The following is a 287,565-nucleotide window of genomic DNA, read 5'->3' as shown; positions in this document are numbered from 1 at the left end:
GTATCCCTTGTGCTGCCCTTTTAAATCATACCCATATTCTTGCCACCCCACTCCACCCCATGCTGTCCCTAAATCCTGGCATCTACTAATAAATTCTCCAACTACATAATTTTGTTATCTCAAGAACATTATATAATGAATTTATACAGTGTGTAGGCTTTGGGGATTGGTTTTATTTACACATCATAATTTCCTGGAGATTCATCCAAATTGTATCAGTAGTTCATTCCTTTTTATTGCTGAGCAGTATTCCATAGTTTATTTAACCATTCACCCATTGAAAGATATCTTGATTGTTTCTAACTTGGGCTATTACAAATAGTCAAGACAATACAATAGTGATGAACATTCATGTATAGGTTTTTGTATGAACATAATTTCTCTGGGATAAATGCCCAGGAATGCCAATGCTGAGTCATATGGAAATGTGTTTAATTTTATAAGAAACTACCACATTGTTTTCTAGAGTGGCTGTACCATTTGATACTCCCACCAGCAATGTATAAGTGATCCAAATCCTCTGCATTCTCACCAGCATTTAGTGGGTCACAGCTTTTTATTCTAGCTATTCTGATAGGTGTATAATAATATTTCATTGTGGCTAATGAGATGTTGAACACATTTCCCCGGTGGCTAATGATGTCAAACATTTTTTTTTCATGTGCTTACTAACTATCTGTAGAACCTCTTGGGTAAAATGCTTGGCCAATCTTTTGCTCATTTTCTAAAATTCATGTTTTTGAATTTTTTTTTTCATTTCCCCAGTGGCTAATGATGTTGAACACATTTTCCCAGTGGCTAATGATGTCATTTTTTTTTTTCATGTGCTTATTAACCATCTGTAGAACCTCTTTGGTAAAATGCTTGGTCAATCTTTTGCTCATTTTCTAACTGGGTTATTTGTGGGGTTTTTTTTTTTATTATTATGTTATGTTAATCACCATACATTACATCATTAGTTTTTTGATATTTTGTGGGGTTTTTGTTTGTTGTTTTTTACTGTTGACTTTTCAGAGTTCTTTATATATTCTAGGTACTAGTCTTTTATTGGATATGTGATTTTAAAATATTTTCTCCCAGTCTGTGGCTTTTATTTTCATCCTCTTAAAGGTCCTTCACAGAGCAAAAGTTTTTAATTCTGATGAAGTCCAATTTATCAAATATTCCTTTTTTGGATTGTGCTTTTCATGTTGTTATGAACTCTTTAAAATTTTTTTAAATTTTTTTTAAAAAGATTGTATTTATTTATTTGAGAGAGAGAAAGAGAAAGAGAGTGCTTGAGAAGGGGGGAGGGGCAGAGGGAGAAGCAGGCTCCCCGCTGAGCAGGGAGCCTGATGCAGGACTGGATTCCAGGACACTGGGATCATGACCTGAGCTGAAGGCAGACACTTAACCACCTGAGCCACCCAGGTGCCCCAGGTTATGAACTCTTTACCTGGCCTTAGATCCTAAAGATTTTCTCCTAAGTTTTTTTCTATAATTTTACATTTTACATTCAAGTCCTTGATTCGTTTTGAGTTAATTTTTGTATAAGGTGTGATAGTTACATTGAAGGGTTTTGTTGTTGTTATTGTTTGCCTTTGGATGTCGAATTGTTCCCGCACCATTTGTTGAAAAGACTATCCTTCCTCTGTTGAATTGCTTTTGTACCTTCGTAAAAAATCAGCTGGGCTGATTTTTTTTATTTTTGATTTATGGGTTCTCTATTCTGTTCCCTTGATTTATATGTCTATCCTTATGCCAATACCACAAAATCTTGATTACTGTAGCTATATAATAACTCTCTAAATTGGGTAGACTGATTCCTCTTTATTTTTCTTCCTTTACGTACTTGTTTTATCAATTCTAAGGCCTATGCCTTTCCATATAAATTTTATTTTATATTTGCCTAGGTTCACTGAGATATAATTGACCTATAACATTGTGTAAGTTAAGGTGTAAACATAGTGATTTCGCATATGTATGTATTGCAAAATGATTACCACAGGAAGATTAGTTAACACAGCCGTAACCTCACATAGTTATAATACTTTTTGTAAAGGTTTTTAAAATTTATTTTAGAGACAGAGAGTGCATGTAGCAGCAGGGGCAGGGGAGGGGCAGGGAGAGGGAGAGGGACAGAAAATCTTGAGCAGATTCTGTGCTGATCTCAAGCCTGACATGGGGCTCCATCTCATGACCCTGAGGTCATGACCTGAGTAGAAACCAAGAGTTGGGAGCTTAACTGACTGAGCCACTCAGGTGCCCCTATAATATTTTGTATGTGTAGTAAGAACTTTTAAAATCCACTGCCTTCGAAGCTTCTGAATATACACTACAGTGTTGTTAACGACAGCGGTACATTAGGTCCCCAGAACTTACTCAACCCATCACTCTCACTTTCTCCTTCTCCTTCTCACCCTCCCCTTCGTTTTCTTTTTCTGGCCTTTGTCTGGTTTTGGTATCAAAATAACATTGGCCTCATAAAACAAGTTGGAAAATGTTCCAGCTTCTGTTTTCTGGAAGAGATTGTGTAAATTGGTGTTAATTCTTCTTTAAATGTTTGTTAGAATTCCCGTAGGGATCTGGAGATTTCTTTTGCAGGAGTTTTTAGATTATAGATTCAACTTATTTAATGGTTATAGGATTACTCAGATTATCTACTTCATCTTGGTTGAAATTTGGTAGTTAGGTAGGTTGAAATTGGTCTATTTCTTTTAAATTGTTGAATTCACGAGCATAAATCTTTTTTTTAAAAGATTTTATTTATTTATTTGAGAGAGAGAGAGAATGAGAGAGAAAGCACATGAGAGGGGGGAGGGTCAGAGGGAGAAGCAGACGCCCTGCCGAGCAGGGAGCCCGATGCGGGACTCGATCCAGGCACTCCAGGATCATGACCTGAGCCGAAGGCAGTTGCTTAACCAACTGAGCCACCCAGGCGCCTGAGCATAAATCTTTTACTAGCATTCCCCTCATCCTCTTAATGGATTTAGGAATGAAGTGATATCCTGTTTTGTTCCTGATATTGGTTTTACTGGTCTTCTCTCTTTTTATCTTCATCAGTTTTGCTTAAGTTTATAAACTTTATTAGATTTTTCAAAGAACTAGCTTCTTGTTTCAATAATTTTCTCTATTGTTTTCAGTTTCATTGATTTTTGCTCTTTTTTATTTCATTTATTCAGCCTGGTTTCAGTTTATTTTGCTGTCCTTTTTTTCTAATTTCTCAAGGTAGGTGCTTAGATCATTGATCTGAAGCTTTTTCTCTTTTCTAATATGAGCCTTTAGTGCTTTAAATGATCCATTCAGCACTGCTTTAGTTGCATCCCACAAATTTTGATACATTGTATTTTCATTTTAATTTAGTTCCACTTTTAAAACAATGTCTCTTGAGACTCTGACCCATGAATTATTTAGATGTGTGTTTAGCTTCTAAATTTTGGAGGTTTTCACGTTGTCCTCCCATTATTGATTTTTTTTACTTTGATCCCATTATGGTCAGAGATCCTACTTTGTACGTATGTTTTCAATTATTTTAAATTAGTTGAGGTTTGTTTTATGGTCCGGATATGGTTTATCTTGGTGAATAGCCTATGAATTCTTGAAAAGAATGTGTGTTCTGTTATTGCTGGGTGCGGGATTCCTAAGATGCCAATGATATCCTGCTAGTTAGTAGTGTTGAGTTTTTCTCTGTCTTTAGTGATTCTCTAATAGTTTTATCACTTGCTGAGAATGGATTGAAATCTCCACTTGGCATTGTGGATTTGTCTATTTCTTCCTGCAAAACTATCAGTTTTTACATTGTATATTTTGAGGCTCTTTTTAGCATGTACACATTTAGGATCCTTGTGCTTTCTTAGTGGATACATCTTTTTATTTTTATGTAATGTTGTTCTTTGTCTCTAGCAAGAAAAAGTATTATCCCTATTTACAGATGAGGAAACTGAGGTGCAGAAGAATTTAAAACTAGGTCTAAAAATGCAGGAAATAAAAAATCCCCACAAGGCAAACTCTATAGTCATAACAGTTGCAGGCAAGATCCACTGATGGTTGTGAAAATTAGTAGGTGAAAATTTGATAAGAAACAAAATCTTGAAGTATTTCCTCAGCATAGCTATTAATTATAAAGGGAAAAGATTGAAGTGGAGAAACCCTGCAGACACCACTATAACCAGGGGATAAAGGTTAAGATCTCTAGTAATAGCCATATTGACATTACATACCCTTGACATGATGAGCTAGGAAGGGCACAGTATTGCTTCTTGCTTCAATCTAATTGTGACAAACCCAAAGTGAAAGACGGTCTACAGCATCCCACATAGGCGCCTGGATTAGAAACCAGAGCTCCTACTCTTTCCACTTTAGCAAGAGAGATGTGGAAGCCAAGGATATGGGGGTGCCTCCTTTCTGAGGGTGGATGCACTGCTGGCTGGATGGTTACCCACCTCACTGCTTGGGACTCAGTAGTTTAGTGTGTTCTGTGGCTAAAATCCACATCTCTTTGCTGGAGCACTTTCTTCAAAGCATGAAAGTGGTTCCGTGTGTGCCACCCAGAGATTAAAACACTCCCCCACCACCCCTGTATAGCCCTCAACCAGAGGCTGATGGGAGCAGGTGCATAAGCACTCCAGCTCCCTTTCCCTTCTGGGGTTGGGGGGAGGTAACACTGGGGCATGTTCTCCACTGGCTCCCAGAATTCCTCCATGGTATTGAACTCTAGTTGCCTGTACTGGTAACTTGTTGATAAGGTACCTTTACTGGCTGCCTTCCCCTCCCTATCTCACTTCCCCACTCCCCTACCAATGTTTCCTAGCATCACCTCTCAAACTACTTGCATCCAATTCTTGCTTCTGGAGGAACCTAAATGAAGGCATCTGCTGATGGATGCCATTACAACTCAGGCACATACAGACTGTAGCCAGCAAAGGCGTCATGCAGCGGCAGCACTGAACAAGGCTACTGTGAACAGCTACTCAGGCAGTGCACTATACAACTACTCGGAGTTGTACAAATTGGTGCCTGTTTTAGTTTCCTAGTGCTGTGTAACAAAGTATCTTAAAATGACGCACCTTTGTTATGTTGCAGTTCGGGAGGTTGGAAGACCAAAATGGGTTCGCTGAACTAAAATCAAGATTTGTGTTCCCTCTGGAGACTCTATCTAGGAACGAATCTGTTTCCTTGCCTTTTTCAACTTCTCGAGGCTTCCTGCATTCCTTGACTTGTGGCCCCCCTCCTCTGTCTTCAAAGTCAGCAGTGTAATAGCTGAAACTTTCTTTTTCTTTCTCTCCTCTGTTTCTTTTTTCTTTCTTTTTTTTAAAAGATTTTATTTATTTATTTATTTGAGAGAGAGAATGAGAGAGAGAGAGCATGAGGGGGGGAGGGTCAGAGGGAGAAGCGGACTCCCTGCCGAGCAGGGATCCTGATGTGGGACTCCATCCTGGGACTCCAGGATCATGACCTGAACCGAAGGCAGTCGCTTAACCAACTGAACCACCCAGGTGTCCCTCTTTTCTCTTTTTAAAAGATTATTTATTTTGAGGGAGAAAGAGCGAGCGAGCATGAGGGTGGGGGCCGAGAGAGAGAGGGAGAGGGAGGTTGAGAATCTCAAGCAGACTCCATGCTGAGCACGGAGCCTGATGCGGGCTGGATCTCATGACCCTGAGATCGTGACCTGTCGGATGCTCAGCCGACTAAGCCACCCAGGTGCCCCTCTCCTCTCTTTCTGTAATCACATCTCTGACTCTCCTGTCTCCCTCTTTCCTTTATAAGGACGCTTGTGATTACACTGGGCCAACCTGGATAATCCAGGATAATCTCCCCATCTCAAGATCCTTGATTTAATCACACCACAAAGACTCTTATGCCATAGAAGGTAACACATTCACAGGTTCTGAGGATTAGGACAGGAATATCTTTGAGGGCCATTATTCTGCCTACGATAGCGTCCATGGTCAAGGGTCTAGAATAAAGGGGCTGTGAGTTGGCAATACCTCCTCAGAGGAAGTCAGCACTGTGAGGGAGGGCAAGGTGGCAAAGGAGGCTATTACATGAAATGGAGAGATACAAAGAAGACACTTCGGTGGCTTTATGTACAGTATATACTTATGGTGCGCGTGCACATGGGGCCTGGACGGAATAAGAGGAATGGTAAGGACGAGACAGGTCGGGTGGGTCTACTTCTGAGGAAGTGGCCCTGTCTTCGGTAAGACTGCAGAGAGCCAGGGTGAGGGTGGAGCCCATGGATTTTACAGAGAGAAGTTTTTTTTTTTTTAAGATTTTATTTATTTATTTGACAGAGAGACAGTGAGAGCAGGAACACAAGCAGGGGGAGTGGGAGAGGGAGAAGCAGGCTTCCCGCCGAGCAGGGAGCCCGATGTGGGGCCCGATCCCAGGATTCCGGGATCATGACCTGAGCCGAAGGCAGACGCTTAACGACTGAGCCACCCAGGCGCCCCCAGAGAGGAGTTTTAAAGTCTGCCAAGAATGTGCACATGAGTAAAAACAGAGGAAGGGAGTGTGGTCTGGAGCGCCAGGCTGAGCAGAGGGTGGGCGGAACCTTATTGCAGAGAGCGAGGAGGCAGGGCTCTGGGACCAGGGAGGGGAAAAAGAAAGAGAAACTAGGTTTGTTATGGGAAATAGGACTGTGGTTTCATATTTGGAAGTGCCTGGGTGTGATGAGTGTAAGTGTAGAATCTGGTGACTGGTTGGGGAAGAATGGTAAATTTGCAACTTCTATAAAGCGTTTTGTCCCCTATTAAAAGTCCTCTGTGCATATCAAATGAATTCATCTGTGAATTCATGTAACAAACACTGAACTGCTGCCAGGTACCTGGCAATGGGGCATCCAGGGAATCAGGGTGAAAGAGAGAGACAAGGGTATGGAGGAGGGAGTGGGGAGCAGGTGAGAGAGGTCAAATAGGGGATGAGGGGCGGTTTTCAGGATCCTTGTCACCTGTGGAGGGAGGCTTGTCCAGTGCCCACCCTCCGTCCCTCCTGATGTGGGAAGCAGCTTTGGGGCATATGTCCCCCACTTCCTTCTTCCTTGGAGCCTTTCCCTTTTTCCTTCCTCCTCCTCTCTTCTTGTCTTCCTTTGTCCTAGAGCTTGGGAGGGACAGTGACCGTGGCTTCCTTCTCTTGCTTCCATTTTTAATTCCTACTCTTTGGACCCAATTCAAGAAACAAAAAATGAATAGAGGCTTACTCTGGGCCTGGAATATACAAGATGAGAGACTCCCATGGCCAAGGGCAATGCTCCAGCAAGGAAGCATCTGGGAGTCATTAGCAGCAACATGCACAGCAGCTGGGCCACGGGTGTACCAGCCAGCAAAGGGGATTTGTGTGAGGCACCAACAGCATCCACAAAAATGAGGATGTGGAGTAGCAGATGATCTCACACCGTGCTCAAGGGAGTGCAAATTGGTATAGGACTTTGGAGAGCCGTTTGGCAACGTAGAGTAGAAGATTCACATGCCCTATGACCGAGCAATTCCACTCTCAGCCACATACCCTAGAGAAATGTTTGCATATGTAGGAGAAAATGAATACAAGAATGTTTGTTGCTGCATAGTCTGGAATAGCAAAAATTGGAAATAAATAAAACGTTCATCTCATATGAAATTGGATACATTCACACAAGGGAATGTAACAGGTAAAATGAACAAGAGTTACGAGTATCATCTGAGTGAAAAAAGGATGCTACATAACAATTTGCATAACATTGCATTTTATAGTTTAAAAACATGCAAAATAATATAGGGTAATATTTGTGTGTGTGTATCTGTGTAAATGTTCTCAGGAATCCTAATACTCAATGTGAGAGTCAATATAGAGTAGCAGGACTTTGCAGCCTGATTGCTTGGATTTGCATTCTAGTTCCATCTCTTACTAGTTATGTAACTCGGAAAGGTTAATTAACCTCTACAGGCTTTACTTTCCTTATATGTAAGATGGGAAATGACAATTATGTTAGTCCGCAATTGCTGCACTGATGTTGTGTAACAAACAACCCCAAAGCTCAGTGGCTTACGACCATAAGCATTTGTTTTTTATTCATGTCTATGAGTTGTCTGTGGTTTTATTTTTTTAAGATTTTATTTATTTATTTGACAGAGAGAGACATAGCGAGAGAGGGAACACAAGCAGGGGAGTGGGAGAGGGAGAAGCAGGCTTCCCGCGGAGCAGGGAGCCCGATGCGGGGCTTGATCCCAGGACCCCGTGATCATGACCTGAGCCGAAGGCAGACGCTTAACAACTGAGCCACCCAGGCCCCCCGAGTTTTCTGTGGTTCTGCTGGGCTTGTCTCCAGACTATGGGTTGGGTTAAGGTCTGTTCCACGTGTCTATATCAGCAACTATCCAGGGTGTGTTCTTTTGACGGCAAAGGTCACGAGTGTAAGAGAGGGAAGCGGAAACACATGATGCCTTCCTAAATCTTTGGCTCAGAACAGCATGTTGTTTCCATCCACATTCCTTTGGCCAAAGCAAGTCACCAGAATGAAATTAGTGGAGTAGAGGAAGCGTGCCCCACTCACAGAGAACCAGAGCAAGGACAGGGGGAGAAGTAACTATGACGAAATGATAGCACAATAGTGCCTACTTCCTGGGGGTTATTCGGAAAGTTAAACAAGTGAATGTATGTACAGGGTTTAGGGCAGAGCCTGGTGTATAGTAGGTGCTATATTCTTATTAATCAGGAGACTGATGAACTCTGGGAGAAAAGGGTCTTTAACTCTGTTGAATTCCACCCCCCCTTTTCTTGTGAGATCATAAACAAAAAGAGAATGAGGAAAAATATCTGTTTTCAGGAGATGGCTTTTGAGCTGGGTGGGAATTGGCTAGTCCCAGAGGGCAGTGTCGGATAGGGGCAGACATTCCCACTGATGGGCATGTAACATCTGGGGGGGTGATGAAGTTGTAGTGAGAGGAAGGGGGTGGGGGGAGGAGAGCTGCCTGGGAGCACTGGGGTCTGGACAAAAGGAGGAGGAAGGGGAGGATGGGAGACTTGGTTATAGACTCCGAGAGACAGGGGCTGTGTGGTCTTGCTCATCCCAGAGTCCCGGCATCGTGCCTGGCACGTGCCAAACACTCCAAGGTGCATGGAGAGGGAAGGAAGAAGCCGTGAAGGAGACAGAGGTCAGAGAGAATCAGAGAAAAATGAGGAGCCCTGTCCCTGAACGCTGGAGGAGGAGATGGTTGAGGGGGATGGGCGGCTCACATTGGCCACTGTCCCGCCCTGGACCTGGCCTTGCTGCCTGGGTCTGGTGTTCCTGGAGAGAGAAGACAGAGTTTTGTTGCATTTGGTAGGCTTTGTCTCGGCCCCAGCTTCTGAGCAGCAGGAGCTGAAAGGTCCCATTCCCTTCTGTCTCTCTGTCCACCTCTGTATTCTGCCACCCCCTTCTCTCCCTTTTCCCTTCTGCTTCCCTCAACCACCCCCAGCATGTCTCCTCTTCAGCCTCCTGCCCCCTTGTGGACCCCACGGCAAAGAGGCCCAGACTGGAAGGAGGCCTGGGGCAGTTGAGGCTCTCTGGGACTGGGAGCAGAGTGGAAGGTGGAATGGAGCCCCTTTTTGTTGTTCCCTTTAGCCTGAAAAACTCCACTGAGCCTTCATAAAGGGCAGGCAGCCAAAGGCCTCAGGAGAAGGTAGACTCATTTCCTTATAAATGATGTGGTTATGAGGGCGGGAGTTTCACATGTGGCTTTTTGCATAATCAAGTTATCAGGTAGTTAGCCCATTAGAGGGCTCATAAAGTCTCCAGCCGCTCTGACTCATGGCATGAAACATCTATGAGATGAGCCAGCAGGGATGGAGCTCCGACGATGAGCCTGCCTAGATGGTGTCAGGTGGGGATACTCTCTGGGGCTCACGTCACAGAAAACCTAGGCTTTAGAATCAGTCTGAATTCAAGTCTTAGCCTCACCTTTTGCCAGCTGTGTGACCTTGGGCAGGTAATGAACCCTCCCTGAGCCTTTATTTCCACATTAGGACAATGGTGGTTTTGAGGTAGAAAATTGGCCTGGGCAAGTGCAGCTGGTTGCTCTGACAGATCCCTAAGGAGGGCAGTACCTGGGTGTAGCCACCAATTTTTGGAATCTAATCCTCAGATTTCCTTCAGAAATTTAGAGGTTGGCACTTTGGCAACTAGACTCACTGTATCAGGGTCCTGGGGCCACTGTAACAAAGTGCTACAAACTGGGCAGCTTGAAACAACAGAAATTTATTGTCTCACAGTGCTGGAAGCTAGAAGTCCGAAATCAAGAGGCCAGCAAGGTCATGCTCCAAGGCTGTAGGTTGTCCTCCTGTTTGGCTGGGGGGGGGGGGGGCGCGCCATTTTTCCCTTGTCCAAGGCGCTAACTTTTCTGTGGAGGCCAGGGGCAGGGCACCATGATGCATTTGTCAGTCCTGATGATATATGGAAGGGTCAGGAGCCCTCACTGCAGGAAGAAAGGAAGGAACACTGGAGAGCCTAAGTTAATTAAGGAGGATATTTGGGCATTCTCACGTTCTCTCTTGTTCCCTTGAGAAGGCCTGAGTCCTCGGCATCCTGCTGAGAACACCAGCAGTGAGTGGGAGTGGTGTACTCTGGCAAGTGCTGCCCCTTCTGCATCTCTTTCTCCCTCTTCTGGGGATTCACCCCTCTGCTCATGTCTCTACCACCTTAGGCTAGGGAAGGACGGGGTGCAGAGAATCTGGAGGCAGGGCTGGTGGGGACTGGTGGGAGGTGCCTCAGGACCAGAGTGCCTACCTGAAGGGGCTGCTTGGGGAGCTGGCTCAGTGGATGCCAGGAAGGTTGGGAGAGCGGGGCTCTGTCTTGATTCCCAAGAGTTAAGCCTCAGAACAAGTGGGGATTCGGAGTGGTCATAAGCTACCTACAAGCACGGTTAGATGGTATATAGGGTCATGCCCTTGGACAATGCTGTTGAGCCCTGAGCTGCCCACTTCCTATTCTCCTTTCTATGTGTAGTAGTCCAGGTTCTCCAGAGAAATAGACTAATTGAATATGCATAGAGAGAGGGAATGGAACAGGGGGAGTGGAAGGGGAAGGCATCGGTTCATGTGATTATGGAGGCTGATAAGGCCAAAATCTGAAGGGTGGGCCACTGGGCTGGAGATCCAGGGAAGAGATGATGTTACAGTGCCAGTCCAAAGGCCATCTGCTGGCAGAATTTCCTCTTGTTCAGGGAAGGCCAGACCTTTTCTCTCTATTCAGGCCTCCAACTGATTGGATGAGGCCCACCCACATTATGGAAGGGAATCTGCTTTACTTGAAGCCCACTGATTTGAATGTTCATATCATCTAAAAGCACCCTCACAGAAATATCCAGAATAATGTTTGGCCAAATATCTGGATGCCCCATGGTAAGCCAAGTTGACACATAAAATTAACCTCCTTACTAAAATGACTTCACCAAGCAATAGGAATGGTAGCTTTTAGTCACTGAGGACTTACCTTGTATCGGGGGCCCAGCACTTACTTCCCAACACTTACTTCAGTTGAATCTTGCCCAGTGTTACAGCCAATGTTGATGACCCACTTGGATCTCTTACCCGCCCCCCCCACCCGCCAATGACCCCTCCCGCAGCTGTTGCCAGGGGCGTGGCTGAAAGCTTACATCTGAGGGGTGCCTGGGTGGTTTAGTCATTAAGCGTCTGCCTTTGGCTCAGGTCATGATCCCAGGGTCCTGGGATCGAGCCCAGCATCGGGCTCCCTGCTTGGCGGGAAGCCTGCTTCTCCCTCTCCCACTCCCCCTGCTTGTGTTCCCTCTCTCGCTCTGTCTCTCTCTGTCAAATAAATAAATAAAATCTTTTAAAAAAAGCTTACATCTGAGACCCTCTCTGGAGGAGGGCCTGTGGGTGATGGGATTGCTTTTTTCAAGAACTTTCTGGGAACTTACACCCTCCTCTCCCATTGCCACTGCCCCCATCCTCCAGGGATGGACAATGACTGATTGATACAGAGGTAGAAAAGCTGGCCTGCTTACCTCAAGGGGAGACAGCGCTGGACCATTTACTCTCCAGAGGTCCCTATGGAATCAGGCAGAGGTTAGACACCAGCTGAGACCCCGTTCTTGCTGAGTATCTTCTCCTCCTACCTTGTCCTGCTTCCCTCCCTCCCTCCCTTTCTCCTGAGATCATTTCCTCAGTAAATCATGTGCCCAAGAATCCCCATCTCAGGTTCTGATTCTAGAGAGTGGGATCTAAGACACCTGTTAATGAGGAATTTACAGCCAGGTGTAGTTGACTTCAAAGTTGGTCCACTGAACCCCTGCATTGTCCATAGCTAGGGGTGGTAAGCTGGCAGGTGTGAATGCATCCTTGAGGGACCCTGGTCTCAGCTGAGAAGAGGAGAAGAGTCCTAGCCTTTAGGAAGGTCTTGGTAACTTTGTCACACTCCCTTCCTTGCTTTCTTGTCCCTTGCTCCTGTCTTATTCCACGAAGCATGGCACCAGCAACAAGCTGCCCAATTAGGTACCTCTGCAAGGGCAGGGAGGGGGGAAAGTTGAAGGCTAGGTTGCAAGCGAAGAGACCATGGGTCCATGAGTCTCATGCCTAAGGCTTCTCAGAGCAGGGAGTCACAGCTTTCAAAAGTGGGAGACCAGATGTGCAGTAATAGGAATGTACTGGAAGTCCTGAGCTGCAACTTGGGAGAGGGTGTGAGCCAGACCCGGGTAGGCAGGCTGCCTGGTCAGCAGGCTCCGGGCCTAGGCTGTGTTCCGAGGCCCCGTTCACAGCCCCCTGCCTGTGGGAGTGCTGAGTCACCACCCTGGGAAGGTCTCGACTGGATTTTTCCATAACTTAGAGGTTTGGAAGTGCTCCAGTCATGCCTGCTCTAGTTAGAATGTTGCCTTCAGATTTCCCAGGAGACTTCCAGCCCTCTCTGAGAGTCAGCTGCTCAAGGATAGCGTATAAGTGAGAACAAGTCATTTCGGGTGGAGATGAGAGAGTCTGGACCCAAGAAGGTGGAGCCCGAGCCTGGCAGAGAAATTACCGAGGGTGCCTGTAGAGTTGGGGAAGGGCTCCTTGCTGGGCCCCAAAGAGCCTTCTACTCCACCTGGCTGGAGAAGACAACAAAGGATGGGGCGCCCATTGTCTGAAGGCTTCTCTCTCTTTTTTCTTTTTTTAGAGAGAGAGCGAGCATGCATGCTCACGGAGAGTGGGGGAGGGACAGAGGGAGAGGGAGAGAAAGAATCCCAAGCAGACTCCTCACTGATCGCACAGCCCAATTCGGGGCTTGATCTCACCACCCTGAGATCATAACCTGAGGCGAAATCAAGAGTCGGACGCTTCACCGCTTAACTGACTGAGCCACCCAGACGCCCCTGGACGGAAGGGTTCTCTTCATGAAAAGAGACATTGTTGGTCTGTTCTCTTTGGTTAAAGACCTTTATTACTGTCTCCTCTATGAAAGAATACAGTGTGGGGGGTTTGGTGGTCAGGTAGACCTGAATTAAAAGCTCTGTTCTAGCCTTATAAATTCTGTGATGCTGGGAGTGTCCCTTAATGTTTCAGAGTCTCAGTTTCCTCATCCAGTAAACGGGCGGCCATGGTCAGCAGACAGGCTTGCTGTCTGGGATGGGGCAAGTCAGAGGAAGAAAGTAGACCATCACGAGGCAGAGATAGCCTCAGTGGACTAAGAATGCAAGGGAAAAATTTATCCAACTTTACCGTGAAGGAGATAATTTGCTTCCAGAGCCAGGGTGGTAGACATAAGGCTACTCGCTCACCCAATCCAGTGCTCAAGGCAGACATCACTAGGTATATCTGTGAACTGTAACCCTGGAGAGAGCCTCCAGGTAGCTTCTCATGTTTGATCAGAGGTGGCACTTGAGATAGAACCTATGTGTCATCCTCGCCCTAGGGTAGATAGCTTGATAGCCGTCACGTAGGAGTCCCTATGTGAGTATGTAAGAAGGAATTTAAAGGAGAGAAAATTTGTCTTTAAGGTATCTTCTAGCTGGAATGCCTGGGGATGGAGGTGGTTCTGAATGAGTAACCCAAAGGGTCTATTATTTTCAGGCAGCTTGAATTATGGGGTAGAGGTCAGGCTTGGTGTGGACCTCCCAGATGACCACTAGCTTGGCAGGACTCGTCTCATCAAAGATGGACTTTTAGGCTGCGCCACCCTCAGCAGCAGACCCTGAGACAAGGATCGTACAAGTAGTACAAGAATGCCCATAGCTTATTTGCAAAATGATCCCAGGACCACCCACAGGAGATTCAGGAAGTGAGACGGCGGGGTGGGGGGGTGGGTGAAGGAAGCCAGTGCAAGGTGGATTTTGAAGTAGGTTGTCATTGTAGGTGATTAGAGCTGAATCCTGCTGAGGGAAGGCTGGAAGACAGTGCAGAGGACACATCTGTGTTATGGCATCTGAGGGGCGAGGGAGCTGGGGTGTTTATATATGCCAACTCCCACCAGTCATTAGTTGAAGGCTCCTGGGGTGGCATGTTAACTCCCTGGTTACAGATGGACAGGATGGGGTCAAGCAATCAGAGAAAGCTCTCAGGCAAAACAAAAAACAAAAAACAAAAACCACAGGTACTGGCAGCCAGAGGTGGTAAGAGTGAAAAGCAGTTATCTGCTATTCATGTGGTCGTCAGATCCTGAGGAGCATGAGCAAGTCTGTGCATTGAAAATCAGATCAGCCTAACCTTTTCCAGCATGTAGTTCTCTTTAAAATGCCAGCCTCACCCTGCCCCACTCTGCTCCACCCCTAGGGGCATAGAATGCAATGTCCTTGGACTGAATGACCAGAACCCCAATGATTAAAATAGTAAATATTTATTTTACGTTTACCATGGACCAGGTGCTCTGGTAATTGCTTTATAAGAATGCTCTCATTTAATTTTCATGACAACCCTGTGAAACAGGTGCTATCACTTTTTTATTTTATTTTATTTTATTTTTTAGAGAGGGAATGGGGAGGGGCAGAGGGAGAGGAAAAGAGAAAATCCCAAGCAGGCTCCACACCCAGTGCAGAGCCCAATGGGGAGCCCAGTGCGGGGCTCGATCTCACAACCCTGAGATCATGACCTGAGCCAAAATCAAAGAGTTGGACACTTAACCGACTGAGCCACCCAGCTGCCCCCAACAGAAGTTCAGAGAGGTTAAGTAGCTTGCCTAAGTCATACAGACAGTGTTATAGACTGAATGGTTGTGTTCCTCCAAAATTCACATGTTGAAATCCTACCCCCCCATTCGTATCTCACCTAAGTGGCACTACCCCATGACAGCCCATGCTGTCCTCTCCGCCTGCCCAAACTCCTACCTACCCACCCAGGCTGCGCTCCACCTCACCATTTCCCAAAGCCTCGTCCAGTTCCTGAGCCTGCACTAGACTTGCACAGGCTGTGAGACTGGGGGCTCGGGCCAAAGTGAGCTAGATCTCGGGTGGGGAGCAGAGGGAGCCCAAACAGTGTTCTTAGTAGTCTCTTCCAGAATCCAACACCCAAATAATGAGCTCAAGGGAGAAGATGCCAGACTTGATTCTCATTTTAGTGTACCCTATGCCCATAGCACCCTAGGGTCTTCTGTGTCTCCTATTTGGTGCCTATGACACCCCACAGCATCGGCTGTGGGGCACTGGGGACATGTGCAAACGAACAAAGCCCTACCCTCGTGGAGCTGACATGCTGATGACAGACAGACAGACAGACAACAAACATGTCAATCAGTAAACAGACTGTGTCAGATGGTGGTAAGTGCTCTAGAGAAAAACAGAGCTGGTAAAGTTGATAAGGCTGAAGTTAAGTAAAGCAGGGTGTTATGTGGATGCTAGAGGAAGAGCTTTGCACTCAGGGGAACAGCCAGGGCAAAAGACCAGAGGCAGGAGCATCCTTAGTGTATTAAAGGACATGCACGTTGTGACTGAAGAGGAGAAAAGGAAGGGGGAGTGAGAGGAGAGAAGTAGCAGAGGGAGATCACGTAGGGCTTTGCAGATATTAGGACTGTGGCTTTTGTTTAGAGTGGGGTGGGGGCCACGGGAGGGTTTCAGGCAAAGGCGGAACATGGTCTTGCTTAGCCTCTGCAGGGTTACTCTGCGGTGAGAATCACCCAGGGTTGGGGGGTCTGGGTGGGAGAGAGGAACAAGGAGGAAGCAGAGGAGAGGGTTTCTGTAGAGAGCCTGGTGACAGGTGATGGTGGTCCAGACCGGTGGTAACCTTGGGGGAGATAAGCAGTCAGGTGTTTCGAAGGCACGTATGATGGGATTGCTGATGGCTTGGTTGAAGGATATATGATTCTTTTTTTTCTTTTAAGGTTTATTTATTTATTTATATGAGAGAGAGAGAGAGAGAGGAAACTCAAGTGAGCGGGAGGAGGGGCAGAGGGAGAGAGAGAGAGAATTCTCAAGCAGACTCCCCACTGAGCAGGGAGCTTTACTCAGGACTCCATGCCAGGACCCTGAGATCATGACCTGAGCCAAAAATCAAGAGTCAGATGCTTCACCGACTGAGCCACCCAGGCTCCCCTGTATGATTCTTTTTATATGAAGTTCAAGAACAGGTTAAACTAAGCTAAAATCACAACAGTTGTTTCCCCTGGGGAGGATGTTGGGATTGACCAGGAGGGGCACAGGACCTTTCTGAGGTGATGGAAATATTCTAAATATTTTGATCTGGGCGGTAGTTTCACAATATATAAACAGGTTTTTAAAATGTATTGAGTGGAATCCTTAAGGTGTATGCATTTTCCTGTGTGTAAATTAAACTTCAATTAAAAAAAATGGCACAATGAAAAGCAAATGACCTTTGAAGTGGGGGTCTGTTTGGAATACCCAGCTCCTTATAACGGATCCTAAAAGGATGGAGTGGTGTGGGGATACTTATCACCTTCTTTCGTTTGCACAATATCGAACCCCCCCTTACACTTGGGGCACCCAACACTGTGGACTTGCTTTCTCCAGCAACGAAGAGTGCAGGTCCAGAACCGTGCTCAGCCTCTCTGGAAGGCTTCCCAGAGCGCTGAGTCTGAGATGAGACCACAGAAAGCAGAGAGCGCCGAGAACATGGCCACGGTCAAAGGTGCCAGGAGCGGCAGGGCCCGGCCGCATTCTTCCAGTGGTCAGTCGTCTGATCAATCCCATAAGTCACCCCGTAATCTTCTAATAAATCCCTCTTCTGCTTAGGCCACTCAGAGCCATTTTTGTGGTTTGAGACCAAGCGCCCCGCCTGGTAAATGCTGTGTGGGAAGAGCCCAGGGCTGAGTCAGAGAGACCTGGATGGTGTCCTAAGTCGCTCTTGTTCATCAGGTCCTGCCACACTGGTGGTCAGACAGCCAGAGGGAGCTTATCCCATGACCAGCCCAATGTATGAAGGAAAGCCAGAGGGCAGGGAGAGCCCCCTGCAAGGGTGGGGAGGGCTGCTGAGGGCAGCTGCAGGGCAAGCCGGCCCAGCCAGGGAGTCCAGGTTCAGCTCGGTAGGTGCGGACTGTGGCCTACCAGTCTTGCTGGACTTAGGGGCCTGACCCAACCCACCCTTATAATCTAGACTGAACACTAGGCAGGAGCAGCTTTCAAGGAAGGAGGGGCCCACCTCCCTGCCTGCGGAATGTCTCCGGGGGCGAAACAGAGCCTGGGCCTCAGCGAGAGAAGGAGACCAGACCCAAGACGTGAAATGTGCCTTGGAGCTGACAGGAGCATGTGTGTGTGCATGCACACTAGCTTCCTCACACACCAGCCTCCTCACACACCAGCCTCCTCACACACTAGCCTCCTCAAAGAGGGGTCTCCCTGCTTAGTTCCTCAAAGTGGAATGCAGGAGAAATGCAGGTCCACTGTTCTGTTTACAGCCACGGCAGACGTTGCTAATTCAGCACCAAATTCAGCATAACCATTCGCGGAGCTGGGATGTCGGCAGGTGGTTGCTAGAGAAAGACCTGTTGTGGCTTGGAGCCCCGCACAGGAAGGCGCTGGAGGCCTGGGAGACGGCAATGTGCATGTGCATTCGAGCCCTGTGGTCCCTGCTACCTCCAAGCCGGGAAGCTTGTCAAGTCCTCTGACATTTCTGGGGCTTGGTGCCCCAAACCGAGGCCCAGTATGTGGAAGCGTTTTGTAAACTCTTCTGGGCTGTTGACTTCTGAGTGGTTTTATGGCTTGGTTTTGTTTTTTCATTTGAGGAACATTAGCCACTTGGGGATGGTGGCCATGAGGGACCTAGGGAGGACCTAGGAAGGGACATGAGGGGAGAAGATGAGGACTTGGGGTTCTGTTTGAGGGGAAGGGCTGCCTTGGAGGTGGGAGGAGTAGAAGGATCCAGAAAGAGAGAGGACTTGGCCTTCTAGAGCCTCCCCAGCTCGGGGAGGGGAAGGCTTGGGGCAGCCGTAGTGCAGGGCATTCATTCACTCATGGCAGCTCCGCGGTCCCTCAGATGTTGGGCTCAGAGAGTTGGAGTCAGCGGGGGCGAGCGGTGTGGGAGAAGTTAGTCTCCCTGCCCAGCCTTCCAATGGCCGATTCCTGGGTGGTCTGGACCTACGTCAACACAGCTCCCCACTCCTCTCTTAGTCCTCCTCCCTGCTGCTCTGAAAAGTCCAGTGGCGTCACTGCTTCCAGATGTGGCCTCCAGATGTGGCTTGGAGCGGGTCAGGCGGCTCCGGGATGCAGAGGCAGCCACCACGCTCCTGCCTTTTCCTCCTCCCTCCTTCTCCACTGGGGCCTGCCCAGTGCGCTCCCTCCCCTGCCTTCCTTTTACCACTGGGTCAGGGTACCAGGGACCTAGAGGCACGGGTGGATGGATAAATAAATACCAGTTTTGAATAAACCTGAGCCAGACAGATGCATCTTTATTCATGTTGGAAAGAGCTTATAACTGGGGGGAGTGGAGAACTCTCAGATATTTCCGTTCTGAGCAGTCCCAGTGGCTCCAGGAGGAGGAAGTGAGCTGTCTCCTTGGCTGGGGACCTGCCAGGGCCCTGGGCTCCGGGCCAGCCAAGGCCTGAGAGAAGCTGCTGAAAACCTCCCCAGCAATGGGAACAGCCTGGCCCCTTGTGTCTCACTGGGACGGAGCCCCAGTTAGGGGGGAAAGGCAGCTGTTTTATTAATGGCAGGCCATGTAAACCAGGTGGTGCTGCTGGGAGCGAGTTCTCTGGTTGCCTGGACCAACGTGTATCCAAGTGTGCCGTGCGTGAATTTCCCAGGACTCGCGTTCAAATGCAGATTCTGACTCAGTCCATCTGGGATGGGGCCTGGGATTTCTTATTTCTAACTCGCTCTCAGGTGATTCCGATGCTTGCTGGTCCGTGGGCCACATTTTGCGTAGCAAGGCACTGGACCGGACATCTAAAACAGGTCAATACTTTTTGACACTTCTCTATTTTTTCCTGCAGGCTTCTTTCCTCCATCTTTCTTTCTTTCTTTCTTTCTTTCTTTCTTTCTTTCTTTCTTTCTTTCTTTCTTTCTTTCTTTCTTTCTTTCTTTCTTTCTTTCTTTCTTTCTTTCTTTCTTTCTTTCTTCTTTCTTTCTTTCTCTTTCTCTTTTCTTTCTTTCTTTAATTAAAAAATACCAAAGACAGTGAAAAATCTCCTATCCCTGCCCCCCGCAATACCACGATCCCTTCCCATGGCCAGCCAGTGCTGTTGGCTTTCTTGTACACCCCTTCCAAAATATTTTATGAATATACAAATAACTCCGTATATTCTCCTCTCCCTCCCTGCCCTGTCCTGGGTATTACCTGATATGGTACTGTTTTGTATTTTGCTTTTTTCACTTAACAACATACCTTAGACCTGACTCCAGTTCTTTCTTTCTCTTTTGAAGTTGCGCACTTTCATTAGATACCATAACTACAGAGCAAATCTCTTGTCGATGGACACTCAGTTGTGTCCAGTCTTTTGCCCTTTCGGACAGCAGTGCAATGGACACCTTGGAATCCTGTCACTTCCTGCAGGTGCGAGTCTGTCGGGAAGACAGAGAGGCCTGCAAGTGGAAACGCAGGGTCAAAGTCTACATGTTTTTGTAATTTGAATGAGTATTGTCAAATCGACCTCCCCACAGAGGCTGTGCTAACAAGGGGAGAGAGGGCCTGTTGCCCTTATTCTCCCAATGCCAGGTGTGAACAAATTCCTCCTCTTTGCCAAGTGGAGATGGAAAACATGGTAACTGTTCTTTTTGAAACTCTCTCCTTCTGGGGTCACCTGGCTGGTTCAGTCGGTGGAGCGTTCGACTCTTGATCTCAGGGTCGTTGAGTTTGAGCCCCACGTTGGGTGTAGAGATTGCTTAAAAAAATAAAATCTTTAAAAAAAAAAAAAGAAAGGAACTCTCTCCTCCTTTAGCTTCCATGGCTCTCTCCAACTATTTATTTATCAGTGAGTCACTGCATCGATCGTTTCTGGGCAAGCCACCTAATCAGGTGCTGGGGACCCAGCAGAAAACTCCAGACTAATCTCTGTTCTCCTCTGGTAGAGGAAGACACACCAGTAGATGGTCAATAATTCCTGATGAGCACGAAGAGTGCTGGGAGAAGGGGTGAGTTCTCCAGAGAGCGCTTCTCAATCTTCAGTAGTGATTGTTGCATCAACCTGAGGATCTTATTTAAAGGCAAATTCTCATTCAGTGGGTCTAGGGTGGAGGCCAGGATTCTGGAGTTCTAACAAGCTCCTAGGTGAAGCTGGGCTGTTGGGCCCCAGGTGACATTTTAGTAGCAAGGACTGACCTGAAACAAGGTTGGCAGATTTTTCTGTAAAGGACGAGATAGTAAATCTTTTCAGCCTTGTGGGCCACATGGCGTCTGTTGCAGTTCTTCAACTTTGCCTTTGAAAACAGCCTTGGACAACATGTAAATGAGTGGGTGTAGCTGTGTCCCAGTAAAAATTTATTTACAAAATAGGCAGTGGGCTGGGTTTGGGCAGCAGGCCAGGGTTCGCTACCCCTTGCCCTAGAACATCAGAGACATCCAAGGCCTGCTTGTTGCAGTGATGAGTAAAGGGTGCTATTTGAGCAGTAGCCGGGGACTGCGCTTGTCTAGGGGTCAGTGGTGCCTGGAGGAATGGCATATTAGTCAGAGTCCTACCAGGAAAACAGAAACCAGGGTTTAATAGAGGTAATTAAATGCAGGGAATTGGTCCCATAGGTAATGGAAGAGCTGAGAAGTCATCCAGGGGCGGCCCAGAGATTAGCAACAGCGGGAAGCTGCTCCTACCCTGGGGAAGAGGAGGGAGGAGGTGGTGTTCCTGGGGCTCCAATTACCTAGTGGCAGTGGGAACCGTGGTGGGTATCCCCACTGGGAGCAGGAACCATAGATGAGGTCCTGCTGTGGTTGGAGACCCTGGACTATGCCGGCTTCTTCCTTTTTCTTGCCCTCCCATCTCCCACCCACTGGCCAAAACCAGCTGTGATCCAACCCCTTCAGGAGCCTGTAGAGGCCAGCCCCCATCCTATAGAGCTAAGCAGGGGAAGCTGAGGCCAACAGGTCGATGCCTGGTCAGAGGGACACTTAGAATGAGACCTGACCTGTAGGTAGTTGACCTGGCACAGGAGGGAGGAAGGATGGATATTTCAGGCACAGAGAGCAGGCCCAGGGTGTGTAGGGGTGAGTGTGTGGGAGGAGGTCAGCAGGGGAGGCCACTCCCTTAAGCCAGCTGAGATTTTATAATTTAGAACAGGGTTTGGCAAACATCTTTGTCACATAGTTTTCTTTGTTTTGTTTCAAAACAAAATGTAAAAACGTAAAAACCATTCTTAGCTCACAGGCCACAGACAGCATTTGGCCCATTTGGTGGTTCGCTGGCCTGTTTTAGAAAGATCTACTTTAGAAGGATGGATGGGGGTGGATAGGAAGCTGAGAGCAGACCGAGAGGTGGGAAAGGAGGTGGCTGAAGATGCCAGGCAAGAAATGGTAGCCGCCCACCTCGGGGCCATCATGGTGGAGAGAAGGGATGAGGAAGAGATTGGGAAAGGACAGGTTGTAGAATGAACTTCTGGGCCAGGCCTGGAGGGGTTTGTAAACTGACACATTGCTTAGCTTGGACCTCCTGGCTCCCTTGCTTCAGGGAGCTAGAGGGACACCTGTCATCCCAGCAATGCACGTCCCTACCCCACCCCACAGCTCCTCCCCAGTCCTCTGTTGAAGAGGAGTGAGTCGTGCTGCCTCTTAGTAAGCTGGGAGTCAGGGCTACCCAGCTGATGGTGACTCACTGACTGCTCATTCTAGAACATTGGTACTGAGCATCTGCTGTCCGCAGTTTCAGGACTTGGTGGCCATTCCAGGATGACCATGGGTGAGACCTCTCTGTGGCCTTTGGGTCCAGAGCAGAGCTGGGAAACCCCTTGCCCAGTTGCGGGTCCAGACATCTGCTGATAGTCCCTGCCTTGATCTTGGTCACAGGCTAATTGTGGCACAGACAGGGCTGGAAGGATGTCTTAGTTTGGGGTCCCCAGAAGGGAGAGACAAAGATTTAAGTGCAAGTAGTTCAATGCCCCGTGGGGGAGTGGGGAGGTGAGACGGGGTGGCATGGGGTGGGAAGCAATCCATACAGGGCATATGATGGAGGCAGTTCCACTGTGGGCAGCTGGAACTTAGTCCTGCTGGGGAACTCTGGACTCAGAGTAGAACACGTGCCCCACAGTTATCCTCTCTGAGGGGTGAGGCAGCCAGCGGTATTTATCCATCAATTCCTATGAGTGACAGATGGAGGGCTCTCCAAGGCATGCAAATTTCCTGGCACTTGCAGTCTGCTACCTGGCTTTCTGCAGCTCAGGAAAGAAAGTTCTCAGGTATGGACATGCAGTACGAAGACCTGGAGCTTTCTGATGTGGTAAGGCCCCAAGGAGATGAGCAGGGTGCCTATAGAAATACACTACGGATAATGATCCTCTGTTTTTGATGGTTGGGGGAACTGAGAAGCAAAGTGACAGCCCAAATCACACAGCAGCCTTGTGACAGGTGGGGGGCCAGAGCTCAGGGCATGTGGGTCCAGCACCTGCCATCCATGGGTCTCCTGGGCATAAAAGGCCCTGCCCTTAGTGTCTTATAGGCTGACTCCGGTTGCCCCACCTGCCCGCCTGCTATATTCTCTCCCCTGAATATTCCCCACTTCCTTAGTCTACCCAGAGCCCAGATCCATATCTGGGGAAAGAGAGGGAGTTGTAGGACGTGTACATGTGGCAAGACCTTGTCTTCTTTACCAAGTGCCTATATGGGGCTTCCAGAGCTGGGAAGAGGGTAAGCAGAAGACAGAGTGGGGCCAGGAGTTGGGAGGTGGCCAACAGGTCAAGCTGTGGGGGCAGGGTGTGCTGAGCAGAGGCAGAGACAGAATGGGATGGAATCATTGTGGAGGGCTCTCAAGGAGGCTATGAAGTGGGCTGGGCAGGTCTGAGCCCCCTACCCCTTGTCCTGGTTATTTGGGACCTGGGACCCTTTGCATAGCTGGGAGCAGATGTCCCAGGCCTCAGCACTGAAGTCTGTGTGTGTTCAGAATTGAGCATGAGCCAACCACTTGGTCAGCTGTTCATTTGGGATCACGTATGGAGGCTCAGTATATCCCAGTCATTGTGCCAACCACTTGGGGGAAACACGGAGGAATCAGGCTACTGGCTATTCTCAGAACATGTTGTATCCTGTAGGGGGAGTAGATCAGCTTTCTTTCACCTGAATTCTCCATTCTCCATTGAGTCCCGAGTTGGATGGTGAAAGACAGCACAGCCCTCAGGGATCCCTTAGCTTGAGGGAGGAGAGAAACTTTCAAATCCAGATGTGGAGTCACTCCTTGCTCAGGGAGGCTTAGAAATAGTTTTGTTCCTGAAGTCTTTGATACCCAAGAAGGGGTAGGGGTTCCTGGAAGCTCCACCTGAGTGGCCCAGCAGAACCCCCAAGAAATCCCATGCTATTCCTAAACCTAGGCTGTGACCAATGATTATCAAGATGGCTGTACGCTTTCCCTCCTTATGCCCTCACGCTTTGCAATGTGGCCTTGCAGCTTCTCCCATCAGGAATCTCTTCTTCATCCCTTGAATTTGGGCTGGAGTATTAGGGTTCTCTAGAGAAACAGAACCAACAGGATCTATTGATCAATTGATCTATTGATCTATCGATTAGTTGATCTAGATCTAGATAGAATCATCTAAAATTAGATAATTAATCTAAAGTTAGCCATCAGGGTTGGCCTGTCCCTTGCTTTGGGCCGTAGAATGTGGTGAAAGTGATGGTATGTGAGTCCTGAGCCTAGGCCTTAAGAGGTCTTGCTCAATTCCACTCACTTTCTTGGAATTCTGCCCAGTCACCATGTGAACAACTGGACTGACCACTGGAGGATGAGAGACCATGTGGAACAGAGATGATTGTGTCAACTGATGCCAAGTCCCACTCAACCTGGCAGCTGACTGCATATGTACAAGGGAGCCCAGCCAAGATAAAGTTGCCCAGCAGAGCCCAGACCAAACTGCTGACCCACAGAACTGTGAGATAGATAAAGAGTTGTTGTTTTGCCACTTCGTTTTTGGAGTGGTTTGTTACACAGCAAAAAACTAACTGATACACAGTCCAACTTCTGCGGTACCCTATCAGCCTGCCATCTTGGCTGATGGAGAAGACACAGGCTAACAGAGGGCCTGTTTCAGGTTATAATAAGGCACTGTGGGTGTCTCTATCCATTGGGGGCATGCATGTAGACATTCTTCCACCCTGATATTTAAATATAGCTCTGCCCAAGCACACTCTCACTGGGCAGGCTCCCACAATAATATGCCAGAGCAGAGGGAGGGGTGGTAACTGGCAGCTGGCAGCCAAGAAAGTCACTCTGGGGGTTGAGGGAGACCCAGGGCTGGGTCTCTGCCCTGAAGCTCCTCCTAGCCTACATGTCCTCCTGACGCATCATAGGATCAACCACAGGAAAAGCCTTGGAACCAAACCTGGGCCAAGTTCTGCTTCTGTTGCTCAGCAAGTGTGTGTCCTGGGGCAAGCTGCCTTACCATTCAGAGCCTCAGGTTCTCTAAGGGCAGAGTAAGGTTTTGAGGGGCCCAAAGCTGATAGCAGTTGGGAGCCTGCTTTAAGCAGAAGGATACAAGACTATGATGATAAAATTGCAGGAAGGGGCCCAGGCAAGTGAGCTTAAACTTCATGAGCTTTGCAGGAAATCGCTTCTGGCTTCCTCACTAGTAAAATAAGAAAGTTAATACTAGCCATTGAACAGGATTGTTTTGAAGGTCAAACGAATATTCTATATATTCATAGATCATATATTCGTATCATAGTGGGTGTCCTAGTGGGTGGGATGCAGCAGGAAGGCAGCTTGGCACGGGGGAAATGGCTCATGTGGCAGCTGGTGGGTGGGCTAGCAGGAGGAGAGATGGGTGGGAGGAAGAGGAGTGGAGTGAGAAGGATGTGGTACCTCTACTCCCGCCTGGCCCACGGACTTCCCCGGGGCTTGCAGAGAGGGAATACAGGCAGATGTAGGAGCTCATTTCATGAGGGTCTTGGGGAGCTCCTGGGGCCTAAGTAAGGTTATAGCAGATTTCTGGACACAAAGTTTTCTTCTCTGGCATAAGAGGCTGAAATGGGGATTCTTGAGCAAGTGATTTATTGAGGGCATGCTCTCAGAGAAGCATAAAAAAGAGGCAGGGCAGCAGGCCAGGGCAGGGGAAGATGCTCAGCAAGGATGGGGTCTCAGCTGGCATCTAGCCTCCCCCTGATCCCACAGGGAGCTCTGGGGTGTGAAAGGACTGGAGAGTTGTCCCCCCTTGAAGTAAGCAGGGCAGGCTTTTGTCAATCCGTTGTTGGAAGGAGGGTGGGGATTATAGTTTTCTGAGGTTACCCATTAGCCAAGGGCAGTTCTCAGGAGAAGGGGGCAGCCTTGTAGCAGCTGATGGATGAGTACAGTGGCTTGGGAAAGGGGATCTGCTCAGGGCACCAAAAGAATGTACTACAGGGATCCCCCCCCCACATTTCTGCACTTCTCATGGCATGGGATTGGCAACTTGGGGAGTGCAAGGGGATGAATGGATGGAATTTAAGAGGAACCGGAGTGCTGATCTTTAGGGCACTCTGCCCGGGGTAATGGTGAAGTGTTGCCCCTCAGTGGCTTCTAAGGACTTAGCTTTCTAGGAGGGGTCACTGTGCTAAGTTCATCTGGAATGGTCAGGACTTTCAGAAATAACTGGGCAAGTTGAGGAACCCTGAAACCCCCGTGGTCTGCAGGTGGGGGTAAAAGCCCACGAGATGTATATTTTTCCTGTTGATGCAACCTCATTTATGTCCATGTGTTGATCAGGCCTGTAGGAGCTCTGGGCATATACGGGAAAGGGCTTTGGCAACTCTAAAGTACAGGATGATCTCCAAGGCCATGCATATGATCAGATGGTAGGTGGTTTCCAACCCTGTGGAAGGACAAGAGATTCATTCCAATGTTGGCAGTGTTGCATTGGTTGGTTCCCAAACAAGAGGAGCTAGGGAGGAAGGTATGGCAGTTTGGTGCAACTGCGGTCCTGCACCTGGCCATGTCCTGTAATCAAAGGCAATGTTATTTGTCTTTGGTGAGATGGGTCTTAGAGAAGAGCAACCGGATTGGCATGTGGTGTAGGCTGGAGTATAAAAGAGGACAGCCACTTTGGAAAACTGGCAGCTTTTTATGAAGTTAAACATACATCGTAGGACCTAGTAATTCTAGTTGTATTTACCCTGGAGAAATGAAAACATACCCTATTAGGTATTTGCTGCTCTGTATTAAATTATGCCCCAGCTTAGCAGTTTAGAAGAACAAGAAACACTTATTATCTTCCCAGTGTCCGTGGATCAGGAATCCAGGAGCAGCTTAGCTGGGTGGTTCTGGCTGGAGGTCTTTCATAAAGTTATAGCCAGTTTGGTGGCCAGCCAACAGGAAGGTTTGATGGAGCTGGAAGATCTGTCCCTAAGATATGGTTCACTTGTACACCTGGCAGGTTAGTGCTGTTAGTGAGAGGCTTCAGTTCTTCGCCACATGGGCCTCCCTGTAGGGCTGCTTGAGTGTCCTTAGGACACTTCCCCCAGAACAAGTGATCCAACAAAGTGAGGCCAAGCCACCATGCCTTTGATGACCTAGCTTTGGAATATACATACTGACGCTTCTGTATATCCTGCCAACTACTTGTCCACTCTATTCAGTGTTGCAGGGTTCCGCATGAGGTCATGATCAGTAGGAAGGGAGGGGCATTTTGGAGGCTGGTGACCTCGGGGGTTAATGCAGTCACGCCTCCTCTGTTCTGCACAGAGCAATACATGCGCACCTTTGGCATCTTGAGATTAATGCACTGCATCTTGAGTATCCCTAGGGGGAATCTGTGTGGGGGCTTCATGCCCAGTGGAGCTGTAACAGCAGTAACAGAAGAAGGAGAAGGAGAAGGAGATGGAGAAGACTACAGTGCTCTGCAAGAGGCTGTGCAGAGGGCCCATGGCCTGGCTGGAGTGTATGGATTCTTGAGTGAACACAGCCTTGACTCAGGAGTCAGCCATGGTGTGCAGTGTGGCTTGGTGTGGGTTAATTAGGCCCAATGGGAGGGACTGGAGGAGTCACGTGGTCTCTACTTTTATATACCCTGAAACAAGGGTCCAGGACCCCCAAGGTAGCCTCTCAGCTGGTGTGTTAAGTTCAAGCAAAGTGGATATAGAAGCACTTCGATGAAGAGGGGTTTTCAAGCCCAAGGGCTTATCTTTTTCTCATCCTGGAGTCTCCTTGGCAGTACAGGGAGTTCGTGAGGGGTCTGCTCTGTGCCGTGAAGCCAAGGCAGCGACAGTCTCCAGACTATGGTCCCATGACACCTCTCCTACTTTCCAGGACAGGAAGCAGGACTTACCCTCCACCTGTTAAAGACCTTTCTCATCTGGCCTTGTGCTTTATGAATAGGTCACTTCAGCTGAGTTGCTGGGAGTTCTGATTGGTGAGCTCCTCCCCAGGAGCCAAGTCCTCCACTGAGTGTATAGGTTCTTAGACCCCAATCCTTCTCCACCTACCCCACCAGCTCAGTTTCCCGTCCAGGAGCATGGGGGTGGGGTGTGGTTGTGCCCCCTCCCCATCACACGGGCTGTGTTAGAGGATGGAGGCAGGAGAACAAGGCATAGCCTCCAGTTCTTGAGGGCAGCCTGTGTTCCCCTAATGGATTTTGGAGGCTCGATAATGGATTTCAAATGAATACAGAAACTTAGGGACCCCGCAAACAAGTGACTTCTTTTTCATCACCAAAGCCCACATGACCTAGGGGTATGCATGAAGGGATGAGAATGGAATGGGAAAGAGAGGCACTAGCCCTTTAAAGAGGAATCCAGGGTTTGTAGAGCAGTGTAAATTAACATGTAAATGGTCTGCAAAAGCCGACTTGGGACCTGGGGCAGTGGACTTGGATTAACCAAAGAGTTCTCATGCCAGTTTGCCCAGCCCTGAATGGTGGTTCCCTGCTGGATGTGAGAAGAAGCACTACAGCTCCAGAATTTCTATAAAGGAGGCACTGGGCTTGGGGAGGGGGTGCAATCTGGCTGGGGAGGTTGGGAGGCTCTAAAGAGTCACTGAACTGGGAGCCACATACTTTTTTTTTTTTTTTTTTTTTTACTGATTGTACATTTATTAGAGGGTGGCTTTGATTCTCAGTTTCTGTCTCTAATCTGTTAATGTGACAGCAGGAATCAATGCCACTTTATTTATTTTTATTTTATTTTTTTAGATTTTATTTATTTATTTGACAGAGAAAGACACAGCGAGAGAGGGAACCCAAGCAGGGGGAGTGGGAGAGGGAGAAGCAGGCTTCCCCGCGGGGCAGGGAGCCTGACGCAGGGCTCGATCCCGGGACCCTGGGATCATGAACTGAGCCGAAGGCAGACACTTAACTACTGAGCCACCCAGGTGTCCCTCAATGCCATTTTAATAACTCCGGTACCCAGTTCTTGGGCTACCGCTTTCCAACTTGATGGTCTATTTTGGAATTTTGTAAACCACTCCTCCCTCCATGTTCCTTTACCACCTGGATTCAGCCATTCTTTTCATGACTGATGGAATTCGACATTCTTTTCATGTACTTGCCTGGTGCTAATGTTGTTCCAGTGACCTATGCAGACCCCTTCCTGGAGCTCTGGACTTAAGTAGCACAGTGTTTCCTAAACAACTCTCCCTGGATGTCTGTCTCCCAGGGACTTCAAGCTGTGCACATTTGAGATAGGACTCAGAGTCCTCCAAAATCCAGTTCTTGGGAATATTCCACACCCCACTCCATGTCCTGGTAAAATGGCAGCCCCATCCAACTAGTGTACAAGCCAGAAGGCTGAGGTCAGCCTGGACACCTCTCTTACACTCATGCCTTCCTCCTTTCCCACCCCTCCCCCATGCAATCTTTAAGTCCTGAGTCCGCTTGTCTGATACCTTTACCATTTCAATGGCTCTTAGCTGGTCTCCCCCACACCCTCTCTTACTACCCTCCTACCTTACTGCCAAACTCCTTCAACCTTCACTCAGATGTCTGAATTATTCATGTCCCCACTCTGATGCAATAGTCTATCTGAGTGATACTTTGGAAAGTTGCCGCCCTTCTCTGAGCCTTAGCTCTCCACTGGTCAAAGAAGGCTTGCCAAGGACCAGAACAGATCAGTTTCTGGGGTGTCATGGCTCTGAGAGGCTGGCTGCCTTCTGGACAGAGAGTAACCCATGGTGAGGTGAAGGGCCCCCTAGGGTCCAGGAACTGCCGTGTAAGCAGTCCTTGGAGGCTTCACTTTCCAGGTCTTTACAGCCTGCCTGCCACTTTCTGCCACCAAGAAGGAAGAAGTGTAAGCCACAGCTGAAATTCATATGTCTGTTCTGTTCCTCTCCCCCTCTCCCACATCCCAAAAACATGGGCTTGCTTCTCTCCCATTCCAGAACTTCAAAGCTAACACAGTCTAACCCAGGCTGTCATCACTGCAAACTATCATATATTGATTTAAAAAAAAAACCCTTTTTATTTTGAAATTATTATAGATTCACAGAGAGTTACAAAGGTTGTAGAGAAAGGTCTCATGTGCCCTGTACCCCTCATCCTGCTCCCCCCAATGGTCACATCTGACCTAACTATAGTACGGTATCAAAACTGGAAAATTGACTTCAATACGATGTATGTATAGTTCTGTAATATTTTGTTACTTGTATAGATCCGCATAAGCACCACCCATGTCAAGATACAGAACTATGGCATCACCACAGAGATCTCCCTTCTGCTACTCCTTTGTAGTCACATTTGCTCCTCTCCTTACCATCCCTCATCCCTGGCAACCGCTGATGTGTCCTCTATCTCTATGTTTTTGTCATTCTGAGAATGTTATGCGAGTGGAAATATATAGTATGTGATCTTTTGCATTCCCCACCCCCATGTCCCAGAGATCCATCCAGGTTGCTGAATTGTTTCATTTTCTGAGTAGCGAATGTACCGGGTGGTGTGAACGTACCAGTTTGTTTAACCGTTCACTTATAGGATGTTTTGGTTGTTTCAAGTTTTTGCTACTATAATTAAAACTGCAATGAACAACTTTTGACAGGCTTTTGTGTGGATATAACTCTTTATTTCTCTGGGACAAATGTCCAGGAATACCATTGCTGGGTTGTACGATAAGTGTATCCTTCGTTTTTTAAAGAAATTGTCAAGCTATTTTCTGGAGTGGCTTTACAATTTTCCATTCCCACCAGCAATGTATGAGAGATCCTGATTCTCTGCATCCTCTCAAGTGTTTGGCATTGTCACTATTTTTTTTTTTTAATTTTAGCTGTTCTAATAGGTGTGTGGTGATATCTCATATGGTCTTAATTTGTACTTCCCTAAGGGCTAATGATGTTAAGCAACTTTCTATGGGCTTATTTACCACAATGTATATCTTTGGTGAAACATCTTTTCATGTCTTTTGCTCATTTTTTAAAAAAAATTTTATTTATTTATTTGAGAGAGAGAACGTGAGCACACATGAGTGGGGGGAGGGGCAGAGGGGGAGGGAGAGGGAGAGAGAATCTCGAGCAGACTCTGTACTGAGTGTGGAGCCCAAGGGGGCTGGATCTCATGACCTTGAGATCATGACCCAAGCCAAAACCAAAAGTCAGTCGTTTAACCAACTGAACCACTCAGGCGCCCCTTTTGCCCATTTTCTAATTGGACTGTTTTATTTTTTTAACTGTTAAGTTTTGGGAGTTCCTTATATATTCTGATACGCATTATCTGGTCAGGGGAGGGGCAGAGGGAGAAGGAGAGCAAGAGAATCCTCAAGCAAACTCCCCACTCAGTGTGGAGCCGGACGCAGTGCTCGATCCCAGGAGCCTGAGATCATGATCCGAGCTGATATCAAGAGTCAGACACTTAATGGACTGAGCCACGCAGGTGCCCCTATGCCACATTTTCTTTATCCGTTCATCTATAGATAGACAGGCGGTTTCCATACCTTGGCTATTGTAAGCAACGCTGCCATGAGCACAGGAGTGCACGTATCTCTTTGAGATACTGATTTCACTTCCTTTGGATACATACCCAGAAGTGAGATTTCCAGGTCATACAGTGATTTTATATTTAACTTTTTGAGGAACCGCCATACTATTTTCCATGGTGGCTGTGTACTAATTTACATTTCTACCGACAGTGCACAATGGTTCCCTTTTCTCCACACCCTGGCCCACACTTGTTATTTCAGGTCTTTTGATAACAGCCACCCAGGACTCTGAGATCATGACCTGAGCCAGAGGCAGCTGCTTCACCAACTGAGCCACCCAGGTGCCCCTGTTTTATTGCTTTTATCTATCATTTTCTTGTTTTCAGTTTTATTGATATCTGCTCTTATCTTTATTATTTCCTTCTTTCTGCTGGATTTTTTTTTTTTTTTGCTCTTCTTTTTCTCGTTTCTCTTTTCTAATGTAAGCATTTAGTACTACCAATTCCCTCTCAGCAGCATTGCTGGTCAAAGAACACACCTGGTGTGATCTTATTTTTATTTATCTTTTTATGGTGAAAACAATTTATATTTAGATTTAGGCAGCTGGACTCAGTTTAGATGATCCCAGTTTTGTTGGCAAGATCCAAAGCACCGTAGTCAGGAGCCAGCTGGATATATGCCTTCTTTTCCCCTTTGGGCCTGATCAGGGTGTTGACCTTGGCCACATCAATGTCACGGAACTTCTTCACAGCCTGTTTGATCTCGTGATTGTTGGCCTTGACGTCCACAATGAACACAAACGTGTTGTCTTCTACTTTCTTCATGGCTGACTCAGTGATCGGGGGGAACTTGATGATAGCATAGCAGTAAAGCTTGTTTCTCCTGGGGGCGCTCTTTCTAGGATATTTGGGCTGACTTCAGAAACTGTCTTAGGCTGTCAGAAGGTAGGTGACATGTGGATTTTCTTTTCTGTCTTGGCAGTGGACACCCTTCAGGGCTGCTTTCTTGGCCTTCAAAGCCTTTGCTTTGGCTTTGGCTTTGGCTTTGGGAGGGGCTCTTTTGGCACCATCTTCGTGAAGGGCTAGTGAATAAACGAAGGACTGCATTGGGTTTGTGGGGGGCAGTCTGAGGCCAGGGTTGGAGGTCCCACCAAGGCCAGGTTATTACAGCATTGGCTCCCATTTTTGGTGCTGACACCTGGTTGGGTTCGGGGTCTGCCTGTTGGGGCAAAGGTTTCTTGGAGGGCATCTCACCCCTCCCCACCTGAGGACCCCTCATGGGGGCAGTGGAGCAGCTGCTTGCTGGGATTTTTAAAGCAAGGTCTCAGCCGGCCAAGGCCTGACTTTCTTTCCCTGAGGCGGAGCTGTGCAGGTTGGCAAGGCTGTGGGGGCTCACAGCTGCCCCCTGGTGGCCAGCCTCAGCTCCCTCCAGCTCTCTGATATGGTGTCCTCCCAGTCTCAGGCGGCAACCGCACACCCCAAGGATGGATCCCTCCAGTTTCCAGATGTGAGGGAACAGGAATGAGGGCTCACCAGCATTCCTACTTTGCCCTCCTTTCTGCCACATCTTCATCAGGGAAGACCTCAGGGGAGGACTTGGGCCATGTCTCCCTTCAGCATCCATGAAGATACTGCCAGAGTCCCAGCCCTCGCTGCTCTCCCAGGCCACTTTTGTATGATCAGGACAGAGTCCAAGAGAATCAAGTCATGGAATGACCTCCCTCAGCCCCCCCCCCCAGCTTCGTCTGGCCTGACCCTCCCTCTCTTGCCTCTTCCTCTTGGCATGTTCTTTGCCAGACTGTAGATTCTATCAGTGAGGGAGCCCCAGAAGTCCCCTGCTTCTGCAAGTGCCCAAAACTGCAAGCCCAAGCCCTTATGAGAGTCAGATGGACACATGCGTTGAAGAGGCAGGGGCTGGTGAGAGCCCCCCCATTGCTGCCCCTCCCTCCCCAAGGCTCTGTGCCCCTCAGCAAGGCTTCCCTTGAACAGCCCTTCAGAATCCTCTCCCTGTGTCTGTAGCCAGTGCCAGCCAGCCCATACCCGCCGGCAGCTAGAGTAGGCAGAGAGGTCATGAGCCCCCATATATTCTGGACCAATGATGGATTTATCCAGCCCCCAACATGCTCTGACCTTGTTTGACAGAAAGCCCAGGATGAGCTGCCTCTGCAGTGGGGGCACCTGAGGTAGGTGGGGTGGGTGTGGGCAGGAAGATAGCTCTTTTTATGCCAGAAAAGACAAGCATCCCAGATAACTAGGCTGAAGTGTGGGGTCTTCATGCATTCAGGCCCATCTGCTTTTTCTATAGCCTCTCCCTAACCCCCTGGAAGGAAGACCCGGAGCAGGTGCTCTTTAAGTCTTGGGAAGAGTCTTTACTTCCTCTTCTCCTCCCTCCCATTAGAATAGTTCATAAAAGAAAGAGGAAACTATGTCTCCACCAGGCCTAGATGCTTCTGCCAAGCAAAGGTGTAAAACGAAGATGTGAAAATTATGTCAGTTATTGGGGTTTTTACTGGGTAAGTCATCCATTTTACTGTGCTCTGGGGTATCTTTATTCACAGGAGGCAAAACAGAGGTCCCAGGTCAGTTCCCAGCTCTCCATGTCCACTAGCTGCCTAGGGGTCTTTGAGTTGGTGGGATGAAGTAGTTTCGGGGGACCCACACAGGTTGAACCTTACACACAGCCTGGCACTCCCCAGGGGCCCAGTATTGAGTATTGAGTGGAGAAGAGCAGAGGGCAGCCCGTCAGAGAGGTGGTGGAGGGATCAGTGAGTCACAGATGTTCCAGAAGGGCACAGGTGAGGCCATGAGAGTGGGCACAAAGGAGCATGGGATCCCCCAGCTGCTCTGTGCTGGGCCTAGTGTTTCCCAAATAGGGCTCTAGGGGTTCGAATCACTACTGAGACTGAGAACCCAGGCTCAGAGAGCATTGTGGGAGCCTCAACTAGTCATAGTACTCAAGCAAAGCAAATCTCGAAGGCCAGCAATTGGTACTGATACTGGGTGAAGGGACTCTGGGATAAAGCAGACTTCTGGAGCATAGGAAGCCCAGGGGCTGGCCTGAGGGGCAGCTGGGATGCCCAAGAAAGAGCATGAAAAAAAATCAGAGCAAGTTCAAGTGTACTGAAGACAGACTTGGAACAGGGAAGTCCAAACTTGTAGGTAGAGGAGATCATCAGCAAGTCCAGGTAACCACAAGTACTTGAAACACCACAAGGTGGTGGCCTTAGCCAGGATGGATCTCTCTCTCTCTCTCTCTCTCTCTCTCTATCATCTCTCTCTCTCTCTCTCTCTATATATATATATATATCACTTAGCTCTTGTTGTGTAACAAACCATCCCAAAACTTAGTGGCTTAAAGCATTAACTATTTATTATTTCTCATGGGTCTATTGGTTGGCTGGGCTCAGCTAATCTTGGCTGGGCACACTCATGCTTTTGTGATCTTTTGCTGCATTGGCTGGGAGCTGGCTGGTGTAGAATGGCCCTCCAGCAGACCAGTCCAGGCTTGTTCACATAGTGATTGCAGGGGTCCAGGAAAGCAAGTGAAAATATGCAAGGCCTCATGGAGTCATGACTTGGAACTGATAAACTGTCACTTCCGCCACACTCTTTTGGCCAAACAAGTCTCAAGGCTAAGCCTTGCTTAAAGGGGTTTGGAAATAGACTCCGCCCCTTCATGGGAGGAGCTACAAAGTCACACTGATGGGAGAGGGGAGAAATGGGACCCTTTCTGCCATCAATCTACCACACCATCCATTTACAAAAGACAGAAACCTGGGTGTTATCGTGATGCCTCCTTGTTACTTCTCCAACATGCACTACATCACCGGGGCAATTCGATTTCACCTCTAAAGCTCCATTCAACTTCTCCCACAGCCACCACCCCAACCTGAGGAGCCCTAACTGGGCTGTCGGTCTAACTGGTTTACTCACATTTTGTCCTCACTGTGCTTGGATTTCTTCAAAGCGCAAGTCAGATCAAATCAAGATCCTATCACCTTTCCTTGCCCCAACCCTCCAAAGACCCTGCATCGGTCAGGTCAGAGTTGCAAGCAGCAGACACAGGCTGTGACTAGAGCAGAAAAGAAGCCTAATCAAAGGGTATTGATTAGCTCACAGGACCCCTGGACAACTAGACCCAGAGATCACACAGGCACAAGGGGTGGGGGCTGGGTAGCCAGCACCACCATCAAAACCACACTGCTGGAGCATCTGGTGGTGGTGGTGGTGGGGGAACAGCATGGCCACCATTACCACCAGGGTGAATACTCTTCAGTTCCCCCTTCCTCGCATCATTTGCTACAGACTCAAAGACCTGGGCGGAAACACCTTATTGGCTAAAGCCCCCAGATTTGGAAATGAGAGTGAAAAAAACCTCATGTAATTTCTGTGCTGACCCAGTCAGTGGGGATTTCCTCAGTCACAGGCAGGAGATTGAGATGCTGGACATTCGTTTTCTCAAACTTTATGGTGCTTAGTGGGCTCCCAAAGCCACCAGGGGCTGGGTGGGTGGGTATCTTAGCTGGTATGCGGTATTCCTGCTGTAATAAGCATTTTTTTAGTTGAGTCACAAACCCCCTTTAGTTTAACTGATAAAGTGGTGAGGATGGGACTTCCCCCCTCCCCCCCCAAAGGCATAAAGAGGGAAAAGTTAGCCTGGTCCTCTGCAGAAAAAGAAATAGGTCAAAAGCTAAAAGTATGACCTAATCCCTCTGTAGGCAGGCAGGAAATAGGAGACGGGCAAATGTTGTGCAAGAGAGATTCCCCTGGGCTTGGCAAGAGGATCCATTGCGGGAGGCCGGGCCTCAGGACCCATTAGAATCTCACAGACTTTGTCCAGCCTCTATGAAAACTCTCTCCCAGTGTCTGGGTCCGCAGGAGGATAGGCTCCCCTGTTCCTACCCTGGAAAGAGCGAGAGAGGATGGAAGGGGACAGGAGTAAACCGGAGAGGGGACTTAAGTGGCCGCTTGTTGGTACCTCCCCCAGATCCCTTTACAGGCTGGTGCAGCCCCCGCAGCTGCTGGGTCACCTCGGCCTTCTTCCCTAGAGAATTAGCGCAAACGGAGCCCAGCGCTTAGTAGGCTGTGTCCCTACCCCCAGCAGCCCGCAGCCAATGGCTGACTGAGACGTACAAGCCCCGCCCCTTCTCCAGGTGAGTCTTAACCGCCGAGCCTAGACTCACTCCAGCCCAAACCGCGCTCTGCCTAGCATTGGGGGTGACAGAGGTCCTTCCCACCGTGGATAAGAGGGCAAGGGGGGCAGTTGACGGACTCCTGGGGCCTCCCCTTCCCTCGGCCCCTGCCTACCTAGCCCAGCCCAGAGTTGGGCCTCCTCGCCTCTCCGTATTCCACTTCCTCCCCGGGTTGGGAGCCAAAGAAAGGTTGGCAGCCGGTCCGTTGGCTCTCTTTTGCCCCCTCGTGGATCTGGTGAGAACTTTGGTGACTCCCAAATCGTCGGGTCCCGTGTCCCCCCCCTCCTCCCCCCCCCCCCCCCCGCCTACTTGTTTTTCTAAAAGTGGAACATTGGGACCGAGGAGAGCTGGGTTTGGGGTTGGGTAAACACTTGTAGCTGGCAAAGTTGAGGGTAGTTTTCCCAGCAAAGGACTTGGTGGGTTTATTGGGGGAATGCATAGTAATTTGGCTCAGAAAACCTTGGGGTTCATGAGGGCCAGGCATGGAAGTGGGTGGTAGGGAGCTGGTTGTTTCTGTGAGTGATTTCTGTGGCTTTGAGCCAGGTATCCCCTCTTTGGGTCACAGATTCTTCTTATGAAAAGTGGAGAGAATCAGACCAGCTCCTGTATCTGAGGTCGTTGGTGGATTTAGTGTAAAGATTTTTTTTTTTTAAAGATTGATTTATTTTAGAGAGGGAGCACATGTGCATGAGTGGGGGGAGGGGCAGAAGGAGAGAATCTTCAAGCAGACTCCCCGCTGAGTGTGGAGCCCCTCCGGCTGGATCTCACCACCCTGAGATCATGACCTGAGCTGAAATCAAGAGTGAGCCTAACTGACTGAGCCACCCAGGCATCCCAGTGTAGTGACAGATTTGAGAGAGCTTTGGTGTCTCAAGCCACACCGATCTTGTTGCCTATGAATTTCCATCATATGTCCCGTCTTAGCTATGTAACTTTCTATGTGATTATCTATTTTATTTCTTCCGTGTACTGCAACCTCTTCCTACTGGTCTTCCAGCTTCCACATTGCACATTGCAACTAGAATTCTCTTAACACCATGTGGGTATGACACAAAAGCCTTCAAGACTTTCCCGTTGCACCTAAAGTCCCAATTATGTTCTGTGGCCCCCTCAAACCCTTCAGGATCTGGAGCTTGCCTCTTTCTCCAGCCTCACCCTTATACTCTCTTCATTCCTTCCTCTGGTCCCACGCCTTCCTTCAGTTCCTTCACCAGCTCTTTCCCTTCTCAGAGTGTTTTCACCTGCTATTCCCTCTGCCTGGAAAATCCTTTTCTCATGTATGTGTGTGTGTGGGGGGGGCAGCTCCTTTTCAGTTCTTTATAGCTTAGTTTTACTATCATATCACAAAGGAGCTATACCCAGTTTCCCTCTATTTATTTATTTCCTTCATAGTAATTACCACATTATCTTGGTTTTACATTAATGTAAGACATGGATAGTCTTACATTATCTTGTTTACATGTTGACCCTTCCCCCCCCCCCCCCCTTTAAAATGAGTCTTCCTGGGCTGCCTGCATGGCTCAATCAATTAAGCATCTACCTTGGGCTCAGGGCATGATCTCAGGGTTCTGGGATTGTGCTCTATATCAGGCTCCCTGCTCAGCAGGGAGTCTGCTTCTCCCTCTGCTCGTACTCTCTCTAGCTCTCTCTCTCTCTCTCTCTCAAAGAAATAAAATCTTTAAAAATAAATAAATAAGGGGCACCCGGCTGGCTCAGATGGTTTAGCATCTGCCTTCAGCTCAGGTCATGATCCCAGGGTCCTGGGATCGAGTCCCACATCGGGCTCCTGGCTCAGCGGGAAGCCTGCTTCTCCCTCTGCCTCTGCCTCTGCCTCTCCCCCTGCTTGTGCTCTCTCTTTCTGTCTATATCTCTGTGTCTCAAATGAATAAATAAAATCTTAAAAAAAATAAGTAAATAAAATGAGTCTTCCCACCCCAAGGGCATTATTTACTGTTGTAATACCTAATGCCTAAAATAGTGCCTACTATTCTTCTAACACCAGTTAGGAATATGTTTGGCTACAAGTAACAACAACAAAATATGACGGTGAACTTAATAAATAGGGGTTTATTTTAACCACCTAAGAAGAAATCCAAAGGCAAGCCGATTGCTGGTATTGTTTTAGTGACCAAAAATACCACTGGGCCCCCAGGCTCTTTCCATATTTCTGCTTCATTATCCTTAGTACACTGATGTTTCTCTCCTTTGTTACCAGATGGCTACTCCAGATGTAGGCATCACATCTACATATCTACATAGAAGCTGGGGAGACGCAAAGAAGGTGCTAATCATGTCTCCTTCTATGGGAGGGAAAGTTTTCCTAGGACTCCCTGAGTAGATTTCCCTTCACATCTCATTACGCATAACTGGGTCCCTGGTTCTAGCTTTAAGGGAGGCTGGAAAATAGATCATCTGATGCTTAACTTTATGTGTCAACTTGACTGGGCCATGGGGTGCCCAGATATTTTGGTCAAATATTATTCTAGGTGCTTCTGTGAGGGTTTTTTTTTTCTTTTGATGAAATTAACATTTAAATTGGTTGAAATAGAAAAAAAATAAAAAAAGAGAAAAAAATAATTGCATTGACTCAGTGGAACACATTGCCCTCCCTAGTGTAGGTTTCATTCCGTTGAAGATCTGAATAGAACAGAAAGGCTAACTCTCTCCCGAGTAAGAGAGAGTTCTTCCTAGCTGACTGCTTTCCAACTGGGACGTTGACTTTTTCCTGCTTTCAGGTTTGAACCGAGACATCAGCTCTTCTTGGGTCTGGATCCTGCCAGCCTTTGGATGGGAACCACACCAGCACAATCCTGGGTATCAGGCCTTTGGATTTGGACAAGAACAAAACCACTGGCTCTCTTGGATCTCCAGCTTGCTGACTCACCCTGTAGTACTTGGGACTTGCTTTCTTCCATAATCACATGAGCCAATTCCTTATAAGCAATCAATCAATCAATCCTATTGGTTCTATTTCCATGGAGAACCCTAATACAGAATAATATTGTCATAATTGGTTCGAAGTGCTATACTACGGAAGTATGAGTCATTTGTATAATTCTAAGTCTTCTCGTAGCCGCATTAAAAACATAAAGAGATGAAATCACTTGTGATAATATATTTTATTTAACCCAAGCTATTCAAAACATTATTACTGTGACATGAAATCAATATACAAATTAATGAGATATTTTACAATTTGGGGGCACTAAATCTTCAAAATCTGCCGTACATTTTATACTTATAACAATTCCTAATTCAGACGAGCCACATTTCAAGTGCCCAATAGCTGCCAGTGGCTAGGCTCTGCAATATTGGCCAGTGTATGTGTAGATCATCAAATACACCACTTGTATTCAGACTATATAAAGAACTCTTAAGAGTCAATAATAAGAAAACCAACAATTCAACAAAATATGGGAAAAGATTTGAACTGACACTTCACCAAAGAAGGGATACAGATAGCAAATAAATGCACAAAAAGATGTTCGACATTCAACCTAGTCATTAGGGAAATGTAAATTAAACCACGGTGAAATCTTACTACACACCTACTAGAATAAATGAAATAGAGAAAGACCACAAGAAGTGTCGTGGAGGGTGAAGGTCAACTGGAACTCTCACTCAGTAACTGTTGGGAATGAAAGTGGTACAATCATTTTTTTAAATTTTTTATTGTTATGTTAATCACCATATATTACATCATTTGTTTTTGATGTAGTGTTCCATGATTCATTGTTTGTTCATAACACCCAGTGGGTACAATCATTTTGAAAAAGAGTTTGGCATTCCTTAAAAAGTAAAACATACACCTATCATACGACCAAGCCATTTCATTTACCCGAGAGAAAGAAAATATTCATACAAAGACTGTATGTGAAGGTTCATAGCAAATTTGTAATAGTCAAAAATTGTAAACAACCCAAATATTCATCAACAGATGAATGGGTAAACAAATTAAGGTATACAAGGAAACACTGCCTAGGAATAAAAGTAAATTATTGATACCTGCAACAACATAGATGAGTCTCAGAATAATTATGCTGGGGGAAAGAAGTCATATTAAGAAGGGCATTGTGGGGGCGCCTGGGTGGCTCAGTCGGTTGAGCGTTTACCTTTGGCTCAGGGTCCTGGGACTGAGCCCTGCATCGGGCTCCCTGCTCATCGGGGAGCCTGCTTCTCCTTCTCCCTCTGCCCCTCCCCCTGCTTGTGTTCTCTCTCTCTCTCAAATAAATAAAATCTTAAAAAAAAAAAAAGGGCATTGTAGCTGAGTTCCAAGGTGGCAGGGCTATGTTAGGTGAAGAAGGAGGTAAAGCATGTGTTTTGAAGGAACAGCTTGGGTCTGTACCATGGGGGGGCCATGGTGTCTTCTCCCCTTAAGGCTCATAGTGTTCAGTGGAGCCATCCGCTTTTTAGAAGTGTGAACCTCAGCAGGCCCCACGATGACTGCTTCCCGCCACGTGGGGGCATCAGTCACACACCCGATGGTCACCAAGTAAGAGTTGTTCCTCTGAGCCTGGCATCAGTCATGGCTTATGCTGAAATTGAAACACGATGCAACGAGACATATAGGTAGGTCCATGCCACATTAAGGAGGGCTCCTATATAACACTCCTGTTCCTAAATGCCAACTATTGAAAATTCCAACGTTGGCTGGAAAAGTCTATTATTGATGCTCAGTAGGGCTCAGCAAATGCAGGACAAAGCAGCACAACTCAAAACACAAGCAGGGAGCCAAACCATTTAATAAGCCAAAGCAAGAGAAAAGAGAGACCTCCAGTAGTTGTGGTCATCCCCTAAACACCCACTTGGCATGCCAGTTGTTGGGGTCCATCCTGCCTCTCAGGGGAGACAACAGGTGTTGAAGTATTGCGGGGTGGTGTGTCATGATGGCTGCAACTGGCTTTGAAAAGCTGCTTCCCAAAGGCATGGGGAGCCATCGAGGGCTTTAGACAGAGCAGGGACAATATTGATTTGGGCCAGAGAAAAATCCCTGGGGTGAAGGGAGCCGGTATGCTACAGTGGGGAAGAAGGGATGGAAGTGGGAGGAGCGTGACAAGGAGATGGGTGTTAGGTGACAATCTTAATAGTCCAATGAGAGTTGCAAAAATGTCCACTCTAGTTGGGGGAGGGGATGAGGGCAAGGGCGTATAGTGCCTCGTGGCTCGGAAAGAAGAGAACATGGCTGGGAGCCAGACTACTTGGGCTCAGGTAGCTGTTGGCACATTAATTAACCTTGGTGTGCCTCAGTTTCCTTATCCGTACAATGAAAGTGCATTAGTCTGCAGGGGCTGCCATAACAAAGTATCACAAGCTGGTTGGCTCAGACAACAGAAATTTATTTTCTCACGGTTCTGGGTCTGAGATCAGGTTTTGGCAGGCTTGGCTTGTAGATGGTTCTCCCTCCATCTGTGACCGTATTCTAATTTCCTCCTCTTATAAGGATACCAGTTATATTGGCTTCGGGCCCACTCAAATGACCTCATTCTAACTTAGTTACGTCTTTAAAGACATATCTCCAAATGCAGCCACACTGTGAGGTTTTGGCAGTTAGGACGTCAAATATGAATTTTGGGGGGCTACAACTCAACCCATACAGGAGACTAATGAGAGAATTTACTTCACAGATTTGTGAACATTAATTGAACTAGGACATGTAAAGTGCTTAGAACAGCGATAAAAAATGTTTTTCTATCATTAAAGAGGACATAGGAAGACCAGGCAGCCATTTCATGGATTTCCTGAAGCTCCTGCCTCCTCCAGGAGTGGGATCCTTTGAGCTCCAGCTCTTCTCTGAGCCCAGCACTCTCAGAAGCCCTCTTCACCTGCTTCTGGGGGCTCCCATCTCAGGTCACAGGTCTTTGTTTTTTTTTAAGATTTATTTATTTATTTGAGACACACACACACATAGCACAAGCATGGAGGAGGGGCAGAGGGAGAGGGAGAAGCAAGTTCCCCGCGGAGCAGGGAGCCCAATGTGGCTCGATCCCAGGACCCTGAGATCATGACCTGAGCCAAAGGCAGACACTTAACCGACTGAGCCACCCAGGCGTCCCTAAGGCCACAGTTCTTAAAGGTCAGGATCCTCTTTAACCCCCTTCTCCCCGCAGGACAGCTTGACCAGAGGGTGCCTTGAAAACACCTAAGCCTATGGTTCTCAATGTGTGGGCTCCAGATCATCAGCATCACTTGGGAACTTGCTAGGAAGGCAAAGGAAGCAGTTCTGCCGGGCTACCACCTGGAGGCAGCACAGGACCACTGGTAGGCATGGCCTATGCCAAGCACCCACAAATGCAAAAGCCTTTCATGGCCCTTTCTGCCTCCAGTCTGGCCCCAAACCCCTCTGCTCTACCCACAGCTCTTGAGGGACCTCTTGAGACCCCAAACCCGATTGTGTTACTGGTTCAGAAATCTTCAGCCCCTCCCTACGGCAAGAAAGGCCGTCTCCAGCAGCATCTCCTGCCTCCTGCATCTTGCATGTCCCCACGTGCTCTTTGTACGTTCCCTGGAGTCAGACTGACCTGGATTTGAATTTCAGCTCTGCCATTTGCCCTCTGGGCGTGACTTGGGCAAAAAAACCCCATCATTCTGAGCCTCGGTTTCCTCATCCCTGAAATGGGGGCAATTAGTAGGAGTTTTTCTCATATTAGGAGAGAGAGCTTGTTGACAAGGGGCTTTTAGCCCAGGGTCTCGCAGATGGTATGGACTCAGCACGCAGCAACCCCGCTTCCCCTTTTGCACTGCCTACCACAACACACAGTCAGGGTGCGCATGCCCACACCCTCGCCAGGGCCGGTGGATGCTGTTGAGCTCCGCCCATCTCCTCAACCGGCACCTCCATCTCTTGGCCTGGGGCTTCCTCTGGTTGCTACGGCCCTGGGTGTATAGAACTCTGGACAATGGGGATAATAAGAGTGCCTATCTCCAGTGCCCCACAGAGAGGGGGTCCTCAGACTTCTGCCGTCGGGGTGTAGACCTAGCGCTCGCCCTTCTCTTGCCCATCTCTGTGACTCCCCCTACCCACGGGAGTGGCTGTGTCAGAATATCCGGCAGGGGATGAGGGATGGAGGAGACCTGAAGGGGCCTGGCGCCCTGGTGGCTTCCTGCCCCACCACTCCTGACCTCTTGCCCTTGGGCCACACGGGCTGGCTCCGGCTCCCCCCGCCCTCTCAGACATCTAAGATGCCCCAGTTGAGTCATAGGGTGTAAGAAGACACCAGGCGCCGGGGACTGCCGGATGACCCTGGCACCTTGGCAGGGCAGCTGGTGCTGTGTGGGGCTCTCAGAACCGGGACCGTCTCGGGCTGGGGACCTGGAGGTGACATAGCCCCTCAGCCTGCAGCCTGCCAGGGCCGGGGGCACAGGCCTTGTCCGATAGTCAGTGTCACTGGGACCTTACTGTCCTTTGTGGCTGTCTCCTGGGGGTGGTTTGCCCTTGGTCTCCACGTTCTTTGTGGGGCTGGTCCTGCCCCTGGAAAGCGGTAGGCTTTCATCTACCGGACTGGATGTCAGGGACTCCAAAGGCACGCTCCCCACCCCACAGCTGAAGTCTCTCCCCTCCCCAGGCTGTCTCTGCAGGAGGTGTGGGGCAGAGCATCGCCCTCTTCCAGGTAGGCTTGGCAAAAGTTACCAAACTGTAGTCAGGACTGGCGACGCAATCTGTGGAGCTCTGTGCAACATGAAAAATGCAGGTTATGAAGGTTAGGAAATGCAGGTTATGAAATTATGCAGAATTGCCAGGCAGTGACAACGGAGCAGTAAGCCAAGTGTGGGGCCCCGCGTGGTGGCACAGGTGGCACTGGCCTAAAGCCCAGCTCCGACTGTGATCCTTATCTGTCAGCATGATCCAGTTTGTCAGAACTCCCCATGCACCAAGGAGGGGCCCTGGAGCTGCTCAGAGATGATACAAGGACACAGAGTCAAAATGTACCCCTTTCCCAGCTTAGGATATCTGTTGTCTCAGAGATACTTGGAGCCAGTGTTCTCTGCACGGTTGGCCTTTCTCACCGGCACCGCCCCCCCCCAGGTTGCTGGAGTCACGGCAGCCTGAGGGGCCTTTTCTGCCTCCCACCCAGTGGGTCCCCCTGTTTGCTGTGTCTGCTCTGGGGTATGGGGTAGATCCCTTGAGGCCCCTTTCCTCTTCCGTGGGCAATCATTGGACCTTTGGATTTAGGTCTTAGCAGACATATTCCCTGTGCTCAGGGCTGCTCTCGGCTCTCCCTAGGCCCACCCTCTCAGCTTCTTCCCCTAGCTCTGTGCCCCAGGAGGCTGGGCTGTGTGACTGCCCCAGGGGGCTGCCGGCATTCTGGCTCCCTGTGGAGCTGGAGCGTGGCCAATGGGAGCAGGAGCAGGAAATTGGAGGGAGAATGAGAGGGGTGGGCATTTATTCCACTAGCTCTCTCCCAGAAACTTCTATCCTGGCTGGGTCCCTGTCCCAAGTCACAGCTCCTGGTCAGGCATAGAGCCAGCCCTGCCTCTAGGGTCTGACTCTCCTAGCTGATAGCTCCCTCGCCTTGGCTCACCAGACCCTGGGCTGGTCACGGAGTCCAGTTGTCACTACTGTCCCCCCCCCACCGCTGAGATGTCCTGATACCTTGCCCAAGCCTCTCTGTAAATAGTGTCTTTATCAAACTCTCCCAGGATTTTCCTGATTTGAATTTGCATCTATTTCCTTCTGGGACCCTGACTGGTACAAGGATCTTTGTTCTCTGTCGTACTCCCAAATCTATCTTCGTAGCTCCCAGTCCCTTGGGACAGCCAGGTCAGGGGCTGAGTATCCAGGAACTCTGGTCAGGGCCTACTCCCTGGCTTCTTGCAGAAGCGGGGACCCTCCCTCATGTTTTCCCAAAGATGTCCCCGGGAGCTTCCATCTTTAGCTAATTGGGAACCAGGGACCTAGAAGTTATGTCGTTCCTTCTTCAGCTTCAGGGCCTGATGGAGGCAAGTGGGTTTCCTCAATCAGCACCTCAGCCCCAGAGAGATCCCCTTTGATCAGATGACCAGGTAATCAGACAAGCAGAGGATCAGATAACTAGGCAACCAGGTGACCAGACACCCGGCAGGCAGACGTGTAAACAGCCCTTGCTGAAGGGCTCTCCTTTTCCTGGTATTCTTCTGCTCCCTTCAATTTCTCTTCTCTTCCTGTCACTCCCCTAGCTGACCTTTGACCAAAACCAGTCAGCCAGTCAGGCTTAATCAAAGCTGATCCCAGGACCTTCATCACCAGGAAGAGGTTCTTTCTTGCCTGGACCTGCTGAGAGGTAGTGAGGTCTGGAGCGCCTGACCTTAAATCCAGGACAGGGGCCAAACAGGAAGAAGGCAGGGCTGAGAGGCAGATCTGCATTGAGCCCTGATTAAGCCATTCCTGAAGCTGGTTCCCCTGGAACCTTTCAGTTATATGAGCCCATGAATTCCCTTTTTGCTTAAAGCCAGTTTATGTGGAGTATAATAATAAGAAATACATGTATTTGGTCTTTGTCTCCATTCTTGGCACAGAGCATCTCAAAACCCTTGGAATTTCTTAGGTGATGGGAGTGTCTTTTGTTATTCATAATAAGTCCTACTGATCACACTTGAATTTATGCTAATGGGGTGATTTAGGGTCAGGTCCCTATGTAGCTTCTGGATGGGGTGGGGGAACCCTTCCCAAACTCCTATGAACCTCTTCATCTGGTTGCTAATCTGTATCCTTTCTATTAACCTGGTAATGTAAATATAAGTAAATATTTCCCTGAGTTTGTGAGGCATCCTAGCAAATTACAGGAGCTGAGAAGGGGGTTGTGGGAAGCCCTGATTTATAGCTTGTCACTCTATGGGTGTCCTGGACTTGCGATTGGCACTTGAGGTGAGGAGCAGTCTATTTGTCCCTAGCTTTATTGGGATGTAATTGACATATAACATTGTTTGAGTTTAAATGGTGTACAATGTGTTGATTTGTTACACTCACATATAGCAAAATGATTACCACCCTGGCTTTGGTTTCCACTTCCATCTTACTATAGAACATTTCTTTTTTTGTGATCAAGACATTTAAGGTTTGCTTTCTTTTTTGTTTTTTAAGATTTTATTTATTTGACAGAGACACAGTGAGAGAGGGAACACAAGCAGGGGGAGCGGGAGAGGGAGAAGCAGGCTTCCCGTGAAGAAGGAAGCCTGATGTGGGGCTCGATCCCAGGACCCTGGGATCATGCCCTGAGCCAAAGGCAGACACTGAATGACTGAGCCACCCAGGCGCCCCTAAGGTTTACTTTCTTAGCAACATAAGTGAGATCAACAGTATTTGCTTCTGAATGGCTTATTTCACTTAGCATAATGCCCTCAAGTTTCATCCAAGTTGTTGCAAATGGAAGGATTTCCTTCTTTCTCCTGCCTGAGCAATATTCCATTTTACACACACACACACACACACACACACACACACACATCTCACATCTTCTTTATCCATTCACCTGTTGACAGACACTCCCGTTGTTTCCATGTCTTGGCTGTTGTGAATAATGCTGTAGTGAAATCAGGGGTGCAGAGAATCTCTTGGAGATCCTATTTTCATTTCCTTTGGATACTTCTCCAGAAGTGGGATTGCTGAATCAGCTGATAGTCCCCTTTTAAATTTTTTGAGGAATCTCCATCCTGTTTTCCACAGTGGCCGCATCAATTTACATTCTGAAGTGGGGGGTAGTTTTTACCTGTGGGGTCTGATGCTACCTCCAGGTATATGGAATCAGAATGGAGTTAAATCACAGGACAACCCAGTTGGTGGCCACAGGAGAAATGAACTGCTTTGCCGTGGGGAAAACCCCATGCCTTTGGCACCTGAAGTGTTTTGGGTGAGAATGTAGAGACAGTTCCCCAGACCCTGCAAAGGCAAGAGCCCTGGCTGGATTGGAGCCCCGGATGCTCTGCTCCTCTGGCCTGCCGTTGAGTGTGAGAGGGATCAGGACAGAACCGCATGCCCAAGAGGTCTCTCTTTGCTTGGGAGAGTCACTTGGGAGGCCTGGGATCAAACGTGGATTTGCTGCTAGCGAGCTGTGTCAATGGACATGTCCCTTCTGCTCTCAGGCCCTGGCTTCTCCTGCGTAGCTGTGGGGAGATCTCCTTGCCCTGCTTTGTCACAGGGGGTGAGCATCATTCCCTGGGAGCCACTGGGGGTGTGTGAAGGCCGGGAGCAGAGCCGACTCAGAGCTGGCTCTCAGAACCCAAGTCCTTGTGGCCTCCAGGAGAGGAGCCAGGGCCCTCCTGCCCCCATTCTTCATTTAGAAAGCTCAGGCTCCCAGCCAGGGTGAGAGCCTCATGCTGTGGCAACTAAGCCTTCTCCGCTCTGGGCCTCTCCCTCCTTCTTTTTGTGCTTCCCTCAAACTGGTGTTGCGCAGGGAGCTGAGCACATGATGTTAATGACCATGTTATCAGGAAAGCCCATCTGCTCTCATAACTCAGCCTTTAATCGCTTGGAATTTCTTGTCCCGAATGCTTAGAGCTGTGCTTCTCAAAGAATGGATTTCAGACTGGCAGTGTGAGCATCACCAGGGGACTTGTTAGAAATGCACATTCTCAGGCCCCGCGCCAGACCTGGGGTGGGGCCCAGCAATGTGTGTTTGAAGGAGTCCCCCCAGGGGATGCTCACTCAAGTGTGAGAACCCCTTGGAGCCGCGGTGAGAACAGCATGCAGCTGTTGCTGGTACACAGGGGCAGGAGGGGATGATCTGGTACCTGCCTAATCTCCCGGAGCGGCAGGTACCCTATTCGCCACCCACCCCCCGGCTCCTGGGAGTGAGTGTTGGCTGCTAACAGCCTCCAGCTGACCCTTCGCTTGAGCACTGCCCTGTGCTGAATCTCTATGCCCAGAAATGCCTGTGAGATTATGTACAAACCTGCCTCCCCTGCCCCCACCAGTGGGCCACAGCCAATCACGGATGGTTGGGGTGTCTCAGCCTGGCCCCTTGTCTCAAGGTGGGACATCCTGGTGTGAATTACTCTCCAGATCCCCTCTGTGAATTAGGTCAAGGCTTTCACTGTTAGTCTTTAATTGCTCCAGTTGCTGCTTATCCCAAATGCCTAGAGCTGTTGTTGGTGAAACAGGTAGGAATTACTGCACGACACCCTGGTGTAAAAAGAAAATGTCATTTGACTTGCTTTGGAAAAATAAAAATAAGCCTGGCTCTGAGGCCTTGCCTACCAAGATGACTATGCTGGGTTCCTGTCCTCTGCAAGCTGGTTCCAATCAGTCAGGAGGGCCTTCTGCAGTCCTAGAAGCTGGGGAGGCCCCTGCATCTCAGGTGCTGGTGAGCACCACTGGGATGGGGCCATTTTTTTCTTGCTCTCAAAGAATCAGCTTGTCTGCTCTCAGTCAAGACATCACAGGGACGTGTTTCACGAGGAAATAAAAAAAAAAAAATGTGATTATTCTCCTCCCCAACTGCCCTTCCTGAGAGGGGAGAGAGGAAAATGTTTACTTTCTGTCTTCAATGAGGGGAAAAAAAAAAACAAAACCAAAGGCAGGGCATGAATTATCAGAGCAGATGATGTGTGTGTGTGTGTGTGTGTGTGTGTGTGTGTGTGTGTGTGTGCGCGCGCGCGCGCGCGCATGTGCGCAGAGGTGTGTTTGCATGTGGGTACTTAGAGGTGTATTTACATGCGTGAGCCTGGGGCTTGGGTTCCATTACAGAGAGATAGTAACCAAGGCCAGAGGCCCCATCACCGCCCATCCCCGCCCCCCCCCCAAGGGTGTCAGTCGCGCCCTCCGTGTCAGTTTTCCACCCGGGGCCTCACGACTGCCACAGCTCTCACCTGCTACCCTGCGGGAGGCCACTGGGAGCATGGCAGGTGTTGCTGGACAGGACAGTGCCATGGCCTGTCTGAGCTCCAGCACCTCTTTGCTTTGGTGCCCCAGGGGTCTAAAATCCTGAGTTGGGAGCAAAAACAGCAAAACCTGGGTACTCTTGGCCCCAAACATCCAGAGGCCTGGGGGGGGGGGTGAGGGAGAAGGGGAATCTAGGTAAATAAAAATACAAAAAGACCAGACAGAAATATAGGAAAACATTTACAGCCCCTTTTCCCCCCAGGATCTGTGCTTCTGGGTGCTGTCTATGCATGGCTTTGCTTTTATTTGCATTTTCGAGACTTTCTAAAACCAGGATGAATTATATGTACAACAATTAAAAATGAAACCACGGAATAATGATAAACACCCCACCTCTCTTCCTTGAGTGCCAGCTTCCTTTCCTACCCCGGTTATCAGAGGAAAGCTTTTATTTCCTCAACTTGGTCTTGTGAAAATCTCTCCGCACACAGAAAGAAATGCAAAGAACAGTCCAGCAAACACCCATCCAAAGTACAATATACCCTTCCACCTAGGTTCAGAAGTGGGGATATTTTTTCCTCTTTGCTTTATTTATACATAGATACTTTTTCCCGAAACATTTGAAAGTGAATTGTGATGTGTTTCACTTCTAAACACATCTGAATACATCATCTACATATCAAGATTCCAAAGAGTCCAGGCGCCAGTTTTGTGTGGAATGTCCCACAATCTGGTTCAGTGACCATCAGTCCTCCCTCCCCAGGCCATTTGCCTCCACAGGATGTTTCTCTGGACTGCTTCCCCTGTCCAGATTGGCAGTAGACTCAGGGTCTATTGCAAGCCCCACCTCCTCCATGAAGCCTTCCCTGGCGTTATCAAATATACCCTGTTTGGTTATTCAACTCTTCATTCAACAGTTCACGAGTAGAACAACTCAGCCCGAGACCCAGTCCTGCTCTCTGGGAGCCTGCGGTCCGAGTGTCGGGCAGGAAACAGGCAATTAGGCAGAGGGCTGTGGGTGCTGTGGGAGGCACTAGGACTTAGTGCTGGTGGAGGAGGTCCAGGAGGGGAGCCTCCCTGAGGCTGGGAGTGGTCAGAGAGGATATTTCAGAGAGGCTGAAGGCATCTGAGCTGAGTCGTGAAAGATCCATGGAAGGATGGGGAGCCAGGGATGGGTCAGGATTGGGGGAAGGTGTCTTGGTTAGATGCTTGTGTTAGAAATATTTCTCTGCCCACCTAGTCAAAAATACTGTTTGGATGAATGAGCTACAGAAGAGAGAATGGATTAGAGAAGTACAGAATAGAGGCACGGGGTCTATCTGGGAGTATTACAGTTATCCAGGGGATAATCACAGTGTTGACCGAGTAGATGGATTCGAGGGTGTTGGAGAGGTCCATATGGCAGGGTTTGGCTGTGACTAGATGCGGGAGGGTGAGCAGAGACATAAGTCAAACTGGATCAAGCATCCACACTTCTGGCTTGAGCAGCTGGACTGATATGGTGCCTTTGATGAGTCAGGTAATTTAAAAAAAGAAATAGGAGTTTATGGGTGGGTGGGTGAGGAAATGAGCTTCCTTTCGCGTGTGTTTTGTTTGAAGTTCCTGAGGCTCATCCAAGTGGAGACATCTGATAGTTGGGAGTTTATATGAAAGGTCAGGGGACTCATCTAGACTGAGGGTACAGATTGGTGGGGCTTTAGCAAACGCATGGCTAGTGAAGCATGCCTAGGAAGAGAGTGTGTCTGGAGAGAGGCAGACTGAGCCCCACACTCAGAGGAACTGCCACATTTAAGAGTCAGAAAGAGGGGACTGAAAAGGAGTGGCCAGAAAGGTAAAGAGGAAAGCCAGGCCCTGGTGCCAAAGAAACCAAGAATGCTGCCAAGGAAGGAGGAAGTGGCTAGTGAGTCGGATGATCCCAAGAGGGTAAGTCAGACGAGAATGTACAAAGGTCCTCTGAGGATGTTATCATTGAAGAACAGTTTCCATGGAGCAATAAGAGCAGAAGTAAGAGCTCCAGGGTCTGGAGTGATAAGGACAACTAAGGCGGGGAAATGCCACTAAGGTTTGCTCCTTGAGTGATAGGAAGGAGTTGAGAGTGGGGGCTGGATGGATGGAGGAAGGGAGAGCCCTTTGAAAAGGGTCTCTCATTCTCCACTGTCCCTCAGTAATTGGCTGGGGAGGAGGGGAAGCTCTAATGGGGCATGGGGGTGGAGAAGGAATGTGGCAACTACCAAATAAACACACCATCCAGGGAAGCCGGCCAAGGCTGGGCCCAGAATATCTGGAACGGAACCCATCTTCCTTCTGAAGCAGGAAGTGGTGCTGGGAGCTGAGTTGACCATGGAATTTCCGAGCTGTAAGGATATTCCCGGTGAATGCCTTTTATTTATTTATTTTTTCATTCATGAAAAAGAGTTGGAATTAAGTGACACCACCCCCCCACCCACATTCCCTCCCACAGAGGAAGCGCTTAATTTAGCTTAAAGTTCCCAGTTGAAAAATATCCTTGAGGTCTGGAGATGTCTGCTGACTTGTTTGTCACCCTTGAATTTGGCAGGATGTTAATGCATATGGCAGGATCGGGCTCTTTGTGTCTTGATTTCAGCAGAGAGAATAGGTGGCACCATCCCAACCTCAGTACCAAGGGGAAGTCCTGTGAGACCACCTACACAGGATGTGGGAAGAGGTGTCGAACACCAGCTTTGGGAACCTTAGACGACCCTCCCCATGCTGGCCCATCAAAGAGGTTGGTGAGGCAGAGAGAGAGAGAGAGAGAGAGAGTAGAAAATTAGAATTTCTTTGCAGGCACTTGTGCTAGGGGTCTATCTCCCTTGGGATGAGGGAGAGTGGTGCTTCCCCCTTATCTAGGGTCAAATGAGAGGAGCCTCAATGTACCACTCAGAAAGCTTAATATATGCCCCTGGAACTTGTTAGGGGGCAGTAGACTGGCCTCGGAACCACCCAAGAAATTTGATTTATGAAAGGACTGTGCCTAGAGCTGACTACTTGGGATCTAAATGGAAATGTGACTGTGTTTGGGAAGTAGCTATAGCCCCAGAGGTTGTGGGTCAAAGGGGCTAATCTTCTTGTACCAGTTGTGTACACACATAAGAAGCAAAGAGGATTGTTTAGATCCTTCCCCAAAGGGTCACCTGGCATGAGGGGTGACCCCAGCATGAGGATCCTGGAGGTGGACCATCCCAGATACCTATAAAAGGTGTTTATAAGAGGTCTATCTATGAGAGGTTTTTAAAAGACATCCTAAGCAAGAGATAGGCCAGGATCCCAAGGCTTTCTCAAGCATTTATGGGAAGGGTTCTTGGCTGGACAATGGGGATCTGTCCAACAGCAAAGATCAGAATACAGCTGTTGCTTTCATATCTGTGATATTGTAATTTATCTTAAGAAATATATATTTAGCCTTTGTCCCTGGTTTCTGGCACAAAGCTCCTAAAATCCTTGGGATTTCTTAAATGATAAGAGCAATAAAGGTATCTTGATATTCATAACAAACCCTTTTCAATCTCACCTGAGTTTATGTTAATGAAGTGACATTTGGAAAGGCACAAGGAAGGGAACTGGTTGCCAGGGAACCAACCGTGAGATTGGAGGGTTGGAACGTTCAGTTCCTGCTCCCCGTACTTCCAGGGAGGGGAGAGGGGCTGGAGATTGAGTTCAACCACCAATGGTCAATGCTTTATTCAATCAGGTCTATGTAACAAAGCCTCTATAAAACCCCAAAAAGACAGGGCTGGGAGAACTGGGTTGGTGAACACACAGAGGTGCTGGGAGAATTCATGCCCAAAGAAGGCTTGGAAGCTCCATGCTCTTTCTTCCATACCTTGTCCTATGCATGCATCTCTTCCATCTGGTTGTTCTTGAGTTACATCCTTTTATAATAAACTGGTAATCTAGTAAGTAAAATGTTTCTCTGAGTTCTGTGAGCCACTCTAGCTGACTAATCAAACCCAAGGAGGGGGTCATGGAATCTCCAATCTATAGCTGTGGGTCCGAAGCACAGATGGGGCACCTGGGTGGCTCAGTCAGTTAAGTGTCTGACTCTTGATTTCGGCTCAGGTCATGATCTAGGGTTGTGAGATGGAGCCTCTCATTGGGCTCTGTGCTGAGCGTAGAAAGATTCTCTCTCTCCTTCCTCTCTGCCCCTCCCCATGACCATGCTCTCCCTCTCTCTAAAAAAAAAAAAAAAAAAAGAAGCACGGAGGACAACCTGGCAGAGAGCAAGAGAGCACAAGCAGGGGGAGCAGCAGAGGGAGAGGGAGAAGCAGGCTCCCCGCTGAGCAGCAAGCCTGACATGGGGCTCGATCCCAGGACCCTGGGATCATGACCTGAGTCAAAGGCAGACACTTAACTGACTGAGCCACCCATGCACCCCACACAGAGGACAAACTGGACTCTTGGTTGGCATTGGTATCTGAAGTAGCCAGTGGGATTGGGGGGGGGTCAATCTTGTGGGACTGAGCCCTTAACATGTGGGATCTGATGCTATTTCCAGGTAGACAGTGTCAGAATTGAGTTGAATTGTGGGACCCCTGGTCAGCATCCTCTAAGAATTGGAGAATTAATTGGTGGTATTGGAAAAACACACACACACTGAAACATCTACATCTATTATTTCATTTGCCTTTAAAGGCATTAAGCTGAATAAGGGAGGATGTCATAGTGTAGAGGTCAATGAATAAAAGTTAAGTGTTTTCAAATGTAAAATAAAAACAAAAGATGGGGGCACCTGGGTGGCTCAGTCGGTTAGGCGTCTGCCTTCGGCTCAGGTCATGATCCCAGGGTCCTGGGATCGAGCCCTACGTTGGGCTTCCTGCTCAGCGGGGAGCCTGCTTCTCTCTCTCCCTCTCCCTCTGCTGCTCCCACGGCTTGTTTTCTCTCTCTCTCAAATTAACGAATAAAATCTTAAAAAAAAAAGGATGTTCTTTGGGTAAGGTTACTTAAACATCAAAATGAGTGTGGATAAATACACCTGAAGCCTTCTAGGGGTTTGAAGAGGCTGGACTGTTAAAGAAACTCCAAGCCCGGTCTAAAACCCTTAAAGCAACCCCAGACCTGAACCAGGAGAAGCCAGCTGCGAAAGCTCTGTAGAACCCTGGTCTTCATGCACATGCTTGAAAGTCCACTTTTAACTGAGAAGAATTAATCTCCAAGTGGGCAATGTCAGGGCCAAAGAGGAAATGGACCAGAACCAAATGGGCCAACCAAGGATCTCACTTCATTGTCAGGGCAGTGGGTTCCATGACTCTTCCCCTTGGGCTCCCGTCTCTGTGGGGCTTGATCATAGCTTAAATCATCATTGACTGCTGGGCAGTTTCCCCACTCCCCTGTTTTTTATTTTTTTTATTTTTATTTTTTTAAAAGATTTTATTTATTTATTTGAGAGAGAGAGAGAATGAGAGAGAGAGAGCACGAGAGGGAGGAGGGTCAGAGGGAGAAGCAGACTCCCTGCTGAGCAGGGAGCCCGATGCGGGACTCGATCCCGGGACTCCAGGATCATGACCTGAGCCGAAGGCAGTCGCTTAACCAACTGAGCCACCCAGGTGCCCCTCCCCTGTTTTTTAAAGGAGAGCTTTTGTTGTTAACCTGTTTGCACTCCTGCATCATACACATCCCCACGTGTGGTAGGGAACAGATGACTTTTATTTTATTGGTCATTGAACACAGAGAAGTGTGTCCAGGCCTGATGGAGAGGGCAGCGCATCTTGCGTAGATCCTGACTTTTGAGCTGGAGTCATTTATTGGGTCGGATTTGGGGGTCATCTCCCTTGGGGAGGGGCAAGAGATTTTCTATGTGTGGGTACAAGGGTTTGCATGGCAAAAGTGGTGGACTGGTAGAAAGATTACTAAATGTACCCCATCTTCTCTCTTTTCTTTTTATTCTATAACAGTGAAAGTTTTTGCTAGGCACTTGGTTACCAGCTCAGACCCCATTTCCCAGATTTCCCTGCCCATGGATGTAGCTATGTATCCAGGCCTACGAAATATGAATGGAAGTGATGTATACAATTCCCTGGTTGTACCCTTAAAAGGACTGTTCACTTTAGCTTAGTCTCCATTTCTGAAACGATTTATTATTTTACTCAAAATTCTCTAAGTGCAGCACCTTATCTCTAATTTTGTCTGTTCTGATTTATGTTGCTGTTTCATATCTTATAGAATCTCATTATCTTTAAGCTCATTTTGGTATAGAAAATTACATTTTAAAATCTGTTTTGTGGGCACATCTTTCTGACTCATGTTCATTGTCTGTAGGGATGGTATTTTGCTCCTTATCTCATTCTTTCTGATAATAACATCATATGGGATTTGGCCTTGATAATTTTCTATTGCTTATTTCCATGTCAAGTTAGTTTTCCTGAACTTTTAGAAGAAGGTTAGCCAGGACTCCGGTACAAATAGAAGCAAACGACAGTGGGTTTCCTTGTCTTATTATAGAATTCTAAGCGTAAAAATGTAACGTTTCTCTTTAAGTATGTTTTTTTCTTTTTTTAAATTTAAATTCAATTAGCCAACATATATAACGTCACTAGTTTTTGATGTAGTATTCAGTGATTCGTTAGTTGCATATAAGTATGTTTTTTTTTTAAAGGATGTTGGTGGACATCATTTACTAGGTTTAGGAAGTTCCATTCGGTTTCCAGATATTTAAGAATTTTAATTTTTAATGGACATGATTTAAAAAATATATTTTTCCATTTGAGGTAATCTTGTGTACTTTTGAAATTTAATAGTGAGGTGAATAATATATTTTAGTGTTGAACTATTTCTGAATTCTGGAGGTAAATCTAATGAGGGTATAATGTGTTGTTGCTTTAAATACATTATTGTACATAGTTTGTAGAATTTTGTTGAATTTTTATTTATTTATTCATTTTTTAAAAGATTTTATTTATTTATTTATTAGAGAGCGAGCACGAGAGAAACAGCGTGAGAGGGGAGAGGGTCAGAGGGAGAAGCAGGCTCCCCGCTGAGCCGGGAGCCCGATGTGGGACTCGATCCCAGGACTCCGGAATCATGACCTGAGCTGAAGGCAGACGCTTAACCAAGTGAGCCACCCAGGCACCGGGTTTTGAAATTTTATATCTATGCTTATAAATGATATTGGCCTGTGATATTTCTTTCTCATTTTGTTTTTGTTTAGTTTGGGTATCAAACCCAGAAAGGTTTTTCTAACCTCATAAAATGATTTGGGACATGTTCTTTTTTATTTTCTGAAACAGTTTGCATGAGATTGGAATGATCTATTCCTTGAATGCTTTGAAGAAACTGCTTATAAAACCATCAGAACTCCTTTTTAAAGGGGTAGGTTTTCAAACTTTTGATTAAATTTTTCAAATGGTTATGGAATAATTTATCTTTTCTATTTCTCATTGAGTCAGTTTTGGATAGACTTTTTCTATGAAGTTATGCATTTCATCTAAGTTTTTAAGTTTAGTAGCAAAAAACTTCGTAGTGTATAGTTGTTTATAGTTTAAATTTCTGTATTTTCTATTATCATGCATCTTTCATTTTTAATATTGTTAGGTTGTACCTTCTTATATATTATATATATTCTTCTTATGGTATATATAATATATTCTTATAATATATGTGATATATACATATCTTATATATATTGTATAGATACTTAATGCCCAAATTCTATTATTTCATTCCTTCTGTCTTTCCAGATTTATTCTATTATTTTCCCCTCATGTTTAATGTTGACTGATAAGCTCAATAATTTTCAGCCTTTCTTCTTTTCTAATATTATCATTTATAGTTATATGCCAATTGCATGTCATGTTTCCTAGAAGTAGAGCCTAAGGTGGGGATTCTTGTATAAGGATTTATTGAGAGAGGGCTCTCAGAATAAGGGAACTGAGAGAAGCTGAAGGGAAGCTGGAGGAAGGAGCTAAGCAAGGATGTGGTCTCAGCTGGAACCCATCCAGGCCTGATCCATGGGGAGCTCGGGAACATGAGTGGACACAGAATTGGTCCCACTCTGAGGCCAAGTGGACTGAACTTTTGTACTCCTACCCAATCAGTAATTGACTACAGACTGCTGTTGGGAGTGGGAGGGAGGGCAACTCTTCCAGGTGAGATGGCTCCCATCAACTGAGGGCAATCCTCTTAGAAGGGGCAGCCAGGAATTGCTGGCAGGCACATTCACTATTACGTGTGAAAAAGCATTATGTCTAAAAAATGTACGTATCTTTTTTTAAAAGATTTTATTTATTTGACAGAGAGAGAGAGAGAGAGAGAGAGCAAGCAGGGGGAGCGGCAGCAGAGGCAGAGGGAGAAGCAGGCTCCCCACTGAGCAGGGAACCCCATGTGGGGCTCTATCCCAGGACCCTGGGATCATGACCTGAGCCAGAGGCAGACTCTTAACTGACTGAGCCACCCAGGTGCCCCGTATGTATCTTAATTAAAAAACACTTTATTGCTAAAAAATGCTAACCCTCATCTGAGCTTTCAGCGAGTCATAATCTTTCCTGGTGGAGGGTCTTGCCTTGATGTTAATGGCTGTTGACTGGTCAGGGTGGTGGTTGCTGAAGTTTGGGGTAGGTGTGGCAATTTCTTTCTATTTTTATTGAAGTATAGTTGACATACAACGTTGTATTTGTTTAAGGTGTACAACAGAGTGATTTGACATTTTATACATTACTCTATGCTCACCATGCTAAGTGTAGGCAATTTCTTAAAATAAGACAACATTGAAGTTTGCTACATTGATTGACTCTTCCTTTCATGAACATCATGTGATGCTGTTTGATACATTTCACACACAGTAGAACTTCTTTCAAATTTGGAGTCAATCCTCTCAAACCCTGCTGCTGCTTTATCAATTAAGTTTATGTCATATTCTAAATCCTTCGCCGTCATTTCAATAGTCTTCACAGCATCTTCCCCAGGAGTAGTTTCCATCTCAAGAAACCACTTTCTTTGCTCATCCATAAGAAGCAACTATCTATCCATTAAAGTTTGGTCATGAGATGGCAGCAATTCAGTCACATCTCCAGGTTCCACTTCTAATTCTAGTTCTCCAGCTAGTTTCACCACCTCTGCAGTTACTTCCTCCACTGAAGTTTTGAATCCCTCAAAGTCGTCCATAAGGTTTGGAATCAACTTCTTCCTAACTTCCATTAATGTTGATATTTTGACCTCTTTCTCTTCCTATGAATCATGAATGTTCTTACTGGTATCTCGAATGGTAAATCCTTTGCAGAATGTTTTCAATTTCCTTTGTCCAGATCCATCAGAGGAATCACTATCTATGGTGGTTATAGTCTTACAAAATGTATTTCTCTTTCCTTTTTCTTTCTTTCTTTCTTTCTTTCTTTCTTTCTTTCTTTCTTTCTTTCTTTCTTTCTTTCTTTCTTTCTTTCTTTCTTTCTTTCTTTCTTCTTTTTTTAAAAGATTTTATTTATTTATTTGAGAGAGAGAGTACATGAGAGGGGGGAGGGTCAGACAGAGAAGCAGACTCCCTGCCGAGCAGGAAGCCCGATGCCGGACTCCATCCAGGGACTCCAGGATCATGACCTGAGCCGAAGGCAGTCGCTTAACCGACTGAGCCACCCAGGCACCCTCTTTCTTTCTTTCTTTTATCTTTCTTTCTTTCTTTCTTTTTTTCTTTCTTTCTAGAGAGAGAGAGAGAGAGCAAGTGGGGGGGGCAGAGGGAGAGTGAGAGAATCTTAAGACTCCACGCTGAATGCAGAGACCAATGTGGGGCTCTATCTCATGACCCTGAGGTCATGACCTGAGCCAAAATCAAGAGTTAGACACTTAACCAACTGAGCCCCTCAGGCACTCCCAAAATGTATTTCTTAAATAATAAGACTTAAAAGTCAAAATTACTCCCTGATCTATGGGCTGCAGAAGGATGCTCTGTTAGCAGGCATGAAAACAACATTAATCTTGTGTATCTCTATCAGAGTTCTTGGATGACCAGGTGCATTGTCAATGAGCAGTAATATTTTGAAAGGAATCTTTTTTTTCTGAGCAGTGATTCTCAACAGTGGGCTTAAAATATTCAGTAAACCATGTCGTAAAGGGAATTGCTATCATCTAGGCTTTGATGTTTCATTTATAGAGCATAGGCAGAGTAGATTTAGCATAATTCCTAAGGGCCCTAGGATTTTTGGAATGGTAATGACTATTGGTTTCAACCTCAAGCCACCAGTTGCATTTGCCCCTAACAAGAGAGTCAGCCTGTCCTTTGAAACTTTGAAACCAGGCATTGCCTTCTCTTCTTCAGCTATGAAAGTCCTAGATGGCATCTTCTTCCAATATAAGGCTGTTTCATCTACATTGAAAGTCTGGTGTCTAGTGTAGGCACCTTCATTCTTAGCCAGGTCTTCTGGATAACTTGCTGCAGCTTCTACGTCTGCACTTGCCACATCACCTTACACTTTTATGTTGTGGAGATGCTTCTTTCCTTAAACCTCATGAACCAACCTCTGCTAGCTTCATTCTTCTCTTCTGCAGCTTCCTTACCTCTCTCAGCCTTCACAGAATTGAAGAGAGTTACGGCCTTGCTCTGGAGTAGGCTTTGGCTTCAGGGAATGTTGTGGCTGTTTTGATCTTCTATACAGACCCCTCAAACATTCTTCATATCAGCACCAAGGCTGTTTCACTTTCTTATCATTTGTGTGTCCACTGGAGTAGCACTTTTAATTTCCTTCAGGAACTTTTCTCTTGTACTCACAACTAGGCTAACTCTTTGGCACAAGTGACCTAGCTTTCAGCCTGCCCTGGCTCTTGACATGCCTTCCTCACTGAGCTTAATCATTTCTGGTTTTTTATTTAAAGTGAGAGATGGGCTATTCTTCCTTTCATTTGAGCACTTCAAGGTCATTTTAGAGTTAGTAATTGGTCTAATTTCAATATTGTTGTATTTCAGGGAATAGGGAGGCCTGAGGAGAGGAAGAGAGATGCGGGGACAGCTGGTTGGTGGAGCAGTCAGAACACACAACATTCATTAAGCTTGTTGTCTTCTATGGGCACGGTTTGTGGTGTTCCTAAATAGTTATAGTAGTTAACATCAAAGATCACTGATCATATCATATCTTATTATATTACATTATACATATAGTAATAAAGAAGTTTGGAATATTGTAGAAATTACCAAAATGTGACATAGAGACATGAAGTGAGCAAATGCTGTTGGAAAAATGGCACTGATAGACTTGCCTGATGCAGTGTTGTCACAAACCTTCAATTTGTAAAAGACACAATATCTGTGAAGTGCAATCAAAGTATGCCTGTACATGATGTTGGAGGCATTTTTGTAATTCTATTTTTTTTCTCACCAGACAACAACCAGGGATTTTATGAAATAAAATAAAGATACCCATAAGTAGATAAAGCCATGTTGTGGCCAACAAGCTTGCCTGTCACTCACCATGCAATACAACTCAAAGCAGGAGAAATTCCCAAAGCCCTCAAACTGCACAAAAGACATTTCGAAAACAATGAGAGACTGGTGTGACTGACGTATCATGTGGGAACTATTGCTGAAACGCTGAAAATCAGTTTCCCAGAAGCTTTTTTGCTGACTTTGAACAGGAGCAGCTTAATTTCTAGAGATGCAATTCAATCAGGGAAAAATGAAACTGTGATTTTTGTCAAGTAGGGAATGATGACAATATCACACATTCTTTAAAAACCTCAAAATTGTACTGTCAATTCTAAAAGCACTAAAGAAATTAATGTCATAAGCACAGGTTTCCAAAATAAGCAAATCACTGTGATGCTATATGTAGCTGCCATGAACCCAAAGAGGCCATAATATTTACTGTGAATATGGTGTTCATATAGTTTAATTTTCAAAACAGAATACTTATGAGAGTAAAAGAGGGAGTGTGGGTACTTATGTAAGGATAGCAGGGACTGTCCCAAGTAAATTGGGTCACCCTGATTTTAAATTATAGAGCAATTTCTGAGAATGGTATTTTCCCCAAAGATGTTATTGTGGCTGCATACAATAATGGATGGATGCTGGCTGAGACAATGGAGGATTACCTAAGAAGCATTTAGAATAGACGTACAGGAGTCATTGGCAACCAGTCTACCCAGTACATTACTCCTGATGTATGTTGTGGGCATTTATTTGAACAGTGAGATAATGAGCTCAAGAGATAAAGATAAGGAAAATATAAAAAGAGGACCAGAGACAGAATTCACAGTGAGAAATTCTAATACATATTTAATCAAAGTTCCAGAATTTAAAGAACAAGAGAGACAAGGACAGAGGCGATATTTGAAGAGATAATAGCTGAAAAATTTCTGAAACAATTGAAAGATACCAACCCACAGATTCAAGAAGCTCAATTCTAGACTCGACATAAAAAGAGATCTACACCTAGCTACAGAGGACCAAAGACACAGAGAAAAATCTTAAGAGCAGCTAGAAGGGGCAGAAAAAAGACATAACTTTTAGTTAGCTGGAAATGGAAGTGAGAAGAAAGTGGAACGATATTTTCACTGTATTGGGGAAAAAAAATCCATATAATTCTATACCCAGCTAAAACATCTTTTTTTTTTTTTTTTAAGATTTTATTTATTTGACAGAGAGACACACAGTGAGAAAGGGAACCCAAGCAGGGGGAGTGAGAGAGGGAGAAGCAGCCTTCCCGCCGAGCAGAGAGCCCAATGCGGGGCTCGATCCCAGGACTCTGGGATCATGACCTGAACCGAAGGCAGACACTTAACGACTGAGCCACCCAGGTGCCCCTAGCTAAAACATCTTTTAAGAAAGGAGAAATAAAGGCATTTCCATTAAATGTAAAGCCTAAATTCTGAGTTTATCCCCAGCCAAACTTTACTAACGATTGTTCAATAAGTGCTTTAATTAGAAGGAAAATGAGCTCAGATGAAAGGGCTGAGAAGCAAAAAATACGTGAAGAGCAAAAGAAAAATAAAACAAAAGAAAGAAAGAAAGAAAGAAAGAAAGAAAGAAAGAAAGAAAGAAAGAAAGAAAGAAAGAAAGAAAGAAAGAAGGAAAGAAAGAAAGAAAGAAGGAAAGAGAAAAGTAAACGTGTTTATGTATTTTTCCATTGTATTCACTTCCCAGCACAAGACACATTCTCTTTTCATGGCTCTGCCACTTGCCCAATTCTCAGGAGCTTCTGAGTGGAAAATAAAGCACTGCTACCAAATGCTTTAGGAGGTTGAGAAAAAGTAGTTTCAAGGCCAGAGTATTTGCTGCCATTAGAAAGACTATGACTACCTTTATTTTGAAATATGTGATGGAAACCACAGAGAAAAAAATATGGCTTAAAGAAAACACACGATGGGATCATTTCAAGTTCATTTCTCCTGTTCAAAAAGTGGAATATAAAAATAAGTCTCAATTCAATGATAAAACAAACAACCCAGGGGCGCCTGGGTGGCTCAGTCGTTAAGCATCTGCCTTAAGCTCAAGTCGATCCCAGGGTCCTGGGATCGAGCCCCGCATCGGGCTCCCTGCTCCACAGGAAGCCTGCTTCTCCCTCTCCCACTCCCCCTGTTTGTGTTCCCTCTCTCGGTGTGTCTCTCTCTGTCAAATAAATAAATAAAATCTTAAAAAGAAAAACCCAAACAATCCCATAAAAAACAGGCAAGGATTTGAGCAGACACTTCACAAAAGAAGATATACAGATGACAAAAAAGCACATGACTATATGCTCAACATCATTAGCCATTGTGGAAAAGTAGATTAAAACTCCTATTGAGATGTCATGACACTCCTACCATATGACCCAGTGATCCAACTTCTAAGTATTTATCCAAGTAAAATAAAAACTTATGTCCACACATAAATCTGTATGCAAATGTTTATAGCAGTTTTATTCATAGTCTCCCGATAAGAAATAACCCACATGTCCTTCAACTAGTGAACAATAAAATCTGGTATATCCATATAATGGAATACTACTCAGCAATAAAAAGGAATGAACTACTAATATACACGACATAGATGAATTTCAAATGCATTAGGCTAAGTGAAAGAAGCCAGACTCAAAAGGCTACATACTGTATGATTCCATGTATTCCAGAAGCAAAATTGTGGGGACAGAAAACAGATCAATGGTTTCCAGAGGCTGGAGAAGGAGGAGGGATTAACTACCAAGGGGCATGAGGGAATATTTTGGGGTGATAGAACTGTTTTATACATCAATTGTGGTAGTGATAACACAACTTACATGTTTCTCAAAACTTGCAGAACTGTATACTAACAAGGGTAAACATTCCTGGATGTACTTTATACCTTTAAAAAAAAAAGAAGAAGAAAAAAAATCGAGGCATCCTCAGAGTATTTTACAATCTCACTTTCTTTGACATGGAAGTAAATGTGTTCATTACACACTTGTGTGCAATCCCCCATCCCCAACACAGGCCAAAAACTTTGGTTGTTGTCATGTCAAATTTCCAGAACGATTTCTCCCAGCCTTCTCTCTCCTTTGGGCAGATGACTTTCCCACCTACTTCACCAAGAAGGACTGGATTAGATGAATACATCTGACCTTTTTCTCTTCCTCCTTAAATGTTCTCTCCTTATTTGTATGAGCATTCAAACAACCTCTAAACACCTCAGGGCATTTACATTCCAGTATGGAAAGTAATTTTCATATTAAAAAGTACAGGGGCACCTAGGTGGCTCAGTCGGTTAAGCGTTGGACTCTTGATCTCGGCGTCATGAGTTCAAGCCCTGCACTGGGCTCCATGTTGGGCGTGCAGCCTGCTTAAAAAAAAAAAAAAAAAGAAAAGTAGAATAAACTCACCAAAAAGTAGAATAAGCTCACCAAAAACTGTAGTGATTTGGTGGTATGACCAGACACTGACATCCCTTGATGTTTCTAGACAGTTTGAGGACCAATTAACCATTTAGGTTAAGTGAAAGAAGCCAAACTGAAAAGCTACATACTGTATGATTCCAACTATATGACATTCTAGAAAAGGCAAAACTATAGAGACAGTAAAAAGATCAGTGGTTTCCGGGGGATTGGTGGGGAGAGAGAGGGGAAGGTTGAGCACAGGGATTTTTTAGGACAGTGAGACTATTCTGTATGATACCATAATGGTGGATACGTGTCATCTATACATCTGTCAAACCACAAAATGTACAACACCAAGAGAGAACCTTAATGTAAACTATTGCATTTAGTTAATAGTAATGCATCAATATTGGCTCATCAATGAAAACAAATGTACCGTCATTATACAAGATGTTCAAAATAGGGAAAATTGGGAAAGAGGGTGAAGGGGTATATGAAAACTCTGTATGTTTTGCTCAATTTTTCCTTTAAGCCTAAAACTGTTCAAAAGTCCACTAATTTTTTAAAAAGTGATTCAGAAGAGTGGAACTTTAGATGTGAAATTTTAGGAATACTTAACCAATTTTATGTTTTTGAAAGGATGCACAAGAGTGGTAAGCCATAATTCATCAATCCTAAGGTTTAAAAAGTCTCTGATTCAGGTTACATCTTAAAATTGATGGTATTTTAGGTTCGAGGAAATATGGTAAGATAAAATATATGTCTAAAGAGGTCTAAAGGAGGCCTTTTAATAAGTATTAAATAAAAACCTAATGCTCAACATCGCTCATCATTAGGGAAATACAAATCAAAACCCAGTAAGATACCACCTCATACCTTTCAGAATGACTAAAATTAACACAGGAAACAACAGATGTTGGTGAGGACGTGGAGAAAGGGGAACCCTCTTACACCATTAGTAGGAATGTAAACTGGTGAAGCCACTCTGGAGAACAGTGTGGAGGTTCCTCAAAAAGTTAAAAATAGAGCTACCCTACAATCTAGCAATTGCACTACTGGGTATTTACCCAAAGGATACAAAAATACAGATTGGAAGGGGTACATGCATCCTGAAGTTTATAGCAGCATTTATCAACATTAGCCAAATTATGGAAAGAGCCCAAGTGCCCATTTACTGATGAATGGACAAAGAAGATGTGAAATACATACATACATACATATATATATATATATATATATGATATCATACACACACACACACACACAAACACACACACACACACAGTGGAATATTACTCAGCCATCCAAAAGAATGAAATCTTGCCATTCACAATGATATGGACGGAGCTGGAGTGTATGATGCTAAGCTAAATAAGTCAGTCAGAGAAAGACAAATACCATATGATTCTACTCATATGTGGAATTTAGGAAACAAAACAGATGAACATAGGGGAAGGGAAGAAAAAGAGAGAGGGAAACAAGCCGTCAGAGACTCTTTTTTTTTTTTTTTGAGAGAGAGAGGGAGAGAGAACAAGTATGGGGGGAGGGGCAGAGGGAGAGGGAGAGAGAGGATCTTAAGCAGACTCCACGCCCAGCTGGGAGTCTGACATGAGGCTGAATCCCATGACCCTGAGATCACGACTGAGCTGAAATCAAGAGTCTGACGCTTAATGGACTGAGCCACACCGGTGCCCCCATAAGAGACTCTTAAGGATAGAGAACAAACTGAGGGTTGATGGAGGGAGATGGGTGGGGGATGGGCTATATGGGCGATGGGTATCAGGGTGGGTACTTGTTATGAGCACCGGGTGTTATATGTAAGTGATGAATAACTAAAAAAAAATAATAAAAACAATAGCTTAGGAAAAATAAAAATCTAAGATTAGAAAGTGTTGTGTCATAGTTTGTCAGTGTTTTTCTTTTTAAGTGGGGCTTAAAATAATAGTGCATCTTACAACTGATGGTGTCTCAAATTAGATGTGATATAGATTAAGTGTGCACTATAAAAATTGGCTAGATGATATATATATATTTATTGTTGCCTCTGATGGTGGGAGTTAAAAGGAGATTACAATTTGAATTATAATGTTTTATTTCTTGTATTTGAAAAGGACAAAGCAACTGACATAAAATGTCAACAAAGATAAATCTGAGAAGTAGGAGCATGGTGTTATGTCTTTTTTGACTATTTTATTTTATATATTTAAAAATTTTAAACAGCGAGACAAATACATGAAAAAAAAATCGAAGAACACCTTGGAAACCTACTCAGAGCCAGCTAACCTGCAATTTATTTGTTGGGGAGTTTTCTCGGGCAGTTGGGGGATGGCAGAAACTGAGGGAAGAAACAGTCATCTGGCAGACACAAAAAAGATAAATATTCCACTTACACGAGGTACCGACCATAGTCAAATTCATAGGGACAGAAAGCAGAATAGTGGTTACCAGGGGCTGAGGGTGGTGGGGGAGTAATCTTAAATAATATTATTTAATGGGTACAGAGTTTCAGTTTGGGATGATGGAAAAGTTCTGGAAATGAATAGTGGTGATGGTTGCACAATGCTGTGAAGGTACTTAAAGCCACTGAACAGTACACTTAAAAATGGTAAATTTTCTGTTATATACCCTCTTCCCTGCCCAAAGTGGGCAGGGGAAATCAAGAGTTTCATTTGGTCATGTTGTGTTTGAGATGCTCAAAGGTAGTTGGAGAAAATCCAAGCTCAGGGGAGTGATCATGGGTTGTACATCCAGACTCAGCGGACACCACGTTGAAGCCATGAGGCTAGAGAGAGAGAAGGGGAGCAGTGAGCTCCAAGACCAGGGCCCTCCACCCCTGGGAGGGGTGGGGCCAAAGAAACCACGAGCAGAAGGTCTTCCCAGCAGGAGGCAGCTGTCAGTGGTCTCGAAGTTTTCTGAGAGACTGACTGAGGCAAGGCCCTGGATTCGGCAACGTGGGAGTTGTTGGGGTTGCAGCAGAGTGCTAAGAAAGGGAGGCAGACTGAAGTGGGTTGGGAAGGAGGAAGTGGTGATGGGAAATATCCCCAATATTTTGAAGAAATTTTGCGGTGAATATTAGGTGAGGAAGGCGGGGGATAGCTAGAGGCAGATGAGGTGGTCTAGGGTAGCTCACCCCCTGTTTTCTAAAAAAAAATTCTTTATTTATTTTAGAGAGAGAGTGTGAGATCAGGGGAAGGGGCAGAGGGAGAGGGAAAGAATCTCAAGCAGACTCTGCTAAGTATGGAGCCTGATGTGGGGCTTGATCTCATGAGACTGAGATCGTGACCCAAGCTGAAACCAAGAGTCAGAGGCTCACACGACTGAGCCACCCAAGGTGCTGCTCAACCCCCCCCACCCCCGCCGCCGTCCCCCTCAGTCGTGATCTCAGGGTCATGGGATTCAGCCTCATGTCAGACTCCCAGCTGGGCGTGGAGTCTGCTTAAGATGAGAGATTCCGGAGGATGTTTGTAGGCTTATGGGAATGATCCACTCTTCCCACAAGAGAGGGGCAAGGAAAGGCAGAGGAGAGAAAAGAGAACCGAAGGAGGACAGCCATGGGCCGTGGGAATGGCCTGAGGTGGGAGCAGACGCCTCCTCCATTTCTGAGGAGCATGGGAGAGAGAGTGGGCAGGTGGGGCTGAAGTTTGGTGGTGGGAAGGCAATGAGCTGAGCTGGGCACATGAGGGACTGTTGGGGGCTTGGGGGCCGAGGTGAGAAAGCTAACACCCTCCCTCAGGAGGTGTGATGGGTCCACCAGGCAAGGCAGAGTGCCCCATGGAGCCCTGCGGCCCTGACGTAAGGGGGAGACCAGCAACGACCATGAGGTCGAGTGTGATGTTCCTTGGCAGAGAGCACAGGCAGGTGGGCCTCACTCACTCGTGTTCTCAACGTGTGCTTCACGCACCAGCAGCATGAGCATCACCTGGGAACCTGTTAAAATGCAAATGACCGCGGGGCGCCTGGGTGGCTCAGTCGTTAGGTGTCTGCCTTCGGCTCGGGTCATGGTCCCGGGGTCCTGGGATCGAGTCCCGCATCGGGCTCCCTGCTCTGTGGGGAGCCTGCTTCTCCCTCTCCCACTCCCCCTGCTTGTGTTCCTGCTCTCGCTGTCTCTCTCTCTGTCAAATAAATAAATAAAATCTTTAAAAAAAAAATTAAAAAAAAATGCAAATGACCGGGCACCACCCCAACCCTACTGAATCAGAAACCCTGGGGGGGGGGGCCCACCCACCTGTGTTTTTCACAAGCTCTCCAGGTGATTCTGAGAATTTGAGAAGCTCTGAACTAGCATGAAGGAGCCAAGGGGACCTGGGGATGACCTGCAACTTGCAGGTGAGAACGGGCAGATGTTTCTAGTGCTGTGAGCTCCCTGACGGATCTGCAAGCAAACCCTGGAGACTGGGCTTTCTAATGAATGATTATTTTGCAAGACAAACAACATCTTTCAAATGTACTTTTTTTTTTGAGTCTAAATTTGAATATTGAGTTTCCTGTCCATGGTGGTTTGAAAGGACCCCAGACTCTCTCTCCCCGTGTCACATCTTCTAGGACCTTCTCGGGGCCTGCTCCATCTTTCCACACGGCTTCATTGCAGTTTTCGATTCTGTGGGGGAAATGACGATGAACCGGCCATTCCCCTATGTGTGAGGCCTTTTCCTTCCCTGACGAAATAGAGACAAGGATGAGTCAGCCTCTCCCAACCTCCAGGATCTCCCAGTTGTCTCAGTGACTCAGAGGATGGTCTGTTTCATGGGTAAGTGCTCCTCCCAGGAAGTTGGCAGCCCTTGCTACCCCCTACCTCAGTCACCCCCCTTTCCCCGCAGTGCTTCCTTCAAGACACATTACTAGCAAGACCCGGCAGGGGGTGGGGCAGGCCAAGAAAGGTCGGCAATAAGTGGACCAGGAAAGAGGGTGGGAGCTGAAAGGCTAAGATTCAGGAGGCTAAATTTGTTCCTCATTTGGGGGTGACCTTGGGTGGACCCACAAAGAGTTCAGTGTTTCTATTCGAAAGTGCGAAAAATCATACATCCTATAATATGGGACTCGGTAGTGGCCCAAAAGGAGAGAAGATGAGCCTCTTAGAATATACCTGGCTGGAGACACACTTTGGAACTTTTCTGTGCAAAAGAGAGGGAGCCCTGTGGGCGGTTTATCCTTGAGGATTTCTAGGACAAGCTGCAGTCTGAGCAGGGCCTGCAAGAGGGTGCGGAGGCCTCCATGGGAGGGAGGGCGGGAGGTCAGATGTGGGGAGACTGGTCCAGGGCAGGGGAGCTTGGCAAGTAGGGGCACCTTGGGGGGTACAGAACAGCTGGTAGAAACACAGCAACCCCCAAACCGTGGGTTCGGTGCTGCCCATGTCACCGGGTCTGTGACTCTGCTCCTTCACTCCTGTGTCCATCGGGTTCTCTCTGTCCGTCTCCTCCCCCTTCTCTCCTCCATCACAGAGAATAGTGAAGGCTCCTCTCCCCACGGGTTCTGTGTTTTACTTTCCTGTTTAGATGATGATTGGCATCTATCTGTTTATGGAGTCAGCAATCAATCCATCCTGTTTACTTGTCGCTGACACAGTGCATTGTGGTCAGTGAGGCTGTCCACCGGCCCCCAGGGTGGGGTGGGGACCAGGCTGCTGACACACATACAGGCATACACACTCAGCCATGACCAGATCAGTCTGCCTCACCAGTGCCAGGAGGTCCTGGGCTGTTCTGCTCTGATGTCTGGGATGCTGTGGGGCAGTCAGCTGGGCCAAGGTCACCTCCTCCACTGCTGAGGTCCATGGCCCAGCATGCTTGGCACAAACTCAGGGCTCAGGAAAGATCTCCTGACTGAAGCTGAGTGCCCAGTGCACAGTTCCTCAGGGGTGGGGGTGGGGGCCTTAGAAGCGAGAAGGACAGTGCCCAGAGGAATAATGTCCGAAGGCAGCTTGCTCAGCGTACCCATTTCTACAGGAGGGAGTTAGGAGCAGAGAAGGCAAAGGACTCGTAGATGGGTCACCATTTACCGCATCCCCTCTGTTCCCCTCTCCCGATTGGGCCCTTCCTTCCCAATTCATGTGACTTGAGACACACACTTTAGTTTGTTTTTCTTGGTTTCCCCAAATCCTGTGCAGTGGCACCGGTCAGGGTTAGACTGGAGATCGACAAGGTTTCCTGGGGTTTGTGGTATGAGTGGGGAAAGGGGCAGGAATCAGGCCAGACCTGTGGGGAGACGGGCCGCCGGGGGGGTGGTGATGGGCATTTAAATCGAGGTATGGAGGACCCAAGGCCAAGAAGTTGATGCTCTCTGTTTTCAAGGTGCTTGCCCCGGACCTGACTCCTAAACTCTGAGCATAGGGCCCAAGCACGCAAAGATTGTCAAACAAAAAAACCAAGGAACAAACAAAATCCACATAAGCCAAGAGTCTAGGCGGATGCCCTTTGATGCTTCCAGAGGATTCCCGGAATTCCTGAGGTCATCTGGAGCTCACCAGGGTCTGCCTCATGGCCTAACTGTACACCTACTGTCATGGTGAAGAACCCGACAGACCGGGGCTGCGGGGGAGGGGCACTCAACTGTGCCACTCACTCACTGCGTGTGACTGGGGCCCACGCTTCTGTGAACAAATGATTCATTGTTTGTCTGAGATTCAGATTGCACTGAGTGCCCTGTATTTTTATTTGCTAAATATGGCAACCCTTCTAAGCCCTCCAAAGTTTGGTCCCCACCCTCAACCCCCACCTAGAGGCCCTCAGTAGCAAACTCTGCATTATTCTGAAGTCTGGGATTTCACCTCAAAAATTCACATAAAGTTTAAGCCCACTTCCGTGTTTCTACCCTTGTTTTGCTCTAAAACAGCTGTTAAATTATCCTAGTTAAAAAGCAAACATTTCCCACGTACTCACTCTGGGTTGCAGATTAGTTAAGGCCCTGCTCAGCCTGTCGCTGCCGACTTTCCAGTGGATGGAAGGAGCACGGGGGGTGGGGGTGTGGGGGGGTGGGAGTTGGGGGTGGGGTGGGGGGGGTGCGTCTGCCCTGGGCAACAGAGAATGAGGGAAAGAAGGGCAGGAGAGTGAGATTTTCAAAAGGTCACATTTGTTCAATTTAAAGGACTCCATTTTTGCCTTCCTATTTTGCCTTTTTGAGATGTCTTTCTCAACATGGGAATCACTTTAGTTAAAAACATTTGATTCCCTTACCTGGGAGGATAAAGGGTAGGCAAACAGAGACCAGAGGCTCCAGAAAAGTGGCTATGTGCTGGGATGGCTAGGGTGCCCAGGGGCTCCCCAGGCCCCCTAATTCAGAGCCTTTCGGGGGGGACCCGGGCGTCAGTGCTTTCAAAAGCTTCCCAGATTATTCCAGTGTGCGGCTGAGACTCATACCATTGCTTTGGAGTTTTGCTACTCAAAGTTGGGCCTGAGGACCAAGGGCATCAGTCTCAGCTTAATCTCAGGCCCCACGCCAGACCTGATAAATCAGAACCTGCATTTTCACGAGGTCTCCAGGTGCTTAGTGTGCCGTCTGAGAAGACCTGCTTGAGCAGACCTGTTGGGAACCTCATCTTGATGGGGGTGGTCACAGCGGCAGCTGGCTTCCTTCAGTGGGGGGACCTGAGGGCCACAGGCGCTAGTCTGTCCATCAGAGCCTGCTGCACTGTCTCCCACTCCTGGGTGTACAGAGTTGTAGGCTTACCCACAGCAACGGAACTCGTATTCTGTGCCTGGGTCTGTTAGTGTCTTTTCATTGATATATCCTTGTTCCAGCGGGACCACCATATGGTAGCCAAAGATGTTGGCTGAAGAGCTGGGACTCCTGTCCTGGTGGAGAAACCTAAGGACAGCAGTCAGGATTTGTGGAGAGGACAGGCAGAAGTATACAGTGTGGCCTTGACCTCAGACACAATATTCACGTACTGTGTGGCTATGCAGGTCTGGTTTTGAGCCACGTAGTCTCTTGTTTTCTAATTATTTCTTTGGTCAGATGGAATTGCTGTAACTTATGAAAAGCCTGGGTAGGCAAGGTTGCTCTTAGTCTCTCTCTACCAGTTGGCTATTGCCGAGACAGTGCTGTGTAAAAACCACGAGACCTCAGTGGCATACAACAATTAGTATTCCTTTCTCCTGGGTATGTGTGTGTTGCCTGGGATGACGCTGCTGATCTCATGCATCTACAAGTTGGCTGGGCATTCGCTGATCTAGGCTTGGATCAGATAGGTGCTTCAAGATATGGTCCGGGTGAGTTTGGCTCTTGGCTCTGGGTTGACCGCTGGTCTGCTGCTCGTGTGTTCATTCTGCAGTCCCAGGCTGAAGGGCAGTAGCTATCCAGGGGAACGTTTCTAATGGAGGTGGAGAAAGCACTACAAGGAAGTGGAAACAAGCAGGAATTCTTTGAGCTGAGGCTCCAAACAGACACACTACCACTTCTACTTTATTTCATTCAAGCCTGATGTCAGTGGGTGGGAAAATACACCCCACCTGAGTTGTGACAAGAATATGGATGCAAAATACTACACAGGGAAGTGAAGAATTGTGGCCAGTAAGTCAACCCACTATATCCTCCATCCCGGAAGGATGCTTCCTTGGGGATACATGATCCATCCCTTCTAGAACTTTAAAAAGCTCCCTCATAGCAGAGACTGCTGGCCGTTCACCAAAAATCACTTTCCTACCCTTCCTGGATTCCCAGCTAGAGCGTAATTCCCAGCCTCCCTTGTAGTTAGGTGCGACCATGCAAATGGTTTTGGCCAATGGTGTGTGAGTAGAAGTAATGTCAGTTTTCAAGCTGAGGCTTTCTTCTGCTGTCAGAGTCATCGGCTTTGTGCAGATGACTGCAAGACCCTGATGGTTGCTGGAGGCACATATTGGAATGAGCCTGGATTCCTGAATCACAATGTGGAGGAAAGCCATTATGAAATGGGAATACCTCTTTATTGTGTAGGTAAGATATGAATTTCTATTATGTTTGAACCACTGTATTCTTGGGTCTCTTCCTTATAGAAGCCATCATTACTTAATAATTAATACACTTCCTAAAGCCCTTCTTTGTTACTCTGACCTCTCCCTGTGGTGGTGGGTGTGGAAGGGCTTTGTAAACTCTAAAGTGTGCCACACATGTGAAGTCTGACTGTGATCAATGCTTTACTAATGTTTCAACACAAAGCAGAGTCTAAATCCGCTGTGTGGATGTGGCAGACTGATGCTAATAACATCTGGAGGGGGGGTCTGATGACTTGGACATCAATTTTTATATCCTTTGTTCTTTTTAATCCTCACCACAACCCTGAGTGACAGGCTCCTAACATTACCCTCATTTGAAGGACTACAAAAGGGAGTTTGCCTAACTTTCTCAAGGCCTTACAGCTGGTCAGGTGCCTATGCCTGACCTCCTTCCACTCGTTCTGGGAGGAAACAATGAGGAACCTTCTTAGCTCCAATCCACTTTGCGCCAATCAGCCTCCGAAGACGCCCTTAGTTGGGGGGGGCGGGAGGCGGGGATGGGAAAACGGGTTGTACCCAAGGCTGCTGGTGATGGTGGAATGATTTGTAAGGAGCATTTAAAATTCCAGACCCTAATTGAAACCGTGTACCCCAGAAATCCATGCTCAAAGGTAAGAGAGAGGTATTCCTTGGGGCTTCTGCTGTAATATGGCTACCAAGGAATCTTTCCATTCCTGTATGCTCATTTGCTACAGGTTGAATTATGTCTCCCCGATAGATATATTGGGTATGTTGGAGTTCTAATCTCCAGTACCTCAGAACATGAACTTATTTGGAGATCGTGCCTTTACAGAGGTAGTCAAGTAAAAATGAAGCTATTAGGATGAGTCTTAATTCACTGGTGTCCTTGTAAGGAGGGGAAATTTGGACACAGAATAGGGACAGGCAACCAGGGGGAACTTGTGTGAAGATGAAGGGATGAGAACAGAGATTGGGGTGATGGCTCTGTAAGCCAATGACTACCACAGATTGCCAGCAAAACACCAGAAACCAGCAGTCAGCAATGGAACAGATTCTGCTGGTTGAAGGAGCCAACCCTACTGACACCTTGATCTTGAACTTCCAGCCTCCAGAACTGTGAGACGATGCATTTCTGTTGATTAAGCCATCTACTTTGTGGGACTTTTTTTTTTTTTTAAGATTTTTTATTTATTTATTGGAGAGAGAGAATGAGAGAGAGAGCACATGAGAGGGGGAGGGTCAGAGGGAGAAGCAGACTCCCTGCCGAGCAGGGAGCCCGATGCAGGACTCGATCCCGGGACTCCAGGATCCTGACCTGAGCCGAAGGCAGTCGCTTAACCAACTGAGCCACCCAGGCGCCCAACTTTGTGGGACTTTGTCGCAGCAGTCCTAGCAAACTAACACAACACTGCACCTTTTGTATCAAGAGGTGGAGTCCATTTATCCTCCCCTTGAATCTGGGCTGGCTTTGTGACTTTCTTTAGCCAACAGAATGAGGTAGAAATAATGAAATGGCCCTTCTGGGCCTAGGTCATCAATTTTTATATCCTTTGTTCTTTTTAATCCTCACCACATGGTGATGCTGCTTCCAAATGGAAGCTGCTTCCATTTCACCCCAGAGAGAAGCCAGGCTGCCATGTTGTAAGGAAGTCCAGGCCATTCTGCAGGAAAGGTCCCATGGAGACAGAAACCATTTGGATTGTTCCAGACCCAGTCAAGATTCCAGCTGATGTCCCTAATCAACAGCACATGCGCGGAAGAACTGTCTAGCTGAGCCTGGTGAACCCAAAGAATTGAGAAATAAGAAACTGTTGTTTTAAGCCACTAAGTTATGAGGGTGGTCAGGCAGCAATTGGCAACTGAAACGAACTTTGGCAAGTCTTCTAGCACCTCTGCCACAGTTGTCCTTACAGCCAGATGCCTCCGGCGCCATCCTTGCTACCATCCTCCCCAACGGATTCTGGGTGCCGCCTGTTTCCTCACGTTGCTCACTTCCACAGAAAAATCTTCCGTGGTTCATCTGGTTGCAGGGCCTGGGTGAAGCCAGCATCTCCACTGCAGAGGAGACTAGGAAAGAGCATTTTTGGCTTTGGAGGAGGGGGTGCAGGATTTGTGACATGGGAAATTCCCCAAACACAGAAGGGTGTTCAAAAGGTACTGGGCACCCCTGAAATATGAAGGCTTTCAACAAAGGCCAAGTATATATATATATTTTTTGTGAACTCTCTGTGTGCTTGGCACACAGCTCTGGGCCCATTCACCTTCTAATTGTAAACAGTGCCCTGACATCACCCTTCCTCACTCCGCATCCCTGTGGTTTGGAATGGACCGACTCCAGGGCTGGGCATGTGATTCAGGCCCAAACAATGATATGTGACCCAGGCGGAGCCAACTTGGTGTAACCTTGGCTTTTTGCTGGGACAGCTGAAAGAAATGAGGACTTGGGTTGTGAGGGTGGGACTTACGCTGCTGGCAGCCATCTTGCCACAGCAAGGAACAGAGAAGAGAGACGAGGAGGGGAAGACTAAGTCTTGATGATATTTTTAAAGCCTTTTTGTACCTGGATCAGGCAGACCATTGGCGTCTTCTCTTATGTGAACGTATGCATGTCCTATTTGCTGACACCAAGCCAGTCTGAGTAGTTTTCCATCATTCATCAAGTCCATATTAACATTCTTATTTAATACAACGACTCTTTGGAATAGGTATTATTTATTAATCCCATTTTACAGATGAGGAAACTGAAGCACAGGGAGGCCACATGGAGGCAGAATTCAAACCCAGGAAATCTAATTCTGAGAGCCCACTCAGAAACCTTCTGCTTCTTCAGACAGGGAAGGATTCACAGAGGAGGGTGTGACATTTAACCTGACCTTTAACTCCAAGAGGACATGGGGGTTGGTCAAGAGGTGGCAGAAAGGTTTTCTCGGTGAAGGGACTAGCCTGGGCAATGACAAGGACTTTTCTGCTGAGAAGAAACTTCACCTAAAATTCACCATGTCTGGGGCGCCTGGGTGGCTCAGATGGTTAAGCGTCTGCCTTCGGCTCAGGTCATGATCCCAGGGTCCTGGGATCGAGCCCCACATCGGGCTCCTGGCTCAGCCAGGAGCCTGCTTCTCCCTCTCCCTCTGCCTCTCTCCCTGCTCATGCTCTCTCTCTCTCTCTCTCTCTCTGTATCTGTGTCTCAAATGAATAAATAAAAACTTAAAAAAAATAAAATTCACCATGTCCCTATCTTGAAGCCTATACTCACATGGGTCCCTCTTGCAGAGGAGCATCAAACCCCATTTCTGTAGGGATACCTCTGCTCTCCTGGCCTCCACCCATGTGGACCTATGCTCTGCAGTGGGGCCTGGTGGGTCCCCTGTAGGGTCTAGGTTAGGTGAAGCACCCTTCTCAGCCTGAAAGACAGTTCAGGGGAGAGGCCTGGCTTCCACCCAACGCTTCCGCCCGGGTGCACTGTGTCTCTAATCAGCTCCAGGAGGCCCTGGAGATGCTCACAGAGTTAAACAATGAGATGGTACCAGACCAATTGACCTCACCCCTTAAAAGAGCACAAATGAAAAACTGTACAAGGGACCAGAGCAGTGCTTACAGAATCTCAAATAGCGAATAAGCAAATAATTTCCAACTAACTATGATTTTTAAAAGAAAAGAAAAAGTGACCCTCACACCTACTTGCTCCGGTTTATTAAATCGAGGATGAGGCAGTGGGCACTAGTGAAGACTGTTTTCTTAAAGGCCACTTCCGCTCAGTGAGCGGCGAAGGGACGGGCTGTGGCTGTTTGAGAGCCCCCTGCCCCGACCCCCTACTGTCTAGGGTTGGAGAGTGAGGCGCGGAGGTCTCAGAGGCGTGGTGGCGGGTGGCGGGGTGGTGGCGGGTGGTGGGGTGGTGGCGGGTGGCAGTGGAGGCACCCGTGTTGAAGAGAAAATGAGATTGGTTGTGGCCCCTGGGGACGAGCCCTCTGATCCCAACTGAGATCCGGTGTAGGGTCTGCGCGAGCGAAGGCAGCTCCAGGAGGAGAGAGGGGCGCCCCTTCCCTCTAAAAGCAGGATTCTGAGCTCCGCGGGTAAACTGAGGCCCGCGTCCTGGCTCCGCGGGTCGTCTCGCAGGCAGCCTTGGCCCGAGTTACGCCCAGCACAGGGCTGCCGGGGCTGGGCTGGCTGCTTTTCTTTTGGGGCGGAGTGGGGACGTTTGGCGCCCAGCTAGAGGAGGGGGTGTCGGGCCCAGGTGTGGAGCGCTGGGCCTGGGGCTCTGGAGGCGGGGGCCCGGCGGTCCTCGGCTCCGGCTGCCTCAGCATCCCCGCCCCCGGCGGGCCGGGCCGGGGAGGAGCTCGGCGCGTCCCCGCCCCGAGGCGGGGCTGGGGGCCGGGCCCGGGCGGACCCAGCGGGGTGGGCCGGGGACGCGAGGCGGAGCGGGGCCCCACACAGGCCGCGGCGGCTGGCTCGGGCCCCTACGGTCCCGGCGGCGGCTGGAGGAGGAAGCCAGGCGGCTGGAGGAGGAGGGGAGGCGGAGGAGGCCGAGGCTGGAGCGCCGCTCGCCGCAGACTCACTTCCCCGGCTCAGCAGGGAAAGGTACCGCGCGCCCGCTCCCGGCCCCCGCTCCCGGCCCCCCGGCCCCCCGGCCCCCGGCCCCCAGCTCTCGCTCGCGCCGGCAGGAGCTGCGGCCGGCACGGGAGGGTGAGGGGCCCCGAGGGCTCTGGCGGCCCCGGGCTGCGGCGGCCAGCGCGGCGCTCGGGCGGGAGGGCTAGGGTGCGCGGTGCCGGGGAGGCTCGCGGACCGCGGTGGGCGCCGCGCTCCCCTCGGTTGCGTCCGGGGAAGCGGTGGTCCAGCCGGGTGGGGTGATCCCGGGGCGGGGGCTGCGCAGGCCAGGCCAGCGCACGGGGGTCAGGGCAGGCGGGACCCCCGGAGCTGCGTGCGGCAGGGGAGCGCCCGGGCGCCCGGCGGGCGCGCTCGGTGGGCGCAGACAAAGCCGGGCGCCGACGCCCCGCGGCGACTCGGTAGGTCCAGGGGGTGGGCGCTGGGGAGAGAAGAGAAGGCGCCGGGGCGACGGCCGGGACACCGGGAGAGGCTGGGCCGCCCGCCCTCCTCCGGCTCTCCGGGTGGTCTCGAGGAGGGGGGGTGGCGGCGGGCAGGGTGGGGAGCAGCTCTCTCAGAAGGGCCAAATGGGGAGCCAGGCTGGGAAACGGGTAGGGTGTACTGAGTGCTCACTTTGGGGGGAGGGGCTGAGAGAGAGGCCACTGCCTTGGGGTTGGGGGCTGGGGCCCTGGTAGGGCAGGTGAGGGGCGCGTGGACCCCCTCAGAGCTAGCCCTAGGAAGAGGCAGAGCCCCCGTGAGGTAAGTGCAGTGGCTGGCACGAATGGTGAGATGTACCCACAGGTTGCAGACCTGGCTGGTGGTGACACATCCTGTGGCAGTCCGTGGGGGGCAACTTGGTGTTTGGAGACAGCAGCAAGCAAGCAGGTGCCGCAGGGGTTGTTGGAGTGGGCATGAACAGAGGGTTGGGTAGGTATGCATCTGAAAGTGTGTGCCGTGAATCTGGAGCTTCTGCCCCCCCTTCCTTCTTGTGAGGGGGGAGGAAGCATCTCAGTTCCTGCCACAGGCCCAGGCCGCCACTTGGGCTCCAAGGTGGTTCACTCCCTGACCCACACTCTTGGATTACTTCCCCTCTGTGCAGTGTTAGAAGTGCTTCTTTTCTCCTGGATCATTTGCAACAGGATAAGGACACACCTTGATGCCCTCCTTCCCTTACTTATAGCTCCCCCCCCCCCTTTTTTGTCGTCACTCTTCATTTTCCCTCACCTACAGACCTACTTCTCCAGTTCTCTGCACAGCAGAACTTCTCCAAAGAGCTGTGTGCACCTGTTTCTCTGGAGCACATTCCTTTGCTTCAGTCCTAGCACTTCACTGAAACTGCCCCAGTCAAGGTCTCCAGTGATTTCCACGCTCCCACAAGCAGGTCTTCCTTGACCCCCTGGGTCTTATTAATCTTCTCTCCTTTAGAATCAATATCCTCTCTTGACTTCTGGTTTTCCTCCTCCTTCCCTGGCTAGCCCTTCCTTAGTTGTCTTTGGGGACAACTCCTTCACTCAACTCTAAATGTTGGAGTATCCCAGGGCTTTGTCTTCAGCCCCTCCTCTGTCATGACTCCCGCTATTTACCTATCCTCCCAGCTCTCATTCTTATGATTTATAAAATCAAGCATTAATTTACAAACACACTGATCTTAAATGTACATCATTTTCCTTCTCATGATCTTAAGTAGCAAATTTTGTCACCAGCCCCAGCTTCTCTATCTAGCCACCCATCCGATGGTTTAGGGTGTCCTGGATGTCTCGTAGGTATGAAAACTTCATATGGATGACACAGAACCCTGACGGCACTCCCCAGATGTGACCCTCTGCGGGCCTTCCCATCTCTCTAAACAGCCCATAACCCACCCACCTGTAAAGACAGCTGGTGGCACCAACTCCGCCCTTTGCCTCCATCCCCACATCTAGTCCAACAGCATGTCCGTTTGGCTTTTTCTGCAAAATCTATCTCAGGCCTGTTTTTCATGCTCAGACTCACTGCTATGGCCCCAGGCTACTGACCCAGGCCAAGCCACCTTTCATGTCTTGCCCAAAAGCTGTAGTAGCTTTCTGCTTTCTCCAAATTCCCATTTGCCCACCTCTAATCTATTGTAACAGAGCAACAAGAATGATTTAGAAAAATAGTGATTAGATAATCACATTCCTCTAAAACCCTTGATAGCTCCCTGTTGCACTTGGAATAAAATTTCAAAGCTTACTGATCAGACTCTCCATGATCTGGCCACCATTGACCTCCTCTAGCCTTATCCTGATCACTGCCCCTTTGCATTCTTCCTGATAGCCATGTCTGAATCACTTCTGCCCCCTGAACACCAGAAGCTTGTTCCTGCCCTGGCCTTTGCTTGTGCCATTTTCTCTGCCTGGAATGTTCTTCTAGGGTTTTCTACTGGGTTGGCTCTGCTCCTTCTTATTTTTTAGGTCTCACCTTAAATGTGCCTTCCCAGTCTTGGTAGAGGCCCCCTCCCCACTCCCCTGTAATTCATCATAGCACCTGGTTTCCTTTTTTCATTATATTTATCGCACTCCATAACCGTTTGTTGCAGTTGTCTGTTTACTTTGTCCAGCTTCTCAAGGGCTAGACCTTGACTGAATGTATCGGGACCCACTGCTGTATCTGGAGCATCTAGCACAGTTCCTGGCATGTAGCTGACCCTCGGGAAGTCTTGAGCCAGGCGGGAAGGTCAGGGCTGGGTTAGGCAGAAAGACGTGGGTATTGCAGTCATTGCAAGAGCCCCCCTTTAAACCTTACGCGACCCTGAGGATTTTTATTTTCTGTCCACTAAAGAAGTTGTGCAAATTGCTGTAAAATCGGGATATGAAATGGAAGTGGGGAAGGTACAGGCAGCTCAAAAGCGGGCCTGTATGCCTAGAAGGGGATCAGGTAGGTTTGGGGAGTGTGGAGTTGGTGTGGGTTGTCGTCGGTTGGTCATCAATGATTTCCTTTGCTCTCTTTGGTGGAAATCCAGGCTGGGTCAGCAGAGGGCTCTGTGTGTGTGTGTGTGTGTGTGTGTGTGTTATCTAACTGAGGAGATGGGGGCAGTCTGGGCAGCCAGAGATTTATTTCAGGCCTATACCTTGGGTGCCTGTTGGCTGCCCAGCCCTGGGAGGAGGGATTTGAAGGGGAGGAAGAAGCTGGGGCTGGGGCTCTTTCTATAGACCCTTGTCTCTCCACCCACAGCTCTCTTCTTTGCACAAAGGAGCCAGCTGAGAATTAAATTGTGTGGCTGGGGCTTTCAGAATTGAGAGCTGAGAGTCAGGGTACCTCAGCTCTGGGAGGGCCCCAGATAAGAGGGACTGGTGATGGACCAAGGGGACACTGTGAGGGGAGCGCTGACATGCCTAGGAAAGGCTTGGAGCAAGGGGAGTATCCTGGGTGGAAGAAATCAAGCAGAGCGCAAGAGGCTGGGCCAGGGCCCTGGTATACTCACTGGGTGCCAAGCAGTCGTCTAAAGACTCTGCAAATATTAACCCCTTTCATCCTCTTAACAGCTCTATAAGGTAGGCCTTATTCCCATTTTACAGATGGGAAGACTGAGGCACAGTCATATAACTCAGTAGAGACAGAGTGAGGATTTGAACCCAGGGAACCTGACTCCAGGATCTGTGCCTTAAACCACTCCACTCTGCCACTTCTCCCATGCCGCTCAGATCTGCACCAGCTGAAGGCTTCTTAACAAAGAAGGGCTTTTTCCTGACTCCCAGAGGTGCCTGGCCTTGGGGGCTGGGGAGATAGGAAAGAAGTCATACCTTCTAAGGTAGAAGGGGTCCTCACTCAGAGTGGGCAGCTGAGGTTCTCTGCTTCATGCCCCCTTTTTTCCAGGAGGGGCTCCAGGCCCAGGCCAAGTAGTTGGGTGTCATGCAGACTGTGATTTTGGGGTGCTGGGGAGGTCAAGTGCAAAAACAGCTCCCTGCTTGGGATGCCATTAGAATGTCAACTCTGTGGGTTTAGCATTGCCCATTGCCCTCTTCATCTGCCTCTGGAGAGCTCAAGAGGTCAGGTAGGGGAATCTGCAGATAACCTGTTTCGGATTACTTTTAGAATGTTGTCAGGTGGAGCTTCAGACTTGGCCTTGGGGAGTGTGGATGGAGGTTTGAGCAGAGCTGGGGCCACAGAGAAATGAGACCTGAATAGAGCTTAATCCACATCACTACCGGTCCTGTCCTTACGTCTTTTTGTCTGTCTGTCTGTCAGTGGGACTGGAGAGACTTTTTCCTTGCCCCCCAGAGGTTGTGGAAGCTGGGAACTCCTAGAGGTTACATGCTTGGGTGCCTTCTTGCAGACCCAGCATAAAGGAGGGAGGATTTCCCACGAGGTGCCAGCCTCGTGGAACTGGGCCAGGAAGGAGGGAGGCGGGTGGAGGGTGTGGCAGCCCTGTCCTTCGAGGCTTTCCTGTTTGGTCATGAGGATGCCGCTGGGCAGGTGACTTGGCTTCCCTGGGGCCTGGCCAGCTAGCCAAACAAGGGTTGCTGACCATATAGGGATGGAGTCTCTTTGCTTCAAATTCTGAGCCCCACAGACGAAGAGATCTGCTCCTCTATCTCAGCAGATCCTGCCAGCCCCACCCCCCCCCCCAGAAAAGAGGGAGGAAGAGTTGGTGGCATTCTTTTCATTTTGGGAAACTGAGGCACAGGGTAAGCACATCGCCGCCAGAAGCTCACCAGGCCCATGGTTCTTGGGAGTGCCCCTTCTCTGGCAGGGAGACTTGTCCACACTGAGTCCCTGCCTGCTGAGGTGAGGTGAAGACAGTGGCAGAGCCCAAGGCTGGCAGGCTGGAGCCAAGGGTGGACTTGCCCCTCAGCTGGACCTTGTTACCTGTGGTCAGCACCTGTGCCCCAGTCTGGTGCTCAGAGCCACTGGGAACACAAGATAAGATCTCCACTCTGCAGGAAATGAGTGAGCCATGCCAGCTGTGATATAAGGAGGTATAGTTCCACCAGCTTCCTGGAGGAGGTGATGCTTTAGAGGGTCCTGAAATCCTGGGCAGTGTTAGCCAACAGAGGGGGAGATGGCATTCCCCAGGTGGAGGGGGAACCCAAGCTTGGAGAACTGGTCAGGGAAGGCCTTAAGTGCCAAGCTGCTGAGTCTAGACTTGATTCCCTAGGCCCTGGGGAGCCATCGAAAGTTATAGGCCTCAGGTGCAATGACTTGATTAGACCAGTGGTCTATAAAAGTGCTTCTTAAACTCTAACGCATGGATCTACTTGGGCATCCTGTTAAAATGTAGGCTGTAATTCAGTGGATCTAGGCCAGGGCCTGAACCTCTGCATCTCTCACATGCTCCCGGATGGTGGAAACCTGCTGGTCTATGGCCATTTTTGTGTAGGGAGGGTTGAGACTGGGGACTCAGGGCCCAGGCAGGCAGGTACAGGGACAGGTGTAGGTCAGGCGGGACCTAGAACAGGTAGAGGGGACCATCCTGGCTCCTGTGGGCTGTGTGGTAGGAGACATAGGCGCTGCGTGTGTGGGGCCCTGGGGGAGGGGAATATGCAGGGGTGTGGGATGCAGGGGCCACTCTGCTGGGAGGTGGGGCTGGGTGGAGGGCCTCTGGGAGTTTGGGTCTCAGACCAGTAACAGAGGCCTGATTTTTCCAGTACCTGACTGTGAGGAACTCTCAAGACCACGAGAGGGTGCCTTAGGCAATGGCCCCAAGGCAGGGTGACACACGGCCGGCGTATAGGGCACCTTATCTTTGCCGACAGCTGAGCCTGGCCCTGTGGGTAGCCAATCTGGGGTGAGCACTCTTCCTCCAGCCAGGGTGGGGCCAAGAAGTTTGGGGAAACAGCTGACTTCAGCCCCAGACATGCTATGCTCTTCTGAAAGTCCCCAAAGTCACCCCAGCCGCTGAGCTGTCACCCCCAGGGTGTGCAGCGTCCCTCACTCTGGCCTGTGTGAGTCCTTGCAGCTGGTACTGATGGTTACCTGAGCCGCCGTTGGGGTCTTATCCCACCTGGCCACCTCCTCGCGTATCTGGGTGCTTCTCTCTGCTCTGCCCCTGACTGGGCTGCGACAGGCAAGTGTCTGCTCCCCTCTGAGGCCCTAGTTTCCTATAAATTGAAGGACCCTGTGCCCTCCCTGGGGGGTGGAGGTTTGAGGGGTGGAGGGTTACAGGGTTTCCTGGGTGGGGCCTGGCATCTCAGAACGGCAGCTTCATACGTTTTAATTTTGGTTTAATATTAAAATTCAAGGCTAATGATGGAGTAGACATAAGCAGTTTGCTCAAAAGCACTGTCCAGCTTGCTTTGGGGATTTCCCAGGCCCCTTGCTGTCTGGGCCCTACGTGGCCTGGTGCGGTGGGAGGAGGGTGGCTTCTGAGGGCCCCAGTGAGATGAGATCCCTTCCAGATGCTGGGAGGAGGGGAAGCAGTCACTTCACCCAGAGGGAGGTGGAGAGGACAGACCCTGAGGGCAGTGCCAAGAGGGGCTCTCAGGCTGAGTTCCCCAAATGTCCCATATATGTCCTAAAAGGAGATCCCCCTGTGATCCCTGCTTGTCTGCCCTGTGCTGTGCCAGGCTGTTCTGAAGAGGTGGGAAGGGGCAGCATTTCTCAGACTGTTCTGAGGAACCCCAGGGGTTCCAGGGCAGATAAGGGTAGAAACTGGCAAATTCATTCCACCAGCCTACGGGAGATTCAGAATGCATTTAAGAGAATTAAAGGTTCTGACAAGTCCTGCAGAAAAAAAGAAAGCTTTTAGTGTTTCCTAAACTGATTTGACCATGAAAGTCTTTTTTGGGGAAGACTGCCTAATAATATGTCCCACTGACCAGGAAAACAGCCGGTGGGAAGGGCTGTTGTGGAAAGTTGCTCCTCTGCAAGAGACCACAAGCCTGGGTGATGGGTGGGCCTGGAAGCACCAGGTAGGGAAAGAAGGATAGACAGGTAGTTTCCTGGAGGAGGTAGGCTTGGTGGGGTGGGTACTATTTGGACCATCAGTGGAAGAAAAGGGCACTGCAGAGGGAGGGTTGGTCTGAAAGGGATCTGGGCCCAGAGCCAGCCCTGGCTTCTTGTGGCAACAGCTCTGTGCCGCTGCACTGGGTGGTTGAGGAAGGGACCTGGGAGGACCCTTGTGGTAGCCAGGCCTGGGTCTTTGTGATCCTGGGACGGCCTCCCCCACCATCTCCTTGCTCTCCAAGGTCTTCCAGCGTTTCACCTCAGAGAGTGGGGTTGTGATCTCTGGGCAAGAAGTTAAGCTGCTCTGTGCCTTAGTTTCTTCATTTGGACTGTGGGATGATGTGACCTCCCTTGTAGGGCCATTGTGACACTCAAATACTGGTTGGCTGCTCTTTCTGTGACTGACATGGCTGTAGGCAGTGTCTCTGGGTTGGGGGGGTACCCAGGGAAGGGGACAGTTGTCAGGGACATGAAGAGGTACAAAGGCCAGCAGAGAGCATGGTGAGGCTTAAGGTGGGGTTCTCTCTGGGGGTCTCATCTGACTGGGGCCCTCAGATACCACCCTCCTCCCACCCCACCAGGCCACGTAGGGCCCAGACAGCAAGGGGCCTGGGAAATCCCCAAAGCAAGCTGGACAGTGCTTTTGGGCAAACTGCTTATGTCTACTCCATCATTAGACCCGAGGAGTAATCTTCTGTAGAGGGGAAGAAAGAGGGACGGTGAGGGTAGCCTGGACCTGCTGCTTAGAGGAGTGGCCGGCAGGGTGGGGAGATTTTGACAGAATGAGATGTCACAGGCTTAGTCTGGGTGTGGGAGTCCGAAGGTCCAGTGGGTGCACTTAGGAGACGGGGTGCCAAGGGCAGGGGGAAGGTGGCAGGGACAGGGTGCTGAGGGCAGGGGGAAGGTGGCAGGGGCCTGCCTTGGGGAGCCATCAAAGGTCTTTGAGCAGGGTAGTGGTTTGATCAGAACGATGCTTTAGTGCAAAACGTGGCATGGGTGGGCAGAGACGGTGGGGTGGCAGTGCAGGACCCCCCTTAAAATACATACATTGGGCTTCCTCCAGAATAGCTGTGCCCTTTCCCAGCTCAAAGCACAGGGAGGGGGCAGGTTGCTTATATGACCCTTCTGCTCAGATTCTCAGAGCTCTGAGTCCATTTTCCCAAAAGGTTAAGAATCTCCTCCTGTCGCCTTCCAGGAAGGGGTGTTGCCAGTGCGGGAGGGGGTAGGGGGAGTCCCGGGGCCCTGCTCCCTGCCTCTGCCTTTCTGCTCCCCCGTGGCTGGCGGGGACCTTAAGGGAGGCTACCCTGCTTCGCCCCTTGCCACACCTCATTTCCTCTGAGGTGTGAGGGCTCTTTGTTCGACAGCTCAGGTGGAGGAGACGGGGTGTGGCTGCTCCAGCAGTGACCCAGGAGAAGTTGCTGTCATGGCGCACGCAGTGACGAAGGCGCTCAGGGTGGCCCCTGGCAGAGGATGCTCCCAAGCGTCCTCACCCAGCCCAGTGCCAGGCTCCTGTCCTCCTTCTTGCTCTCTCTACATCAGAGGCTGAGAGGACAGAAGATGAAGAAAAGCATTTAGGTTCAGCCAGAGCAGGGCGGCCTGGTTCCGGGGGAGGAGGGGGGAGTGGAGTACCCCTGCCCCTCGCTCCAGATTCCTTTATCCTCGAGTTGCTTCTTGGGGGAGGATGTTAAGGAAGGTGTGATTTAAGACCAGGGGAAGAAGCACTGGGAAATGATTTGTAATTTTTAGAAAACAGAAGAAAGAACCTAGCTACCCTCTGCCAACTTTGTGCCAGGCCCTGGCAGACCCATAGTTCCTGTCCTCTCCACATGGCCCCACCCGGCGTGAGCTGTTACCCCATTTCACAGATGGAGACACCGGCAGTGCCAGCAAATGGCACGACTGGGTCTCAAAGCCAGGTTCTCGGACATCTGGTCTGATGCCTTTTCTTTCCCTCACAGCCCCTACAGAGCCTGTCCCCAAACCTGCAACTGTGCCTCCCTACCCACAACCAGACCTCCCGCCCAAGCCAGCCCAGCCCAGTCCCCCAAACTCCAGACCCCAGGAGGAGGGGCTGACGGGTCCTTCTTTCAGACTGGCCAAAAACAAGACCTCGAGTCAGCTAGATTTTAAGATGACTCAAGCAGGAGACACTCAGGATCACCAATGTGCAGACATCCTTGGGAAAGATTTTTAAATGAGGCTTTTAAATGTTAAACACAGAGATCCCTTTTACTCTATTTTTTATTTTAGAAATTTTAAAAATCGTTCACAATTAATGGTATGATTAACTTCTGAGTAAATCTGGAAAGGTAACTCAAGAAAAGACAGTGAACCTGACTCCTTCCTTGGTTTTACAAAAGAGTAGAACCTGATCTTACTAAGTGAATTCTGGAGCACGTTATGCCAGATGGGGAGTTTGTGGAAGCTCTCTGAACCTCAGTTTTCCCCTTCTGTGGAATGGGGATATCGATGTGACCATCAACTGATATATTCCGGGGGAAATGCTCAGCGCTGTGCTCTGTACCTCGCATGTGCTCAGCAAAAGTAGTCATAACCATGATGACAGAATTTATAAGAACAGATGTTTCTTGATTTCAAAAGCTGGTGAGTTATTAAGCTGGTGAGTCTTTGAACTCAACAAAAGGACTTGAAGAATATGTTTATTGTCCAAGCTCAGCGTCTTAACTCTGTAGGTGTTTTATGGATTAAATCATGGGCTCAGGGCCCACATGTGCATTTTGAAATGAACACCATTGGCTTTCCAGACCGGGTTCCGGCACTGGCGGGGGTGGGGGTGGGGGGTTTCTGCTTCAGGGTTGGACTTTATGGAGAGCCCTTTATTGGGTGATCCTGTGTTAGGACTCGTTAGGAGAGCACAGTTAAACTGCTCTGAAGTTACCAGGAGCGGGAATGTCTTGGGCCGGCGAGAAAGGTGGGGACTGTCTAGAGGGAAGTATGAGTGAGTTGCTCTTAGAATTTTCTTTTGTGCAGGCAAAAGCCGTTAGACCCCCATTTCTGTCCCTGGTTATGGAGGACAGAACCAAGGGCAAAGGGCTGTGGCCCGGCGCAGTGTCGTGCCTGGCAAGCCTTAAGCGAGCTCTCATGGGGTAGGGAGGCTAGGGTGGCATACAGCGCGCCCCACCAGCTCCTTGGCTGGGAGGCAGGTGGCCTCCCAGTGGCAGCCCCAGGTTTTGGCAGTGCAGCTGGGCTGAGCCGCCAGGCCCGGGGATGCCTCCTGCCAGCCCCGAGTGCCTGGCACAATGTGTTCAGTGTCAGTCTGTGGGGAGGGGAAGACAGGAGAAGTGCCAAGCTGAGGGCAGTCCTCAGGCCTGCTGCCTGGGGAGGCTGAGTGGGAGCCTGAGAACCCAGCGAGCATTGGGCAGAAAGAGATGAGCTCAGTGCTGTCAAGCCTTGCTCTGCCCCTCACTCTATCCGGGTGGCCTCCCTCCCATCTGTGAACCTTTCTGAGCCTGTTTCATCATCTGTAAAATGGGCAGCAGGGTGTCGTATTAAAAGAGTCAGTGAGTGCCAAGTCCCCAGCATGGGGCCTGACACACCAAGGGCTCCCTAAATACAAGTTTGCTATGGAGTGTATCTGGTGGCTGGGTGTTTTGAGGATGTTTTCCTTTTTTTTTTTTTCTTTTTTCATTTTGGGATCCTGCATGCCACCTTTGCCCTGTGATAAACTCTGGTGAGTGGGGGCTATAGGAGAGGGAGCTTTGCCAGAGGGGGACGGAGTCGTGCCAAGCATTTCAGGTCCCCACACACACTGCCCGGACCCGGCCGGCCGCCGTCGGGCAGCCCGGCTCTGCCGTCGGGGCTGCGGCGCCTCTTTGTGGGCAGGGTGTCCCCGGCGAGGCAGAGCGGGGACCCCGTGGCTCTGGAGAGAGGATGGGCTTGCAGGAGACCTCCCTCCTCCCGGGGCTTGGAGCCCAAGCACAGACGGGCTTTGTGCAGTCACGAGGGGCCGGCGGGCGGTGGGGGGAACGGTGCCCGGGCTGAGTTTGTCTCCTAGCCTCAGTTCTTGTCAGTGGTTTTGAAAGAGTCGATGGAAAGTGCTGACAGGGCTGTCCTCCTTCACCCCAGAACTGAGGCTGCTGTGGCTCCTGGCAGGGAGAGGGGAGAAGCCCCGTGGGGAAGCCACCTCCTTGTCTACCCCCCCAACCCCGTCCCAGGCTTCGAGGGCCCCATCCGCAGAATGGGCGGATCTCTGGGTGCAGGCGGCTCACCCCGGTCAGGGGCTGCGGGGAGCTGGGATAGCCCCCCCCCCGGGGAGGTGGGGGGCTCAGGGGGCCCTCCTGCCAAGTGTTTTGGTCTCAGTTTCTTGTCCTCCCTCCCCACAGGCTTGTCGTGAAGGGGAGAAGGGATGGCCAGTTCACACAGAACTTGTCAGTGCTGACGCGTCATGACTGGTCACCCAAGTCATCCTGACCCTGCCCTCACCCCCACATCCTGTCAGTCAGCCAGTCCCCAGGGGGTCACGGCAGCACTCTCATCCTCTGCACCCCTCCTGCCGGTCACTTCCTCTGCGCCAGTGTCCCCTTATCAGCCAGACTTCCCCGACCTCCCCACACAGAGCGGCCGCCTCTCCCCTCACCCTGCTTTTGTGTGGCGGCACTTGTCACTCTTGACCTCTTAGAGCCTCTGGGGGGTTGGTGGTGGAGGCTTCTGGCTGTTGCTGTGTCCTGAGTACCTGCCACAGAGTAACCCTCACGAATCGTTTTTGTTGCTGTAGTTGTTCTTACTGTTTCTATTGTGGTAAAAGATACATAACATTAAATTTACCATCCTACCCATTTTTAAGTATACAGTTCAGTGGTATTGAGGATATTCATGTTGCTATGCTCCAGAACTTTTCTTCATCTTTCAAAACTGAGACTATTCCCATCAAACACTAGCCCCCCATATCCCCCGCTCTCCCAGCCTCTGGCACCTACCACCCTACTTACTGTGTCTTTGGATTTGACCACTCTTGATCCCTCATATAAGTGGAATCATACAATAATTGTCCTTTTGTGACTGGCTTATTTCACTTTGCATAATGTCCTCAAGGTGCATCCATGTTGTAGGCAGGTGTCAGAACGTCTTTCCTTTTTAAGGCAGAATGATATTCCATTGTATATGTCTAATGCATTTTGTTTATCCAACTATCGGTGGACACTTAGCAGGCTTCCAACTTTTGGCTATTTTTGGATAATGCTTCTGTGGACGTGGGTGTCCAACTATGTCTTTAAGTCCCTGCTTTCAATTCTTTCACATATATACACAGGAGTGGAATTGCTGGATCATATGGTAACTTTATATTTAAATTTTACATTCATTAATTCATTTATTTATTTGAGGGGGGAGAGGTGGAGGGAGAGGGAGAGAATCCCAAGCAGACTCTGGGCACTGAGCTTGGAGCCTGACGCCGGGCTCCATCTCAGGACCAAAACCAAGAGTCGGCCACTTAACTGAGCCACCCAGGTGCCCCTCTGTCTAATTTTTAAAGGAACTGCCACACTGTCTTCCAAGGCAGCCCTACCATTTTACATTTCTATCAACAGTGCACAAGGGTTCTAATTTCTCCACATCCTCACCCACCCTTGTTATTTATTATTGATAGTAGCCATCTTAATCGGTGTGAGGATAAAACATTTTTTTTAAAAAGATTTTTATTTATTTATTTATTTGACAGAGAGAGACACAGCGAGAGAGGGAACACAAGCAGGGGGAGTGGGAGAGGGAGAAGCAGGCTCCCTGCCGAGCAGGCTCCCTGCCGAGCAGGCAGCCCGATGCGGGCCGATCCCAGGACCCTGGGATCATGACCCAAGCTGAATGGAAGGCAGACACTTAATGGCTGAGCCACCCAGGCGCCCTGAGGATAAAACATTTTTGAAGGAATGAATGAAAATCCATCCCCTGCCTCCTCCTGCCCCCATTTTCACCCCTCTCCCCTCAGGTCTCATTTTCTCTCCTACCTTGCTGGTGCGTATCTCCAGCGGCTTCCCCGCTGGCTACACCCTAGGCCTGGAACATGCCGCCAGGCTTTAAGATGCAGCTAAGACATACTCCCCTCCGCCCCACCCCCTGGTCCTGTGCCCACCCAGACTTCTCACTGCTCTTCACCCTGCTCTACGCTGAGTCTGCAGTGCCCGTGTTGTTTGCCGAGGGACTGTGTGACCCTTCTGGCCCTTTCTCTGGAGGGCTGGGGTGCTGCCTGAGGAGCCTGGTGCCCTCTGGGGAGCCAGGGCCCTCCTGCCCCTTCTCCTGGGTGCTCCCGTGGGGACAAGCTTATGTGTGTGACTGCGTCACCTGGGGAAGCCGCGGGGTGCCCTGCACGCCTGCCGAGTGGCTCAGGTGGTGGCTGCCACGGCTGCGGAGGAAGGTCAGGTGAGTGTGGCCACGTGGCTCCCGGGCCTGGAGCTTGGAGGATGAGTCGTGGAGGGGGTGGGAAGGGTGGTGTTCAGAGTTGATCTTGGAAACAGTGCCTCTGAGCCTTTGCCCTTCCCCCGCCGGAGCTCATTTCTCAGGACTCTCCTGGAAATCTTCTCTGACTCCTCTCCCTGCCCCCATTAGGTGCCTGTCCCATCTTCTCCCCCGGTCCCCATGACGGCTGTTATCACATCCCTGTCGTACCTTCTCTCTTTATTTATTTTTTAAAGGTTTTATTTATTTATTTGACAGAAACACAGCGAGAGAGGGAACACAAGCAGGGGGAGTGGGAGAGGGAGAAGCTGGCTCCCCACCGAGCAGGGAGCCCGATGGGGGGCTCGATGCGGGGTTCGATGCAGGGCTCGATCCCAGGACCCTGGGATCATGACCTGAGCCAACGGCAGATGCTTAACGACTGAGCCACCCAGGCACCCCGTACCTTCTCTCTTTAATCCATTGCTGTGTCCTCCCCTGGGGCTAATGCAGTGCCAGGCGGGGCCGCGTCTTCGGGGGAGGCAAAACATATAAATCTCTCTGAAGACACCTGAGGGGGAGCCTAGGACCCATGAGAGAGCAGAGCGATATGATGGCAATCACCATTTGACAGGCGAGAAAATAAAGTCTTCCGCAGGATCGCTGCGAGCCAAACGCCGTCCTGCACGCTGGGTCCTCTCTAAGGGAGCAGTCCTCATGGGCAGAGGTTGGACTTGTCTGGCCTGAGGTGCACTAGAGGCGTGGGGCTGGCATTGCAGGGAAGCAGGGGAGGGGAGGTAGAGGGAGACCCTCAGCCCAAGCTGGGGGAGGGAGTGGATCTTGGGCACTGCTTGGCCTTGCTGTTCTTTCTGCCTCCTTGTCCTGCACAGGCAGACCCTGGATGTTCCAGGCTGGCCTGGAGTCTGCGTTGGGAGCCTGCTCTAGAGTGGTAGTTCTCAGCCTTGGCTATATGTAGCATCATATAGGGCCCTTACAATGCTCAGTCCCATCCCACAGAGTCTGATATAAATGACCCAGCATGGGGGCTGGGTATTGGTCATTTGTAAAAATCTCCAGGTGAGCCTAATGCACTGGTTGGGAAAAGAGTTCCTGTCTCCTGGGCTTGTAGGTCGTAGGACCTGGGCCAGCCTCTCTTTCACTCCAACACAGCCCTGAATTTCAGAAAGAAAGGGAGCTGGGATCCTGAGTCAAATGGGGAGTCAAATGGGGAGTCCTCACCTTGGGGGTCTCTGGGGAGACAGAATTGCTGACTGTGTTAGTTACCTATTGCTGCATAACAAACGACCCCAAACTATAGTAGCTTAAAGCAGCTACTTATTGTCCTCAGTTTCCGTGGGTCAGGCATTTGGGAGCAGTCTAGAGGTGGGTGTTCCTGGCTTGAGGTCTCTCAGGAGGTTGAGACAAGATGTCAGCTGGGGCTGCACTCACTGGAAGGCTTGACTGGGGCTGGAGGATCTGCTTCCTGGTGGTTCACTCACAGCCTGGCAAGATGGTTTGGCTATTGGTAGGACTCAGTCTGTTGCATCATGGGCCTCTTGATAGGCTTTCTGGAGTGTCCTCACAAGGTGGTGACTGGCTTCTCCTCTGGTAAGCAGTCCAAGAGTTTTCTGACCCAGTTTCAGAAGTCATGCTCTGTCACCTCTATGATATCCTCTTGGTACACAGGTCAGCATGGGGGGAGACTACGTTAGGGCACAAGTAGTAGGAGACAAGGGTCATTGAGGGCCATCTTGGAGGCTGGTGACCACATGGATTGTCTTTTTGTTGTACTTTCAGCCTCTCAGGCCTTGCCTGGGAGGTCCAAACATCCCCAGTAAGTGGGGTGGCCCTTCTCTCCTAATGCTCTGTTCCTCTCCTGTCATCATCAGACTGTGGCAGTATCACTGTGGGGTGGGGCGGTTCTCTCTGGAGGTCTTGCTCTGAAGTCATCTTGCAGGAGGGTCTGTGATTTCTCTACTGGCTCAACTTCCCCCATCTCTACCATATTTGGTCTCCTGGCCCAGACCACCCTCCCCATCCCCTCCCCCACTCCTGTGACCCTGACCAGCATGCACTTGGGCCTTTAGGAAAACAAACATAAGAACTATGGCTGCTACGTGCCTGGCTCTGGGCTAAGTATTTTGCACTGTCACACTCAGCTCCGTGAGGCAGGCACACTTTATCCCCATTCTACTGATGAAGGTACTGAGGCTTATAGGTCACTCATCTGATTAGTGGTAAAGATTCAAACCACTGGTATTAAAAAACAAGTGATCTGATCCCAGGGAGGGCCTGTATGAAAACCATGGTGCTATAGCATGTCCTCAAAGGAGGGACTATTTATCAAGCTAGATCATCAAGTGAACCATAAGGAAGTATATTTTTGTGATTGTGTGTGTGTGAGAGAGAGAGAGAGTAGAGGAGGGAGGGATATAAGTGTTCCTTTCTGAGGTTCCTCAAGGGCCACAGTGACTTGGGTGCCTCAAAACAGGGCTGGTAACTTGGGCTTGAGGCTAATTTTCTCTCAAGTTCACCCTTTTAGGAGAGCTTCCTCCCAGAGGAGTGAGTCACTGTGAGCACCATCTCCTTTGAGCTCTCCTCTGCCCACAATCTGGTCTGCTGTCAACCAAGGGCAGTCCCACAACAGCGTGGTCACTAGGACAGTGATCAGTTCTGTGGTCTCTTACACTTCGGTGGTTGATGACTTCCTGGAGGGGAATTCAGAGTTTGGGCATGAGGTTCTGCTCAGAGGGAGGAAATCCAGGCCATGGGATCTTATCCTAAGGGCTGCTGAAGGGAGCCACAGTGAGACCTGTGCCCTTAGGACGTTGCTGGGGGACACTGGAGGCTGGCTAATAGGGATTATTGCCATTTTATTATTCCCATTTTACAGATGGGGAAACTGAGGCTTCAGGGCTCATGGACTCTCCCAAGGCCTCCCTGGTTGGGGCAGAGGCTCCTGTCTGGGGCAATTTCATCTTCTCCAGGAGCATCCAGGAGTGGCAGTCATCATCTCAGCCCCCTGACCTCTCTTTGGGCTGGCGGGGGGGTGGGGGTGGGTCATGGTGTTTGCTTGCATCTGGAAGCTCTGGGATCTGAGGGGAAGACTGTGGGCCCTGCTTGCAGAGAGGTGGCTGCCTACCTGGCCAGAGATGATGTGTGCACGCAGTCAGGCACAGAGATGGGACCCCAGGGCACAGGCTATGGGGAGCGGGGGTCAGAGATGGAAGCTGGGCTGGTGGGCTGGCCCAGATTTGGAAAGGCTCATCGCTGATTGTTTGGAAGCAGTCATGACCAGCCCCTGATCTGATCTATGGTCAGGGTGTGACCCACTCACTCACTTCTGCTCAGGGTGGGATATATCTAGGGTGGGTGTGGGGCAAAGCTGTTTGAGTGTGGCTGGAATGTAGTCCTTGGCTCTGCCCTGGCCCATCTCTACCTCTGTTTCTCTCAGGCTGCCAGCTGAGCTTTATGCCCATCAGAAGGACTCTACCCTTTCTCTGGCTTTTTCCAGGCTTGCTTCCCCTCCTCCACCCCCAGCTAGGCTTCTAGCCCGGGCTGGGTCTTCTCCACGGTCTGTCTCTTTAGGCGGCTGTAAGCTGGGATCCTGGAACAATCCTCCTGGATCTGTCGTGCCTTGCAGAGCCTCAAAGGGAAGTAGAGGCCAGACCACTGTTCTTATGTCTCCAGGAATGCCTCCCTCTCCTGCCCACCACCGCCTGCGTGGGCCGTGCCACTGGCGCTGTCCCCCTGGACATCCTGTCTAGGGCTGCCTCTCTCCATGCGGAGTGGGCTTCCAGCTTCTCCTGGAAAGGCTTACAAAGACTTTTAAAGCTGTGCTTTCAGGGACTTTACACATCTGGTTGTGAGGAAGAGAGATGGCTAACAAAGACATTGTGTTGGGAGAGAAGTCCAAGTGCCAGGAAGGAAGATGGGGCCCCCAGGGCCCTTTACCCACATTGGCCTGCGAGAGCCAGAGAACACTGCTGGTGGGTGGGCTCTGTGGAATGAGGCTCCCACGCCTTGTCCCTTTTATGAGCTTGGGGTTAGCTGGTGACCATTGTCTCTGATGCCCGACCCTCCAGAACTGGGTAGGATGTAGGCTGACTCAGAGTTGGTCAGCGAAACATAGGCTGTGGTGTACGCTGATTGATGTCAGGGTCAAGGTCTCGTCTGATACTAGGGTTGGGGCCAAGGCTGAGGCCTGGGTCTGAGCTCAGACGCTGACTGGGGTTCTTCTAGAGGTGAGATGGGGCCCCCAGGCCTCCCATCTCTATCCTGGTCTCTTCAGGGGTCTTCCTACCTCTCTGCTCTCTCAGAGGTGGCCCTGGCAGGGGGGCCACGCCTTGTCTGTGCTGTCTCATTGAATCCTCCCCCGTCCTACCACATAGCAGTACTGATGCCCATTTTACAAATGGCAAAGCTGGAAGACGAAACGAGGCAGTTAAGCATCAGATGGGGCTCAAACCAGTGTGTCCAGGAGGTGGGGTACAGATGCTGCATCCTTGGGGTGAGTTCAGAGGTATTGGCCAGGTGGGACCCGGAGAAGGGAAGACACTAGTCTAGGGTCACCTGGTAAGTGAAAGACTGGGCTCCTAGGCTGCCCCTGCCCTGTCCCCATGCTGAGACCGTCTCACTGCCCACCCTCATGCCCCTGTGGCTGGCCAGGCCTGGCCCTCCCTCTTTCACTTCCTGGCTGCCTGGCCTGGGTGAGGAGGGCTGGGGAGGGTCTGTTTGGGAGGAGTTTGGGCCCAGCCCCTCCCTGGGGTTGAGGGGTGGGAGGGGCCTTGTGTGCAGACACAGAGCCCCTTTGTCCGGGTCACTGTGCAAAGCAGCTGGTCTGGGATTTCTGGGCGTTTTTTACATTTGAAGAATAATTGCATTGTCTGGGGGGCCCAGGAGAATCCAAATCCCTCCCCAGACCTGCCAGGCAGTCCAAAGAGATTCCCCTGGACCAGCCCCCCAGCTTCCCTCCCCCTCCCTCCCTTCTGTTAGAAACCTGAAGCAGAGAGGGGTCCCTCCAGGGAAACTGAGGTAGGGCTGCAGCCCTTGAGCACTAGGAGTATCTGTTCGAAGGAGAGATACTCTCCAAGTCCCCAAGGTTGGCTAGGGGAGGGTCCAGGTGGCCCCCAGAGCCCTGCAGGAGCAAACATGGGGCTTATAGGAAAGGAGAAGGCAACTGATCGGAAGTGGTGGGCCCATTTTGGAGTGCTTTACCTGGTGGAGTCTGGACCGCTAAGGGTGAGGTGAGGTGAGCCAGGTGGGCTAACTGCCTTGGCCATACTGTTCTCCTCTGGGAAATGGGTCATTCACAATGAGGTGACCTTGGGAAAAGGACAGTGAGGCAGACACATTTGGGAGTAGCCTGTGTTCAGAGGGGAGCCAAGGATGGTCAGGGTTTTTTGTTTCTGGTGAGGGGAGACTTTGGAAGGGCACGGGGCACCTGGGAAACTGGCCCTTTGTGGCAGTGGCCACTGTGGGGGGTGGGAAGTGACCTGCCGATTGGCGGGTGAACTGAGGCAGACTCCAGTCCTGAGGAGGAAGCGGCGCCCTGCGCTGAGCTGGGCCACTGACCATCCTTGCGGTTCACCCCCACGGCCTGCGGAGGGGTCCCCCGTGTAGCCTGGGACCACAGCCTACTTGGCGGTTGTGGGGCTGCAGCCTCATTACTGAATCGTAGCATAGGATTTCCTGGGGTGAGATGTCCCTGCTTTGGGAACAGAAGAGCGATGGCGGTGGGGGCTGGGTGGGTGTATGGGGGTGATCGCAGAGCCCAGCTAGTGCAAGGAACTCACATTTCCAGGGGTCAGCTGCTTCGGGAAACATCAGTGGAGCAGGCCCTGCGGGTGGGTGCATGCAGGCGCGCAGCTGCCCAGCCCCAGTGCCCTGCACGAGGGTGTGCATGTTAACAGAGGCCAGAGCCTGCTTCTCTGACACGTGTGAGGGTGTCTCCTCTAGGCCTTCGGGTGGGCAGTGCTGGGGATCCCAAGACTTCAGTGAAGTTGGGGTATGTGTGTATGTTTGGCGGCATCTGAGCGAGACTCGAAGCCAGAAAGGTCAGCCGGGTCCCGAGGGTAAAGAGCTGACATGCTGAGGCCTTCCCCATGCCTGGTACGTGGTTAGTGCTCGGTGAATTGCTGGGTTAGGTTCCTGGTCGGTGAGAGGCCTGGGCGACACTTGGGGCAGGCCCAGCAGTTCTCCAGGGGTACAGTTCAGAGGGAGGAGGCAGTCAAGTGCATGGGGAAATGGAGAGTAGAGGCCACAGTGATTCTGGCTGCAGGCTGGACATGGCTTGACCTGATGGATAAGGGCGGTCTTCCCTTAAGGGTGCATTCAGCTTGGAGCCTTGGGCCAGGTTGGAGGTCCAGTGGTGTTAACCATGGTGGAGAAGCACACGGAGATATGAGCTGTTTCCAGCTCCGTTCTGGGCATTTCCAAGAGGGGCTCAGGGGGAGGCCAGCACTAAAGCATGTCTCTGGTATTTGGTGATTAGGAGGCACTGCTTGGAGGGTCGGTTTGAGGGGGATGCAATGAAACTGGTGAGCATGTTGAGAGAAGGTGCAGTGGGCCTGGCCTGCTAGTCTTCATCCTTTCTTTGGTGACCCTGCCCCAGGGACAGGGCCTTCCTTCCTCTCTTCTTCTTCTTTTTTTTAAAGATTGTATTTATTTATTTGACAGAGAGAGACACAGTGAGAGAGGGAACACAAGCAGGGGGAGCGGGAGAGGGAGAAGCAGGCTTCCCGCTGAGCAGCGAGCCCCATGCGGGGCTCAATCCCAGGACCCTGGGATCATGACCTGAGCTGAAGGCAGACGCTTAACGACTGAGCCACCCAGGCACCCCTGTTCCTCTCTTCTTCCCCTGCTGCCGCCTGCTTTCCAGACTGGCTTCTTGGGCAGGTTCAATCAGGGCAGTGTTGGCTTTGGGCAGCAGGGAGAGGCGATGGCTTGCAGGCCAGAGCAGAGGTCAGGCAGTGGGGCATTCTGAATGAGGGTGGGATGCTCATGCCATGGCCGGGCCTGATTTCTCGAAGCTACCAGGCTTGGCCTGCCTGGGGATATGGGAGCTCCAGGCTCCCACCCTCATTTTGCCATGGAAGCAGGAGCAAGAAGACAAGTGGCTGTTGCCCTGCACCTCCCTCCTCCCCCATCCCTCCTCCTCCTCCCTGCCTGGCTGAGCCAGCACTTTTTTCTTCTCTCCTTTATCTGCTCGAAAAGTACAGGGTGTTCTGTTTCTCCTGTGCATACAGATCAAGGAGAGGATGTTATTTATTTATTTATTTCCCAAAGGCGAGAGAAGGACAGGCAGGCGTGGAGGAGCAGTAAGTGAGTCTTCTTCCTCAATAAGCCATTTTCTCATAAAATTAAAAAAAAAAATCTGAAAGGAAAAGATGTCACAAACCAACAGAAAACAAGCTGCTTCTTAGCCCCCTCCTCTCTACCCTGGCTGGAGATATCAGAGCACTGGAAGTTCCAGTTCAGGGCTTAGCTGAGGGACTGGCACACAGTAGGTGTTCCTGCCCATGGTTTTCTCTGTCCCTTTCCGTTTGGACCCCAGGGTGTGTTGGCTCCCTGAGTTGATATGGGGGGCCATGGGGTGGACTCCTCATCTCTCTGCCTTCTGTGGGCTGTGTGTAGGGCTTCTCTGGCTCCTTGGGAGTCCCATCTGGGACAAGGCCTGTGGAGGGAACTGGACTGTGGGGGGGTTCCTTGTGAAGATCAGAGGTGTAGGTGACCCACATGGCCCTTGCTTACCTACTTCCACCCCTGTGCTGTCTGTTTGAATTTAAGGTCTCTGATACATTAGGAACTCGGGGTTCTTTTTGTGTTTCTCTGAAAGGCAAACTGCCCACCTGCCATTTCCCACCATGCATTTCTGAACCTTCACCCAAAGGCACTCTGCTTATAATTTAGTTACAGAACTTTACAGGTGATTTTCACACTTGAAGCTCTTACAAATATTGTCAATCTTGTGACATCCACATAGGGCCTTATTTGACTATCACAATGTAGTGAGGACAAGCTGGCCCCTTTTGAGGCTAGCCGGGAAGTTCACGTCGCCGGCTGGGAAGGCGCTGCGCCCCAAGTATTCTTTCCCTCTATCAGCTTCCAGCTTAACTGGACCCCGGGTTTTCAGACGCGGTGGCCCACGGAGATTGGGGGTTCTGTGAAGAGACTTCAGAGGGGAGTGGGGACACCCCCCCCCACCGTTTCATCCCAGTCACACCCGGGCCCCCCCCAGGAACTTTTCCAAAAAGGGGTCGTCACCAGTCCGGTGTGAGACCCCTGAGGCAATCCCCTCCTTTATTGTATAAGCGAGGCGGTTTTGGAGGGTGGCCCTGGGCGGGGGGCGGGAGGAGGGGATTGCGGATGGAGCCGGGAGACCAGGACTGAGGGAGCCCCTCCCCCCCCAGTCCTGGGGACAGAGGCACGCGGGCGGGGCGTGCGGCAGCTCCACGTCGCATCGCGGGGTGCGGGGCAGGTGGCGTCAGCGGCAGCTCTGAGCAACCTGTGTGTTTACCAACCTGACGCCAGCCCGCGTCGCCCCGCGGACCCTTCCTCCCGTCGGCCGCGCCGGCCCCGGGTGCAGGCAGCCACACCCTCCCCTCTAAATTTAGTCCACCGAAAGGAGACCCTGGGCCAGGGCAGGGTGCGAGGGGAGCACGCGGGCCGCTGGACCCCGTGCTCCCAGATGCGGACAGCACCTCGCTGGAGGGAGCGGGCAGGGATCGAAGGAGCCCCGAAGGAGGAAGGAAAGGCGGAGCCAGACCGGACTCTCCTGGAAGGGGGCGGGGAGTCCCGGCCTCCAGCGGAGACCCGGCCTCGGAGGGGCCGCGGGCGCCACCTTCCGGCCCTCTAGGGAACCGCGGCGGCCGGCCTGGGGCTGGGGGGTTTGCGGGGAGTCTGCGGACGCGGCCCTCCTAGCCCGGGTGCCCAGGTGTGGCGTCGGCAGGCAGGCGGAGCGGGTGGGGAAGCGTGAGGAGCAGCTTTGCAGCCTCCGCGTATTTAGAAAAAAATCCCCTTTGCTAATCCTCTGATAAAGAGATGCTGGAGGGCGCGGTTCAAGGTGGGACAGAAGCTTTAGTGGTCAGACCAGGGGATGTGAGAAGGAAGTCGGTGTGTAGCTTCGCTTCGCTTCTCTTCTCTTCCGCTCTCTCTCTCAAACCACCCCCCCCCCCCCCCCGCTTCGGGCCAGGAATGGATATCTGAATAGTTATTGAGGTACACACACATAACAAATGGCACAAATCCTAAATGTCCAAGTCAGTGGATCATTATATATACGATGTATGGCCACCATTCAGATCAAGATACATATTCCTTCCAACCCAGAGAGTTCTGTCCTGACGCTTTTCAGTCATTCCCTTCCTCCCAATCTCTCTTCTCTCCTCACAGGTTCATTTTGCCACTTCATGAGCTTCTCGTAAGTGGAGGCATACACTATGTACTCTTTGGTCTCTGACTTCGTTTGTTCAATGTAATGTTCAAGGGTATCAGTAATTTAGTTCTGTTTATTGCTGAAGGATATTCCCTTGTACGAAAATGCTACACATAGCACATTTATTTTTCCATTCTCCCATGGCTGGACCTTTGGGCTGCTTCTGTTTGTTGGCCTTTATAAATAAAGCTGCTATGAATATTCTTTAGCATGTCTCTTTGGTGGAACATGCCCTGCTTCTCTTGGGTTTATTGTTGAGGGTGTGACTGCTTCATCACTGGAAGGGTTATGCTGAGCTTTACTAGGTATGGGAGAGGTATGTCAGCTTCTCTTGACTTTGGCTTTTTTGCTCAGTTTTTTATGTCCCCTGTCCACTCCACTGCCTGTAGCCACCTTCCGCCCACCCTTCCTCCTGTGTCGTTAGGTCCTGGATACTATTAGAGTCTGGAGTTTCTGCCACTGAAACCTCAGCAAAGACCATTGGAATCGGAGTTGCATGGGTCAGGGAGGGAACAGGGACAGGATCAGAGCTGAGTGGCCCCTTGGGATGGCCCACAGACACCTTCAAACCCTTGTGGTCACTCTGGGAATAGAAGGGTAGCTTCTCCCAGAACTGGGGCGATTCAGGGACCCCCCCCCCTTGGCTGCCCAGCCGTCAGCTCCCTAGCCTGGCGTCTCTGAACAAGCTGGCTTAGTGTAACTGTCAATTTGACGTCTGGCCTCTGGTGCCATGGGTCCTCCACAGTCCACCGTTTCCTGGGCTCCTTGCTGCTTTGCGGTGACTGAGGGGCTGGGTGGCTGGGGAAAACAACCAGAGACCTACCCAGAATAGCAGAGGCTTGTCCGATACCGGCCTCGTGGCACTCTCTGGGGGGAGGGCGGGACTATGTCCTGCCCACCAAATTGCCACTTCGCACAGGCTGTGAAATACTAACAGAAAGCTAGAGGAGAAGAGAAGGGGTAAAGGAGAAAGAGTGCCAGGGAAGAACCACGCAAGGGAGGGAAAGTTAGAGGCTCCAGCGCTGTGTGTGCAAGAGTCCTGAGGTCTGTGTGAGCGTCTTGGGGTCTGTGTGAGCGTCCTGGGGTCCGTGTGAGCATCCTAAGGTCTGTGGGAGCAGCCGGGGTTGGTGGGAGCTGAACCCCAGCAGCTGTGCTGGGGCAAGCTGGTTCAAGGTCAGCAGTGTCAGCTTCTCCTGACTTTGGCTTTTTTGCTCAACCCTTCCTGGCTGGCTCTTGTCTCAGGCTCGGGGTAGAGGCAGTGCCGAGCACGTTTGGGATGGGATTGATGGATTTCGGGGGCTTGGGCCAGGCTCCCAGTAGTCCTGCTTGCCTGTGGGGGCCCACGGTACCTCTTCCCCACCTCTCTCCTTCCCTCTGTCTGTCCTCCCTGGGTCCTCTTGTCCAGGTCTCAGGAGGAGCACGAGGGCTCGAGGTTCCCCCCTTGAGGACAGAGTTCACGAGTGTCCCTTAGGGCATGTGGGAAGTGAAGGCAGAGCAGGTAAGCCATGACACCCCTGCCCCTCGCAGGTTCCTAGGAGGCCAGTGCGGACGGTATGCAAAGTTGTGAATCCAGTGGCGACAGTGCGGATGACCCTCTCAGTCGTGGCCTACGGAGAAGGGGACAGCCTCGTGTGGTGGTGATCGGCGCTGGCTTGGCTGGCCTGGCTGCAGCCAAAGCACTTCTGGAGCAGGGCTTCACGGATGTCACTGTGCTTGAGGCTTCCAGTTGCATCGGAGGCCGCGTGCAGAGCGTGAAACTCGGTGAGTGTCCGCCCAGCTCCTAGGCCAAGGTCATCTTCTGTCCTTCAGTGCTCCGGCCCTGCCTGGAATCTCATTACTTTGGTTTTTCCCTGCGATAAATGTTCCATCATGCAGGCTGCCTGGGCATTTGCCAGAAGCTTCCTTTGCCCTTTGAGCAACCCTCTGAGGTGGGCAGGATGGGGCTCTGGCCTTTGTTTTTGGAACATGACCTAGAGCTCACAGTGTTTAGGAAGGAGAGGACACCCAGACCGAACTGTCTTGGCAGTGGGTGGACCGGTTTCTACTTCACAAGAAGAGGAATTCTGTAAGTTTTTATAAGTCATTAACTCTTGAGTGTGAATTAGTATATCATGACTGAGAGCTAGTCCTGGGGCAATAGGAGCTCAGGGCAGTAAAGGTCGATGGGATTTGTGGGTGATGGGCGGATCTTAGGATTGTCTGGGAAGAGGATCTGTCTAGGTCGCAGAGTAATGAAGACTCTAGAGAAAGGAGCCAGGAAAGAGACTTACCCCAGGGGTGGGCAGATTTTGCCAGGGGACCTAACGGGTGGGGAACTTGCCTGAAATGCAGCTGGAGGTCAGCGCTTCCCAGCCAGGGGTCTGGCCAATGAGAGGCTGAGTGGGTAGGGACCATGCATGATGGCCTGAGGACATGCTACATTGACCCTCCAGAGGACTGCGTATCTGGGTCCGTTCCCACGCGGGGCAGCAAGGCCATGCAGATATCATGTGCCCACATTTGATGGGTGTGGAACCTGGCTCAGAGACGTAGGTGGTCAGGCTTAGAACGAGCAGAGACTGAGGACGCACATGGGGCCCTTTTCTCTTTCAGAAACTTTGACACATTGAGAGTCTTCTAGAGCATTTCCTGGAAGGCGTCTATGAGGTTACGTCTGTCTTCTGCTGGCACACATAGGGGTGTGTTGGCAGTGAGGATGAAAGTGCCATCCAAGGCACTCGTAAACCTGGGGACAGCCAGCAGGGAAGCCCTGGGACTCTTTGCTCGACATCTGATTGGCTGGCTGGGAGGCTTCGGGAAGGGGCAGCTCCAGTTGTGGTTCTTGAGTCTTGATAAGACATTCAGTGTGTGACACAGAAGCAGATGAGAGGACACACGGCCCAGTCTCAGTGGTCGCTGACTGCGGAGACACACCGTGCATGGTACAGGCAGTGAGGCGGAAGCTTGGGGCTGCAGGAAGCTGAGGGGATGCACCATCTATCCATCTATTGGTGGTGGAGGCCTTCCTGACCTGGGGGAGCTTGGTGATGGGCGGAGTTGGGTGGGCAGAAGAAGGAGGGGGTGATATGCGTGGAGCGATGGATGTGAAAAAGATCGAGGCAGACTCTGCCGGGAGTGGGGAGGGCATGTCCAGGGAAGGGCAAATTTGCATGTGTTGTGTGTGCACACTCGAAGGGCTGAATGCCCAGGCCGCAGTTGGGCCTGCTTCAGTGTGAGATGGTAGCTGCGAGTCTCAGGGGTGTTGGGCAGGTGTTGAGGGCCAGAGGCTCGGGGGACACTGTGGGGCAGATGAGGAGATGGTGCTGGTGCCCTTGGATGCAGGGATGTCAAGGATCACAGCGGCGGAGGGGCAGGTAGGAGAGGGCAGGAGATATCTTTAGACTGGGGCCTGCTCACCCCTCCTCCTTGCAGAGACTGGCGAATAGAGGTGGGATGCTGACCTTGTGGCTGACCTCAGGCTGCTCACCTCAGACCTGCTTTTGCCATGTGTCGAGCCAGGAAGGGTGCCCTGTGCTTGGATGTCACTACCCAGTGGCTGTGTGATTTGGAGCTCCCTGGCATGCCCCGGGGAGGGCCCAGGCCCCTCCCCAAGATGCTGGCCCCCTTCTTCTCTTGGGAGCTCAAACCAGGCAAGACACCTTGGGGAACCTCAAGCCTGGAGGCAGGGCACTGGGGTTCTTAGTTTCTTGTGCCTTCCAGTCTGCCCACTTTTTCTGGACAAAGGGACATACACATTCCTGCCTCCTCCAGAGACACGAGTAAATTCTTTCTCACTGGCTGCCAGCAGGAGGTCGATTGCTTTTTCTCTTGCTCTGTGTTTGGTACATAGTATATACACGGCTATTTTTAGTAACTGGTGGTTTAATTAGAAACAACCCAGGAGAGGGAAGACACACAAAAAGAGAATGTCCAGTTCGTGGGGTGAGGGGTGATACTGTTGTCTATTATGGCGTATCAGATAGCTATTGCTGCCTAACAAATCACCCCAAATGTAGCAGCTTAAAACAGCACCGTTTGTTTGCTTAAATTCTGTGGGTCAGGAATTTGGGCCAGACTCAGCTTGGTGGTTCTTTTGCTGGTCTTGCCTGGGATCTCCCACTCAGCCAAAATCATCTGGTGGTTTCACTGGGGCTGGTTTGTCGAAGACAGCCTTACCCATTTGTCTGGTGGTTGGCACTGGCTTTTTGGTTGGGCCACACATCTCCAGCAGGATAAGCCTCTCCACGGTGGTCACATTCTAAGAGGGTGAACGTGGAAGCCCTGAGATCTCTTGAGGCCTCGGCTCTGAAGCTAAAGACATCACTTTCACTGCATTCTGTTAATCAAAGCCAGTCACGAGGCCAGCCCTCATTCAAGGGGGTGGGGAAATAGACCCTACCTGTTGATGGGAGGACTGGCAAGGTCACGTGGCAAAGGGCCGTGTGTACAAGGATAGGAGGAATTATTGTGATCATCTTGCCAAAAAATTTAACCGCACATGATATCTTGAATCAGTCCTCCCAAACAAAACAAAACACAAAAAAATGTTCCTCTCTCTTCTTTCGTTGTTTCAACTTCCTTGGGAGCTAGGCAAGGAAGGAGACAATGTGCATCAGAAGAGGAAACTGAGGCCCAGGCACAGATGCCTCAGAGCATCTGGTGCCTTGGCTGTGGATGGGGTGGTAGAACCAGCCCCAGTCCTAGCCCTGTCTCAACTTGGGCCCAGGAGTTGCCCCCTTCCCTAGTCAGACTCCCAGGGTTCTGCCACCTTATGTTCTTCTGCCACCTTATGTTCTTCTGCCTTAGGATGAGAGAGCTTAGTTTTCTCAGGAAGTCTATTTTAGACTACCTTGGGGAGGAGTCTTCCAGGCTGGAATGTTTGCTGTCTCTCCTCTGCCCTAGACTGAGTTGGGAGAGGGGCCACTTTCTGTCTAGGACAGGGATTTAGACTCTGGGGCCACTGGAGATTTTGAGGAATTGGAGTAAGATCAGATGAGGACCTTGAGCCAGAGGCCCTCCTCCTGGGTCTCCTTACTGGGTGTTTCAGATAACCTCACTCCCTTCGCTGGGACCACTGTACCCTCAGGTGCCCACAGAGTGTCTCCTGAGGGAGAGTCACCAATGAGGAAGGAGGGTCCAGTGTCTGGTGTTATGTTAGACAAAGGTAGGATGGAAAGGGAGAGCCTTCTAACTAGTCCAGCGAAGTGACTCTGGAGCAGATCACAAGGTCATTCAGGGGTGGCAGTTAGCTGTATAGCGGAATCCATTTTGTGCCCCATGTGGTTTCCACTGGGAACTTTTCACTGAAGACTTTGATTAGTTGCCAGACTGGGACCTAACTCCCTTCTCGCCCTGTTGTGGGGAGGGAAGGAGCCTCTTTGAAGAAGAAGGGTGAGGCGGTGTTCTGGCCCTCTCTGAAGAAGTCCCTGCCCCTCTAAGGGCTGTTGTTGTCACCATCAGGACACGCCACCTTTGAGTTGGGAGCCACCTGGATCCATGGCTCCCACGGGAATCCCATCTATCATCTAGCAGAAGCCAACGGCCTCCTTGAAGAGACAACTGATGGGGAGCGCAGCGTGGGCCGCATCAGCCTCTACTCCAAGAATGGCGTGGCCTGCTACCTCACCAACCGTGGCTGCAGGATCCCCAAGGACGTGGTTGAGGAATTCAGCGATTTATACAACGAGGTGAGGTGTTAGCAGGGCAACTGGACACATGGGTGTGGGAGGCAAGGAGCACTCTGGCAGTATGAGAGTTGGGCGACCTGTGGGGTCTTCCGCGATTCTGGCCATGTTTTTGCATACTCTCTGGGCCCTGTATTTGGAAAATCAGGACAATCTGAGGATAGAATGAAGATGATGAGTGGGGAAGTACTAGGTAAGACACCATTCATAGAGATGATTAGATATTTCTTCAGAAAGACCTTAAATATCTTTTATTAGGGGGCACCTGGGTGGCTCATTTGGTTGAGTGTCTGACTCTTGATTTCAGCTCAGGTCATGATCTCACGGTCCTGGAATCGGCCACATTGGGCTCTGCACTCAGCAGGGAGACTGCTTGAAGATTTCTCTCCCTCTCCCTCTGCCCCTCCCCCTGCTCTCTCTCTCTCTCTCTCTCTCAAATAAATAAATAAATCTTAAAAAAATCTTTTATTAGATTTATTAGTAGATACTTCGGTGGTGATTGTGTTATTATTGCTTTTGGGTACTCTTGGGTAATTTTTTAAAACTTTACTTTCTAATTTTTTCCAGTGTATAGAACTATAACTGATTATTATATATTGATTTTAGCTACCTTGACAAAGTATTATTTTAATGCTAATATTGTAGCTATTAACATATTAATTTATATTCTAATATTTTGGGATTTTATGTACATACTATACAAAAAAAAATGGCAATTTTGTTTCCTTCTTTCTAATCCTCAGACCTGCATTGTGCAGTAGAACTCTCTACAATAATGGAGATGTTTTAGACCTGCATTTTCCAGTAGGGTAATCACTAGCTACATGTGGCTCTTGAGCTCTTGAAATATAGCTAGTAACACTGAGGAACTCAATATTTAATTTAATTAATTTTAAATTGCCACAGGTGTTTAGTGGCTACTGTATTGGACAGCACAGTCTAAGACAACTTATTTCTTTTCTTTCTTTTTTTTTTTTTAAAGATTTTTATTTATTTGACAGAGACACAGAGAGGGAACACAAGCAGGGGGAGTGGGAGAGGGAGAAGCAGGCTTCCCGCTGAGCAGGGAGCCCGATGTGGGGCTCGATCCCAGGACCCTGAGATCATGAACTGAGCCGAAGGCAGACACTTAACGACTGAGCCACCCAGGTGCCCCAACTTATTTCCTTTCTTGCCATATTGCACTGGCTAGTGTCTCCAGTACCGTGTTGGATAGAAGTGGCAATGGCACTCATCTAAGTCAGGTTTTAAAAAAAAAGTTCATGTTTTTAGTATCTTTCAGTGGCCCTGTGAACTGCACTTAACAAGCAAGGTAGCACGTAGGTCTTGCCTTCTGATAGCTTGTCATGTGCAGTGTAATGACCCTTCACTCCAGGTCAGTAAGTTGACCAACCAGCACCTATTGCACATTTTCTGTCTCTTGGGCATGGGAAAGGAGAAATGACTCTTGGGGATAGTCCTTGCTCAATGGGGGGCAGGCACACCGTGAGTTCTGTGTGTGTACCCACAAGATATGTTGTGTGCAATCCCATGGTATTGTGTGTTCTCACTCATGTACAAAGAGACTGAATTGTTAACGAGCGGATAAGAACTAGTATTCTCCAAAGTAGACCTTTTTGGTCTCCTGGGAATTAGTCACATCCTTATTTCCGGGTTATGGTGAGTGCTTTAGGCACGGATGCTTCTTGAGAATGACTTTCAGGGTCTATGACTTGCTTGTTCTCTTAAATGTGCTTAAAAGTAGATCATCATGGGCTTCTGCTTGTGGGTTTGATTTTTGGAAGCTAAGAGTATGAGTTGTGGAGAGTAGGATGGATAAGGTGGGTTATCAGTTGGAGTAGTGAAACTTTGGGTCAGAAGGAAGAGGTGTTAACCATGAGGAAAGAGAGGTTTCCTTGTGTGGCTCTTAACCAGAGCTGGAGGCCACGCTCTAAGCCTATGAAGCCCTGCCTGAGGGTGGCTTCATAAGAAATATGCAGGCTTCCTTCAAAGGTGACGACTTTGAAACGCTGCTCATTTGAATCTATTCTATTTGTTAACAAATAAATGAGTTCGTGCACTGGTATCATATAGAACGTAGTCCCTGGAGCAAGACTACCTTGATTCAAATACTAGTTCTACCATTTTTTGGCTGTATGATCTTGAGCAAGTTGTTGAGGCTCTCTGAGGACTCTTACTTTCCTCATCTATAAAATGGACACAGTTAAACCTACTTCAGAGCGTCATGAGGATTAAATGAGATCCTGATGTAAAGTGCTTAATGAGAATCAGGGTGAGTATTATTAGCTGTTACACACCTGTTCCATTTCCCTTGGTCACATTGGGAGGGATGTAATTTAATCCAGGACAGGAGACTGTAGCCCTATGACAAACCCATGTTCAGTGAAGGCTGTCCCAGTTGGTAGCTGACACAAAGAATCATGTAGATGGACTAAATTTATCACTCCCAGCTGCACATTTCGGCCTTTAGTCAACATAGGCTAAGGACTGGCTACCATGTTGCTTATCACCAGACGAAAAAAACTCGGAGAGGAGGAGGCAAGCCGAAAGCCTGACTCCTTGGCAGTGGTACTGGGTGAGGAATTTGCTGAGGACTCCAGTTAAGGCCAAATGCCCAGCATCTTGTGACTGGATGGAGGAAAAGCAAACAATTTAACTCATTTTCTTCTTTATATTGTATACTTCAGAGACATGTTTAATTCATATTTCTAGCTCATGGGGAGGTTTTTCCCTTGAGTGGGATGGTGGGGGATGGGCAGCGTCACCTTCCTTCCTCTACTGAGCAGCCCAGGGCCGCCCTGTACCAGGGCTGGGTTACAGGGCAGACATCATTCGCATGAATGTGTGCTGACCAAATTCAAACTCACTTTAGGAGGGGAAACAAACCACGAATTGACACCAGCCACAGATGTTTGGCCGAGGAGCCCACATGTGCCAGTGTCCTGGGAGGGAGAGTGGGCGTGTGCTCATGCTCACAACCCTTCAGTGATGCCAGTGTCCAGAGTCCTTGACATGACCCTTAGTCCCTCATGCCGCGCCCCTGCCTGCCTTTTCAAAGTCATCTCTTGTAACTTTCTCTTTCCTCGCTGCCCACTTCGGCAAGCCTGAGCCACTTACATTCTCTCTCCTCTCCCTCATCTTTTCCTCTCCCTCTCACTGCCAACTGGCCAAGGTCACCTGGGTTGATCTCACAACCTCTGGGTTCTTCCCGGTCACGGCACATCATGTAGAAACAGCTCAGTTATGATATCTCCCCAATCTGAGCGAGGGCAGGGGACTGTCCTTCTTGCTCATGATTATAGTCAGTGTTGGGCACAGCCCAGTAACTGTTTGTTGAGTGAATGCTGGGGCTCAGACTTGGCCCTCCGGGGATGCCATGCCTGACCCAGGACTAGCTTCCTTTCCTCAGGGAGACTAGCCCAGTGTTTGGTGGGAGTTATGTGCCGGGCAGGCAGGGGACGCAATAGGACCGGGCTCCAAGGGACTGTTTGGTGCTTTCTGTTGATAAGGTGTGGGTTGGAGTTCTTGTTAAAATATGCCTGTGAAATGTATTTTTGTTCCTCGGCATACTGGGGCCTCCCTCCCCACCACACGTCCTGCCCCAGCATGGCCATCTTGCTTAAACAAGTCTGGGTTCCTCAGTAAAAGGGGCACTTTGTGTGGACCCGAGCAGGGCCAGGGGCGGGTCTCCTGGGAGGTCAGATTTCAGGGCTCCTTCTGCTCCCTCTCCCCCACAAACACTGGCCAGGCCACAGTTCTAGACTCTCCCTCCTGGGAGAGGTTGAAGCAGATACACTTGGGCAGCAGTTGCAGGGAAAGGGTTTGGGCATTTGGTTCTGGGAAAAAGGAAATGTGTGCAGACCTGGGTTCTCCCGTGGTTGGTCTTGTTTGGCCACATAGCGCCTTTGGTGGGGGCGAGTCCTTTCCCACCAGGCACCAAACATTTTGCTTTGTTTTCAGCAAGGGCCCAGCAAGAGAGCCTCCAAGGGCTCCCTCCCTCTCCCTCACAGACCCAGGGGGTCATAGAGGGCCATCTGGAAGCAAGGAGGCTGGCTGCCCTGGGGCAACTTGTCAGCCTGAACGTTGGCCCTGTTGGTGCAGCCTGAGTGTGGCACCCAGTGCCACGTTGATTCACCAAGCAAGAGGAGCTGTGGGCTCAGTATATCTGGGAACACTTGGAAGGTGGGGACTTTTGAGTTGGGGTTCTTTGGTCTGAAATGGAGGTGGGATGAGGGAGTGTGTTTTCAGTCTCCTGGGGTCTCTCTGGCAGGTCTATAACTTGACCCAGGAGTTCTTCCGGCATGGTAAACCAGTCAATGCTGAGAGTCAGAACAGTGTGGGGGTGTTCACCCGGGAGGAGGTGCGCAACCGCATCAGGGATGACCCTGAGGACCCAGAGGCCACCAAGCGCCTGAAGCTCGCCATGATCCAGCAGTACCTGAAGGTATCCTTGTACACTCAGAGCAGGTGCTGGTGGGAGGAAGACCGATTCTGGGGAGTCTGGGTCCAAGCAGGATGGCACTCCTTTGAGGTCCTGTTACGACCCCAGCCCAGCCCTGCTGGTCACCTAGCTCCTCTCTGGCTCTTCCCACAGGTGGAGAGCTGTGAGAGTAGCTCCCACAGCATGGACGAGGTGTCCCTGAGCGCCTTCGGGGAGTGGACCGAGATCCCCGGGGCCCACCACATCATCCCCTCGGGCTTCATGCGGGTTGTGGAGCTGCTGGCCGAGGGCATCCCCACCCATGTCATCCAGCTGGGGAAACCCGTCCGTTGTGTGCACTGGGACCAGGCCTCGGCCCGCCCCCGGGGCCCTGAGATTGAGCCCCGCGGCGAAGGTGACCACAACCATGACGCCGGGGAGGGCGGCCAGGGAGGAGAGGAGCCCCGGGGAGATGGGCGGGATGAGGACAAGCAGTGGCCGGTGCTGGTGGAGTGTGAGGACTGCGAGGTGATCCCGGCGGACCACGTGATCGTGACCGTGTCGCTGGGCGTGCTCAAGAGGCAGTACACCAGCTTCTTCCGGCCAGGCCTGCCCGCCGAGAAGGTGGCTGCCATCCACCGCCTGGGCATCGGCACCACCGACAAGATCTTTCTGGAATTTGAGGAGCCCTTCTGGGGCCCCGAGTGCAACAGCCTACAGTTTGTATGGGAGGACGAGGCGGAGAGCCGCACCCTCACCTACCCGCCGGAGCTCTGGTACCGCAAGATCTGCGGCTTCGATGTCCTCTACCCGCCCGAGCGCTACGGCCACGTGCTGAGCGGCTGGATCTGCGGGGAGGAGGCCCTCGTCATGGAGAAGTGCGACGACGAGGCGGTGGCCGAGATCTGCACAGAGATGCTGCGGCAGTTCACAGGTGTGTCCCCGCGCCTCTGGCCTCCGCCCGCCCCCCCCCCGCCTCTCGGGCACCGGCGGTAGCTCTCCGCAGCCCCTGATCCTGCCGGCTGAGGGGCGCGCCCACTGGGAGAGCCGCCGCACGGCGCCCGGGCTCCCAGATTGCGGGCCCCTCCCCGCAGCCCCCCTCTGGAACTTGAAACACTCAGAACCTTGGGCGCTGTGTTTCTTCTGAGGGCTGGTGGTAAAAAACTCAGGTATCACTCCCAAACCTCAGATTGCCCATTTCCTACTCCTACTGTCCTGCTAGGAGATGGATTAGCGTTTCACTCTCTGATTCTTTTAGTTGAACATTTTTTCATCCACTACCCCAGAAGAGCCTCACGAGAACCCCTGAAGTGGGAAGGGGAAACATGATGATCTGGAATATTTTTTCATACGGGAAAATTAGGGCCCCCGGAGGGATGAGGTGTTTTGCCGGGGGTGTCCACAAGGAGGCGCTGCGGGGGAAAATCGCTGGAGCACCCAGCATCCATCCTTCCTGCTGCGTCTTCCGTGCCTGCCCGCAGGGGCCTGGCCTTCTTGCAGCTGTGGCTGTGGGCTGGCAGTAGCCTGCTCAGGGGTGTCTTCTGTGTCTAGCCATTTCTTATCTTCCTTCCCCTTGGCTCTTCCAACTCCCCAACAGGGAACCCCAACATTCCAAAACCTCGGCGAATCCTGCGCTCGGCCTGGGGCAGCAACCCCTACTTCCGAGGCTCCTATTCGTACACGCAGGTGGGCTCTAGTGGGGCAGACGTGGAGAAGCTGGCCAAGCCCCTGCCGTACACCGAGAGCTCCAAGATGGCGGTGAGCGTGGGGGCAGGCTGAGGAGGGCCGGGGGGCCGGGGGCAGGTGTTTTGGGTGCGGGCTTGGTTGGCGGGCAGAGGGTGGGCAGTGCTCGCCGAGGGGTGCCAAGCGGAGACGGATGGAGTAGCTCCTGTGATGAAGGAGAAAACAAGGACATGTGCACTTAACATCTGGAAGAAAAGTTAGGATCAAAATTGAGATATTAAACGCTTTATTGAGCTAGTAGAAGCTGAGCCATTCCATGCTCTGCTGTCCGATATGGTAGCCATTAGCCACATTTCATTGAAATGAACTAATTAAAATTGAAATTAATGTATTAAATATCTAGTTCCTTGGTTGCACTGGCCACTTTTCAAGTTTGATAGTCACGTGTGCCTAGTGGTTGCTGTGTGGGGTTGTGTAGCAGCTCTAAAGCATTTCTATCACGGTGGAAAGTTCTCTTGGACAGCACTGATTCCACAGACGTAAGTTTCCCCGATATGGTTTATTTACTTCTTTTGCCTAATATGTTTCAGAAAATAAAATTGAGAATACTGACCCTCCCCCAAATTATATCAACTATATAATAAATCATAGAGAAAAAGAATAAATCTGAGAGAAACAATTGTATATATTTCTGGTCTTACAAAGTGGATTTCGAGTTCCCCCCAGCAAGCGCACACATACAATAAATGTTCAAACCCGAACAGAATTATACTTAGAACAATTCTTTGGTGTAAGTGGTGAAGATTTCCAGCGTGGGCTGTGCATGGCCCGGCTGTGCTCAGCAGGAGACATGAAGAGGCCCTTGCTGCTGCCACAGTCGCCCTCCTAAAAACCAAACCTCTTGTCACCTGCATCGTTAGGACTAGCGCCTATAGCACAAAGCGAAACAACATGAAAATAACTGGGGCTTAAACCAGACAGAATTTCCTTCTATCAGACAAGGGGAAATCCAGAGGTAGGTATCAGGACCCAATGTCATTGGCACCTGGCTCCATCTTCCAGGCCACTTTGTGGTTCTAGAGGGCTGTGAGGAGGCAAAAGAGGGGAACACCCCCCCACAAGACGTGCCTCTAAGCAACAGTGCACTTGGAGCTGATTGGCCAGAACTAAGTCACATGCCTATAGCAGCTGCAAAAGAGGTTGGGATGCATTTTTTTTTTTTTTTTAATGCTGGATGGCAATGAACCCGGTTAAAAATCAGGGCTCTGTGACGGAGGAGAAAGAGGAGAATGGATGTGGGAGGAGGCAGCTTGCCTTCTGCCACAATACGCCTCCCCGTGCCCTCCTGCAGCCCAACTACCTCTGCGGGCCGCTCCTCGTTGGTGGGTTAAAGCTTCCCTACGCCAAGTGCGTGGTCTGTGGACCAGCAGCGCCAGCATCATGGGGTGGGGGGGCGCCTTAGAAATGCAGGCTCTCCGCACCCCCTAGACCTGCTGAATGAGAAACAACATACTACAGGGTCCCCAGTTGGTGCCTTTGTACGTTCAGGTTGAGATACAGTGGGATAAAGTCCCAACTCAAGCTTGGGATGCAAGCATTCATTCTTTGCCTGGACCCCACCTAGACAGCTTGCTTTCTCGAGGGTGAGCCCTGGTTGTACCAAAATATTTCACTGTCCCTTGCTCTGATGCATTTTTGCCCCCATTTTTTCCTTCTTCCTGAAACGTCCTTTTGCCTGTTTGTTTACCTCGCATCTTCTGAGAAGGAGCCCAAAGATCCTGTCCTCTGGGAAGCTTTGTGCGATTCCCCCTTATGGTGGGCCTCTTTTCTGGGCTCTTGGCACCTTGCCCAAACACCCATCATGTCACACATGACGCCATTTAGTAACTGGGTTTCGTGTCTGGCTTCCCCACCAGCAAGGAAACTCCTCAAAGCAGCGGCCCGGTCACCTTTTATCTTCCAAGTGCTCAGAACAGTCCCTGGACCCTAATAGGGGCTCCATAAAGGTTTGTTAAATTACCGCCTAACTTTATTGAGTGCTTATGTTCTTCCAGGTTCTAAGTGCTTTAGATACATTATTTCAATTAATCCTTACAGCCACCCTCAGAAGCAGGTGGTACAAACCCATTTGGCAGGTGACAAAAATCAAGGCTTAGGAGGTTAAGCCACTAGCCCTGAGTTCACTGTAAGAGACACAATGAGCCTCTGAGACTGCAGAACCAACCAGGACTCCTAACAGCATCTGAGCAGAAAAAACTGAGGCCTGGATGTCTGGGGAAGAAGCAGGGGAAGGTGGCCAGGTGGGACGGGCAACTCCTCATCCCGCGGAAGCAGCAATACCTGCTGTCTGACTTGTAGTGTGGATAGGGGGGAGTTTCCGGGGGCAGACAGGTAGCCTCCCAGCCTTTCTCGCTCCTCTACCCTCACTTCCCCGTCCCCTGGCCCAGCCCATGCAGGTGCTGTTCTCGGGTGAGGCCACTCACCGCAAGTACTACTCCACCACCCATGGTGCTCTGCTCTCTGGCCAGCGCGAGGCCGCCCGTCTCATCGAGATGTACCGGGACCTCTTCCAGCAGGGGACCTGAGTGAGGGCCCTCTTCACTGCCGAGCGTGTTCCTTACAGAGCCACTAACTTGTGACTACCAGCCCTGCCCCTCGCTGCTGTGTGCTCCTCATTTTCTAATCCTCTGTAGACTGGATTTGTATCTTTGGTAGAGGTAGCCACCCGGACTGGCTTCAGATCTGGTCCTGTAGCTTTTCCTTTTCTCCATGCCGGGTGGTGACCAGGGTGGGGCCTGTTGATTTACCTCTGTGCTCTGACCCCCCCTCCCCTCCTGCCTTGTTATTGTAAGTGCCTTCAATACTTTGCATTTTGGGATAATAAAAGAGGCTTGCCCTTCCCATGCTCCTCAGCTTCTCTCTCTTCTTCCGTTTACCTCAGCCTCTTCACGTGTATGTGTGTCTCTAGTTTTTTTTTTTTTTTTTTTTTTTTAAGCCCATCCTTTTTGAGTGAGGGGATGGTGGGCGGGCTGTGACCTGGCTGTGCCCCCAGGAGGTAAGGTATCTGCCCTTACTGGAAGGAGTAACCCCTCACCTCTGGCTGTTTGTGGTTGTTTGCCTTCCTGCCGGCGAGACCCCTCAGGGATCAGGGCTCCTCACTACTCAGCTCAGCTCCTCCGGGATGGGCCTGTGGCTGCCCACTGGCCCTTTGCTGGACCTCTCAGAGCCCTACTGGGTGGCATGGCCACATGGAGTGAAGGTGAGTTCCACGGGAGGGGACATCTGTTGTGGCTTCATGTCAAGCTCAGATGTATTAATTATTAGTGAGTGTCACCTGGCCATGGGGCCCTAGGTCTGGCCTTTGGGGTGGTGGCTGCTGTTGACTTCTGGGAAGGCGGATAGTCTGGCCATTCTGGAGGGATGTTCTGAAGTGTTGCCCACCTGCTATATTCCAAGGGCCTATCACTTATTGGGGGTGTTAGTCTTTTCTGCTTTTTTTGCCGAGTGAAAGCACACACACACACTCCCCTCCCCCACTTGCACACGTGCACATGTACACACACTCACCTGTGCACGCACACACACGCACCTACATACACTCACTCCCCCACGATACACCACCCTGCACCCTTACACCAACATAGAACCACGTGTACACGCACACACAGAACCTTAAAGAACATTCAGTCATGTTCTTACTCCAGATTGCTAGTGATAGAGTTCGAATTGCCTAGAATTAAGGGATTTGGGAGGTGGAGGAAGTTGTGAACATCCAGGTGGGCCCCCAGGTTGGACTGTGTGAACTTAGGCTGGGGCCCCTTCTCAGAAGCGTAGGGCCCGGCTCCTGCTATGCCTACGTCCTCTCCCCTGTTGCCTGCGGTTATGATGGAGCTGTCCTCCACATGGACACACCCACCCGCGGGCCTGCCTGCATCCACTTACACGCACGCCCCTACCCTCGCTCTGCCAGGGTGGGTCCGCCTGGCGCTTATGTCAGGGACTCACATCACCTGACACATAACTTAAAAAATTTTGAGAAGAGCTTCTATTGATGTGGTGCAAGCTCAAAGGTCATGAAAGGGCACATGGGGCCCTCTCCTCCCACACCTGTCCCCAGTAGCATGGCTGCTCCCCCCAGCCCACGTTATTAGTGCCTTGGGCATCCATTTCCACTATGTCAATATAAATATGGGCCCTTCTCGCTCCTTTTTACACAAAAGTGACAAAGTATTCATCCCATCCCGCATTTTGCTTGTTTTAGTTAACGTAATGTATCTTGGAGATCTTTCATAACGGCACTTACGCAGACAATGTAAATTTGGACTTTACTGTGGTCGGGGGGTGCTGTCTCCTTCCTGGCCCACAGTTACTGTGCAGGAAGCACCATCTGTTGACTTCACCTTGGGAGGCACTGACCCAGTGCGCTGAACCCTCCCTGTGTCCTAGATTTTCCCCACTGACTAAGGTGGGGTGGATAGAAGTGGCCTGAAACATAAGTATGGGGGAAGAAAGTAATAAGCAGATGCTCAGGATCACTGGCAGAGGAATTTTAAAGGGCTCCGTGAGGGTGAAAGGGCCGTAAATGTTTATTCTGTGATTGCATGTTGGGCAGCTTCAGGTGTGGGCAAAGGGGAGGGAGGGAATATTCACTTAGAGCCAGCCACCTGCCTGGCACGGTGTCAGTCGTGAATGCTGGGCGCATGGGTCTCTTAATTTGGTATGGATGCCAACTCAGGCTGGGGAAGGCGATTTATCCCCACGGGGAGACAAATCCTCTAAGAGTTAAGTAATGGCCCCCAACGTCACTGAGGTCTGACTCCACATTGCAGGCTCTTTCTATTTATTGCACTGAAAAGAAGAGGCTGGTGCTGGGGAAAAAAAAACTGAGGCCATTGCTGGAGAGAGTGGAAATGGGTGCACTACCCTGGGAAAGTGTGTGGCCGATTCTACTAAAGCTAGCATGGGCCCCCCAGCATTTCCTTTCCACTCCTGGCTATACACCCAAGGGAAATGAATGCATAAGCCCACCAAACATATGTACCAGAATGTTCATGGCAGCATAGTTCGCAATGGCTAAAAACTGGAGACAGCTCAGGTGTCCATCGGTAGTAGAACAAACGGTGGTACATCCATACAATGGAATACTGTGCACCAACAGAAAAAAACAAGCTGATATTTGCAACATCGATTCATCTCAAAAACGTTAGGTTGAGTGAAAGAAGCCAGACACAAGGCTATATACTGTATGATTTTTTTAAATATGAGGTTCAAAAACCTACAAAACTATAGTGTTAGATATGAGGGGAGGGGTAGTGCTTGGGGTGCTTTCTGGGTTACAGAAATGTTCTGTATCTTGACCTGGATGGTGGTTGAATGGGTATAGACATTCGTAAAAATGCATTGGGTTATACACTGAAGATTTATGCACTTTTCTGTGTATATGATATAACTCAATTTAAGAAATTTAAAAAAGAGTCTGAGGACACCCATGCCAAAATATACGGTTGTGTTGACCCAGTGAATTCCTCCTTGCAGCAGAGATGAAGCATCCTGAGAGCAGATAAAGGGAGGAAGGACCTACTTATGTCGCCCTGGCTGCCTGATGATAAGCCCTGGCATTGCGTTAGCTAGTATGTCACCTTCATTGGATCCCTTGCCTATGTCGCCCCATCTGGGCATCGGCAGCCATGTGAGGGAGACAGGGACTGTTTCGCAGCAGAGGAGATTGAGGGTCCCAGAACAGCGTGGGACTGTTCAGGGCCACGCAGCTCGGAGATCATGCCATCTGAAAGGGAGAGAGCGGTCCTGGGAGGAAGGTGAGGACAGGTGCGGGAGGGGTGGCCCTGGAGAGTTGGCCACAGCCTTCCAGGGTGCCACCTCCACATCAAACAATCACATAATGTGGGGAGCATTTATGGTTTGCAGCTCCACCAACAGATGTGAAGCAGATAAAAGCAAGGGCCATTCGGAAGCAAGACAGACTAGATGTACCAGGAACAGAGGATGAGTTCCTTGTTGTGACTAGGGCTCTGAGGCAACCTTGGCATTGAGGGACACTCAGAGGACTCTATCAGGGGTGCCAAATGTGGCATGCACAGGCCACCACCCACGTCAACGCCTGCTAAACAGTTCCTATCCCCCATAGAAAGTCACTTGAGAGGAAATTTCTCCTCTGGCATGGGATTCTAGGAGGATGGTTGCATTGGTGTCTTGTGCTGTGGGCATCGGTGGATCCATGAGCAAGGTATTCAATTGTGGTCTTGTGGAAGCCTCAGAAATGTTCCTTCCCAGGGTACTTGGCAGGTACTGTGTCTTCCCCCCTTTGCTGGTATGGGACAGGTTAGCAGTTAGCTCCTACTTTGTTGGAGCCTTGTGGAATGTCTGCGCCGCCCACAAACTGATGTAGGAGAGAAGCATTTCTGGTTTGAGCCACCCTGCGTTTACTTGGGCCTGTTGAGATGAGCACAAGGGTAACCCCAAGATGCAGAGCGAGGTGGGCTGCTGGCTCAGTTCTAGAAAATCGCCTATTTAGTGAATGGTCTGCCAAACATAATGGTAGAGTTACATGCTTTCTCATAATGTTGAGGCTACTCCTGATTGGTGTAGGGTAATCAAATCTCAACAGATGGGAGGAGTTGTGGCCCACTAAGGTGGCATCCAGGACATCTAAGTGCATGGTAGGCATGTAATAGAAGAAGGGAAGGGGCTGCTCACAAGCCCTGCTTCATACTGTTTAATCAGAGATGTGGATACAAGAGCTGGTCTCGCCTCTCATGAATCTAGAAGTGGCTGTTGAACACTGATTTTGCAGGCACTGATTTTTCAAAACCTGGCTCTCTGTTAGAGGATGCAAAATGCCGGCATATTTTATTACAGTGAGCTCAGTATTTGAGCACTTTTGAGACAACGCCCCCCCCACCCGGGTTTCCCTTGTCAGCTCTCCCCCTTCATCCTCTGAAGCCCCTGTCTCCTCACTGTCAACAGACAACAATGTCTCCTGCTTCATAGTCTCAGTAGAAGCCACTGGAGGCAACTTCCTTGCCAAATCTACAAATAGCTACTCTTCACACCCATCCTGATTGGGACCGCCCCTGTTCCCCCCCCCCCCCCCAACAAAGGAAGTATGTGACTCTCCACTTGTGCATCTCATGACCCAAACTCAGGGACCTTCCCTCATCCTTTCCTCTCCGCCTTCTCTCTACTCTATCCTTCCCATCCACATTTCAAGATGGGAAAGACAAGAGCATCACCACCTTCCCTTGCCTTCCTTTCAGCCAAGTTTCACACTAGCATTTTCTACACTTGCTCTTCTGCATTCTCACTGTCCTCACCCCAGCGGTTGTTGGTGGGGATCCTTAGGTTGCAGACAGAGACACAGGAAGGGCTGGGCTGGCTCCCCTTCTCACCAAGGCTAGGAGAGGTGGGGAGGATCCGCTGCTGACTCCAGGGTGTCTGGAAGCAGGGGCAATTCATGGTCTGAAGCAGTCCTCTGGCGCCACCTGCTGGCCACATGGGACTACAGCCTTCTTGCTGCAGGGAGAACGTGTGTGCTGGATTCTCTGTGGGCTTTTCTGAGTTCAACAAGAACATCCAACAAATCACAGGAAGTATCTTTAATTTACATTGAATAAGTGAATAAAATAAGATTGTAACTTCTTCTAGAGTACCACTTATTTTTCATTCTTAACAGTAAAAAGAGACCTTGTTGGCCCTAAGATAAACTGTTTTCTTTCCCCCCCTCCACATTTCATTCCTTCCTCCCTCTCTCCCTCTCCCCCTCTTTCCCTTTCTCCTTTCCCTTCCCTTTCTCTATCAGACTTTTAGTGCTTTCCTTTTGTTATTTTTTTAAATTATTATTTATTTACTTGACAGAGAGAGAGAGAGAGAGAGAGAGAGCACAAGCAGGGGGAGCGGGAGAGGGAGAAGCAGGCTCCCTGCCAAGCAGGGAGACCCATGTGGGGCTCAATCCCAGGACCCTGGGATCATGACCTGAGCCGAAGGCAGAGGCTCAACGACTGAGCCACCCAGGCGCCCTTAGTGCTTTCTTTTTGTATGCCAGCCTCGAAAAAGATTTAATTATGCTTTAACAAATACATTCACTAAAGAAATAGATTAAAAATTGAACTTGTTTCCCAAACAAACAGAAGTTGGACTGTATGATTTAAATTCTTTTAAATTTGTTGAGTTTGTTTAATGGTCCAGGATATGGTCTATCTTGGTACATGATCTATGGGGCTTGCGAAGAGGATGTGTATTCTGCTATTGCTGCGTGGAATGTTCTATAGATGTGGATTTGATCCTGTTGGTGGATGGTATTATTGGTTTCTTCTATATCCTTGTGGATTTTCTGTCTAATTCTAGCAATTGTTGAGAGAATAGTGTTGAAGGATCTAACTAAGATTATGTAGTTATCCTTCTGGTTCCATCAGTTTTCTTTCGTGGTGTCGATCGACTGTTCTGGAACAGTTTTAGCCTTAAGAAAAGGTAAATATATAGAATCCCCTGCCTCCAACCATTTTCCCTATTATTAACATCTTACATTAATATCATATGTTTGTTACAACTAATGAACCAATGATGGTGGGTTATCGTTCACAAAAGTCTATAGTTGACTCAGATTTCTTTAGTTTTTACCTAATGTCCCTTTTTCTGTTCCAGAATTCCACCCAGGATACTATGTTACATTTAGTTGTCATGTTCTCTTAGGTTCCTCTTGGTTGTGACATTTTCTCTGACTCTGCTTGTTTTTGACGATGTTATCAGTGTTGAGAAGTGCAGTCAGGTATATTGTAGGATGCCCCTCTACTGGAATTTGTCTGATGTTTTTCTCATGACTAGACTGGGGTTATAGATTTGGGGGAGGAAAACCACAGAAGTCAAGTGCCATTCCATCTCATCATATCAAGGGCACACACCACCAACAGGATTTGTGACTGTTGATATTGACCTTGCTCACTTGACAGAGGTGGTGTTGGTGAGGTTTCTGCGCCGTAAAGTTATTCTTTTCCCCTTTCCGTGCCCCAGTCTTTGGAAGGAAGTCACTATGGGCAGCCACAGGTAAGAGTTATTTATGCTCCCCTCCTTTAGAGTATCTACCTTAGTCTTTTAGAATTCTTCTGCACAGGAGGATTCTTTCCTCTCTCCCCCAGCCCTTTATTAATTTATTCAGTCATTTCTATGTATCAGAATGGACTCATGGATATTTATTTTACACTTTGGATTATCCAATACTACTTAATTTTGTTATTAAATTTTTCCAGCTTTGACCATTGGGAACTCTTTCAGTTGGCTCCTATGTCCCTTTGACATTTGTGTGTGTGTGTTTCTTTTTTTGAACAGTTCTTTACTTTTTGGCACTATAAGATATTCCAGGTTTAGCTTGTCTCTGTCCTGCCCCAGTCATAGAAGCAGCCATTTCTTTTTTTTTTTTTTACTTTTATTTATTTATTTTATTTATTTTTTTAATTTTATTTTATTATGTTATGTCACCATACATTACATCATTAGTTTTTGATGTAGTGTTCCATGATTCATTGTTTGCGTATAGCACCCAGTGCTCCATGCAGTACGTGCCCTACTTAATACCCATCACCAGGCTAACCCATCCCCCCACCCCCCTCCCCTCTAGAACCCTCAGTTTGTTTCTCAGGGTCCATAGTCTCTCATGGTTCGTCTCCCCCTCCGATTTCCTCCCCTTCATTTTTCCCTTCCTACTATCTTCTTCTTCTTCTTTTTTTAAACATATAATGTATTCTTTGTTTCAGAGGTACAGGTCTGTGATTCAACAGTCTTACACAATTCACAGTGCTCACCATAGCACATACCCTCCCCAATGTCCATCACCCAGCCACCCCGTCCCTCCCACCCCCCACCACTCCAGCAACCCTCAGTTTGTTTCCTGAGATTAAGAATTCCTCATATCAGTGAGGTCATATGATACTTGTCTTTCTCTGACTGACTTATTTCGCTTAGCATAATACCCTCCAGTTCCATCCACGTCATTGCAAATGGCAAGATTTTGGGGGTTTTTTGATGGCTGCATAATATTCCATTGTACATATATACCACATCTTCTTTATCCATTCATCTGTTGATGGACATCTGGGCTCTTTCCATAGTTTGGCTATTGTGGACATTGAGAAGCAGCCATTTCTTGATGCAACCCTAGCTCCTTTTGATAGGGGATGGTGTTAGAAACCAAGGTTTGGGTATTAGGTGTGCTTGTGGCTATGGGGGTGATGCTGCTTCTAGGATCTCTTAGCTGACAGAGCTATGTGTATACCAACCATGTCTATATACATATCTATGGATATTTTAATAGGTAACTATCTGTATCTATATTAAGTGAGAATTCTTAGGGATGTCTTCCTTACCACATGGATCATTCTAGCTGCCTCCCATCCCCTTCATTCCTGAAGGGTATTTTCACTGGATGTAAGATTCTGATGGGCAGCTCTTTTCTTTCAGCATTTAACTGCTGTGCTTTTCTTCTGGCTTCTGCGATTCTGATGAGTAATCTGCTGTCTTTAGAATTGTGTTTCCCTAGAAGAAGGTGTCATTTCTCTCTTGGTTCTCTCACGATTTTCTCTCAAGTTGCCAAAGCTTTCAGACTCAGCATCCAGGTAATCCCCTTTAATGAAGTTTTCTGGTGATGTTACTGTCTTATCTATAACTCCCTACCCCTTCTGGTCAATGTCTGTCTTCTGAATTCCCAAAGCACCGCAGTTTCCTTCTTTATTGTACTTCTTCACTGTACTTGTCTTGTTTGCTAATAATGTGCCCTTGTGTCTTAGGTGGTTCACAGAGATTGATCTTTGTATCCCCATAGCACCCAAGTATTTAATAAGGGTGCAAAAAAAGTTTATTATGTGGATGAAAGTAATAATAGAATTGGTGTAAAATTCTCAGGTTTTTAAAAATTAATTTTTAATGACATAACTAGTTGTGAAAATATTCTCCTAAAAATAAAGGAACGTTACAGACACAGCTAGAGTTTCCTGTGATCATTTCCTTAATTCTGATCCCCCCCCTTTAAGGATTTGGTGTTTGTCCTACCAAAATATAAAAATCTATTTCTACATCCATAATATGTGAAAGTAAATTATATTGTGTTTTGTACGTATGTGTATTTTTAGATAAATGGAATTGCCCTGGAACATGTTCTCTTTCAGTTTGCTTTTTGTTCACACAACAAAAGGAGAACTCTCTGCTTAAATTATGTATCTCATATATTCCTTTTAGCTGATAGATAGCATTTCATTGTATGACCATACTTCATTTAAGTATCCACTTTACCAAGGATGGATGTTTTGTTGTTTCTAGTTATTCGTTATTATAAACAATGCTGCAATAACCATAGACAATGCCCCTGTATGCACTGTGTAAAGGTCCCTGGATCATGGGGCATAGTGTTTTCAGTTTTGGAAGACACTGCCAAATTATCCTGAAAAGAGGTTTACCAAATATATACTCCCACAAATCGGGTATGAGAATACTCGTATTTATGCAATTTTGCCATCACTCAGTGTAATGAAAAATTCATGGCTTTTTTTGTTTGTTTGTTTGTTTGTTTGTCATCAGGTAGGTAAAACCAGGTGTCTTATTTTTGTTTTAATTGCATTTTCCAAATACTGATTTTTTTCTTATGATTATTAGACATTTGGGTTTTTTTCCCCCCCCGTGGGTTGTCTGTCCTATCCCTTAGCCCACATTTCTGGTATTGTCTTTTTCTTAGTGATTTGTAGGAGCTTAAAAAAATATATTAAGGATAATAGTCTTTTTGTCCGTGATATGAATTGCAAATATTTTCTTCCAGTCAGCTGCATTGTTTATGGAGTCTTTTCACATATAAAAGCTTTACACTCAGAAATGAACAAACTTATCAACCTTTTCTTTTTTTGTATTGTTTTGTTTTTAGAGAGAGAGAGAGAGTGCGAGTAGGAGGGGGAAGGGCAGAGGGAGAGGAGAGACAGAATCTAAAACAGGCTCCACGCTCAGCACAGAGCCCAGCTCGGGGCTTGATCCCAGACCACGAGATCATGACCTGAGCTGAAACCAAGAGTCGGACACGTAACCGACTGAGCCACCCAGGCATCCCATCAATTTTGTGCTTTTTATAACCTATTTAAGAATATGCATTTCTATCCCAAGTCATAAAGCTAGTATTCTATGTTTTTTAAATAATTCTTAAACTTTTATTTTATATCTTTAGATCTTCAGTGGACTTGTGGTTTGAGGCAGGGGTGTGGATTTACGCTTATTTCTCATTGTCGGCTGGCTTTCCCAATATTACTTGTTGCATGACCCACCCTTTCCCCACTGATTTGAAATGTCGTCAAATGATTATGGCTGGGGAATAGGAGGGCTATTTGTTTTTGAATATTGGTTTATACTTGGCTACATTGCAAACTCTTTTATTAGTTTCAGTTGTGTGTCAGTTCTTTTTCTTGGGTTTTCCTGGTAGAAGATCATATTACTTGCAAAGTTAGATAGTCCTGTTTCTTTACTGTCAATGTACCTGTTGTTTCTTTTTCTCTTTTCTTATTGCATTAGTATAGTTACTGGTACAATGCTGAGTAAAGCAGTGATAGGAGGATCATAGCCTTGCTTCTGACTTTAATGGGAATGCTTCTGAAGTTTCTAATAAGTACGCTATTTGTTTTTGATTTCTGGTGGATACCTTTGATCTGGTTAAAGAAATTCCCTTCTGTATCTAGTTCATAACTGTTTTATTATGAATGAATATTGAATTTTATCAAATGCTTTTTCTGTATCTATTGGAGATTATCATAGGATTTTTCTCCTTTTATCTGTTAATGTGTTAGTTACATTAATATTTCTAATATTTTCCTTGTATCTTGGAGACAGTCTTTACCTTGTTGTATTAGTCAGCTTAAGCTAAATTCTGCTCTGGTATCAAACAATCCCTAAATCTTAGTGAATTACAACAGAAGTTTATTTATTGCTCATGTCATGTGAGCACTAAGGATTGATTTCATGTCTTCTTAATTCTAGGACCCACGTTGATGGAGCATCTCATGGTAGATGGAAAAGAGAGATACTGGAACATCTTAACATTTCTACTCAGGAGTGGCATATGTTACTTCGATTCACATTTCATTGGTCAAAGCCAATCAGTGGCTGAGCTTGATGTCGGTGAATAGGCATAGAATCCTCCTGCAGAAAAGTGCCCAGCGAGTTGGGCAGCAGATGTTGTCATAATTACAATACATTCTATCACACTGGTCATGACATAGTATTACTCTAAGATGTTGCTGGATTTCATGCACAAATATTTGTGTAGGCTTTTGTATCTGTGTTCACAAGTGACCTAAGATTTTTTTTGTCTTGGGCTTTCCAGGGCTTTTTTTTCTTCCCCTCTTGGGCTTTTAAAATAATTTGGGTAGCCTTGCATCTTTTTACTATATACATTGGAAAAATATGTATAGAATGTTAATTATCTGTTTTCTGGAATTTTAAAGAACTTGCAAAACTTGTTGGACTTGGTTTTTTGGAAGTAGAACCTTGCAGTCAAAGTTTTCATTTCTTTTATGGTTAACTTTCTTTTATGGTTAACTTTCTGTGAACGTTTTCTACTTTTTGGGGGGAGATGCAATATTGGCGATTTATATTTTTTTAGAAAATTGGCCTTTTCGTGATGGTTTAAACATTTACTGCTTAAAAATGGTTCACAGTGTTCTCTGTGACTTTAGTCGTACCCCCCTTTTGCTTCAGACTTGTTCTTTTTCATTGTGTTTACGTTGACTGGGCTTTTTCAAAAGGTACTGTTTTAAAAGAAGCATTCTTTCGTGCTTGGAAATATCTGCCTCTTGCCTTTATGCCTGAATGATACCCTGTTTAGCTTCAAAAACCACAGTCTCTCTATCACTCTTTCTGTTCTTCAAAGCACATGTACAACAGGGCTTTTACTTCTCACAAAAAATGTGAGCTGGGCCCCAGTGACAAACCAGGAAACCTAGGGCTGGGGATGGTGGGGTCCCTGTTCTAGGCCAGAGGAGTGGGTGTTCCAGTCTGGACCCGTGTTTGTTCTAGCTCAGTGCAAGAACTAGATTGGTGTTGCCACTTGTGGTAGATGATGACAGTGACCTTGGTTCTTCCCTTCTCCCCATGACCCCAGGCTTTGCCATGTGACCTTGGTTCTTCCCTTCTCCCCATGACCCCAGGCTTTGCCATGTGACCTTGCACTCATGCCCCAGAAGAGGTTACTATGGGCTGAATTGGGTCCCCCACAGATTCATATGTTCATGTCCTAACCCAGCTACTTGTGATGGATTGGAAGATTAATTAGCAAATATCCAATCACTCTCCTTTCCCTCTGGGAGCAGTTTAGTTTCCTGCCCCAGTCACGTTAGGCTTGGCCCTCTGACTTGTTTCACCCAATGGAATGTGAACAAACATGATGTGATATGAGCAGAAGTTTTAAATATGCTTGCACAGCTGGGCTTTGCTTCTCATGCACTTGCCATTTGTCATGAGAAGAACGTGCCCCCGATAGCTGATGTTTCCAGGAGGCGATGGAGGAAAGGGGAACAGATCCGAACCCATGGAAGCCTGGAACCAAACCTAGGATCTGCAGACAGACACATAAGCGAGAAAAACAAAACGCTTGCTCTTGTAACCTGTGCATTTAGGGGTGGCTTGTTTTGCAATATTATCGTGGCAATAGCTGACTGATACGCCTCTCTTTGGGGAGTTGCTCAGTCCAAGAGGGTTATTTCTAGGCACTGGTGATAGGATGAGCAATGGGCCCATAGATGGGGAAGCCACCCAGCGTATAAGGGTGGCTCAATCCTACCAATGGGCCTGCAGGAATGGGCCAAGGGATTCAGTTCCCTGGAGGATGCATTCCATGGCTTGACTCTGGCTCAGAGAGCTGGAGACAGAAGCCACTGGGCATTCTTTTAGTTCTGTTTTATCAGTCTGAGGAAAGATCTTCTACCCCCAACTACCCAGTTCTCAGCTAATGAAGAACTTCGTTCTAAAAATTCAGAGCTGCTGGCTACTCTTCTTCCATCAAACGGAACATCTGAGAACCTAGACCATTCTATTCTGCTCTCAGGTCCCTTCTGATCCCAGACCCATAAGCCTGGACAGTCCAGTGAGCATGAAGTCTTTGCTGAAGGTAGAAAGTTCCTGCAGGGAATCAGGAGGATGGGGGCATCATTACTGTGTCCTCAGCTACTCAGCAGTCCTTGGGCAGTGGAGCAGGGACTGGAAGTTAGATAACTGGGTGGGCTCTTCTTGGGTTTATGGGTGGGGAGTGGGGAGATATGCAGTGAAGAGGGTAGAGCTTTTCCTTACCAACTCCCAGCCAGTGATGCCTTTGTTGTAGAGGGCAAAGCTCAGGCAAGGGCCCCTGAGTCTCTTCTCCTCAGCTGAACTTCCTCAGCTCTGGAGTCCCCACTGTTTCCAAATGGTTGGCTGATACCCTTACTTTTCAGTCCTGTTTTGAATTTCTATCCTCTTTTTAGGCCTTTGTTGATGTTTTAAGGGGAAGGGGTCTTATAAAGGGCTTGACAGGCTGGCATCTTAAGTCGGAAGTCTCTGTCCTTGATTTAAAAAAGGCTTTTCTACACCAACCGTGTGTATGAATTTCAGTAGCAAAGTCAGGAGAAAATTTGTATGTGGACAACCACAGAATTTGTGTATGGAGTTAGTGCTGGATGTCCCAAATGCGGATTTGGGACATGGGCATTCCTATGGATGGCGACACGGAAAGAAAGGAAACCTGCGAATAGAGCTTTAGGACATGCCTCTATATAGGGGGAGACCAAAGAGGGACAGGAAAAAGAAAGACATTCCTGAGTTGGTTAGGGGCTCCTAACAGGGCAGGCAGGTCTGGATGGTAGCTTGAGAATGCTGAGCGTGGGGATGGCCTGTGGAAATGCCATCTGCAAAATCTTCTAGACTCTACCTCTTCTCGTCATTCATTTCCATCCCTGTGGCCAGTGGCCCGAACACCACCATCTCTTGCCTGGACCGTGGCAGCCCTCTCTCTAACTGGCCTCCTGCTTCTGCTCTGGTTCCTCTTTCTCTTTATTAGCCCAACATAACGGCCGGAGTGATCTGTTCCCCCCAAGTCCGTTCCTGTCTCTTCTTTGTTCAAGCCCGCCGAAGGCTCCACCTGAATCACCTTGCCCCACCTGGAAAGCCAGCGTCCTGCTGTGATTTGCACAGCCCCGTGTACTTTGGCTCTCATCACCTCCTGCGGCTGGCCCCTTCAGCGCCTGCTCCCCTCTTTTGCCTGATAGGTTCTACCTACTCGGTCCTCCTCGCTCATCTTCAAACACACCAGGCCTCCTCCTAAGCCGGGACTTTTGCACCTGCTCCTCCCTCTGCCTGGAATGCTCTTTCCCAGAGATCAGCACGGCTCACTCCTTTACGCTCTTCAGGCCTTTCTCCTACATCACCTTCTCCCTGAGGACCTCCCTGGGTACTTGATCTCAAAGTGCAATCTCCTCCCTCCCCAACACTTCTATTTCCTTTCCCTGTTATGTTTCTTTTGCTTGTCACCATCTACTGTATATTTTGTTTATGTTGTTTAGTACACATCACTCCTGTCTCTTCTGAAATGAGGACTCTGTGGAGGCAGAGATTTTTTTCTTTTGTACACTGATGCCTCCCCATCTGCTGGGCACATAAGTAGATGCTCAGTAAATATTATCAAATGCATACACTGTTCAATGACCGTCATGTGGCCATTTGTTATTGGCTGGTGGGGACTAGCTGGTTGAAAGGCATCAGAGGGCACCTGGGCCCCCACCTGTGCAGTTCACATCTGGGGTTGGAGGAACACCAGCTGCCAAATCTGCAAGAGGACCAGGCACTTGACACTTGTTGGCTTGCCCTAGATGTTCCCTGAGAGCTGAGACATAAAAGCTGTCAAGACTGGTTTCTGAGGGTGCCAGTCTGAAATGGGTCCATGATGGATGAAGCCGGAGACAGGCAAAGTGAACTTAAAGGCACAGAGAGGGACAGAAGGCTGGGACTGAAGCCTGAGTCATTTGGATGGGTGGACGTATCATGGGAACAGAGGCAGGATGTGCAAGGAGGTGAAGATGTGGACGGGATGGAGCCCTATGCCTGGTGCACTCAATCAACAACTCTTCCTATTAACGTCTCTGCTCAGCCTCTGAACTCACTAAGGGACTTTCAGACCACAGTTTGGCTTCCCATCAAGTTTGTTTGTCATCATGAAGATAGTGGCTTGTGTATATAGTTAGGCTCTACTTCCCATTAAAAATTAGTACATTGGTCTTGGGCTTATGCAGTTCATGTCCTAGTGAGTTAGGCTGTCTGTGTCAGCTTATATGAGACTGGTGACTGTGGAATCCTGACCAGACCCATTTTCTAGACTTGTAATATCAAGGACTGCGCCTTGGCTGGGGGCGAGTTCACGGAGCAAATAATACCTCCTCAAGCCTTTTGAGACACAGCCAAGTGCCAATATTTCCTGGATTCTCTTTCAAAAATCCTATACATTTGGTCCGTCTGGGAAGATGCCCTCAGGGCTGAGGGCTTCCAGAAAAAGCCCTTTGCATCAGGTTCCTAGTTAGAAGGGGGACTGTTTCTGCCATTGCAGATTAGCTAAGTGGATGCAGGCTTGAAATGTGTTGCCTGGCGTAGGTAGTAGGCACTGAGAGCTGCCCGCTCCAAAGCCATTCCTTCCTTCTTCCTACTGCCAGGTCCCGATTTTGTTCAGGATAGCAGTGTGCCCAATGAGAGGCAGTGATCCTCGTTGCCCTAAAGCAAGGGTTGACAAACTTTTCCTGTAAAGGGCAAGATAGTGACATTTAGGCTTTGTGAGCCAAGAGGAAACCTCCGTATAATTTTCCCATTGTGACACAATCTTTTGACTTCTTCCCCCCCATCCTGCCCCAACCATTTAAAAATGTAAAACTCATTCTTAGTTTGTGGGTTGTACAAAATCAGGTGGTGGGCTGACCACAGACCTCGGCCCCCAAGCGCCCAGCGTTTGAGGTTAGCAGTCTCCCTTGCAGGTCATGGGATAAAAGCAGACCTTTCTCCTCCCCACCCACCACCCCCCCCCCCCCGTTTTGAATAAGAATGTGGATTATGGAAACATTGATCATGATTAGGCAACAAGGAGGCTACAAGTCAACATACCAGAGATTAGAATGCAAAGACCTGCAAAGGACAATGCTAGCAACCTCCCACCTTGTAACTTGTCAAGTGAGAAAAATACTGCCCCGCATTTAAGCAGCTGTCCATCAGCGTCCTTATTACTTACAGTTGCATTCTTAACCTTTCCAGCATGCTGGAGATGTCCATGGCTGTCTGCCTCTGCCCGATCTGGGAGCATCGCTCCAACTGTGGACACTGGTCCCCGGACAGCTGTTTTGTACCATGTGATCTGACCCACCTCCATCTGCCTGCCCAGCTGATCAGGCACCAAATTAGCCAGTCCAGAGGCTGACCAGTGACCCATGTGGCTTGGCTCAGAGATCAGTGGGACCAACCTGGGTCACCCGTAGGAGTGGGAATGGGGACCCCTTCTTCAGATTTGGCAGGACGGAAAGAGGTAGACACACAGTATGGTGGAGTTGAGTGAATGGCGAGGCCCTGGAGGGCCGGTCCACAGACGTCACAGGGGAGGGCCCTGCAACTAACTGCCTCCGATGCATCCCTCCCTCCATCCCTCGGGAGCTCAGACTGTCGTGGCCCCAGCTCCTGGATTTCTTCTTGATTCTAAATGCATCCTGCCATTCCTGCTTAGTTCTTCCCCAGACCAGAGCAGTTTGAGAATGTGGGCTGGGGTCCTGTTCAGCATGCCTTTTGTTTCCTCGCTCCTGCCAGGGTGTGGCTGAGGGAAGGGAAGAAAGCCAGCTCCAAATGGCGGGGGAGTCCAGGGCAGCCCCCCTGCCGGAAGGCCCCGCCTCCAGCACCACCTGGGTCCGCAGGGCTCCCCAGAGGGCTATTCTGAGCAGAGACTGTGGACCTGTTTAGCCTTGACAAGCATCTGGTTTTGTGCTTCGCTGGAGCCACAAGAAGTAGGGGGGAAAAAAAAAGGAAATTCTTTCCAAGTGGCCGGTGAACATGTAGCTCCCTGGGGGTGTAACAGGATGGAAATAGAAACAGGGTCAGGAGGGCACTGAGGAGTCGGGGCTCTGACAGGTCACTGAAAGGAGGGTGACTGAGGTCCCAAACTTTCTGCCAGGACCTGTCAGCGCCTGGAGCAGGAGGGACTAAGGACTTGGAGTGGGGCTCCAGGTGGAGGGTTGGGTGGGCTGGAAGACCCAAAACGCAGGTGTTCTGTAGAATTCCCAGGCACAGCTTGCTCTCTGGCTGGGGGAGGACACAGGCTCCACCCTTGTGAGGGCTGGTGGAACCAGTGGGGGTGAGGGTCTCGCAAAGACAGTGATGTTGAGCATTAGGTGGGCAGTGGGGCAGTGTCCCAGGGAAGGGTCAGTGAGCCAACTCCATCAATCCAGGATTTAATGAACACCCAGCCCTGAGCAGCTCTGGGGACAGGGAGCCCTCTCCCCATACATAGGTATGGATTCTGTCATTGGGCTCTAGGCCAGGATGATCTTGGTATGAGCTACCAGTGAGGCTGAGGGACACTTGGGGCTTAGTTTTGAGCAGGGGATCTAGGAAGATCTTGGGAAGATGAAGGAGGGGAGAAGGTGGGCAGTCTCAGGGCTTCCGGGAGCTTACGGCCTCAGCACCAGTGGCCTTGTCATGCCCACATGGAGTCGAGGAGACGGCCTTGCGGGAGGCGAGTGGGCTTGTATTTGGGGTGCTTGGGAACCACCAAAGGGGAGGGGGAACACACATCTGGAGTTACCGACAAACCCTTGGGAGCCATTTATGTACAAGTGGTCATTGAGATGATCTGGAGTGGATGAGATTGCGTGGAGAGTTGAGAAAAGGGAGAGGAAAACCTTGGGGGACATATAAGGGCAGAGAGAGGCGCCTGCGCAGGAGGCAGAGAGAGAGAGAGAGAGAGAGAGAGAGAAAGAGAGAGAGAGTAGTCAGGGGACCAGAAGAGATCCCAGGGGCGTGGCTCGGGCAGGGAGAAGAACATTGCAGCCACCAGTGTGGACTGTGGCAGAGACAGAGGAGATTGAGGAACTGGAACGTCCCAGGTGACTTGCAAAAGCAGTTCTGGGGGCTGGGGACAGAGGTCCCTGAACGAGTGTGGGAAGCACGGCAAGATGGGTGGCGAGAGCCCAGCTCAAGAGGAGGGCGGGCAGACTGGACCGGGGCCTGGAGCGGGCAGCAGGAAGGAAGCTTTCTACGGTGGTGAGGAGCAAAGGGCTTAGGCAAGTGCCAGTGTTCTTGGAGGCTCGTTCTGTCCCTGTCCCATCTCACAGGGCCATCCCCTTCCCACTCACAAACTCCCTCAAGGCCTCACTCCATTCCTTGAAGATGGTGTAGAGGAACACTTATTCCCATTTTGATGCGTCCTGAGAGAGTCTTCCCACTCTCCCGGTCACCCTGCCATTTCATAGGCCTTCCTGGAGATAAGGGCCTCATTTTCTGTATGCACCTCAGAGACAGCATCTCTAATCAGATGTGTGGACTGGGGTGCCTGAGGACTCAGGAAATGGTGCAGTGAACGCACTTCTTCCAGATGTCCCAAAATGACTTGCAAGAGGCTCCCTCCTCTAGAAGGGCTCTTGCTAGTCCCTCCATCCCTCTGGGCCACTCTACGACACTTTGGCATGTCCTGACACCAGGTCAGCAACTCAGTGCTTTATTGATGATTAGAACTGGGTCCCTGGAGGGTCCCTGTGGCACAGCCTCTCTGGGGTCTCTGTAGCTCTCCCTGATCTCCTGAAGGCTTGGTACGGCGGTACCGGAGGAGACAACTGTGTGTAGAGGGCCCTGTGCCCGGGAGATGGGGGCTGAGGCTTGAACAACAGGTACATTTTGCTGATTAATTGACCATTGTGCCTAGAGAAAGTACTGGGCAAGCTGCCAGCCCTACCTGCCTGCACACCTACTGGGTTATCCAGGGCAGGGAGGGCCCCTAAAATCCCCCGTATGAAGGTTCCGTCCCCAACCTGCTCCCTCGTCCGCACTGTTGACCTCCTTTGGGCTCAGCTGTCCTGGCACGTGGGACCCCACGTTCGCCTGATCAGAGACCCTCCCCTGCTACTGGAACCCCTGCCCAGGAGCCCAATGTTCAATTCTCCGACAAGCGGGTCAGCCCCTTCGCTGACCCCTGATTTGAGGGATGGCCCCCACCTCTGTGAGAAGATAACAAGGACTGTCCCCAGCTTTAGGGTGGCCAGTGTGCTGTAAAGGGGGCCCTCTCTGGGGTGTGCATTATGTTCCCAGCACCCGCCTTAAACTGCCCTTCCTGTGCCTGGGGGAGATGCCAGGCCTGAAAGTCTAGAATCTGCTGCAGACCCACAGTATGAAAAGTCTGCTCTTGGCTATCATTTTACCTTATAAAATTGGGGTGAGAGGTCTAAAATTGGGGTGACCTTTCAAACAGATGACTTCCTCAGTACAGGATGGAAACTTCTGGTTCAAACTACTGGTCCATGTTGGCCCCAGCAACTGACTCTTCCAGTTTTAGAACATTCCCACTCCAGACACCCTGGGGTATCGCCTAACCAGCTTTCCACTGGACCACAGTCACCACCCCCACTCTGGTTGTATGTGTGTGGTTGATATTATCCAGCTGAAGACTGAACTACCTGCAATCTCTTGCGAATGGGACAAGTGTTGGACATTTCACTCAAAGCTAACAAGCATGGTTCCTAGGCAGGTGTTCTCTCACTCACCATGTACACTCGTCTACTTGGGCTTGTATATTTTTCCATGTAATGTTTCACCCTTTTAACTGATGGCGACTTTCCTCACTGAGGCCCTCAGGGCATCACAGATTCATCTAGGAAGACTGACAAAGCGAAAATTTATGCTTATGATTACTGCTTGGTTCCCAAGACTAATCATGTAAATTTTAAAAGCCAACAAAACCCCTGAGTCCTTTGGTCATGCTCAAAGTCCCAGAGGATAGCAGCCATCAGTTAAAGAGATAGTTGAGTTGAAACTAGAAAGGTGAATGCAGACCCAATCTATCCTCTTGTGGGGCTTTAGAACTTGAAGGAGTTTAGAAAAAAAAAAAAAAAAGGTAGTTCTTTATGGGTTACAAGCTAAAGAGGGACCGTTTGCACCGTTTGGACAAAATAGAAGTACTCTTACCAATAAATATGTCTCAAAATGACAAATAAAGCTCTCCCCATTTGATGGCTCCAGATCCCGGCAAGAAGTGATGGGCACAGGCACTATGTACAGAGTGTAAACAGTAAGGCCCTTGGGACATAATGAGGGGCAGGGCCAGGTGATGTGGTATGCATGGAGGAGCCTCTGTAGGGGGGAGTGAGTCCATGGGTAAATACAACAGGCTTGTCGGATGGTCATCCAATCTGTCACCAAAGCTTATTGGTGGTGGCGGCAGGTCCACTGGGTTCCTCCAGTCGGCAATAAGGAGAAATTGTGTCCATGGAGAAGCCCTGGTTCCACTGACTTTTTCCCTAGGGGAGGCACTGGGGACAGCCAGGCAGGGCCTCTGTGACCCTTCCTCCCCAAGAGGAGGGGCGGGCCTGCCTCGCCACACTTGAGGCTGTCTGTCCAGGGTTCAGGGCATGGATGGGGCAGTATTTCTCAAACAGGGATTGGGAGCAAATGGTCCCCCCACCCCCGGAACCCGCAGCCCCTTCCTCCGAAAGGAGGAGCTCCAGGCACCTATGTCCAGGAGGGGGCCACAACTTTTCACCTTTCCAGGGCCCTACCCCCGCCTCAGTTCCTCAGGAAGGCCACAGGGCAGCCGCCCTGATCCGTGTCCGGGTCCCTGATCCGGCCCCGGCCTCCTGAACAAAGCCAAGCCTCCCTCACCGCCCTCCCCGCTTCCCCCACCCGCAGCCCCTTTCCTCCTTCCCCAGCACACTCCCCGGCCTCGCTCGGGGTCCCTAAATATCAGTCTCCCGGAGGTTGCTGTAGTCGGCCAGTTCGTAGGCCTGGCAGGTGGCGCCCTCGGCCACGTCGTGGGGGACTCCGAGGGACACGGCCTCCACCTCCGCCCGCAGGGTGCCGGCGGCCTCTGCGCGCTGCGCGCTCCCGGCGCGGATCTTGTGCGACAGGCTGGAGACCTTGGCGCGCAGCTGGGTGGTGGGTCTCCGGAACGGCCCGAGCAGCCTCCACTCGCGGAAGGCGCAGGGCGGCTTTCGACGACCGGCCACAGGAGCCTGCGCCTCGGGCGTGCCAGGGGAGCCGGGGGCCGAGGGCGCGGTGAGGGCCAGCGGGGCCCCAGGAGGCGCGGCGTCGCGGCCGGGAGCGAAGTCGGGGCGCGGGCCGCCGGTCGAGCCCCGCCAGTGGTGGCCGTAGACGCGCCAGAGGGGACGGCGGCGCCGGCGACGCCGGCACTGACAGCGCAGCAGGCGGAGGAAGGCACGCTTGAACTCACGGCTGGAGCACGGGTAGATGAGCGGGTTCACGCAGCTGTTGAAGTAGCCCAGCCAGAAGATGACCTTGAAGACGCCCTCCGACGGCTTCAGCTGCGGGAACAGGGAGCCTGCGGGGGGGGGGGGGGGAGAGAACCATGCCTGTTAGTCGGACGCTCGGAGAGAGGGAGGCCCTGGCAGCCCCTGGGCGCAAAGACTTCAACTAGGGGCCCAGTCGGCAACTCCGGGCTCTCAAGGTTCTCCCTCCCCAAGGGGTCCCTGATATAATTCGAGGGGTCCATGAACTTGGATGAGGAAAAATCGTCATCTTCCATTTTACTCACATCTACCTGATACTGTGAGTTTCCCCCAAGACGAGCGTCAGCAACAAACCCGAGTAGAAGGAGACAAAGCCATATGCAATCACGGTTCTTGTAGCTCAAAACTGGTGCAAGATTGGCAGTTTCCTACGATTCAACCTGATGTGAGCAGTTCCTGCCAGATATTTTCCTGTCACATTCAGTTGTTGCAGATGCTTTGAAAATACTGTCAATGCTGCTCACCATTTGGAAATGACAGACATCAGAACACACCACTAGATCCTCTTATTTAATGCCTTAACCTAGAAGCACATTACTTACTAAGTCACAGATTTCGTTCACAAATATTTTGATGTTTTCAGTGAAATCGGTTTTATTTGCAATCCTTTGTATTTTAGTTTATGCATTTGAAAGCGTAACTCCGAGAAGGGGTCCCATAAGCTTTGCGAGATGCCCAAGGAAGTCTGTAGCACAGAAAGGGTAAGCACCTTTGAATTAAATGTTGACCAAGGCTTGCCCCACGTCAGGCACTGTGCTGGGCTCACAGCAAACATGGCCCCATTCCCTGAGTAGCTATGTGCATGAACTATCAAGGGAATGAAGACAGGGTGATGGTAGTGCTCAGCATGTGGGGCGGGGGGTTTCCAGGGTTCTCCAAGGATGGACAGGAGCCTAGCAGGATGAGGAGGGACAGAGAGTGTTAGGAGTGGGGGGGGGGCAGAGGAGTACAAGTTGGGGTTCTGAGAATGTCCTGTGCCATACGCCGAGAAAACATCATTGGGACAGATGGTGAAGGGCCTGAAATGCTGGGAGTTTCCACATTTATTTGTGGGAAGTTGGGAGCCATGGATGTTTTCAAGCAGGCGAGAGACAGAGCCTAGAATTAAGTCTCAATAAACACAATGCCTATGGCTGTTGGAGCGAAGGTCAGCGGGGCTGTCCCAGTGGAAGTGGTGGGGGGGGCTTCTGGGGCTGGCTTTGAGGGAGCAGAGTGCCAGGCAGGAGGGGGTGTGTGCACTAGGACCTGAGCTGTGTCAGAAAGACCCTCCTCCTCACACACTTCTCCCCTGGCATCCCCACCACCGACCTGGGGGGTCATGTCCTTAAAAGGCACCTGACAAAATGTAAGGGCATGACCCAGAAAGCAAAAGCCACTCTTGTTCATTCTCACATCCTCAGCAGCAGCTGAGGCGGGGGGCGGGGGGGGCATCCCATCCCAGGAAAAAGTTGCCGGTGCCCGTGAGACTGAGCGGGCCAGGGGGGAGCATCCCATCCCAGGAAAAAGTTGCCGGTGCCAGTGAGACTGAGCGGGCCAGGGGCAGGGGTCCTTGACAAATCATGGGCCCTGCTCTCTCCTCCCTTTGCCCCCAAAGAAACGAGAGCAGGGTGCCCCTCCTGAGGGGGCAGAGGCACCAGGCCCCCCCTTTGACCTGGGAGCACTTGCCCATCCCCCACCTCCCACCATATAGAGAAATCTCAGTGCCAAGACACACGGTGGCGGTGGCAGAAGGAGTCACCCAGCGTCACGAGGCACAGGCCTTTGAAACTGCGGTCACGCAGCCCTGAGCAAGTTATTGAGCCATCCAAGTCTCACACTTTCTGTGAAATCCAAAATTTCTCCGGAAGGGATGTTGTGAAGATTCATGCATTTCAGAGTGCAGGACTTCACAGGCTCTTAATAAACACTGGCATCTCTTCACTTCCCCTCTCCCTCTTCGGCGGCTTTTGAGAGAGGACAACTCCACCCCGGGAAGAGACCCAGTTCCCAGCTCTGGAGAGTAGCCAGAAACAGAAGCCAAGACCTGGTGGGTTTGGGGGAGCCTGGGGCATCAGTCATCACACGCTGAGGAGGCAATTTCCCTGGAAGAGGAGTTAGACAGTTGTCTTGGAATGTGGGGGCCACCAGGGTTGACTTCAGCCTCCAGGAAGGTGGCCCTCTGAATAGCATCCCTCAATGGCTGCAAAGTAAGACACGGTGCTGAAAATAACTCGGACTCAGGCCACAGTTCCTTTATATTTAGCCCAGGATGACAAATCAGTGGACTATGCTTTCAGCTGTAAGTCTGTAGCCAGCCAAACGGCATCGTTATCAGCGTGGTTTTTACTCAGATTGGTGGGCGACACGGCATATTATTAGTATGCCCTGGACCGTTTTATAAACACTATTCCACTTTATGCTCAAGCAACCTGTGCAGAAGCTTGCTACAGGCTGGGAATTCTTTACACACAAAGCCCTGGGATCCACACTCAGCCTTTCTGCCCCAAGGTTTTCCTCCTGTGTCCTGCTGAGGTTCTTGTCTTACTTTGAGCTCTCCCAGAAGCAGACACTGAGACAAGGATTCAAGTGCAAGTCGCTCATTGTGGGCACAATCCCACTGGGAGCTCTGGGATGCCACGAAGTTCAGGAAGCTCAGAGCTGTCCCACCAGCGGGGTGAGGGAGGCGGGGTATCTACACCCCCACTCCCGTCAGTCACCGGATGGGCTACTCCCAGGGGTGTTAATTTCCCATGCTTCCTGCTGTGTGGGTGGATGATGAGGATTTTGGTGGGTGGAGAAAGGCCCTGGGCAAAGATGCGGGCAGGTGCTGGGATGGAAGTTGGTTGATGTGCCCTGAAGGTCCAGGGGGTGGCATGGAAGGAACACTGACAGCATCTGGCACTATTGTTTCATAAGCTCTCTGCCCACCGTGCACAGACATCTTGCCTGGAAAATACACACGCCTGTGCGTGGGCTCCAGCTTCCACAGGCAACAGCACCTCTGTGCCCCCCAAAAGTGGCAGTTCTGAGCCTCACAGCTACCTCTGCCCAGAGGGCCACAGTCTGCCCCCCATGCCTCTCTGCACCCAGTCTCACTCTCCCTGCTGTCCTGCCCCCTCCCCAACACTGTCTCATCAGCTTGAACCTCTGGCCAAGATCTCTGGGGTCCGAGGGGGCCGTGAGCACGTCCCTGCCCTTTGCATGCATGGATAAAATGGGAAACTGCCCTGAGACCCCTGAGGATGGGCACTTGGCTCATGGGCGTTGTCCCTGCAATGCCACCCGGCTGTGGGGGCCTTGGTGGACAAGCCCCTTTCCAGCCACCCCCAGCTTTCTGCTCCACCAGCCACTCTGACTTGTGGCTACTCAGGCCAACCTCGGCTGTCTGCTTTCTCATCCCTCTGCAGCGGCCTGGCACACACCTGTGCCAGCCCCTGAGCCCAGCTACAGGAAAGCCTCAGTGAGCAGGTGGGGGCTCTGAGACAAGGCCACTGTCTCTCAGTGCCTGGCAGCCCTCTTTTCTGCCCCGACCTGGCTCCCTCTCCCACAGCCTTCCTTGCAGGCAGAGAGCCCAGCCCTGTGAACTCAACTTGGCAACGGTCACTGGAAACACAGGCCTGTGTGGGACCCCCTCCCTCAGCCTCCCACCGCTCCATACTGGCACCCAGCATCACACCCTTGCTCTCCTTTCTCTTATGGCTCCCGCTTTCCTCAGCAGTTTTACTTCTGTCTTCCTGTGTGTCAGCTGAATGGCCGCGCTGACTTCTTGCTGCCCTCTGGTCACAGCAGGCTCCCCAGGCTTGCCTGGGAGCTTTTGCTCCTGCTCATCCTGGATGGCCCTTCCTCTTTCCTCCCCCTGTTAGTGCCAGCTCCAGAGACACCTCCACCTAGAAGCCCTCCTCATACCACCCCTTCCAACCCTGCAGTTATGGGTACCCTCCCTATAGCACATCTTCTCACTTCCAAGTGCCAAGAACACAGCAGGCGACTATCAGTTTCCTGTCTTACCTTTTAAAAAATACATTTATTTATTTAAGTAATCTGCATATCCAATGTGGGGCTCGAACTCACGACCCTGAGATCAAGAGTCAAATGCTCCTCCCAGCTGAGCCAGCCAGACACCCTATGTCTATCTCGTCTTTAAAGGGTAAGCCCTGCACATGTACTTGGCACACCACTGGTGCCTCATACACGCCAACGGCTCGGTCCCACCCGCATCCCACCCGCCACTCCAACTGGTCCTGGAACCCCCCCCCACTTTGTGCCACCCCCTGGTCCCAGCTACTATCATCCTCTACCCAAAGTGCCCTTCTAAGTGGACCCCTTGCACCTGTCCCTGAGCCCCTGCACCTTTTTCTCCACGCAGCAGCGGGGGGGGATCCTTTTATTTATTATTATTTTTTAAAAAGATTTATGCATTTGTCTTAGAAAGAGGAAGAGAGAGCACGAGTGAGTGCAGGGGGGCGCAGAAGGAGAGAATCTCCAAGCAGACTTCCTGCCGAGCTTGGAGCCGAGGTGGGGCAATCCCACCACCCCTGAGACCACAGCCCAAGCTGAAACCGAGAGTCAGACGCCCAACCAACGGAGCCACCCAAGCGTCCTGGGGGATCCTTTTTATTTTATTTTATTTTTTTAGATTTTACTTATTTATTTGACAGAGAGAGAGACACAGCGAGAGAGGGAACACAAGCAGGGGGAGTGGGAGAGGGAGAAGCAGGCTTCCCGTTGAGCAGGGAGCCCGATGCGGGGCTCGAACCTGGGGGATCCTTTTAAAAGAAAACCTGAGCATTTCATTTCTTCACTTAAAACCCGTTTTCCACTGCTCACTGCAGCTTCTTGGTCTTTCTTATCTGTACTTTGACCTCCTGCCAGCCCCTTGGATTCCTCCTATCATCCCTGCTTAGCTGAGACTCCTAAACACTCACACCTCCCGTGTTCCCTCCTCAAGCCTCCCATGTCCACATCCTTCTAGATTTGGGTTGTACCTATTCATCCAGACTAGAACTGCGGAGTGATTCACCCACTCCCTGAATATGTTAGGGTTCCCGCCCTCAGCTCTGTCTGGGGCTTCCAGGGACCTTGCTGCTCACCCTCAGCCCACTCTCCCCAAGTCCCGCACCAGCTCCTTGAGCCTTTGTTCCGCCCCTTCGCCTCCTCCGGAGCAGCCGATCTCACATCCTGTTTCACAGAGAAAACAGAAGCCAAGGAAGTCGCGCACTTGAGCAAGCTTTCCTCACCTCTCCTCCTTGGTAAGAAGGAGTCTCTCCTCCTGCCCAAGGTCAGCATGCCGACTTGTGTGGTGGTGCGTTCCATCCATCAGTCCCCTTCAAGCGTGCCCTTGTCCCAGCTGCAACCTCTCTCCTGCTTCTCGGGCTACAACCTCACTCTCTATCCCTTCTGTCTACACCTGCCTACTTCCCTTCCCCACCTGTTCCAGCCAAACTGCCCTCCATGTTGCTTCTTGGATATGCCAGACACACTCCCAGGGCCTTTGCACTTGCTTTTCCTCCTCCTCGTCTTCTCCCAGATAGCCACCTGGCTCGTGCCCTCACCTGACTTCCCATGGAAAGTCACACTGTCCTCCCCCCCAGCACTCCCCATCCCCCCTCGACTGGGGCTGTTGCCCTCTGTGGCACTTACCGCCTCCTCCCGTACTGTTTGAGTTAGTTTTCATTTTGTTCAGCATCTCTCTCTCTCTGCAGCCAAGTCCCCAGGGCAGGACTCATGCCTGTTTTGCTTGGCACTACACTCCCATGGCCCCGAAGCCCTCCTGGGCACACTGAACACACAGTTCAGTAGGTGCTGAACACTCGCCAAGGTTGCTCAGTGAGTCCCTCTTCTCTACCCTCCATGTCCAACTGGCCATCGTGCCCGGTGCCTTCGATTTTCTATCTAGCGGGGTCCCTCCCTTCACCTCGTTCCCGAAGCCTTTGCTTAGTCTGGCATCTCATTTTGTTTGCATGGCTGTGACAGCCCCCAAGGGTCCTCTGGCTTCTCCACTCTGCACACAGCTGCTGGAGGCTTTTTCTAAAATTGGTTTCCCTCCTTAAACCTCTGAAAACCGCGAGTGGCTTCCAGCGGGTCTGAGGACTAAGCCCAAGCTCTCTTGTGTGGCATTCAAGGCTTTTTAGGACCCAGTGCTGTCTGCAGCTTGCTCCCCTCCAAATTTGGCCACAAGCCGAAGGATGGAGCTGCCAGCAGGTCCTCCCACGGGGGCTGGGCTCCCTCTGCCTTTCTGCCTGGCCCCAACTGTTTCCTCCCTCCCAGCCCTCCAGCCTTGGGGCAGGCGTCCTCCCTACCAAGCCTGGGTTACGGGCTCTCTTGTGCAAGCCCGCATTTTAATAAAATTTGTTACTGCTCTATCTACCCTCCCAGACTATCGGTTTCTTGAAGGCAGCAATGAGACTGATGGATGTTTTCATCCCAGCCTCTAACACAAGTGCCTGCCCCAGAGCAAGGGCTGAGGGGCCGCATCTAGGCACCTGTGAGGAGAGGCAGCAAGAACACAGGTGGGAGATGAGCACAGACCCAACTGCTGCTTGCTTCTCTCTTCTCCTTGACCTTGCTCTCATGTCTCCCATCAGGCTTGCTCCCACCTGCCTTCCCCCATTCCCTATATTGGGGTGCCTCTGTCAGGAGTCTAACCTAATGTCCAGGGGGGCTGGACATCCACTAGTCATAAAAGGCAGGGCCTCTCCTATGTCCACAGGTAAGCCCATTCTATGGCATGTTGGCTGGGACAGCCTGGCCCACACATTGTTGGGGAAACTGAGGCAGCCTGTGAGGTTTGTGTTTGCAGCCTTGATGATCACAAGCCAGTCCCCATGCCAAAGGACCAGAGATGTCCAGGTCTAGGAGATGCTACTGAGGTGCTGGCTAGGCTGGAGCTGACCAATCTGGCCAAGCCTCACTGGGGAGTGATAGCTCAGAAGCCATGGGGCGGACTGTGTGATTAACAGCACCCTTCTGGCATCACCAGAAGGGAACTTGTTCTTGGCAGAATGTCAGAATTCACAGCCAGGCTTGCTCATAACTTGCAGCCAACCATGAAATATCAGGTTGCACCCCAGTCTGCCCCCTTTCCCACCCCCTCCATCACTAGGGACTTTTCTATCCACAGGCAGCCATTCTCTCTGGCCAGAGAGATAGAGTGGGGTTAAAAATACCACATTCTCCTAGATAGCCAGGTGTCTTCTCGCCAGCAGGGTTAGGAGAGAAGGAATTCCCCGCTTACGCTCCCTTTCTCTCTCTCACTTCTCACAACTGCTCGCTTAGTGTCTCTGACTCTGGAGCTCAACAGCTCTTCTGTCAAGAGAACCTGAGACCTCTGCTGCCCACAGACCTCTTTGCTATACTGTTAAGGGTCAAATAAACCTCTCTAATAAAGCACACTTGAGCTGAGACCTAAAGACCCTGAGGGGGCACTGAGCCATGCATCTATCTGAGGAAAGAGAATGCCGGACAGTGGAAAGGGCATGTGCAAAGGCCCTGAGGCAACAGGGAACCTGAGAAGTTGGAGGACAACCAAGAAGTTGGGATCCCTGGAACAGAGAAGGGGAAGGGGAGAGTGGTAAGAGACAAGGCCATTTTGAAGTGGGCACAATCATGGAAGGCTGTCAAGAAGAGGTGACCCGGAGAGGGGTCTGGTCTCAGATGGATTGTGAGAACATGAAGGGGTGATTTGAGGGCACCGTGGGGCCAGCTGTGCCAAGCCAATTCTCTTGAATTCCTTGCACTGCCAGTTTTCCATGGTGAGAGGTAAGTGGCAGGTCCTCTGGCTCGAGATGGATCAGGAATAGATCAGAAGTCCTGTGCCCCCGTGTTTGGCTCAGGACCCATGAACTCTGTGGGGCTGGCAGAGAACTATTGGTCCGGCTATGGACGCCCTTCCATAGCTGCGAGGACGTAGGCGGAGGGGCGGCTCCTAGGTACATCCCGTCAGTGGTGTATTTTTCTTTGACGAAAAATAAAACGTACTTCCTAGCTCTGTCTGCTGAATCGGGGGTCAACTCAGTATCACTGAACACCTGAGAGCTCAGACTGTGATCTTTAAGTGATCACTGGCCACTAAAGGGACCAAGGTGCTTTAGAAAAAATGGCTGCTTCCAGGTTCTGGGGGAAGAAAAGTATGAGCTGAGCCTGAGACATCTTATCAGGCACCTGAGCCCTTGACCACTTGTAATAGCACAAAGAGAAGAATTCTTGGCCAAAACACCAAACCTGACTCTGATCAAGCCAGTTTACAGGAAGTACGGGGAACAGAGGGACACACTGAACGGCCCTGTGGGGACGCAGACTCCAGACTGTGGGCAACTCTTCAGGACAGATGATCTAGTTTCTTCACCAAATAAATTGCAAGGAAAAGGGGCGCGTGAGTAGCTCAGTCATTAAGTGTCTGCCTTCGGCTCAGGTCATAATCCCAGGGTCCTGGGATCAAGCCCTGCATCGGGCTCCCTGATCAGTGGGAAGCCTGCTTCTCCCTCTCCCTCTCCCCCTGCTTGTGTTCCCTCTCTCGCTGTGTCTCTCTCTGTCAAATAAATAAAATCTTAAAAAAAAAATTGCGAGGAAAACGTGCGAGGAGGGGAATCTTACCAATTAAAGAGACCTAGCAGGCAAATCAGCCACACGCAACATAGGCACCTTTCTCGGATCCTGATTCAAACAAACTACAAATTTATGAGGCAACTGGCAGGATTTGAACACTAAGTAGACCATATTTGATATTAAACAATTATTTTTATGTATTATAATGGATTGTGGTTATTTTTCAGAAAAAGTTCTTGTGTTCTAGAAATGTCTATTGAAGAATTTACAGATGAACTGATATGGCGTGTGGATGTTCTTCAAAATAATCCTGGAAAACAAAATGAAACAAAATAATCCTCAGCGCTGGGAGAGTGGGTGGGGGTTGGGATGCACCAAGGCTGGCCTTGGGTTGGCATTGTTTAAGCTGGGTCATGGGAATCGAAGAATGCAATGGTGGGGGGCGGGAAGTAGTGAGCTGCTCATCAATAGGTATAAATAAAGTTTCACTCAAGATGAATACATTCTAGAGATCTACTGTGCAACGCTGTGTCTACAGTTAACAACAGTGTATTGTACACTTCAAAACTTGTTAAGAGGGTTGATATCATGTTAAGTGTTCTTATCCTAATAAAAGAAAACCAAAGAAAAGGGGGGGTGCTGTACTTTACCACTCAGACCCTGGGCATGGGGGGATGTGAAGAGGCCATGGGGTCCACCACTTCCTCCCTCTACACACACTTACTGAGCACCTACTCTGCGCCAGGTACTGCAAAGGCACAATGAGGAGATGTCATGCCAGTCCTTTCTTCAGGTTTTCGGGCCAGGGACAGTGATGTCACTGCTGAGGACCTGCCACAAACATCCCCTCCCACTCCCCCTGCGACCGTAGGCCCCTGCGCGACCTCAGGGAATGCGTGGAGATGAGTCCTTTGGCATTTGGCCAACACTCAGATGCACATGAGGAATCTACCCTCTATAGCTGGCTGCCCACGTGTGCTTTCCAGTCTGGACACCGACTCCTCAGCGTGGCTCAAGCCTCTCTTCTGCCTCCTCCCACCTTCTCTCTTTCTAATTAAGGCATCGGATAATGACAGTCAAGTTATAAAGCACATGCATTTTAAGAGTATAGCTTGATGACTTTACATATGCAACACGCCAATGTAGTCGCTGCCCAGACCAAGATCTAGAACATTCTCAGCCCTTCGGAAGGTTTCTTTGCTCTCTCTTCCAGTCAACACGTATACCCACTATCCTGACTTTTATCATCAACTAGTTTTGCCTGTTTTTGAACTTTGTACACACAGAATCATAGAGTATGTGTGCTTTTAATTTCAGATCTCGCTTACTTTGCCCAGCATAGTGTCCACGAAATTCATCCACATTGCTGTGGGCAACACATTTGTTATTTTTCCTAGCTGTATAGTAGTTCAGCCAATGAAAACAGCATCATTTATTTACCCCTTCTCCTGTTGATGGCATCCTGTCTCATCTCGTGACTCCTCTTCTCATGCACTCTCCAATTCATGTCTCCCAAGCCACAGGGCCCCCCACAAATACCTCCGCTCTTCTAGGTCTGCGTATGTATAGTTTCCTCTGTCCTCACACTGTGTGATACGTGTAACAATACTAGCAATTACAATGTACTGTGATCAAAGCATGTGCAGAGTATTTGGGGAGCATGAAGGAGTACCTAACTGAATCCAGGGGGGACAGGTGGGGCAGCGATATCACAGGGCCAAGCCTGACAGTCCGGGAGGGAGGCCCAGGCATGGCTCACAGACAGTGGGAGGAGGGGGTCTGGGACGGTGGCTGGACTGTCCTGGGACTTCTCATAGCTGAGCCTCCAGAAAGCTTGTGTACCTTGACACGTATTTGGGAGGGCACTGTAGGCTCTGAGCCTCTGAGGCTGCTTTGGATGACCGAACACATTCAGAGGTCAACTCAGAGGCGAGAGAGGCTCAGTGACCTGCCCAACAAAAGGGAGCCTGGAGTGTGCAGCACAGGGGCCTGTCTGTGGTGGCTGGGAATAATAGGGGGTGGGGCTGCCGCACGCTTGCGTGTGTGTGTGTGTGTGTGTGTGTGTGTGTGTGTGTGTGTGTGTGTGTGTGTAAGTCCCAAGGGACAGGTCCACCTCTGGGGATGGCTAAGGGGGCCCCTGCCAGGCAGACCAAAGCCAGATGCCGTGAAACGCCGCTACCATGAGAACAGCAAGGGAATGTCTGGGGGTGCCTGGGAGAGGAAGGGAGCTCTTGTGTGGATGGGTGCTTGCTGAGACAAGGTCTCCCCAATGCCTCTGTTCCCCTTTTGCTCACAGGGATTTCTATCCCCAAAGGCAGGCCCAGACCTCTGGGGATGGAAGGCCTCCTGCACTAAGTGCCCTGGGGTGGAGGCTTTTATCAGGGGCACTTCCCTCCCACCCCACCCCTGCCCTACCCCCCACCCCCGAAAGTCTGCAGGCGCAAACTGCTCTCCACATGCATTCTGTAAGTTTGGGTTCCTTTAGACGTCAGGAGGGACCTTTACACAATGTCCTGTGATTTTCTTTTTTTTTTTTGTCCTGTGATTTTCTAAGGCACCCAGTGCCACGCCAGCTTGCGGAGGTGAGAGCAGGGAGCGCCTATCTGTCAAGGGCAGGGCTGCCCCAAGAGACCCTCCTCCAAAGGCCCCAAGGATTGGTGACCCTATATTCTGTCCTTCAGCCTGGAACAACTTTGAGAGCGAAAGGGGAGCGTTGCTAGTAATCACGCCGGTCGGCGGGCATAACCGGGGCTGTCCTGGCCAAACCAGGCTGCATGGGCACTCTGTGGAGTGGACGGCACGGCATCCGCAGGGAAGGTGCAAGCAGGTGGGGATCCCCTCATGAGGGCCAGTGACGTGTCTTGTGTCCATACACAGCTCCTTGGGTGCCCCGGAAGGAGCCAGTACCTCCCTCCCTGGCCTTGCTGACTGGCATCTTGGGGTCAGACAGGTGACAGACAGACTGTGGCTGTGGCTTGTGCTTCTACTGTTTTGAGTGCGGACGAGTGGGTGAGGGGCACCTTGGGTCTGTTCGACAATCCCTGGGTTGTGGCCCTACTAGGTGCCTTCATTTCCACAGGCTATGGTCCTGGCTGGCACACAGTGCTCTTGCTCAATCCCTCCACCTCTGGTGCTCATCACACCTGGCCTGGGGACCAAGGCCTGGGAGGAGGGAGACACCACTGCCCCTGGCGGCCCCCTTCTCTGCCTCCTTCTGGTTCCTTCAAAGTGGGTGCTCCCCGAAGCTCTAACCCCAGCCCCGCTCTTCTCTTTGTCCCTCCATCCTCTTTCTGGGAGGCTGTACTCCATGCTCCTTCTTGGTCCCCTTTACCTAAGTCCCCAACATCCTCTCCCCCCCGACCATGTATTGGCACTTCCATACCAAGATATGCCAGCCCCTTGGATTCCACATTCCTCCCCAAAGTTGCTGCTCAGAATTGTCCCTGGTCCTTCAAAGGAACCTCCCTTCTCCCAGGCCTGGGCCCAGTGCTGGGTGGTGTCAGGACCTCCTGGCCCATTCTCCCTTCTGCACAGCCCTTAAGCCACTCCTGCCCCCACTGAAAGCCGCGCCCTCCAAGCCGCACCATGGCAGAGGCAGATCGGAATATTCTGTTTCCCTGCTTGGCCTCCGTCCTGCTTGCTCACTATTGCCAGATTCCACTCAGCTCGGCTCCACCAGCAGCCCTGGGCTCTGCTCTGGGGCTCAGGAGGCTGGGCACAGCCCAGACTGGTAGGCAGGAAGGAGACAAGGACACGCCGGGGGCCCCACACCAAGTGTGAGGAGCAGCAGAGATGGAGGGATTGAAAAAGAGCCAAAGGCCATGGAAATTTAGGGATGACTTCCTGGAAGAGGAGCACGCGCTCTAAACCTCAACAAAACAAAAACCAAAACCGAAAACAGTAGCCCTTTGCAGTGTTGACTGTAACAGTGAAAAATATGAAAAATCAAATGTTCAGCACAAGACTGCGTCAACGCGCAGTGGAGTACTCTCAAATGGAATGCCCTACTGCTGCTACGATGAACTAGCACGGGTGGGTCTCAGCGACGTACCAGTGCGTGGAAAAGACAAACGGAAGAATGATGTGCACGGCATCGTGCCATTTATATAAATCCTAAAGGCACACAAGACAATACTATATATTACTATGGATACAGATGTCTGTGGTAAGCGTATAAACATATGGATGGGAGTGACAGGCTCCAGATTTAGCTCTGGGGAGGGAGGGAGAAAAGGAGGGAGGGACAGCAGGAGGAAACTTACTTTTGGCTGTGTTCTATTTCTTTGAAGAGAGAAACAGAGAAAGGGATCTGAGGTGAATGTGGCAAAATGTTAACATCTGTTCAGTATGGGTGATTATTGGTCCAGGACACTCAGTGTACATTCTCTCCTTACCTGTGCATCATTCTGTAACTTGAAATTTTAAAAGAAGTTAAAAGAACATAATGGGAGGTGGCATTCTGTACACAGCTTGATCATTCCCTATGGGGGGGTTGGGCAGTGTGAAGCGAGGGGCGGGGGGGGAATGAGGGCACCCGGGACGGGGTACAGCTGGGCAGGGACAGGGCAGGGGTTGGTTGGTGGGAGAAAGGAGCCTGGGTGGGGAGCTTGGCGGGGAAGATACTAAATCTGGGGCAAGTCTCTAAAGGGGGGACCACACTGACTTTCTCCTGCCTGCCTACTTGCCCCCGCCAAGTATGGTGCTTAGTGTCCATGCCTCCCTGTACCCCCACAATACCTCTGGCTGGCTGATTTTCAAGTCAGTGATTTATTCAGTGAGCAGCTACTACAAAAGCGAAAGCTCACAGGGCGCTCATGACAAGCAATGGTTAGATTTACACCTAAGAGCTCACTGAACTCTCACGACGGCCCCACAGACGGGCACTGCTACCATCACCACCACTCCGATTTTCTAGATGAGGACACAGAGGCACAGAGCCATTCAGGGACTTGCCTGAAGTTCCAGAGCCCAACAGGGACGGAGCTGGGATGTGACCCCAGGCTGGCTGGTGCCAGAGCCTGCGGTCCTTGTTGCTGTGCCACGTTATTTCTCACATGCCGGGCACTGCACTGGGCACTGTGCATTTGGTAACGACACGGCCCTGCCCTTGAAGCGCGTCAGGCCGGTGCGGGGAAGTCAGACACCAACCAAGCAGCATGCAGATGTCATTACCGCTAAGGAGACAGGAAATGAAGAGAACCTTGTGCCCCAAGGGAGAGAATACAGAGAAGGACACACTGAGGCTGAGGCACCTGGGAAGACCTCTCTGAAGAGGGGACATTTAAACGGAGACCTAAAGTTAGCCAGGAGGGGGTGGGGAGGGCAGGCGAGAGAGAGGGAAGAGCAAGTGCAAGGGCAGGAGCTCGGCTGGGGCAAGGAACTGGAAGAGGGTCAGAGGAGCCAAAGGATGCAGTGAGCAAGGGGCAGGGCAGCCAAGCTGCGAGGCCATCACTCAGGGCCCTCCTTCCAGGACGGGGACCACATGTCCGGGTTTGCCCCCTCTGCCCCCACTGTCCCGCTTTGTGCCTGTTATCCCAGCATAAATATTCATAATGTCTCATTTCGGCTTGGACAATAATAAATTTGAAGGTCACCCTCTACAGGCCACGGTGGAGAGTCTGGATTTTGTTCCCAGGGCAGCTGGAAAGCATGGAGGGGTTTTAGCAGAGAGTGACACTCTAATTTATAATATATAAAGTTCACCGTGGCCACTGTGTGGCAACGGCCTGCAGGGGAGCTGGAGGGAAGCCGTTGTCCCCTTCCTGACCCCGCGGCAGAGTGTGGCAGGAGTGAGGCCTGGGAAAGGCAGGGGAGGCCTGGCTTGGGCCGGCTGAGGTTGCAGCCATGGGCAAAATGACTCAGGGCAAATGCGTCCCCAGAGATGATGCTCCCCTTCTCCTCCCTGTGCTGACCCGGCCCCAGGGCTTCCAGGAGGGGCCTTCAAGGGGTTGGACTAAGCCCCTGAGAACAGGACTGCAGGGAGGCTGCTGAAAGAAACAGGAAAGTTCTCAAAAGAACTAAAGGACTCAGTCAATGTCAGAAATAATGATGAACGATATTAACTTTCCCTTTGATAATTTGTTCCTATCCCCATCCTCATCCCACACAGCTCCCCCACCCCCCACCTCCGAGAGAGAGGAGATTTCAGAAGCGAGAGCCCAGCACATTCACAGATACCAGGTGAGGAAGATCTCCTAGCCATCTGAAACTGAACGAGTTCCTGGAGAAAGCAGGTGGCTTCTAGTCCTTGCTCCTGTACATGCTGCACCTGCATGAATGGAGGCCCACCCACTGTGCACCCACCTCTGGGAGCTGAAATTTATATTTGTGTGTGTGTGTGTGTGTGTTGGGGTGGGGTATTTAGAGGAACATATACACTGCTGACCACATACTATGGGGCAGACGCCCGCCCAGATGCCACAGATCTCTTATTAAACTTAGGGGTTCGCGAGTGTTAAAACAAGCCCGGGACTTGTTATGGCCATTCAGAGGGGGTAAGAACAGAAGTCAGAAGCCTGTAAAATGAATCCTGCAAGCACGAGGGGCCTCTCATTTGTCGACCACAAAGTGCATCTGCCTAAGAGACCAGGGAGGTTACTAAGTCAACCTGTGCCCAGATGGAGAGTCACCTTCTGCCTGGGAAGGCCATCCAAGTCTGGGTGCCGGGAAGGCACAGCCACAGACTCAAGGAGGAAAGGAAGGGGCTGGTGGGAGACGGGTCACTCACCAAGCGGCAGGACGAAGAAGAAGGGGAACCAGCAGAGCACGAAGACGCCCACGACGATGGCCAGCGTCTTGGCCGCCTTCTTCTCGCGGGAGAACTTGAGCAGGCGCAGGGACAGGGAGCTGCGGAAGGTGTGGCCCTTGGCACTGCGCACCCCATCGGCAGCGCCTGTGCTGGCTCCGCGACAGTGGATGCGCAGCACCACCTCCGAGGCCTTGCTGCGCTCCCGCTTGACGCCCGCCTCGAGGCTGCGCGTGGTGCTTCGCGCTACCACGTACACGCGGCAGTACATGACCACGATGACGGCCATCGGCAGGTAGAAGGAACACACCGAGGAAAAGACGGCGTAGCCTGCCTCCTCCGTGATGCCGCAGAAGCGCTCGTCAGGGGGCACCGGCTCCTTCCAGCCCAGCAGCGGACCCACGGACACCACGAGGGCTACGGCCCAGAGCAGTGCCAGGATGGCGGCCGCCTTGCGCTCGGTCATGATGGCGGGGTATTTGAGCGAGTGGCGCACGCCCACGTAGCGGTCCACCGAGATGGTGCAGAGGCTGAGGATGGAGGCCGTGCAGCACAGCACGTCCACAGCGGCCCACACGTCGCAGAAGGCCCGGCCGAAGGCCCAGAAGCCCAGAACCTCCATGGTGGCCGAAAAGGGCAGCACCGTGGCGCTCAGCAGCAGGTCGGCCACGGCCAGGTTCACAATAAAATAGTTGGTGACCGTCTGCAAGTGGCGGTTGCAGGCCACGGAGAGGATCACCAGCAGGTTGCCCGCCACCGCGGTGAGGATGAAGGCGGCCAGGAAGACGCCCACGCCCACGCCCTGCGCGCTCACCACCAGCCCCCCGACGGCCGCCGTGCCGTTCACCTCGCCGCCCGCGCCCGCGCCCCCCGGCTCCCCGGCGGAGCTCCGGTTGTCCTCGCCGCCGCCCGCGCCCACCACGCCGCCGCCGCCGCCGCCGCCCGCGGCTCCCGGCACGCCGCCCACTGCCGGGCCCTCCGAGGCGGCCGCGCCGCCCGCTCCGCCCCCGCCGCCGCCCGCGCTAGAGCCCCCCGCGCTGCTGTCAGGGCGGGGTCCCTCGAAACTGACGCTCAGGAGGTCGCGGAAAGTCATCTCAACGCGCGGCCGTCGGGGGCCGGGCCCGGGCGCAGGACGGGCGACTGGCCAGGAGAGGGGCCCCGGGCATAGCCGCCGGGCTCCGGCTGCAGCGCGGCGCGCGGGTCCCGTCGGGGTCCTGCCGGAGTTCCTGTAGCGCGGGGCGCGGTGGTCCGCGAGAGGAGCGGGGCCGGCGGGGCGGCGGCCGGGGCTCCCGAGGCTGGCGGCGGAGTCGGGCCGGAGACCCGGGGCCGGCGACGCGCGCCGCTCTCTGAGTGTGCCCAGGCGAGCGGGCAGAGCGGCGGCTCAGCGGCCGGGCAGTGCAGGCAAAGCCACTGCGGCGCTCTCGACCGGGCGCGGGGGGCGGGACGGAGGAGGGGCAGCGCCGGGGAGGAGGAGGGGGCGGCCGGCGCCGAGGGAGGGGGCGCCCCACGCGCCCGGAGAAGGGGCAGCGCGAGCCGGGCGAGCGGCAATTCCGGGGTCCGGAGGGGTCACGGCGCTGGCGCTCGCTCCGACCCCGCGGCAGCCACCCCTGCCCGACCGCGGGTGCCCACGACCGCCCTCTCTTCTCGCCGTCAGCTCCTCGCCCTTTCCCGCGCCGCTCCCGGGCCTCTTCCCCTTTGCCCCTCCGCCGCGTCCCCCTTCCTCCCGCCCTTTTCCCCTGCCTCTCGGTCACTCGTTGGTGCCCTTGGGCGCGCGGAGCGGAGACGGCGCGATTCCCGGGTCCCGGGGCTCCCGGGCTCCCGGCTCCGGCCGCCAGAGAGCAGCAAGCACCTGGGATCTGCGGACTGCGGACCGGAGCGCGCAATACGGCGGCCGTCGCCTCCTGGGACTGCCTGGAGGGATCTGCCGCACCTCACTCCTCTCCTGCCACTGGGCAGGCGAGGGTCTCAAACACCTCTGTCCAGTGCGGTGCAGTGGGGAGAGCCCCGGGAGGGATCAGATGCCAGCGCTGGTCTGTGATGGAAAAGGAACAAGAGACTACTTGGTTATGGCTCTCGGACCCTGCCCACCACCCATGGGTTTGCATATACCAACTTCTGCATTGTTACTCGCCTCCATGTCAGATGTCGGAATAAACCTTCCTTGTTACACTGAATACGTGGCCTTCTGGGGAGGGAGAGTTTAAGTGCTGGAGGGTGGGAAAGGGCACTTGGCCCGATGGTTAAAGAGTGGGGGGTTGGCAGACTGGCTGGCTCCACATCTGGCTGTGTACCATATGAGCTCTTTGACTTCTTTGTGTCTCAGTTCTTCGTCTGTAAAAGGAGGGTAAGAGTAGTGTCTATTTAATGATGTGAACATTAAATTAGTTAGTATGTTGTTACCTCCCGGGAGCAGGGCCTGGGTTTGTTGGCTGCGTGGGACTTGGCAGGGCAGGATTGGGACAGGGGGGACAGAGGGCAGGCTGTGTGTGGAGGTGCTTTGAACCGGGACACAGGTGGAGGGTTGGATTTGAGGAGCCTCTTGCTAACTAGCAGGACTGGGTAGGGAGAGACAGAAAGACATAACATTACTAACGAGGGCGTCATGCTGGACAGGTTAGGTGGCAGGGGAAGGGAATTGCAGGGAAGATAATAGTACCCTATACCTGCAAGATGAGGAAGGATAGGGCTGTGGGGGGTGGGGGTGGGCGGGCTTGGGGGGGGAGAGGTGAGGGTCCATTTGGAGAGGTGTCTAGGAAGAGGTGGAGAACTCAGGGCCTTGGTGCCCACTGGCTGTGGATGTCTGAGGGCAGGATGTTGGAGAGACTTAGATGAGAAGGTGCTTTGGAGAAAAAGCAGAAAATGGTGCAAATGTTGAGAGACGGGTCCCCCCCCCCGCCCCCGGAAGCTAAAGCTCTTAGAGTCCTAGCTTAGAAACAGTTCTTCCAAGGCCCTCAGTTTCCTGATTATGTCTTCCATCTTTTACTTGGGTCTTTGAAAATTTACTATAGAAGAGTAGGCATGAAAGTCAGGGGGGCCATGGTGACGTCACCCTGCTGGTCTTTAGGTTCTTTGTGATCCGGTGGCGAGGCCTGATTTAAGATGGATCCGTAGCACCCGTGTTTCTCTCCGCTCCTTTATGAGACCACTTTAGAGTGAGCATAACAAAAAAGGAGAAGTTCATCCCACAAGAGAGAGGTTAACCCCTAGGCTGATAAACCTGGACTTCAACTCCTGTGAGAGGTCATGAGGGGTTTGAGGAGATCTGGACCTCCGCCCCCCTTGTGAAGATGGTGCAGGTGGTTGTCACTTGCCGAGTCAGAACGCTGAATGGGACAGAATGCTGATGGAGAAGGCATTCCTGATGGGTATCCTGTTGTTGGGGACCAGCGGCCCCCAGTTCCCTCCCACCCCACCAACCTTTATTTGTTCATTCAACACAAATTAAACACCAGCTATACGCTGGCAACTGTTCTGGGCACTGGGGATAGGATGTTGAATAAAGCAAAGTCCCTCCTGGGGCTCACGTTCAAATGGCAGAAAGGGTCGCTAAGCGTTAGGAGGAGAGCTGTCCCATTGCTATGGACCGAAGTTTTCTCTGGCTTTGATGTCTGAGTCCTGGAGACTCTCTTCAATTAAGGCTTCAAAGAAAATCCAAATCCAGATGAACTCTTTCCCGTTACTTCCCCACCTCTGAATAGCAATGGAATCTGAAAGAGTACAAAATCATGCATGTCATTGGAAGACACGGTTAAAGCTGCCACTTGCCAGATCAGTCCCCTATGAAGAACATGGACATCCATTCTATTCTTCAGCTGCAAATAGGTCTCTTGTCCTAGCCTGATCTTTAAGCTTACTATGGCTTGACCCTACCCCTGGCTACCACCAGACCCATAATCCCGACTGACCCACAACTTCAGCCTTCCTGATGCCCCTAATTGTGTCATTCAGTCCAGTTACATCCTGTGGTCAGGGCTCGGGGCTACCTTCTCTCATCCTCAAGACAGCAGAGTTTGGTGCTTAGGACTGGCACCTTTCGGTGGTCCTGGGTCAGGGAGTATGTGGGGAAAGGATGTTGTTTGTAGGAAGGAGATACGTGTAATTTATCCTCCTAGCCCTGACCCTCTGTCAATTGAAGCTGCAGGAGACTTGAGGCCAGTTATGATTTGATTATTTATGCTAATTTTTGCTTAAAATTAATGGAATTGGAGGTTAGTGATTATATCTCCCATCACTGTGGAGATGGAAGAGGTTGGGGTTGGGAGCCAATAGAATGATATCCTACTCAGAGCCTGGCAAGCAGCCCACTGCTCTGTGGACCCTTGGAGTGGCTGTTTGCTTTGCAGCTGTGTTTGCTTCTGCTCCTAAGAGATATTCTTTTGTTTCTTTTTATGTTTTTTTAGGAGAGGAAATAAGCTGGGAAGCAGGATATTGGACAGAGTTGGAAGACACACTAGGGTGGAAAACTCCCCAAGTGGGGCAGAGATTGGTTGCGGTAGGTTAAGAGCTGTACTAAACAACCCCCAAATGTCAGTGGCTTAGCGCAATGAAACTTTAATTCTCATTTACTCAACATCCAGTGTGAATGTACCTGGTTGGCAGCTCTCACGGACAGATCTCCAAGAGGCAAGTCAGGGATCCAGGCTCCTTCCAATGCGTGGCTCCACTTTTTCCCAGAGCCTGGGAATTCTCCAGGATCCTGGAGACCTCTTCTAAATTGTCAACATCCAGCTGCCCAAAGAACAGAGGGGTGAGCGTGGAGGATTATGTGGACATTTTAGGAGCCATACCCGATACCTCTGTCTGAGCCCGTGCTCCCGCTTGGATGCAAGGGGGAGATGTGATTCAGCCAAGTGCCCAGGAAAAGAGAACGGATTTGATGACCAGCCAGCCTGTCTGTGTTGCAGGACAGCAAGAGTCCCAGGAAGACCTGATTTGGGCATTAGTGAGGCAATGCCTCATGGGTGGATTGTGACAAGAGCAGGTAGATTGGCTGCTGTGAACCCCACCCAGCTAAGGGAATCTCTCACCTTCCTTACCTAAAAGTCTAGTCCTATAATTTGGGTCTCCTCACTCCAAGAACCAGTATTTCTCATTACATCACATTTTCTTTGTACCTCCTAGTACAAGTGACATACAAGCCTATTACCTCCTCCGGCCCCTGAGATCGGATTACCCATTGTGGGTAATGCGAGGAGCGGGGAAGACGGTCCCTAGGTATATTCTGTGGGAATGAAAAGAAAGATGAGAAGTTCCAGGGATAAACTTCGCTAACCTGACAATTTCTCTGACCCTCAAACAGAGCGGCAAATGCTAATGAGGAAGATTTCCTAACACAGAATTAAAAGAGGCCAGTCAACTCGGAGGAAGTGGCCTATAATCAACTTGAGAGGCCAGGCGGGGTGGCATGACTCCAATCCCGATTAGGGAGGCTAAGACAACTCCTGCTAGGATGTCAACCTTCCAGCTCACAAATAAGATGGCCCAGAGCCATTTTCCATTTCCTTTCTCCTGGGCCAAGATTCTCTGGAGAAGACAGTGAAGAAAGGAGGATTTCCCTTGATAATGATTCCCTGGAGGAACGGATGGTGGAGGAAACAACACCACCAACAACAAAATCCCAAGGATCCCAGGAAAAATATTAGGAAGTGAGACTGGCCTCCCCCACGTTTGTGTTCTCCGCGCCTTATCCCTCAGGCTCCTACCGATTCTCCCTTCCTCTCTCTTCTGTAGGTTAGTCACTGATTCTTGAATCCTCCACTTCCCCATTAAAGGTAAAATGGTGATAATAACTGTGCCACGTGCGGATTAAGTGTCCGCAAAAATCCCACTCACCTCCTCCTTTGGGTCCTCCATTGGCTTTGATTTCTTCCTCGGCAATGCTTTGTAATTTCGTTGTTGACCTGTAGTACCTGGAGATAGGGGCCTTCTTGGGATTTTCAGTGACTGTGACATATCTGTCTCTTCGTGCCCAGCAGCCGGTGCAGGCCTGGGAGTTTGTTCAGTTGGTGGATGAACGTGGGAATCAACAAATGAAGACAGGAAGGACTGCATACCACTGAGTGTCACTGAGGTTTCGAATGTATGGGTTCCAACCTTTTGCAAGAGGCAACTAGGGGGGACTTCACACATTCCGGGGAGCCTGGTCTGTGTATGGCAGGAGAGGGCACCTTTCTCCCAGGAGGAGTGCTTCTGGGAGGCACCAGCTGGATCCGGATTACAGTGGTACATGCCCCTGCTCCCAAAAGGGAATAGAAAGGGCCCAGGGTTGGAATGTGTCTGACATGTTCCTGTAGTTTTTGGATTGGACTCTTCTCTAGGGCCTCAGGACTTTGAAGGAAGGCGGTCACTGGACACTGCAAGACCCAGTGACTTCTCTGATCTGGGGAGAAGGCTGCTCTGGGTCTGTACCTACATAGCAGAGGAGCATCAATGACTCGTTCAGCTAATACCCGTTTGAAATCATCTGGTCCCACCGACTGGCCACCGAGAGAATACCAGAGATTATGTGAGGAAAGGTTACAAGCAGATTTTTTCCCCCCCTTCTTCCTTTTGAAAATCAGAAGCTAAATGCCGGTGTTTTATAATGGCCTCTTTGAATCCCTCCAGAGATCTGTTCTTTGGTGATTTAGTTAGGATCATAACCTTGTGTCGTGGGTTGAATGGTGGTTCCCCAAAGGATATGTCCACGTCCTAATCCCTGGAAACTGTGAATGTTACCGTCTTTAGAACAAGAGACTGTGCAGTTGTGAGGGAAGGACTTTGAGACAAGGAGATCATCCCGGATTATCCAGGTGGACCCCACACCCCATGATAAATAGCCAGAGGGAGATGAGACACACATACACAGAGGAGAAAGTGATGTGAACACGACAGAGGCAGAGAACAGAGTGATGTGACCACAAGCCAGGGAAGGCCAAAGATTGCCATCAGAAGCTGGAAGACGCAAGGAATGGTTTCCCCCGACTGCCCCCACCCCCCGGAGCCCTTGGCAGGGGTGTGGCCCTGCCAACATCTTCCCCACTCAGCTGTGGGAGTTAGCACCCAACGGGGCACCAGAGCCTCGCTTTTCTTCTTTTGCATGATTGAATTGTGACCCAATGGGTTTTTATTAGGAAAGTTTCAGGTATGGTTTTTAGGGGATCTTGCTCTACTTTGGGGGCCTGTTTTTGACCCTCAGGTTTACCGTGGTTAGAGAGAACCAGGTCAGTTTAATTAGCTTCTGTCATCCAGGATTCAGCACTGAGGTTCTGACCAATGTGTGTAAAATTAGTAACAGCTCAGGTAACCCAGGCTCACATGCACCCAAACGAATTCTCAATTCTTCTACGAATAGCTTGCTGGTCTTCTCTGGGTTTAGGGAAATCTTTAATTATAGTTACTAATTCAGTTCTGGTTACTTAATAACTGGTTGTTATTAAGTTCTGGTTAATTAATTAATTCTCCAATTATTTGCATACCTGGCTCATGCAGGCATGAAATCTTTAGAGGTGACTGGCATTCAAGGATCTTAGGAGTATTTGGGGAAAGCATAGGGTCTGGACAGGGGAGGAGGAGGGAGGAGTAACTGGAGGCGTGGAGGGGGAGCAGTGGAAGGCTCAGGGGGAAGAGGCAGGGCTGCATCTAGGGAAGTAACTGGAGGACAAGGAGGGGGAATATGACGGGCAACTAGTTCAGTTTGCTGTTACTTAAGTTTTCCAATTGCTCATTAGCTTTGGTCAAAGAATCTTTCAGTGAAACCATTTTTAAATCAGAATTTCCTTTGGGGACCTCTGCACACTGATCAAAATATCTTCCTTCTTCCTTTTGTTTTCTGAAGTGTCTCTCAAATGAACAATTTTGTGCAAGTCATGTGTTCCCTGGAGTGGCCACTGAAGGTCCAAATGATCCTTGGTGAAGTTAGGCCATTTAGAAAGACAGGCACAAGAATTTGGATTCAAATGAGAATAGTCTGTCAGAGGCAGGAGTTTTTCCTGGAGGAGGAGAGGACTTGGATGACCCGCGAGAACTGGCAATGGTCTGTAGAAAGGTGATGCTTTGACACCTTGTGTCTTTAGGACCTCAGCCTGACAGGGGCTGTCTCCAAATGCAGACCTGACAATTTGCACTCACTCCCTATGGAAGACCAGAGAGAAGACTCTCTCTGGACAAGGTATTGAGATGGAAGAAGAACCTCATCCAGCTTCACTGGTGACCCACAGCAGGTTGTCTGAATGGATTCTAGTGCAGTGAGAATGACAAACTCACTGCTCTAGGAGGCTGGCTTGATCTACAGCCTACAGGGGGCCTCTGCCTGTGTTCTGCCCTGTGATTCTCTGTCTGGTGACCAATAATTTTGACAGAACAGCACCAAATGGAAGCATAAATGAGAACAAAAGATGAAGAGGAATGGCCCCGTTCCACCAAGGATGCAAACAAAGGAGACCCAATCAAAAAAATCTGGGCCCTAAACCGGTAATAAGGAGCTAAGGACTCACTGCAAAGGGAGGGGAATTTGGACTAAGTGCTGGCTTACCACACTGGTGTGGATTTGACAAGTCATGATTTGCAAGGCACAAAGGGCTCACATGTTGTCTGCACCTGGCGGAAGGCTGGGGTCTGCAGGATGGGCAGTGAAGACTGTGTCTTGTTGGGCCCTCCAGGAATACTGTGGACATAGGTGAAGACCTCCTAGATGAGAACAAACAGAGGCTGTTTACTCAGAGCCTGTTGCAACAAGGGAGTCGCCATCATTACTTGCACTTGTCAGGGACTTAGAGGCAGGCAGGGAGTGGGAAGGTGTTCCAGCACAAAGAGAAAGGAAGGCTTCAGGTGTGCTGTGATTGGAGGTTGTTGGCACAGGGACACTGGAGGGAGACTGACTACAAGAGGGAGCATCTTATGTGATTAGTGGGGGAGCATCTTTGCCTTTATCTGGTGGGTCCTGGGTTGGAAGCAGGTACATGAAATCAAGAGGCTGGAAGTCATTGAACAACTCCTGGCCATTCCAGGTCCATTGCAGTGAGCATTTGGCTTCCTGGGCTGGCTGCTATAGATTGTGGGTAAGAGTTCTATCATCATATATGGTCTGGCCATTGTCCATTTGTATATTCAGGTTATCAGGAGATATTGGTGTCTTGCCCCAGCAAGTTCACAGCATGGGTAAGGAAATCAGATGTACATTGAAGGATAAGACTATATGTGCCTGGAATCAGGGGGTTCCTCTGAGGCCAGGTGGAGGGGTCGGGCTGTGGACAGGTGGCTGGTCAGAGCAGGCTGCCGGGGTTGGCCAATGGCTTCCTTCTGAGAGTAGGTTACCAGTGTAAGGCTGACCCAAGGATACTGGCCTTATCTCTGACCAGCCCCGATTTAAGCTCTTCCTACTTTTTAAACATTTCCTTTGGCATTAAGAGATCTTCCCCAGCTGTACCTGGTACCTTTGTGGGGAGTACTTTTAGGTATATTCTAAGGTTGGGGAGGAAGTGGTATGGTTTTGATAATAGGGGGCCAAGGTGAAATTACAGCCTGCAGTCTCTCCCTGCTGTGTGGGAAACGCATTGTCACACCTGCACACAAAGATGCTTTGACAGTCACATCCTCTGACAAGCCAGAGCTGCCCAGTGCCATTGTGTTAAGAATCAAGATGCTGTGATGCCAAAGATTTCCCAGGTGGGGAGGGGTGAGGAGATGGTGGGAATTATAGGGGCTTTGTTCCTTTCTTGCGCTACTTAATGCATTTCCTTCCCCTTGAAGGCTGGCTCTAGGAGTAACTATAATTCCTAATCTCCAGTTATTGCGAATCTAGGGTGACTGAATGGGGGCCACAAGATTCTGCCAACAAAACCTCACTTACTGGTTCTCCACAGTGCCTGAAAGGCCATGACCTGGCTCCACTCTTGGGTTGATCATTGCCTCCCATTTCCCCATTCATTCATTCACAAATATTTATTACAAGTGTGCACTATACATCAAGCACTTTGCTGGGCAGGGGGGTAAAATGTTGAGTAAGATATAGCCTTGACTTCCCTGGATACTGTAGTCTAGCATGGGAGATAGGTGATAAGACACAAAAATGCAATGAGTCTAGTGCAAGGAGAAACACACACAGGGCACTGTGCAAGGACAGTGCAGGGCACTGGGCAATGTAGGTGGAGTGGTGAGGTCAAGTGCCTCCAAGAGGATGCCATTTCAACTGAGGCTGGATTTTTAGAAATACCGAGTTCATGAAGAATAGACAAATGCACCTCAGGCAGAAGAAAAGCATGTAGAAATTTCTCAGGCCAGGACAATTTTGGCATGCCTGCCACCAATTTGGTGAGCTTAGAGTACAGAGAATGAGGATTGAGGGCATGAGTTGCAGCTACAGAGGAAGCTGGGGGCCACAGAGATGCGGAAAGGTGTCTACATTTAATCCCAATGGAATATTTGAGTCAATGGAATATTTTCCAGGAAAATTCTTTTTTTTTGTTGTTTTTTTTTTCTTTAAAGATTTTATTTATTTATTAATGAGAGACAGAGAGAGAGGCAGAGGGAGAAGCAGGCTCCCAAGGAGCAGGGAGCCCGATGCGGGACTCGATCCCAGGACCCTGGGATCATGACCTGAGCTGAAGGCAGACGCTTAACCATCTGAGCCACTCAGGCGCCCTTTCCAGGAAAATTCTTATTAAAGCATAAGGTGTGGAGAGAGAACTGCATAAATCATGGGTAAATGGCTTGCCAAATTTTCATAAAGTAAACACACTTGTGTAACCATCACCCAGATGAAGAAATAGTATGTTACCCCTACTCCTGTCCCATGGGAGGCTGCCAGTGGGCATCTGGACCTTCCCAACTGCCTGGTCCTTGTGTGGTTCTTGGTCAGGAGCTCCTGCAGGATTGTCACCGTTCCTTAGGGTCCTCCCCTGGGCTGATGACATGGTTCATGTTTGCCTCTTTCACTAGACTTGAGGCTGTTTGAGGGCAGGGACAATATCTGTTCTGTTCACCCTTGGGTCCCCACTCTGGGCTTGGGTCATTTGTCACGACTGACCCACTGACCATCCAAGGTAGAGGCCACTATTTAGACTGTGAAACCCCCCCTAACTCCTAGGCAGTCACTCCCTATTCCCCCACAATCACCCTCCCCCATCCTGGGGAATTGCTCACCTACTTTTTTATTTCTTAAGATTTATTTATTTATTTATTTGAGAGAGAGGGAGAGAGAGAGAGAGAGTGGGGAGAGGAGCAGAGGGGCAGAGGGAGAGAATCCTCAAGCAGACTTCCCACTAAGCACAGAGCCTTCTGCAGAGGGCTCCATCCCAGGACCCTGAGACCATGACCTGAGCTGAAATCACGAGTTGGACACATAACAGACTGAGCCACCCAGGTGCCCGTCATCTACTTTTTATCTCTATAGATTTTGCCTCTTCTGAACATTTCATTAAAATGGAATCATGGGATTAGCTCCTTTCGTTTAACATAGTATTTTAAAGATCCATCTGTGTTTTGGTATGTTTCAGTACTTCACTCCTTTTGTGGCCGAACATTATTTCACTCCATTTAAAGACACTGACTTAAAGTCTTTTCTGATAAGTTCATCATCTGGGGTTCCTCTGGGGCAGTCACTATTGATTGCCTCTTTTCCTGTGTATGGGTCCAACTTTCCTGTTTCTTTGCATCTCTCATGGTTTTTTTGTTGAAAGCTGTACATTTAAAATAATACAATATGGCAGGTCTGGAAGTTGAATTCTATCCCCATCCCCAGGGTTGGTTTTTATTGCTGTTTGTTGTAGATGCTGTTGTTTGCTTAATGACCTTTCTGAACTAATTCGGGGAAAGTCTGTATTCTTTGTCATGTGTGGCCACTGAAGTCTGTGTGGTTAGGTTAGTTGTCAGCTAATGACTGGCCAGAACGTTTTAAATGCCTGGAAACAATGAGTCTTGCGGTCTTTGCCAAGGGGCTCTAGGTACATATTGGGGCAGACTTTCAACAGTCAGACCATTGACACCCCTTCTTAGCCTCCATTTGTGTGTGTAGATCCTTAGAATCAGTCAGAGGTGAGAGCTTAGGGCCTTCTCAGGACTTTCCTGAGCCCTTGCCCAACCAACTGTTATTCACCACCCTAAGTAGTGGTAAGTCAAACATTTGCTTTTAATTGTTTTCAATGTGCCCCCAGGGGAAAAAATCTTTTCACTCTTTTTCACTGGGAAAGTACTGATTTAGATCAAAGACAGCTATAGCCTTGTAGGTGGGATCTTCTAAAATTAGACAGGTCAAATAATAATTCTTTAGGACTATGGCTTTGAAAGGGCTCCAACCCTGTTCTGTTCCTTCTGGTGGCTGCCAGACGGCTACTTTTCGCTGTAGTGTGGGCTGTTACTTTTTTTTTTTTTTAAGATTTTTATTTATTTGATAGAGAGAAACACAGCGAGAGAGGGAACACAAGCAGGGGGAGCGGGAGAGGGAGAAGCAGGCTTCCCGCAGAGCAGGGAGCCCCATGTGGGGCTCAATCCCAGGACCCTGGGATCATGACCTGAGCCGAAGGCAGAGGCTCAACGACTGAGCCACCCAGGTGCCCTGGGCTGTTACTTTTTTAAGACTATTTGGAGCCGGAGAGTGGGGGATGGGATGAGGGCAAGTTACCATGCCACACAGCTCCCTGTTCCTAATGAGATTCAGCTGGTTTTCTTTGAATACGTGCTCTGTTAATAATAAACTCAGGTTAATTTGCAGAGTTCTGAAAAAGTTGATTCTGATGATTTTTGCTTTTATAGAGGAGGGAATTTTCAGAGATCCTTACTCTGCCATTTTTGCTGGTGCCCCCTCCTTGTGATACTCTGTAACGTATTCATCTAGACATTTTTCGATGTTCTTTTTCTGTGTTTCTGTTTTCTGTGCTTTTCTTTTTTTTTCTTTAGCGAGTGCACATTATAGGTTGTGTTAGATACTTCACAGGTTGTGTTGTATACTTCCTATTGCATCACAGTAGGGATTGTGTAATAGCCAGTTGTCACATTCTTAGGATGTTAAAAATCAACTGTGGGTTCAGGAGTTGTCAGCCTGGTCTGTCTGGTACAATTTCCCCACAAACTTCACTTGAAGATTTGTATAGTCATTTGCTGCCTAGATTCATTATTTCTTCTGGGGTTGTGAAATTGTGATTTTTCGAAATCTGTCATTCCTTCTGCATTTATGAGCTGTGATTCCTCTATGAAGAAGAACTTTCATCAGTTATTTGGTTATTCTGAAATACACTTTACAAGGAAAAAAGATAGAACTTGATTCTTTTGCTTTTTTTTAATTGTGGTAATATTTACAGATAACATAAACCTTTTTTGAACCTGACACGATATTTACCATCTTACCCATTTAAGTGTATGGTTCAGGAGTGATAAGTACATTCATGTTGTTGTGAAACAGAGATCCAGAGCTGTTTTTTATCTTGCAAATCTGAAACTCTGTACCCATTTGACAACAACTACCCGCTCCCCCTTCCCTCAGGCCTTGGTAACCACCATTCTACTTTTTATGAATTGGCTACTTAAGACGTCTCACATAAGAGGACTCATCCTGTATTTGTCTTTTTTTGTCTGCCTCATTTCACTTAACATAATGTCCTCATTTCAGTTAACATGTCCTCAAGGTTCACCCATGTTCTAGCATGTGACAGGATTTCCTTCTTTTAAAAAAATTGCTTTTAAAGATTTTATTTATTTATTTGAAAGAGAGCATGCAAGAGCACAAGTAGGGGAGAGGGGCAGAGGGAGAAGCAGACTCGTCACTGACTAGGGAGCCTGATGCGGGGCTCAATCCCAGGACCCTGAAATCATGATCTTAGCTGAAGGCAGACGCTTAACTGACTGAGCCACCCAGGTGCCCCTCTTTCTTAAAGCTGAAGACTACTCCGTTGTATGGATATACCACATCGGGTTTATCCACTCGTCTGTTGATAGATAACTGGGTTGCTTCTGTCTCTTAGCTATTATGAATAGTGCTGCTGTAAACATGGGTGTGCAAATATCTCTTCAAGATCCAGCTTTCAGTTCTGTTGGATATATGCCCAGAAGCGGGATTGCTGGATCATATGGTAGTTCTATTTTTAATTCTTTGAGAAACTCTCATACCATTTTCCATAGCGGCTGCACCATCTTGCAATCCAACCAACAGTGTGCAGAGGCTCCCATCTTTCTACATCCTCACCAACACTTGTTATTTTCTTTCTTTTAAATAGTAGCCATCCTAATGGGTGTAATGTGACTATCTCATTGTGGTTTTGATTTGCATTTCTCTGATGTTGATGTGATCATTTTTTTCATATGCTTATTGGCCATAGAGGGTTTTTACTTAACTTTGAGTTTATATTTGTATCTCTTTTATCGTATGCTGAAAATCAGTTTGATTCCTTATAACCTTATCAAAAGTACTTATTTGTTTTAATACATATGTGTGTATATATGTAGTTGTGTGTACATTTCAAGATAACAATACGGACTATGGTAGGCAGAATAATCCACCCCCCACTCCCCAAAGCTGTCTGTGTCCCAATCCCTAGAAACTGAATTTGTTATGTTTCATGGCATGGGAAAATTAAGGTTCCAGATAGAATTGTTTACTAATCAGGTGACCTTAAAACAAGGAGAGTATTTTGGGTTATCCAGGTGGACCCAAGGTAGTCCCAAGAGTCCTTAAATGGTGAGGAGGGAGGCAGAAGAATCCAAACCAGAGAGATACCTCATGAGAAAGATTAGACTGGCCATTGCTAGCATTGAAGACAGAAGTGGGCCATGAGTCAAGGAAAGGGGCAAGCATCTAGAAGCTGGAAAATGCAAAAGAATAGGTTTCCCCTAGAATCTCCAGAAGGGAATGCAGCCCATGTCAGACCTCTAACCTCTGGAACTGTAAGCTACTAAATTTGCATTGTTTTAGGCCATGGTAATTTATTATAGCGGCACGAAGAAGATCATACAGATTTTGGTGCCTGGACTCATGCTGCTGCTGAAACAAATACCTAAAAACGTGGACGTGGCTTTGCCCCTGGGCAATGGCCGGCAGCTGGGAGAGTTTTTAGAGCATGATAAGAAAAAAAAAAAAACCAACCCTAGATTTCCCTGAATAGGTTGTTAATAGAAATACGGATGTGAATGACTCTGTTAGTGCTGACTCAGAAGGAAGTGAGAAGCAGGGTAATTGCCTCAGAGGGTACCTGAACCATCATGAGCAGACCATTGATAGAAACATGGATATTAAAAGAGCTGTCAGCGAGTCTCAGATGGAAATGAGAAACACGTTCTTGGAAGCTGCTGGAAAGGGAATCAGCTGAAAGCGCACCAAATTGGGTTGTGCAGTTATGCAGAAAGCAAAACTCGTAAATGATGAATTTAGATATTTAGCTGAGGTTTCCAAGCAGGAGGTTCAACATGTGGTGTGCTTTCTTCTTTCTTCTTATAGGGAGATGTAAGAGGAAAGAGCTTGATTGAGAAAGGAGTAAGCAAAAAGGAACCAGAATTTGAGGACTTGGGCGATTTTCAGCTTATCCAGATTGCAAAAGAAGCTAAAATTAGGAGATTAGCCATCAGGAAACACACTCTGGGAAGAAACTGAAGGGTGTGGATGGACAACGTTTTGTGAGTGCCTTGGAGGGATCGCACTGTTCATACTATCCTGTCATATGGGGCGGGGGGGGGGGGCTCCATGAAGGTGTGTGACTCATGGACCCCTCAGCTGCCTCAGAAGCCAGGAATAGAGATGAGATTATCCAGGAAATCTTGGTCAGGGAGGCTCTTGTCTAATGAAGCAAATCCCTGAGATAGACCCAGGAGATCCACAAGGCTCTTGCAAATTTATGCCAGCAGAAACAGTCAGTTTGGACTGAAAGGTACAGAGAAAGGACAAAATGAAAGAAGGCTGCTGGACCCTCTCCCCCCACCCCCCAAATTCTACAGGGGAGAAACAAGCTGATAAAACTACTGGACTGCAAACATGTGCTATTTTTCATAAAAGAAATAAAAGATGATTCCAAGGTGTGGGGCTGTGAACAAGAGAGGGTTATTGTATTCCCAGACCATGGAACCAAGTGGAGTTTTTCTGGCTGGATTTTGAACTTGCTAGGGACATGTGACTCTTTTTTTTCCCCTTCTATTTTCTTCTTCTTTGAACCAAATGTCTATAATTGTTATCCCTGTCCTTGCATTATACTTGAGGAGCAGATAACTTGCTGCTTGAGTTTCATAGTTCACAGATGGAGGAGAGGAATTGTATCCAGAGGTACAAGTACAAGATGAGAAATTTGTGTTGTTTTAGACCACTAAATTTGTGGTCATTTGTTACAGCAAGCGATAGGAAACAAATACTCCAACTTTATTGCCAAAAATGAGACTACTGTGCACAGTTTAAGATTTCTTTGTTGTTCATTTTGCCTTTAGAATATAGCCCACTAGGGACACATGGTCAAAATACTAGGTTTCTAAGTGATTTGAAATATTTATTTTCTGTATGATTTTTCTGCCAGCCTTATATACAGTAAGGTCATTTGTTGAAGCTTCTTTTTTACTTTTAGAGATGCTTTTTTTCCTTTTTGAATTAACTTATTTTTTAAAGTTTTATTTACTTATTTGAGAGAAAGAGAGAGAGCAAGCAGGGGAAGGGGCAGTGGGAGAGAGAGAAACTCAAACAGACTCCCTGCTGACATGGGGCTCGATCCCATGACCCTGAGATCATGACCTGAGCTGAAATCAAGAGTTGGAGGCTTAACTGATTGAGCCACCCAGGCGCCCCCCCTTTTTAAAAAAATTATATGAAACATTTATGTGATTCCAAAATTCCATTCCATCTCTCAAGTTCTCTCTTTCCCCTTCTTGCTAGCCATTTTAAAAATTAGTTTTTGGCTTACCTTCTGTGGTGGATGGAATATTTGGTTACTCCAAAATTCATAGGTTAACATGAATGCAATGGGATGGTATTTGAAGATGGGTCTTTGGGAGGTAATTAGGTCATGAGGTAGGGCTCTAATGATGAGATTAGTGCCTTTATAACAAGAGACAGGAGAGGTCTTGCTTCCTCCCTCTCTGCTCCACGTGAGGACATATCAAGAAAGAAGCTGTCTACAAGCCAGGAAGTGGGCTCTCACTAGACGCTGGCTCTACCAGCATCTTGATTTTGGACTTTCCAGCTTCCAGAACTGTGAAGAATAAATGCCTGTTGCTTAAGCCACCCAGTGGATGATGTTTTTGTTAGAAGAGCCTGAACTAAGGTACCTTTTTTTTGGATAAAAATACACACCCACCCACCCACACCCCCCTCCCACACGCACGCACACACATACACACACACACACACACTCTACCACCATGACACTTTCTTTCCTTTCTTATACACGCATAGCAAACGATACACAGTATCTTGTACCTTGCTTCTTTTTTTTTTAAACATAAAATATTTGGAGATTAAAAAATCACTTTTTATTGGAGATGCAGATCTTCCTTGTTGCTTTTTACAGTGACATAGTACCCCATTGCATAGGTCAACTGTAATTCGTTTAACCGCGTCCCTATTGTTGGCTATTTAGATTGTTTCCAGTCTTTCACTGTTAAAATAATGCTGCTCTGACTATCTCTATTCCTACATCTTGTTATCTTTTTGCTAGCTATATAACATCTTCTTATATTTTTGCTATATTGGGATAGATTCCCAGAAGTGAGATAGCTGCATCAAAAAGTAAACGCATATGTGAATTTTCCTGGGTATTGTCAGTGAAAGAGCTTTTAAAAAAATAGATAGCTCTCAGAAATTACTTGTGTGATGCCCAAGTCCGGAGTGTGACCTTGGAAATAGTTGGTTGAAGAGGAGTAAGGGAGAGGACGTGTCACAGTGAAGAGTAGGGTTTTGAGTGGGGATAGACACGCGAGCAATGCTGTCATTAGGTGCTATGATTATTAGCAAATGAGAGGAGTGACTAAGAGGTGGATGGATGGCAGCAGTGAGGTGCAGGGAAGGGTGACAAAGCCATATGACCCAGAGTCTCCAAGGATCTGGAGTTTCAATTAGCTAGCGGGGAGAGCAGGGTCAGGGAGCAAGGAGGACAGCTGTCTTTGTCAGTTTGGGCTACAATAACAAGTCACCCTAGACTGGGTGGCTTAAACAACAGACACTGATTTATCACACTCACTTCCAGAGGCTGGGAAGCCTAGGATCAAGGTGCCACTAGATCTGGTGTCTGCGGAGAGACCCCTTCCTGGTCTGCAGATGGCCATCTTCTGGTCGTATCCTCCTACTAGACAGCAGAGAGAGAGGGGAAGGAAGCTCTCTCTTGTTTTTTCTTTTAAGGGTGCTAATCCCATTCATGAGGGCTCTACCCTCATGACCTAATTACCACCTCCTAATACCATCCCATTGGGAATTAGGATTCTAACATAGGAATTTGGGGGTGGGCCACACACACCTTCAGTCCATAGCAATTACCCAAGCCTGAGATGCTGGGGGGTGGGAGAGATGAAGCCGGGAACCACTAGAGAGGGCGTCAGGGAAAGAGTATTCTAGGGGGCTGCTAAGATTTGTTAAGCGGGAGGGGAGTGGAATGCCCTGAGAGGAGTTTCACAGCTCAGGATGCTTCTCGTGGAGTGGGAGGACACACTGGATGTGTTTGGAAGGGCAGGGAGAGGTGGTTGTTTGCACCACTGAAAACGAGGCTCAAGAAGTTGTTCAACTGGGGATTTGGGAGCTGGTGGAAGACTGACGGTAACTGAAATGATTAAGAATGTGTGGTGTAGAGACATAGTTGACTACTCACCCAACACCCATCCCTCACTGTACCTCCCCACCATTCCTCCTTCCTAATAGAGCTTTGTGGTGGTTTAGCTATCTATCCTCAAGCCTTGTGGGTGTCCCTTCCCTAGTCTCAGGGAGTAGGTCCTAATTGGTTAAGGCCATTCTGAAAATCCTGTTTTTAGACCCAATGTTTGGTTTAGGCATTGGCAAGGGATGAAATTCTGTTAAATGGGAGCAAGAGGATGTTTTCTGGAATCTTCTGGGAATTATTTCCTAATTCTTCATAAAAGACACAAGGAAAAGATAACCACTCTTCTGCTTCTAGAAGTTATTTTTTTCTGGTACAAGGTTTGGAAATCCTGCAGTCATCTTGGGACCATGAAGACTCAGATTAGCAAGGTGATATGCTGGCGCTGGCACAACAAAAAGATGGAAGGAATCTGGGTTCTTGATGACTCTGTGAGCTGTTGAATCAACCAGCCTGGAAGTTGCCATGTTGTCATCGGAAACTATTAGCTTTATGCCTTAAACTTAGTACTGCTACTTTGAGTTGGGCTATTTATCTTTTTATGTTCTTTTTTTTTTGCACCCATAAATGTCAAAGTGTCACAACTGATAACATGAGGCTTGAAGAGGTTGGGAAATGGACTTATTTGTCAAGACATATTATTATTCCCAACAGTATAGGGGTTTGTCACTAAAAACATACTAAGAGATAGATATGTAGATAGGGGTGTGTGTGTGTGTGTGTGTGTGTGTGTGTGTGTGTCTATAGATTATTTCTCAAAGGATTCTGTGAAACTGGTAGCGGTGCTTACCTTTGTGGAGAGAAATGCCTCAGGGGAAAGGTTTTCACGGTTTGCCTTTTGTTTTCAGTGTTGCATCTTATGCATGCATTATTTGTTCAAGTGAGAGAAGAACTCAGTAGCATAAAATATGCATTGAGAGAACCTAATGACATTGCAGAAAATAAAATTAGTGATGGATCAGGCAAACTAAAGGAAATCTAGAACGCCATGCAACAGGTCAAGAAATGAAATTGATGAGAGAGATGATAACTCTGAAGAGAAAGCATAGAGCCCACCACAAAAATGGAACAGAAGCAAGAATTATAGGCACAACAGGATGCTTTTCTGAGGTCAGAAATGATGAAGACCAAAAAACCGAATTGCACACCCTCAAATAATAATGTACAAATATGCAAGAGAAAATATTTTTCACGTAGTAGTAGAAAAAAAGTGTGAGAATTTTGCTATCAGAGGTCATCTATCTCTTCATTTCTTTGACTATTATTAAGAATTGTGATTAGACAATATCACCAAGTCCAATAAAATAACTAGACTGAATACAGACATGTCTTTATCCAACAGAGACACTTTCAAAAGTGTCAAATATTTGTAAATATTTTCATACAATAAAATAATATGTACCTTTCCGAGAATAAAAGATAAGGAAGCTGGAGAATCTTGGGGACCAGAGACCATGCATGGTATGGGATATAAAATCAAATATTCTAATTATTGAATAATTTTCTTAGAGATATATAGTTTTGGAAGACAATTTCCATAAAAATTTAAGTAAAGTGAGAAAATTGCAGTGAAAAAGAAGAGCTGAATGTGTTTCAATAAAAGAATAATAATAAAGAACCTGGTATTTCAGTGCATCCTGGGGAAGATTTCATACTTTGGGTATGTTAAGAAAAGTAATTCAGTCTGGACTCAGATTTCTCCCTGCTAAAGAAAGTGGGGTAAATGATAGAGAATCATTTCATTTCATTTCTTTTTTTTATTTTATTTTATTTTATTTTATTTTTATTTTTTTAAAGATTTTATTTATTTATTTGAGAGAGAGAGAATGAGAGACAGAGAGCACGAGAGGAAGGAGGGTCAGAGGGAGAAGCAGACTCCCTGCTGAGCAGAGAGCCCGATGTGGGACTCGATCCCGGGACTCCAGGATCATGACCTGAGCCGAAGGCAGTCGCTTAACCAACTGAGCCACCCAGGCGCCCTCATTTCTTTTTTTTAGATTTATTTATTTATTTAAGAGAGTAAGAGGGAGCAGGAGGGGCAGCAGGGCTCAATCTCTGACCCTGCGATCAGGACCTGAGCCAAAACCAAGAGATGGATGCTTAACTGGCGGCGCCACCCAGGTGCCTCTAGGGAATCATTTCTTTTTCTTTCTTTTTTTTTTTTTAAATTTTATTTATTTATTCATGAGAGACAGAGACAGAGACAGAGAGAGAGAGGCAGAGGGAGAAGCAGGCTCCCAAGGAGCAGGGAGCCCCATGCGGGACTCGGGCCCAGGACCCTGGGATCATGACCTGAGCCGAAGGCAGACGCTTAACGACTGAGCCACCCAGGCGCCCCTAGGGAATCATTTCTTAAGCAGGTGTTATGTCCACCATTGTTGTGGGAGATTGTGATGGGTATACTCTGAAAGATGCATGCTTAGAGAGTGCTATGGCCTATACACTTTTTGAAATTTATAAAGCCCATTAATTTAGCAAAAAAAAAGGTTTATCTTTATTTATCTTTGTTTACCAGTATTTACCAATAACAAATGTTATGCCTTGGGGCACCTGGGTGGGTGGCTCAGTCAGTTAAGCCTCTGCCTTCAGCTCAGGTCAGGATCCTGGAGTCCTGGGATCCAGCCCCATGTCAGGCTCCCTGCTCCTCCGGGAGTCTGCTTCTCCCTCTCCCTCTGTCCTTCCCCCTGCACCTGCTCTCTCTCTCTCTCTCGCTCTCTCTCGCTCTCGCTCACATTCTCTCTCTCTCTCAAATAAATAAATAGGGTCTTTCACTTTGGGAATTATTTATCAGTAGGGTTCTAGGATTGCTACCCAAGAATTCTTGGCTCCACTAAGTTGTTGTTCCTATGTAAAGGTAACAGGAATATATTATTTACAGCCTAGATATGCAAAGTCTTAGAAAATGTATCATTCCACACACCCCTCCTGTAAGGATACTGCCAACATGAACTCTAGGGCTACATTATTGTGCAGGATTTATTTAGAGATGGGAACGAGCTGGTGGTGGGGTGTGATGGAGAGAGTACCAGGCCAGGAGTCAGCATATCGGGTATTAAACACAGTCCCAGGTGTGTCAGTTACTCATTAACTCATTATATAATCTTCAGCTGGTTATCTTAACTTTCGGGATCTTAATCCATCATCTAAAAAATAATTCCATTTTCTTAGGCTGCTGGAGGATTAAATAGGATAAAAAATATGAAATTAAACTTGAAAGGGTGATAAAAATAAATGTGTAATTTCAATTAGAGTTCCCCAAGAAGTAGACTCTGAGATAAGGATTCATGTACAAGTAATTTATCAGGGAGGTGATCCTGGGAAGCACTTGCTGAGTGCAGAGAAGGGAAGGCAGCCCGTAAAGATGAGTTCTCAAGCCAGTTTCTGCTGCCGGCACCTGGGGCTCAATCCCTCTGGGAGCTCTGAGACCCTGTGAAGAACAAGGACCTCAGAGTTATCCCAGGGGTGAGGGAGGTGGGGCATCCACACACCCATTCCCATCAGTCATTGGTGTGGCTGCAGGGGGTGGGGGTTAATTTGCTCTCACTTGTAGCCTGCCCCCTACTCATGCTCCAGCAGTCTGTGGGAGCCCCCAGGAAGAGAGTCATAGGGGCTGGCAGGTGAAGTTATGGCAATGGATGGTTCTGGGGGGATGCAGGTGGATCTCTGACAGTGTTTACTACATTAATTGTCTTTCAAGTTCCATTTCAAGCAGTATGCTAAAAATGATCGAAACACATATTTGGAAATAGGTTTCCCCAAATCTCTTTCCTAAATATCATCTCAAGACCTACTTTGTGGGGACAGCTCCAGCTTATACTTGCCTCTGGACTCCTACCACCCCACGGTATGGCCCTTCTTTCTTGTGGGTCTCATCCTCCCGGACACCCTCCTCTCGTTCCCCTCCCCCACCCTCCCTCTGGCCTCTAGCGAGGGAGTGGGAATGCACAGATGCTTGGGAAGCACTTCTTAACCGATAGAATTAAATCCAGGATGCGACTTGATTTTAAACTCACATATATTCCCCTTGCCATCCAGAAACTTCATTTTAGATACCTTCTGATGAGAATGGGGTGCTGGAGAGGGCTGCATAAATAAAACTCACGGATGGTAGCCAAACCTCTTAAAAATTGGATTCCATCTTTTGCCCCAGCAAAATGCTTAGCGGAACTGCTCACAAGGAGCAAAACACACTGGCTTGAGTTACTTGCCCCTCTGAAGCCACCCTCTTGGGACAGTTCTGATTTAAAAACATCTTATCTCCGAATCTCCTCTACCCCCAAACGCCAACCTTCCTACTCTTGGTCTCTATCCCCTGGGTGCCAGCCCTTGTGCTCGGGGCCAGGGCTCCTTCAGGCTCTGCTGGTTTGGCTAACCATCTGGGTACCTCCTTCTTCCTCCCTAACCCACCTGGGGACCTTCCAAAGTCTCTTCTCCGCTGGAGAAGGTGACCTTGCCAATCAAAGACAACACCCTGGCCTAAGACCTGCTGTGACCGAGGGGGTCAAGAGTGACACCAGTCCTTCCCCCGCGAGAATTTCTGTCTCCCCCTCCTCTAAGCCTGGCGTCTTAAAGCCATCCTCATTCCTGGGAAACGATTGAGGGGCTTGATTTTTTTTTTTTCCCATCTTTTTTTTTTTTTTTTTTTTTTGGTTCACAGGAGGTGAAAGCCTTAGAAAGACTCAAAAACAGTGCCTAGAACAACCCACTGCACGTTCCCAAAAACACCAGTGATATGCCGGGGGCTTTATTTTTTGATAGCCCGCACCAGAGCCGCCTGCATTTTTTCCCACTCAATTGAGTGACTTTTTGATGGATTTGACTGGTTGTTTTGGCATCGCGGAGGCAAAAACTTGAGCTGGGGCTCCACAGAGGCGGCGAAATCAGACATGAATAATAATCATAATAAACCTTCACAACATTTGAAAGTTTCCAAAGAGCTTTCCCGTGCCTTTACCTCGTTCCATCCTGATGTGCCCTGTGACACAGGCAGGGCCGATATTACAGCTTCCATTTTCCTCACGGAGGACATGGAGGCCCAGATGTGGGTGCCAGCTTATCCCCTGATCTGACCAGACCCGGATTCCTTGTCTGGGACTCTTTCTACGTTGGGGGGAATGAAAGACAGAGGGAGAGAGAGAGAGAAGCTGCCTGGTGGGGTCTACATAACAAGAGGCTGGGCAAGGCCTCTTCAGAACGTTCGCTTGGGTAGTAGGGCCAGTTAGGATTCAGGGAATCAGGTTCCGAAGAGGAAAACACACATCAGGGCACCGGACACCAGCTTGAGGCAGGCCCTGATGAGGTTTGAGCTGGTCCCAGGACTTGCAGGGGATCCAAGACACCGGACACATTAACAAGTCCGCAGGGCACTTTGCCTGATCATCCCCTAGGGCTGGTGCCAGGCACAGATGTGAGGTGAGCATACTTGGCCTTCAGGGTCGCTGCTGGGCTCCCAGCTCTACCATGCAAACCTTTGGCCTCCGGGCACATTTCCCGCCACCGCCCCCCCCCACCTCACTTACCCTGGCTTCATTTTGCTGGCCTCAGCCCCAAGGGAGTTCCCTGCCCCACCTCCCCCTTTCTAGGATCCAGCTCTGTTTGCTCGTCTTTATAACAAACTGCTTACCAGAGAACACCTCTCTGGTCCTCCCTCCTCTCAGGTGAAATGCACTTGTTTTTACTGGAGCCTTCTTGGGACAGCTCTCCCTCTTCTTGCCTTGGCCCAAGCTGACCACCTTGGAGATGTTTGCTTCCCATTAATCTTCCCTTGGAGGTGCCAACCCCTTTGCTGAGGGCATCTCCTTCTTTCTTCCTAACTCATGTGGGGACCTTCCAGTTGCTTCTCAGCTGGAGAAGGTGACCTTGCTAACAGAAGACAACCCACTGGCCTAAGACCCGCTGTGAGTGAGGGGGTCAAGAGTAACACTGGTTCACTATGGGAAGGCTTTCTTGGCTGCTCCGGTCCACCCTGATCCTGGGCGGCTGAGACCCGGGAAGCTGGGTTGATTGGCCGAGCCCCCAGCACCACCCCCTTCTTCTTCTTCGGAGCTCTCCTTCTTCCATCCCCCTTCCCGCCCTCCCTCTCCCCCGCTCCGGTCCCGGTCATCACACACACAGTGTATTTCCTGTGTCTTCGTGATCAGTTCCTACTCTTCTCACTGAAATCTTCCAGGGCTGGTGCGCCTGGGTGGCTCAGTCGTTCATTAAGCGTCTGCCTTTGGCTCAGGTTATGAACCCGGGGTCCTGGGATGGAGCCCTACATCCGGCTCCCTGCTCCGCGGAAAGCCTGCTTCTCCCTCTCCCGCTCCCCCTGCCTGTGTTCCTTCTCTTGCTGTGTCTCTCTCTGTCAAAAAGAAAAAAACAAAAAACAGAAAAAACTTAGAAAGAAAGAAAAAGAAGGAAAGAAGGAAAGAAGGAAAGAAGAAAGAAAGAAAGAAAGAAAGAAAGAAAGAAAGAAAGAAAGAAAGAAAGAAAGAAAGAAAGGAAAGGAAGGAAGGAAGGAAGGAAGGAAGGAAGGAAGGAAGGAAGAAGGAAGAAAGAAAGAAAGAAAGAAAGAAAGAAAGAAAGAAAGAAAGAAAGAAAGAAAGAGAGTCTTCCAGGGAAGTGATACGCCCTTCTCCAAGGCTTTTCAGATCTCAAGTTGGCAAAAGGGAGCTCTAATGGAACTCCAGGTCTCTGTTGGGGAGGGTTTGAGTGAGGTGGTGAGTTTACCTGGGATCTCCTGAAACTCACCAGAGGGAGTGGGCCCTGAGTTTGTGACTTGCACTGAAGTGACTCCTTTTTTTTTTGTCATTTTGATGTATCTTAGGTCTAACTCTTGTCTCAAAGTGGACAGGTGCCTCTCCCCTGTCTTGCTGGGTCTTCATGAGACTGTCTAAATGGGATGGGGTCAAGTGTGGACATGGGAGAAGGGAGCAGGTGTGGGCGGAGGAGACTGTGCACGCGGCCCAGGCCTCTGGGGCCTCACCTGCGTGGGGGGCCGGCAGCTCCCTCGCAGCCTCCTCTGCTGGTGGGCCACATGCTCTCAGGCTGCAACCCCCTCCCCTCCCATACCTTCAGGGTGCAGGCAGCCGGTGTGAGGTCAGCGCTGGGCGCCCAGCCGGGAAGTGAGGGCCGGCCGTGCGGGCCCCTGTGGCCTGATGCAGGACACAGACTGTCCCTGGGGACGTGTCCTTGCCCCTGGGGACCATGGTGTGTTCTGGGCCCTCCCCACCCCACCCCACCCCAAATTCCTTCTGAAGGGCCTGACAAAGACGAGGTCTCTCTTCCCCTAGCCCCCCATGCCAAATGTGAATCATATTTCATTTATGGCATTTTCTTTCAGTGAAAAACACATAGTTTGACCAATTAAAGCCTCTGTTGGACTAAGCCCCTGACAGAATTGGGGAGGCAACTGAAAAGGACGTCCTGTTCCTATGGTTTTTCATCTCTCTCTTGTTGTTTTTTTTTTTTTTTTTCCTTTTGGTCATGGTTCAGATTTAGAGAGAAGCAATGATGGGAATCAACTCTGTCCGTTCTGGCCTCTCGGCGGCCGTCGGGATCCAGCTCCCAGCCGTGCAGTCCGGGCCAGCAGCGAGGCCGGGCCGGAGAGGCAAGCGTGAACTCCGGGAGGCCCCAGCGGGCCCCTGGAATCTGGAGAGGAAGGAGGGGGGCTGCCTCTGCTGGGGAGGGCCAGGGGTGGTCAGGGAGCCCAGCAGTGGGTGTGAGAGGGAGCAGGGGAGGCAGGCTGGAGAGGGCAGCGTGGCCCTCTGAACCTGGTGGAGTGAAGGGCTGTGAGTATACACTAAGGAGCAGGGACCCCGCAGCCTGCACGGGGCCCCGGAGACTGGCTCTGTGGGTCCGGGAGGTGGGACTGGGGCAAAGGAAAACACACAATGGCAGGTGTGTTGCAGTGAAGGTAGCAGATGGGTTAATCTCCAAGATCCTCTGGGGCCTTTGGGAATCACGGAGCAGGCAAGGTGGGAGGGAGGTGTCCTTCACTAGCAGGTGGGGCCAGGGACGTCCTCCCTGCCAAGGGGACCCCATTGGAGTGCGTGGGCTGGGAAGACCAGGGAAAACTGAGTGACAGGAGAGGGGAAGGAAGGAATGGAAACTACATTTGCTGGACAGCTACGCACCTGGCGTGGTTATCGGGTAATTCACACATGCCTCATTTCATTCTAACAAAATCCGTTGATTCATTCACTTATTTATTTATTTCATAATTCAACAAACACTAATAGAGAGCTTTCTCCATGTTAGACACTTTTCTAGGCACCGGAGATGGAAGTCAAATGAGACAGGGCCCCTCCCTCAAGACCTCACAGTCTGGATGGGAGGGGCCTTCTGTCAGGCTGGGTAGTCATGGATGGCTTCCTGGAGGAGGTAATCTTTGAGCTGAGTTTGAAGGACTTAACTAAAAGGAAAATTAAAGAGTGGTGGTGGGAAATGGTGGCGGTGTTCCATGTGGAGGAAGGAATGTGAGTGCCGGCATGGAGATTTGAAGCACTGACATTTTCAAGGAAGTATAAATGGTTCCCTGTGACTGAGGCCAAGGCTCTGAGACGGGCTCAGGGGTGTGAAGCGGGGGTGGAGGGCCTTTTGGAGGTCCAGGGGCTGTAACAGGGTCTGAACACAACAGTGGGCTTTGCAATACTTATTTATTTATTATTATTATTATTTATTGGTGAGCAACATGACAATGCCATTTTTACATACTCAATTCTGACAGTGTCCGAGGGGCCACGTGGACGTAGGGAGTCCCTTTGAGGGTTGTGGCCATGACTAGGGCGAGAAGTGGAGAGGCCTGGACAGGATTGGAAGGGGAGGGTGAGGTGTTGGCCACATCTTTTGGCTCAGGCAATCAGTGTGTGACCCCTGCTGTCAGGGCCTGCTGTCCATATGAGGAATTTAGCCGAGGAAGACACAGACTCTTTTCATGGGAATGCCAGTCCAGGGGGGAAGACAGTGAAGAAGAAGTAAACAGAGGGGTTCATGCAAAAAGGGGCAAAGAAGGGGGTTTGGGCATCTGGCTATGCTCTTGGAAGGTTCTGACCAGTGCAGCATTTCTAGGGAGACCAAGAAAGCCAGGTGGGAGAGGGGGGAGGTTTGAGACAGAGGCGGGAAAGCAGGACTTGGAGCCATTCCTCCTTTCCCAGATGGCAGGGCCACTAAATGGGTACCACTGGCCACTTTACTGAGAACATTGGTGGAGAAGCAGCATTGCGGGTGTGGACTCGCTGAATTTGGGTGCCTATGGGGCCTCCATGGGGTGATGTCTAGAGGGTGGTCCGATAAGGAAGTGCGGCATTCATCTGAGAGCTCAGGACTGAATAATTCAGGTTTGGGTCCATTCACATATATGTGGCAGTTGAGGCCGTGGGATGAGGGGTCATTCAATGAAAAGAAGGAAGAAAAAAGAAGGAGTCATGGAAATAATTGACTTTTCCCTCTTCCCTCTCTCTCTCTCTCATTTGATAAAGCAATACAATTTTAATTAACTTTTTGGGAAGATTAAAATATGTATGTGGTGAACATTCAAACAGTGCAATAGGGTATACAGTGAATGGTGAGTTCCCCTCTTACTCTTGATCCTTAACAACTCAGATCCTACCTCTGGAGACACACCAGTTCCTTAATGTATTTTGGAAATGTCCTAAGCCTATAATGCAACTTTATATAAATGCTAGCACATTATATTTACTTTCAGTCTTTCTTTGAAAACTTAACTAAATATCTTGGTAATTATTCCTTATCAGCACTACAAATCTATCTCATTCTTTTTTACAGCTGCATACTATTCCGTCATGTGCCCGTCCCATGATTTACTTAACCAGTTCCTTTTAAGTGGGAGTTCAGTATGTTTTCAGGCTGTTGCTCTATAAACAATACAGCAAAAATATCCTTGAACATAGAAACATCATTTAGGGATTAATTTTGGCTGCATGTAAGAGTGAACTCAAGCAACAAAGATTTAAGCAATATAAGGACGTATTTTTTCTCGTGTCATGAGAAATCTGCAGTAGACAAATGCTGGAATGATATCACAGTAAAGTCTCCATGTTCGTTTCCTGTGGTTACAAGGTGGCTGCTCTGGATCCAGCCACCAAATCCTCTCTCCAGGCAGGAGGTAGGAGGGAAGACAACAAAGGGGAGAAGGGTCAGCTAAGTCTGTTATCCTTTTAAGGGAATTTTCTAGAAGCCTTCCAAACATTTTTTTTCTTACATCTCATTGGCCAGACCTGTGTCAGGCAACCATCCTTATCTCAAGGGAGGCTGGGAAATATCTTTTAGTTTGGCTCATTGCTCTGCCAACAAAATCAGGTTCTGTTGTAAAGAAGGGCATTGGGTAGATGTCTGGTAGATTTTATCTCTAGTACAAATTCTTATAAATGGAATTGCTGGATTAAATCCTCCTATGCATTTAAAATTTTGATTATGCCAAAGTGCCCTCCAAAAGTTTTTTTTTTTTTTTTTTTTTTTTACCAATTGCACCTCCACAATGTGCAAGAGTGCCTGTTTCCCTATATCATTGCCCGCAGACTGTTGCCAAACTCTTTATGTTTTGCTAATCTCTCATTGTTTTAATTTACATTCCTTTTGCTGTGAGTGAGGTAGAGCATCATTGTATGTGCGTAAAAACATTGGCATTGAGAAGAGAAGAAAATCCCATAAGGGAGAATGAGAAGCATGGACTGGGGAAGAAGAAAAGCAGGAGAAACTGGGCTCACAGAAGGGGAGAGAGCAGCTGCAAGGATGGGAGGAGTATGGAAGGGACACCATCGGATGTTGCAAAAAGGAAAAATAAGGACAAAAGAATGCCCATTGGGTTTGGCTACATAGGGACCACTTGGGACCCCAGAAGGGACCCCAGCAGGTTTAGCTGGAGTAGAAACCCAGTGAACCTCCTTTCCTGCAAAGTATTTCCTTTAAAAAAAATTTAGACGAGTAAATGAATTCAGAGAGGTTAAATAACTTGCTTAAGGCTTACAGAGCTTGTAAGGGGGGAGCTGGGATTTGAGTCCCCGTTGTTGGACCTCCAGGATCTGTGACAGCGAAACCCACAGAGGTTGTGGTGGAGGGAGAAGATTTGTTTAGAACTGCTGCCTTACAGACTGGGAGTCTTTGAGATTATGCATCCACTTGCCCCCTTTAACTAGTGAGGAAATTGAATACCATTAAGGTGAAGAGACATGGCAGAAAATGGGAGCGTCTTACAAGAACCCAGATCCTGCTGGGATTCAGGGCATTTGGTAGGATCACTCTTTTCTCCAGCAGGGGTGCTAGTGAGTACCTTGGGTTAAGTGGACCTCACCAGTCTGTCAGCACCTTAGACAAAGCAACTTCCCTGGGTCCTGCGTGGAGTCCCCAGTCCCCCGAACGAAGAGAGATGAATCCAATTTATGTTCTCAAAAACAATCAAGATATTGCTAAATTCTGGGTTCTGTCAGTAGCCCTTTGGGAGTGATCTTGGAGCTTAAAGCAGACCCTGTACCCTTTAGAGAATTACTGTTCCATTTTCTGTCATGGCAGATGCTCTAAATCGCCCCCACCTGAGGTCACTAACATATGTATTACCATCTATCTTTGGCTCTCAATAAAGCCAGCCAGCTAGCCATATCTCTAGCTTGTTTGATAATTTAGTTACCCATTCATTTTTATAATTAGGCTTAAGATAATTATTGTTATTATAATAAAATATTGATTATTACCAAAATAATCCCTGCTGAGGAGTTAATTTAGGGTGGTAATGTGCCCAGCCTGTAAAGACGAATCATGGTGGGCTAAGGCAATCATGGTAACAGGTTCCTTTTCTGCTAGATACCCACTTTCCCAGAAACCCTTGCAACTGGATGGTGGAGGGGTCTCATGTGACACCGTCTTGGCCCAAGAGTATAAGAGACATGCATGAGAAGAGCCTTCAGTAGCATTAAGTCTTCTGCCTCCTTCTTGCCTTAAATGTGGAGGGTACCTAGAGCAGAGACAGCCATCTTGCAAAAAAGCAAGTGACAATAACAGATCAGATAGCCAGAGAATAGAGGAGCAGAAAGATCGGTCTTTTATGACTTTGTTACCAAGCCTGGACTCCCAAACTTCAGATTTCTTATTATGTGAGATAATGAACTGTCTTCATTGTTTAAGCCACTGTTACTCATGTTTCTGAGTCTTTGTAGCTAAAAACATTCCTGTTATACTCTCAGGTTTTTTATTTATACAAAGGCTCACTCATTATTCAATGAATTGCATTCTTCACTAAATATAGCTTGGTGATTTATTTATAACTACACGCAGGTCTGCCTAATTCTTTTTACAAGCATATAATATTCCATTACAATAAATATACTACAATTTATTGCCTGTTGGTTGAAGTTTAGATTGCTTCCAGTTTTTGCTTCTTCAGAGCAGAGCTGCAATGAACATCTTGAACATATGTATTGGACCCTTTTGTCAGTATATCTGGAGGTTAAATTGTTGACAGTGGAATTGCTGAATCGAGTGCTATGTGAGCTGTAGAATTTGCTGGTGTTACTAAATCATTCTGCAGAAGGACTCCATCAATATACACACCCACTAACAGTGCACACGCATGCTTGTTTCCCCAAACTCTCACCAGATATCTGCTGTTCAATGTTTGCATTCCTGACAGTTACAATCAGTTATGAAAAGACATCTTACTGTCTCAATATGCATTTACTTATGATTCAGGTGGAGCATTTTTTCTTATGTGTATTGGACATCTGCATTCCTTCTTTTTGTGACCTCCTGCTTTTACCCATTCCTCCATTTTTCCCCCCCCTGTGGGGTTGTGAGGCCCTTTCTAATTAATACAAATATTTTTTGGTGTGACTTCAGAAAAGGAGCCTTTGACAAATGTGTTGCAAGTTTTACCCCCCAGTTCGCTGTTTGTCTTTTGACTTTCTTAATGGCATTTTTCATCCCTCTAACAATTTTAACTTTTATGTAGTTGTATGTATCAATCATTTCCTTAATAGCTTCTGGGTTTTTATCTTATTTAAATAGAAAGGACTTTGCACTCCAGGATTATAAGTACATTTCCAATTTTTTTTTCCTCCGAATACTTTTATGGTTTCTTTTCTACACTTAAATATTCACCTCAACTGGATTTTATTTTGGACTGAGGCGTAAGATAAGGATTTGCTTTATGTTTTTCCAAACAAGCCCCTGTGCTGCTAGTTCTCAAGAGCCAGACTTGCATGTGGGGACCTGGGTAAGTCATGGTGATCTTCCTGCTCCCTTCAGATCTAGATGGTCTTCAGAGGGTTTTTGTTTTTTTTTTTTTTAATTCCAGTTAGTTAACATACAGTGTTGTATTAGTTTTGGGTGTATAATATAGTGATTCAACACTTCCGTACATCACCCCATGCTCATCAAAACAAGTGGCCTCCTTAATCCCCATCACCTGTTTCCCCATCCCCCCCATCAATCTGTTCTCTATAATTAAGAGTCTGTTTCTTGATTGTTTCTCTCTCTCTTTTTTCCCTTTGCTCATTTGTTTCTTAAATTCCACAGATGAGTGAAATCATATGGTATCTGTCTTTCTCTGACTAGACAGTTTTCGGAGGTTTGAAGACACCAGGAAAGAGAATGTGGTAACGCAGGGGAATGGCACTCTGTGGGAGTTTCCAGCACTAGGGCAGGCAAGGTGGGGGAGGAAATGGGGGAGTGGAAGGTCTGTCCTGAATCCACGACCTTCAGGGTGAAGACTATTTTGAAGGGTCTCCTTCAAGAAGCTTCCTAGTGGGGCCTGGATGGACTCTGAGAATTTCCTTTTCACAAAAAGCTGGCCGGAACTGTCTATGAGGAAACAGATGATCTCGCAGGGGCTCTTCGAAGCTCTCTCTGAGATACAAATGTAGCCTTCATTCCCCGGGTGGGCCAGAGACAACTCTTTTAACTGTATTTTGCTCTTCGCTTTCTCTCATTCTTTTCTTCCCCTGGTCAGTTACTCACTGGCCTTAGGGCTTCCCCAGATCCTATGCTGTGCCAGCCCCAACTGGGGACACATCCCACTAAAAACCTCAAGACTCCTGAGCAGGAGTGGAGTGGAGGCAGAAGACCAGAGTTCTTGGCCCAAAAGAAATTGGGGTTATCCATACATGTATATGGTAAATGCTCTCCACAATTCCCAGGAGCATAGGTTTTGCAGATGAACTTGCTTTGAGACCATTTTTAAGATTCTTTGAGAAGGCTAAAATAAAAGGGTGTGATAATACAAGAGTTGGCAAAGATGTAGAGCCTTTGTGCAACTACATTGGGAAACCGTCTGGCAGTATCTACTGAAGCTGCTCATCCCCCTACCTTATGAAGCAGCAATTGGACACCTGGGTACTTACGCACCAGAAATGAGTACTTATGTTCACTAAAAGATGCGTAGTAGAGATATTGATGGCCACAATGTTTGTAATAGTCCCAAACTAGAAGTAATTCAAATGTCTATTGATAAGAGAATGAATACCTAACTTGTGGTAGAGTCACACAGTGGAATTCAATTCAGCAATAAAAAAACCCCCAAACATTCAGTATTATATGTATTATGGGCTGACTTGTGTTCCTCTCCCCAAATTCACATGTTGAAGTCCTATACTCCAGTACCTTGGAGACAAGGTCTTTAAAGAAGCAGTTAAGTTACAATGAGGTTGTTAGGACAGTCCCTAATCCGATATGACCGGTGTCCTTATATGAAGAGGACATTAGGACACAGACACGCACAGAGGGAAGGCCATATGAAGACATGGGTAGAAGATGGGTCTACCAGTCAAGGAGAGAAGCCTCAGATGAGACCAATCCTGCCAACACCTTGCTCTTGGACTTCCAGCCTTTGGAACTGTGAGAAAATACATTTCTGTTGTTTAAACTCCCCTGGTCTGTGGTGCTTCATTATGGCTGCCTTAAGGAAGTAATAAATAAATATGCAACTGTATGAATGACTCTCATAGGTGTTATGGTGAATGAATGAAATGAGACATCAAGCATACATCCTGTATGATTCCACTTATGTGGGATTTAAGAAGAGGCAAAACTAATTGGCTCACTTCAGGGTGTGAGTATTGACTGGGAAGTGGCAGAAGGGAGTCATCTGGGGTCCTGGAAATGTTTTAGATCTTGATGTGGGCAGGGTTATATGGTTATACACCTACATAAAAATTCATCAAGCTGTATACATGAGATTCTTAAGATGTGTGCATTTTATTATTTGTAGGCTACATCTAATAAAAGAGTAAAACCAAAAGACTTGTGAGAAGAGACATGAGTATTTTGGGGTCGGCATCACCTCCGTGTGGCTTGGTCCATCTGCCTTTACCAACAAAGCGATGGGAATGCAGGCCAAGTGAGCACTGTCCAAGTCAGTTCCTTCTGAATCTGAGACAAAAATAACCACGTCTCAAGTATGTTCTTTCCTTTTTTTCCAAATGGGAAAGGCACAGGCTTTTTTTCTTTTTTTTTTTTTTTTCACATTCCCAGCCAGAGGGAATCTTTCTCAAACTTTCCATAGAGATTCTCCTTTGGGCAGACACCAAACATGGACATTTTCCACCAGGGGAAAACATGCTGGGGAGTTACAGGCTTCTGAGAAAAGAGGGTTGGGAAGGAAACGACGGCAGAGCCCCCTCCCCAACCCAGCCTCAACCCCGTCCTCCAGGAGGCATGCTGCAGCGGGTGTCCGTCGTCGCCTTGAGGGTACCGATCAAAGGGTCTGTGACAGTGCTTCTGGAGGACAGAGGAGGGAGTGTGGACTGGGTCAGACGGTGGCCAGGCTCCAGCTCACTCTGAGCCCTGGGCCTTTCCTGCCTTGTGGGAAGGTTTGGAGTGTCCATCCCCCACGCAAAGAAATGGAAGGAAGTCACAGATATTAAAAGAGTGTAATGCAAAATCTAAAATGTGGAGACGGTGGATGGAGTGCTCCAATTCTGTCTGGCTCTGTCTGTCTGTCAGATGTGGAGAAGAAGGAGCCTGGTTTCCTGGCTGCACTGTCTCTCTCTCCTCCCCAAACTCCTCACTCCTACCATCCCCTCCCTGTCCAGCCAATTCATCTCCCTCCTCACCATCTTAAAGTGCCCAGAGACGTGGCGACAACTCTTTAGGAATCACCATGTAAGTCAGGCACTCTGATGGCTTTGCTTAAGAAGGTATTTTTCAGGTGAGGATGCCAAGTTTAGTGAAGGGAAGTGACTTGCATGAGATCACACATCGAAGAGACGTCAGAGCCAGGATTTGAATCCTGGCCGGTGGGATCCGGCGCTTGGGCTCTGGCCACAGGGCTCAGCTGCCTCAGGTCTCCTTTTCTTAAGAAGGACATTCCTGGACTGTTACATTCGATCCTATCTCTCACGATAACATTTTAATGAACTATTTTAAAAAAATGAAAATACCAAAATCCATGCTGAATAACATATTAAAATGTTAAATAAAGGCAGGATCAGCATCACTGATTTTTCCTTTTGCCTCAGGCTCGAATATGGCACTGTTATGTCAACTTATTGCTGGGGTCTCTAACCCCATGACCTAGCCCCAATACGCGATGGTGCTTCCAAAGCCCAGTCTCAGTTGGCCTGCTGCTCTCCTTTTCTCTTTGATCTCTCTTGTCCTTAGAACTCTCAAATGGATGATCTTGTATGCCCTCAATTTTCATCTCAATGTGGGGGACTCCAAATTCTTCATGCGCAGTCTCAGGCATACCACTTCCCTTAGGTGTGTGTCTTGTATTTCCATTGACTTGCCAGAATCTCCCGCTGACCTCCTAAAGTCGACTTGTCCTCAACTGAATTCACCCCTCCCCCCAACCTGTCCTCAGCTTTCCTTTAGATTGTCCTGTCGGCCAGCAGCAGTAGCCTTCTTGATCACCCGGCTCCTCCCTCATCATCATTTTCTATACCGAGTCTGCACTATCAAGCCTTGTTGGTGTTTATTCTCAAATACTTCGTACGGCTGCCCTTTCTTCTCCAGGAACCGACACAGTCCATACCTTGAACCGGCCACTTGCTGGGGGTGGGATGATACAGAAGAGAGGAGAGATGGTTTGTCTAAGACCTGCAGCTGTAGTGGGTTCACTTAGAGCTGTGTAGACAGGGCAAGTGGAAGTTGGAAGCAGAACTATGCGCCATGTTGTTGAAATGTCTTCTCAGTCTTTGACTGCGTACATGAATATTGTGATGTATTCTAAGCGCTTGCTGGATGTTAACGAAACAAAGATTGAAAATCAGCTCAGGGTTTGAAAAGCTCACAGCCTGATAGGAGAGAGACCCACAGATCAACCCCACAGGAGTATGCCATTTTGGGGGCTCTGAGGAAGGAACAACCAACTGTGCCTGAAAAGATGGCTGGGAAAGTTGTCCAGGGGAGGTGACACTGAGCTGAACTTCAATGTTAAGTGGAATGAGGGAGATAACTGATGTCATTGGTGATGATGTTGGTCATTATAAAGGGGAAGAAGATGGTGAAGCTCACCAGGGTGATAATGATATACAAGGAGACTCCATCAGGATGGGTGGAGGTGATGAGGCTGTGGGAGACACCCGACCTTGGTGCCTCTGCTGGTAATAGTTTGGGCACTGATATAGGCCATCCCAAACCAGTCCAGAGAGCTTCATTGCCTGATTTCATGTGCCCTCTCACAATCATTACTTGTGATTCCCAACGTATAGTTTATCTGTGCCTTTTTCTTCTTGGATGCAGAAGTGTTCAGAACACTGACATCCACTTGGCTTGCAAGCAGAACATGAAGATAATCATTTTTGCTGGCTATTCGTTTACAGGGACTTGCCTGCTCTGGGATCATAAAGAGATATTCTTGCAACTGGCCTAGGCTTGATTTTGATCTGAATAAAGAGTCACTAAGAACTGAGGAAAGGGAATATTCGCACTAATTACTGGTTGACCAGCTGGCAATGATGTTGGACATCTGGTCCCCATTCTGCCTCTCCCTATTGCAGAACCCTCTGATTCAGCATCTATAGCTCCATGTGCCTGGGTGCCAAGGGAGCATCTGTGCTGTGTCCAGAGAGCTTGTGGAAGATTAAAAATGGAGCTGCACTTCCTACACTATTCCAGTTCTAGAACCCCTGGCCTTGGTGACTGATAATTCCGGAGGGGCTTCCTTACCTCAAAATATCTCTCTCATTAGCCTGTCACATGCTTGAAGTCTTGCCATTACCACATCATTTCCTTTGGCCTAGGTCTTGCATCTCCAGGCAAGGAGGAACGTATCAAGATGTTATCACACTCAAACATCCCAGGAACAGAGTTTATAGGACCCTGTCTCCTGGGCCACTGTATTTAATGGTGGGGAGTCTGGGCCCTTTCTCAATGAACAGGACTGGATGAAGATGTGTGGCAGAGGGCTGACAGCTTTGAGACCTCTGAGGCCTGAGGGTGAGGTCTGCAGATGATAGGAGGTGGAGGAAATGCCCTAAAGTTGGCCTGGGACTTTGGGTTGAGCAAGGTTTAGAAGTGAATGAAAGCAGTGGGTCTCTGTTTGCTTGAAGGCATTAGTTGGGAGACCCTGCAGGGGGAAAGATCAGAGACCCTGTGAATGTACTGGGAGTCCCTGCCTTTCACCTGTGCCCTGCCGTGAATTTCTAGAGCTAGTTCTTTGACATGTGGGGCCAAATCCCATGACATGATTCAGGACAGAGATGGCCTGCTAGGGGCAGCCAGCATGGCAGGTTGAGCAAGGCCTCTCATCCCTGCTCCCTGTAGGGACTTCAGGCAGTCCTGGGTTTACTCAGGCTCCTCTGCCTCCCTACTTCCTACCCTCAGCTTTTCTTCTCCCAGCATGCTGTTAGTGTGGAGACACTAGGTTGCTTTGCATCCTAGGAGATTGATGCTCCAAACAAAACAAAACAAAACAAAACAAAAACCCCCAAAACTCAGTGGAAACCCAGACATTTCTTTGGTTTTAACAATTTTTAGAAGAGCTTTAGCAAGGCCCACTTTTTTTTGGTCACCATAAAGGCAGTCTAACTTTTTCTTCAATAATCAGCCACATTCTCTAGCTGTGTCTCCACACAAAACACCTTGTCCTGGTCCCCTTTGGCAAGAAGCCAGGCCTTGAGACTTCAGGGAACTGAAAATTCTGAGTCTGGATGTTCCTGGGTGCATACCACCTGGTTGAGCCAGCTGTCCTGTTGCAGAGGGTGGCATTTATGTTGGAATTTCACAACCATAGGCAATCAGGTTCTAAATTCAGGAAATTCTGAGAACTCACTGGGTAACTTTGAGTTATCTTTTGAAATCATGAAATAGAAATTGGGAACAACATCTCAAGCACTGTGACTCTGAGACTGAGTCTCCTAAGTCATCAGGCATGCCTATCACTGGTTTGCTCACAGATTCATTTCTCGTCCTCCCTTCTCTGCTCCAGATTGTAGAAAACTACATTTTCCAGGCTCCCTGGTGCTGAAGCCCACCTTGCAAGAGTAAGTTGGAAATTTACACCCTGGGGGCAGCTCTTAACTAATGACTGACAGATGTGGGGGTATCAATACTCCAGCTCCCCTGTCCCTGCTGTAACCTTTTGCAGTACTGATCCAAAATTACCCTCCTGGCATTTTGGTTGATCTCACACCCTTGCCTGGTCATCTTCCTACGCCCATTTCCTCAGGCCCTGCCAGTACTCACCCCTTCCCTCACCATTCATAGGAATTCTCATCACAGGGGAAGACAAAGCCATGTCTCTGACTCATTCTCCTTTTTCTAACTTCCCCCAGTCTGAACCAATTGGGCAGCTGGCGCATACTGTCATTTGGGCCATGTCTGAGAACTTTGCCTTCCTGACTTTAGGATAAGTCCCTAGAGGGGATCTCACACTCCTTATCTCCCCTGAGATGCGCAGCAGGCACTAGGACATCCCTAGAATCACCCCTTGTCGGAGGTGGAAGGCTGTGGGGGGTCATTGAGACCAGATGAGGAAACAAAGCCCCAGAAAAGCCAAGAGGCATGTCGACTAAATGATACTTTCTTTTTTTTCTCCTGACCAAGATGTGCAGGGAGACACTGTGTCCTCATGATAGTCATTTCTTTGTTTATTGAGTTATTATTATTATTAATAATGCTTTGTGGTATCCTGAGGGGCCCCAGGCCTTTGGCACAGGTGGTTGGGAACCTTCCTGAAGCCATTTTGAGGCTCTCCATGGGGAGACCCCATGTCTTATGTTTCAAGCTATGCTCTCAGCTTATAGAGCTGGGCAGGGAGGTGAATGTGGGCAGTAAAGTAAATAGAGAATAACAGCAGGGTTTGAGGCATGTGGGTGGAGTCCAGTGGGGCCTTGAGCTTTTAGCCCAGCCTTGCTGAGGAGGGGAATCAGAGAATGCTTCCATGATGAAATGAAGCCTGAGCTGAATGTTGAAGGTGAATAGGAGTTTCCAAGGCAGAAAGAGGTTGCCAAATTCAGTATACAACCAACATTGGATATAAAGATGATATATTTTTTTTTAATTTGGAGAGAGTTTTGCTTAGCAGTAGGGGAACAGAGTTTGGGGTCAAGTGGGGATTTAAATCCTGGCACCATCACTTCCTTTGTGACCTTGAACAAGCTCCTTAAACTCTCTGAACCTCAACGTCTTCAGCTGTGAATTAAGATAATAAATCCCGCCTCTAAAAAAAAAAAGATAATAAATCCCACCTCACGGGATGGTCATCCAGTTCAAATGAGATGAACAAATTCTTGACTTGTACAAGGCACTTGAGAAGTTATAGCTATGATGTTCCCAGAACAAGCTTTTAACTTTTATCATCATCAAATGAGTGTTGACAGTTCTCCTACTGTGTTCAAGTATCGAATGAACCTCATCTTGTCCCATGCACCCTCATTTGAGACGACAGAAGATATTATACCCTGGACTAGAGACTCAGAGAGAAGAGGTGACCTGCCCACTCTTACCTAAAGTGGGGTTCCCCAACAAGCAGGCATCGGGTGAGCATGTGAGTGCAAGCACCTTACTTGGGAGGTGATCCTAGGAAACACTGGCTGGGGAGGCGAAAGTGAGACAGAGAAGGGAAGTCAGCCCATGCAGGAGGCATTTTCAGTCTAGTTACCACTGTGGGCAGTGGGGTTCAGTTCCACGGGAAACCCTTGGGAGGCAGTGTAAAGTGCATGCCTCAAGGTTATCCCACCATGGGGGATGCTGCATAGTTATCCACCAGCTCCTATCGTGGCTGAGAGCTCATCCTCGGGCATTGGGCATGCCTAGCCTGTGTTGCAAGCAGCACAGCAGACTCTAGTGGCCAGAGAGCCGGTGGGTGCTAGCAGCTGGGTGTGGGATGTGGCGGTGGCCAAGGGGGGGTGCCTTCAACAGGACACTATCAAAGTCTCTTTCCATGGTCTTGTGGCTAGGGAACTGAGTGACTGCATGAGTGGGGATGGGTGCTGGGGAGATGGGAAGGGAGTCTGAGAACAGAAAGAACTGGGGCAGGCGCTGTATCTCCCTCTAGCATTTGTGCTCTGCCTCAACGAGCAGTCTGGTTTGGTGCCCTAGACAGTTCACGTGTTCTGTTTAAGATGCTCTTCCCTTAACTTAGTGATATATGGGTAACTTTGAGTTGATTTTACCACTGTTGCTTCATCAAAAAGAGAAAAGAAAATATTGGACTATCCCCCAGGGTTCTCTGCCTTCAACCCCGATTCACCTGCTCTTAAATTCCTCTCAGATCCAGAGAAAGATTATTAAACATTTCTCCTCGCAGGCAATTTTCATATGTGAGCACCACACGCATGTTTTCTCTGTCTGGTGCCATGTGTTGTAACCCTGAGAACAATTTGGGTCCAAGGGGGTTATTTGGGAGATAGTCCCAGGAGTCACTCTGAGGAGTGGGTAGGTGAGACAGGGAAGGGAGGAAACACCAGTGGAGGGCACGTTAATGGGTTGGTGGGGGCCCCCAGGAAACTCTGTCTTGCTTGGGGCTTCTGCTTGAATGTCCCTCGAGGGGTGAGGGGTGAGGAGGCTGGAGCACCGTCCACAACTCCCGCCCTCACCCAGGAGCTAATTCCTGGGCACTTCCCGCGAGCTCTGGGCACAGAGGAGCCCCTCCCCAGTCAGAGAGTGAGCTCAGGTAAACCTGCAGGCCTGAGCTGAGGGAGACCAGATGTGGGAGCTCACTGGAGGATGGAAGGAGACCCTCAACCAGGAATCCACAGGCGCCGGAAGCTGCTTGATTTCTTCCTGGTGGGGGGCACGGCCACAAATGGGAATAATGCTTTCATCATGGCACTCCCCTGCTCAACCTGCTTCCATGGGTCTCTGTCACTTATTTCATCCAAGCTAACTTCCCGAATTCTTGCCATTCCAGCGCTGCCTGATAATTCTTTACCCTCCAATCCATAAATAATTATAAACACAACAGAATGCATAATTAATCAAACCGACATTCCTGTTTTCCACACCATGTGTGCAGTGGGAGCTAATGCACATTTGGCTGATGGATTAAACTGTTCTGGACCCGCCTCACCAGCCCTGCCTTGCTCACCCCCATCCCACTCCTTCTGGGCCTGCCAGCCTGCTCTTCTCCTTCTGCCTGCCCAGTTCCTGTGCATGACTCAAGGCCCGGTTATGGTTGCACCTCTGCTGGGTCTTTTTCCTCCCCTTGCTCCTTCATATTGCGTGTTCTTGAGGGTCACTCATCAGGCCAGGGGATATTGGCATCTGGTTGAGTGTTGGCTCTTGCTGCAGGTGTGAGCTCTGTCTGCCCAAGGCTGGGCCTGAGTCTCTTCTCTGTCCCATGGCACAACCATGCACAGGGCCGAGTCCATGAACACTGGCGTGATGGGTGCTGGTGACACAATTATGGGGACCGTAGTGGATGCTGTTGGTGCCCTGCCCACATCCCTGCAGCATTCACGCTGCACAGTGAACACTGTGACTCTGCCCCAGGACTTCCATTTCTGGCTGGGGATCGCGTATGGCCTGAGCGTAGGGCAAGAAGAGGTGATGTATGTATATATATATATATATACACACACACACACACGACATCGCACAATGAGCTACAGAGTGGGAAGGACACCTCGGCAGTTGGCAGAAGTGTGTGCTGGGTGCTCCCCCAAGGTTGGACCTACACACAGTTAGCCTCATTCCCAGCCTCGCTCACAGGAGTAGCTCCAGAAGCCCACAGTGATAACTTGCTGGATAATATACCCCCTTTTGGGGCCTGCCTTCTCTTCTTTTTTCAGCTCTCAACTCTCCCATGAGTGTTTCCTGCTGTCACTTCTCCCCAGATTAAACTTGCGCTCGAATCCTTATCTCAAAGTGTGCATTCAGGGTCACCCAAACCATGTGGGTGGCCTCAACATGAGAACCAGTGGGTGTAGGGTCCCGGAAGCATTCTGAGATTGTTGGGGTTTGCTGTACCTATGATGAGGACTGGGAGACAATGAGTGTTAGGGGCCAGGTGGAACTGAGGTGCTGCACTCGGAGGTAGGTCTGAGGTCAAGGGAAGAGTCAGGTGGGCCTGTGAAGCAGGGTTTCTCAGTGTAAGCTCTTTGCTAAAGAGGAGAAAGGTTGATGAACTTGGAGTGACCCTGAAGCTTGTTAGGCCCTGAGTATTGCCAAAAGACGTGCTTTGACTGGAAAGTTTACTACTAAGTAATTTGGATATTGGGAGAAAGTGCCACTTTGGCCAGCCAAAACCCACATCTTTCTGAGTCTGAGTGGCTGCCCGGGTACCCTTTGCCAGGGCATCTGCATACCTTTATCCTAACACAGTACTTGATCTGTTCCCCACTGAGGGAAACTTGAGTTAGTGGTTATGACCTACACTTTGGGGTCATGGATGGACCCTCTGACCCCATCTCAGACTCACCTCCAGTCCTGGCTTCAAAGAACACTTCACACTTGCCATAGACTGATTTTTCCCACCCCTGCCATTAGATTAACCTATGAGTCCAATTTTAAATATTGTTCCAGAAACAGATGCTATCACCTCAAGGAGACCAGCAAAGAGAGAGTGGGTCCCTGAGTGCAGCCCACCCATAGCTGGAGCTCTGAAGGTACAGATCTCCTATGGGGTAGAGGGTCTCCTGTGGCCTGAATTCTAGGAGATTCTATAATGTGACCTTGGCAATGAGGACCAAAGGCCTTCATGACTATGTGAATTTCATTCCTCATGCATCCATCTGTTCATCCTGAATCTGGAACACTTTTACCCATTGAAGGAATTAAACAGGAGTTGGAAAGAGCTCAGCAGGACCAGCCAAAGACTCAAAGAACATTTGGCTCAAGGAAATTCCAGAAGAGAAAGAGCTGGTGAAAAGGGAGGCTGGAATCCTGGCAGCTACCTCCCACCCAGAGTAGGGAGGGTAATACAAGCTGCCAAAGGAAAGATCCAGGCCAGGCTGGGAAGCTGCCTTCATACATGGGTAAGGATGAGAGAGGAAAGGGGACTCCATTCTCCAATAAAGTATAACACAGGAGCAATCAGCTTTGTTGGGTCTGGCTGAAGGGGACCCTGAAGGTGTGCTGGGGAATTTGTTTGGTAGAAAACCTTCTGATTGGGAGAGAAAGGCTTTGGTTTTATTAATTCCAGTTCTTTCATTAACAGGATGGATAATTTTTTGTCCTTTATGAAATTAAAAAAAAATTGAACTCTCATTCATTCTGAAAAGTGAACAAAAGTGTACTGCTCCTTGATGAATTTTCATGAACTGAACTCACCCATGTAACTGGCACTTGGTTAGAGAACTGGAAGATGATTTGTACCTCCAAAACCCCCACCCTGTGCTCTCTTCCCAGCCACTACCTCCTCAAGGGTAGCCACTATCCTGACTTCTAGTAGCATAGCTTAATTTTGCCAGTTCTTGAAAGTCAGATCAGTGGAAATATTTAGTGCCTATACCTTTGCGTCTGTCATTTTCCCTTTAACATTACGTATGTGAAATTTATCCACATTGTGTGTAACAATAGGCCATTCTTTTTCATTGCTGTACAGTATTTCATTTTATGACTATACCATGGTCTATTTGTTCATTCCGGTTTGGATGGATGTGTGAATTGTTTCCAGTTTTTAGCTATTATGAATAAAGCGGCTCTGGCATTCTTGTGCGTGTCTTGATAGATATATGTTTGCATTTCCATTGCACATGCCCCAAGGAGTAGGATTGCTGGGCTGTAGAGTAGGCATCTATTTAGCATTTGTAGATATTACAAAGTAGTTTTCCAAAACGTTTTCAGCAACCTCACTCTCACCAGCAATGTATGAGATTTCCAATTGCTCTGTATTCTTGCCAATACTTGATACCTTTTGAATTTTTCATCTTCACCATTCTGGTGGTTGTGTAATGATATTACATTATGGTTTTAATTTGCATTTTCCTTATGGCTAATCAGGTTGGGCACCTTATACTCATATGTTTATTGACCATTTGGATAATCTCTCTAGTGAAGTGCTTGTTCAAAACAAGCTTATTCAAAACTTTTGCCCATTTTTCTGTTGGGTGGTCCATCATTCTCTTATTGATTGCCCACAGTGGCTGTGTGATTTTGAGCAAACCTCCAACCCTTTATAGACCTTTGATTCCTCACGTTATTTATGTTGTTATTGTGGAGTTAACTCCAACCTCTAAGGCTCTGGAGTGAGCACACAATCCTGGACTTTCAAGTGAGCTTATTTCATCTCCATGGCCCCTGTGAGGCATAGGCATGACTCAGGCTGGTCCAATGAGACATTTGTTGAAGACTTTGGTAAGGCAAAATTCTTTCTTCTGGGATTTCTGGATGTAAGGATGCTGTCAGATGATGTTAGGCTGAAGTTGCTCTTGTGGTCTTGTTGCCATTGACCCATGAAGACATGAAGAGCTGCTCAGAGTGAAGCCAACACCAAGGAGGGCAGAGAATGGAAAGAGAGAGAGAATGGGGGTGGTGGTGGAAATTGATGCAACCATTCTTTTTGGTTTTTCTGTGAGCCAGCATTTTCTTTATCACTTAAAAGGAAGAAAATTAGTTTTGAGATTGCTATTGATGCCCTGCCTATGTTATCTCTTCGGTGCTCACTATTCCCTTTCCCACCTAAAGATTTCTGCTACAAGCACTTGAGACTGAGGATATTTCCCAGTCTTTGGAATCTCCTTGTATAGGGCAAGCTGGAATGCTGGGGCTTAGGAATCCTGGGAGTAACCCTGAACTAATGACAGATGGGAGTTGGTGGATGAACACTCTAGCTTCCTCTCCCTTATGTGGGACACCTTGGTGTATTCTATATACTCCCTAAAAATTCTCCAGCAGAAGTGAGCTCCCAGCTTTTCACTGTGGTGACCTGCTCACTGATGGTCCCTTCATGGGCTGCCTTCCTGCCTTGTCTCACTTTCCCACTCCTCTCTTGTGGCTGCCTGAGATCACCTCCTAAATAAACAACTTGCATGGCAGTCCTTGTCTCAGAGTCTGCTTTTGGGAGATTCCAAACAAAGATAATGAAGGAACTGTACTCTTAGCCAACATTTCCATGAGCATTATGGAATCCAAATTAATCTAATGCCATCAGGTTCAGTTTGAAGGCTCTGTATAGAGCTTGAGTAGGTCCCTGAGGATCTAAATAAGTGTGAAGTCATCTCTGCCTTCAAGAGACCTACCAATTTGGTGAGAAGATAAGACTCCCAGATAAAACACTTGAATAAATGTATCTCAGAACTCTGATGTTGGCAGGCAAGGGCCCTGCTCTGGGGTTATCTGACTATATTTGTCTAGAGTCCCCAATTTTATGGCTCCTGAGAGTCCAGAGACTTCCTACCAATTTCTTCAAATTCCCAACAACAGACTGGGCACAAAGCCCATAGCCACAGAAATCTGATCACACACAGCGTTTTGATAGTTTGGCAGTTTTAGGGAAGGTTTGGAAACCTATGAAAGTAATCATGTCTCTCGCCTCAGAGCCATCTCCCATGCTGCTGAGGCCTTATCTCCTTGAGCTCTATCTCCTTCCAGAAGACCCTTCTTATTGGGTGTTGCCCCCAAGCCAATTGGCCCAAGCTTGGTCCTGATTGTTTCCTTCCTGGTGGAAAGCCTGCTGGGCTGGCCAACCTTCTCCAGGGCTCTTTGGAAATTGGAGTAAATATTCGCCCTTTAGAAAACGGAAATCTAGTTTGATCTGGAAGTTATCTTTGACCCCCTCTCTCTCATCCTTCAAATCCAATATGATGGAAAAAGTTATTGGCTCAACTTTCATGGTACATCCCAAATCTGAGCACCTCTTACCCTGGCTTGAGCCACTGTCAGGTCTCATGATTGCAAACTCGTTTTCCTTACTAGAAGCAGATTTATCTTTCTAAAATTGTAGGTCACATCAGTATATAAACTCTTTGCTCAAAACCCACCAAAGGCTCCTCATCTCATTCGGAGTAAAATATGGAGCCTTTTCATGATACACAAGGGAGGGTGTTGGCCTTCATTGCTACTTTGGCCTGAGCTTCTACTGTTCTTCTCTTTGCTCACTCTGATCCAGCCACACTCCCCTCCTGCTGTTTTCTGAACCTGCCAGGGAAGGTCACACCTCAGGTCTTTTGCACTTGCTGTTCCCTCTGCCTGGAATGTCTTTCCTTAGATTTCAGCATGACTCATTCCTCACTTATTTGGAATCCTTACTCAGAGTGACCTTCCTTGACCATTCATATAAAATATCACCCCCTATTGGCACTCTCTAGTGCCTTATTCTGTTTTATTCATCCACTTGATATATTAATTATATATAAACTTAAAATAATTGGTTTATTGTTTGTCTCTATCAGTATACAAAATTCTTGAGATTGAGGAATTTGTCATTGTTGAATACCGTAATCTTGGTGCCAAACACAGAATATTTGTTGAATGAATGAATGGATTTCAACATTGAGAAAGTGTGGAGCTCCCAGGGTTGTTCCTGAGCTTTGATCTACAGAAATAACACAATAATATTATAATGGGGATGATGATGGTTAAGACTCATTGCTTGGTCTGAGAAAAACACAAGTGAGACCATGTCTCTTTAGTATTTAAATTAAGTCTTTGTCTTTACCTACCCAGATTAATGGTAATCTAGTATCTTTTTTGGGCTGAATTACACCTGAGCCCCAGAAATTTACATAGTCCAATGGAGCCCCTCCGGCTTCTAGAATCCCTACAGATAGAATTGAGGAATCTGATTAATCACTGGCAATTCCTTTTTCCTGATGCCCTCAACGATTCACTCTTCCTGCCGCAAGACTTTGTTGGAGAAAAACACGGATGAAGGCGGAAGACAGACTCTTATATCGCGGAAGATGGTAATCACGGTTGGCTTTCCTTTCTTCTCCAGTGTCAAATGTGTGGCTCCAGCACATTAATTCCAAGAGAAGAAGAGTAGGTGATGTCTACTGCTGGGATGGGCGCTGTAGGGAGCCCAGACGCTGCAGTGTGTGTGTGGGGGTAGAAGATAGTTGTGATGTGTGGGCTGGGAGAAGCGTAGGCTGGACCTCTTGTTTCATGCCTTCTTGATTAGGCAGCTGGTTGGTCAAAGCAGTCAAGGCAGATGGCTGTTGAACTTATTTATAAATGTCTGTAGGAGAAGAAACTTCCTTGCAAGGACAATTTCTTCTCAGCCTGTGGGATGCTGTGTAAGTTCCAGGAACCTCTGGGTTCATCGTCTATGAGGACGTCACCCCCATGACTGCAATATCACTTCCTCCTTCTCCCATGACAGCGTTCCCTGTCACAATGGGAACACTTGCTTTGCTGGCCTGCAGTGACCTTCAGATCCTCACGACCTCTCCCAGGGTTCAGCTGCTCGACAGCGAGTGCAAGGTTTAAAGGCGTGCATGTTTCATTCCAGTGCTCAATTGTAGAATCAGCTTCCTAGTCCAGAGTTTGACTAGGCTTGTTGCCAGTGTGAAGGGACTTTTAACGGTATTTGCAAACACTGGGTATGATTTCACCTTACTTTAGAGACCAACCTCTGCTTTAGATGTGACCCCACTGTGTGCGTGGCCGATTTATAAAACACTCTCCAGCAACTCACTTATCAGGGAAAATGTGGTTTGTCTGTAATCACTCTGCTGTTGTTGTATATGAACCCCCACCCACCCAGGAATGGTTGAAGGGGACTGATTCCCCCCACCCCCGTTTTAGAACTTACTACGATACAATATTCTAGCCAGTCCCCTTTAACTGGGATCTTCAGGATAAAATCACTTCCACCCTTAGCCACCCCCACCTCTTCTCTCTTAGATGGATTGGGGTGCACGGGCAAGGGGCTTATGAGCCTTTGTAATCTTGGAGAAGATGAGGATTCTGAGTCCATGTGGCTCCTCTGTCCCCATTCTGGTTATCACTTCCCTTGCTGAGACTTGGGCTGAGGTTTGTTACAGGACAGCTCAGTCTTGCCTCTTTCATTCGGCTCTGTGTCCTTGGCTAAGGGACTGGACTCAGTGTGGGGGCACCCTCATCCCTGCCAAAGCTCATCTGTGCTGGCTGGGTCCCTGGGCCCCTCTCTGCCCCCCTGCTTCCCCAAGGAAGCCTAAAGGAGTTTGTGCCCCCCCTTACCCACCCCAAGCTAGTAGAACTCAGAAGCAAGTTCTACCATTTGTACTTGGACTTCAGATCTCTACAAATAGCCCCAATATCTATCACCTCCCAGATTCTTGTATAGGAGTCAGTAATCTGGAGAAAGTATCTCCTATTTTTCCAACAGCAAGCTTTCTTAACCCACCCCCTTCCAGGAGTGCCCTCCTTCCCCACAATTTTGAGTCCCAGCCCTGGATAAGGAGCCAAGGGTACAACAGCTGAGAGTGGGAGCTTGGGAATCAGGCTGCAGGCCTAAGTCTGAATTCCAGCCCTATCACTGGGATTTCTATGGCCCTCTGGCATCTCTGTCCCTGTGCTGGTGACCACTTACCCTGCTGAGACTTGAGCTGAGGTTTGTTAAAATGTGTGGCCGTGGGCAAGTCATCTTGCCTCGTTAGGCTTCAGTTTTCTCATCTGTAAAATGGGAATAATCATATCTGCCTCTCAGTATCATGAAGATTAAATGACACTGAGTGCTCAGCACATGATTGCTGAATGAATAAACTAATGGGCAAAATGAATGAACTAGCTGATGGGTTGGACTTTGTCACTTTACTTGTGAGCATTGTAATGTTAAGGTAAATTCTCTGGCCAGACTTCCTGGTCTCTCCTCTCTAACTACTTGTAAGTAAAAGCTCCTATTTGTCTATAATTGCTTTTCTCTTTGCTGTAAGTTGGTTTATCTTCATAGCAGATGGTGAACTCTCCAAGGGTGGAGACTAGATCTCCTGTCTCTCCCTCAGCTTGGCAGATGCTCAGTAAATGGTCACTAGCCTTTGTGTCCTATTTGGCCAAAAGGACTCCTGAATGCTGGCATGGAGAGGGCAGAAGCCAGGCCTGAGATGAGCCCTTGGAAGTACTGGCTTCTGCCCTCCCCAGCCACCTGGAAAGCTCGCTCTTGTGTCCTTGGTATGGAAGCAACTCAGTAGCTGAGATATCAACTTACTTGTAGAGTGAAGACAAGAGTGCCCAGGGACTGGGCTTAAGAACCAAATGCACAGGGCCCGGAGAGAAACACCAGGGCAAAAGAAGTAGATGAAAAGTTTATATCTGGTTTGTTTTAGTGCTCAAATGACGAATGGTTGTGGACAAGACTGTGATTTTGATTTACAGATAAACTGATGGTTACCAGGGGGGAGGGGGCTGGGGGCTGGGCAAAATGGGTGAAGGGCAGTGGGAGATGTGGCCTTCCAGTTATGGAATGAATAAGTCATGGGAATAAAAGACACAGCCCAAGGAATATAGTCAATGATATTGTAATAGCCATGTACTGAGACAGATGGTAGCTACACTTGGTGGTGAGCATAGCACAATGTATAAACTTGTGAAATCACTATGTTGTACACCTGAAACTAATGTAACATTGTGTGTCAATTATACTCAGACACAAAAATAATACCAGTAGGCTAGCAGATTTACTGTGTTTCTGGAGTACTCAGCAACCCCTCCCTCTAGGGACAGCTCAGTCCCTACCAATCACACACAAAAGTGCTTTTGGGAGAGGTTTTGAATGTTTCGACAAATTCAATTCATCTTTGGGCACAGAGCTCAGATCTCAGACTGTGATAGACCACAGTGCTATCTTCTTTAAAGTGTGAGAAGAGCGTGTGTGACAACACTTAGGTATTCCACACCCACCGGCCCCCTTCTAAGGGAAATTATATCACCCTTGGTGACAAGGAAGGGACCCAAAGGTGGACAATACACAGACTGGCCATGAGAAAGCCTGGCATGAAAGTTTGGTTTAATAGAGTAAAGTGAATAATTAGGACAATCAGACAATCCTTTTATGGAATTTTACCAGGAAGCTACGGAAAGAACCAGCCAATATGTATTAAGGGGGAAAAAGAAGAAGATAGGCCAGTGGCCAAGACGCACTGATGGTGAAGAACAAGAGTGATGAACCTCTTCGGGTTGAGAGGAGCACACACAACTCAGTCCCTGGAGTTGCCTCGATGCTTCTTGAATGGAGTTAACCTGGGTGGGTCTCTGTTTCTTTGCTGTGGTTAAAAGAATTTGCTTTGCAGATTGAATGTGATAACAAAATGGAAGCCCTAGCCAAATCAAGCAAGAAGGCCATGCTGAAGCTATGCGAAACCTTCTCAGACTTTCGCACGCCCGTGGGTCACCCGGAGATCTTGTTAAAATGTACATCCCCATTCATTAAGTTGGGGTGGCCCCCGAGATCCTAACTTCCTAGGAGCTGTCAGATGAGTTTGATGCTGCAGGTTGGGGGATCACCGTTTGAGGAGCAAGAGCTTAAGCAAACAACACACACACACACACACACACACACACACACACACGCACGCACACACACACAAACGCATGTATGCATACACACACACCATCCATGACCAATTACAAAATTTTACACAGAAGTTATTTGAGACCCCACAGGTAACCTCTAGTTTGTTGTCTGAACTTGTCACTTTTCACTTAGCTCCGCTATAAAGCTGAAGAAAAAACTGATGATTTAAAACAACCAACTACTTTTAATTTATTTTTGGCATGGGAATCCAAGATATGTTAAAAATTAATAATAAATGTTCTTTAACTTAACTTAGGGTCTTTGTGTTTTAGGACAAGAAAATTCCGTTTTTTAAAAAAAGCTCTAAAAGTTTATTTAGCCTCCTGAAATTGTACCTTTAAATGTCTCCCTGGGGAGGACTCATAGAACAGTAGGGAAGAAATGGATTATTCAATAAATGGTGCTTTACAATAGCTTTACAACTTGGGGGAAAAAAATCAATTTAGAGTCTCATCTTACTGCACACCAAAATAAATTTCAATGGATTAAAGAACCAAATGTAATACAAAAAAGACTATAAAAGCATGAAGGAACCTCTAGATGGGGAATATTTCATAAGGTTAAAAAAGTTGGAAGAAGTCATAAAAGTTACAAATTTCATTATATAACATTAAAAATTTCTGCCTGTAGTTCCTCCTGCCCCCACCCCATCATAATCAAACAAAAATCAAGATAGTAACAGAGGAGTGTACGCATCACCAATATCAAGAGAGAGGGCAGTTCAATTAACTCTGTGCATTTGTTGAAACTCAGAACTGTACCCCCAACAGAGAAAACCTTCCTCTATGTAAATCAAAACACAAATTGCAAAAGAGATATAAAGGAAAAATAAAAATAGCTGCTGAAAACACACAAACATTAAAATATTGGCAATACACACACCAAACCAAAGATTGTTCTTTTTTTTTTTTTAAAGATTTTATTTATTTGACAGAGACAGCGAGAGAGCACAAGAAGGGGGAGCAGCAGAGGGAGAGGGAGAAGCAGGCTCCCCGTTGAGCAGGGAGCCCAATGCGGGGCTCGATCCCAGGACCCTGGGATCATGACCTGAGCCGAAGGCAGACACTTAACCAACTGAGCCACTCAGGTGCTCCTGATGTTCTTAATATGTAACAATAATTTTGAATTTGGTAAGCATAATATTAATATCTCAACAGGTGCAGGAGTGAGCAGACAAGTCATAAGAGAGGAAATTTAAACAGCTAAAATAATAAAATACAAATTCACTCATCCTTGGTATTTTAATGTCCCACCTATCAAATTAGTCCAAAGTAAAGGAAAAATAGGAATACCCAATGTGGGTGAGAGTGTAGTGTGGTAGGCTGAGTAATGACCTCCAAAGAGATTCATGTCCCAAGCCCCGGAACCTTTGAATGTTATCTTCTAGGGCAAAGGGGGTGTTGCAAATGTGATTAAACTGAGGATTTTGAGGTTACCCTGGATTATCCAGGTTGGCCTTAAGTGTAATTACAGGTGTCCTTACAAGAGGGAAGCAGAGAGAGATTTGTCTGCAGAAGAGAAGCAGGAGATGTGCCAATGGGGGCAAGGGGCTGGAGTAATTCAAGGAAGGGGTCACACGCCAAGGAATGTAAGTGACCTCCAAAAGCTAGAAAAGGCGAAGAAATGGATTTTCCCCTAGAGCTTCCAGCCTGGCTGACGTTAGGCTTTATCCCATTGATACTGATTTTGGACTTCTGACCTCTAGAACTTTAAGGGGACACATTTGGGTTGCTTTAAGCCCCTAAATGCATGCTAATTTGTTAGAGAAGCCGTGGGCAACCAATGCATGCAGTAAAATAGCTTTTTCACATTAGTTGTAAACAGGAATGTCAACAGTGCGACCTCTTTTGCAACATTTTCACAATATGTGGGAAAAACTATAAAAGTTTTATATCTAATGATTTAGTCATTCCATATCTGAGATTCTATTTCAAAGAGACAATTTGGTAAAAGTCTCTTGCATGAAAGGCTCATCATCTTTACAGCAGCAACAAACTGGAAACAAATTAAATGTTCAACAGAAAGGGAAAGACTGAATGAACTGCAGACCGTCTGAGGACAGATTACCATTAAGCCATAAAATCTTTATAAAGATTCTGTAAAAGTATGGGGAATGTTATATTGCATAAATATTATATAAGAGTAAAAGTCAAGACATAACTTTACATGTGCACCATGATTTTGACTGTGTAAAAATTCACAGGAATAAGACTGACTGAGAGGATGTAGACCAAAATATTTGCTGGGCGTGGATGATTATTTTTATTCATTTGACTGTTCTATCTTTTCGTATTTTCTATAATGAGTGGGTATTAGTTCCACAATGAAGTAATTAAGATCAGTAAGTGGTCCCTTTAGAAATGGAGGGCAAGAGCCCTGGATCTTGAGGTTGGTGTCATGGCCAAACCTTGAAAGAAATAGGAGATTATTTAGGGACAAGGCAGAAAGGAAGGGAGGAGGGGTGCAGGATTCTCGAGGGCTTGGCTGGTGGAAGTGGGGGTAGCATGACAGTGAAGGGTGACTGCCTATCAAGGAGGGGAATTTGGCTTTGATCTGGGAGAGAGCTATGGCAACTGGTTAGCAAATTTGGGGATTTGGAATCACTAGATACAAAATCATGTAGATGTAAAATCTTTATAGCTTTTCCTACATATTGTGAAAATGTTGCAAAAGAGTTCACACTATTGACATTCCTGTTTGCAGTTTATGCAAAAGGCTGTCTTACTGCAAAGTTAGGTCTTAACATGCTTCACAAAATACATCTTTTTCAGAAAAAGGAGTGTAGTTGCAGTTGGTCGTCTACCCACTATCCGCTCACTCTTCCATTCCCTGGCGGAACCCCAACATTATGCTGGTGGCCTGCCCCTACTCCCAGTCCATGTCAGTCAAGAAAGCACATCTCAGCCCCAGCTGGAGATGGGAAGGGGGTGGGATGGTTCTGACTGGTCTAAGCCACTGATGGAAAGTCCATCCTACCTTTCTCAATACATATTTCCAGAAGCCAGATTTAAGCTCCTGCAATCACAGAACTTAGAGTAATGCCCTACACTCAAGAGATGCTCAATAAATGTTGATGAATGAAACAATCAGCACTTGGCATTCCCCTAGTAATTGTTCTTAGTCCAGGAATGGATACATGACCTAGCTCAGTCAAAGGGGGCTGAAGAGAAGGTCTTTTAAGGTTATATGAAAGTTTTTTTGTGTTTTCCATGACTTTGAACAAAGAAGTGCATTGCCCCTGTTGCTTGCGGGCACCATGTTGCACCTTGAGAAGTTAGCCTGAGAACAAAGCCCCCAGAGAGGAAGGCAGAGCTGAGAGTATCTCTACAAAAAGGAACCAGAGCTTACTCTACATCTGAACTTCCGGTTATGTGAGTTCAAACTTTTTGTGTAGGACACTTTGTGTTGGCATTTATAATGTGGGGTACAACAAGGGTCCGAGGATTTTTGGTGGAAAGCTTTAAAATATTTAGAATGTCTAGAATACCAATTATTGAGGGCTTACCCTGGGTCAGGCACCCCACTAGAGTGATGCAAGTGGTTCATAACCAGGTACGGATTTGTATCCAGTGAAGGAATTAGCTGTTCACTAGATTGACAGGATGGGACAGACAGTTGTCTTTTTGGTCTTAGAAAGGGTAAACGAGTGGCTGTGTTATTGGGGTAAATATATGGCAAACAGAAACCTACTTGGGTCAGGATGGGGTACTTATGTTGCAATAGCAAACAACTCCACCAATGAAGGCTTATTGATTGCTATGCTACTTGTCTATCGTGGTTTGGGGAGGGGGAGGGGCACTGCTCCTTGTAGCTGTCAGGGACCCAGGTTGTTGGAGTAGCCACAGTCTTAAATGTTGCTGGTCTTTTGGAGGAGAAGAAAGATCTCTGGAGTGTTTCACGTAGGTAATGAAATGCTCCAACTCACAAGTGGTATGTGAAGCCAGCTATGTGGGCGTGTAAACTGTGTACAGGGCTCCAGGCTCAGAAGGGCTCCATGCTTGTATTATTTATTCATTCATTCATTCATTCATTCATTCATTCATTTGTTTATTTATGGGGGGGAGAGAGAGAGAGCAAGCACGTGAAAGGTGGTGGGAGGGGCAGAGGGAGATAGAGAGAATCTCAAGCAGACTCCACACTGAGTGTGGAGCCTGATGTGGGGCTTGATTTCACAACCCTGAGATCAGGGGGCAGGACCGCGGGGAACTGGTTTCACGGCCACGTGAATGAGGCCCGTGGGACCAGCTGTGCTCTTGACTTGTTCACCTCAAGGTTGGGGCTTCTTTGGCTTTTACAAGGAGTCTCCTGTAAGACAGAGGTCTGGTGAGGAGAAAAGGATCCTGTGCAGTGAGCTTGACAAAATGTGCATTTCACCTGCACTGGATGCTGTTGGTATCCTGCCCAGATTCCCTTTACCAGGAAGCTCCATTGCTATGGAGCTGTTGTGTTGGCTGCTAAAGGCTCACAGGGGGCTCCTTCTCTCAAGAATTGCCCTCTGCTGAGTGCGAACTACCTCCTCTTGGAGGTTATATGTCTCCTGCTGGGGAAGAGCAGTTTTCAGCCAGCACCTGACATGGTCCTAAAGACTGGCCCTCTTATCTCAAGGTCCGTCTGCTCGGTGGTGCCATTCATGCCCAGAGCTCCCCGCTAGACTCCAGCTGAGATCACATCCTTGCCTGGCTCTGTCCTCTGCTGTGTTTGCTTCTCTCATTCTCATTCTCCCGAGATCCCTCGTCCACTAGATTACGTGCACCCAATCTCCATCTGAGATGCTGCTCCCAGGGAGCAGCCTCCTTGTGCGCTTGGAGAAGTGTTTGGTGAAGAAAGGACAAAGGCTCCCAGGCAGTGGGGGTGAGGGGTGGGGGTGGGGGTGGGGAAAGGAGGCACAGTTCTCTTTCTTCTTGGATGGAAATAAGCTTCCCAAAGACTGGGGGGGGGTGTGTGTGTGTGAAAATCACTGAAAGGGTCTCTGTGCAGGTCCCAGGGGACTGCAGAAAACCATTCAGGATTTGAGGGGCCAAGGTCAGCTCTGGAAGAAGACACGTGGGCTGGGGTCTGAGCTGGGACTATGTCCCAGTACAAGTCAGCGTGGTTTGGAAATACATCGAGTCGCAGGTCTTTGTTTTTATTCCCTTCTCTTTGTCCCCTTTCCCTTCTCTCTCTTCCCCAATTCACTCCTCACCTCTAGAACTTTCCATCCATTTTGGGTGAGGCAGGGGTTCCATGAAGGGACAAGTCACCGAGGGTATTCTTGCTTAGTGAAACTGCACTGGGCACTGACTTTGACCTGTGGCCTCTCACCCTGCCCCAGCTACATGAGGCACTAAGTACAGCTGTGCTTGCAGAAACCCCCCTTGGACCAGAGGAGCTCTGCATGGCCCCAGTTCCCCGCGGTCCTGCCCACTCCTCGTTCTTATCCCTCTTCTCTTAGTCTGTCTAACTCTGGAATCTCCTGGTCCAGTCTTTTGGATTTCTGGAATTCTGGTTTCTCTTTACAGGGATCCTGATACCAGGCTTGTTGTGCCTCTCTTTCTTTTCTGCTTAAAAATCTTTCACTGGTGGAGCGCCCGGGTGGCTCAGTTGGTTAAGCGTCTGCCCTTGGCTCAGGTCATGATCCTGGAGTCCCTGGATCGAGCCTTGTGTCAGGCTCCCTGCTCGGTGGGGAGTCTGCTTCTCCCTCTGCCCTCCCCCCGGCTCCTTCTCTCTCCCTCTCTCACTCATTCTCTCTCTCAAATAAATAAAATCTTAAAAAAAAAAAAAAGAAAAAATCTTTCACTGTGTTCCATGTCCTCTAAGGTCTTCTCCATGGTTTGCAACACCTTGCTTGGTCTACATTTCCCCACCTCTGCAGCCAGTCCCCCCCACCCCACCCCATGCATTTCCTGCCTTGGCCCTCCGTATCACACAGTTCTGTTTCTCAAATGACTACTCATCCATCCATGCCCTTTCTTCTGCTGCTCCCTCCCCTTAGATCGCCCCTCTCCCTAATTGACCTTCTGAGAGTGATACAAGCTACTTTTCCTCTCTGAACTTTTTCTTGTCATCCTGGAGGCAACTGACCAGCCCCCAGCCTTGGGCCCTTTCTTGCCTATTTTCCCCACACCATTCTGTGCTGACTTTTAACTGGGAACAGCACCCTTGTATTGCCCTTCTAGGCCACAGAGTTGGGCAGGACTGTGTCCATTACCTCTTTGGATCTCAGGTGCGTTGCACAGGGCCTGGCACAAGGCACCTGCGAGGGATAGAGTGCCCTGGACTCGCCGTCCACATCAACTTCCTTCTAGTGCCCTTTTTATACAGAGGGGCTGGAAAACCGAAGTCCACGTCTGCCAGACTCCCATGAAGGTAGGGTTCTGAACGAGATTGAAACAGAGGCCAAATTTCTGCCGCTTCCATTGGTTCTGCTTGACCAGCAGGCTTTGGCCATTGAGACGCTGGGGTTTTCCACAGTGTATTCCAGTGGCTAGTCACTAATTTCATGGGTGTTGAGAGGCAGGGCTCAGGGCATCCACGTTTTGTTGGTGGAGGTCTAGAGAGCATACCCTTATTCTAGAACAAGCATTGCACGGGGAACTTGTGACCCCTGATTATCGGTGGGGCCTTGTGTTCCTATGTGTGCAGCATGAGAAGCGGCTCCTCTACCGAGCTAGTTCAGCCGTGTTGTTCTGAGTGTCATGTTTCTTTCCATCCTCCCCAAAGTTTTCTAAGTACCTAGTTTCTTGCAATAAATCCACTTTTGCTTAATTCCGTTCAAGTAGTTTCCGTTCTCTGCAACTGCCCCCTGATGAATATAGTGTGTTTGCAGAATATTGAGAGATCAAATGGTTCTCATCGAGTGAGTTCGTTTCACTGATGAGGACAGTGAGGTGCAGAAAAAGAATCCAACAAGCCAATGGTACAGCCAGCCCTGGAACCGGGGCCCTTGTCTCCTAGCCTAGTGATATTTCTCTGCGCCAAAGGGACATTTCTACTTTCACTGCCTCACCCTTCCCTGCCTTGTACTTTAGAATGAATCTTTTCCTTGAACAGGTGGGATCCCACCTTGCTCTAGAATCCTTGTCTTAGTTTGCCTCTGAGGGGATCCGAATAAGAGGAATTCTTCCCTCAGTAAGATGGCAAGTCTCAGGAAAGACTACAGGCCCTGGAGAGGGTAGTTTGGGGACCAGACTGGCAAGAGGTTTAGAGCCAGAAGGTCCTTGCCAGAGCCCACATTACTTGTCCCTGGAGGTGGCCCACAGGTGGACCCCAGGTTTCCCGAAGGTGCCAGCCTTCCATGCTTCTGCCCACCGAGAGCCTTGCTTTCCACCCCAAGGTAGGCTCCAAAAAGTAGATTAGTTTTGGTAAAGTCTCTAGTGTTAAATAAGATGCTCTTGTTTACATCCCATGAAAGAGGATAAATATCTGGTCCTTTGGTCAAACTACAAATTCTTTAGAAAATGGAATAATTACCTTGAATCTACTGTTTTTGGTCTATCAACTTGTCAAACATAAGGTTTGCTTTAAAGAGTCCCACCTGCATTCAGCCCGTCCTAAAAACCTCCTGAAAACGAGGCCCAGTGCCTATGATCTCTCTGGCTTCACAGAGCATTGATGTGTGGGGTGGGGGCCCCAGGGGACACACAGCCTGGACTTCCTTCAGCTCTCAGCCCCAGGCAATAAAAAAGAAAATCTCCAGAGAAATGATAAGGGGATTTAAAAATAAAAGACAGCAGAGCAGCCTGCAGCCTCCCACTTGCTGGCACCTTGTCCTCCCCACCCCTGGCTCTCAGCACATGGCAGGACCCAAGGCTCAGTCCCCAGGGCCCTGCCTCCTCAGTCACCTTAGGCCCAAGGGCTCTGCCCCAAGGTCCAGCCTGGCCAAGAGTGGTCAGCGGAGCAGAGAGAATCGGAATGACCCACATACTCAGAGATAAGACCACAGTTTGTTGATTTAGGGGCTGGGTTATTCTCTAAATAAACTTTCCTTCTTCAAAAATTTCTCTTTCAACTGGAGTTGAGTGTTTCCTTGTTACTTTCCCAGGGGAGAAGCTTGTGTTTCGCTTTTTGTAAATTTTTCTAGAAACCGTTCCCACACTCACACCCACCAGATACCAAGCCCCTCTGACCCTTCTTAGATCGACCATGAAGGGTGGGTGCTTGGGCTGTGGTAGAAGTCACACATTCTTTTGGAGTCCCCTGGGGTTCAGTGGGGGTGAGGGAAGGAGGGGTTTCTAGATTCATTCCCCTGTGACGAGTACACGAAACCTGAAAGGTTGAGGTTGGGCAATACTCTGGGGCCATGTAAGAACAGGCAACACAACTCTAAGAGGGGCAGTTACCCTGTCTCCATTTTAAAGATGAGGAAACTGAGCCTCAGTGTGTGTGTGTGTGTGTGTGTGTGTGTGTGTGTGTGAGAGAGAGAGAGAGAGAGAGAGAGAGAGAGATGCCTCATCCAAGACTGTGGTACAACCAAGAGAGAAATGTCTACCCAGTCCAAGGACTCAGCCCCATGCTTCTCTGCCTCTCTGGCTGACCACGTAAGTTCGCTATTGTGTCAGTTAGCTACTGCCACATAACAAACTGCCCCAAAACTGAGTGGATTAAAACAACCCCATGTACCTAGTCCATGATCTCTATGAGTTGCTAATTCTGGCAGGGCTCAGCTGGGCTGCTCTGTTGATCTGGCTTAGCTTACTTGTGAGTCTGCAGTCAGCTGAGGGTAGGTGGCCTAGCTCACGTGACTGGTGATTGGCTGGCCATTGGCTGGTGTGACGATGGGATAACTGAACCTCATGGTCTCTCTTCCTCTAGAAGGCTGGCCCAGGCTTGCTCACAGGGTGGTTGCTGTAGTTTCCCTGAGAGCAGTAGGAGGAGCAATCCCACCTCATACCTCTTTTCAAGTCACTGCTCACAACACCTTTGTCTCATTAATCAGAGCAAGTCACATGGCCAAACTCGGATACCAGGACTGGAGGAAGACCTCACCTCTCGATGGGAGGAGCACACTTTGTAAGGGTGTAAGTACAGGGAGGGTAGAAACTTCCATTCATTTCTGCAACCAACCCTGGATACAAACAGTGCAGTGGCCCACCGGGCCACCTGTGGGGAGGGAATAGAATCTGAGTGTGACCCGCAGTTCAGTGCCCAGGGTCCTATTACTGCCCTCTGCCGCTGATCAGGCAATGTTCTGGGTTAACCCATCTGCCCATTCACCTCCAGTCCCTGGCAGAGAGCAAAGACACTTGCGTGGTTGGGAGAGGGGACATGGGAGAGGTAAGTGTTGGTGTGTGGGAAAGGATGGAAGGAAAGGATCAGAGGCTAGGGCACTGCCCGGGGTCCAGCAGAGCAGCGCTGTTGTGGGCTGGGTGTAAGTGGGAAATCGGGTTGAGAATGCTCCACAACTGATATTCTGCTGCAGACCCTCGTCCTGGGCCCCACTGTCAACGGGCCTTCCATCCCTCTTTGATTCCCTCTCAGCTAGTTCCCAGGACCCTCCAGTTGTGGAGGAGCCTGTTGATCCCACCTTTTAACTTATTTTTTTAAATCACTGAGCCATCACATACTAAATATACTACCCCTCTCAAGGGCATTTGAAATATAACTAAACATGGAGGGGGCAGGCCTTACAAAAAGAGTGAAACTCTTTGGAATGTTGGGGAATTACACAACATGGGTGGCCAGGGGGGATGTAGGTAATTTGGGGCAAGTAGGTCGGGGTGGGTGGCATTCTGTGAGACCTCCTGTATTATCAGAAAGTTTTCTTTTTTTTAAATTTTATTTTATTATGTTATGTTAGTCACCACACAATACATCATTAATTTTTGATGTGGTGATTCGTTGTTTTTGTATAACACCCAGTGCTCCATGCAGTACGTGCCCTCCTTAATATCCATCACCGGGCTAACCCAGCCCCGCACCCCTCTCCCCTCTAAAATCCTCAGTTTGATTCCCAGAGTCCATAGTCTCTCATGATTCATCTCTCCCTCCAATTCCACCCCCCCTTCATTTTTCCCTTCCTTCTCCTAATGTCCTCCATGATATTCCTTATGTTCCACAGATAAGTGAAACCATATGATAATTGACTTTCTCTGCTTGACTTATTTCACTTAGCATCATCTCCTCCGGTCCCATCCATGTTGATGCAAAAGCTGGCTATTCAACCCTTCTGATGGCTGAGTAATATTCCATTGTATATATGGACCACATCTTCTTTACCCCATTCATCTGTTGAAGGGCATCTCGGCTCTTTCCACAGTTTGGCTATTGCGGACATTGCTGCTATGAGCGTTGGGGTGCATATGGCTCTTCTTTTCACTCCATCTGTGTTTATCAGAAAGTTTTCACTGTATTTCTTGGTATGCTAAAGTCTGGGTGAGTACGAGGTCCTAAAACAGGGTCTTCAATCCAGAAGCGTGTAGAACCTTGAATTCTGAACTTGAGAGTTGGAAGGAAACCTAGAGCACAACCATGAGGCCCTACCCCTCTTATAGGGTGCTTTAGGCCAAGGGGGATGGGATGGGAAAAGGACTTGGCAAAGGTACTGGAAGAGTATGTTTGCCAGTATTAGCAATACTGAACATTAACCCTATCGCACAGCCAATATTAGGATTCTCATCTTGTGACACCATGTGACTGACATATATTGAGTGCCACATGTGTGTAGGCACTGTTGTGCTCATATCAAGCATCTCACGAATTCTTACAACAACTCTGTAGTGGGTATTACTGGGGCTCAGGCCACAGGACCCACCCCCAGTAGCTGCTGGCATTGGCTACTGAGAGCTCATCCCTTGAATCTTCTCTGGGAGACTAATCTTGGCTGATGGGAGCTGCCCTGTGGAAGAAGCCTGGGAGAGTATGACCACACCTGTGGGCATTCTTTGGTCAATGACTTACTGATTTGGGGGATAGAATAGCCGGGCCTCCTTGCCTCTGGGAGGGGCAACTCTGTGGTGCCATTCATGCTCCAGAGCTCCACGTGGGGTCAGGCTGAAGCTAATTTCCAGCTAAGACCACAGCCCAGCTCAGCTCCCTCCCCTGCTCTCCCCTGTGTCCCTGACTTCTCACACCTGAGAACTTCTCCCTCCACCCAGTAACCGGTATACACCTATATCCCTGTCTCAGGCTCTGCTTCTGGGAAACCTGACCCAAGATGAATCTTCCATAGCATTAGCTTGAAGTCACACAGCTTGTGAGCCGGGTGATCAGAACTGGACCCCAGATCTCCTGACATCCAAGTTTACTGCCCTCACCAGTTCAGCCCTGCCCCTTCACTCCAACTGTGGGTATGGGGCCTTAGTAATATTTCTAGTATCTGTTGCTCTGGGGCTCACCATATGGGAAACATTAAATGTCCACCTTCCTAGTGGGATCCTAGGTTCCTGCTAACCCTCCTGCCTCTCTGGAGGGCTCACAGGAGCAATGCCTCAGCACCTCCCCACCAGGTGGGAGTGTTCCCTACAGAGTTGCTAGCAGGCCCTGTGACTGTAGGGATCCAGGAGGCTGGGGGAGGGGGGGCGGGGGCGGTGGGTGGAGGGCCACGGGAGATCAGGTTCCTAGGTAGAGGGCATATGGGTCGGGGTCTGGCCTATCGATGTCTGCTCCCCCATCCAGCATCTATCCTGCCATCTTGGGTGTGAGCACAGCAGGAGAAGCTGCTTCTGAGTTCATGGCTTCTTAAGACCTCATGATGCTGGGTGGGCTGAACGCTTCCTAGGCTGTATCCTATTTAATACTCAGACCATTTTGCAGATGAGGAACCAGGCTCCAAGAAGGAAGGTGCCCTGGCCAGGGTTGCCCAGAGGGCAAGTGGCTTTGCAGAGACTCACGTCCTGGGGCTCCTGTGTAGAGCATAGATGCCTTCCGCAGCAGTTTCTGCAAACCCAACTGTGAGCCCTTTATTCCTGGCGCTCTTTTCTGGAAGGCTCTGCTGCTCTCACTAGGAAGCACTGGCTGACTGGGGCAAACCTCTGAATATGCAGCGGGGAGACTGGGCTGCCTGTTCCCCAGACATGCTTCTGGGAAGTGCTGTCCTCAGACCTGGGCAGCTGGGGTCTCTGACCTTGTTCGGTGCTGCAGAGCAGAACTTTTCAAGTTATCTGTGCTGAAGGACCAGATTTTACATTTCCCAGTCTGCTGTGGACCGAAGCTTTTGTCAAATACAATAAAAATGAATTACTAGAGAGACAAAATGTAAAAGAAAAATGCATGAAACAAAGCACCAATTTTTGTTTAATTAGATTCGAAAGACAAAATTATGTGGTCAGATGGCTACAAAGTTGCTAAATGCTTACTCAGTTTCTGTGCTAACCTCGTCCCGGGCCCGTAACCAGCAGCTCCGGGGCTGGCGCTGCTTGAGGACCACCTTTTGAGTGGTCTTGCTTTAGAGGACCTTCTCATTCTTCCCCTGCACTGTGCCAAGGACATCTGTCCACCAGGAGTTCGTGACACCCTGTCACCTCCCTTACTTTCGGGCCACACTCAGGGTAAGCAGGATTTTGGAATTCTCTACTTACACAGCCTCCTCTTGCTGCTGTCCCCTGTGTGGGCATCTTCTCTGCGTCTGTCCTCCCAAGGTTAGCCAGGGCCATGGGCAAGCTCCCCCGGGGAGGCGGGGTTATGGACAGAGCTTGGACTTAAAGGCTCAGTTGTCCACACACGAGCAGGCACAGCCCTGTGGGGTGCAGGGTTGGTGTGAGAAGGACGGGGGCTGCAAATTGGGGGCCTCCCTTTGTCCTCTTGTCTGACCACCCCACAACTGTCAGGGGGCGGACCCGCCTCTGGGCCTGTGGTGTTTCCTGCCAGGTTGTGACTGATGGGAAGCAGAGAGGTGGGGGCCGAGCGCCTGGGCTCTTAGTCAGGAGCTCTCTGTGCCCTGAGCACCCACCCTCTGTGGCACTGAGCCTGTGGACGGCCAGCCGTGTCCCCCCTTCTCCAGCCCTCAAGCTTGTACCCTCTCTCATGGAGCACCTGGTTGGGACCCTTCGGTGCCCCTGATCGCTGTTCTGTTTGCTGTCTCAGGGGCCAACCCAGCAGTAGTGGTGCCCTCCAGTTTGTCCCATGTCCCTCCAGCTCTGGGGCCACATGCACAGTCTTGCCCGTGGAAGATCTTTCATTGCCTTGACTCTGGTTCTGAACTAGAACAGTCCCCACAGCGTCCTAGGATCTGAGTATTTGGTGTGTGTCCACTTGCCCCACGGGGCAGATGCTCTCCGAGGGCAGGGACCACAGGGTTCTCTGGGACCTACGGGTCTTGCCAAGGGCTTGGCTTACTACTTTCTTTAGCAGTAATTCCAGCTGGGTTTTCAAGTCTCAGGTATGCTTGACGTTGGTCTCAGGGGGTGCACGCACACGCACATACGCACCTGCTACCTACTTATCCGCACATACTTATATACACGCTTATGCTTATTCACACTCAAATACACATATTCGTGTGCATAGCTGCATACACACTCACACATACGCACACACACAACCACAGCTGTGTCGTGCTACCCCACTGTCTGTCCATTTGGCTCAGATGGCGCTTAGCGGATGGAGAATCCAGGGCTCCCAGATGCTGTCTTGCTGGCTGACGGACTGAAGAGCTGCTGTGGCTTCCAGGGACCATATGCCGGCTTTCTTGATGACAGAAGCGAAGTTCATTTCTCAAGGCTGTGAGCCAGACCAGACATCCTGACCTTTCGGGACACAACGGCTGAATGAGTGCCAGGGCACAGGTGGCTTCTCTGTCCTGAGGATGGGGCTGGCAGCCGAGGCTCTCTTTGGGGTTGGGGCCTGGGAGCTGCAGGGGGCCTCCAAGGCCGCCATCTCTGAGCCTCACCCTGATCTCGCACACGGCCATGGCCATGCCCGCATGAGCAAGTGCCGTGCGTTCGGGTGGGGGCCATCTGGAACACTCCATCTTTGGCTGCCTCAGGCAGCAGTAGAGACCAGAACCGAGACTTTTCTCACCTTCTTTGGGAAGGCTCGAATTGATATTGGATGCGAAAGTGCTTTGTAAACTGCAAAGTGCTGTGCGTTGTGAGAGGGGTATTCATTTTTAAGACCACAGTTGAGGATTTGTTGTCTTATCAGGGAGGGGCAGATCTTCTTTTATGGCCTTTCAAGGCCCAGACCAGCCAGGGGCGACTCCTGGACAGTCAGCAAGATGCTGGGCATCCATCCCCAAGCTTGGCTGCTTGTGTGGTCTGCAAGGAAAACGAGAGCCAGGAAAGAGTAGGGGAAAGTCTCCCTGCAGAGTTGCAGGCAGGGCTGTAGATGCCAGTGGTCAGGTGGGGAAGAAATAGTCCTGTCCTGGGCCAGTGTGCCTCCTACAGACCCTCGGAGCACTTAGAGAACCAGCAGTGATCGCTCTTCGACAGGAGTTACGGGTCATGATGATGGTCGTAATTGAAGTCAAATTCATGGGATGCAATCAATTGCCTTATGTTTACCATGGTTACTTAGTATGACGGTCAAAATTTTGTGTCAACTTGGCTGGGCCATGGAGCTCGGATATTTGGTCAAACATTCTGAATCTTTCTGTGAAGGTGTTTTTTTGGATGAGATTAACATTTAAATCAGTGAAGTCTGAGGAAAGTACATTGCCCTCCATGTGGGTGGGCCTCATCCAATCACTTGAAGGCCTTAATAGGACAAAGACTGACCTCTGCTGAGCAAGAAGGAATTCTGCCAGCAGGCTGCCTTTGGAGTTGAACTATAACTCTTCCCCGAGTCTCCAGCCTGTCAGCCTCCCCCATCAGATTTTGGAGTCATCATTCCTCCACAATCACATGAGCCAATTCCTTCAAATAAATCTCTCTCTATTACGTATACACACACCCCGTTGGTTCTGTTTCTCTGGACAACGCTGACCAATATACTTGTCTTCGTAGAAGGCTAGAGGAATGGAGACACAGGCTACCCAAGATCCCCATATCAGGACAGCCAGCAGCTCCCCAAGTTCACAGCTTCTTTGGTCTCCTTGATCACATTGGGTGTGTATGGCTGCCGCAGCGGGAGCCAAGGTGCTCGCGGGTCACCTTGACACAGAACCCACAGCTTTTGCTCCTCACCAGCTTTTCACACTCTGTGAGTCGGGTAGGCACAAGGCCTGCAAGCCAACACGTAATGTTTCACATTTATTCTGTAGTTCTAGGAAACAAGGCGGTGGGAAGAGGGAGGCCTAGGTCACTTCTAGGCAGGCCCAGATCTGATGTTAACCCTTTACACGCAAGGATGCAATCCTTGTTGCTGACAGTTCTTGTGGTTCCTGAGCCTCTACTCATTGTGATTCATGGGTGAAGGCAGAACCCAGAGGAAGACAAAGGAGTCAGCGTTTAGCTTTTGGTACTCAGTAGGAGCTGTTGAGGAAGCCTCTTCATGACAAGAATTAGGAAGACATGGATTTGTGCTTTTGCCAGAGCTGAGTTTTGTTGAGACATGAAAGGGCTTTCTAAATTTCCCAAAGTTTCTCTTTCAGTACTGGGAAGGCTCAGTGGTGTCCCACTCGAAGCCATGGGGTGGGGTGTGAGGGTTACATCACACAGTGGGGAAAGCAGGGGCAGAACCCTTTCTGGGCTCCGGAAAAGGAGCTATGGGTGGGAAAAGGGGCACTGAAGAGTTCAGGACTGCTACCTGATTTCCCTCTTGGTCAAAATCCTAGAGGTCGGGGCTATATATACCTGATGGGACAGGTTTGGAAACTCCAGAGCAGATGGGAGCTCGTTGCTGCCCCCTGGGAGAGGAGGCAGAACCCTCTTTGGAGAGTGGCCTGTACCAGCAGGGAGAGGTCATGATAAAGTAGAAATAATGGTGAGGCTCAGCTGTGCTGAAAGGCCCTGAGATTTCCCACGGGCCCTGTAGGGCTTGGAGGAGATCCAAGAACATGCTTGTGGCCCCTGGAGAGTGGCAGGGAGGGGACTGAGAGGCAACATGCTGGCCAGGGCATCACCGTGATGGCAGGGAAGGGGACTCCTTGACATCATCCCAGGCAAGAGCTGAGGAGTGGGCAGCGCGGTGTCAGGGGCCAGGTTGAGAGAATGGTTGAACCTCTTCCAAGGGTCTGCAGCCCCCATGACTGCTCAGATGGCCGCCCAGCCCCCCCAGTGGCAGGGCCCGGCTCAGCCCGGGAGGGACTGAGATTGGGCTTAGTGGCGGCGTCCCAGTCACTGGTCTGGCATCTCTTATTTGCATGCAGATGACCTCTCCTCCCCACACTCATTTTCAGTAAGCCAGTGGGGTCAGCCCCAGTTCCCAGTAATGGCTGATATGGAGAGCAACCTGAGAGCCGGTCAGTTCTTCCCTCAGCACCAAGGCAATTTAATGGGCAAAACTTGGCCATCCGTCGCCCAAGGGCCAGCTGGGGAGTGGTTGGCTCCTGCGCTGTCATGGGAGGTCCCAGTATCGCTCTCCTTTTCCTCTCTGATCAAAGTAATAAGTTCTTTCTTCCCTGCCTTAGAGTTGGGAGTGGGGAGCACGGCTGAGGTGGTAGACAGGTGACCCACAGAATCCCCAAGACTCCAGTCTGCTGAAGAGAAACAAAGCAATGTCAGTGTCATGACAAGTTAGTAAGAGAACCCCGCCAGCTGCTGCCAGTGGGAGCCCCTTGATGTCCACACTAATGTTGTCTTCCCTGGAGCATGGTCAAGCGGGCTCCAGGCCCCCAGAGCCCTTTCCGAGCTTTGCATCCTTCCATGACCGTGGTTTGGAGATGGGGCACGTGTCAAGGTACCCCAACATGGTGGAGTCCCTGTGCCCGTTTCCTCCCCTGGCTGGGTTAACCAGACCAGGAAGGCCACAGTAAAGGGCTGGCAGAGGGGAGAGGAGACCCCAAGGCTCAGTGTTGCACACCTTGCATGGACACCTAGAGACTTTGGTTACACATGAAGAGGGAAGCTTTCCTTGCGTTGGGCTCCCCTGGCAGGAGGCCAGAGTCAAGGATGAGGGTGTGAATAATTTATTTGGGAGGTGAAAGAAACTCTGGCAGGAAAGGGACGAGAGCCAATGAAGGATGAGCCACTGAGTCAGTTCCCAAGTGGGCAACTGGGGCTTAGTCCTGCTGGAGAATTACGGGAGACAGGGCACTTTGGAGTCTTCCCACCTGAGTGATGAGGGAGCTGGGTTATTTGTCCACCACTCCTGTTCATTATGGATAGAGGGCTGCTGCTGGAGTAATTAACTTCTGAGCACTTCGGACCATTCCTCTGTGTGGGCTGAGTGGGCTCCCACAGTGAGAAAAGCCCACAGCCAATGAGTGGCAGGGGTTCCCGAGGCGCACGCTTCAATGTGGAGAGGTGACTGTGGAAGAGAGATGAGCAAGGACTGACAGATATCTGTTCCATTGCTCAAGTTAGTTTTTCAGCATGCTGTCCCTTTCTGTGACTTTCTCCTCTATTCTCTCAGTCCTGCTCCCCTTAGGGACCTTTCTCCTCCCCCACTGCCAGTCACCAACTCCCTAGGTCCCTCCTCTCCAGCTTTAATGGCAGAATCTAGACCCAGGAGGCCTGCACCTCATACTGTAGCCAGTCTTCTTTATGAACAAGCTCTTCTCTACCCAGATGGATTTAGATAGCTCAGCCACCTTTCATGGCTCCCTGTTTTCTTCAGGACAAAACTTACTTCTCTTATTCTGGCACCTTCATCTTAACTCCAATTCCCCTCTTCAGATTTATGTTTCAGGGCTCTAGGTCCTATTTCAGTCAGTGTGTCCTGAGCACTAAATTTGTAGTTAGCCATCTCTGTGTTCTGCCACATCCCACGAGGGACCCCTTACCTTCCTTCTCTACCTAAGCAATCCTACATCCTTCAGAGGCCTACCAAGATGGAACCAGAACTCACAGGAGCCCACGCTAAGTCCTCACTTATTATGAGTCACAGGTGAAGGCAGGACCCAAAAGAAGGTGGGGTAGAGAGAAGGAGAGGGAAAGAGAACACATCAAAGACAAATGAGCACTTCACGGAGGTGCACAGATTTCCTGAGGGCCTGCCAGTCAGCCTTGTCTGGCTGGACACACCAACATAAGAGCAGGGAGCCTAAGCCAGATTAGAAGACAAACTTTCCATTAGAAAGCACCATTGTGGTCATTGTCCTATAAGCAAAAATAAGGCTGGAAATTAGAGGGATGCAACAAAGCCGGCAATTCTTGGAAAATGGCCAACAATTCCAAATTGACTCCACATCGAAATAAAATGTTAATGCCATGGAATTGTACACTTAAAAATGGTAAATTTTATGTTAGGTATATTTTTACCACAATTAAGAGATTCAAAAAAAAGAAAAGAAAAAGAAAAGAAAGGAAATATCTATGTATTAAAATTCCCACCCCCAACAATTTAGAATAATGTACTTGTTGAGGGTTTGAAGAGTGGGTGGTTGAAGGGGAAAACTTCTGGGTAGGACGTTGATAAATATTCTTTACAGTTTTTCAAGACCCAGTGTTCTGGCACAAATCTGTAAACTGGATCAGACAGAAGGCAATTTCTGGAAGAGAGAAATAAGCATCTGGACAATTTTTATAAACACCCCCTTGGCACCAGGATGGTGTGCTTGCTGCTGATGTGTTTTGGCCAGTATATGAGCAGTCTAAAGAGAAGCATTCTGGGTATGAAGGCCAGGCTTGTCCTGAGTCCCACTGAGTAGGGGAGGAGGGGAAAAGCTTTCTTGCTTCCTACCAAATCCTGAAGCAAGGGAATGATCAGTTTGGTTGAGTGAGAAAGACTGGAGGAGGGACAATGTTGCAGAGATGGTCCAGCTTTCTCCCCGAGGGAGGAAACAGTCTCCGGTCCTCCTAGCTGGAAGAAGGAATGCAATCCTCCCTAGCACAGCATCTTGTCCATAGCTGGAAGCCTTGGCCCCCCCTCAGCCAAGGCTTTAAGAGTAAACACGGCACCTACTTTTAGGAAGCCTGGAGTCAGATGGGGAAGAGCTCTTGCTGTCCTCAGGGCCCTCTAGGAAGTAGAAATGTGTCTGGAAATACCATTCGGGGATAGGAGCTTCTGTGGGAAGACAGCAATTGCTTGCTTTCCCAAAACAGTTTCCAGGCAGCTTCTGTCAGTGGAGGGAACCTATCCTGTCTCCAGCAATCTAGGGGGAAGTAAGACATTGAACCCATTCCTCAGCTAAGGCCTTCCCACTTCTATAGATCGAAATAAACTGGACTCAACCCCCGAGTGTCATGGCCTCTGATGGCCCAAAACATTCACTGGGGGATCTCTGTGGCCCTTAGAGGGCCACCTTCTTCATGGTCCTTCTGGTCCTAATTTCTGCATCCAAACATCAAATCTCTACTCTGTTCCCATGTTACAACCTGGGCACACTGAGACCTTTCACTGTTTTCCCCCAAATTACTGCCCTATCCATAGGTTTATTACCCTTATGGGAGGTTTGAGGGATCACGTACCATCTTCTACTGATCTTGAAAGTTCTCTTCTCTGCCTGTGTGTCTCTCTCCCCCTTCCTTCTCTTTCATGCTCTCTTTCTCTCTCTTTTTAAAAATGTTTTATTTATTTATTCATGAGAGTCAGAGAGAGAGAGAGAGAGAGAGAGAGAGAGAGGCAGAGGCAGAGGCAGAGGGAGAAGCAGGCTCCCTGCCTAGCAGGGAGCCCAATGCGGGACTCGATCCCAGGATCCCGGGATCATGACCTGAGCCAAAGGCAGACGCTCAACCATCTGAGCGAGTGCTCTTCTTCCTCCACTCAAGTTTTGGCACCTGCTGATGGTCCTGCCCATGGCTGTTCTGTTCTACCCCAACAGGCTTCTCCAGGCAAACCTTTCAAAGAAACATGATGCTCTCCCCAAGAGGATTTCTGATAAATTCAACTTTCTCCATCTCTTTAATTAGAAACAACTTAGCCAAACTGGGAAAGAGACATTTTATCATCAATTAGCCAAATTACTATCTCCTATAGGATAGGGTGAATTGAGAAGAGAATATAGATGATTAACCTTGCAAATATTTGAGATGCAGAATTCTCAAATCTTCAGATCAAAGATTTTTTTTTTTCAAAACACAAAGGGTTAAAATGGAAACCCCATCAATGTGTGTTTTAAACCAATGCTTCTCAAGCTTTAGTAGGCACCCAGATCCCCTGGGGATCTTGCTAAATGCATATTCCGGTTCAGCAAGTTTGCAGTGGGGCCTAGGGTTCTGTATTTTAATAAGCATCCCAGGTGATGCTGGTGCTGCAGGGCCATGGACCACATTTTGAATAGCAGTCGTAGACCAGTGGTTTTCAAAGTTACTGCTATTGGAATTACTTGGGGGAGCTTAGAAAATATTAATGCCTGGACTCTACTCCAAGATTCTCATGTAACTGAAAGTGGCTGAACATTGGTATTAAAAAGAATTTCATCCTCAATAAATAGTATTGGGAAAACTGGACAGCTACACAAAAAAGAATGAAACTGAACCACTTTCTTACACTGTACACAAAAATAAACTCAAAATGAACTAAAGACCTAAATGTGGGACCTGAAACCATAACAATCCTAGAAGAGAGCACAGGCAATAACTTCTCTGACATCGGCCGTAACAACTTTTTTTCTAGATAAGTCCCCTAAAGCAAGGGAAAAAAAAGCAAAAATAAACTATCAGAACAACATCAAAATAAAAAGCTTCTGCCCAGTGAAGGAAACAATAAACAAAATTAAAAGGTAATTTACTGAAAGGGGAGAAGATATTTGCAAATGACATATCCAATAAAGGGTTAGTATCCAAAAATATATAAAGAACTTACACAACTCAACACCCAAAAAACAATCCAATTAAAAAACGGGGAAAGGCCATGATAGACATTTCCCCAAAGAAGACATAATAGATGGCTGACAGACCATGAAAAGATGTTCAACATCACTCATCATCAGGGAAATACAAATCAAAACCACAATGAGATATCACCTCACACTTATCAGAATGGCTAAAATCAAAAACACAAAAAAAGAGTGTTGGTGAAGATGTGGAGAAAAAAGGACCCTCGTGCACTGTTGGTGGGAATGCAAACTGGTGCAATCACTGTGGTAAATGGTGTAGATCTTCCTCAAAAAATTAGAAATAGAACTACCTTATGATCTAGTAATTGCACTACTGGGTATTTTACCCAAAGAATACAAAAATACTAATTCAAAAGGATATAAGCACCCTTATGTTTACTGCAGCATTATTTACCATAGCCAAATTATGGAAGCCCAAGTGTCCATTGATAGATAATGGACAAAGAAGCCATGGTATATATACACAATGGAATATTTTTCAGCTATAAAAAATGAAATCTTGCCATTTGCAACAACATGTATGGATCTAGAGAGTATAATGTTAAGGGAAATAAGTCAGTTAGAAAAAGACAAATACCATGTGATATCACTCATATGTGGAATTTAAGAAACAAAACAAGTGAACAAAGGGGGGAAAAGAAACAAACCAAGAAACGGACTCTTAACTGTAGAGAACAAACTGATGGTTACCAGAGGGGAGGTGGGTGGGGGCATGGGTGAAATAGGTGAAGGGGATTAAGAAGACACTTACCTTGATGAACACTGAGTAATATATGGAATTGTTGAATCACTAGATTGTACACCTGAAAAATATAACACTGTATGCTAAGTACACTGGAATTAAAAAAAAACTCACGTGGTTCTAATGTATAGCTGAGGTTGAGAACCAGAGCTCTAAAGTAGAGCATCAAGCACATGGATTAATATTTTATTTTTTCTTAATTGCAATACTTGACATGAGTAGGCAGGAGGAAGACACAGTCTTTCCCTAAAGGAGAGGCCAATTGTCACATTCCCGGCAGCCCTCACAGGTCCTGAGGAAAATCGTGTAGGAACTCAGCTCTTTGATTGCGGTGGTAACAGAAAATGGCCTTGTCATCCGAAGCCAATTTAAAAGGATATGATAATCAATAAAATGGCAAATTGAGCTAAAACAAAAAGAATAAAAGAACAAAATGGTAAAGTGGTAAAAAAAAAAGTATAAATGAATATGCAAAAAAGCAAATTTTATGACAAATTAGATACAATAAGAATAAATGTTTGTAATTAAAAATTAGGCTGAGATAATACTCAGGTTGAGTATGTGAAATACCCATTACTTGATCATGTGGAACTTACAACAATAACAAATTCATATGGCTCAAAAATATGGCTCACAAATTCATATGGCTCAAAAAAAATTCTGGCTTAAAAACCAGAAGATTTAATGATAAAGCAAAACAAGATCAGAGGTTAAGAATCAGCCTCAGAGAGAAATCCCTCTGTGAAGGACAAGAGCAGTGCTTTGGGCTGGGTGCCCACTTGTCTATTCTAAGCTGATCTCACTGAGTCCTGGGATCTGGGGTGACAGGGACCCCAGGGAAGCAGGCTCTTGCCATTGGCCTTCCGGTGGTTGGCTGTGTGGCCCGAGACACCTGCCAGGACTCCCTCAGAGAGCACCGGTGGATGGCTATTTAGGTAGCAAGTTGTTTAGTCTGATCCACTGGCAAATAGCCTATTGACTGCCCAAATTCTTACTAGAGACTTGGAGGAGGGTACTGCTGGCAGGCTGGTCAAATTTGCAGATTAAATTCAATTTATTAAACATTTATTAAATTCCTTCTCTGTGCCAAGCTCTGTAGAGGGTACTAGGGATATGGCTGTAAAGAGGACATCGGAGTGGTATATTGAAGGTCTGGTGGAGTTAGGGCCCTAGAACGGGGTGGAGGAGTGTTGCAGGTTGGGGTCCCCAGAAGCAGACTCTGGGATGAGGTGTTAGCATATGGATCTCTTGGAGTTCCGGGGATCAAACTCTGCGAAAAGGAAGGAAGCAAGATCAGGTCCTGGGAGAAGCTGAGCTGCAATGCAGTCTCAACAAAGGCCTCAGCTGACCTCTGCAGAGCTCTGAAGCTGGAATGGCCCTTCACAGTTGTCTAATGTCACAAGGAGAGTTCTGAGCCTCTATGGCTTCCCAGTGACCAGTCATTGGATGTGACTGTCCTCTTGGGTGAGGTAGCTGTCTCCAGCTAAGGGTAGTTTCCAGGGAGAGAAAACAGGTCAGGGCAATCAGCCAGAAGCACTCTCAGCAGCTGGGACAATAAGTTCTGATGGGGAATCTGGTGTTACATCATAATGTCCATTACAGGTGTAGTATCTTAGTTTGTTTAGGCTGCTCTAACAAATTATCACAGCCTGGGAAGCTTATAAACAACAGAAATTTGTTTCTCATGGTTCTGGAGGCTGGAAGTCCAAGATCATGGTGCTAACATGGTAGGGTTCTGGTGAAGGCCCTCTTATGGGTTGTGACTGCTGATTTCTCATTGTGTCCTCACATGGTGGAAGGGAGTGAGAGATCTTTCTGGGGCTTCTTTTATAAGGGCATTAATCCTATTCATTTGGACTCCACTTTTAGAAACTAATCACCTTCCAAGGGCCCCATCTCTAGTAGCCTTCACCTTGGGGTTAAGAATTCAACACATGCAATTTGGGGAGGGGGCTACACAAACATTCAGACCATAGCAGGTAGTGATAAAAAAAATATGGCTGGATAGGGACATTCTGTACAAGATCCTGAAGGTGAAGTGAATCAATAAATGGTTAGTTGACTGGATCACCCCTACTGGTCATCAATGAAGCATCTATGAAACAAACTCATCTTTGACTGCCCAGACACACATGACATATCCACAGTGAAATGAGCAAAGTCTTGACTTGGGTAGCAAGTGGCAGATGCCTGATGGATCACTCTCCCATCTGGGCCCCATATACCAACAGTGGCCTGTAGAAGGGACAAGGATGAGGAAAGTTCTGGAGACCAAGCAGGTCTTTGCTATGGCTGAGGAGTCAATGGCTGCTTGGAATAGAGGAGAAAAGACTCTATGGAGGGGTCATGGAAACTGTCTCATAGTGGATCTGGGGAAGAAGGCAGAACCAACCTTAATGGAAGGAAGACTTTGTATCAGTATCAGGCAATAGTTTCTAAAGTAAGAATTGCTAGACAAGGGGGTGGGGTGAACTTCACTTCCCTGCTGACAACTTAAGAGATGCAACACGATCAGGAGGAAAATTTAAAAATTAAATACAGAGATATTGCTAAGTTAAACTCACCTTCACCTCACCTTGTAGTTGGGGACTAAAGATATGATAAAAGAATGATAAAGAAGAGATTTTTACAGATTTTTCTGGAAACTCTAAGAAGAAACTGGAGTGGGGTTGGGAGAGTTTCTGCAGAGGACAGTCACAGGGATCAAAAGGGGAAGGGTTTGAAATACAGATAATAGGGAATGAACTGAACCCTTACATTCGAGATATTTTGCGCATAGCACCTGCTGTTGCATATAAGCACCTGGTGAACGCATGATGCATCTCCAGAGGGTCTAAAGACATCAGCTTCGGAAGAAAACCTTAGCGAGAAGTTCTTAATCTTATTTGTTCAGTGGTAGTCTGGGGAAGCTAATGAGTTTTTACATTCATGAAACAAAATACTTAGATTATAAACACAGTCATCAAAATATTAGAAAAACAAATTTGTGATGCAGTATGACACATTAAAGAACCGTTCTAGCAATGGATTTAATAACTCCTGCATTTTTGAATAGTGCTAAACATAAATATCTTTATTTAAAGATACCTACAAAAGATATGTACAAGCATCATGTGATAAGAAAAAATGTGTGATTTGGTGACAAAGGCACAGGTATTGCTAATACTACTGTGGTTTGTGACCTACATTCATAATTGAAGGAAGTGCTAAATGTGTCATTGTATTAATTAAATATTAGTTTACTTAAACATCAGTTAACTTTTTTTCCCACCCAAGTTCAGGGATCCCCAAAATTCTGTCCACATTCAGTCTGAGGACCCCAGGTTAAGGATCCCTATGGTGACCACAGTCTGGAGTCAGCAGTCAACAAGGCTGGGGAACACTTGTTGGGTCAGATGTCAAAGGAACCATACTATAGATGGGAGTCTGGTGAGTCCCTGATATTTCCTACCTCCATAACTCTATAATCCTTCTTCCTGGCATTCAAAGTACTTTGTTTTTAATGGGACATGGAACCATCATCCCAATGAGGAAGAAGGTAGTAAATAACATTTTTTGATTTAACTTCTTCTGCCATTTACTACTATGATTGGCCTGAAGAACTCTTCCACCAGGAGGGTTTACCAAGTGGAAGAGTTAAAAGCTTTGGACAAGGATGGAGTTAGGACTGAGATCTGAAACTTGGTAAGCTTGGGAGAGGGTGCAAACCCAAAGTACATCTTTACCACCTTTACCCAGCATGTGTTGTTCTTTCAGAAACAGAAGAATGTTTCCCAGCTTTAGGGACTCTTAAGTTCTGGGGATTTCATGCTCCACTGTCCCTTCTTGTGACAGTTTATAGTGTTTAACAGAGTTGTACTTATATCAGAAATATCCAGATTTCATGTTTGATATTTATCAAACCTAGTGTGGTAGAGTGAATCATTGATCTCGATTCCTCACTTCCTGTTTTATGCATTCACCCCCTTGCTAGCACTTTAGGGGGGTCAGAGTTACTCCCTGACCACTGGATCACATGACTTGTTTTGGCCAATGGGATGTTAGCAGATGGGGCACAAGCAGAGTGCCTGAGCACTTGGCCTTGCCTTCTGTGCTCCATGCCTTTGGTCATGGGAAGAGCATTCCCTGGATATTCCCTGGATTCCCTGGACATGGAAAATATGGAGACACATAGAGCATATCTGGACCTGGCCTGTAGCTTGGAACCAAGCCCAGCTGAGCCTGCCTTACATCAGCCGACTTGCAGCTGTGGGGGAATGAGAACTGAGTGCTTTTTGCTGTATGCCACTGAATTTGGGAGATGGTTTTTATTGCAGCATGATTCTAGGTAGAGCTAGTACGCCTAGAAATGTATTCTCAAGGCTTTATGGTTTATAATAAACTCACATCTTAATTTATCCATGGCTTTAAATACTATACACAAAATTTCCTCTAAAAAAGATGCCTATTAGTTTATTTAAGTTTGGTATTTATTTGTTTTTCTAGACTCTGGCAGTTGGTCACTCAGGATATTTTTGTGCATTGAATACACATACGCTGATGTAACTCAGAGGCAAATAGTGGTGTGGTAGTGAGGTAAATACAGTAGACTATTAGATATTAAATTCAGCAAATATTTCTAGAATTCCTACTATATGCAAGGTACTTTTCTAGGTGCTAGAGATACACAGATAAAAATCCCTGCCTTCATGGAACTTTCCTTCTAGTGGATGCTTACTGGATAGAGAAGTTATTCCATTCCATAGCAGAACAGGGGTCTCAGTATCAAACCATGGATTATGGGAGGGAAATGGAAAGAATAAGGAAGTTCACACCCATTGAGACTTCAATATGTGGAAGGAACCATACCATGAAGGGAAAAAGTAAGGAATGGATGAAAGCTTGGGAATTAAGTAGTAATGAGTTTCACTCAAAACAGGGGAAGAAGTCCATCTCCCAAGTGGGAAACCTAAAAATATAAAAATAAAGTCAAATCAGAGGGAGGAAGTGGCTTTTTTCTTGCCAGGAGTTTACCTCAGGGTCAAGAAGAGGAAGAGAAATGGACTCTAAGTTGTTATTAACAGTTATGGCCTCAACCTCCTAAGTAAGGAAATCAGAGACTGTTGCTAACCATACATACATTGTCACATGTCCCCTGCTTCTGTCAAGATCTTTTTGCTTGAAGAGTTGTCAAGCTCTCCTAGGCAAGCTGAGTGATCTAAAATATCCACTGCATTGGGCAGTCCTGGTGCTGGTTCTGGTCTTCTTTGCCCCTTATTTCTAAGACATTTGTAGAAGAAGTGAAAAAGATAATTTGGTGACATAGTCAAACATTTAAATATATGGAAGATTCTGGAAACAGCAAAGGCTTGAAGAAGGTCTAAATTTATTTCTCACTCACATGAAAATGTGGGCAGGCTGTCCACAGTTGGTATGGTGCTCCATGCTCTCAGGGACTCTGGCTTCCTCTACTGTTGCTGCTCCACTTGGGGTCTTGATAGCAGCATCTTGTCCAAGATGGCAGCATCTACATTCCAGGTAGCAGGAGAAAGAACAGGCCAAAGAAGAAGAGAAAAGGGGATAGCACTGCTGCTTAAGGAAGAGACGATGTGGCAGGTTGCATTCCATTGGCTGGATTTTAAGCATATCGCTCCTCTCAGCCACTAGGGAGGTCGAGAAATATAGTCTTCGTTTTGGATAGCCACGTTTCCAGCTAAAAAATTTAGGGGATCTGACACAATAAAAGAAAGGATGGATACTGGCAGTGGGTTAGTCAGAATAGGCTATGCGATGCCATGGTTCAAATAAACCCTAATGCCTCGACGACTTGACATAACTAAGCTTTACTTCTCACTCAGGAATCTAGGTTGACAGACACTCTACCATCACCCAGCTGATTCACCCAGAACCCAGGACAACTCTAACAAGGGAAGAGAAGGCATGGAGGGGGGGCACTGGCTCCTAAATGCCTCAGTTCACTAGTGACAGAACCCATTTCCTCAGTGCCTTTGCCAGAACTTGTCACCTGGCCTCCACATACCTAACAGGGAGGCTGGGAAATGAGGAGCAGATGTTGGATTGTTATCGGTGAACAATCAATATGTAGATATCTCTGCCATGGGTTAAAACTGTTGAATTCAGTTAAAAAAATATATATATGTATTTCTTCTTGGCCTTTTGGCTAAGATCAAGTGTATAAAAACATATGTGAGTATATGCATACACAATGATTAATTGCTAGAGCAAATGGGAGTTTTGATTGAACCCTTGGTCAGTATTTGCAATTCCTTTCCTCCTCCCAGCTGGCTTGCATGTGGCTTGGAGCCTCAGTTTCCTCCTAGCCCTGCCTGTCAATTTGTGCTTTATTTTGGTGTCCTCAGTCTTGAAGAAGAGCCATGGGAGCTGATGCTAGATTTCCCATCTGACCCAGAGGAGGCCTCCTTTTAAACAATAATAAAAATAGCCTCCATTTATACTGCCGTTTGTTTCCCCTTGTCTCGCCTATTGAAACAAAGCGTGTGCTCTTGGCGCCTGTTCTGCGCTCATTTTGAGATTTAATCAACCCTCTGAACCTGCAAAGTAACTGCCTCATAATGTCAACTTAATATATTGAGATCGGCTCAAACCCACCATTCCCAAGGGTGGTTTTGTTTAAAGGAGAGTTGTAATTGAATTTCTAAACAACTGCCAAGCTTTCAAGGTACCAAAATAAACATTATCCAAACAGAAACTTATCCTGGAGTCTTTCGCTGACTTACATATACTTTAAGAAAATAGAGGTTTTAACAATTTTTTTTTATTTTAGAAAAAAGTGAGCTAAACTCTTTGTTGTCCCTTTAAAAATTAATCACCAACTGCTCCTATTTTTTCAAGGCATCGTAGCTGAACAGTCAGATTTACAGATCAGGTAAGTCAGCCGCTGATTATTCACTGAGACACAGTCGACTTTTTAGGAAGTGGCCTTTCAGCCCCTTTTAGCCCCCAAGCTCTTTCATTGCTCAACTAAATATCCTCAGGGCTGCTCACTGCTGGCGGAATAAAGTCCAAATTCTCTAGTCCAGAGTCCATCACTCTCTACGATCTGTCTCCAGCGTAATTTTCAAGGCTCATCTTCAGCTATAGCACCCTTTCCCCTTTCAGCTGGACATGCACCCTACTCATCAATCATATTCCCCAGTTCACCACTTGCAAATGTGTTTGACACTTTTCTACTTGGGTATCTGTTGCTGCTCTTCCCTTAATCTCTAATGCTCTCCATCCCAAATCCATCTATTAGAATCTCACTCACCCCAATCAGTAGCCCCTTCTCATTCCTCTCTGTTGTGTTAAATGTCACCTTTGTGGGGCGCCTGGGTGGCTCAGTCGTTAAGCGTCTGCCTTCAGCTCAGGTCATGATCCTGGGGTCCTGGGATCGAGCCCCGCATCGGGCTCCCTGCTCTGCGGGAAGCCTGCTTCTCCCTCTCTCACTCCCCCTGCTTGTGTTCCCTCTCTTGCTGTGTCTCTCTCTGTCAAATTAATAAATAAAATCATTTAAAAAAAATGTCACCTTTGTGCTCCACAGCACTTGGGGACACATTGATCATATACTTCCCTCATCCTGCCTTGCATCAAAATAATTTATGTCTAGCTTCCACGCGAGATCATAAGTTCCATAAAGCCAGGAAGTACACTTTCTGTGTTTTCTCCCTGCTTTGTGTCCATGGATACTTACCGAGTCCCTGCCAAGTGCCTGGCCCTGTGCTAGAAGCTCTGAGAATGGTTAAGTTGAGCACAGATTAGACCCTTAAGGATCCTATGCAAAGACTGGTTGCAGTATTGAAGGAAGAGAAGAGAGGAGGTAAAGAACAAGGTTAAAGATGGGAATGCAAGAGGTAAAGCACCTAGAGAGTTACAGGATCTGATAGACAGTTAACTGCAGCATGACGGGCGTGTGATAGAATGTGAGGACCTTTTAAAAGAAGGGGATGCTGCCACCAGCTTGGGAGGGGCTTCTTCGAGGAGTCTGACCGGGCATCTGGACATTCATAGACAAGGAGAAGTGATGTGTAAGGTGCAGGGGAACAGCATGGGCAAAGGTAAGGAAGAGGGAGAAGTTTAGTGACTCTCAAAGGGGATAGCAGATGGTTTTTAATATAGAGTATTTGTGAAGGGAATCACCAGGGACAGATGTAGACAGTTTGGGGGAAAAAGCACCTAGAGAGTCCCGAATTTCCAGAAGAAGAAATTCGGGCTTGATTCACTAAGCACAGGGAGCCTCTGGGAGCTGCTGAGCTTTGGAGTTCAGCAAAGATTCTTCCTGCGACTATTAGCCAGGCATTGGTGCATATTGGTGGGAGAAGCTAGAGGTCATCACTAATGCAGGACCAAAACTGAGGGTCTGAACTAAGGCAGCACCAGCTGGTATGGGGGGGGGCAGCAGGGAATGGGTTAACGTGGGCAGAAGTGAAATCACCTGGACTTATGAATGAAGGAGCTGCAGGAGTCAAAGGTGGTACTGAGATTTTCAGTCTAGAAGCCTGCAGAAACGGCAATGCTCTCATCAGTGAGGGGTGCCTAGGAGGAAGACCAGATTTGAGGGGAACTTGTGAGCATGAGGGCCCAACAGGAAATCCAGGCAGGAGCTGCAGGCAGTAGGAAATGTGGACTGGAATTCAGGTAAGGTGCAGGGCTGGATATAATGAGTATTTGAAGAAATATTCTCAAATTCAGAGCATCACTCTATGTTAGCATTTTACAATTGGAATGTCTATGCATTTAATTATTGGAGCATCTTCATATGAATATTTAAAAACATCTTTAATGAGATATAAATACATGTACTACAGATATCACAAGATTATGGTAATAATTTCCTAAAGTATACATAATTCAAATTGTCATATTGTGCATTTTAAATATATACCATTTTATTTGTCCATTATACCTCAATAAAGTGGGATAAGTAAATCAATAGCTAAGTACCACTCTCCCCCCAAGGAATGGAATACTATTTGGCTGTAAAATGGAGTGTAATTCTGATATTTGCTACAACATGGATGAACCTTGAAAATATTATGCTTAGTGAAATAAGCCAGACCGAAGGACAAATACTGTACAATTCCCCTTACATGAGGGACCTAGACGAGTCAAATCCACAGAGACAGAAAGTAGAGTGGTGGTTGCCAGGGGTTGGGGAGAGGGAGGAATGGAGAGTTATTATTTAATAGGTTTAGAGTTTGTGTTTGAAATGATGAGAATATTTTGGAGATGGATGATTGCCCAATAATATAAATATATTTAATGCCACTGAATTGTACACCTCAAAGTCATTAAAATGATAACATTTTCTTATGTGTATAAAATGTAAACAAAGTCAGTTAAAAAAATGAAGTGTGTCTCTTGGAGCCAGTACATAGTTGGATCTGGCTTTTTTCCACAATCTCTTCCTTTTGATTGGATAGTTTAATTCACTTATATTTGGTGTTATTATTGACATGCTTAGATTTACAACTGCAACTTAGCTTTTTGCTTTCTATGCTTCATTCTCTTTTGTCCCCCTCTGTTCCTCCTTTACTGTCTTCTTCTGTATTAAGTGGATATTTTCTAGACTAGTATTTAATTCTTTTAACGGCTGTTTAACTCTATTTTTTCCTTCTTTCTTTCTCTTTCTTTTCTTTCTTTCTTTCTTTCTTTCTTTCTCTCTTTCTCTCTCTCTCTCTCTCTCTCTCTTTCTTTCTTTCTTTCTTTCTTTCTTTCTTTCTTTCTTTCTTTCTTTCTTTCGAGAGAGAGCATGCAAATGGGGGAATGGGTTGGGGAGGCAGGGAGGGACAGAAGGAGAGGGAGAGGGAGAGAGAATCTTAAGCACTCTCTATGCCCAGCATGGAGTCCATCCATCACAGGGCTCAATCTCATGACCTGATCATGACCTGAGCCAAAATCAAGAGTCAGATGCTTAACTGACTGAGTCACCCAGGTGCCCCATGTTCTATTTTGAAAGTTATTGTCACAGTGATGACTCTAAAGCTTACAATATACAGCTTCTTTATCAGATTTACTTCAGATTTTACCAGCATAATTCCAATGAATTCCAAAACTTTTCTCCTGTATAACTCCATACTCTTCCCCCTTTTATTCTATTATTGCTACAAATATTACATCTATATATGTTACAAACCCAAAACACATTGCTATAATTATTAATTTACATAACTGCATGTCTTTTATAGAAGCTAAGTTTATTAAATTAATCTTATTTTCCATTTCCAGTTTTCTTCATTTATTCCTATGGACGCCAGTTAACATCTGGTTTGATTAATTTCTTTACTTCAGCGTGTCTTTGCTCCCATCTGCCTTCTTTTTGCTGTTACTACCAAATACATTACATTTCTGTTTTTTTTTTTTTAAAGATTTTTTGTTTATTTGAGAGAGAGAGAAAAGGGGGGGGCAGAGAGAGAGGAGGGAGAGGGGGAAGCAGGCTCCCCGCTGAGCAGGGAGCCCGATGTGGGACTCCATCCCAGGACCCTGGGATCATGACCTGAGCTGAAGGCAGACACTTAACAGACTGAGCCATCCAGGCGCCCTTCAAATACATTACATTCTATACTTCGCAGGTCCAATAATATAATTGTAATCATATTGTTTTATACAATCACTCTTTTTATCAGCTAAAGACAGGAGAAGAAATATGCCATTATGCCATCATTTATAATTTATCTCCACAATTATCTTTACTGGTACTTTTTATTTTTCAGTATGGATTTGAATTACGATTTAGTGTCACTAGCTTCAGTACATTTTAGGTAATACATTGTAGCAACTCTGGCTACTGACTATTCTCGCCCCACCCCACCCCACTGCTCCTCTGGGGTGATTACTTTTGTTTGCTTGATGTTTGTTTATTTGTTTAGTGACTTGGCTGAACTAATTCTGTGAAGTCTATTTCCCTGGCAGTGGGCAGCCTCTGATGTCCCTGCTCAGATTTGTTCTTCTGGCTACCTAGGGGTCATCCTTGAATCCACAGAAGCTACTCAGTGGTCAAAGATTGGGCTCAGGCTTCCTTAGCCAGTTAGATTGTGTGTGTGTGTGTGTGTGTGTGTGTGTGCGCGCGCACGCAGCTATCCCAGCTCAGGGACTTTATGTTTTGGGCCCACCTTCAGCCAGGGGCTAACTTGGAAGACCTCCTCCACCACTCCCGTGCTTGCACGCATTTATCAAGACTTCCAGGGATGCGTGTGGCTCTCTTTTTACTCCTGGCTTCTGGAGGGTTCCCCAGGGTTTGAGGAGCTCATTGGTTCGCCAGCGTTTCATAGAGGCTGTGCTTGAACTCCTGTGCTGAGAGGCTTCTGCCCCTTGTTGATTAATCTGTGTGTGACGTGGGGCATGCTTGCATGTCTGACCCCGGCTTCCAATGCTCCCAGGTACATGCAGACCCCTGGGTCAGTCGTGACCCCAGGAGTGTTCTTAGCTGTCTTTTACCCTGTTTCTTTTTGTTCAACTTTCGGTCCCTCTGCCACTTCACTGTTTGCTACCAGTATTATGGAGCTCCCGGCACACTCTCAATCTCCCTTCCCCAAGATCTCCTGGTTTTCAACAACAGCCCTAAGCAAGGAATTCTCCACATTCTCTTCCAAATAAAGTCAGCCCCCTCCGGGCAGTACCGTGGAGCTCTTCCTCCTTCCGGCCTGTCTCTTCCCCCGGGAAGACCATGGCCCGCTTCCCCGGGAGTGACACTCTTGCTCTGCAAGCGGACCATGGGAGGAGTGGTAGGTTCTCTCTTCTTACCTTTCCCCGAACAGCATGGAACCTCCCCGTGAACGAGCTGGGGCAGGGACGGTTGGGGCCTCCCGATGTTCAGCCTGCCCTACCTGGAACAGAGCTTCCACCACACAAACAGAGAAAGGAGGCCTCAGCTCCTTCATCTACACCCACCCAGATTAGCGGTTCTGCAACAGGGGGCTGGAGGAATATGGGAGACTTGCCCTTCTCAGAGTGAAACTGTAGCCCGAGGCTGGGAACTGAGGGAAAAGGGAGTCCCTGTCTGCTTGGCCATACTCACCTGCGGGAGTTTCCATCACACAAAACTGGGGGAGGAAGAGGGAGCAGGTCATGGCTCAGGTACCACAGACTCTTGCTGTCCTTCCTGAGATTTCATAGATTTTCTTCAGTGAATGTTTCTCCACTTGCTTTATGCCCTTAAGATGATTCTAGAGACTGTAAGTATTTTTTTAAAAATATTTTTTCCCACTCAGATCATTGTTTTTCTGTGAAAAGAGTCAGCCAGACTCCTCACTCTGCTATTTCTGATGTATCTTAATATTATCATCTAATCTCAGTGCAAGAATGACCATGGAGTTCTTGCTGCTTCTTTCACAGACCCAGCCTCCCAAGAAATCCTACTGGTTCTACCTTGAAATTTTATCCAAACTCTTCTCCCCTCCTTGACTGCTATCATCGTGGTCCAAGCCATCATCTTCTCTCACCCTGCAAGAGCCTCCTCTTTGGGGTCATTTCCCAATGATGTGACCCTGTATTATCTCTCTCATCTCCTCTTTCTTCTGGTCACTCCACCCCAGCCAATCTGCTCCTCGCTGAACAGGCCAAACCTAATTGTACCCCAGGGCCTTTGCAACGACTGTCCCTCTGTACAGGATGCATTTCTCTAATTATCTACATTGTTAATTCCTCATGCCAAGTAATTGCGCAGTGTAATCTTCCTGAGGAGACCCATGCTGGCTACCTTAAAAAAAAATTTTTTTTTAAGATTTTTATTTATTTATTGAGAGAGAGAGAATGGTAGAGAGAGAGTATGAGAGGGAAGAAGGTCAAGAGGGAGAGGTAGACTCCCTGCTGAGCCGGGAGCCCGATGCGGGACTCGATCCCGGGACTCCAGGATCCTGACCTGAGCCGAAGGCAGTTGCTTAACCAACTGAGCCACCCAGGCGCCCATAAAAAATTTTTAATTTAATTTAATTTTAATTCCAGTATATACCCTATCTTTCATACTGTAGCATCCCCAGCTTTCCTGGTCCCCCTTCCCTGCTCTAATTTTTCTTTTTTCCATGATGCTTTCCACCATCAAACATGTAATAAAACTTATTTACATGCTGATTATTTCTTGTCTATACCCCTTGCTGGAACCTGAGCTGCATGAGGACAGGCATGTTCCTCTTTGTTCACTATTGTATTTTTAGCACTTAGAACACAGCCTGGAACAAAGAGCTCATTAAATATTTATTGGATGAATGAATTCACAAACTCTGATTAGTTATGTGGACAACATGACTGGATACAATTTGGGCAATAAAGAGAATACAGGATGAATTCTGGCCCTGTGTCCAGAATAAACTTGGGGTTTAATTAATGTAGTCTGCTGACACATTTCAGACCCTTGTGGGGGAAAAATGGAAATTACTCAAGGCAAAGAAGTGGTTGTTATAGTCTCAGGAGAAAAGTGGTTGGTACAGTCTCACGAAGGTGGGTGTGGGGTTTCCCTATCAGACTACACACCTCCTCCTGACTAAACATTTAATAGTTAAGCCTTAAGAGAACAAAAGGGTAGCAATCACTGGAGAGGGAGTGGTGGGGTTGTTTCACTTGAAATCGTTTCATTCCTTGTGATCGGCTTCCAGCTTCCCTCTGCCCTTTATTTACCCCTATCCCAGGGGAAGAGGAATGTGGCTCGTGGCTAAATTTGGGAAGAGTAAACTCCAGTGTTCTGCTAGGGAGGGAGCCTCTCTGCAGGTACCAGTTCTCTTCTGCTCCTTTGGGCCATAAGTCTTACCCCATCCTTCCACCCAGATGGGGAGGTCGGTCCCAGTCCATGTGGGCTAGGTAAATCTGCTTTTTTCCGCAATTCAGCTATCAGGCCCATTTTACAGTAAACTGTGCCTTCCACACCAACAGCCTTTCTAAGTAATAAGGGTGTTAGTTCCAGCCTTCACGTGCCACTCCTTTGTCCTAATTCTCAAGTTACTGAGAACTCAGGACAGGGAGAAGAGTGTGATCCATGAGCCTCTTGAAAGACCTCCACATTTTTGCTTTCCTCATGTTGGTCAGAGCTGGTCCACATGGACACCCCGGCCACAAGGGAAGATGAAAAAGTGCTTGTTTGGCTTTTCCAGCCCCTCTCTTGGAAGGCAACAAGGGAGAAGGGGCTTGGGATGGCAGTGGAGTCAACTATACCTGTCACAGAAGTCATCAAGAGCATCGCTCCTGAGACCAACTGCATCAGCCTCACCTGGGAGCTCATAAGAAACGCAGACCCGCCCCCCACCCCCTCAGACCTACTGAATCCGAGGCTGCATTTTAACAAGATGCCCAGGTGATTCATGGGAACATTAACAGCTGAGAAGATCAGGAGTCCACAAACTACAGCCTGGGGGCCAAGTCCAACCTGTCTTTATAAACAAAGTTTTATTGAGACACAGACATGCCTCCACGTTGATGTTATCGTCTACGGCCGCCTGTGCGTGACAATGCCAGAGTTGGGTAGTTGTGACAGAGACCACATAGCTTGCAAAGCCTGAAATATTTACTCTCTGACCCCTGGCAGACAAAGCTTGCAGTCTCCCGGTCTGGACCGAGCTGAGGGCTGAGAGTATGGCTTGGTTGACAATGCTGCGGACAGATGTGACAAAGACACAGTAAAGACAGACATTTCTTTAGAATAAGAAAAACAGGAGGGCCCGGAGGGAAGGAGAGGGAAGAACCAGTAGAGCTGGAGACCCTGACAGGAAGGACGGTGAGTCAGCATCCTGGGGGAGGGGCACGGTGGAGTCAAGGTTGCACGTGAGAGCTTGAGGAAAGGATGGAAGGACAGAGGTGGGGCAGGCATCCAGCGAATTGTTAAGGTGACAAGAGGGGCATCTACAGGCTCTTGGTTGGGTGGCCATGGCATTTGGAATTTCCCACCATGCTGAGCATACAATGAGACATCAAGTGAGCATCTATCAATGGTTTTTGAAGGGAAAAAGGAACCTCAGGATATAAATTGAGGTTCCCGACAGAGCCTTTTGCCTTCACTTCAAATGCCAGCATCGTGTGCCTTCACGCAAACAAACCCTGTGGGATAGGGAGAGGACTGAGTCCTCCTGTTCCCACTACACAGCTGGGAGATCGTGGCCAAGAGGGGGTCAGTGACGATCCCGAGGTCGCCAGGGCAGGAGGCCATCTGCACACCTTCCTCACACGGAGGCTGCTTGAGAACCAGAGAGACGGGGGGCTGGGGCTTCCGCCTGGGACAGTTGGCTGCTCAGGGACTCCAGGGATCTTTGTCAACAAATCGAAACACAATGGCAGGTTTTTGGAAGAGGCCTCTGATTTTGCGATACCTGGGCCCAAAAGCGAGGGTTGCATTTCTGCACCAGACTGAGCTTTTGCTGGAATGCGAGGTTGGGGGTGGGAGCCAGAGAGAGAGAGCAGGGTGCAATTTCTGCCAGGGCCTCAGGGAGACCAGAGTTGACAGGAGGGGAGGATGCCAAGGGCAGTCTCTGTGGCCCTTCTCCTTTTCTGGGCACCGCCCCCCCCCCCCTACCGCCTTTTCCCCACACATCCTCCAGCTCTGTTTCCCCAGCTGCCCGAGGCCTGTTCCCAGAGCTGAGGCTCTGGTGCATGCTCTGATCCTCCTCGTTCCCCTTCCCAGACCCCATCCAAACTTCTCTGGGTTGTGTCCTACCTCCTCAGGAACACTTCCTGAAACACTCACCCATGCTGATTCTGCCTGCCCTGCTTCCCTGAAGCGGAACCTGAATACACTGGGGTGCGGGTGGCTTATTTTGGAGATGTTCCTGGGAGGCAGGACTTGGGGAGGAGGGTGGGGGAGGGGAGCGTTAAGGAGGAAAAGTCCCACTGAGTTGTGTTATTAAGGTTGCTCTTTTGGTTAATGGCATACAAATGCACCACAAGCACGCCCATTTTGAAGCTTTGGTGTAGAAGCATACAAATTTAGAATATTTTTCTCTTCTTGTATTAATACACCCTAAGCCTGTATTATTTCCAGGAAGATTATCTTCATTGAACTCTATTGTGTTTGGTATTAATAAAGCAACACTAACTTTCTTTTTTTTTTTTAAGATTTTATTTATTTATTTGAGAGAGAGAGAATGAGAGACAGAGAGCATGAGAGGAAAGAGGGTCAGAGGGAGAAGCAGACTCCCTGCCGAGCAGGGGGGCCTGATGCGGGACTCGATCCCCGGACTCCAGATTCATGACGTGGGCCGAAGGCAGTCGCTCAACCAACTGAGCCACCCGGGCGGCTGCAACACTGACTTTCTTTAGTTGCTGTTTGCCTGGTATCTACTTCTATCCCTCTCCTTCCAGTCTTTCTGTGCCTCATACATTGAGTGTAAATAAAATGGAGTTGGAGTGGAAAAGAATCCAGTTTTGTTTTTTAATAAGAGCTTTTTACTTTATATTCTTTTATTGTTATGCTTGGTATAACTGCATTTTTCGACCATTTTATTTTGGACATTTTATTCATTCCACTTTTTCTGTTTTTTTTTTTTTTGGTTTTGTTTTTTTGTTTTTTCTCTTTCTTGTCACCTTTTGGGTTGGGAGAGGTTTTTACTTCTCCATATTGAAATTTTTTCATCTTGGTTTTGAAGTTATATGCTTTATTCCATTATTTTATCTTTGTTACTGAAATTTTAACATGCACATTTAACTCAATGAATTCCCAATCAAGAATTTTACCCTCCTTCTGGGCCCTATGGTAATCTTTGAGTGCTTTAATTTTGACACCTACCTCTCTACTTATTTGTAATTTTTTTTTAATTTTATGATTCCTTTCCTTTTTTTTTTTTTTAAAGATTTTATTTATTTGACAGAGAGAGATAGTGAGAGCAGGAACACAAGCAGGGGGAGTGGGAGAGGGAGAAGCCAGCTTCCCACGGAGTAAGGGAGCCCGATGCGGGGCTCGATTCCAGGACCCTGGGATCACGACCTGAGCCGAAGGCAGACAGACGCTTCACGACTGAGCCACCCAGGCACCCCTCTACTTATTTGTAATTTATATCCAGAATTTTAGTTCTGTATTTAGTACTTTGGCACACAACTCAGGCAGTAATATGATTATTGTTTTCTGAATCAGTTTCTGCTTAGATTTGCTCACATATTTTTCTTGCTTATACTTGTGCTCCATTCCTTCTTTCATCTCAGACCTTCCTCCAGGGATCATGGTCTTTCTATAGGAAGCATGTCCTTGAGAACTTCCTTTAAGAAGGATCTGTGCATAGTACATGCTCTAAGCTTATTTTTACCTGAATATTTTAATTTTGCCTTCATTTTTTATTTATTGTAGCAATATAATTAAAAATTATCTTAGGGGCACCTGGGTGTTGCTGTCAGTTAAGCACCCAACTCTTGGTTTCAGCTCAGGTTGTGAGATCGAGCCCTGCATCAGGCCCTGTACTCAGCATGGAGTTGGCTTGAGATTCTCTCTCCCTTTCCCTCTGCCTCTCCTGCTTGTGTTCTCTATCTCTCTCTAAAATAAATAAAATAAATCTTTAAAAATTTTTTTTCTTAAATTAGTTTTGGGATACCTATGATTCCTTTTCTCCCTCCTCTACATTCATTACTTTGGCATTTTGCATACATGTTGTTCTTAATGGTTTTGGAATCGGCTTGTCAGGTCCTCTAAAAAGGAAATATACTGGGGCCATGATTGGGAGTAAACCCAATGTAGTGATCAATCTGGGAAGGCATTGCCATCAATACTGAGTCTTTACACATCTATGAACCCCGTGGAAAAAAGTAACCACTGCTTTTTTTTTTTCTTTTCTTTTTGGTTACTGTCATACATGGGATTTTTTTTTTTTTTACCATTATTCTTTCTAATTTTCTATTTGGTTTTTGTTCATGTAGAAGAAACCTTTTGAATGTCACCTACTGATCCTGTGTCTGATTATTTACTGAACTTTGGTGTTAGTTCTAAAAGGTTTTGGTGGATTTATATTTGTTAGATGAACAGCCGTATTGTTGTAAACAAGGACATATTTCTCACTTTTCTTCCAATAGTTATACATCTAATTTTTTTTCTTGTTTTATTCTTTGTCTAGGACCTATTATTGCAAAACATCCTTGAAGGCTAGCATCTCTGTCTTGTTCCTGACTTTTATGTGACTATTTCTAATGTTTTACCATTCAGCTTGTTTCAAGTTTCCTGCAAAAATTTTTTTTTAAAAATTTCTTGAAGAAGCTTTTTTCCTACTATTAGCTGAATGCAGTTTGCAAACAGTTGTGTGACTGTGTGTGGGGGGGTGTGTTTTAGATCAGAGACCAGTGTTGAATTTTACTAATGGCCTTTCTGCATTGTATCAGTCCACTATTGACACACTAACACTATGTAACAATCACCACATACGCAGTGGATTAGTACAATAATTAGTACTTACACATTTGTGGGTTGACTAGGATTTGGCTGTTACAGACATCTCTTATCCTTCTTGGACCAGTGATCCACCAGGGAATGTTCTGTGATGATGGCAGAAGCAGAAGAGGAGATGAGCAGAAACAAAGGATACCACAATAGAGCTAGGTTTGAGACACACCCACTTCCACCCCATTCTCATTGGTGAAACCAAGTCACATGGCAAAGCCCAACAACAGCGTGAAGGTGGGGGAGGTATACTCAGCCTCTGGAGGAAGGAACTCAAAGTCACATGGCAGAAAGTGTGGATACAGGGACGGATAGAAAACTGGGAAGAGGAACACAATTGATTACATGCATCTATTGAGATATTTATAGACTCTGTCTCCCACCCTTGGATGTTATATAATTATATTAGTAAATTTCAAATTGTTGAAACATCATTGCATGCTTGGAGTAAACCCTGCTTGTCTCCATCCCTTATTACTATTATAATTAGATGGCTGGTTTTTATTTTCTAAAATTCTTCCTGTGATTAATAGGCTTCCACTGGTGATTGTGTAAAAGGGAAGACAGGACTCACTCCTGGGTGGGTTCTGCTAAAAGATTGTTTTGTGGGTGGGGGGCTCCCCCATCTGTATGAGGGGTAAGTAACCACCTGTGACTCTGTGCTTCCTCTGGCTGCTGGCTGTCCTGTGTCCTGAGCTGGTGCAGGAGTAGGTGCCCGTTGCTACTTTCCACAGACCGGGGGCGGGGCGGGGGGGGCAGAGTTACTGAGTGGCCCTGATGACATTTCCCCGCTATGGATTGAATTGTGTCCACCCAGAATTAATATGTTAAAGCTCAAACCTCCAGTACCTCAGAATGTGACCTTACTTGGAAATAGGGTCATTGCAGATGTAATTAGTTAGGACAAGGTCATTAGGGTGGGCCCTAATGCAATAGGACTAGGGTCCTTATAAAAAAGGGAAGTTTGGACACACACGTGCGCACAGGGAGAACATAGGCAGAGATCAGGGTGATATTTCTGCAAGTCAGTGGACAAGATTGCCAGTCAACTACCAGAAGCTGGGGCAGAGGCATGGAATAGATTCTACCTCACAGATCTCAGAAGGAACCAACCTTGCTGATACTTTGATCTTGAACTTCTAGCCTCCAGATCCGTGAGGCAAAAAAAATTTCTGTGGCTTAAGTCATCTAATTTGTTGTATGTAACGGAGGCCCTAGGAAGCTAAAATACCCTCTTCCCCAAATAATCACACTGGCAAACACTTGAGAACCCCAGCTCATTCCTTGGGTTGATTAATTTTTCGTTCAGAGCTCTCTAACACTTCCATTTCCCTGGAGTTTATTCTCTGCCTGTGTTTTTATTTGATGTTGCTTACAATCTTCTTTCCTTCACAGATTCGCTACCATCAACTTTCTAGTCAATATTTTTAATCAAGTGAGCACAGTCTCATTTTCCGGGTTGTGATAGACTCATTCCCACATTGTATATAATCTTCTGTCATTCTTGCAGTTTGGGGCCATCTATTTCCCTGAACCAATTTTGGTACAGCTATTATGAACTCTATTTTATGTATGAAAACAATGATGTCAATAGGGTCAATTACTCGTTTCTAGTCATATAACCATTAGATGAAAGTTGCAGCTAGAATACGGGCACCCTAGTTCCTAAGTCGACACGTGTCTCACTGCCAGGAATGGCAGGATGATTGTCTGTGTGATATTCTAGCAGATTATTAGAGTCCTCCTACAGCAACGTGTGGAGCATTGTTCTGGGGCCTCATGTGAGTTCAGTGCTGTGATCAGTTAGAGATGTGTACCGTGCATGTAGGAGGGAGAAGTGGAAGTAGAGTGTTAAACCTTTTCTGTCTACACTAGTTTTGTTATTCTTCCAAATTTTGGCTCATGCTCTTAAGATTTCAATTTGCAAAGAATGCAAAGGAACCCCCAAACGATTAATTTTATGTTGAAAAGATTAGCTAATCTGTCAAGTGGAGTAAAATATACTTTAAAAAAAATCTCTATGTCATTTAAAACCTTTTTTTTTTTTTTTAAATGGAGGTGGCAGTGGTGTAGACTAAAGAGTGAGCAGGGTCCAAGCTAAGTGGTTTTAAAATGGAGACATCTTTGCTTCTTATTCCACCCTCTTTCTTTTATAGCATGTGCTTTTTGGATCAAAGAGAGTGTTTTGAATCTGTTTCATTCCCACATTCCTCCATCAGAGTGTTTTCACTTCTCTACAAGACTTGCCTCTCTCCTGACTACTGAAGGGAATGAAAGAACGGGTAATAGTGGCTTCATGTGGTTCAATAATCACCTCTCTTCAGCTTCATTCAAGATGTGCATTTTAAAGCAGGCTGACAAGAACTGAGAGGACTTGGTCTGCTTCTTACCCATCCCCATCGTCTTCACCTCTCCCTTCTTTCAAGTCTTGCCAGCACATGTTGAGGGGAGCCTGTAGAAAAACAATACTCTGGGTAGGATTTGGGGCCATAAAACTTTCAGTTGGCTAGAAGATGTCTTGAGGGATGGGAAGAGGGATCGGTTTTGAAACCAGACTCCCCAGGGTTCAAATCCTGATTCTGCCATTCACTCGCTAGGTGACCTTACACAAGTAGTTTAACTATCTTTGATCTCAATTCTTCCTTCTAAATCATGGGGACAGGACATGGATAAGCATTCCTATTTGTAGACTTGATATGATGAGTCCACAATATAATGGACACAAAGAACGTGAGGCAGAGCATTCATTTAGGCACGCACACATGTATGCATCCGCCATTCAGTTAGGGCATGTTTATGGAGGGTCTGCTATGTATTAGGCTCTGGGGATTTAAAGATAAACATGACATGGTTTCTGTCCACAATGTTCCCAAAGTCTGATGGGGTAATCACACGTTCCACCAATTCCAAGGATCATGTGCCGAGGTCATGAGCCTAGGGGCACCCAGGAGCTGTTCCACAGGAGGAAAGGGGTGGTGACGGGGAACATCCCCTAGAATAAATCTGGAAGGCTGCAGCTAAGGAGATGAAAGAGGTGCTTTTTGGGACGTGATAGAAGAGTGGCCACCAAAGCCAGAGGAGTTTTCCCTTCATTGAGGAGCAGTGCTGTCTCTATGGAAAATGCTCATTTTCGGCTCTGCCTCATTTCTGGGGACTTGAAATTTGAGTCATCCCTGAGGGATCTTGTGAGACGAAGCCCTTCTTCTGTGTTAAGGAATGATGTTATCTACAGGATGAGATGAAGGGACAGCATGTTGGCAGTTGACAGAACCAGCCCTCCTTCGGCCCCAGGAGTCCGGGGGGTTGGTCCCATGGGGGCTGTTGCTGGGGAGGGAGGAGGCAGGTGGCCTAGGGACACAGCCCCATCTAGGGAAGGTGGAGAGATACAGCGTGGGCCTCCCTGAAGAAGCCTGCAGTTACCCGTTTATATTTAGCCAATAAAATGAAATGTGCCTGTGGAGGGTGGGTGTAAGTTATTATTTATTGCTTTGCAGAAAACTCCCACACAGGGCTCTCTGGCAAGGGAAACTTTGCAAAGAATTTCTGGCAGCAGCAAGGTATGCCTTTTATTTCCAGTGGGCTAAATGCTTCGCTTCCAATGTTTGTCAACGTGTCACCATTAAGAAGGAAAACAAAATCGAAGGATGCATTTCTGGCCAAACTTGTTCATTAGGTAATGTATATATATTGAGCACGTCCTCTGTTCCAGATGCTGGGGGTAGAGTGGTAGCCAAGTCAGATGGCCTTGTTCTGAGGGAAGTGGTAAAGACAGATGATAACAGCTAATAACATTTGGGGGTGTGGGCCCAAGAATCACTCCCTCTCCATTCTGGGTTCTGATGATAGAGGGTCATGAGACACATGAAAACCAAGACCTCATCAATGGCTGGGAAATACCGGATAGTCCACCAAATTCAGAACTCTCTGGTATCAGACAGATTAGAGAAGCTGGATGAGATTTGAAGCCAAAGTAGAACCTTCCCACTCTTTTCTCCAAATCTAGACCTTGGGACCTGTGCCCGAAAAGTCCTTAGCTCTCTCACCCCGCCAGCCTCAGACTTGTTGCCAGAAAACTAGAGAAAGTACAACTGTGGGAGATGGGCCAGTGTAGCCTTCCATACCCCACACTCTAGAGCTAATTAGGCAGAAAATAATTGCTCTGTTGCTCCAAAACAGGCCAGTTTCTCTGGTCACAAAGGCTTATATATTCTTATCCTGTCTCCAGGTCCTCTCTTTGGGAAACTGCCCCTCCTCCATGCCAGGTGCTTCTGGAGAGCCTTGCCAGCCAAGGGGTGGGAACACACACTGAAGCTGGCCAATCAGAACACTGTTCATATAACCCAGCCAATCAGGGATCCTTGCTGGGGTTGATGTGGGTTGTGAGAGACGAAGGGTCTCTGCGATCTCTGAGATGCACTGTGAGGAGGTGGAAAGATCACCTAGAACTTTCTTTGCCAGCAGGAAGAAGGAATGTAGTTTTAAGATGAAGTGACTCTTACCAGGGGTGTGGCCCCTTGGGCATCACTCTAACTTCAGAATCCCAGAATAGGGCATGAAATATGTCCCTCAGGCTGGAGATATATATAGAGATATAGATAGAGATATAGATATAGATATATAGATAGATATATACAATAAGGAATTGGCTTGCCCCGTTATGGAAGTTGGCATGTCCAAAATCTGATGGGGTAGGCCAGCAGGTTGGAGGCTCAGAAAATTGTTGCAATTTGAGTCTAAAGGTAATCTGCTGGCAGAATTCCTTCTTGCTTGGGGAAAGTCAGTCATTGTTCTAGTAAGCTTTCAACTGATTAGATGAGGCCCACCCACATTATGGAGGACAATGTGCTTTACTCAAATTGGGAGTCCACTAATTTAAACGTTAATCACATCCCCCTTCCGCCCCCCCAAAAGAACCCTACCTTTACAGAAACATTCAGATTAATGTTTGACCCAATATCTGGGCATCATGGCCCATCCAAGTCGATACATAAAATTTACCACCACAGGGATCCAGTCTTTGAAGCCCTGCATTGGTCAGTCCATAGAAATGGCTGCCCCCAAGAAAGGATGTAACCTTTGGGGAGGTAGCCCCATCCCAGGGAGGAGAGAGAATCAACACTCTTGGCAGCTGAGGGAGCAAGTGGCTCTGGACAACATGTCCCAACTCCGCTGCACCCCCTTATGGCTGACTCAGGCCCTGCACCTTGCGGTCACCCACTCTTCATTGGGCAGTCATTCTCTCTCCTTACTGGCACCTACTCTCTGGGGCAGGACCTGAGTCTCCTCACAGCCCAGGCCTGGGACACTACAATTTGTTATTTGGTTGTTTGCAGGACTTTCCTAGAAGGATGTTTCCTCTTTTCCAGCTCTCTAATCAATATGAAAACATGGTAACTTCTTAAAAACAAGACAACACCCTGCCTTTTCTCTGTCTTGCCAAAAGTTCTGATTTTTTTTAAAAAAGAGGACTTAAAATATTTTTGAACGTGAAGAACCTAATCTTTCTGGAAGAAGTCACTGGTAGTAACAAGCTTCCCATAAAGAAATGACCCTGACCTCAGTTGTTTTCTAGAGAGGCCTCAGCTGGCCATCTCCTCCCTGAAGTGAAAGCTGCTAATGAGTTGCAGCATTCCAGAATGGAGTGTGGTGGTGTCTTCTTCCTCCCTGCCTTCCTGCCCCGCCCCCCTTCTACTCTCCCTTCCTCTCTCTTCTCCAATTGCCTGGAGTCAAATATATGAGATTCTAGCCAGGGGAGGGCAGAAGAAGGAGGAAAGAGGGAGAGCATGGTGAGTCTGCTAAAGAGATGGCCCTCAGTTATTTAGCGGTAAGCGATGGCCCAAGTCCCCTATTCTGGGGCTCCTCAGAGGGCAGTCCGTGAACCCGCATCATCAGTGAACCCGGTAGAACTTCAAATCATAGATTCCACCCCAGTTCTGTTGAATCACAGACTCTTGCAGGTGAAGACCAGGAATCTATGTTTTCACAAGCCCTCCCACTGATTTTTGTGCCTGCTTATGTTTGAGAAACACTGTAAAACCTCTTTCTTCCCAACCACACTTTGGAGCTAGCATAAGCAGAGTGGGCAACTGGCGATCATTCAGAGAATTTAGGGAGGAGCTAAATATGCTCCCCTCCGCTACCCCCTCCATGCAGAAGTCATCTACTTCCCACAGCATCTACTACCCGTGCCTAAAATCCCTCCATTAGAGCAAAAGTGTGGACTGCCAGTCGGTCTCTGTGAAAATGCACCTTTCTTACCCCTTTCAACACACCATCTACTTCTCCCTTTTGTTTCCCCTTTTCCCTCCTCAAGCAAAAGCTTTGGAAGGGAATGTTCTGACACAATGCAAATGGCAGGGATTCTAGAAACTGGGGTGGTTGGTAACCGTGATGGTGGTGCAAGCAACTTTAAACTTAAGATGTTCAAATCTCAAGGGACTGGTCATAGGTGACAACTGACCTGAGCTTATTGGTCACACAGCTAAGGACTGACCCACTGTCTGACACCTGGCCGTGTCGTTCTAGCGTCTGTCTAGACCCCAAAGTCACCGGAGTCAATGACTCTGCATTCTGTGTAAGTCTATTTTCTTAATAGTAAGAAAATTAGCTTTTAGAAGTTTGTTGTATCATCTGTGAAGTAAAAGGAAAGCCACTAATTTATACTTAGGTTTCCGTAAGTGTTTTGAGAGAACGCAGAGTCTTGTGTACCTAATGGTTTTAACATAAAAAAGTGAGGGAGGTTGGGAACACATTCCCCATAGCCTCCTAGTGCCAAGCTCCTTGGACATGCTCTTTCCAGCAGAGTGGGGCCTGAGAGCAGGACTATGAGAACCACTGTCCTTGCCTTGCCCGCCAGCATCCAGGTGTAACCATTGTCCCAGAGGGCCTCAGTTAATACCCAGCATGGTCCTGGCACTTAAAAATGGTAACTTCTGGAATGGTGATCATTTTTCCTCACATAGCACAAACTGAATAGGAAAATTACCGCCCACCAAGGGAGAATTGAGAAGCTTTGTGTTTCAAGGGCTCCTTCTGAAGAATGTTCGTTTTTTTTTTAAACCAACGGATGCAAAAGCCATTCGAGAAAGTGTGAACTAAGCTTGTCTGGAATAATGCAGCCAGGTCAGGTGTTTCAAATTCAGAACTGTGAGCCAGGAATTAGGCCTTGAAGATTCTCTTCTTGCCGCCCTACCCTCCGTGTCTCTGGGCAATGTCCCTGGTTTCCCTTGGACCAAAATGACAATTATCAGGCAGTCTGAAAGATAATTTTGTAATGTTGCTATGAGACCACTTTAACTCTCTGTTTGAAAACTTAGTCTAAATGGTGCTATAGACTATTATGGGGCAAAAGGATTTGAGTTATTTGAGAAAACAGTTTCTAAACAAATAATATAGGAAGTAATCTGTAAAAGGCAGGATGCTGGAGGTTTGCCAGAGGCTGTCTTAGCTCAACCTAGGTGGGAAGAGGAAGTAGACAGAAGTGTATCTCCACTTATGGATGTGTATTTACATCAAGTCATGATGGAAGGAAGCTTATGTGCTTTTATTTAAAAAAAAAAGATTATTTATGTGAGAGAGAGCACGTGGTGTGCATGGGGGTGGAGAGGGGCAGAGAGAGGAGAAAGAGAATCCTAAGCAGCCTCCACGTGGAGCCCGACACAGGGCGCTATCTCACGACACCGAGATCATGACCTGAGCTGAAATCAAGAGTTAGGCGCTTGACCGACTGAGCCCCCCAGGGGCCCCAGAAGCTTATGTCTTATCGCTGGTGATTTGCAGGCAGTCACTGAAGCAGCCTTCACTCAGTGGAGCAAGGAGTTCCACATATCCTGCTTGTTAGAGGCCTCCAGCTCCATCTGGGAGATATTCTTGAGCACCCTGCATCATGCAGACAGGACCCTAGCCTCACAGACCTCATGGGCTGCTGGGGCGTAGGGGAGCCCTAAAGATCTTCCTGGTAGCCTCTTAAGTGGAATATCATCCTTGTTCCCTCATTCTCAGTTCCCAGGCCTGCTGGGGAAAGGCAGGAGGACCACAGGGTTATTGTGCCCTGTTTCTCTGGAGTACCTAGAACGTTCCAAACTGAGTGAGATGGCTTCAGATGGTATATTAGCCAGGGTTTTTCAGAGAAGCGGAACCAAGAGGATATCTATACATCTCTGTATATTTCAGACTGGAAGTTACACCGTCAGCTCTCTTGGTTCTCTGCAGATCTTGAAACTTCTCAGCCACTATAATCATACGATTCTTGATAATAAATCAAATGTATTCTTTATAATAAATATATACACATATAGATCACTATATATACATATAAATTATATACGTACATATTTACATGTTTATTTATAGGCATCAGATCAGACAATTATGGAAGCTCAGTCTCAAGACCCAGGAAGAGCTAGGCAGAATACATGGGGAGAAAAACTAGCAAAACTTAATGGTAAAAAGCAAACAGTTCAATTAGAAAATGGACAGCAAACACAAAAAACAAATTCTCTAAAGAGGATGTATGGATGGAAAACAAGCACATGAAAAGATGTTCAACATCATTAGCTGTTAATGCAAGTTAAAACTACCACTGCTATCAGTACACATCTATCAGAATGGCTAAAATAAAAAATAGTGCCAACACCAAATGCTGGTAAGGATGCAAAAAGTTGGATTGCTCATGCATTGTTTGTGGGAATGTAAAATGGTTTAGCCACTTCCAAAACCATGTGACAGTTCTTTATAGAATTAAACATACAATTACTATATAACTCAGCAATTGCACTTGGGAATGTATCCCTAAGAATGAAAACTTATATTCTCACAAAATCCTCTATACAAATGTTTGTCACAGCTTTATTTGTAATAGCTAAAAACTTAATCAGCTCAGTTAACAAATGGACTACTTGCACTCAATCCTTGTCTCAAGATCGGCTTTTAGAGATCGCTAAGACACATATGAAAAAAACTAACAGTATGAAAGCAGAAACTCAGGAAAGCAAACATAACAGACTCCTGGGGAAACAACTAATTCAGCGAATGAAACAATGTAAAACACCATGACACATTCAACAAGATGGTGCAGCTATAAAATGAGAACAAGCTGCTATTTAAATGGAACAATTAGGGAACAACAACAACAAAAAAGATTTCTGGAAGTTAAATTTGTGATTGGTAAAATACAAACAAAAAAATGTAATAGTTGAAACTTGAAGATCATGTCTGGAAATTTCCCAGAATAGAGATACAGAAGACATATTGCTTCACCCTCTGATAAAAAGAACAGTTAAGCACCATAGAGAATTAATCCAGGAGGTCCATTGCTCCTCCCCACAGATTTGCTTTCTTCCTCGGTCATTCACTCCTAAATATTGTATGATTGTCATGGTGCTTTTCTCTTAAGCAATGAGTCATTTAGAACTGTGCCTTCTAGATGATATGATACATTATGTGGAAAACCCAAAAGACTCCACCCCAAAACTGCTAGAACTCATACAGGAATTCAGTAAAATGGCAGGATATAAAATCAATGCACAGAAATCAGTTGCATTTCTATACACCAACAACAAGAGAGAAGAAAGAGAGAGTAAGGAGTCGATCCCATTTACAATTGCACCCAAAACCATAAGATACCTAGGAATAAATCTAACCAAAAAGGCAAAGAATCTGTACTCAGAAAACTATAGAATACTCATGAAAGAAATTCAGGAAGGCACAAAAAAATGGAAAAACGTTCCATGCTCATGGATTGGAAGAACAAATATTGTAAAAATGTTTATGCTACCTAGAGCAATCTACACATTTAATGCCATCCCTATCAAAATACCATCAACTTTTTTCAAAGAAATGGGACAAATAATCCTAAAATTTATATGGAACAAGAAAAGATCCCGAATAGCCAGAGGAATGTTGAAAAAGAAAAGCAAAGCTGGCGGCATCACAATTCCGGACTTCAAGCTTTATTACAAAGCTGTAATCATCAAGACAGTATGGTACTGGCACAAAAACAGACACATAGATCAATGGAACAGAATAGAGAGCCCAGAAATGGATCCTCAACTCTATGGTCAGCTAATCTTCGACAAAGCAGGGATACCCAGTGGAAAAAAGACAGTCTCTTCAACAAATGGTGTTGGGAAAATTGGAAAGCCACATGCAGAAGAATGAAACTGGACCATTTCCTTACACTGTACACAAAAATAGACTAAAAATGGATGAAAGACCTAAATGTGAGACAGGAATCCATCAAAATCCTTGAGGGGAACACAGGCAGCAACCTCTTCGACCTCAGCTGCAGCAACTTCTTCCTAGAAACATCTCCAAAGGCAAGGGAAACAAGGGCAAAAATGAACTACTGGGACTTCATCAAGATAAAAAGCTTTTGCACAGCAAACAGTCAACAAAACCAAAAGACAACTGACAGAATGGGAGAAGATATTTGCAAATGACATGTCCGATAAAGGGCTAGTATCCAAAATCTATAAAGAGCTTATCAAACTCAACACCCAAAGAACAAATAATCCAATCAAGAAATGGGCAGAAGACATGAACAGACATTTTTCCAAAGAAGACATCCAAATGGCCAACAGACACATGAAAAAGTGCTCAACATCGGCTCGGCATCAGGGAAATCCAAATCAAAACCTCAATGAGATACCACCTCACACCAGTGAGAATGGCTAAAGTTAACAAGATGTTGGCGAGGATGCGGAGAAAGGGGAAGCCTCCTACACTGTTGGTGGGAATGCAAGCTGGTGCAGCCACTCTGGAAAACAGTATGGAGGTTCCTCAAAAAGTTGAAAATAGAGCTACTCTACAACCCAGCAATTGCACTACTGGGTATTTACCCCAAAGATACGAAAGTAGTGATCTGAAGGGGCACATGCATCCCAATATTTATAGCAGCAATGTCCACAATAGCCAAACTATGGAAAGAGCCTAGATGTCCATCAACAGATGAATGGATAAAAAAGATGTGGTATATAGATATACAATGGAATACAACCCAGCCATCAAAAAAGTGAAATCTTGCCATTTGCAACGATATGGATGGAACTAGAGGGTATTATGCTAAGCGAAATAAGTCAATCAGAGAAAGACAATTATCATATGATCTCACAGAGATGAGGAATTTGAGAAACAAGACAGAGGATCATAGGGGAAGGGAGGGAAAAATGAAACAAGATGAAAACAGAGAGGGAGACAAACCATAAGAGACTCTTAATCTCAGGAAACAAACTGAGGGCTGCTGGAGTGGAGCGGGGTGGGAGGGATGGGGTGGCTGGGTGATGGACACTGGGGAGGGTATGTGTTGTGGTGAACGCTGTGAGTTGTGTAAGACTGGTGGATCACAGACCTGTACCCCTGAAACAAATAATACTTCAGGTGTTAATAAAAAAAAGAGAGGGAAGAGTAGATAAAGGTGCTTTAAACATGTAAAAAAAAAAAAGGAAGAAAAAGAACTGTGCCTTCTAGTGTCTAAATATAAAGCATTTCTTTTCTTTTTTTTGAAGGGTTTTTGGTTGCTGATTGCTATTTTCATTGTATTTTGATCAGATAAATTGATAATGTCTGCTACCCACTCTTTAAAACTGGCTGAGATTCCTGGGCACATGGGCAATGATTACTTCTTAAGCACATGTTCCATGTGTGATTAAAAGGAAGGGAAAGCACTAAATTTGGACGCAGGTTCTAAATACCCATCAAATGTTTTCATTGTGTCGACTAATTATTCTAGATTTTTTTTTGTCAAGCTCCATCTATCAGTTTTTGAGAACAAAGTGTTTATTAGTGGCATCTCTGAATGTGGATTTGTCAGTTTTTGTTGTGAAATTCTGTCAACTTTTCTGTTTTTCAAGTCGATGTCATTAGATATTTGCAGTTATTATTATACTTCTTTAAAAATTTTATCTATTTATTTATTTATTTATTTATTTGAGAGAGAGAGAGAAAGAGTCATGCAGGGGAGGAGCATGCTCGTGGGAGAGGGACAGGCAGACCCCAAGCTGAGTGCAGAGCCCGATGTAGGGCTCGATCCCACGAACCTGGGATCATGATCTGAGCCGAAATAAAGAGTTGGATGCTTAACTTTCTGAGTCACCCAGGTGTCCCATTATTATTGTACTTTTTAGATGGAATTTCCCTTGTTATCATTATATAATATTATCTGTATCTATTAATGATTTCCACTATAAATTGTATTTTATTTGATATTGATTATTTTGGCTACTACTATACACTTCTAAATCTCTTTATGTTTAACCTTTAGGTGACTTTTTGTTTTGGGTGTATCTTTTAGATAGCATATAACAAGATTTTGCTTGCTAAAATTTAACCTAGAGACTTGTACTTCTGGGAAGAGGGAATAGATATATTCTTCCCTATTCTCTACCCCTAAGTACAACTAAAATCTCTGAACATTATGTGTAAAACAAACATAAGACTAAGAAGGCAGACCAAGTAGGGACCGGAGGACCCAGGGGATGACCTGGTGTTGAGTTCTCCATGTTTTCATTTTGCCTAATTATATACCAGACTGGATAATGGAGAAGCTGGTACCTGGAAACACCACTGGGGACCAATGAAGCCCAAGAAAAGCTTGCTTTCTCTAGCCAAAGAGGCAGTCTAGGAAGACAGAAAACTTTTATTTTTTAATTTTTTTAAAGATTTTATTTATTTTTTGACAGAGAGAAAGAGAGACAGCGAGAGAGGGAACACAAGCAGAGGGAGTGGGAGAGGGATCATGACCTGAGCTTAAGCGTCTGCTAAAGGCAGACGCTTAATGACGGAGCCACCCAGGCACCGACAGAAAACTTTTAGACAATGACAACCTTACTCCTGCCAAACCCCACAGAAAAAACTATATCCCTATCTCCACCATTGCCAGAAAAGTCCCTACCCTTGTACCCTTGGAAGGTTGCTCTGAGATGCTCTAGCTGTTTTGGTGTCACTATGGGTCATGTGATTACCATGTAGTTTTGGAGAAGGTCAAATGGGGAACCTAGACTTTAGTTTAGCAACCCCTCCCCTTCACATTGCCAGTCGATATCATGTGGGGACCCTCTGTACCTGGCAATATTGAGGCACCCCTGTCCCTCCCCACTAGTGAGGTGTCAAGGGAGACATTGTAGGAAGTCCAGACTTTCACCACTGCTCAGCAGTAATGAAGATCCCGCTCCTTCCACCAAAGTCTGTGGGGACCATTTGGACAGCCTAGACTCCCACCCTCACCATGTATTAATGAGGCATGTCTTCCCACCTCGGTGTCATTGGAGGATGACTGGAGAGTCTGGATTTCTAAGCCCAAATGGAAGTAAGGAGATGGCACCAGAGCTGTGTCATCAGAGACCTGCTAAAACATGAGACTTAAATAAGATCTAGTTCTCAAAAAATAGTACCCAAAATGTCCAGGATCAATAAAAAATAATGTGTATCATATTAGGAACTGAGAATATCTCAAACAATGAGAAAAGTCGATCGATAGATCCCAACCCTGAAATATTACAGACACTTAGATAGAACCATCCGGTATTTGCCATCATAAAAATGCTTCCCTGTATGGCCAGGAGCATGGGAATCAGGCTTATGCCCAAGCTTGGCACAAATCCATGTTCTGGTCACTCACTAGTAACTATTTCTATTTCATCATATGGCTTGGGAAAGATAAACAGGCAAGGATTTTCTGTCCTCATTCATGGGATAGATCATCATTTTCCTGGCTCTGTGTGATGCACAGGACCTGAGGCTCAAGTCCCAAACCCATGTGATCAAAATCCCCAACTTATTCCCTATCCTCAATTCAATGGAGAGTGTGGATTGCTGTCACCATAGATTCTCTCTTCATTTTTGATACCTGGACGCTTTCCCATTTTAACCTTTGAGATCAGTGATATGTGTTTAAATATCACACTTTGTCCATAGCACATCTGTGTATTCAAATAGTACAGGTGATTCTTGCCTGTAGTCAGTTTGACATCTTTACTAGAAGGTACATTGGCTCTTTCTCCCAGTTCACTAATGTGCTCTTTGGCTATGACCTTCCTATTATCCAGTTTATTGTTTTTGTAAAGGGTACGTTTGTCATCTGTGGCTTGCTTCCAGTGGGAGCAGGGATGGATATGCTACCAGTCGTGATGAACTATTCCCTGGGCTTGGTGGCTCCAGGCTCCTTTTGGGAATCACCAACTTTGCAGATCAAAGCACTGGGCACTCAGTGCCACAATACCATGGAGAGGGAGAGGGACAGGAAGAAGATGGAGGTGATCCCAATAGAATTTTCCTTTTGATGTGTCTTCGATCTGCTCATTTCATGTATTGACTCTTAGCTTGGAGTATCTCTAGGGTACTCCTACCTTCTGGAGCAAGTTTCTCTGAACACACTTTGGACTGTGGTTTCCTCTTTCAATCCAATTTCATCTGTCTTTTATATCATTCAGGTATGCCTCATAATTTCTGGTCCACCTGGCACTTCTTGTTCCCTGGTATTTCCATGGATTTATTCTTTCCAAAAATGTCTTTTCTCTCTTTCTAAAGATTTTGCAAAGAAAGGTGAGGCTCGCACAAGTTCTCAAGCTGTTATCCCCTGAATATTTTCGCTATTATTGAAACCTTAAAAAACATGTACCATTTTTTAAAAGGGAAAAATACCGGTAAAATATTATTCTGAAAAAGTGTTAATGATAGCCACTATACGAGAACATCCATTTTTTTTTTTAAAGTAGGCTTTTGCACAGGGTTTGAACTCACGACCCTGAGCTGAAGACCTGAGCTGAGATCAGGAGTCAGACGCTTAACTGACTGAGCCACCGAGGCTCCCTGAGAACATCCAATTTTTAAGAGTAAATTGATATAAAAAGACTTTCCCTGTCAGATATTAAAAGATATTTTAAAGCCAGGTTAATGATAAGAATGTGGTAGGACAAAATAGATAGATCAATGAAATAGATTAGGACATCCAGACACAGAATTTAGTGTATAATAAAGGTTGGTATTTTAAGTCATTAGACAAAATATTGTGTAGACACAAATGGCTGACTATTTAATAATCTTTGGGTAGGAAAGAGCTCTTCTAAGCAGACACCACATCCAGAAATCCAAAGTGGAAAACTGGTAAGATTTGCTGAATTAAAAATAACATTTCCAGTACAGTGACAAAAACCATAGACTTAAAATATAATTAGTAAACTAGGAATGTTCTTGCAGGGGCACCTGGGTGGCTGTCGATTAAGCATCTGACTCTTGATTTCGGCTCAGGTCATTATCTCGTGAGCCCTGCATTGGGCTCCCTGCTCAGTGGAGAGTCTGCTTGGGATTCTCCCTCTCCTTCTTCCTCTGCCCCTCCCCCGCAACTCGTGCGTGTGTGCACGGTGCTCTCTCTCAAAAAAAGAAATGTTCTTGCAGTGTGGGTAATAAACAAAGGGTTAATTAGCATCACTAATATTTAAATATCTAGATGAGCACTATATGAGAAAAATGGGTAAATGCCACAAACAGTTCAGAAAAGAAGACATATAGATAACTAATAACACAAAAATGCTATGCTTTGTATGGAAAATAATATCTATAGACTATTATTAAACGTTTGGGTTGGCAAATATTGGCAAGAATAAAATACTCAAAGGTGGCATGGGCGTGGTGCCTATAGGCCTTTAGGTGGGAGTGTCTGTTCAACCCACAGGGAGGGGTGATTGTGTCAGTATATTTCATCCAGATGACTTATTTCTGGGAACATATTCTAAGAAAATAATCAGACAAATGGACAAAGATGTATATATACAGGGTAGGTTTAGCATTGTGTTATTTGTGGTAGGGAAAATATGTAACAACCTATGTATCCATCATTAGGGAAATGGTTAAAGCAGTGATTGTCAAGCATAGATGTGTATGTGGTTTTTCCCACCAAGGGATGTTTGGCAGTGTCTGGAGACATTTTTGACTGATACCCTGGGGGAGAAAGGAGTGCTGTTGGCATTGTAGGGGTAGAGTTCAGAGATGCTGCTAAACATTCCAGAATGCCAGGACAACAGACAACTCTCCACCCCAAGTATCAATAGTTTTGAGGCTGAGAAACCTTTACATAAATGATGGCACATTCATGGAATGAAAAACTTTTTATCTATTAAATATGAGGCTGTATATTTCTATTTATTGAAAGACAGCCAGAAAGTATTGTGAAGAAAAAGTAACTGGTTATAAATCAGAGGTGGCAAAACAAAGTTAGACTACGTGGTGGTTGGGACGGTTAAGCTATCTGGTTGTATCCAAATATTTATTGTCTCCAGATTTGCTCTAGATGGTGTATCATCTTTTTCTAAGTAATTGGTAACTACCAAATATTTATATGTAGTTGTCTTAGTAAGGAGAACTTTCTTAATAGCTTCTATTTCTGGAGCACCCAGCTTTTGCTGGGTATTGTGCTAGATAGTTTATTTCACTTTTCTTTTCTTTTTAAAAATAACCTTTTGTTAGTACCAAAGCAGTACAGGTAAATTGTACAAAATCAGAAAATACGGATAAGCAAGCATTTAAAAATTAAGACATTCTCACTACCAACAGTTCCATTGCAGCACACAGGTGCGTACCCTTCCAGATCTTTCCTTGTGTATGTGTTACACATATATGTAATAAATGAAATCATGGTGTTTTGTTAATGTCCTTTTTTCAGGTTACAATCTGCACTTTCTATTGTAGTACATTTTTGTATCATTGATATCCAGACCATATTCAAACTTTCCCAAATGACCCAATCATGTCATTGACAGCTGGTTTATCTTCAAAAAAAGAGAACAGGAAAAAAAAATCCCGGATTCATCACCGTTTGAAATAGCTGTTTTGAAAATTGGTAATTAATGGGGAAGAAGTCAGCAGTTACCCTGCCTTTCCATTAGGAGCTGAACTTGGGAGGTAACTGGAAAGCTCCAGTGAATGAAAGAAAGAATGACTTTACCTGGGTGCTCCTTAAGTCTTAATTCAGATCTAAATCTCTTGCACACCGTAGGGCTCGACAAATGGGAATTGATTAGTAATGAATGCTAACCACTCAGGAGCAAATAACCAGGAAAAACTCTCTTCTGAGTGAGACTCTTGGAAAAAACAGACCTAGGAATCATGGCAAAGTCAGCCTCTGAAGAACCAAACTGTCCATTTCCTACTTGGCCTACAACTGAGAAACAATTCATGTTTTAAGGATCAGGTTTGCTCCATTCTCTGCTGTAGCATTTGAGAGAATCTGTGAGTCCGAACTATTGGCTAGAAGCAACAGAAACTGCTTCCCCTTAATTTATGCCTGAATTGAGTTCATCAGAAGGGCTTTGGGCAGCTCACAGAAGACGTGGGAAGACAAGGAGCCAACAGGAAGAGTCTGTCCATGAGACCCCAGTTGCTGGACACTTGATCCCTGCCCCAGTGGGCACCCCCACCACAGCCCACATGTCACCATGTCTGGCATCCTCTCTCTTCCACCCAGTCACGTGGAAAAACCTCCAACAGACCCTACCCTTTTGTGTCACTCTCTTCAGATTCAAAATCCTGGGCTTGAAGACCTGATTGGTCATCTTTAGGCCTTGAACCCATATTTAGCTGTCAGGAGACATGGAAAAAGAAACATTTCCCCAATTTCCATAGCAGGAAGTAGGGCTGCCTCCCACCCTTCCTTTGGATGGACTCAGGGCAGGCAAAATGGCAGCCCTGCCCCCACCTTTAGAGACAAATCCTTCGGAAGTAGTTCACAGATGATTAAATGTTCTCATTATGAAGATGGACCCATATTTTTCTCCTCTATTCCTGGCCTTGGTTCCATTGTCTTTGCTGTATAGATGAGGAAGCTGAGCCTCAAAGGGGAGCAAAGTGCCCCAGATCCCTCAGCAGTTGGTGAGAGAGGCAAGATTTGAACCCAGATCTTCAGAGCTTTTCCCATTATATTGCAATATGGTAATGCCTGTGGCAAGGAAAACGAAGAGGGAGGAGGGTTGGCTAGAGATCTCTTGTGGTGACCTCGCGAAGCCTGGGGAAGCAGAACCCCCACAGTGAGTTGCTGCCCCACCCACCACCGTGGATTTGCTTTCCCATTCACAGTGCTGTTGGAAATCTCGAACCTTCTGCTTCCCACACAGCAGGGAGGCTGGACAAGAGCTGACCGGGAAGGAGATACTTTGAAAATGAGAATGTTTAAAGCCACTTCTCAGTGGTCACCACTAGCACCAGCCCCTTGGAAACTGCAGGGGTGTTATCGTCTTGGAGCATTTTCCCTTTCTTTAGTATCCAGCTTTTTCTGAAGGACATTCTTTTATGTTCTTAGAAAATGCAGAACTTGGGGGGCACCTGGGTGGCTCAGTCATTGCGTGTCTGCCTTCGGCTCAGGTCATGATCCCAGGGTCCTGGGATCAAGCCCCGCATCAGACCCCCTGCTCAGCAGGAGGCCTGCTTCTCCCTCTCCCACTCCCTCTGCTTGTGTTCCCTTTCTCACTGTGCCTCTCTCTGTCAAATAAATAAAATCTTAAAAAAAAAAAAGAAAGAAAGAAAATGCAGAACTTGTAAAGTAAATGTGGTAAGGAAAACACACAGTATTTTCAGATCCCATATAATTTATTAGGTGTCCTGGTAGTGTGGATACAGCCCCAGACCAGGAATTTTCCCTATATAAATTATCTGCAAAGCAATTCTTCGGAAACAACCACACCACTGGTTCACCGTGTGAAGTGTTATGCCCTCTCAAAGAAGTAGAGAGTAACATTATTTTGTGGTAAAATTGTTGCCAGTCCCAGATACCCCTAGAGGGAAACACAATCCTACCCACGTTAATGAGACCCTGTGGAAGGCATCGGGCCACCAGGTGCCTGGTTCTGATGGTGATGTCTCCTGGAGCTGCTGTTGGCTGCCACATCCTGGCAGGCTTGGGGTCCCAGAGCGTTTCAGGACTGGAGGGTAGGTGATGTGGGGACCAGTCTCACCATTGTTACCAAGAAGTTGGAAGACCCTAGGTGAGTTCTTTACTTCCTTGGGGATTCCATTTCCCATTCCATCTGTGAAATGGGGATATTTGAGCATTTCTCAAGGTGTAAAGTCCAGTGGAAGGGACCATCCCTACTACACAGTCAGGCCATCGAATTGCCCCTAGCATGCCCGAACTGAAAAGCCATCACACTTTGCAGTAGGATGCGGCAGAAGTCTCTTGGGGAACGAGAGGGAAATGTAAGGGAATGTTTATGAACTGCCCGGTAGGGACGGCTGAAACTTGGTAAGCTCTCCTTGAAGTGCACACCCCGCCCTCAGCCCCCACTCACCTCTCCCCTGACACTCCCCAGGGGGCCCCAGGAGGCCCTGGGGGGCCTTCACGGGCCCATGGGCGTCCGGAAGCCCTCCTTCTCCAGGCACAACAGTACCCTCCGCAGGCTCAGATACAAGCCCTTTTCCATTTCTCTGCTCCCCCCAACCCCGGTGCAGACTTGGGGGCGTCCATCCCCCTTGTTGGCTTAAAAGTGTATTTCAAGATGAAGATAAAAGGCAAACGATGGCAGGAAACGCTCCTTCAGATAATTTTTACGGCTTCTCTTGAATTCTTTTAAGCAGAGACCTTTCTTGTAAAGGGTGTGAGGTCAGAGAGATGGCAGTTTGAGCAGAAATGGGGATTTGTTTTGCAGACCGGGTTTGCATTCCAGTGGGAGACCTGGGCAACGGCTTGTCCTCCTGAGTCTCAGTTTTCTCATCTGTAAAATGAAGAGAAGCCTAGTACCATCCCCGTGGGCGGGTGGCGGGGCTCATGACCTGGCATTCACATACGACTGCTTCACAAAGACAAGTGAGACTAGGTTAAATAGAGAGAGAGAGAGAGAGAGTTATTTAAAACCAAAACTGACCTTAGCAACTTCTGCCTTTTAAGGGATGGAGCAAGGGGAAGCAGCAAAGCCTGTGTCTATGGGCACATAAATCTCTATACTGCTCCCTTCTACTTATGGAGGGGACCAGGAGTACGGGTGGGGACTGGAATTTCAGAGCCTCTGCCAGGGCTTCTGAGCTGCCCGGGACCCACAGTAGATGTACTTTGTTTAGCAGACACTGAGTGTCTGTACGTAACATATCCCTGGGCCCCAGTAGAGGCCAAATAGTGAACTATATTACTATCCATAATAAAGAGTGGGTAGAAGCTAGCAAGAGAGGGGGTATACCCAATGGCAAAGTTTCACCTGCAGAGCAAAGGACAGAGAGAATTTCCCAGTGGCCAGGTGACCCAAAGACTCAGGAGAACAGGAATGCCTGATACTCAGTTTTAGGTTGTATATGTCTGTGATGTAATCCTTCTCCCTATGCAAACCTTCAGCAAAGTCTGCTCTGCACAAAGACGCTTTGTGTGAATAAATTCAGGAGAAATCAAGGAAAAGGGGGCTTTTTAATTTTTTTTTTTCATGTCAGAATGGAACAGGGAGGAGAAAAAAGCCACTGCAGGTAACAGACAAGTGGGGACAAGACTTGCTGGAGGTGGCCCTGGTGATGACCCCAGGAATTCACGGGATGCTTGGAGCACAACACTGGACTTCCCACAGGAAGAGAGATGGGGATTCAGCCAGTTATATTTTTTAAAAAGATGTTATTTATTTATTTATTTATTTGAGAATGAGAAAGAGAGAAAGAGAGAGTGAGCAAGCAGGGAGAGGGAGAGGGACAAGCAGTCTCCCTGCTGAGCACGGAGCCAGATGCCGGGCTTGATCCCACAAGCCTGAGATCATGACCTGAGCCGAAATCAAGAGTTGGAGGTTTACCCGACTGAGCCACCCAGGCGCCCCCAGCCAGTTTAATTTAAATCTCGAAGACACGTGACCCTAGTCAATATCTGGATTACAAACACATAATTGAGAAACCATATTATAAGAGAAGTAGACGAAGGGACAATTATGATGATTGTGACTAGAAGAAGGATAGATTTAATATTTTACAACATTAAATGTATCCAGCTGTATGGAAAGCATAGTAATCATCTGGGCTGTTTGCAAATGTTCCATGTCTTTTTCCTCCCAGATACAGGGTAAAATTGCATTTCCCTGCCCGTTTGAAATTAAACTGGTCATGGACATCCCTTGGCCCATGAAAAGTCAGTGGAAGCTTGTCCCTTCCAGGCAGAGACTGTAAGAACTAGTGTGTGCCTTACCTGTCCTTTTTCCTCTGCCTCAGTGACTGCTCTGTCACCCTCGGTCCTCAATGAGGACAACATGAACAAACCTCAATGCCCTGCTTGTTGTTGGGGACACGGAAGTTTAGACAGGAGCAGTGACTGCCTTGGAGCACCCAGAGGCCTTGCAGCAAATCTGCAGCTAGGACCCAGCTCTCCTGCCCCCTAGCAAGCAGCTACCCAGAGCCTGAATGTTGTACCAGATGGGAGTGTGGATGGATGATGCCCAGCCTTCTACGTTCAGGCACTAATCAGGACAAGCTCCAGACAGACAGCCCGAGCTGCACAAGGGAAAATTCCTCAGAATTCTGCTCCTGTCTCCTGCCCTGGAGGGTGCTCCACTGGTGCATGCCCTCTCCTCTGGCTTCTCCACCCCCAGTGCGCCTGGTCTGAGCATGCACGTGGCTTCTCAATGATGGCACTTGTCAACCCTCTTTGACATCCTTCTGTCTTTGCCCTCTGTCCCCATTGTGTTTCTGGTGGCTCTGGGTAATGGCCTAAGCCAGAGCCACCAAATCACAAAACCTCAGTGACACTCCACAGGAAGTGCTCATGCATCTCCTCATCTTCTTCCTGGGAGCAGAGGTCCAGCCTGGGAATCTCATTCTCCTGGTGATGGCAAAGGTACCAGAGAACAAAAAGAAATAGGTAAGGCCGCTAGAGGACTAGACTCTACTCATTCATCTTTCTACTGGCCAAGGAAGGTCCCCTGACCAAATACAAAATCTAGAGGGGGGAAATACACGAAGTCACATGGCAAATGATGTGGACACAGAGAAGGGTAAGAATTGGGGCAATTAATGCAATTTGCCACACTCCCCACTCTCTGGCCCCTGAGTTTTCCTTGGCCACGTGGACCCTCTCTCCCATGAAAGCCTTTGCCAAGGTGCCACAGTGGCCCTTGTCCCCTCTAGCCTCATGCCCGAGTGTTCCCTGCTGTGCAGGATCACTGGTTGGACTCCCAGAGTCTCAGATGGTATAACCTGCTGCATTTAAAAAGCCAAAGATAAGCTGGGTGATTATGCTGGACAACAAGCCCTAAAAGATTTATTGGCTCCTGCAGAAACAGCCTTTAAATCACCCGAGACCTGTAATTACATTGGGCACGCCAAGTAAATGCATCTATCCCAACACCTGCGAGTCAAGTTCACCCTTTGCTTCCTCTCGCTGGCAGAGTATCCGCTTCCTCATTTACTGACCACCTAATAGGGGTCACTCACAATGCCAGGCCCTGGAGATCCAAGGAGAATACAGACAACATTCTCCCCCTGAAGATTGATGAGGTTATCGAGATGGAGAGACATGCACAGTGTGGTTAGCAGTCAGAGCACTGAGGAGGGAGCTTCTAGCACTGCAGTGAGGGCAGCAGCATGAGCAGGGCTGGAGAATGAGCCAAGCTTTGAAGAAATAGATGTGGTCGAGATGGAGTGAGCATTCAAAGGGAATCTCATGGTGCCATCCATTGGCACTTCAACCTTGCTATAATGAAAATGCCAGAGACTGAGCGGCTTAACCAACGAACATTTACTTCCCCAGTTCTGGAGGCCGAGAAGTCCATGATCAGGGTGCTAACAGATCCAGTGTCAGGTGAGAGCCCAATTCCTGGCTTGCTGATCGCTGGCTTTTTGTTACATGAGAGAGAGAGAAAGAGAAAGAAAGACGAGACAGAGACAGAGATACAGAGAGATAGAGAGGCAGAGACAGAGAGATAGAGAGACAGAGACAGAGGGAGAAAGCTCTTTCCTTGCTTTTTCTCTAAGGGCACTATTCCCATCATGAGGGCTCCATCCTATCTGTAACCCTAACCCTAACCTGTCCCAAGAATGTGCTGGTCTCTTCATAGGCTTGAGGACCGGTCCTGGTGTAAAGACAGGAAAGTAGGGGGAGAATGGTGCTCTCTGACACACCGAAGTTTTGCCCACTGACCCGGGGTCTAAACTTACGGTCTCCCCAGGGGTGTGGTCACTCCTCAGGGGAGGAGATGGGCAGTCTATCAGGGTGCACTTGATGCCACAGTCCTATGGCCACTCCCCAGCACCAACCACTATTTTTTTTCGTCATCCTGAGACCAAGAGTAATAGAGATTGTTTGTTTGTTTGTGTATGCTGTTTTGACCCAGTCTTGAAGCCCTGGCTGGACACTGGTCTGTTCCCCTGTTTTGAGCAGCGGGTTAAGCCCACACTCCCAACCTCTTCCTTGAGCAGGCTTTCATACTCTAGGCCAGATGTACCAGCCCCAAGTGCCCTGGGGCCAGGTCCCAGACCAGGAGGGACAACAGCGCCTATGCCCTGGAGCCCAGGACATTATTCAAATTCGCCAATCCACCGGAGCCCCAGTAACTGAGCTAACCCCGCATAGCTTGCGGGGCACAAGCTGCCCCCTCCGCTCAAGTTGGTTGTTACCTCAGCTTGGGGGAAACTTCTGTGTGTGTGCCTCTGCCTGGCAGCCTTCTTTCATTCAGAGCTGTAAGCAACAAAGAGTTCTGCCTTTCATCCCTCTGAATGTCATTGTGTTGTGTCCTGACATCAAAAGAATCTTTAAATCTTCTAAAAGACAAGAGTGGGCAATTTAGTTCTTTCCCTAAAGGCTCTGAAATGCGTCAGCACTGTACATTAACCAAATCAACTCTAAGACCTACATCCTATGCTGACAGTTCGCTCCATCTGTGTTACCAGCTCAGGTGATGCCTCATTGTACCAAGGGCTCAGCCGAGGTCAGGAAATGAGCTCAAATGATAGATTTTAAAAGCTCTGTTGTTATAATGGTGCTGATAGAGAACTCTCCTAAACTTGAATAATAGGATTCAATTCAAACTTCCAGTACTCCAACACCTGCTTGTAAATAGAAACCTAAGATACTAGAAATAAAACTTGTTAAGAACTTCACAAAAATTAAAATCCCAAATCACCCTTGTCAATGTCAACTCCGTGGTCTCAACTGGAAGGTCTCACTCACGTGCCTGGATGGAGTCTAAGTCCCACTCCTGCCATAGTTTGGGTGTCTTTCACTGTGATTCCTTCAGGACACCCAAGCTTGATTCATGCAACCTAAAGTCTAGTGCTCACATTTTATGGCAAAGAGACTGAAGAGGACACACGGGATCACAAGCAGAGCCCATTATTTCCGTGAATCCAAATACACATGACCACCTGCTGAAACAGCATTGATTCAGCAGTGTCTGAGGGAGGGTACAGGGGAAAAACTCTTGGTTGGTTTCAGCTTCATCGTGATGCCAGCCTCCAGCTACATGTCGTCCGGTGTTGTGAGAATGACACTCTGCTGGGAGAAATTGTCTAACTTCTAGAGGCTGACTGGAGCACACTGTTTTCCAGATGTAATTGGTGCCCCTTCTGCCTCCTCCTCACACTCACGGTACCTGTCATGTGGCTGGCTTCCTCTTGCAAGGCCCTGCGACTCCATGGCCAAGGGCTTTCTCTGGTTGTGGGAGGGTGCTTGGACCATGGGTGAGGCTGTCCAGAAGTGCTAGTGAGTCGAACCCCCAGAAGTAGTGCCCTTAATGAGACGATGTGCAGGAGGGGTTGGTGGGTAAGTACTGCAGCTTCCTCACTGCCCGAGTGGACACGACCAGTCCCTCAGAGGGTTCCCAGTGGGACTGAGTCTCAGGTGCCCGTAGCAGTGCCCCTCTGTTGACTTTCTTCCCTTCCCCACTCCACTTTTTCATCTCCCGCTGGTGTTTCCTGGGACCATCTTCCAAATAAACTACCCTCACCAAAATCCTTGCCTCAGGCTCTGCTTCTGGGTCCCCCAACCTCAGACCAGTGCGGAAAAGTCCATTGTATGGACTCTCTTCTACATCATGGGGAGGCTTTTCAGGTGCTTTGACTTTTCAGCAAAAGTTTTAGATATATGGAATGGACATAGCCTGTCACCTGGTGTCATTTGAGGTATTCCTCTTTTTTAACATCTTGTAGGTAGAGGATGTCTTTGTTCCTACATCCCCTCTCAATTTTATAATCCTGACATTTAAAGATGAACTCAGTAAGGACTCTGTTTAGAGACAGAGCTTCCACCACCTCTCATGAGCAGCCATATTAAATGTCTCAAGCCCATGAACTCCATCTAAGGGATGGATGCCCCCTTGTCCCCATGTTTGCTTCAGCTGGAGTAGCTCTCTCTGAGATTCCATACCTGGAGCTGCAGGAGGTACTTTGAGTCCTGAGCTACCAGGGACCTTGTAGGGACCAACGCTGTCATCTGATTTTCCCCAGAGCCTTGAATGTGTGCAGCTACAAATCTCTCTCCTGCCACTTGGCTCACCACCATGCTGCAACATTCACGTGACTCCAGGGTTCGTCTCCCTCTGCCTTTTGTCAGACAGTCTTGGGTAAGTTTTCGCATTTTGACTTGTTTCTTAACTGGATCTCTGTCCTTCTACTCCATATATAGGGTGAGCAGTGTTTGGTGGACATGAATGCCTTCTTCCTCAATTCTCCCCCTGCTCCTGTCTTTTTCAGACTCAGGTTTACCTAATACTTGTGTTGATTCTATCAGGCTGAGTCCCCCATAGTGGGAGAGGGGAGCAGAGCCAGTAATGAATGTCATAGTTATGGGATATATCTATCCCATATTTTTTACCATGTTTGCTAAAGTTTAAGGATTGTGAGACCTTGTCTTATGATGAGGCTGAGCCTCAATCACTTAAGCCGCAAATGCTTGACCCTGCACCCATTTCTCAAGGTTTCAGGCCTGTGCACCAATGGGTTAGGGATTTAAGGTAATAGGAAATCATAACCTTTCCCCCATATATCCCTGAGTTTGATACCGACTGGGAGATGGCCACGGGTTTCAAACGAAGAGAAATCAAAATATCTGCTTAATTCTTGCAGTTACACTTGAGGATGAAAATTTGACCCTCTGGGCTTCCTAATATTTCATTCCCTTGATAGCAGAGCTGTAGGCCTCCCATTGCCTGGGGTGGAGCTGGCTCTTGTAAGTAAACCATGTGGAGGAGAGGAGTCCCAGAGACCCATCTCCTGGGTGGGGACCCCAAAGAGAAAACACTCAGGACCTGCAGGCCTCACACAGATGCTCTGTATGCTCACAACCCCACAAGCCACTCTTCCTGGGAATGGAAGGCAGAGCGAGGAGAAGCAGTTGTAAGTGCATTTCTCTCATGGGGAGAAGAATGGAAATTGCCTCTCTCTGTGGGAACTTGAGGAGTTGAGGAAGAAATGATTCCATCTACCCACGATCCCGATGGAAAACCTGGTCCCTGTCTTGTGCCCCTCCACTGTTGATGGCCATGTAGATGGACGGAATCATCAGGGAAGGAGTCTGGTAGTTAGGACCGAGGCTTAGTACACTCTGACCCAGCCATCTCACTCTTGGGGACGTATTACAAGTAAATTATCCCATGGTCCTATGGAGACGTGCACAGAGATGTCCATTAGAGCAGCTGGGGGCAACCTTAAGTCCATCACTGGGAGAATGGAGGGCACGGTGCAGTGGACACTCACTGAGGAATACTACATACCTCCCGGAGCAATGAGCCAGTGCTGCAGAACCATGAGAAAGAACAGATCTTTTAAAAAAATGTGATGAGTGAAAGAAGAGAAACAGAATGAGGCCAATTGCATAACGCCATATGTAAATGAAAAGCACAAATACAAGTAGGGGAACATTTCATATTTTACAGATGCATACATACATATTCAAGCATGAATCAGACACATTAGCATGGGAGCCTGTGGGCGTCAGAGACTAAAGGGAAATGACAGGGACGGGCCTGGCACAAACTGAAGATGAAAGTGGGTCATGAACCGAGGGCTATGGTCAACTCAACCCTCAGCTCCTGAGGATGTTCATGCCCCTTCCTTAGCCCTTGGTCTCCTGCCATCTTCTGCCTTTTCTCCTCCTCCCTTTGATAACTGGGTGTCTGCACTCTGTGTCTCTGCTTCTTCACTCCCCTCCCCACAAGGCCCTCATGGGCCTCTTCTGGCTGCTTTCCAGGCCTGTTGTCCCCCCAAACAGCTCTTCTGAAAGCCATCACTGACTTCCATATGGCTAGATTCATAGGGTATTTTTTAACTAATATTTCCCTTCACCCAAAAAATTAACGTTAAATTAATTCACACTTTGACATGTACAGCTCAGTTTGGACACATGTGTGGAGTCCTGTAACCATCACCGCAACAATCAAGATATAAAATGTGGATCCACGCCCCCCCCCACAATTCCTTCATGGTACGCCTTTGTAATCATTCTTTTTCTCGGCCCCTGGTGACAACTGATCTTCTTTCTGCACCTGCAGTTTGTCTTTTTTGAGGATGTCACATAAATGGAATCCTACAGCACACAGCCTTTGGATCCAGGCTGTTGTGTGTATCCACAGCCCATTCCTCTTTGGGACTGAGTAGTGTTCCATTGTATGGATGGACCATGGTTTTTTCATTCACCCATTGAAAGACATTTGGGTTGTTTCCAGGTTTGGGTGATTACAAAGAAAGTCACTGTAAACATTTGTAGACACGTGTCTCAGTGAACATAGGTTTTCGTTTCTCTGGGTAGAATGGGGTTGCTGGGTCGTATGGTGGGTGTATGTTTATTGTATAAGAAATGGAAATGGGTTTTTTTGAGGCTGCATTTTACTAGACGTCTCACAGCGTGCACCACATTGACCTCTCCTTTCCGTGAGGCCATGTCATCCAGTTTCCTTATTGGTTTCCCTTCTTCCCCTTGCCCCTCCCCTCGGCCAGGGTGGAAAGTTTTCCAGGCTCAGTTTGGGCTCTCTGTCTTCCCTTCTTCCAGGTGTCACAGTGAACACTGAGAGCACTGTCTCTGGGCCATGGCTCCCACATTTGTAACTCTACCCCCAGCCTGGGCTAAACCCTGGGATCATGAGTCCAGCTGTGAGCCTGCTGTCCTCACAGAGCTTTCTCCTAGGTCTTGCAAATATTGCCATCCTTGGCGCTCTGCCCCACCTCACCTGCTTCTCTCAGATTTTCCTCACCAACGTAAAGACCACTGCACCCACCCAAGTGCTCAAGACAGAAAGCTAGAGTTATTCTTTATATTCTCCTTTCTTATTGCTGCTTAACAAATTACCATAAATTTAGTCTTAACCCCACTTATCATCTCTCAGTTTCCATGGATCATAAACTAGGCACAGTAGAGCTCAGCTGATTCCTCTGCTCCAGGTCTCCCAAGGCTGAAGTCAAGGTGTTGGCAGGGCTGTGTTCCCTTCTGGAGGTTCTGGGGGACCATATACTTCCAAGCCCACTTAGGTTGTTGCATGAGTCCAGTTCCTCGTGGTTGTAGGAATGAGGTACCCGTTTACTGTCTGATGTCAGCCAGGCACCATCCTCAGCTCCTGGAGGCCTCTCTTTTCTCCTTGCACGTGGCTCCCTACATCTCAGAACCAGTGAAGGCATGGGGAACCCTTCTCAAGCTTGGAATCTTTCTGTCTTCCCCTGGTGCTGCATCTTGCTGATTCTGGCACGAGAAAGTTCTCTGCTTATAAGGGTGCATCTGATTGCATTGGGCTTACCAGATAATCCAGAATGATCTCCCTATTTTAAGATCAACTCACCAGTAACACTGCTGTGGGTTGAACTGTGTCTCCCCCAAAAGATGTATTAAAACTCTAACCCTGGGTACCTGTGAATATGACCTTACTTGGAAGTAGGGTCTTGGCAGGTGTACTCAAGATGAGGTCAGATGAGGAGTAGGGTGGACCCTTAATCCAATATGACTGGTGTCCTAATAAAAAGAGACAGGGACAATGAAACCTAGAGAGGAGAATGCCGTGTGAACACCGAGGAAATACAGCCAGGTGATGACAGAGGCAGAGACAGGAGTGATGGAACTTCGAGCCAAGGGATGCCAAGGACCGCTGGTAACAACCAGAAGCTGGGAAAGAGAGTGCATGGCCCTGCCAACACCTTGATTTAGGTCTTTTCTATTGTCTTACATGACCCAATTTGTGGTACTTTGTTACATGGCCCTAGGAAGTGAATACAATTACAATGACATCTGCCAAATCCCTTTGGCCACACATGTAGGGTAATGTAGTCACTGGCATGGGATCTCAGTATATTCACAGCCCCAGGGATTAGGGTATGGAATCTTCTCGGGCTCATCATTCCATCTACCATCCCTCCTCTCCCCAACATGTAGTAATTCTTCCTAAAAAAAACAAAAACAAAAACAAAAAAAAACTGTTTCTCAAAACTACCTATTCAATTTTACCTTTCTTTTCATTAAAAAAATTTTTTTTTGTATTTTACCAATTTCTTCCAACATATTGGCCATATGTTACATTTATAATCAGAAAACACCATAAAAGTTATTAAAAAGAAAGAAGCAAGAGAGTAGCCCTTAATTGTGCTTCTCTCCGTGATGTAATGAGAAGATTCTAAAGAACATCAGAATTCGGAACAAAGCCTGGGCAGCTGGCCAGAACATTCTGGGTTGGAAATAGCTCCTCCTAGGCGCCTCTGTTCTCAGAGCTCCCCAGGGTCTGTTGTTCCCTGCCTGTGGAGGGTGTCTGACAAGCACAGGAGAGACCAGGGTCAAGAGGAAGAAACAGTCCCTTGGGGGCTGGGCTGACCGGGGAAGACACATAGCAGAATGAGACCAGACTTAGGGGGGAAATCTAGGCCTGATGGTCCCGATGGGTTGACCAGGTGGACAGCTGGAGCAAAGCTGCGAGGTGCATGTACATGTTGGTGGTTTGCCTTTCTGGGAAGGAGACTGTCATCCTGAAGCAAATGGACCACCTGATTGTTGCCTGCATTTCATAAGCCAAATGTTTCTGTGCTGCCCTCCTCGAATCCCAGAGTTCCATGGGGATGTCTCCTGGGGGGGGGGGGGGCAAGGAAGGACAAAGGGAGAAGCTGGAAGGACATTCCAACCCCCTGACTTCAATTAAAGCAGGTCCACTAATTATCTGTAAGAGTCCATTAGAAGCAAAGGGTTCCATTAGTTTACCATAAAAGGGGAAGATATCAAAATCATTGATGATGATGGGCAAGGGGAGCCTCTGCAGACTTTTGAGGAAGGGAATGACCTGTTCAACACAAGGCTTCCAGTTCACCATGTCCAGTGGGCCAGGTTGCAAGGCCAAGAGCAGGGAAGAGACACTAGAGGACGGGAGAGTGTGGCAATAGGTGAATAATGTAATGTCTATACTACTACTAATAATAATACTTTTAATATTTAAAAATATTATTTCAATGATTTTAATTTTAAATAATATTTTAAAACAATCTTTAATTTTATTAACTTTTATTATTCCTTTTAATAATTTTAAATGATTTGATCATTTTATTTATTATAATTTTAATAATTTCATGATAATTATTATTCTAAAATTGAGTTAGGCCCTGTTGAAAGTACTTTACCTGTATAAACTCATTCATCCCCACAACAATCCTATGAGATAAATACCATTATTATCTCTATTTTACAGCTGAGGGAACTGAGGCACAGAGATCTTAAACAGCCCACTCAAAGTCACACAGCAAGAAAGAGAAGGGAGAAGTCAGCATGTGAGCCTGGGCAGGCCAGCTTAGAGCCCAGGCCCTCCATCCTTGCCCAGTGGGGGGTTGAGGAACAAAGGTCCATCTGGTTGAAGAGATTGACATGACCTCCTTCGCAGTGCCCACTGTCATCTCGTCTCGTTTTATCCATATTGAGTGGATTCAGGTTATTAGTCAGACTAACAAGCTTCCAGGACATGAGGGCAGATGGGATGTGTCAGATGGTGTGGGGGAGGAGATCGAAGTCACACTGAAATGTGGAGTCTGGAACCCCAGGTGGCACCAGCGTCCATGGAGTCGGGTAATGTGGGAGGAAGTGACGCTGAGTGCCGTGGGGGAAATGCTGGGCCTCGTTGGGATGGTGACTGTCCCCATGGGACGCAGAGGTGAACTCAATGATTTGTAGTAGCATCAGTCATTATTTTGGAGGAGTGCTTCTGGATCTTCCACGTGCATCAGAATCCCCTGGAATGTATATTAAATCCTATATCCCTTGGCTTCTTCCTTAGAGTGTCTGATTCAGTGGGTCTGGGATGGGGCCTGAAAACCTGCATTTTTAACAAGCTCCCAGGTGATGCTGATGCTGCTGGTCCACAAACCACACTCTCCGTTGCACAGTTCTGAGAGATACACATAAAAACTCATTTCCTGTCATTTCTAGTCAATATCCTTTACTTTAGTCATCAAAACTTCTCCATAGCTCTTGTACACCTGTTGTCCTGATATAAATTGTTCTTACGGTCTGCTATCCTTTCCCTTACCCTGCTTCCAAATTTATCTGGTTTCTTTACTTCCTTAAAAATTTCCATTCCTATGAAGCCTCCTCTGACCTCCGCCCCCCGTCCCCCACCGCCGTCAATTGATTACCCCTATTCTGTGCTTTGATGGCATTTTCGACATTTCTCCGCTGAGCACAGAGCCTGGCATAGAGTAAATGCTCAATAAATATCTGATAAATAAATGAATGAAACAATCTTTCCTTCCTCAGAACTATTGTAACCTGTACCTCTTTCGTGCTATTCTTAATAGGACACTATAATCTCCGAAGATTTATTTATTTATTTGAGAGAGAGAGAGAGAGAGCAAGTGAGTGCAAGAATGGGTGGAGGGGCAGAGGGAAGGAATCTTCAAGCAGACTTCCAGCTGAGCACGGAGCCCGATGCAGGCTTGATCCCACAACCCATGAGGTCATGACCTGAGCCCAAACCAAGAGTCAGGTGCTCAACCGACTGAGCCACCCAGGTGCCCTAGCACACTATAATCTCCAGAACAGGAATGGAAAATGTGCTTCATCTTAGATTCTATCTCCTATCAATTACTGTGCAGAAGGATTTTGAGGACACATCTGGGCTCAGAAGAAAAGAACAAGTGATTGATTAATAGTGTCTGTCACAGGCAAGGATGGGAGGGGGGTAACAGTGCCCTATATATGTCATTCCTACTCTAGAGTGAATTGATTCTCCTCCTTACCTGTCCACACTAAGGGTGAAGAGTTGAGGTAAAGGTCTAAGGCCAAGATACAACTGGGCCTGGTACATTTTGCGGGGGTTTTGAGATGGGAATGCTGTAGGCTGGGATAATCAGGGAGGGCTCTCTGGAGGGGGTGTCCTCAGCAAAGGAAGTTCTCAGTCTCTGGATTAGCCACTCAGACACCCAAAACTATTCTCTTCAGATTGAAGTCAGGTTGGCTGAGCAAATATAATAGGATGTATGGTTCCAATGCAAGTGCCCAGGGTATAACCCAGCTTCTTTCCTGTTGTTCCTTCTTTTCCTGTTGTTTCTCAGGCAGAGAGCCCAGACTGGGTATCCGGGCCCCAGGAAGAGTTAAAAGATCATGGCACCTTTTTGGGCCAGGGGCAGTATCCAAATAAAGACCTGAATATCCTGACTGGTTATCAATGGAATTAGAGAGTTTGGGTTCGACTTGCTCTCCTCTAGAACTACTACATATAAGGAATGTTCTGGCACCAGAGGGATGGCCCAGGGGCCAGAGTGGGGCCAGGAGAGCAGACTGGTAGACAGTTACCAGCAAAGCTGCTGGGGTGAACATGTGTGGACTCAGGGAAATTCAATGTCCTCTGCAGGTGTTTCTAACCCAACAAGTTTGCTTTTGGTTTCGTTTAGGCTTCAGTTAACATTCTAAGTGGATCAGTTGTTCTTGTCAGGTTAGGATTTTCTACCTCTTGCCCTAAATGGGGACCCAACAGCACTTTCTTCAAAATCCAATGGTGGGGACGCTCAAGACCCAGGACAAGTTTAAGAAAGGGACCCTCCTTCTAGCTGCTGGACCACACGATATAGGAAATTTTCTCCCAGGCTCAGCTTTGATGTCACTCTAACTTAGATGTCCCTCAACGGATGCCCACGCATCCCTCCAGACACACTACCCCATGGGACCTTTGGCAGGAGCTTCTCTCATCCTTCACATTCCAGTTTCTGTTCTAGCCTATATTAGTTCTAGCCAGGATATAAGGCATAAGTCTAAGCACCTAGGACATCTTTGATATGCTTTTATTGTATGAGTTCAAATAAATGTTTGATGTTAAGGAATGTGGGCCTGTAAGACCATATCACCAGAATCCATACCATTTAAGGGTCATCGTGAGCCTTTGAGGTAGCACTAAGGAAAGTAATATCGTGACCTGTTCCTCCAGATAAAGAGTATTTCATGAATAAGCAAGTGTTCAGCCTATGGAATTTGTCAAAGGGGATGGCTATTTGTCATTAAAGGTATCGCTGGAAAGAGAATAATAAGAGTGATGACATTCTGTTAGATCAGCTTTATGGTCAAATAATAAATTATAACCAAATGATGAATTGGAAAATTCTACATGACATGTTCCTCCTTGGGAGCCACAGGTAGAGTTACCTATCAAAGGCTCTGAGAATTCCTCTAGGAAGGGACATGTCTCCATTTGAAAAGTTGGCTTGCTTTGCTTTTGTCCTAATTATTCAAGTAGACAAAACTTCCTTGAAGTCAAGAATTATGGTTTTGAACCAAAGCACATCAGCATCCAGCCCACATTCAAAATTCTGAGAAGTTAACCCCTACAGTCCACAGCTTCCTTGCAGGATCCAAGACACTCTCCTCTCCCAAATACGTCTCCGTGTGGGTGAAGTCTTAAGACATCACTGCTTGTTCTATCCTATGCTGACGTCCTCCAGTGGACATCAGAATGAGTGGTCGGGCTCTGCTTTTTCGGCCTGGGAAGCTTGAAAGAAAAGCTATTTCAAGAAAGAGGCCAGTCAGGATGCTTGAAGAAGTTGGGTTGCCATGGTGACAAGATAAGACTTGGTCACTTTGAAAACTAATGGCATTTTTCCCCCTATAGGAAAACCATTCAGTGGCTAGAGAAGGTGGCCGTGATTGAGGCTTTTGTCAGCTACAGTCCTTTATCCCTGTGGGTGTTGACCCACGTGTAGGATGATGCTGAGTGTATTTTGGACACAGTGCTATGAGGAATCAAGTAAACAAGCTGGGGCTTGAAAGACCCGGAATTGCTGTGGGCCCCATATAACTTGTGACCTCAGGCAAGTCTCATGATTGCCTTTAGGTCTCAGTTTCACCATTAATTAAATGCACAGCTGAAAATTTAGAGCAGGAGGGGTTTTTATTTTAATTGAAATATAGCTGACACACAATGTTATGTGTTTCAGGCGTACAACACAGCGATTCAACGAGTCTGTTTTGCTGTGCTCACCACAAGTGTAGCTACCATCACCATACAATGCTATTACAATATCATCAACTATATCCCCTGTGCTTTACCTTTTATCCGCATGACTTACTCATTCCAGAACTGGAAGCCTGTATCGCCCACTCCCCTTCACCCATTTTGTCCATCCCCCCACCCAATCCCCTCTGGCAACTATCAGTTTGTTCTCTGTATGTATGGGTCTGTTTCTGTTTTTTGTTTGTTTATTTGTTTTGTTTTTTTAGATTCTACATATGAGTGAAATCATATGGTATTTGAAGCAGGAATTTTGACATGCTCACAAAAATGCTGCATAATTTGGTGATAATTTCAGTAAGGTTTTTTTTTTTTCCCTTCCAGAAATTCACAAGCTGATTCTGAAATGTATATGGAGGTGCAAAGAACCTAGGATATTAAAACAGTCTTGAAAGGGAAGAACAAAGTGGAAGACTTAACACTACGTGACTTCAAGACTAACTATGAAGCTACAGTAATCAACCAGCATAAGAATCAATTGAGAGACCTATGAAAGAGAAGAAAGGGTTCAGAAATAGACCCTCACTTATATAGTCATTTAATTTTCTTTTCTTTCTTTTTTTTTTTTTTTAGAGGGAGAGAGTGAGTGTGAGTGGAGGAGGGGAGAGAGAGAATCTCAGGCAGGCTCCACGCCTAGCAGAGAGTCTGACACAGGGCTTGACCTCATGACCCTGAGCTCACGACCTGAGCTGAAATCAAGAGTTAGGCGCTTAACTGACTGAGCTAACTAGGTGCCCCTATAGTCATTTAATTTTCAACAAAGACATGAAAACAATCCAGTGGAAAATGGAAAGTCTTCAAGAAATAGTCCTGGAACGATGGGCTAGGTGTATGGAAAAAAAAACCCACAAAACATTAACTCCTACCTCCACCATATATAACAGTTAATACAAGATGAATCATAGATCAAAAATGTAAAAGCTAAAGCTAAGAAGCTTCTTAAAGAAAATGACCCATCAATGTGGAAAACTTCTGTGCACGGTCACTGAAGACCTCCCTGAACCTTGTCTCTTTTCCTTGAGTCTGCCTCCTCCTGTCTTTGACTTGCTCTAGGGGTTCATGAGGGTATCTGTGGTGGTTTGTGAGAATGGGCAGATTTTTCTTCAGATGGGAGGTTGATGGTTCACTCTAAACCACATCAAAATGTCCCAGTGTGGAAGTGACCTTATCCAAATGTTCATTACTCATAAAATGAACGGGCAGGTCCACAGTGTGATCTCCTGGGCTCTTTCTGGCTCTAAATATTCTGTGTCTATCAACTGATGGAGGAAGTGATGACTCCCAGGCACATGCTCTAGAAGCAAATGAGCAAACTCTAGTCTGAGACTGTGTGGGCCTTGAGAGACCTTAGGTCTATTCAGATTACAAGGCTACTCAGGGTGGGCCAGTGACTTAAAGAGAGGGTTCAAAGGGAGAAGGTGCAGCTTAGCCCCTGAGCAGCCTTGGGGTCTAGATGGGGTGACCCAGTGAGAACAGCAAGGAAAATAAACCGTCCTGAGAAAGCCTGGGATTCTGTGAAGAGCCCTAACATGGCAGTTCATAGAACCAGGTTCTGACGTGGGATCTGTCAGTGTGTGACTTCAGGCCTCAGCATCCTCATCTATAAAATGAGATTCCTCACCTGTAAAATGAGAGACAAATTGATTAGTAGGGATTTTACCTTCCTTTTTAAAACCTGACATCTTGTTCCATTATTTACTTTCTATGAGCACACTCCCTTTTCTGTCCTCTCCTCAGGCCTTTGTCCACACCACAGATATCCTTTCTGTTGTGCTAGGTGTGTATGTTTTGTGTAAATGTATTCTTGCAGGATATGTACTGCTCCCATGTACCAAGAAGTTGAGGAAACCAGCTGCAAAGTTATTCACAAAGATGATACTCTTAAATGGAGTAGAACAAGTACCACCTTGGGTATCACTTTGGGATGCGATGTGCAAGGTGAATTTCTCTCACCTGTGGGTGCACGAGCTGACATTCTCTTTTTCTGTTGGGATGAAACCAACAGTGTATACACAGAGCATAAATCTGCTCCTTGAAAAGCACATCACATCTGTACATGAGGGAACGAATTTTATCTAAGAGATCTATAAAATTTTTGTAGACAGTAAATCTCTCCCATAAAGAAGCTGAAGATGAGTTAAATTAACAGGAATTCAAACATATGGATTATATTTCCCTTCAAAGCCTCATGGACTTTCTAAAACAAACAAGCCAGAGGCTGGGGCAAAATGCAAGCAGGGTTTTTTCCCAAACTCATCATTTGAAAAAAAGGAAAAGAAACGAAAAATTCTGTGCGGTCAGGGGGCAGTTTGACATGTTTTTGAGTTCAGTTAATTTCACGTTCTTCTCAGACCACAATCACCTTCTCTTCTGGAACCTTCGCATCTGATTATGAGAAGAGGTATAGCTCCTAAGAGAATAAAATCTGTTGTGTTGGCAAGGAAATGATGTTGAGTCATCACTTAGCCCAAGGGTCCTGGCTATGGGCAGTGATGTTGGTCATCAGTGAGGGGGGAAGTTATTCTTGGGGGACCAGGCCATCTCTCATGTGTAGACTAACCCTGCATGAAAGTTGGGGGACGCTTCTGCCTTCAGTCCTCATATGCTGTGTTTCTCCTGATCCAGTGAGAAATTTCCCTCAGAATCAGAAGTCCCAAAGACCCTAGGGAGAAGGGAGGGTAGGTGTTTACCTCTTATCACTCTTTGCATTTCCTGCCCAGTTATTTCAGGCTAGTTTCCAATTGGCAATAAGCTGGCTGAAATCCTACCCATACCTGGCATAGGAGCTGGGGTGATGAAGCCTGATGCCTCCAGGTAGCACCCACTGTTGACATGGGTCAGAGCTCATGGGGAAACAATGGGAGAGCTCAGAGATAGATATTGCCTTTACTCCTTGAAACCAAAAGAAGGTGGGTCCATCTCCCTGAGACCTGCTTTTGCTGATACTCAATCCTCTAAGGCCTCCAGGACTCAGACATTGGCTACAAAATGCCAAACCATTTCAAAAAGCTAAAGTTTATGTAACCATCCAAAAATTTAAACCACAGTGAGATACCCTCCTTACACCAGTTAGAATGGCTAAAATCAACAAGACGGGAAACAATGAATGTTGGCGAGGTTGTGGAGAAAGGGGAACCCCCTTACACTGTTGGTGGGCATGCAAGCTGGTGCAGCCACTCTGGAAAACAGTATGGAGGTTCCTCAAGAAGTTAAAAATAGAGCTGCCCTATGACCCAGCAATTGCACTACTGGGTATTTACCCCAAAGATACAGATGTAGTGAAACAAAGGGAGACCTGCATCCCAATGTTCATAGCAACAATGTTCACAGTAGCCAAACTGTGGAAGGAGCCAAGATGCCCTTCAGCAGATGAATAGATAAAGAAGATGTGGTTTATATGTACAATGGAATATTACTCAGCCAGCAAAAAGGATGAATACCTACCATTTACATCAACATGGAGGGAACTGGAGGGTATTATGCTAAGTGAAATAAGTCAGTCAGAGAAAGACAATTATACGGTTTCACTCATACATGGAATATAAGAAATAACGCAAAGGATTATAGGAGAAGGGAGGGGAAAACTGAGAGGGAGACAAACCATGAGACTCTTAGCTACAGGAAACAAACTGAGGGTTGCTGGAGGGGAGGTGGGTGGGGAGATAGGGTAACTGGGTGATGGGCATCAAGGAGGGCACGCGATGTGATGAGCACTGGGTGTTATATGCAACTGGTGAATCATTGAACACTACATCTGAAACTAATGATGTACTTACTATATGTTGACTAATTGAATTTAAATAAAATAAAAAAATAGATTAAAAAAATCAAAAAATATTAAAATCAGTGGTATAACATGCAGCCTAGGGACAACTGTAATGTGTCCCACTGTTGTAGACGCTGTTGTTGCTCTAATTGAATCCCCTCAATGGATTGTGTTACAGGTTTGTGCGCCATCCCCCAGGTCGCCTATGCCTCATTCCCAATGGACTGAATTCACAACATCCTTCAATCCCAGGAACCACTCTGCCCAGAATTGGTGAGACCCTAAAGTGCCTGTGGCCAAAGACTGCAGGGGCAGGAATCTGAAAGCGCTTTGCCTTGAGGTAGGACAAGCTCAGGTATGATTTGCGGCCCAAATCAGGCCAAGGTCAAGAGCACATACTTGGCTTCTTCCCCTTCCCTTTTCAGCTTCCCCCACTATCTTACTGGTCTCTCCAGGGACTGCTTCCTTAATAAGATGCTTGCTCACATATTGCCATCTTAGGAAAACACTTCTGGAGAACTCAGTCCCATGCTAGGATACCTGCTCCATGCTAGACACAATGGGAGGAAACGAAAACCCCTTCCTTCAGGGCAACTACCCTTAGAGGGAGGACCCCCACACAAAACCTTATTATGAAAAATATTTCTTAGACAGAAACAAGTGGTGAAAATATTGTGGCCCAGGTACACGCCATGTGTATTACTGAACGCCTGTGATGGTGCATGCCCAGAGCACCATTAATGTAATGGGAAAGAAGAGTGAGTAGGGAGAGGGGAGGTAAGGAAAATCACTTCCTGAAGAGGTGGCTTCAGAGGCATGGGTGGAACTTGCAGCGTTTGGTGTGATGTTGGTAATAACATAGAACGTGGACAGCATTCGTCTCTCTTTTGATCTAGAACTCTGCTCAGAAGCAGGTTCAGGAGCTGAGGGAGAGAAACTTCCCCAAGGACCTGCCTGCACTTTTCACTCTTGCCTTATTCAGGATGGGAGCTGCCTGCCAGAGTTCTGCTTCCTGTGAATTATTTGCATCCAGACCAGGGTCCACCCACTTTGATCATCAGCTTTCTTCGACCCCAGCGTCTTGTGATTTAAATTCTCTTTGGAAGCCTAAGGACATCGCATGCCCAGGGAAGGGTGAAAAATGCCTCTAGTTTTCAGTTTATGAAGAAATAACCCAGCTCACTTTCAATTCCCTGAATCCTGATTGACTTCTTTGTTCATTCCTTCAGCAATCATTATTGAGCACCTACTATGTGCCAGTCAACGAACTAACTTCCAAGAGCTCACCATCTAATAAAGGAACAGCCACAAAGAATTCTAATTTGGTGCAATGAGGGCAGTGATAGAGACATGCACAAGGCTCATGGAGGGTACAGACAAGAAACCCTAACTCAACACTCAGTCAAGGCCAACCATCCAAGGACATTCTTTGTGTGGCCACACCCTTTCTTCTTGAACACTTGACTGCTTCTAGTCTATGTCATGGCTGTCAAATAATCATTTACTATATGCAAAATCTCTTCCCTTAATAGCCTGAGTTTTCTCTGGTTTCTTCAGAGAATGCAATGTTACTTAAACCATCTCCCTCATATATAGATGTCACATGGCTTTCGAGAACATTCATGCTCTGTGTGTACACCATCGGTTGGTTATATCCCAACAGAAAATGTCAGCTAGCACACACACAGATGAGAGGAATTCCCCTTTCACCTTATATCCCAAAATGATACTCAAAGTGACACTTGGTAAAACTTCATTCTACTCCCTTTCTGAGCATCATCTTTGTGAATAACCTTGCAGCTGTTTTTATCAGCTTCTTGGTAATTGTGTGACCTTTTTTTGGATCAAGGATGCAATTTTGAATATTGTCCCTATCAGTGTGAAGTTTTCTCTACATTTAGAAAGAAACCATATTAATTTCATCTTGAAAAGCATTATTTTGCACTCTTTCTGGTTGGGGATATGGGACTCATTTAGTTTACTAGAGAGAGAACTGTGCTGTACTTGAAAATCCCATAAATGTTTAAGTGCCTTCATGCTACTGTTTAGTAGAAGGGATTTGAGGAAGTCAAATGGATAGACTGGGGTCAGAGACTAAATGTATAGAGTTGGGAATATTAAGGGCTCAGGGATGAGCCACAGGGGGGTGGAAATATCAGGGGAGGAGGTCTGGAGAATGATCCAGTTATGTGTGGGTGTGGGAAAAAAAGAAGCTGTCACTGAAGGGGACTGGGGAGGAATTGGGGTCCCCAGGAAGGGTTCCTGCAAGTAGTTTAGGACCTATGAGAGCCTGCTTACAATGGAAGGAAAGTTCCAGAGAGGCAGTATGGAGGATTGGGATGGGGGATTCAGGAGGAGCAAGAAAGTTCAGAGAGAATGAAGGAGCCCAGACTGGGTCAGGGAGAGAATTGCCTTTTAAGGACTCCAAGCTTTATGGAGATGAGAGACATGATGGGAAAACCCTCAAAATCATTGACTGAGGCACAAGCCAATTCAGTTCTAGTTGTCCCTAAAGGCCCTGACAACGGGTGGTTTAGCCTCAGAAGGGGCAAGGGCCTCCCCAGATGCTCAGAGCAGTGGTGGGGGTTCCCAGTGTGCAGAGAGATCATGGAGGCTCTGACTTTCCTCCTTTGTCATGGGTTCGAAATGTTCTCCCACGTGTTTCCTCTCACAGTGTTGTGACATTCGTAGTACCCTGGTGGCTTGAACCATTCAGGGATAATGACCACGAGGCTGTGAAATTTCAATGGCTAGTTAATGCCCAAGATGAAGGAAAAAGAGGTCTGGAGCCTTGGAGACAAAGCTGGGCTTCCCCACAACTTTGCTGTGTCTTCACCATGAGCTCACTCATCCTAGACATCCCAATACAGCACATGGAACAACCCCCCGGGTAGGGTCTGACTTGTCCTTAAACCTGGCTTCACCGTCTGGATCCATGGGCAAATTCTTGACACTTTCAGACTGACTTTTCTCATATATATAAAATGGGGCTGTTTTCCGAGATAACGTAATGCATGTATAATTCCTAGCACATAGTAAGTCTCTTCCCTTGTGCCCTTTCCTTGCTAAACTTGCCCATGAGTCCCTGAGCAGCCACCTGAATGTTTCCCTGGCTTATTGCCTAAAGGTCTCAGTTCCTGGGTCTGCCCACCCAGAAGGAAGGGAGGAAGAGTCTGCAGCCGATGCCTTCCAACCAAACTATTTCTGCCCTTGGTGTGTCAGGCTCACTGGCCTCACTCAGGCATGGGGAGATCCATGTGGCTTTAATGAACAATTGCACTTTACAGAATTGAGCTCACACTATGAATAAAACCTGATTTCCGTGGTGGGATTTGTAGGCTGCAGGTGGTAGGCTGCAAAAGGATTGGCCTGAACATGGGATTTGTCTAAAACCCTGAGTGAGTAAGCAGGTAAAAATAGTTGCAAAGCAACCTGTCTGGCCTAGGAAACATTCATCAGTTTGCAGGGGCCTAGCTCCAGCAATGCCCTGGGGGCGAGGCAGGAGCTGATTCCAGTGGAGCCTTTTAGGATAGGAAGTAATCTGGTGCCAGGGGCTGGAATGGTATTTTCCAGCACTCGGTCTTCTTGTCCCTGGGCAGACAAAGGAGAAGTGAGGGGTTTTCCTTCCATGGAGGCTGTTGGCCCAACACAATGCCCAATGCTGAAAGCTCATTGAGATCCAATGAGGCTGAATGAAGAGTGAAATTTTAAGTCCATGATGTAAAATGGTAGAAAGTCTTCTGAGAAGAAAAATAGAGCTCATTTATCAAGTCTCAGCAATTTAGGACAGGGCTCTGGTGCTGGGAGCAGACTCTGGGAGGCCAGATTCCAGGTCATTCTCTCCGCAACATGGAGAAATAGTAGGGAGTTGTCACTCCCCCGGGGAGATCCTGGAAACAGGAGGTTTGGAGAAAGGCAATATGGGGTCCATGCCTACTCCATGGGTGTCCACAGCTTCCCACACCACACCTTGGGCTGCTCTGGGAGTCAGGAGTGGGATAAGAAGAGATGATGGTTCAGAAGTGAGAGCCCCCTTAAGGTCTTATCTGTAGTAGACAAGACAGAAGAAGACAATACTATCAGATCCTGGGAGATAAGATCTTAGACAAGCGCCCCCACTTCCGCCCCCCCCCAGAAATGGGCTGAAATAGGCCACCCAGCTGTTCCTCAGGAGGACCTTCAGATAGCCACAAGTAGATGGCTATCCCAGATACCTCTCCTACCCAGCCCACACAGGGCTTTTTCAATTTGAGAAATTCTTCCCTTTGGAGTGAAGTGTGGCAGGACCAAAAAGACTTTTTAGGGGAACTGACTCCACTCAGGACAACTTTGCATGAATAATTGGACAAGTAGTCCTCCTTGAGGAGGAAATGGAACCCAAGATGGCATGAGTTTAAATAGCATGATGAGGTGAGGGCTCTTAGTGGATGTGGAAGTATCTGGAGCATAGTGCCTGATTTATCATTGACACTCCACGGATATTGATTGAATATGCATTGCAATTTGTCTAATGAAGGGTTTTCTTTCTTCCTTTCTTTTTTTCCCCTCATCTTCTATTCTTGGTCTATTCACATGAAATATTTAACTTGGATCCCTGGTCTAAAATTAAAAGCTCAGGTTTGAACAAATTTGCAAAAATGAATCACACGCACTCATGTAGTTCTTGCTTAGAAAAGTTGACCACCGAAAGCAATGACCACTCATGAGTACAATTCAAGGTCACAATTCATGATTTTTTGTTTGTTCGTTTCTATCCCAGTCACAAATAGCCCTGCTTCTTGTTCCTACAGAAAACCCTACCCTGGTATTTCCCACTGATTCTAGCTTTGTATTCCCACCCCTGGTCCTTTATATTTTTGAACCCCAAATCCTAGGTGGCACCAAAGGGCCATCTTTCTCATTTCACATTGCACATGGTTTAATAACCTTATGATTTTTTCCTGGATCAAGTGTTTCCAAGAAGTCTTGGATGGAGAGAAGTGGGCTGAAGGGAGGAGAGAATGAGGCAGTGACTGGGGGCCATGTCACACTCAATACATCATCTCTGTTTTCCTTGGTGGTAGGAGTGGGGTCACCGGGAGGGTCTGTTGCAAACCACACTGGACAGCTGGGCTGGTTTATTTTTAGTGGTGAGAGAAAGGAAGCACTTCCAAAGATAGAACTCGTGCCCATGCTCTCCTCTGCAAGTTCAGACTTGGGGGCAGCTGACAAAACGGGCTGGGGGTTCTGGGCCAGAACAAACAAGTGCAAGGCCAACTCAGGTGGAGGGCTGGCGATGGCAGCTTGTCCCACCGAAAAGCACTTGGGAGTGAGCTCCAGGGGATTCTGGATTTGGTCCTCGCATCTTTTCCAGTGGGATTTACAGCAGGGAAGACCGACTTCCTTTCTTATTTGTCTTTTTTCTCCCTTATTCCTGACCCCTTCTTTCCTCCAATGGCTTTGATAACTTTTCCCATCCCTCTCACGGCTAATGGCAACCCCTGGTCTCATAGTGAAGGTAGAATCGGTAGGGAAATTCATGTTTAGAACCAGCTACACACGAGCAAAGTAGATAGCCCTATGGAGTGTGGCTTTAAGATCACAAGAAAGGCTGTGCATTCCCCCAAACTTGGCCTTGTTCTGGCTGGCTTGCTGCCTGCAACCTCCCCTAAGAAGGAAGCATTTCCTCAGAAAGCCAGTGTAAACGTGCAGATCAGATATCTGGAGATTAGTGCTTTATCGGGGAGCAGTGGTGAGCCCAGACCTAGAGGACTGGTCTTGATGAGTCACAGGTTTACTGCATTGTGTCCTGTCTATTGAGGGTCTGAAGCCCCTCTCAGGGTGTTTTGTGTGTGTCTCTCTGCTCCCTGCTCTCAGAAGAGACTCTGACAAACTCCTTCACCCAGAGGGGTCTCTGCATCTCAGCGGACCTTCTGTAGTATTAGGAGACAATTCTCACTTGCAGGGGTTTGGTGATCATCGAAGGGACCGGGAAACATTTTTGTGCTGTTGTCCGCAGGGATCCAGCCAGAGGGACCCAGACTTCTTTGCTTAGGTTGAAGGATTGCCTCTTGTGGGGTCTTAGGTAGGATGGCCTCTGGGAGGCAGACTTCAGCAGGACTCCGTCCAGTGGTCTTCTGTTTTGTTTTTAAAGAGGCTTGATTTTTTAGAGCAGTTTTAGCTTCACAGCACAATCGAGTAGAAAGTACAGAGATTTCCCATATACCTCCTTCCCCCACAGACAGCCTCCACCCACCATCAAAATCCTGTACCAGAAACGTGCCTTCATATTACTTACATTGATGATGAACCTACATGGATATGTCATTGTCACTCAATGTCCTTAAGTTTACATTAGAATTTACCCTTGGGCAAAAATGAATTGGGATTTCATCAAGATAAAAAGCTTTTGCACAGCAAAAGAAACAGTCCACAAAACCAAAAGACAACTGACAGAATGGGAGAAAATATTTGCAAATGACATATCAGATAAAGGGCTAGTATCCAAAATCTATAAAGAATTTATCAAACTCAACACCCAAAGAACAAATAATCCAATCAAGAAATGGGCAGAAGACATGAACAGACATTTTTCCAAAGAAGACATCCAAATGGCCAACAGACACATGAAAAAGTGCTCAACATCGGCTCGGCATCAGGGAAATCCAAATCAAAACCTCCATGAGATACCACCTCACACCAGTCAGAATGGCTACAATTAACAAGTCAGGAAACGACAGATGTTGGTGGGGATGTGGAGAAAGGGGAACCCTCCTACACTGTTGGTGGGAATGCAAGCTGGTGCGACCACTCTGAAAAACAGCATGGAGGTTCCTCAAAAAGTTGAAAATAGAGCTACCATACGATCCAGCAATTGCACTACTGGGTATTTACCACAAAGATACAAATGTAGGGATCCGAAGGGGTACGTGCACTCCAGTGTTTATAGCAGCAATGTCCACAATAGCCAAACTGTGGAAAGAGCCAAGATGTCCATCGACAGATGAATGGATAAAGAAGATGTGGTATATATACACAATGGAATATTATGCAGCCATCAAAAGGAATGAGCTCTTGCCATTTGCAACGACATGGATGGAACTGGAGGGTGTTATGCTGAGTGAAATAAGTCAATCAGAGAAAGACATGTATCATATGACCTCACTGATATGAGGAATTCTTAATCTCAGGAAACAAACTGAGGGTTGCTGGAGTGGTGGGGGGTGGGAGGGATGGGGTGGCTGGGTGATAGACATTGGGGAGGGTATGTGCTATGGTGAGCCCTGTGAATTGTGTAAGACTGTTGAATCACAGATCTGTACCTCTGAAATAAATAATGCAATATATGTTAAGAAAAAAAAAAAGAAGAAGATAGCAGGAAGGGAAGAATGAAGGGGAGTAAGTCAGAGGGGGAGATGAACCATGAGAGACGATGGACTCTGAAAAACAAACTGAGGGTTCTAGAGGGGAGGGGGGTGGGGGGGATGGGTTAGCCTGGTGATGGGTATTAAAGAGGGCACGTTCTGCGTGGAGCACTGGGTGTTAGGCACAAACAATGAATCATGGAACACTACGTCAAAAACTAATGATGTAATGTATGGTGATTCACATAACAATAAAAAAATTTAAAGAAAAAAAAGAATTTACCCTTGGTATTGCACGTTCTATGAGTCTTGACAAATGTGTAATGACATGCATCTACCATTAGGGCAGCATAGAGTAGTTTCACTGCCTTAAAAATCCTCTGTGCTCTGCTATTCTTCCCTCTCCCTCACCCCCCACAATCCCTTGCAACCACTGATCCTTTTACTGTCTCCATAGTTTTGCTTTTCCCAGAAAATCACATAGTTGGAATTATATAGTATGTGGTCTTTTCAGATAGGCTTCTATCTCTCAGTAATATGTGTTGAAGTTTCCTCCATGTCTTTTCATGGCTTGATAGCTCATTGCTTTTCAGTGCTGAATAATATTCCATTGTCTGGATGTACCAGTTTATTCATCCATTTACCTACTGAAGGACAGCTTGTTCGCTTCCAAGTTCGGGCAATTATGAATAAGGCTGTTATAAACATCTGTGTGCAGGTTTTTGTGTGGACTTACATTTTCTTTACATTCTTTGGGTAAATACCAAAGAACACAATTGCTAGATCATATGGGAAGAATATTTAATTTTGTAAGAAACTGACAAACAGTCTTCCAAAGTGGCTGTACCATTTTGCATTCACACCAGCAGTGAATAA

The 287,565-nt window shown here is 47.9% G+C and overlaps 2 protein-coding genes and 1 long non-coding RNA gene across 8 annotated transcripts; 2 read left to right on the top strand and 1 right to left on the bottom strand.

Moving 5' to 3' along the window:
- The first annotated feature begins 36,485 nt into the window (after nt 1-36,485).
- Nucleotides 36,486-39,578, top strand: LOC118357273. Its single transcript, XR_004820254.1, has 3 exons — nt 36,486-36,722; nt 38,703-38,768; nt 39,223-39,578. It is a non-coding gene; the product is annotated as an uncharacterized LOC118357273 (long non-coding RNA).
- A 37,788-nt stretch (nt 39,579-77,366) lies between these two features.
- Nucleotides 77,367-276,095, top strand: SMOX (spermine oxidase). 6 transcript variants are annotated; one of them, XM_027622843.1, is made up of 8 exons: nt 77,367-77,541; nt 101,798-102,031; nt 105,710-105,936; nt 110,204-110,377; nt 110,528-111,287; nt 111,951-112,111; nt 113,953-114,042; nt 114,484-114,942. In XM_027622843.1, exons 2-8 carry the CDS (start codon nt 101,824-101,826, stop codon nt 114,619-114,621), a joined length of 1,758 nt encoding a protein of 585 aa, XP_027478644.1. In that variant the 5' UTR covers nt 77,367-77,541; nt 101,798-101,823; the 3' UTR covers nt 114,622-114,942. The 6 variants fall into 6 exon arrangements, with proteins under 6 accessions (XP_027478644.1, XP_027478643.1, XP_027478648.1 ...); XM_027622842.1 differs by having other exon boundaries at nt 105,689-105,936; XM_027622847.1 differs by lacking the exons at nt 113,953-114,042; nt 114,484-114,942 and adding an exon at nt 275,905-276,095 and having other exon boundaries at nt 105,689-105,936.
- ADRA1D (adrenoceptor alpha 1D) lies at nt 132,768-151,934 on the bottom strand. The gene is made up of 2 exons (XM_027622849.1): nt 150,824-151,934; nt 132,768-135,605 (listed from the first exon to the last, which is right to left on the bottom strand). The coding sequence occupies exons 1-2, from the start codon at nt 151,932-151,934 to the stop codon at nt 135,004-135,006; spliced, it is 1,713 nt and encodes a 570-aa protein (XP_027478650.1). The 3' UTR covers nt 132,768-135,003.
- Nucleotides 276,096-287,565: the final 11,470 nt, after the last annotated feature.

Source organism: Zalophus californianus, chromosome 8 (genome assembly GCF_009762305.2).
Source record: "Zalophus californianus isolate mZalCal1 chromosome 8, mZalCal1.pri.v2, whole genome shotgun sequence".
Lineage (NCBI taxonomy): Eukaryota > Metazoa > Chordata > Mammalia > Carnivora > Otariidae > Zalophus > Zalophus californianus.
The sequence above is the reverse complement of the archived record's forward strand: the minus strand, read 5'-3'. Positions and strand labels throughout refer to the sequence as shown.

Bases quoted from the DNA above. Each gene is read 5' to 3' on its own strand.
- SMOX (XM_027622842.1), top strand. From the start codon at position 101,824: ATGCAAAGTTGTGAATCCAGTGGCGACAGTGCGGATGACCCTCTCAGT. The intron at 105,937-110,203 runs GTGAGGTGTTAG...TCTCTCTGGCAG, and splicing joins TCAGCGATTTATACAACGAG to GTCTATAACTTGACCCAGGA. The intron at 110,378-110,527 runs GTATCCTTGTAC...CTCTTCCCACAG, and splicing joins TGATCCAGCAGTACCTGAAG to GTGGAGAGCTGTGAGAGTAG.
- ADRA1D (XM_027622849.1), bottom strand. From the start codon at position 151,934: ATGACTTTCCGCGACCTCCTGAGCGTCAGTTTCGAGGGACCCCGCCCT. The intron at 135,606-150,823 runs GTGAGTGACCCG...CCCCCCCCGCAG, and splicing joins CTTCTTCGTCCTGCCGCTTG to GCTCCCTGTTCCCGCAGCTG.